This window comes from Notamacropus eugenii, chromosome 6 (assembly GCF_028372415.1).
Source record: "Notamacropus eugenii isolate mMacEug1 chromosome 6, mMacEug1.pri_v2, whole genome shotgun sequence".
NCBI lineage: Eukaryota > Metazoa > Chordata > Mammalia > Diprotodontia > Macropodidae > Notamacropus > Notamacropus eugenii.
The window spans coordinates 364,847,302-365,135,659 of NC_092877.1; the positions used below are offsets into that span (position 1 = coordinate 364,847,302).

Sequence of the window (288,358 nt, forward strand, 5' to 3'; positions counted from 1 at the left end):
CGGGCCCAGGGTGCACCCGGCCCAGGCTCGGGCCGGGCTGGCTTGTCCGGGCGGGCCCAGGGTGCACCCGGCCCAGGCTCGGGCCGGGCTGGCTTGTCCGGGCGGGCCCAGGGTGCACCCGGCCCAGGCTCGGGCCGGGCTGGCTTGGCCGGGCGGGCCCAGGGTGCACCCGGCCCAGGCTCGGGCCGGGCTGGCTTGTCCGGGCGGGCCCAGGGTGCACCCGGCCCAGGCTCGGGCCGGGCTGGCTTGGCCGGGCGGGCCCAAGGTGCACCCGGCCCAGGCTCGGGCCGGGCTGGCTTGTCCGGGCTCGGGCCGGGCTGGCTTGTCCAGGACGCGGCGGGTTCTCAGCCCGGGGCCCGGTCACTGCTCCGGATCCTTCCTCGGTGGCGGGGCCTTGCTCCAGCGCCCGCTGCGCCCCCTCGGGGACCCCGGCCCCGGCCCGGCCCGAGCGCGCAGGGGGAGCTTCGGGAGGCGCGGCGCTGAGCCCCCCGCGGCCTGCGCTGCCTCCAGGCCGGGCTCCAGCCCCGCGCGGGCCTCGGGCTGCCGGGACCAGGGGGAAGCACGTGCTGGCCTCGGGAGGGCGGGGGCGGGCGCTCTACGGCCGCCTCGGACGGGGTTGGGGGGGGCACCCGGCTCACACTCGCCGCCTCCGACCTCCGCGCTCAGCTCCCTGCCTACAGGCCCAGCGCTCCGGTAAACAGAAGGATTAATAAAGCGATTGACAGCGGCTGGGACGAGACGCGGAGCGCAGGCGCCAGGGCTCCAGCGCCGGAGCTCAGGCGGCACCGGGATTGGAGGGGGGAGGGGAGCGAGTCTCCCCGCGCAGACGTCGCCGCCAGCACCTTGGCGCCTGCGCAGTGGCCTGCCTCCGCTCCCGCCCCAGCTGCGGCCGTTGATGGCCGTTGCCTTTCGAAAGACGCGCGCGGCTCCGCGGGGTGCGGCGGGAGGGGGGAGGGGAAAGTCGTCTCTGCCGCTTGAAAAATGCCCCGGCCGCGGCGCCTGCGCTCTGGAGCTCCAGAAGCCCCGCCCCGTCCGGCGGGCCTCCCTAGCCCCAGACTGGGGCGGGACCGGGGGGGGGGGGGCTGTGCTGGGGGCGGAGTCGGGGGCGGGGCGGGGGCGGGGCGTGGGAAAGCTGGATAACCCGAGAGCGCCCGGGAGCCGAGCGGGCCAGAGTTCCCTGCCTGCGCGGGGTAGCAGGGCGGCGGGCCGGGGTGAGTGCGTGTGCGCGGGGCGCCCCCCGCACGTGGGAGGGGGAGAGGGGCGCCGGCCCCCCACGCCGCTGCTCCCCGCCGTCTGTCTCCCCCTGCCTCTCTTTACCCCCCTGCCTCTTCCCCCTCGTGGCCCCCCAGCTTCTTCTCTCCTCCCTCCAGACGCCCCCTTACCTGGTCTCCCCTCCCCTTCCCCCCAGCCCCCCAACCCCACCCGGTCTGGGCTGGGGGCCCCAGAGCCACCAAACAGCCCCCCTTCTCCTTGGTGTTTCACTTGGGCTCAGGACTTCGCCTTTCCAGGGAGAGGCCCTCTTGGGGTCTCCTGCCCCCCGGGGGACCCCCAGCCCCCCACCCCCTCGACCTGGGAGCTGCGGCCTCCTTAGGAGGAGGCTTGTACCCCTTTGGTGCAGGGCAGCTGGGGAGTCTGAATCCAGAGCCTGCCCCATCAGTACCCCTTGTCACCCAGTAGGTGCTTAATAGATGCTTATGGAATGGAGCAGGGCGGGTCTTCTCTGGCCCCGACCTCCTCCACCCTTTCCTGCTCTCAGTGCTGGCTTCTTGGGGGGACGTGGGGCAGCCTGGGCTCCCCACTCAGGGCTGGTTCTTGAAAGCTGAAGATCCTTGATTTTCCTTTTCAGTTAGGAAGATGAGGAGCTGAGAGGGGAGAGGCCGTCTGAGCACAGGAAGGCTCCAGCCTGGCTGAAGGAGGTGAGTTTTGGGGAGCCCCCCCCCATGTCAGTGTGTGGCTGGGAGGACAGAAAGTGGTCCCTGTCCGAGGTTCCAGGTCAGGGGCAGTTTGGAGCAGAGGCCCAGAGCAGGGCTTCTAGGAACTTGGTGCATGGGAAAGCAGAACAGTTCAGATCTCAGGTTTTTGTCCCATTTCACCGTTCAGGATCATAGCTTTTGTGGTGTTGGGGTTTTTCTTTTAGAAGAAATAAGGTTACAGTCAGATCCAAATGGAAAATGCTTAAAAGGAATCTTGAAAGGATTTTCCTGGGAGTAGTTTTTGAGTAGGTTGGAATTATCTGAATGGGACTGAGTGAAAAAACAAAACACACCAACAGCCCAGCAAAACTTTCTCCTAAATAGACCCATGTGGCAGAATTAGCTAAATTTCTTCTTAATACAAACGTGTTCTGTAATTCTGCGTACAAACCTTCCCCATAGAGCAGTGGTAGGTGAACAGTTCTGAAGGAGAAAGGCTTGGGTGCCTCAGCATGTGTGGGTTGAAGGGAGCAGGGTGTGATCCCCAGTCTGGGGGTGGCATCTCCCTAGTCCGTTCCCAGGCCTCTTTCTTCCTCCTTACATGCCCCTGGGCATTTCCCTGAGACTTTTAAAAGGTGTCCAGCATAATTTGTCTTCCTCTGGAGGCTATAAAATTTAATTAATGTTTTATAACTGCCTGTTTTATAGATGAAAGGCCGTAAAGTACTAGTATGTTAAAATTTACAAAGAAGTTTTACTTTGAACAGAAGAGTGGGTAGTGAAGTATTCTTGCTGAAGGCTTTTATGTCCATTAAGTTACATCTATGAGTGCTTAGCCTTATGCAGTGTAGACAGGCATTACAACGTGTAGGAAATCTGCCCTTTTGAAGAAAGATTCCACCTGAGGTTATGATCCGAGAAATAAGAGTAGATTTTGTCTTGGGGTTGCTTGGTGTGATTTATTAGTTCGTAGGACTTACAGCTTGGCAGATCTTAGGGGTCCTTTTACAGATGAGCAAACTGACCCTGAGGGAGGCTGAATCATTTTCTCCAGGGCCCACAGGTAGTGGGTAAGAGCAGCCTGTGTTCTGGTCTCCTGACATCCAAACTCAGCTGTTCCATGGGAAATCTTGTACCACCCATGTTGACTGCAGAGAAGACATTTTTACACAGGCCACCCTGAACAGTGATAGAAACATTCAGAATTTTGAAGTGATGATGTAATAGTGCCACCATACTTAGATGCTGAACTAGTGTCCAACAAAATCGTTTAAATTTCCACAGTGACATGAACGATTTATACTACATATCTCTACTTGAAACTGGTCACTGTTGTAGTCACAGATAGTATATTCTCTGTCCATTTTCTTTATGCTTAAAAAATTTCTCTCTGGAAATCTGGCTCTACAAAGGGGGCAAAGGAATGAGTTTTAGTGACCCTCTTTTGGGGAGGATGCTGGGTTCTGTCTTACTAATGGTCTTGCCCAGTACAAGTGACCAGAATGTATAGCCTGTCATGTCATGCCTTGCTTAGGAAAAAGAAACAAGACCATGTTAGCTACTGCCCTCCTAACCCTAAAGTAAAATTAGGAAAGGAGAGTTGAAAAACAACTTCCGTCTAGAGGTCTCTGACCTTCCATCCCTTCTAGCCCTGTGACCTATGATTCTGGACCTAGTCTTCTGCAAGATGCAAGTTCTTCCAAATGGGGTGAATTTACTTTATGGGTTACCCGTTTGTATTATCCAGGGGAATTGTTTGGGATCTGTTAATGCCAGTTAGCCAAGAGTTCCTGTTCCCCAACTGGAGGCTTCCTAGTGAGGGCCATTTAACTTTCTAAGATAACAGCGGGTTCCAAGTGATTGGCCTGTTGTTTTTCCTCCTTTCTGTGTGAGGTGAGAAGAGGCTGATGGACTTTGTGGCTGTGGAGGTTTTGCCAATGCTGCCCTGTGTTATTCTCTTGTCAGAAATCAAGTTTAGAGGAGGGTGGCTTAGCACAGCCACTGAATCATCCGACTTGCCTTTTTGTGCCACGCGGAAGAAGTCTCTAACCAAATTATTTGAAAAATAGACTCTGGCTTTTAAATGATGCTTTGTAAATGCACAAAAGATTTTCGGGGCGTCTGTATTAGTGTGGATGTGTAACCTTTTATATCAGAGTTCTAGCAGCCCTGCTTTATGTGCCTGTAAGAAAGAATCTCTCTCATATTCCCAGAACTCCATATGGGAAGAGGAAATCTGGAACAAACACAGTCCTGAGTCATAGCACCACAGACCTAGAGGGCTCTAGGTAGATCAGATGCTCTTATTTTACAGATAAGGAAACTGAGGCCAAAGACAGGAAGTTACTTTCTTTGACAGCAGGGCTCTTTATATTTGTGATTTTTGAGTGTGTGTGTGTGTGTGTGTGTGTGTGTGTGTGTGTATCTCAGAGTGTTTCAGCAGGAAACAAGCATTTATTGAGCACTAACTTTGCCCTTAGTTTCCAGGATGACAAAATCTTTCTTGAACTAAGAAACTTGCTTCTTTGAAGGCTGACCCTGCCTAAGGCAGCAGAAACTGTGTGTAGAAAGTAGCTCTTCTCTACCCAGTAACTTGTGCCTGCCTGAAATTGTAAAGAATCCCCAGTGGCCCAGCGTCACTCCCAAACACCATAGACTTGACTTTTTTATCCTTTAATCCTTGGGACAGATGATAGGATTAGTTGTAATCACTAAGGGAGGTCACTGTAGAGAGGATAGCTGTAAGGATCCCCAAACAAGAGTCATTCCCCAGAATTCCCCAGACCAAAGCCAGGATGGAGAAATGGCCACCCAGCCAACTTGGCTTTTCGTGGGTGGTTTTTCTTTCACTTCCCAACTGTGTAGGTAGAGTTTCAATTCCAGCGTGTATTAACTTGCACGTCTGAATGTCATGTGTTGTGGTGCTCAGTTATGTAAGCTTGCTAGCGTGCCTTACAGAAGAATTGTCTCGGATGCACACCTTTGGCTCCTGGCCCTTTTGGAATGCAGACAGACCCTGCTGTTAGCTTTTTGGGCAGAGTATATCTTACTGCCTTTTAAAACCACCAGAAAACTCCTCCATTATGTCCTTTTTCCTGTGACAGCCCTGACTGCTCCTTGGCCAGCATACCGGTTTGTGCTGACTTTCCAAATTAGAGGTGGAGTGGCGGGGACTAACCTGCTTTTTGTGTCTGTATTTCCAGCTCTTAGAACATGCCTGGGGAAGAAGAAGCATTTAATAAATGTCTTTTCATTCATTCACTAGTTTCCTTCACTGAAGTCTTAAAGAGGCATTGTGAAAAATATTTTAAAATCTAAATAGCTTAGACTTTTATAAAACTGAGTCCTTTTGTAATTTCCCTTAGAACTTTCTTTTTGCTAAGTTGGCTCTTGGAATTGATTGGTTGGACTACACCCACGACACAGAGTTTACTGAAACTGTGTGATTTTACTAAACCAGTGTGTAAACGTCATGGAGTGGTAACACTTCTAGAAACTTGGCAGGCAGGGACAAGTCCCAGAAGCCACTTTTCAAAAATAAATTATGACTTATTTATTTTTAACATTCTTTAAACAAAATTGAGGTTTTGAATTCTCCACTTCTACTCATTGAGAAGGCAAAAAATGTGAGAGAAGTCATACATGTGAAATCATGCAGAACATTTATCAGGAAAAAAAAGAAAAATCAAGAAAGTGTGAAAAAAAATGATGCTTCCAATAGAAGCCTCTTTTAATGCTCTGACTTTGATAGTATCAAGTGACAGTCTCCCACCCCTCAAAATTATAAAGCCCTTAAACAAAATTGTTATTTTTTTACCCTGATTGGTTTTTGCTAAAATTCTTTGAATTTATCCTTCTGGGAGTTAGATGCTGTTATCATCCTCATTTTACAGATGAGGAAACAGGCAAGAAGAGGTTAAAGGTCTTGCCCTAAGTCATATTAAGCAAGTGTCTAGAGCCAGATTTGAACTTGGATCATCCTGCCTGCAGGACCAGAGCTCTATCCACAGTACCATTTAGCTGTTCTCACACAGCACCTTAGAGAGATTACTTGCATGGTTGTGGGAAGGGTGGATTGCAGAAAGTCTAGACCCTAGTCAGGAAGAACTCATAAAATGCCAGTGGGAAGGGAGCCTTGGAATCTGATTGGGCAGAATTGGGGGAGGGAAAGAAAAGTGTTAAAAATGACTAAGGTTTAGTACTTGGATGACTGAGGATAGTGGTGATGTCAGCAGAGATAGGCAGGTTTTTGGAGAGAAAAGAGCAGTTTTCAGGGAATCCAGAAAGGTTTTCCACTTTGGCTGTAGTGCCCACTCCATCCCTCACTTCTCAATAAATCTGGCCTTTGTTTAATGTCAGAAAACCAGGTTTAGACTCCAGGGCACCTGGGAGATCTTGGGTGTTTCCCCTCCTCAGGCCTTGATTTCCTCCTCTGTCACAAGACCTCTTTCAGGACTTGGGACCCCATGGGTGAATATTGAGCCGATTCCTGGGTACTTTTCCCTTCTGGCCTCAGTCACTTTGTCTAAAAATGGTGGCTGATGGAGGGGGCAGGCCTGCCCCAGAGGGGCCCAGCTCAGGCATGAGGGCCTTTCCACCTGTTGGAGCAGCCCTTGGCTTGGGCAGCATTGCACAGAGAGAGCAGGGGCTGGGGCTGCCCCACCCCCTTCCCTGCTCCTTTCTGGACTGGCCAGAGGCTCATTCATCCAAGCTCGAGCTCCATATTTTGTTTTCTAGGGAAAGAGGAAGCTCTGAGCTCCAGGGTTCCCCTGGGAGGTGCAGACTCTGCAGAGGACAACAGAGGCAGTTGTTTGATTGGGTGAAAGGCAGGACTTGTTCTCTCCAGGAGGTTAAAGCATCCCTCCAGGTGAGGTCTGAATGCTTCCCTTTGGCTGATTAGAACCCTCCCAGCTGATCACCTGGCTTGGTCATCCACAGTTTTGTTAAACCGAGGTCAGCTGTCCTTCAAGGGCTGTTGAATCTGGCACATTCTGCCTCTTTGGGACGTTTCTGCATTTTTCTGACACATTTGAGTACCTTGGAGGTAATGCCCGAGACATAAGAGAATCTTGAACTCACTGTCTCATGGGCATCTCAAACAGGTGCAGTTCTTGTTGAGAATGAGCATCTTTGCAGGCTCCCAGCCTCCCAAGCCAGTGGCCTCCCACAGAGACCTAGGGCCAGCCATCATTCTCTGCCTGGACTGTTGTCATAAGTCTCTGGTGTTCCCCTGCAAGCCATCCTCCAGGCTTCTGCCACAGTGATTAGAAAAGTCTGTGCCGTTCCCTGTCCACCGGTGACTCCCAGTTTCCTGCAGGATTTGGCCCTTCTTTCCTTTGCAGCCTTCTGACAAATTTCCTCCTCATTCACGCTGTGATGCAGCTGTATGAGCCCACCTGACGTTTCACCTGCTGACAGCAGCACTTACCTCCCATGCTGATATTGGCCTTCACCCTGGCTTGTACCCTATGACAGGGATGCCCTCTCTCATCACTTCAGGCCCCTTAGGACCCTTGGCTTCTTTCATGGTTCTGTTCCAATACCTTTTTCTGCCTTTGGCCTCTCCACATCCCTCTAGCTGCTGGTGCTTTTCCCTCTAAGATTACTTTCCATCTATTCTCTCTCTACATTTTTATATACCTGATTATTTTCATGTTCTATTATAATTAGTTCCTTGAGGGCTGAGATGGGTGGTTTGGTGTTGTGGCTCCAGTGCCTGGCACATAGTAAATGCCTAATAGAAGGTTAGTGATTTTGATCCTTGGTCCTCAATTTAAAATATATAAGGCCCCCCCCCCCCCAGTTATCTTGGTTAATACAGGAAAATGAAAAATGTTTACATTTAGAACTTTTTATTTCATTTTAAAAATCTGATTGGAGTATTTTAGTTTGATGCACTTTGGTCCCATCTTATAGAATATCATATGAGCTTAGGAAGTCTTAAACTTGCCTTAGGTGATGATAGTCTCTATCAATAATTGCTTATCTTTCTTGGTTATTATTAAATACTGTGTCTTTTAAATGATTAGTAATTGGGGGTAAATTCTGAAACTTGTTGAAATTAATATTTGCAAATGACTTAATAAAGTTGGTTGTTCTTTTTTTCTTTATAGGAAATGCATAATTTTGAGGAAGAACTAACGTGCTCCATTTGTTACAGTATATTTGAAGACCCTCGAGTATTACCATGCTCCCATACGTTTTGCAGAAATTGTCTGGAAAATGTTCTTCAGGCATCTGGTAACTTTTACATGTGGAGACCCATAAGAATTCCTCTGAAGTGTCCTAATTGCAGAAGTACGGTCGAAATCCCTCCCCCTGGTATTGAATCGTTACCTATCAATTTTGCCCTAAGAGCTATAATTGAAAAATACCAGCGAGAAGATCAGCCAGATGTCCTTACCTGCCCTGAACACTCGAGCCAGCCGCTCAACGTTTACTGCCTGTTGGACCGCCAGCTGGTGTGTGGCCACTGCCTCACCATAGGCCAGCATCACGGCCATCCCATAGACGACCTTGTAAGTGCCTACAAGAAGGAAAAGGATACGCCCCCGAAACTTCTCGAGCAGCTAACGGACACTCACTGGACAGAAGTCTGTCTGCTCATTGAGAAGTTAGAGGAGCAGAAATCGCATTTTGAGGAAATTGTCCAAAGTGAGGAAGAAATTGTCCTCCATTATTTTAAGAAGCTTAATGATATATTGGATCTGAAAAAAGATGCTTTTCTCTCTGCCGTCCGTGGTGTTCGGACCACAGTGGACGAAGAATACTCTCCCCAGATTGAAAGAATGAAGGAAATAAGAGAAGAGCAGCTCGAATTGATGTCACTCACTACGTCACTGGGAGAGGAGGAATCACCCCTCAAATTCCTGGAAAAAGTCCATCATCTTCGTCAGCGGGTGCAGGCCTTGAAGCAAAGACACCTCCCTCGCATTAAGCCTCTTGAAATTTATCCACGCGTTGGCCAGGTGCTGAGGGAAGAGTGGTCACGAACGGAAATTGGTCGAATAAAAAAACTTATGGTCCCAGAAATAAAGCTTTCCCCCCAAAGGACACAATGTGACCCAGCCAACAAGGAGGAGAGAAAAGCGGAGTTTTTGAAGATTTTAAGCATTTTTATATTGACAATTTTTTCAGGGATGTTGATGTTAATATTTTTGTTTAACGAACATATGCTGCCAATTTTAAATGACATGAGTTCAGTGTATTTCTCAGAAGGTTCTCAGTCTCTGTATCATACTTTTTCTAGCAACATATATACAGTTAAGGAAACATTGTGCTACATTTATCACATGCTGAAGGCATTAATATGGGATGCCCTTGTTATTTCTGAGAATTCAGATCTGAAGTAATTATTAAGTTTACCTTTCTCTAGCAATTCTTAATTAGCTGTGTGAGGTGGGGAGTGGGGACAGTGATTAAAAAGCTCAGCCTTTTGCCAGTGCTACCTAAAATGGCAAAGTGTCACCTTTATTGTTTTGTCATGTTTTGCTAGGGGTGGGAGGAGGAGGAGAATGCTCAGATGACCAGCTCTTGAGTTACTCAAAAATTGACTAGTTTTCTAATTATTTTGAATCAAGATTATTCAAAATTTACTCTTCCATTTTGGCTAATAAAGATCAACTTTTAGAACATTGTGAACTTTGAATGTGTTTCTTCTGAAATTGTTTCCTCTCATCAGAATGCTTTTTTTACTTATTGCTGTCATTATTAACGTATGATTCAGCCTCGCCATGACCTACAGTCAGTCAGTCTCTTTCCATTCTCCCCATCTGTGACCCCTGCCCTGGCCTTACTTTCCTCTCCCTATAGTCATGACCTTCTAGTTAAGCTATAAGTCAATTATAAATCATTCTTGTTACCTTGCCCCCTTCTCTTAAGGCAGCCCGACCTTGGCTTACCTGCTACAACAGGCTTTTTTGCTCCTGCTTCCATGGCACTGACTAAGGGCATAGATCTAGAGCCTGAAGGGACCTCAGGCTGTTTAATCCCATGACCTCTTTTTGACAGATGAGAGGAAATGAGGCTCAGGGACGTTGTGACTTACCTCAACTCACGCAGATAATGGAGGTGAAATAGAAACTCAGGAACAGACTGCAGAAGCTCCCAATCTCCCCTGGACGCTCCTCCTTGATCGAGTCTATCACATTCCCCACTGCTGTTGTTTGGATCTTTTTCTTCTCAAGTCTCTCACATTCACCCTGTGCCTCTGTCCTCAGCAAGCTTTTTGAGAAAATGGAATAGTCTTGAGTAGTCTTTTCTGCTAGTCTACACCTCAAAAACCTTTGTCACTCTCATAGCTTTGCTTTGGTCTCTGATGAAGTGGGTATTTTTTTCAATGAACAAAGATCTATTTTCTCTTCCTCCCCCACTGGTAAAACCAGTCCTTGTCAGAGATATGTATGGTTAAGCAAAACAAATCCTTCCCACATTGGCCACATCTAATAAAATAAATGACTTAGTCCTCATGCTGAGTCCTCCATGTCTGTGTCAGGATGTGGGAAGCAGGCCTCATCATGGGTATTCTGGAATCAAGGTTGGGCGTTGTTAGTCTTTACTACATCGTTGGAGTATAAACTGTTCCCCTGGTTCTTTGACTCATTTCACTCTGTGTCAGTTCATACAAATCTTCCCATGATTCCCCCAACCCAGCCCTTTCCTCTTTCCTTACAACATATTCTATACATAAAATATTCTATTGTATTCATATGCCACGATTGGCTTTCTGCCCTCTGACTGATTTGCACCAGCTTAGTTTCCAGTTCTTTGTCACAGTAAAGAGCGACTGTAAACATTTTTGTGCATGTGGGTCATTTAACTCTTTCCTCTCAAGGCTATACTCCAGACTTTCTAGCCAGCCATGTTTGCTTGTATTCACAGCTTGTAGCTCAGTGTCTAGAACACTGAAAGCACTTAACAAATGCCTATTAACTAATTGAAGGACTTTGTTTGATCTCTATAAACCTGATGGAGGCATTGCTGGCTCATCCAACGTGGGACTTCATTATTTCTCAGTGAAGGAAAAATGGATAAGCAAAGACTAAGAATGTTCTTCATTTTCTCTCTCTTCATCCCCATCCCCAGTAAAAATGCTAAATTGTAGTCATGAGCATAACCTTAGACTTGCATTTACCTTCTTGGGGGGCTAGCCAAAGAGGTATTGGAGAGATGAAAAATAAATGACTGGTTTCTAAGCTAAATTTTGAAGAGAGTGCTGCTGCCCCTTCCTCGATTATCATGTTAAAATGAGTACATTTCACCCAGCTCAGAAGGAAACCAGGGATTGAAGACTCTTTTCCATTTGTTAAATGTAGATTTAGGTTAAGGAAAATTGGTTACTGCCATTTGGGTTTCTGTTCGACCTAGAGGCCGATGGGCTACCGGAGTCTTCTTACCTTTCACAGGTCTTCGGTGATCAGCTGGATAAACGTATTGAGAGAAGAGACTTTCCAGAGTTGAACAAGGGTTGGCTTTATTCAGGGTCTTAGTTACGTATCCATATGCAGGGTGAACTTCTTCCTCAGGAGAGAGGAATCCTCCTCCTCCCAAGGGGCAAGGATCATACAGCAAGAGGATGGGAGCGGAAGAGGGGAGGGACCCTCTTCCCTCCAAGGGCCCTGCAGCAAGAAGAGCCCCTGGAGGGGACCCCGCAGGAAGAAGAGGGCCTTCAGGCTTTCCTGTCCCTACTTAAGCTCTCCCAGCTGCATAGTTTGCACATGAATACCGTTCGTGCTCTCAGCCCCTAGCTAATTAACAACAGGTGTGCTCAGACCAGACCAATCTCAAGGGTGGGATGCTCTCCCCAGCAAGTTTCCACTGAGAAGAGGTGGAAATACACAAGATGCCCGTGTTTCACGCCTCAATCCCCAGCTGTTCCCTGGGGGGCCTCGTGAGCGCTCTGAAGTTTAGAAGTCCTCACTTTTACCTGCCTGAGACTGTCCATGTGAAAACTGAGCTTACACCCCCAACAGGTTTCCCTTAAAGAAAGTACACTTGTGATTCCAGTTCACATCCTAGTTATAGGTGGGAATTTGCATTAAAACAGTAATGTAGGTAGGCTAGGGGTCTGAACTTCTGAGTAATATGTCCTGATCTCTTCTTAGCCTGCCCTTCCTACCATCTTCCCTATGAGGGGAAGAGGTGGGAGGAAGAAGGATCCTTGGTGGGGTGGGTGGTAAGAGGAGCAGAAGACAGAAGAGAGATGATAGACACATTTTGATTATAAGCGTCTGGGAAAATCAGGCATCTGTTGCGGCCTGGAAAAAGCTGAGTTTGTGAATGAAGAATCTAGACCTAGAGGAGTGGCCATTATGAATGACCAAATTGGGTCTAGACTGCTAACTAGGATCATGCTCTCCTAGATGAATTAAGAAATGTCTCCTCTGATTTTTCTAGTCCCTCAAAATATGAAAGCCTTCATGGTAACCTCAACTTAGGAGAAATGTATTTATTTTTGGTATATTAATATGGGGGAGGCTGATGGGGTACAAGTCCAAGCTGTTCAGACAGGAGGGCTTTGGTCCCATTTCTCTGAAGGGCCCAGAAAACCTGGTCTTGGGGGCTCCTTGGATTTCCCTTACCTGATTAAGCATTTTTCTGTCATTCCTACCTTTGGTCCTACTACTTAGCATTCTCTTGAGGTCCAAGTTGCCCAGCCAGGATGGTGGATTATCTGGACTACAGGCCACTCCCATCAGGATCCTCCCTGGGTTTGATCTACATTCCAGGCTGACCTCCCTTATTAAGACCATCCTGGGAACCCCAGACTATTTGGCGACACCTGGACTCTTCCTTCAGTCTTTTCTGTATTTAAGTTCCATCTCCCCTCCATGAAGGCGCTAGATTCCATCCAGCTCTGACTGTCTAGCTGAGATTCTATCTGGCCCGCTTGTGAATACAAGTGTTACAAATGCTTAGGTTCCTTAAGAGTCAACCCAGTATGGTGAATCTTTATTAAACTTTGTTTTTTCCTTTGGCTTTAAGAAGGCTTGTGTCAAATTCATTCGAGCAGGACCCAGCATGTTGGTATTTTGGGGTCCCCAGCACCCCAAACCTCAACAGCACCATTTCTGGAAGGGTGTTAAAAATACATTCTTTGAGCTACAATCTTATTTTCTCTAGTGCTATGACTTCATATCTCCCTTCTGGTAATGGAAAACAGTCTAAATGATGGTAGGGCCAGTACTTCAAGCTAGCATCCTATACAAATAAAAGAAAGGTTCATTTTGAATTGTCATGGTTTGGGCCCTAGAGCTTCATTTGCTCAGCTTAAGAATGGAGCTGTGGCCTGTCCTCTATGTAGGAGGTTGTTGTCCTTCATTTTTGAAGAGGATCAAAATGACATCACCATGATAAAATGAAGTTTCAGTGTGTCCGACTGTGGCTGATCAGACCAGTACGAGCTCAGAATGCTCTACCACAGGTTGGGCACAGATAGTCCAAGTGAATATTTGGTATGGATACTTCAAATTTGCACATCCTATGTTTACTTTGTGCTCTCTCAATTCTGCTTTGCTCAAAGAGCACAGCACCCTTTCTGATGTGGGCATACCATGCTAAGCAGCCCTGTGCCAGTGTCTCCCATGTTTCACAGTCAAATCCAAAGTTCTTGAGAGAGACCTTGAGAGTGTCCTTGTATAACTTCTGACCGCCATGGGATCACCTGCCCCATATGAGTTCTCCATAAAATAGTCTTTTTGGCAAGAACACTTTTTGCATTCAAACAATGTGGCCAGCCCATTGGAGTTGTGCTCTCTGAAACATAGTTTGAATGCTTGGCAGTTCAGCTCAAGCAAGGACTTCAGTGTCTGGTACCTTATCCTGCCAAGTGATACCCCAAATCTTCCTAAGACAGTTCAAGTGGAAGCGATTCAGTTTCCTGGCATGGCACTGGTAGATTTTCACAGGCACACAACAATGAGGTCAGCACAAGGGCTCCGTAGACCTTCAGTTTGGTAGTCAGTCTAATACCTCTTCTCTCCCAAACTTTTCTTAGGAGCCTCCCAAACACTGAGCTAGCTCTGGCAATGAATGCATCAACCTCATTGTCAATGTGTACATCCGTGGAAAGTACACTACCAAGGTAAGTGAACTTATCCACAGCATTCAAAACTTCTCCATTTGTTGTAACTGATACAGGAGGCAGAGAATTTGGGTAAGACCACAATGGCTGAGTGTATTTGGGGCCTGGGGAGGCCAACCTTGCTTTGTAAAGAGATTTTTAATGTGCCCTGAACCCATAGCAAGCAAGAAAATTGCTGGAAAGATGGATTGGTTTCTACCCTTCACAAACTATGGTGATGATGTATGATCCCCAACTAAGCCAATAATTCCTAGACTCTGGATTAGCCTAGTACCTATAGAAGTAATGACTTTAAGGATTTCATCGAAAAACTTCAAATATGAGGGATCTATTTTTCTCTTAAGAACAATAAAGTTCTTGAAATGTGACCCCATTGGTAATGTGTATGTGTTCTTTCTTAGCAATTGTACTCATTTTAGAGTACAGAAAGCTGTGGCTACACTGTAGAGATACATAGCACCTCAGTGTTACAGGAACACCTTCCAATCAAGTAATAAGGTCCAGTGGCCTCTGCCCAAGCACTGTTAATGAAGTTGGAGGTGGACAGACAAATCTAGGTTTTGTCTTTGCCAAGATTTGATTTCCTGGCTCCTTCATATGTGAGTAGGAGTGCCCTAGATCCTCTATTAAGTAACAAGAAGTGTTTTGAGTATAGGATTCATTGTTCTTGTTTAGCCTTAGTTCTCAGAGAACCAAGGCACCAGTGCCCAGGGGCAAGATAATAAGACTGAATATGAAATGGGGCTGAGAATGGCTTTTTTACCTAGTCCAAGAAACCAAATCAACCTGGGAGGGGAAGACCCTCAGGGTTCCTGGCCAAAACAGAAACAATTTCCATTTATATTTATTTTGTCAGTCCTGTGAGTGCTCCGCCCAAAGGGAATGTCAATTTTAATCTCTGAAACCTTTTGTTTTGTTTTTTTATTTCTTAAAGACCAGGTTTAATCCGAAACCACTCTGGCTCTCCAAGATTGGCCATCAATAGGTCCCAGGCCAAGCCCTGCTTGGTCATTGTTTGAGCCCTGATTGACTCAGAATGGATTTCTGCCTCATTTCACACTAAGCCTTAATCGCTGAATGGGCATTGTCTCAGTCCATCTAAAACCTGTTAAAGATCTTAGTTTGAAAAGACCAAGATTCCCCCACTGCTTCTTGGGCCATCTCCAGTCATCTTGACCTATATCTGGTCACTGGACCCATATGGTTCTGGAGGAGAAAGTGAGGCTGGTGACTTTGCACAGTCCTGCCTCACTTAAATCCAATTCATTTACATGTCATGGTATTGCCTTCCTGATGTCATGGAGTATGTGATTTAGACAATAAAGAATGTCAGAGTCCCACAAGCTACAATTGGGATTGTTGCTGATGTCATGATGAGATAATGTTGGGTTCAAATCAGCACATCTGCATGGGGTCATTTGGTTTGCTGGACAGAACAGAAGAAATGGAGACCAGCCTAGGTTGCTAGAGAACCTTCCCTTCACAGAACTCCCTCTGGATGGTCAGTATCATTTGTAGAAACTGCTTAGCTTAATTCCCCCCTTTTGGTTTCACTGACTGCCTTACTAAACCTTGGAACAAAAAACAATGGCTCTCGTTTGGGATGCTCTTCAGGCTCCCCATCTTTTTGTCACTCCTGGGGATCCTGCCCCTTCTAACTTATGTGAGTCCTAAGGGCCTTTCCATCCCTATTACTCACCTTTGCTTCCTGGGCTTTTTTTCCTTCTGTTCTTTTCAATATGCTCTGGTCACCCAGGGTCTTTCCAAAAAAACCCAAAACACCCTGAATTTCCCTTGCCAGCCAATGGTTCCTGGTTTCCCTATGACCTGCTCAGTCTCTACAATTCTCAAATGAACCAGTTATAGTTGCCATGTACAGTTCATTACCTAAGACCATTTTGTCTCACACTTGACTTGGAGCACTAGGCTGATAACAGATACATAGTGTTTTGAGTTTTGCAAAAAAATATTCATTAGCTCATTTGCAGTTCAAATAGCCCATGAAGGTATTGCAAGTATTTTACAGATGAGGAAACTGAGATACAGAAGCTGGGACTTGGCTCATGAATATAGCCAATAAGTGGAAAGGAATTTGAACCTAAGTTTTCTGACTCCAAGACCAGCACCACTTACCATGCAACCTCTTGAGAACTAGAGCCAAATCCCAGCTCACCTATAGACTAACATTTCTCTAAGCTTCCGTTTCTTCATCTGTAGAATGGGATACTGGCACTGTGTCCCACACAAGGCTATATTAAAAGGCTTAAGTCAATGTCAACTATTCCTCTGAAACAATCCTCACTAGGGTTTGCTTTTCCAGCAGCTTGAGGAAAATTCTCCCGTCTCTGTTTTTGACACCTCATACTACCCTGGCTTCTGTTGTCTACCAACCTACCTGTCCTAACGATTTTTTGATATTTCCGATTCTGCATTCATTCTTTTTAAATATTCCTGAGGATTTCTACAGTCCCCATCTCCACCCCTTCCCAGTTCTCTTTTCCTATCCACTGCAGCAGACTCTGAAAACAATTTATCATTGGTGATGACTCTGCTAGGTAGTGGCCTCTGTATCTCATGGTCCAAAAGTCTCCTTGCTCTCAGTCATGTCCTCAGTGTTGTTTTCAGCATAATGATCTTGGCCTTTTCTAGCTTTTAATTATGTGGCTGGAGTCATCGTGTATGTTGTTCTGTATAATTCAGAAAATCAAGCTAATTAAATGACTCAGCTCAAGAAGAAAGAGAAATCTGGATCTGCTCATGGGGATGATCCTCAGAAACTGTGTCACTGAGTCATGAGTTTTATGCTGTGGTATTGGCATAGTCCACACCAACGCTCCGGCCACAGTGATCCCTCCATGAGAGATGGCTCAGAGTCTGACCTGGCAGCATGAAAGGCCTTGCTCATGCCTCATGGACACTTTCAGGTTCACCAAGAAACTCCAAGGTACCAAGTTTTCATCTTTTGTAACCAGTAATTGTCACTCCAGTCATCACCGCCTTTCATCTTGGAAAGTTTGTCTTCAAATGCTGTTGACATGCAGTTAGTGTTAATTTGGGGCATGTTTCAATGTTCTTTGATTTTTCTTCCTCGTTTGATTTTGTATTGTGTGTGGATATGTTTGTCTCCTCTTCCCTTCCTGGAATCATCAAGTCTTTTTGAGACTTCTCCTCTGAGTTCTCTTGAAGCTTTGCTATGCTTCTAATATACACAGGGTTTATAGTGGATACTCATCGCATCAATGCTCAGACCAGCTTGAAGGGCATCCTGTCTTGTGGGTACTTAAAGTGAAATGGTAGCCAGGGGCAAGACTGGCTCAGAACAAACTCATTTATAAAATATTAGAGAGTAGAATGAAAAGAGTTTTTAAGAAACAAGCGTGCAGAGAGCTTGATGTGAGACCAGACCTCTATCATCATCCCAATACTATCAATAGATAAGACTGGCAAGAGGGCAACAGATCAACAGGAAATGGAAGAGTTTTGCAGTCTTCCATGGCAATATCTTCTCCTAGCCAATAATTGATTGATTGATTGAAAACTCTCTTAATGAAGTAAAATTTCAGTAAGGAATTCCAGGAAGATGATGGATCATCTGCTCAATATCACCTTTAAGTCTAGGAATAGAAAAACCCCAGAATAGAATTACCTGCACTCAGAATTATAATAAGAACTAACGTTTTTATAGCACCTGAGGGCTTTCAAGGGGCTTCATACAGATTGTCTCTATATCCTGCAATAATCCTCGGAGGAAGGTGATATTGTTTCCCCTTTGGAGACAGAGAAAGAAAGTTTCAGAAAGATGAAATGATTTGTCCAGTCACACAGCTAATAAGTATTTGTGTTTGGACTTGAACACAGGTTTTCATGCCTCTGTTTAGCAAGCTAGCTACTATGCCCTGGTTGACTTTGCTGAACTTCTCTCTTCCTTCCTTCCTTCCTTCCCTCCCTCCCTCCCTCCCTCCCTCCCTCCCTCCCTCCCTCCCTCCCTCCCTCCTTCCTTCCTTCCTTCCTTCCTTCCTTCCTTCCTTCCTTCCTTCCTTCCTTCCTTCCATCCTTCTTTCCTTCCTTCTTTCTTGATTTTTTCAAGCACTTCTTTCCTCTCCCTCCCACCTCTCCCTTTTACCCAATACCCACACCATTGAGAAAGGAAAAAAGAAAACCTTTGTAACAAATGTGTATAGCCAAGCAAAGAAAATTCTCACATTTTATTTTAGGTTTTAATGATGTTTTCTGTTTCCTAAATCATTGGTTATCCCAAGTGACCTCCTTCCCCCTACTAGAGAGTGATCTCACATAACAACTAGCATTTTTAAGAGAGGAAACTACCTCCTTTGATTGAAATGTTGACAAAATATGAAAACGCATTCAATGTTATCCCCTGTGGACCTCCTACCTCCACAAAGTGGCAGCACGTATCATGGAAGGCTAAGGCATTGATCCAAGATGAAAAGAGATACGCTTCAGTAGTTTGGAAGTTTGTTTTAATTAAACCCCATTTGAAAACCTTTAGATGATCACTGGGCAGCTAGGTGGCACAGTGGATGGAGCACCAGATCTGGAGTCAGGACTCAGACACTAACTCAGGGACCTTGGGCAAGTCATTTAACTCTGTTTACCCATTTCTTCCTCTGTAAAATGATGTAGAGGAGGAAATGGCAAACCGTTCCAGTATCTTTGCCAAGAAAACCCCAAATGGGGTCACAAAGAGGTAAGCACAATTGAATAACAACAAACAGCATCAGGGTTAGACTTGGGAAAATGAATTGTTTGCCAAAAGTGAACTGAATTGCATTTACTTATTAAATCTATTAAAATGATGGTCTCATGATGAATTAAAGAATACGTGTCAAAGTTGGAGAACTCAGTGCCAAATCACATACAATAAATAACCAACAATAAATGAGGATATATTGGATAGGAAAGACTCTTTTAAGATGTAAAAATTGGTACAGTTTATTATGTAATTCCCAGGTCATATGTACATCACTGAAATTCTACTTTTCTTTCTGTCTAATGTCACTGTATTTACAATGCTCATTTCTAAACTCCCAAGTTTCATCATCTCAGCCCGATTTCTTCTTTATTTTCTGTTACTATTATGTTTTTTGCCAACTCATTTTATTTCTTCAGCATGTATGTTGTCTGTTTTATGATGTCTTAAGGAGGTTTTGGCTTTTTTTTTTGGAAGGTTGATGTAATTATGTCCCTATTTAAAAAGAAAGAATCCAACATGTTTCTGTAGGCATTTCTTCTGATTTTTTTCCTGTTTCTATATTCTCCACCAGTTTTTCATTGTGTAATATAGCATTTCATCAATTAGTTCATTATTTTTGATTCATTATTTTGAGGATTTTTAGGTGTTCTCCTACTCTGGGCCTATTTCTATTCCTAGATTTAAAGGAGATATTGAGGAGAAGGTACACCATCTTCCTAGAATTCCTAAAGTTTTACTTCAGGAAGAGTTTTCAATCAACCAGTAAATGATCGGCTATGAGAAGATATTGCCATAGACCTTCTGGCAGAACCATTCCACTTCCACTCAAAAGAAGACAACAAATTAACAGCAAATAGGGCAGTTCCACAGTGTTCTATAGCAATATCTTCTTCTGGCCTATCACCGATTGATCGAAAACTCTTAATGAAAAAAAAAATCAGGAATTCCAGAAAGATGGTGTACTTTCTCCTCAATATTACCTTTCCAGTTTTATCTACAATACTCCTGGGATGACAAAGCAGACTTTATGAACTCACAGCAAACTATCCAGGCTTGTTTCTCCATCACTTGCTGTCTGCTGTTTTGTAAGAATAATTCCCCTCCACTCCTTTCATCTTGCCCTGTAAGATTTCATCAATGAGCTTGTTCTAAGCCACCCTTGGCTCCCTGGAGGGAGCCTGGAGGGAGGTTAGATGTTATCTGACTTGTTGGCTCTGGCTTGCACGTTGTGCCCAACTTGGGTACTAGTGAAAATTCTCTAAGACATGGAGAAATTCAGAGTTGGTTTCCATGCATTCAGCACTTTGGGGGCCTCCAGCGCTTCTTTAGACAAGTTTTTTGAGCTTCTCTGTGTCACAGTTATTGAGTAACTAAGGCAGTCTGGTCACAGGATTTCAAGATGGAGTCATGATGCCTTACAGCATCTAAGAGGAGACTAGAATTCCACTTTTGTAGATAGTAGGAGAATAGTTTTAGCAGCTTGGTGTCTTGGGGTGGGGTGGAACTAGTGGGATCTATGCTGGCCAGGGCTGGATATCATTCCACCATTTTTCTATCTTCTAGAAGACTATTGGGCTTGGAATTATATTTATCTAGTATACACCAAATGTTTGCAGTCTGGGGAAGATGATTCTTTTTTGGGGTTAAGGATAAAAGCCACTTTCCCTCATCCCTGCAGGGGGAAGGAAAGTAGTTCAGCCCTTGACCTGGAGGGTAATTGTGACTCTAATCTAAACCATCTTGGTTTCTCCTCCTGTCATATACTTATTACACAAAAGACAATCAAAGATAATAAAAAATGTGTATCAAAACATGCCAGTAAGACGGTAATCAAAGATAACATATAGGTTGGTTTAGGTATATACAAGTAAAGGGGGCTTTGTGGTCTGAGAATACGATGAAATAGCTCAACCAGGGAGAAACTGATCTCCCCTCGTACAGTCTCCAGAGGGAGAGGTATTGGGAATCGACAGACATATTAGAGTGCCCTCTCTTTCTCGCATGCCTATGGTTCTGTACTTTCCTTGTTCTTACCTTGTCTCCTCCAGACACATACCAAGTCACAGGGCTCAGAGGTTTCTCAGCCAATCAGAAGTCACATTTCCCTAGAGGTACACAGCTAGACAAGCATCATGGAGCTATGCTTGGTCATGGGACCACAGACTTTAATCTCACCTTTGGGCTTTCGCTTTAACAACATGAGGATCTGACTGCACATAAACATTTGACTTTGAAATTACAGCCAGGATGTTAACCCGTTGTTTCTTGTCTAATGCCAGGAGGCTCTTGTCATATTCCAGGTGAGCAATGAGGAGGGTTTGAACTGCAGTGGAAGTAGGATAGAGAGAAGGGAATGGAAGCAAGATGTGGAGACAGAAACACAATTTGGCAATGGATCGTATGTGTGGGTGCACAAGAATGGGAAAGTAAGAGCGCATTGATTGAGAACCTGGGTGACTAGGAGGGTGGTGATGCCTTTGAAAGACATGGGGCAGATTGGAAGAGGGCTGGCTGAGTCCAAGAGAAATGGTTCTGTTTGGGGTGTATTGAGTTTGAGACATTTCCAGGACATCCCGCTTGAAATGTTCAAATGGTGATGGTGGAACTGAAGGTTGACAGAGAAGCCATGAGGTAGACCACATGGCAGAGGAGACCCTGCTTTTGGGGGGAGACTGTGACTTCAGGACCGTGGTCATGAATAGGTAGCAAAGTGGATAGAGGGCTGAACTTGGAGTTGGGAAGAACCCAATTCTAATCCTACCTCAGTCACTCTGTAGACGTGTGACACTGGGCAAGTCATTGAACTTTTGAGTGCCTCGGTTTCCTCTTCTTATAGAAATGGACTAATATCCATCACTTTAATATGCCAGAGCACCCTAGCCCCGGCAGCGATTCCTCTTCCTTCCCATTTTTATCTCTTCTTCCTTCGCTGAGAGTTAATGCTGGCATTTTCTATTTTGGCGTCTTCCCAGATGACTGATTCTCAATGAATGGGCCATAAGCTGTGCCTCCATCACTTTCCTAATGTATATTTATGAAATTAAAGTTGCCTAAATTCTCATTTGTGATACCTCTCAAGAGAATTCCAAATGCTCTGATGTCGTGGAACCAGATTGATAATGGGTACACGAGTTTATTTTCCAGTTCTTTGTAGAATGCCTTGTGGCTCGAGATTGTTAGCCTCAGAGAACGTATTGCATTAAATATCTCTGATTTATGTATTAAAAACAATTATTTGTCTGAGGATTCAAAAATGCCCTCAAGTCCACAAATCACATACCCTTTTATCCGTTTTGGAGAGTATCCTCCAGGTGTTGGCAACCAGCCCCACCCCATCTGGAAACAATTCTGCTCTGCTGCACACCTGGATCCAGTGGGTCTGTATGAAAGGAAACTGAGGATTGGCTAATGTGGAATAAAGGTTATAACTCCCGGTAGGAACCAAAATTGTGGAACTGTTTCCAGCTCATGTCTAAGTGTGCGTAGGAAAGTCTTCGATAAAATGTTGACCCTAACACCACCAAGGACTATTTTAGGAAGCAGATCGCTTTCTAGTAATAATGCTGATAATAACGGCTAACATTTATGTGGCACTTACTGTGTGCCAGGCCCCGCGCTAAGCACTTTGTAATGACGTCTCGTCTGATCCTCATGTCGGCCTCGGATGGTAGGGGTTGTTATGACGCCCGTTTTACAGATAAGGAAACTGAGGCAAACAGGTTAAGGGGCTCGCCTGGAGTCGCACGCCGGGTCAGCGCCTGAGGTCCGGGTCCGGTGCCTATTCACTGCACCACTTCATGTGTATGATTCTCAGCGTGAGCGACTTCAGCAACACAACACACATGTACATATACATACATACACACACATGTGCGCGTGTGTACGAAGTGCAGTGTGCAGGGCTCTGCGCCGCCGCCATCCCGAGGGTCCGACCGCCGGGGGAGGCCAAGCAGCAGCGTCCGGCACCTCCGCCAGACTTCTTTCTCTCTTCTCCAGCCGCCGCTAACATCGCCGCGCCAGGTACGTTCGGCGGAACAGCCGGGTAAGCCGTAAGTCGTGGTTATTATCATTGGTAATCTTCCTTCCTTGTGAGCGACGGTAACGACGGGAACAGAGCAGGTCACTGTGGCGGATCAGTCCCTCGCCCTCCGCCCCGCCCCTCGCCCTCCGGCCCGCCCCTCGCCCTCCGGCCCGCCCCTCGCCCTCCGGCCCGCCCCTCGCCCTCCGGCCCGCCCCTCGCCCTCCGGCCCGCCCCTCGCCCTCCGGCCCGCCCCTCGCCCTCCGGCCCGCCCCTCGCCCTCCGGCCCGCCCCTCGCCCTCCGGCCCGCCCCTCGCCCTCCGCCCCGCCCCTCGCCCTCCGCCCCTTCGCCCCTCCCCCACCCCTCGCCCTCCGCCCCTCCCCCTCCTCTTTCCGCTTCCGGAGGCGCGGCACGTAGAGCCCGCGCCCTGCGCTCCATCCAAGCCGGGTTCCAGCCGCGCGGGCCGCGGGCCTCGGGCCGCAGGGACCCCGCCCCTCGGAAAGATTCCGGATGTACCTATGCACGGATTGATTTACAGGGGCCGTTCCCTCCCTGCCCTGCCCCATCCCGGCCACAGGGGGCACCACTGGACGATCCTCGGGGACCCTGCACGCCTAAATGAAGGGAGATTGGGGGTGGGGAGAAGGCTGACGATTTTTGCACAGGCGCACTCGCCGCCACCGCCACCAGCACCTCGGCGCCTGCGCAGTGTCATGATTCCGAACAGGCTCTCGGAGCCTCGGCCCCACCCTTCTTCCCTGGCCCCGCCCCTCCTGTCTGAGTGAGCGGTTGCCGGGCAGTTGAAAGATGCGGCGCCTGCGCAGTAGAGCTCCGGAGGGACTGGGGCTAGGGGAACGAGGGCGGGGGCGGGGCGCGGCCGAGGTGGCCGCGGCTCCGGGGCGAAGGGAACCGGGCACAGGCCGCCCCACGTGAGTCTGTGTGCGGGGGGTGGGACGCGAGCACACCTTGGGAGGGGGGGAGCTGCTGCCCCCCTCCCGCCCCCGCCGTGGTTGCTCTCCCCGCCTCCATGCCCCCACTGCCCCCATGCCCCAATTCCCCCCATACCCCAGTTCCCTCCATGTCCCTATTGCCCCCATGCCCCAATTCCCCCGTGCCCCCATTGCCCCCATGCCCCAATTCCCCCCATACCCCAATTCCCCCGTGCCCCCATTGCCCCCATGCCCCAATTCCCCCCATACCCCAATTCCCCCGTGCCCCCATTGCCCCCATGCCCCAATTCCCCCCATGCCCCAATTCCCCCCATACCCCAGTTCCCTCCATGTCCCTATTGCCCCCATGCCCCAATTCCCCCGTGCCCCCATTGCCCCCATGCCCCAATTCCCCCCATACCCCAATTCCCCCGTGCCCCCATTGCCCCCATGCCCCAATTCCCCCCATACCCCAGTTCCTCCATGTCCCTATTGCCCCCATACCCCAATTCCCCCGTGCCCCCATGCCCCAATTCCCCCGTGTCCCTATTGCCCCCATGCCCCAATTCCCCCGTGCCCCCATTGCCCCCATGCCCCAATTCCCCCCATACCCCAATTCCCCCGTGCCCCCACTGCCCCCATGCCCCAATTCCCCCCATACCCCAGTTCCCTCCATGTCCCTATTGCCCCCATACCCCAATTCCCCCGTGCCCCCATGCCCCAATTCCCCCGTGTCCCTATTGCCCCCATGCCCCAATTCCCCCGTGCCCCCATTGCCCCCATGCCCCAATTCCCCCCATACCCCAATTCCCCCGTGCCCCCATTGCCCCCATGCCCCAATTCCCCCCATACCCCAATTCCCCCGTGCCCCCATTGCCCCCATGCCCCAATTCCCCCATGCCCCCATTGCCCCCATGCCCCAATTCCCCCATGCCCCTATTGCCCCCATGCCCCAAGTCCCCCCATGTCCCCCATGCTGGGTGTATCAGCTGAACTAGCAGGGGCTGGGGACCCTGCCCTAACCAGCTCTCTGTTAAACGTTGACCATCCAGCTAGGACTTCGCCTTTCCAGGGAGAGGCCCTCTTGGGGGCAGGAGACCCCTGCGCTCCTGCCCCCCGGGGGGCCCCCAGCCCCCCACCCCCTCGACCTGGGAGCTGCAGCCTCCTTAGGAGGAGGCTTGTACCCCTTTGGTGCAGGGCAGCTGGGGAGTCTGAATCCAGAGCCTGCCCCATCAGTACCCCTTGTCACCCAGTAGGTGCTTAATAGATGCTTATGGAATGGAGCAGGGCGGGTCTTCTCTGGCCCCGACCTCCTCCACCCTTTCCTGCTCTCAGTGCTGGCTTCTTGGGGGGACGTGGGGCAGCCTGGGCTCCCCACTCAGGGCTGGTTCTTGAAAGCTGAAGATCCTTGATTTTCCTTTTCAGTTAGGAAGATGAGGAGCTGAGAGGGGAGAGGCCGTCTGAGCACAGGAAGGCTCCAGCCTGGCTGAAGGAGGTGAGTTTTGGGGAGCCCCCCCCCATGTCAGTGTGTGGCTGGGAGGACAGAAAGTGGTCCCTGTCCGAGGTTCCAGGTCAGGGGCAGTTTGGAGCAGAGGCCCAGAGCAGGGCTTCTAGGAACTTGGTGCATGGGAAAGCAGAACAGTTCAGATCTCAGGTTTTTGTCCCATTTCACCGTTCAGGATCATAGCTTTTGTGGTGTTGGGGTTTTTCTTTTAGAAGAAATAAGGTTACAGTCAGATCCAAATGGAAAATGCTTAAAAGGAATCTTGAAAGGATTTTCCTGGGAGTAGTTTTTGAGTAGGTTGGAATTATCTGAATGGGACTGAGTGAAAAAACAAAACACACCAACAGCCCAGCAAAACTTTCTCCTAAATAGACCCATGTGGCAGAATTAGCTAAATTTCTTCTTAATACAAACGTGTTCTGTAATTCTGCGTACAAACCTTCCCCATAGAGCAGTGGTAGGTGAACAGTTCTGAAGGAGAAAGGCTTGGGTGCCTCAGCATGTGTGGGTTGAAGGGAGCAGGGTGTGATCCCCAGTCTGGGGGTGGCATCTCCCTAGTCCGTTCCCAGGCCTCTTTCTTCCTCCTTACATGCCCCTGGGCATTTCCCTGAGACTTTTAAAAGGTGTCCAGCATAATTTGTCTTCCTCTGGAGGCTATAAAATTTAATTAATGTTTTATAACTGCCTGTTTTATAGATGAAAGGCCGTAAAGTACTAGTATGTTAAAATTTACAAAGAAGTTTTACTTTGAACAGAAGAGTGGGTAGTGAAGTATTCTTGCTGAAGGCTTTTATGTCCATTACAGTAAGTGGTTGCTTGAACCGGCTTGTGCTGGCTGCTGAGAGCCTATTGTTAAATTTCCAGGAATTTTGTTAGCTAGTTGTTAAATACAGCCGTTCTTTGAAATTAAACGATATGCAAACTTACAATTCAATAAATTATATTAATAAAGGTAATATACAGGCCTCATCAGTTCCTAATTATCTTACTGTTTCATTTCTATTTATGTGCTTGAGGTTACTTCCATCTCTCATATCTGTATGGTGGAAATACTCTATAACGATGTGGTACATACTGCATGTCTTCCCAGCTCCGTGTCCAGAGTTACGTCACTTTGGGTTTACATGATGGAAATTGACAGGGCTTGATTTGTCATTTTGTGGATTCTCTGGAAAGTGATGAGGAGACATGAATCATGCAGACGTGCATGCTTAGACATGCTTCGCATTTGTAGCTGTTAGGTTGTAGCATCAAACCATTTTCACACAGCGATCAGTTTGTCAGAGAATTGCTCACGTCACTGACGAACAAGTGGTGTCCAAATGCATTTTCATTGTTTCTCTTTCATCTTTCTTGTCAATGTAAATGAAAACGTGCCAAACCATCCTGTCAGCCCACGCTGGTTCATTGATGACATGAGTAACTCAATTGCTGAATCAGGCACTCATCCAGCATCTCTTCATGGTTTGATTTTTGTGAAGTTCTTTATTGTTGGTGATAAAATTATAAACCCCTACAGTGAATTTGACAAGAAATAGCAAGTTACTCTGAAGTTACACTTGTAATCTGAAAAAGGTAAATATTTTAACTTAAAGTGTGTTATTTCTGAAATTATATAAAGAAATCATTAACGTAAGTTTTTACCTGCAAGTGGTGTATGAATTTTACTAATGTAGTGTAAAATTAATTTTCAGATTCTGATCCTAAAATGCCAAAACGGCAGAGTGATCTATTCAGTTTTTTAAATGTGAAGAAGGTGAAAACAGACACAGAAAACGAGATGACTGAAAATCACTGTGGAGTGTGGAAGTCCAAGGAACCCACTTTTGAATCTGTTGAACAGACTCTTCCTGAAGAAAAGCCATCATGTTCATCAAAGGAAGAAATTGATAATCTTGTGCTTCCAGATTGCTGGAACAAAAAGCAAGCCTTTCTCTTCACAGAATGATATAAATGGCTTGAGATAAGGAAAGGTAGATTAGGAAGTAAGGATTGCTCCATAGTTCAGCACTTAGGAATCAGAGCAGAAAAGCATGTCCATGTTTCCAAAGAGTGGATTGCCCATTTGGTAACCCCAAATGGAAGTAATAAAATTACTAGACAAGCTTCTTTATGAAAAAAAATGAGAGAACATGATGTTTCTAAAGCCCATAACAAAATTCAAGATTTGTTAAAAGAATCTCCTTCTAGTGATTCAGTTTCCAATTTTATTCCTAAACCAAATAACAAAAACATTGATGCTACTGTAAAAGTTTTCAATACTGTTTACAGTTTAGTAAAATGTAATAGGCCTTTATCTGACATTGAGGGGGTGAGAGAAGTACAAGAGGAGAAAGGAGTCGATGTCGGCAGTTGTTTACATACAAGATACAGTGCAACAAGAATAGCAGAACACGTCACCAGAGAAATTAAGAAGAAGGTATTTAAGAATATCATAGAAGAGAATGCCAAAATCGTGTTCTGATGGATGAGATGTCTGCAGTTTCCAAGAAAAATGCCCTAGTGATTTATCTCCAGTGCACCGTTTGGTCCCCTCCGTCACCTGTAATGTTATTTGTGGCTTTAAAAGAATTGATGTCAACGACTGCCAAGCATTGTCAGTACATTGGTGTCTGCTTTAAATGACTGTGGCTTTCATAATGACTATTTGAAAGCCACCCTAATTGCATTTTGTTCCGATGGTGCCAATACAGTGTTGGGAAGGAGGTCTAGAGTAGCTGTGAAGTTATTGGAAAATTTTCCCAAGATCATTATTTGGCACTGTATCAATCATCGACTGCAGTTGTCACTTGATGATTCCATATCCGAAATAGAACGAGTTAATCATTTTAAAATGTTTTTTATAAAACATTCTGTTTATCATCGATCTCATACAGAGCTAGAAGGGATAATCTGAAAAAGGTAAATAAAGGTAAAGAACTTGAGCTTGAAATCGCTAAAATTGGTCGCGTCCTTGGACCGAGATGGGCAGCATGTAGCCTGCGAGTTGCAACTGCTGTATGGCGCTCCTATCCTGAATTATATAAAAATTTTTCTCATTCTTCTTCTTATTCTGGTTTGGCAAAGAGATTAGCTAACATTAGTTTCTTGCAAGACCTTGCGCTAATGATTGACATTCTTGAAGAGTTTTCATTACTTTCAACTGCATTGCAGTCAAGATCAACTAACATTCAAAAAGCTCAAAAATTAATCAAATGTACCATAAGAGCTTTGGAAAATTTAAAGATTTGTGCTGGCAAGGATGAATCTCAAATTGAAGTTATGATTAAGTCAGATGAGTTTAAAGGCATTCCATTTAATAAAAATAACAAACTTAATACTCTTCCTAGGAATATTTTATTAGAACATATAATTCAGCAGATGAACGCACGTCTTTTATTAGAGAGGAACAATGATGAAAGCATTTTAAGTTATTTTGATTTATTAGAACCATCTACTTGGCCTCTTGAAGAACTAACATCACCCTGGATAGCTGGTGAAAGAAAGTTGTCTCGTTTGAATGAGATTTTAAAATATGAAATTGATTTGGATGATTTTTGGGATTTTGTAGATAATAATGTAAAATCAAACAATGCTCCACTCCCTGCAACCAGGGAAGATAATTAGCAGTATTGCTGTCAGTACTGATGAAGCAGAGAGAGGTTTGGTTTAATGAATATAATTTGTACTAGGGTGAGAAGCAGCTTAAAAGCAGATCACATATCAGATTTCATGACAGTAAATTTACTGGGGAAAAAATTAGCAGATTGGGATGCAACTCCATTTGTCAAATCATGGTTGAATTGCAACCACAGGTTAGCTGCAGATACGAGAGTTAAAAAACCCCAACAAAAGCATTCTATGGAAATGCATTAGCTCTATGGAATTTACAGTAGTTTTGCATAGCTTACTATTATTTGTAAATGTGCATCCATCCTTTCTATGAACTCATGTTTCTGTGATACTTTTTCCCCTCAGAAAGCCAGTTATTAGACATTTGCTAGCATAATAATGATTACAGATTATTTTAGTATTTAACCTTGTGCAGTGTAGGTAGGTGTTATAAAAATCTGTAGGAAATCGCCCTTTTGAAGAAAGATTCTACTTGAAATTCTAAGCTGACACCTGAGTTAATTTCCTCTTGGTGTTTCTCGGTGCCTATCAGCTTCAAGGATATAGAGGTCAGGAGACCTCAGAGATCAAAAGGAGAAAATGAGAGAAGGTGAGTAATTTTTTCAAGGGTGCCCAGGTAGCAGGTGAGAAGAACCTATCTTCAGACCTGGGCTGTCCAGAATGGATGGGCCAGTTCTCTGTTCCAACAGCAGTGCATTAATGTACCTGTTCTCCCACATCCCCTCATGCATTTGCCATTTTCCTTTTTTTTGTCTAAGCCAATCCAGTGGGTGGGAGGTGATATCTCCGAATTGTTTTAATTTGCATTTACAGTCCTTTTCCATATTACTATTGATAGTTTGGGTTTTTTTCTCTGAAAAAAAAAATGCCTGTTCATATCGTTTGACCATTTGGGGAATGGCTTTTATTCTTGTTTATTTCCCCTAGTTCCTTGTATTTCTTAGAAATGAGATCTTTTTTAGAGAAACTTGCTGCAAAAATTATTCCTCCCCCCCACCCATTTCTTGTTTTTCTCCTAATTTTAGCTGCTTTGGTTTTGTTTATGCAAAACTTTCATTTTAGGTAATCAAATTACTCAAGATTCTTAGGGTTGACAAGCTCCCTGAAATAATCTAGACTTTGGTGCTCAGTTTATATACACAAAACATGGATGGCCATGTTTCATTATCCCTTTTACCTTGTGTGAGCTCAATCTCATTTGGTCATGAACTCTTCCCCATCTATAGATTGGATAGGTAATGTCTTTCATGCTACACTGATTTGCTTTTATCACCCTTTATGTCTAAACCATGTACCCATTTTTGAGCTTATATCTTGGTATATGGTATGAGATGTTAGTCAATTCATTTCTGCCAGATTCCTGATTTTTTTTTTTTGCTGAATAGTGCCTTCTTGCTCCAGCATCTGGGATCTTTGAATTCATCAAACACCAGGTTATTGCGCTTATTTCTTCCGTATGTTGTATGCCTAATCTGTTCCACTGATCAACCACTCTATTTCTTATCCAGTACTAAACTGTTTTGATGCAGTATAATTTGAAATCTGGTACTTCTTAGCCCCCCTCCTTCACTAACTTTTTCCATTGATTCCCTTAACATTCTTGACCTTTTGCTCCTCCAGATGAATTTTTTTTTCTTCAAGCTCTATTAAGTAATTCATTGACTATTTGATTGGATCTTAGTGAATGTCATTGGTACTGGTTCTGTTTCTAGGATGCCTTACAGAATTGTTTCAGGTGCACACCTTTGGCTCAGCATGCTTCCGACTTGTAGCTGAAATGTGGATGTACCCTGCTGCCACCAAACATTTTACTACCTTTTAAAACCACCAGAAAAATTCTCATCTCAGTGACGCCTCTGTGTCTATTCCTCTGACAGCCTGGACCACCTGTGTCCTTGGCTACCACTCCCGTTTCCTTGAGCAGGGACTAATGTACTTTTTGTATCTGTACTCCCATCACATTCACAGTGCCAGCCACATAAAAAATGGTTTTCCATTCATTCAAAAATTACCCTAATTGTAGTCTTAAAAATATTTCTTATAATATCCTTATGAAAACTTTTAAAATCTAAAGAAGCATATTAGGTTTTTATAAAAATGCTTTCTCTTGTAATTTCCTTTAGAATTTTATTTTTTCTAAGTTGACTCTTAGAATTGATTGAGCTCAGCAGGGTGATGCTACTTTACCAACATGTAGTTGTGGTAGAGTGGTAACACATCTAGAAATTTGCCTGGCAGAAACCACTTTTGTCTCCAAAGACACGTTTAATGTCCTGCCTTAACAGTGTCAGATTGCAGTCTCCCATTTCCCAAGTTAACTGAGCATTTCCAGACTTATTGTTCCTTGTGGATTGCTAAGTGGTACAGTGAACGGTGCACAGGGCCTGGAGTCAGGAAGACCTGGGTTCAAGTCCAACCTCAAACAGACTTTACCCTGAGAGACCAGATAGTACTTGCATGAATGAACATGAGTAACTTTTAATCCTGCATCCTACAAAAAAATTCCTCAGCATTCCTTGGCTTTTGGGCAATTTGATCTAACAAAAATGAAGTGCCTGCAGTGGAGAGGGCCCCTTGTTTGGCAGCCTCACTTCCCAATAAATCCAGCCTGTGTTTACTGTTAGAAAACCAGGGTTGGACTCCAGGGCACCTGGGAGACCTTGGGTGTTTCCCCTCCTCAGGCCTTCATTTCCTCCTCTGTCACAAGACCTCTTTCAGGACTTGGGACCCCGTTTCCTGGGTGCTTTTCCCTTCTGGCCTCAGTCACTTTGGCTAAGAATGGGCTGATGGAGGGGACAGGCCTGCCCCAGAGGGGCCCAGCTCAGGCATGAGGGCTTTTCCACCTGTTGGAGCAGCCCTTGGCTTGGGCAGCATTGCACAGAGAGAGCAGGGGCTGGGGCTGCCTCACCCCCTTCCCTGCTCCTTTCTGGACTGGCCAGAGGCTCATTCATCCAAGCTTGAGCCCCACATTTTGTTTCCTAGGGAAAGAGGAAGCTCTGGGCTCCAGGGTTCCTCTGGGAGGTGCAGACTCTGCAGAGGACAACAGAGGCAGCTGTTTGATTGGGTGAAAGGCAGGACTTGTTCTCTCCAGGAGGGTAAAGCATCCCTCCAGGTGAGGTCTGAGTGCTTTCCTTTGGCTGATTAGAACCCTCCCAGCTGATCACCTGGCTTGGTCATCCAGTTTTGTTAAACCTTCTAGGGCTGTTGAATCTGGCACATTCTGCCTCTTTGGGACGTTTCTGCATTTTTCTGACACATTTGAGTACCTTGGAGGTAATGCCAGAGACATAAGAGAATCTTGAACTCACTGTCTCATGGGCATCTCAAACAGGTGCAGTTCTTGTTGAGAATGAGCATCTTTGCAGGCTCCCAGCCTCCCAAGCCAGTGGCCTCCCACAGAGACCTAGGGCCAGCCATCATTCTCTGCCTGGACTGTTGTCATAAGTCTCTGGTGTTCCCCTGCAAGCCATCCTCCAGGCTTCTGCCACCGTGATTAGAAAGGTCTGTGCCGTTCCCTATCTACCTGTGGCTCTGATTAATTCCAGAAGCTAATAAAGTCCTTTGTTTTGCTTTTAAACCTTTCATGTGCTGGCCCCTTTCTGCCTTTTCAGCTTTCCTGCAAATTACTCTCCTGCGTGTGCACACACACACACACACACACACACCACACACACACACACTAGATGGCTGCTTTTCAATGCAAATTCCATGACCATCTGCGGTTAAGAGGCATCCCAACATGGTTAAGAGGCATCCCAACATGAGTGACAAGATCTCGATGGTGCAGTCAAATGTCATTCCCAGGATTTAAGCCCATGTTCAGAAATTGTGAATAATCCTGGAGCATTTTAAGTAGGTTCTATTTCATAACTTGAAACATGGCCATCCATATTTTGTGCAGAGAAATTGGACCATAATCATTTCAGGGGGATTGTCAACCCTGAGAGTCTGACTAGAGGTTTTGCACTAAACTGACAAAGATTTCCATCCATAGAGATTCCAGGGCATCTGCAGGATCTAAGAATGTGAACCAAGAGCCCCTCTGGATTACACGAACTACATCAACACCAAGAGGACTGGAATGTATACACAAATATACGCATTAAGCGAACATCTTAAAGTACTTATTGCTTTATCTCTGTTGGCATTCCCTCCATCAATGCAGATTACAATGCCCTTTTATGCGTTAGTGGATAATGACATACTCAATAGGAAACCCTACAACTCTGTTTCTAAATTTGTTTTTAATTAAATTTTTACTATAAAATCATCATGAATTACCATTTTGGGGGTTGAAACCTTTAATTCAACAAGTCATTTTAAGTGTAAATTCCAGGTAAGAAATTTTAATGATTGGCATGACATAAAACATCCCTTAGGTATAATTTCTCATTTCTGGTTGTGTTGGGTAATTCTGACAACTGAATTTATTAACATAACAAATTGTTTCCTTATTTTTATATGCTGAAATAGATGAAATATGCTTCTATAAATTCATACTACCTTAAATACCAACTTTCAACAACCCCAGGAAAAGTCTTAATGAAACATTTTAAAATACTCAGAAAAATATAAATTTGGATGGGGGCAGAAAGACAGGTCCAGTAATGATTTTAAAAATGAATCATAATAAATGGTTTCCTACGTAATCTCCATTTTCTGGCACTTGTAAATGATGGTTAGTTATGGTCGTCTGGTTCATAACTAATGAAAAAAAGAGAGGGAACGTCTTGGAAGCTGCTGAGTGACCATGAGGAAAAGATGAGTGCATAGAACTTGAGGAAGGCTACATGTATCCTTCAGTAACAGTGGCAAAGGTAGAGTCCATAAGACAATACAGCAAGAGAGTGGTTGTCCCCTGCTTTTGTTTGAAGACGTCCACTTGTTGATGGGGAGTCCCTCTACCTCATGGGCAAGTCATAGCTACTTGGGGGCTAGCTCAGACGATTATATCCCTCTTCTACGAGTGACAGGGACTGGACTCATGTCATTAGCACTGGGAATCCTGGGGTGAGGAAACCCCCCCTTTACCAGGGCAGGTCAGCAACATGGTCCATCCAACAGCCAGTGCCAGGAGAGCTGCTCAGAGCAGGAGGTATGGAGGAGCTGGAACTCAGCTTTTCCTGGCCTCGAGGCCCATGCTGCCCCTCTTGCTGCTGCTCTGGGGTCAAGCTGAAGAAAGCAAGGTGCTCTTCCCCATGGATAAACCCTCCAAACTTCCTGGTCCAGCACGGGGCATCTTGAAAGCCACTAACTGATATATTGAGTCAAACTGTGCATCCCAGGAGGAATGCTTTTTCCTCTGCTGGAGGCAGCAGGACTAAGGCTTGGAGAGTTAGTTGGGAGAAACCTCAGCTTGACCCCCAGAAGCACGTCTTCCTAGCTGCATCCTTGGGCCAGTCCTGCTTCTTCATCCCACAGATAGGCTAGAACAAGGTCAGACACCTTCCAGTGTTAGGTTGGTGTCAGCCCTGGCTGTCTGTCCTCTTTCCTGACATTCCTGGCCATCCCAGGGCTGCCTGAGTCAACTCATTTTGAGGGTTCTTTTGGTGGTTACTAAAATGTAGGTAGGTCAACAATGGCTTCACTAGTGGGTTCTAAGATACCTGGCTGGAGATGCCATTTTGAGAAGGTTCCCGTTGCTTCAACAAGAGACCAGCTGTCCATAGAGGATAAGGATAAACACTAAAATGCGTATTCTTACCATGGATAATTCAATTAAAAGTTCATTATGGAATGACTGTGCTGTTGAAAACGGATCCGAGTTTTAGAAGGACACTTGCAATGTAAAATATACCATTTTGCTAGTTATAACAAATCAAACAAGAAAACAGCAACCTCTCCCCAATGAAAAAACCCAACACCACCGGAGGGAACTGGCTCTGGAGTCAGAGGCTCTGGGTTTAAATCCTACCTCTAGATGCTAAGCTAGGGCAAATCAATGTACCTCCCTGGGCCTCAGTTTCTTCGTGCAAAATAAGGGAGTGGGGCTAAAAATGGCCTCTGAGGGTCCTTCCAGCTCCCTCTAATCCCCAGGATGGGAGCTAACCAGCCTTGTAGACATCAAGAGCTCAGGGAGGCCTTGAAGCCTGAGGAGACGCCCCCTGTTGGGTCAGGTAGGTAGGAACCTAAATGGGGCCTGCTCTGGCCTGCTTTGGAAGTACAGGAGATTTCTAGGTTAGCCCCCACCAGTCCCACCCCCAGGGCCTTTTCCCAGAGAGGGCTGGTCTGCTGTACATTTTTTTCAGGTCCTTTATTAAACGGGGAAGTCCCACAGCTATCACTGAAGCATGACAAGAAGCAAACAATGAAAATCACAGATATAAAACAGTTGATGAAAATATATTTACAAAACTGGAAGAAAATAAAAACTATAGCTCAATAATACACACAGGCTGACTCCAAGTTGTCACAATAGACTCAGGTTCAGCAAAGTCCTTTGGATGCGATGACTTTGGGATTTATTGCAACACTTTTTGTTATGTTGTGGGTCTTGTAAATTCCAATGAGTCTATCGGCAATCTCAAACATGTTATTTCGAAGTGAAATGATTATAAACTGGGCATTTTTAGTTTGTTCCTAAAGAAAAAGAAAACAAGTGATTACAATGTCTCTCACTTATATTGGTGACATTTGATATACATTTACATAAGGGTTCTCTAAAATGTTTCATAGCAGTTCTGATAAATACCCTAGTATCTGTTTTTGCTCTTTTCCATTAGTAGATATTCCATAAACAAAAAAAGATATAGAGAAACCAATCTGAGTCAGTACAATCCCCAGTGAATGACTGAAAATTTTCAAAGGAAAAAAATCCTGCTCATTAGTACTCAGTAAGACTTTGTGAGAAAGACAACCATGTACAAGTCTACTTACATATATGTAAAATGCCACAATGGACACATTTTTAAAATCAAGGGCAGCATCAATTTCATCCATGAAATAAAGGGGTGTGGGCTTATAATGGTGGAGAGCGAAAACCAGGGCCAGGGAACTGAGCGTCTTCTCTCCTCCTGAAAGGTTAAAGATTTTCTTCCAACTTTTTTTGGGCGGTCGAACACTAAAACAGGGACAAAATGTCAGACAAGTGAGAAAGCTAACCCTCAAGACTTGTCCAAGGCACTCCGAGATTCCCTTCTGACTGCCAGCCATACACAGCTCTTGCTGACAACCTAACCGGAACATTTAAAACTTGAGAATGAGCCTCAGGTGTTGCATGGCAGCCAGACTGGGGTCACATGATTCCCTCCCAGCCTCCTCTCCCTTCTCGCCCCAGTGCCTACTTGCTCACAGTACACCCAACCTCCTGTCTCTTGCCGGTGTGCCTTTATATGTGCCATTCCCTATGCCTAATGTGCTGAAGTCTGTCAGGGATGGACCAGCTGACTTCTCCAGATGCTAGCCTGTGCTCCCAGAATCTCCCTTTGCTTACAAGGCTTAGCTGCACCCAATCCAGTGGCTGCCCCTTTGGTGCTTTCTCAGTGGTTACAGTTTTATGCTCATCTACCACCAGGCTGAGGCCACCATTTAGACTTTACATCCTACTATTTAAAGAAAGGGGGACAGTGAAATGGCTCAACAGGAGTAGTCATGACATACCCGACAGATCTGTCTTTGTGCCCAAAGCCTGACATTTCTTTTGCCATTGTCACTAAATCTGCCACAAATTGGTTTATTACATTTATGCTACCCAATACCCAATACCCTACTATGCTTCCAAAGATAACGAAGCCTGAGCTGTGAGGTTTCAGAGAGAGACAGACATGCTCTGCTGATTCTTTAATGCTATCCTCAGTCAGGGCACAGTCACTCTCTGGTCCACAAAGTAAGCGGCATCATTAATGGCACTGACAAACCTGAACATGATTCCTTCAGAGAAGGGGTCCAAGCTGTCAACCAGCTCAAGTTCGGCGTCACCTCCCAGAGTCAGCATCTGGTAATTCTCCTTCAGCTTGTTGGTTATGATGTTAAAACCTGCCATGAATTCATTTAGCCTCTGCTTCCGAAGGTCTTCGTAGGCCTGCCTGAATTGCTCCCGTTCAGCAGTGATCTTGTCCAGCTCTGCCACACGCTGCAGGTACAGCTCTTCCTGTCAAACAGAGAACCACAGAAGCCAGGAAAACAGTTTAAAATATCAGTCAGGTGGTGGCTAACGGCATCCAACAAGCATCACTGAAGATACGCAAAGTCACCTTCTTTTTATACTCTGCGATGGAACCAAGGTTTGGTTTCATTTCATGACACTGGGCTTCGAGAAGGGCAATCTGATTGGTTAGAGAATCAGGGCTTTGTATTGCTTCGAGATCCTCTTGGCTTAGAACAGAAATCTCTTCCACTGGATTATCTTCTATTGGATGCAATGATATTCTTGAAATCTAAAATTTTGTTTTAGACAGGAATTTTAGAGGAAGCACAATTTTAGCATGTCAATGCTCAGTAACAATCAGTAATGCAGACATTTATCTCACTGAAATAGCCACTAAATGAAGCACTTTTACAGAGATGTTTCCTTCTGAACAGACTGTTTTAAATTAATACCGTTTATTTTACAGCTAACGGGTGGGGGGAAAACAACAGCTGAGTACAGCAATTCATAATGTGACTTGCCAATATTTGTCACCCAGAGAGCCTAATACCCCACACGTATGTGGTAACTCAAGGACTTACTGGCCAGGGTTTCTCAAACTTCTGTAATGAGAGCTGAACACACTGGGCAGACTGGCGGAGGTGTATGTTTAGTGAAGGCAGGGAACTAAATGACTTATTTGTAATTACTGTTTGTGAGACCCAAGGTTGCCTTTTAACTGCTAATATTACTTGTCACTCTTGAGATAACTGGTATAAAAGTGGGAAGCTTGAAAGTTGGACAAAGCCAAAGCAGCAAAAAAGAAGAACTGACAACGGAGATAACGTGACACTCATACTCTATGGTAAGAGCTATCTCGTTCTTTTTTTGGGGGGAGGTTATGTATAGAATTTTTTTAAAAATTAAATTTCATTTTTTCCAATTAGCAAAAATCCGTTCTCTTTCCTTCCCATCCTATTCTATCCCCAATTGAGAATGAAAGAAAAACAAAACCCATTACAAATATGATACTTCTGCTCCCCCCGCCCCCAATCTGCCATGTCTCTAGCACAAGGTGGGCAGCACATTGAATCATTAGTCTTATGGAATTGTGGCCAGTGATTATGCTGACTGGTCTTTAAACGTTTCTAACTGTCATCTCTACAACACTGCTGTCACCATGAAATTCATTCTCCTATTTCTGGTCACTATGCTTTGTCTTCGTTCATACAGATCCTCCAGGTTATTCTGAAATCATCCCTGCATCATTTCTTACTGCATAGTGATATTCCATCATATTCATATACTACATGTTCAGCCATTCTGTAACTGATGGCAACACTTCCTATTTTCATTCTTTGTTACCTCAAAAAGAGCCATAAATATTTTTGCATATCCATAAGAGTTTGTTTGGCTTGGGACTAATCTCTCCCTTAATCTACCCTCTCTCTCTCTCATTCTTCCTCCTTCCCAGATGACTGAAAAGGACCCAAGTGCGTATTTGTGCTTCCTCACCTTCCACCCTTGTCCCTTTCTCTCCGTAATTCTTTTAATATCATTAGAATTTAAGAGAATCACTCCAAGCCCCTCTAAGGAGACTCGCTCTATGACCCCAATGTTGGAGTTCAGAGCAGACATAATGTATCATTTCCACATGTTACAGGCAAAGTATCTCTGTTTAGTCTCCTATAATTATTTCTCTTAACACCTGTGTCCGAAGTTCAGTGTTTCTAGGATGCTTGCAAGTCCTTTATTTCATGAATGTCATTTACTCCTATAGGATTATACTCAGTTTTACTAGGTAAGTTATTCTTAGCTAGAAATTCATTTTGTTTGTCTTCTGCAATATCATATTCCACGTTCTCTGCTCTTTTGTAGATGTTAAATAATGTGTGATCCCTGCTGTGGTCTTTAGTACTGGAATTTTGTATTGTTATCTGCTTGTAGTGTTTTTTCTGCGATCAGGCAAGATCTGGATTTTGGTTCCTGGGAGTTTTCATTTTAGGGTTTCTTCTAAGTGACCAGTGGATTTGCGCTCTGGTTCTAAGAGAGCTAGGCAGTTTTAAAGATTTCCTTATACACAATGTCTACTTTTTTTATTTTTAATGGAGTTCAAGAAGTCTAATTATTTCCTCCTCAATCTGTTTCCTCAGACAGCTGTTTTGCTAGGAGATATCTTATACTTTCTTCTAAGTTTTTAGTCTTTTGACTTTGTGTTGATGTCTCACCTCACGTGATCACTGGCTTCCATTTGGTCCATTCTAATTTCCAAGAAATAGGTTGTTTGGACAAGCTTTACTACCCAAGATGTTAATTCCTCTTCCAAAGCGTTTTCCCCCTTACTTTTTTCCTCTAGCACATTTCATTTATAAAAACACATGTCTTGAGTGTCCCTGTAACCACAGTAGTTTTTTATGTTCAGTGGGATTCCATTTTTTAAAAGCCATGTATTGTCCAAGTCTCCATCGTTGACTTCAGATATGATGTTAGGACCAGATTCTGTCAATTTTTGGAGGGGAGGTCTGGGCTGGTCCCACTGCTGTGTTTTTTGGGAGACTAAGTGCTCTGTTAATGAAGGATTTCAGGGACAGGTCAAGGCTGTCGGTGTTCAGTGCTCCCAAAGTGGTCAGATCCAGGGTCAAGTCTGATCAATGCCCACTTGGTCTCAGCCACAGCAGAGGGCAGGTTCCCCTTTGGTCTGGGATCCTGCCCTGGTCATTCCTCTACAGGTTTGAGATGGGGCTAGAATTTGGGCCTGACACTCTTCTGAGCCATATGGCCGATATTAGCTGCTGTTCTTGCCTTAGGGGTGGCACCGTTCCCTCCCATGGCACTCCACCCTGGGCATGGTTTCCTCCTCGTAATCTGGAGCCAGAAGCTGTCAGAGGTGCAATGGGATGATCTGGGATCTCTTCTTGCCCTGGTGTACAGCTTCTTGCTGGGTTCTCTAGTGCTCTGTGCCAGACCCCAGCACCAGTGTGTACATACAATTCTAACCTGCCCTGGAAAAATAACTTCTTATGGTTTGTTACTGGATTTAATCATCAGGGTTTGGTCTGGTGAAATTTCCAGATCTGACTGAAGGAGTTTGGTGCCATCAAGATTCTGCCTTTCTCTGGATATGTATTTGTAATGATTATGATATTACCAATTAAAATTTAAAGTGAAAATGATCAACTGAAGATCTGAAAAAAGGGGCTTATTTGAAAAAGGTGAATATGAAAATGCATTTATGAGTAATTGTATTCAACACAATTTAAATTATAAAATACTCATTGCAACCTTTTCACTAAAAATGTTCTGTTTGATTATTTGGTTGAAAAGGGGTCTTGTTTCTCATTTAGTTTGGAGTTCAATTTAGCCTGAGATTTGTGTATAATAAAAATAAAAAAATAGTAACCATGACTAACAATAAAAGAAAAAGATCTCATCTGTAAAGTTGTTACCCCAACTTCATCTGAGATGCAGCCTTACCTCCTTCTGCCAGTATTTTACTTTAGAATGATGCTCTGCAATGTGACTGTCCAGCTGTTCAAGTTTTAACTTAACACTAAGTGCATCATTTTGAAGGGCATGTTCATTTTCTTTTATCGCTTTTATTTCTTGAAGCAGGTTGTGATGCTCCTTCTGGATCTCGGGCAAGGATTCCTAAGTAAATAGATAACATTTTTTTCCCATTGAAAGAAAAGATAAAAGCATAAACCAAATTATCCTTTAAATAACTGCGATGTGCTGAGTCTTCTTCACAAACATTTTGCACTTTTGGATGAAGTTTAAAATAAGGCCCTATTCTTCTCCATCCCCTATATAAAAACAAACCGCCCCTAAGTGAGCACTCAGCTGACCCCGGCCTCTTTCGAACTCTTCATGACGTCTGCTGCCTTCTCTTCGAGGCTTGTGAGTTCATGGGCTAGGTCTTGCACTTCCTTCTCATTGTCCTTTATTTCTTTTTCTGTGCGAAGGACAGTATCTTGTGCCTTTTTAAGATTTCTAAAGGTAAAAACAACACCAGAAGTTTACATGAGAGCTACCACAACACCCACAATCCATCGGTTTGTTCTGACAGGTGCATTGAGGAACATCTGGTGCAACAATTATAACACAGTCTTCTTTACGACTCTGGGTATCTGTGATAAATCCTTCATTTTCATTTAATTACCTTCCCAGGAGGTCTGTGTGTATTTACCAAACCTTTCTCAAGCATCCTGTCACTTCACAAGATATAGGACAAGAATACAAACATGTACCGTGTATGGCTTTTTTGGTTATCGAAGTTCCACAGGTCAACGACCCAAAGTAGAGAGAAAAGCAGAGGCTGACACAGAATACGAGATAGTTCTGCCTGGATATAGACCCCACACTCCCACAGGTCTCACACAGAAACATCACATCTTACTTCACTCTGAGACTCCTGATTTCTTTTCTTACTGCATCTTCTCAGCTGTGAAACACTATAAATTCTACAGCCAAAACATTTCTACTTAAATGACTGTAAGAGAGGTTACAATGGGGCAATGTGGGAGGCAGCATGATAAAAGGCAAAGAAACTGAGGGTCTGGAAGAACCTAAATGCAAATACTAACTCTGCTGCTACTTCATTATTCCCGTGTATAAAAATCTTATTATTAGCTGAACAAACAGCATTAAAACAGAACATATTTGTGCTAAAGCATTTTTGCAACTAAGACTGTGAAAAGGGTAAAATTGGATTTTTTTTGCAACCAACTCTTTGATCTGAGGCCTGGGGGGTCAGGTCTAGCATAGGTAAGTGAAATCTAAGTCCTTATTTTAGCAATTTTCAACCTCTTTCTCCTCTTCCATCAGATCATTCATTGAAATGTTATCGAAAACTGAGACTGTTTTTCCTCTGGAGGAAATGCCACTGAGTAACCAAATAACCAAAGTAACCGAAGGTAGGCTGTTTGTAGGAGAAACAGAAGCAAGGAAGCTCAATTATGAACCAAGTTATACAATTGGCACTCAAATAACTTAGAAGGTTGTACTTTAAAACTATAGGAACATTATATAAATACTATTACATAAAAAAATTTAGGAACACTTAAAAAAACACCATTGCAAAAGTTAAAAATCCCTTTGGGAGGCATTTCTGTAAAAGAATACGTGTGCTGATCAATCTATTCCACCTAACTAGAAGTTAATTTATAGAATGTTACATAGTTCCTTCCTTTAATTTCCCTTTGTTCTCCATTTGTCTGCTAGCATCTCGTCTCACACAGTCTCTATGGTACATGAGATAGTTACAACTTTTCCAGCCTACAATAATTCTGGAATAAATCCCAGGACAATCAAAGAGCTTTGTTCCAGCACCTTGCATGTGCATTACTAGTTTTTCAATTGGTAAAGGGCTAGAGAACAGTGTTGATAATATTTTGTTTTTCTCTACAGGTTTGTCTGAGGTCTTTTGGAATTGATGGTGTTTGTCCTTTGTTGCCGAAGAAGACCATGCCATCAGAGAAATAAAGACATGACTTGCACTTGACTTTATTTTTTTTTTTTGAGTGAGGGAGGGCTGTGCAGGTCACCAGCCTCACTTCTCCTCCAGAGCCATCTGAATCCAGTGACCAGATATGCATCAGGATGATTGGAGATCACTCAGCATGAGGCAATTGGGGTTAAGTGACTTGCCCAAGGTCACACAGATAGTGAGTGCCAAGTGTCTGAGGTGAGATATGAACTCAAGTCCTCCTGACTTCTGAACTGGTGCTCTATCCACTGCACCACCCAGCTGCCCTGCATAACAAGAATACTACCTAATGCATTGCTGGTGGAGTTGTGAACTGATCTACCTATGCTGGAGAACAATTTGGAACTTGGCCCAAAGGGCAATAAAACTGCACACCCTTTGATCCAGCAATACCACTACTAGGTCCGTATCCCAAAGAGATCATAAAAAAGGGAAAAGGACCTACATGCACAAAAATATTTATAGCAGTTCTTTTTGTGGTTGGTCAAGAACTGGAAATTGTGGGGAGGCTCGGCTCATCAATTGGGGAATGGCTGAACAAACTGAGGTATATGAATGTAATGGAATACCATTGTGCTATAAGAAATAGTGAACAGACGGATTTCAAAAAAAACCTGCAAAGACTTACATGAACTGATGTTGAATGAAGTGAGCAGATGCTGTACACAGTAACAGCAACATTATATGGTGACCAACTTGGTTAGCCTTGGCTCTTCTGAGCAGTCTAATGATCCAAGACAATTTCAAAAGACTCATGATGGAAAATGTTATCCACATCTAGACAAAGTACTGTGCAGTCTGAATGCAGATAGAAGCAGACTATTTTTACTTTGTTTTGTTTTTTATTTCTCACATTCTGATTCTTTTTTCACAACATGACTAATATTAGTTATAACTGATGGTGTAGGATAAAAGTGTCTCATTGAGTAAAAAGAATTTAGAGAGAACAGGCGAACCCCTGGACACACAGGCCAGTGGATGGCCCTGGGACAGTCCCTTACCTGTCTGCCGTCTTTGCTGCTACTTGGGCTTTTGTGATGGCAGATGCACATTCATCCAACTGTTGGTTGATTTTGTCAACTTTGTCTTGCTGGGCTTTAAGCTTATGATTATTGATTTCCACAATTAAACTGTGCAGTCTTTTGACCTCGGCTTCCACCTTGCCAGCCTTCTCAGCAACATGTTCATACTCTGGGGAGGAAAAGAAGGAAAAAAAGGAGCCTGAGTCTGAGATTCTAAGCTTTTTCTGTATTATGAATGTGTATGTCAACTAACATGAATGAACAGAACAGGAAACTTAACTTCTGTCATGGTTGTTTAAAAAAAAAAAAATCTAGGTTAAATTTAACACTGTTGTAAGCAAATTTCAAAGGGCAAATATTTTCATTCTAAGGAATCCAAGCAATATGATTTAGGACTCCCAAGCTAGAATTCTTCAGGCATTTCACAAAGCAAAATAATCCTCAAAGGAATGCGATATGCTCGTCTTTTTAACTTTTTCTATAGCACATATTTTGGCATTTAATTCTACATTCTATCACCCTGATTTCTCCATGTCTGCAAGTCTTTGACCAACTAAATTCTAAGGGACTGACCTGAGGGGAGATCATTCCTCCTATTTCTTTTCTTGTAAAGCCCTCAACAACTAGCACAATATTATTATGCATATACATCTCCAAAATATACTTGCCAATTTGAAGTCATTTATTCTAAAGATATACAATTTCTGAGCAGTACCTTGTTTTACTTTTCAAACACGTTAGATCTTAAAAATGTCAAGTTGTGGTTTCTTTCAATTAAGAGCTACTGTGATACTACCCTGTGGTGTGAAGGTCACCTGACATTCTTGGAAACACTTCTATTGAAGCACAGTCTCTGGGAGGTTTCCAATCTGGGACGGCTTCAAACACACCCAGTAACAGAACCAACCTAAGGTCATGAGAAGTCTGGCCATTAGGAAACACCTGTAATGTTGCCGTGGACGGAGAGCTTGTTCACACACTGACAAACGAACAAAACCCCCCACTATCTCCAAATGAAGAATTCTAAATTCTACTGCATTTTCTTTTTTAAAAAACATACCTTTCTTGAAAATACTTATATTTGTCTCCAGCAATTTCTGCTTTTTTTCGTCAGGGACAGTATCACGGACATTGGCTTCAAGTTCTTTGACTTGTACATCCAAGTAGGCTTCTTGTTCTGACAGACTCTGTGAAATAGAGAAGTCAGATGATACATTGGAAGGCTTCATCTTAATTAGGTAAAATACCAAATGTAAATTGTGTTTTAAAAATAGGTACTAAATATGCAAAATGCTTTGCACACTGGAGAGGCCAGCTGTGCTACTGGCAAGGGTTAAATGAGACAAGGAACACACACAACATTGTCTGAGAATTCATCTGTTCACCATGGCAGACACTCATTGAAAGGAGCGCACCTGGATGCTTGCAGTAAACTTTTCCAGTGTATTCTTCATGTCTTGCACATTGTGACGGAGTTTAATCACCTCTTCTTCAAGCTGTGCTTTGCGTTCCTGGATTTGAACAGCTTTTTGGGAGTCCTTCTGCAATTTGGATTCCATTTGGGATACCTGTAAAGAAAATCAGTAGCTCTATTTCAGAACTTCCACAGGTACATTTTTCTTTATTCTGTAAGTTGTGGATGCCTCCCATGAAGTTCTCCTTTTTCTGTCTTGTGGGTGCTCTGCTGGTGGGGTGACACAGTCAGAAAGTCTTCAGTATTATACAGTCCTTGGTGTATTTGCTGGCACCCCATTTGACAACCAACCAGCTGACAAACTACCAAAAAACACCACCCCCCCCTTTTTTTACTATAAGTCAAACAAACCAGAAGATTACCAAGCTATTGCTTAATGGAAAATTCTCCCCAGAGATCAAAACCAAGAATGGGCAAGAAGTATTTCATTCTGTGCTAAAAGCCAAGAAGCACCACTTCATGACATGTAGTCCCCATGAGAAGGGTCAAAAAAAAGATAATAATGAAAGTAATCACATCTGCACAAGAGGATGAAACAGCAGAGAAGCTAATCTTGTTAAGTACTGGAAAGGATATTTCCTACTACGTGAATATACATCTTAATTTTTGGTAATTTCAATCTGCAGGTGGGCATGGGAATGTGGCAAAAACTATACTGGAAAATACAAAATGGAGCCTAGAAACAAAAGACCAAATTCTATAAGCATTTAACAGCTTTCTCATTAATACCAACTTTAAATAAAATAACAATGTTGAATGTGTTCAAAATGGAATGGTATTTTAAAAATGAAATCTCACACAACAAAACAGGAAATGACTAGTTACAGGCTTAGTAATCATTTCAGAATCAGGGACCAGATAGTCAATTGATTGAACAAATTCCCTTTACTGGTAAGATGAAATTATCATTAAAGGAAAACTGAAATCTTACGTAGCTTCTGTTTTCTCTATAATGGAGAATGAACTTATGGCTAGAAAGGGCACTAACAAAACTGGCTAAAAGGGAGGTGACATCCAAGGTAATTGGGGAAGACAGTAAGGGAGCACCTAGCCTATCTTGATGAATTCAAGTTGAGAAAGGGATACAGAAGAGGTACAGGGAGGAAAGAGGAAAAAAGGGAGAGAGGCAGAGACAAAGAAAGAGAGGATGAGAGAGAGTTGGATAGAGATATACTTTCTCCTTCCTTCCAGAATGTAGGGTTCAACATCCCTTAGACAGGAGGCCCATAGGAATCCTTTACAGACGCCCCTCTGCAAGTCCCTCAAATGTGCAGATGTTGGGGCTAATACATCTGTACCGTGGAACAGGGTCAGAATTCAAAAAGATCTTTATAAGCTAGAAGCTTAAGCTAATATATTGCTAAGAGAAAATTTAAGAGGAACAAGGGTAAAATCACTGATAAGTTAAAAAAAAAATAAACTTACTAGGCACAAGGGAAGGGACACATGGCCAGAAAGCAATCTGCCTAAAAAAAAACTTGGGCATTTTATTTTTACACTTCACACCCCTATACTTATATGCTATAAAAAGTGCTCATTGTTTTATCTGTCTGGACAATAGTACGTAGAACGTGAAAGAGAAACAGTGCCAGGGGAGGGGGAGAGTTGCCTTTCCTACAACTGCTTCTATCTCCTCAGGGATACTGGGAGACTGCAAACTCAGTGCTTTAAGACAATGAAGGATATCATTCAAGGTCACATCAGGCTGCCCTATGGGAGGGATCATGTCCAAGATGGAGGAGTTTCTATACTCCCATTACACTTTCCTTGACAGAATATTGCGTTCAGCTTGCTGCTGCGTTTTAGAAAGGCCTTTGATCAACAGAGAACAGAAAAGAGAGTGCTAGGAAAAATGAAGGAGCTTTTAGAAGAATCAGATGTCAGTTTGACAGATGCAAAAACTTCCAAACTGCTGAACTAACCCAAAGTTGCAAGGGCTGCCTTGAAGGCGATGAGCTTACAGTTCCTCCTTTGAAGTTTTGAAGCAAGGCCAGGAGCATCTGTCTGTCACTGGGACTCCTGCTCCTGGAGCAGGATGCCACATCACTCTACCACTAGGCAGGTGCTATGGCCTAAACAACCAGACAGGGCTTAGAACATGGAGAGGGATTCTTATCAGTACGTTTACACTTAGGAACAAGAAAAGTTAATCCAACCACCACTTCAACATTCATCTTGCGCACATCTTCACCTATACCAACCTCTTCTTCCGAGACTTCCACTACAAGGGAGGAGCCCATTCTCCCTTTCATCTGCTTGTTTCCGCCACCAGTCATGGTACCTGGACAAAAGAACAGGGCCAGTTTTGTACAGAATGCTTAAAACTTTGGGATTTATGAAAGACGGGTTTTTTTTTTTACCTGATTGCTCTATGATTTGTCCCTGTAATGTCACAACTCTCCATCTCTTATCTTTCTGAAAGGCCACTCTTGTTGCCTGGTCCAAGTTGTTAGCTACTAGAGTATCATGTAGAGCAAAGTAAAAAGCTTGGCGAATCTTCTCATCCTTTACTTTTACTAAATCAAACAACCGAGGTGTGTTTTCAGGAGTTTGGATAGGGTTCATATTTTTTTCTAAAACTTTAATCTAAAATGGAGTAAGGAAAATTAAGACACATTTTTAGAAGAGAACTCATAAATCAAAAATAGTCACTGTTCATGCCTTATGACAGTACTTTAATAATTCCTGATGGAAATTGCAAAGAAAGGCTATTGTAGGAATTCAGTTTCTAAAAACATAAAACTGAAATTGTAAGCAATCGGGTAGTTTCAGAAGTAAACAGACCATTCTCCTTTTGGCTGCATCTAAGGAAGGCTGCTGCCTGCGTTTCAAGACATTAAACTGATTTCTTCCAAGCACTCACCTTATCTAATCCAATAAATGTTGCCACTCCTATATTTTGTTTCTTCAGGAAGTTCACACAGACTTGGGCTGTATCAATGGTGTCCACAACAATGTAGTCCAGGGCGCCACAACAAGATGAAATGGCAATGTCATATTTTTCATCAATGGCTCCCAAATCTCCCTGAGAGGATTACAGCTCATTAGAATAATTTGAAACTTATTCTCAAAGAGAGTACATTTAATACCTGTGCATCTTTTCTCATGGTGCCTCAACCTGTGACTTCATCAGGGAAGGGATCTCCCTCCACTGACCTGTCGTAATTACCTGCAGCCCTCTAGAGAAGAACTCTTTGGGGCATTTACTACTCAGAGGTTGGGGCACTGACCCATCACAGAAAGCAATGAACCCAGGTCTTCAGATCTTCATCACCTCAACCACACTGCCTTGTGTAAGTATATTCCAACTGTTAATCATGAAAAATTATTTACAAAAAATCAAAAGTGTACATTCTAGTAATTAAAAGGTATTTCCTCTAATGGATTCTTCTTCAAGTAGATACCAAAAAAAGGCAATCTGCGCACTTTTCCTGTCAAATCTCTACAAATCACATATGTAATAAATGTTGCTTGATAATGCCAGTTTTATTTTTCAGTTAATATTTCCCTTTTGATTTTCCCTATCCTACTTTGAACTTCAAATCATTAAGCACATGCAGTACTATGTGGAAAGTACCATGTAAAGTACAAAAAAAAAAAAGGAAATCCTCAATCCTAACTCAAAGGAGCTTATACAGCTCCTGGAGCTGACACGGCTACGCCCCTTCATCCCCTGACATGGACATCACAGGGTAGAGGGGGATGAAGGGAGAAAATAGTGAATTTCCGCCCCCCCCAATCATTTAGTAGGAGTGGCCAATCTCCAGTTATGGTTTTGATCCCCAACCTACAGTGTTCTACAAACATGGAATACTCTGAATAAAGGTGACTAAGGTAGACAGTGTGCATGGACCCTCAATTCCACTGAGTTTCTCATTATAACATCACAACTTTAAAGCACTATAGAAAAGGGTCCTTGTTTTTAAGTCACAGATAATATTAGTGAAAAACTGTATCAACATAAATTTCAATGATTTTTACTGTTGTAGAGACTCTTAAGTTTCTAATAAGTAAAATTTAAACTATAATATGTGTTTATCAAGATTTTTTAAAATAAAGTTATGAAAAATTTCCTCCAAAAGTGACTTCTGGAAAATAGCCCAACAGAAAGTTTGCTTTCATAAATTCCCAAATGGAGATTTCATGTTACATCTAGTCATAGCTTTTCCACCTAATGCTGAATGTGTTAAATGAGAACAAAATAATACAAACTGGTCATCAGAAGCCTTGACGTTTTAAGGTACATGAAGTTGATAAGCAGATTATTCAAATGGATAAAAAGTCTAATTTGTTGTGATAAATATTTTTATAAACATTCAGCTAATACGGACAAAATTAAACAGCTTATCAATCACAGTATGGATAGACCTAGATGACAGTCAACTCAACGTAGCGAAAACAAAGAAGAAACCACCAGGATGAGTTGATAAGACATGAAAATTTATATATAAAACTTACTTTTAAAACGACTCATGTCTTTTTTCATCTGACACATTTAAAGGAATACTTTAAAACTAGTTTCCATGTTTAAAAGGCATGAAAATAGTTGCATCCTTATGCTATTTCTAAAATTCCTATTCATTATCACTGAACCCAAAAAGTTCAAAGGTTTTGTTATTATAGACATAAAACCTAATTATCAAGTATTTTAAATTACCAATCTGCCATATATTCCTGGAATTTTGCCAGACTTTTTCTGCTGAATCAATGCATTCAGAACTTTTCCTCGACTGTGATTTGTTGCAAGAGAACTTTTTGCTTCTTCAACTTTTTGCAGAAGATCACGAACGGAATTTTCAATATCTGTTGCTTCCTTTGTAAGTTTCTGAAGTTCATTTTCTTTCTAAAAAAACAAAAACAAAAACAAAAACCCACAAAAAATGTTTGAACAATGAAAATCGAAAAAAAACCCCCCAGAATTACATCTTAAAAAGAGGCACAATTATCATTAAGAAGGAGGATGGAATATTTATGATATTTAATGATACATTTATTTTCTAATCTAATTTCTAAATATGCTACTGCAACAAATAAATAAATGACAAAAACTTTAACAAAGGGTTTTACCTTTTTTCCTTTCCTTGTACAAAGAGCTTTTGTACAAGATACAGTAATAACGTAGAAGTAATGGTAGCTATTTAAAGAATCCAAATACAGAGTAGCTAATTTCACAATCAACAAATGAAGCTGAAACCAAAGATTAAGCCTTTAAAATTTACATAAGCTTTTCAAAAAACCTGGAAAGATTTACATGAAAACTGATGCAGAATGAAGTGAACAAAACCAGGAGAATGTTGTACACAGTAACAGCAATACCGTTCAATGAAGAACTGTGAATGACTCAGCTACTGACGGTAATGCAGCAACCCAAAGGACTGATGATGAAGCAGACTATCGGCATCCAGAGAAGGGACTGATATTATATAAATACAGACTGCAGCATGCTAGTTTTCACTTTCTTTCATCCAAGTCTTCTTGTATAAAATGACTAATATGGAAATATTTTATGTGATGGCACATGTATAACCTATGTGTGATTGCTCACCATCTCAGGGCATAGGGAGGGGAGGGACGGCTAGAATTGGATCAAAACTTAAAAAAAAAAAGTTTTACCATGTAATTGGGGGAAAAATACATACATTTAAAACTAAAGCCAAAAATTACATCATAAAAAATTTCTATCAATGCTCTTTGAAATTGTGATTGACATAAGACCTGACAACCATATTATTTAGCTACAAACAAGAAGCTTTTCATTTTGGTAGCAAAAATACATTTGGAGAGAAGAAAAATTATGAAGAGAAATAAAAGCATAGCATTTAAAAGAACCAAAGTCATTCACAAATGAATTATGAAAAACAGAGCTTACCTCCTGTAGGTCCTGTTTAGTAGGAGGCAATTTAATTTCGAGATTTTTAATGGCAACTTTCCTCTCTCTCAGGGTCTCAGAGGCTGTAGTCAGAGCCTTTTTGGCCTCGCTCAGTTGGGACACTGCAGTGTTATGGTGGCTGAGGTAGATATCAAGCTCAGACTGGGCAACATCCATCTTAGAGCGAGCTTCATTTACTGTTTTATTAAATTCCATGAGCTCCTTTTCTCGGCTCTGTTAAGATTTCAAAGAATCCATGAAATCTGAAATAGTTTTAAGCCTATGACTGAAAATAACTATACATTTTTCCATAAGGCCTGACAGTAATAGACCCACCCTCCACATCTCGCTTTAATACAGGAACAGTAAATGGTAGTCATCCTAGGGTAAATTAGACAAGTTTCCCCTGAGGAGTGAAGATGATAATTTAATAGACATATATTATGAATATAAATACAGAATAGCTAAGTAGAGAGTTCTGAAAATTTACTTGAGGCTATGATTTAACATCAAATTACCATTCCAACTTTCCCATATTTCCTTAAAATACCTGAACTAAGGTTCCACCCAAAGTGGTAAAACTGCAAATAGCAACACGTAAGGAATATTATAGGGATCATCTGCAGAACTAGTTCTCAGACAGATGGAATGTCTAGCACCCAAAGCATTGTTCTGAGTTCTAGAGCTGAAGCCATCACAGAAATGTTCATTGATGGCCTTCCCTGGTATTCCATTCCACTGAACAAACATTAAAGGAGAATCTATTTTATGTCTGGCACTATTCTAAATGGATTAGAAAGTTCATGTAAGAATTTTTAGAAAATGTACAACTTTTGTTAGTAAGCTCATGCAACCTTTCTGATATGGGATCCATTCTTATATTAATAAGGCCCCAGACTGATACTTGGTTGGGTTTTCTTTTTTTTTTTAATTAATTTACTTAACTTTTAACATTCATTTTCACAAAATTTTGGGTTCCACATTTTCTCCCCTTTTGTCCCCTCCCCCCACCCCAAAACACCGAGTGTTCTAATTGCCCCTATCTGCCAATCTGCCCTCCTTCCCTCCCCACCCCTTCCCTTTGGAAGGCAAGCAATTCAATATAGGCCAGATCTGTGTAGTTTTGCAAATGACTTCCATAATAGTAGTGTTGTGTAAGAACTAATTATATTTCCCTCCATCCTATCCTGTCCCCCATTACTTCTGTTCTCTCTTGGTTGGGTTTTCTTAGCATAAATTAGGGTCATTCTTTACTTCTACACCTGTGGATAGAAGCAAGTGGCTTAGAATTTTTAAAAAATATAAATGTTACTGTTTTTCTAACATTGACCAAGCTCTCACTTCCCTGGTATAAATCCAACTTGAACATAGTGAATAATTGTTTGGATAGATTTTTTGTTTTGCCAGAATTTTATTTTAAATTTGTAAGTTAATATTCAACAATGACATTGGCCTATGGTTCTCTCTTTGCCGGTCCTTCCCTGGTTTAGATTATTAAGACTTTGTGGAGTGTGGATGGTGCAATACTAGCAACAAGTATAGCTCCACTTCTCCACCATAACTCATTCATAAAGATGTGTCACATGCAAAAGACAGAGCCCTGACTGGGAACCCAAAGTAAGAAATCAATCAACCATTTCTCTAGTCCAGGTTGGCAAATGAAAATAGGGCTCCGTGAGGTCCTGAAGACTAAATCTGGTCAGGGTGTGCTATGCTACTCTAGTCAGTAAGAGTTGAAAGAGGACTCAGGTTGTTCAACAGAGCAAGAAGAGACCCTGGTGCATCTAGTCTGAGCAGGGGGCAGGTATAAATGCCTTCTGGCAGCTCTGCTACCCCCTACCTAAATATAGGGGTCACAGAGCCACAAGGTGGAATGAGGGCAGAGTGAGGAGGGGTCATGGGCTCTGGGCTGGGAACTGTGAGGGGAACAAACTTAGAAGCCAATGGTAGTGGCTGTGTGTTTCTGACCTTAGGGCTGGCCTCCAGCGCTTTCCAGCTGAGACACCAACCCTATTGAAACTTCCACAACCAGGGACAAGCCTGTTCACGTGGAGATCTCAGATTATGAAGACAACATAAACACTTTACACTGATCACACCTCTTTTCAATACCAAAAGACTGCAGGTGCCCAGGCTGAGCTGTCCTTAAGATCCCAGAACATAAGTCAACACCCCAAGGTGGTAGGACAAAAGCTCAGCTTAGATATTCCTCCCAGGGTGTACAGAGCCTGGCCCAAAAACCATGTGCCAAGTCAAGAAAAAGGCCAGAAGAATGCAAACCAAAAGGGCTCCACCACAGAGAGCTGTTATGGTGACAGGGACACTTAAAGACCCAAATATCCACAAACACAGCTTCAAAGCCAACAGAAAACAAAACAAAGAATGGGCACAAACCAAGCCAGAATTCCTGGGAGACACAAAACACAAACTTTTTAAAATAGGGCTGATGATAATTTAAAAAACCAAACGAGAGTACTAGAAGAAAAACAGGAAAAGAAATGAGCACTGTGGAAGAAAGAACTGGAAAGTAAATTCATAGCTTGGTACAAGAGGCACAAAACCTTGTCCAAGTAACAAGTTTCTTGGTACATTACAATGTACCAACCATACGCCCAATAACTCTGAGAAAACAAGAAAAAAATGACACAAAAAATCAAGATTTAAAAAACATCCCCTAGTAAAAACTGTCTTAGAAAACAGATTGTAGAGAAAAAAATTAGCTATTACTGGACTATCTGAATATCTGAATATCTTGATTATAAAGAGACTAGACACTGCATGCCAAGAAATCTTAAAAGACAACTACCTAGACTGCTTTGAACCAGAAGGCCAAGTAGAAATAGAAAGATTCCACTGCTTACCTCTGGAAAGAAATCCTAAAATGAAAACCCCCAGGAACATAATAGCCAAAATTCAGATCCTTCCCATCAGAGAGAGAATACTGCAAGTATCCAGAAAGAAAGAAACCACTAAGAAGCCAAAGCCAGGATCACACAAGATCAGTCACCATCGCAAAGGGATAAGAGAGCATGGAATACATTCCAGAAGGCTCAGTTAGGATTGCAGGAAAGAATTGTTTACCTGCCAAACTAAGGATAACTATATAGGGGAAGGAGGAAATGGACTTTTTAGTGAAATAAGATAACATATAGGTAATTCCTGCTGGAAAAAGAAGAGCAGAGTAGGAGCAAAAAGAGGTAAACATGAACAATCCTAAAAGACTAACTAAAGCTAAACGATTTACATTTAAATAAACATGGGATGGTGATGTATGTATCCCCTCAGACCTCTATCATCAAATGGCCATGAAAGGAGTCTAATTAGATACAGGATTTATATGTTACAATCAGATGACCTTACAAGAATGGAAAGGGAAGGGAAAAGGAATATACTGGGGGAAAGAGGAAGAAAGAAGATGGAAAAAATTATCTCAATTGGGATGTACAAATTTAAGATGTTATGTGAACAGAAAGGCTGGTAAATCCTATTGAATCTCTTTTCTGAACTGCTCAAACAAGAAGGGAAGGGAATATGAGAAGAGTAGGGAAGGAAGATATATTAAAGGAGAAATTAAGTTCAAAGACGATAGTTGCGTCTCAAACTGAGTTTGGTAGTATCTTGTCATTTTGACAATAATTTGTGTAACATAGGTATTTAACATTCTTTAAAAATCTGACAAAATTCTTGAAATTTACCTAGTCCACATAATTCGAATAGTTTCTTTTTATCTAGTTCCATTTCATTTAGTGAAATCCTTGTTGAGGTCTCTATTGGGTGTTCTATTAATTTGATTATCTTAAATTTATGAGACAGTTTTCCATTTCTTTTAAATTATTTTGCTGGGAAATAATTCTGCATATTAGGTCCCAATAATTCCTCTTATCCTCTCTCTATTGTGACCTCTTCTTGTTCATTCTTTGCTATTTTGATTTTCTTCTATCTTCTTTTTAGGTTAGCTTAAAATTTTATCTATTTTGTTAGTTTTGTTTCAGAGTCAGCTTTTCTATTTTTTGTCAGTTCTAGTCTTTTTTAGTGGATTTATTTCTCCTATAAGTTTCAAGACATTCTCTTTTATGCTTGTTTCCTTATTTTAAAAATAGCATATTTCATGAATTTTTTTTCCCCCTATCTTTGCTGCACTGTGCTCTAGAAAAGGTATGTTTAACAACATTTCAGATTTTACTTCTCTGTGTATCTCAGCAGTGTCTGTTTTTATAAAAGTACCACAGGATTCTAAGAAATAGATATATCCTCTAATGTTTTCATTCAGAAGACACCATGAATCTTTCAGTTCTAGAGTAGTTTTCCCCCATAGAAGTAATCTTTCAGTTCTAGAGTAGTTTTCCCCCATAGAAGTAAGTGGTAGCCATGGAGCTCACTGGCAGCTCCCACTACCATTTCGGTGAAGGTGGCAGTGACTAGATTATCATGTGCAGAAACCACTGAGCTCATGGAGGGCCCACTGCTACTCCTGCCTGTTCTCAATCTCGTAACTGACAAATTCATGCCGTATCGCTCTCTCAAACTCTAAACAACAACCTGCCTGATGGTGTCATAGCCTTCCATCACTCTTCCCCTCAAGCCTCCTCTAAGTCGTTTCTATTAAGCCCTCTGGAGCTTCTGTTACAGTGATATCAAATTCTTCTTCATCTTGTCCTTCTTCCTCTCAAGCTCTCTCAGACTACTCACTCAGATGCCTGGCTTCCATGAGATGACACTGTTCCCAGCCACTCTTTTTTTCCATGAGTTGAATTTTCTTTCGTCCTTCTGAAATACCTCTAGAGAAAGAAAGCTGAACTCTCTTTGCCGTCTACTGCCATTTCTATACTTTGCCATTCTAACTCAGCAACTTCATCTTCTTTGGGTTCACTCAGTTTAAATTTACTGTCTTATCCATACCCTGAAACCAGTCACTTCCTGGCCCCCAAAATACTTTTTTCTCTTTCTCAAAGTTCAGTAGCAGACACACATTGAACAGCATCCTCACATTGGACTTGAGACCTAAACTACAACATACTTGGCTGGTCTTTAAGAAAAAACTAGGCCTTGGTCTATGAGAAAATTTCTATTATTGTATTGGGTATTCCTGCCCTAGGGGCCCAAACCAGCTAGCTCTAAATCCCAGACCATGACTAATTTCCATATCCCAATGAACCATTCACTCAAATCACCTCACCCTCTGCCTGCCACTACCAGCATACCCTTACCCCAGCTCCTGTTTTCTACCTCTCCAGAACCAGACACTTCTTCCCCTTCATCCCTGCTTTTTATTTTTCATGTTGTCCTTTCTTAGTAGGATGTAAGCTCCTTGGTTGCAGGGCCTGAAAAACAATAAGCACTTAAATGCTGTTCCGTTCATCTCTTCACTTGCCCCAAATCCTGCATGTCGATGTCCAATGGGACACACTCGCCTTCCAGTTGCTCAGTTGGAGTTACCTATGTCTTTCACTGCTTTGTCTCTATATGGGGATAGCTGAACCCTCGAGCCTGTCATCTGTCACCAGTATTCTACTTCCATGGTCACAAAAGTAGACATGGAGAGTGGGCTTTGGCTTCCTTATTGAAAAAACAAAAAACTGGTACTAGATCACCTTTATGGGGGCATTTCAGTTTGATCTGATGAACTGTTTGATTCACCATAATACCGATTCAGCAGTTATTACACGCAAGGCATTATATCTCTATTTTCAGGAGGCGAAACCTAATTGGTCAAAACTAAACCAAAGACTGGTTGTCACTAATACCCCCTATTCATTCTGTACCATCATTCAATTTAGTGGATCCTACTTTCTACCCTTGTGGGAAAGCATTCAAGTAGGTGAGAAAATGGAAAGCACTTTAAAAACAACTGTCGAAAAATTCCAATTTCTTAACGTGAGTTTTAAGTGCAGAATGCTTATAAAGCTACAGCAAATTATGGAAATCAAACGGCATTATAACTCAAACTCACAGCCTAATAAGATTAACATCTCCAATAAAACAGGAACATTGTACACAATACTCTTTGGCATCTTATTTCAATGTAATTTGACAGATATGGTATAAATGTCCAGATCCAAGAGATACTTTCAGTCATGACTTTTGGTGAAACAGTACTATGGAAGTCTGTCAGATCAGCTCCAATATCAGAAAATAGAAGATTTCCTCTAGTATGGGGATTGCGTTAGATGGTTGTTGGGGCCCTCTCTGACTCTCAAATTCTGTAATTCTTCAATTCCAAACCTCAACAAGTCAGAGAATAAAGGATAATATCTGTGTTTACCAAGATCTGAGATAAGAGCAGGGTTGAGATTACAGCTAGGACATCACACTTATAGCCCAACTCACAACTATCATGAAGACTAGCAAGTGTTAAGTATTACCTACAGCATTTGACCAATGTCAAAAGGGAAGAAAAAATACTGAGCTTTCAGTTAGAATTAGAAGAGATCCAAAATCAAATCTTGTGTCTATTTACTACTGTGACTAAAGGCAAGCCAGAACCTCCTGGAACCTAAACTTCTCCGTCTGTAAAACAGGGATGGTTATGGTAGGGCCAAACAAGATAAATATGCATAGAACTTTATATATATACAAACACACAAACACACACACACACACACACACACACACACACACACACACGTAAATTTTCTGTATGTAAAGAACTTTGAAAACCCAGTCAAACTCTACATGGTAGCAATTACTATAACACAGAGATAAATTTGTAAAGTATTTCTCAAACCAAACCAAGGGATAACAAAACAAACTGCTCACAGGTGGAAGAGATATTTCCTCAGAGAAACAGGGCTATAGTAAAATATGGAACCCTAGTATAGTGTTGTAGAGGGACAAAAAGCAGGATAAAGCAATTTAAGGCTGTCCAAAGAGGATTCAAGCACAAAATCCTTCTGATTTTCCTTCTAGGATTAGCTAAGAAGAATAAGGAAACAAAGGGGAGAAAGCACATTTAAAGTTGCAGAGACTGGTCCAAAAGATTCAAAATGAGAAAACAAAAACAAAACAACCAACATTCAGATTTTCTACTTTTGTCTTGAGTTCCAGAAAAGGGCTGATCCATGACAAAGCCTGGCTTTTTAAAAACCGTTTGTGTAAAAAAATGTCTAACTTCTTTCCAAGATATTTAACAACATATGTACAAACCAAAATAAACTGATCACTAGGGTTGAACTGGTCTGAGGGGACTGTCTAGAGAGTTAAGGACACTTAAACATGAAGCTTGGTTATGATGTATTCAATTGAACCAACATTTACAAACAATTTTATTGTGAAATTATTAGTGGCCAGAGCAACTTCATGTGAGGTTACGACTGTACCTGTTTTCTAAACAAATTTATTTCTTCTTTCCAACAGTATAGTCTTCCGTATTTTTTGCAAGACTTCTTTCTTAGCCTTAAAAAAAATGTTCCATGTAGCAGTAAAAGTAAATACCATCATGTCATATATACCTCTTTTTCTTCCTGAAGTTCCTTTGTTTCCTGTTTTAGGCTATCCATAACTTGCTTTAATTTTTCCTCTTCTTTCTCCTTTTCCTTTTCCAGAGTACTCTTTCTAGCTGTTGTTTCAGTGATTATCTTCTCGCTGTTAGCTGGTACACCTTTAAATTCCTCAACCTGGAAGAGATATCAAAGGTATGATGATAAATATCTTGGGAGGCACATACAATCTTCTGTCTTTCACACTCAACAGAGAGATATGATTTATCACCTCTAGTCATTTGCCACAATGAATTCTCATTAATGGGAAATAATTCAGGCTGATTCAGTATCTTTATTTTTCAAGTGAGCTTTCTTGAGAAGAACAAACCTTAGCTACATGAGAACATGAGAACTGAGAATGACTAATAATGACCTTTTATGAAACAAGAAAAATGGGTGCATCTTACCCACCTATTTCTGTAGATGTAAGAAAAAAATTAGCACCTATGTAATGTACCAATGTACCCTGTCACCACCTCTTTTTAAAGTCTGGATCAATGATTTAACTGGTGTGGAAATTCCCTCCATAATGAAGATGGACAACTCATTTGTACCTTAGCTTAGAAAACTACCTGGGCCTGAGGTTAAATGACTTATTCACAGCCAAGCAGCCACTAAGTCAAAGGAAAGTCTCTGAAGCCCAGGTATTCCTGAATCCATCCCTTTCTTTACTCAATATGCCATGGTTTAAAGTTTTAGAAGTCAGTTTAGACTGGTGTCATTCCCAAATCCCTCTCAAACACAGCTATTTGCAGAGTTCTCTGCCACATGAAGGACACCTTGGCTAGTAGGAGGCTCTCTTGCCTAGAGTCTAGGATGAAGCTTGATTATAGTAAACCAACATTTACCAACAACTTTATCGTGAAATAATTGTTGGCTGGAGCAATTCATGTTGGGACAGGAATATCCCATTTTCCAAACCAATTTGCTTCTTCTAGGTACTTTGGAACCACACTGCTATGTGTCAAATATCAGCAGTTCCAGTTATATGGCCTTGGTGATCGAAATTGTGGAGGGCAGTTACTTTCATGATAGTTTCACTTTCTCTTAATATTTTATTGCCTAGTTAGGCTCAATATTTGCATTCCAGCTTCTAAAAGTAATTGAAAGCAATGTGGGGAAAAATTAGACAGACACCCCCCCCCCTAACAAAATTAAATCACAGACTTATGTGTTTTATGATTCAAATATTTCATGTGGTACTTACCTTTTCTTTATCTTTTTGGAGCTGCTTCTCAAGTTTCTTGGCTTTATTTTTAGCGTGTTTCATTTTTTCCCTAACTTGAACATCCTCCAAATCCAGCTGTGTAAATTTCTCTTTGTTTTCTTCAATAAATTTTGTAACTTTATTGAGTTTCCTAGCCAAAAACAAAACAAGCTATGTTCAAATACTATTTGGGACAGTAAAAACAAAAAGTATCTCAGGCATAATACTACATTGCTATCTTCCAATATAAAACTTAACTCAACACACCACAACTAATTCTTATGTCTTTGCTCTTAGTCTAAGTTTCCCCCAGAATACATAAGAGGGAGAAAACTATTGGAATTATTATTTTTGCTTGATTTACAAAGATTTCCTTTATAGGGTCATTTCCCCAGGAGGACTCCAGGGCTAATTTCTGGTTTGTGTTTTTATTCTTTGCTCAATAGAAAAAGCTTTCTCTTCACCAGGAAATTTAGAGTACTTTCATGACATGAACTGACTCATGAGAATGCTTTATTATGGTTTAGATGGGATATATGGAGCTCATTTAATCTTGTGAATGAGCCATTTAGCTATAGTTTTAACATGAATTTAAAGCTAAGCCAAACACTTCTTACAAAGAAAAAAATTACTTTTCAACATCTTTTAAAGCTTTAGTCTTGGCTTTCATTTCCTCTGCCAGTTTACTGCTCTTCTTATTAATATCCTTTGTATCTTCATGAATTTTTTCCTTCTGAGTTTCCATTTCAGCAATTCGTTTCTGCAAATCGTAACTAATAAAACAAAACAAAAAAATAAATAAAAACATTTAGGATCACAAGAAGTCTCACCCTAAACTTAATACAAATTTACTGTACCTTAAAATGGTAGAATTAAAGGACTTCCCTCCAAAACTTTTTTACTATCCAGTTAGCTCTTACTGAATTCCATTCCTTTCTCCATAAACTGTATGTATACAATACATGTAATTTAATTTAACATTTATGTGCCTACTATATGCCAGGCACCATGCTCAGTTTACTGTCTTGGATAAATCCTGACGAGGAAATTCTTTTAACCCCTGTAATTTAAATGCTCTACAGCCCTTATACTTTTTAAATATATGGAAATAAGAGCACTTATTTTTGATATTGCCTTTGAGCCGTAATAACTGGCTTTCGACAGCTCTTTAAGTCTTAAGGAATTCCAGTACATTGTTGCACATTTGATCTCATAATTTGATGCACATTAAGTTCTACTTATAGGACTCATTAGCTCCATTTTACATAAGAGGCAACTGAGGCCCAGAAAGGTTCACTGGTTTGCTCCTAGTCACATAACCACTAAGAGTTGAGGGGAGGGGGAGATTTAACCCTTGGTCTTCTGTGACTCCACATCCAACGCTCACCCTGGTAACACACTGAATGGGGACCCCTGGTCTCTCATATCATCGGTTACTCCCCAATCACAGCTGTTCAGAGACATTACTAACACCAAGCTTCCTTACATGTAATATTGACACACATGGTTCTTTTTCTTGAACACTTCATTTTCCAGGGTGAGAAATTCAATCGCTGTATTTTTCTCTCCTTCTAAGGCATCCTTTTCTTTCTCCACCAATTTAACTCTGTTTAACTACAAGGAACAAAGTTTGAACTACGTGAGTCACAAACCAAATTTTCCCACCTCTGATATAAAAGCTGTAATTAATCAAGGATTTAAATGAAAGGAATGACCAAAAACTTAAAAAAAGATCCTGTGCCCACATCTGAAATGTCTAAGCTGGACGCTGTTCTTACTTTTAAGATGAAAATAAGATGGCAGGAAACTTACCTTCTCTCCTCTTTGCTCATTTAATATCTCCACTCTTCGACACAAGACTTGAATAGGCTCTTTCAGCCGCCCACAGCCTATTATATCTTCTAAATATTCCAGCATACCCTCATCATGTTCAGTCTGGCCTTTTGGTTTCATCATGGCAATCTGTTCAACTTCGCCCTTTAAAAAAAAATTTAAATTTCAGTAAGATTTAACACATGAAAAGTCAGAAATGGGAGTCCAAGAAACCAAAGAATATGAACAGAAAAGCATACATACTGCTTAAGTCAGTTCAAACAGCTGACTAAAATGAGGCACAAAATAGGTTTCTAGCTACTGTTTGATAGCAAGAGCATTCACCAAGAGAAAAGTTCAGTTTTCTTAATTTTGAAAACACAATTTTTAAACTTCCCTTTTGAACAGTATTCTCCAATTTGCTTCCCAGCATAAACCAACGTTCAGTTGTGTCATCATTTAATATCACTCACAAACAAAACCTGAACCAACACGCTATTTCAATAATTATGCCATGTTTGGTGAAGAGGTTCCTGTTGCCATGTTTTAAAAATAAGCTTAGTCTAAACAATTAAAAAAGTCAGCGTACATTTTAGAAGTGTTCACATGTTATATTTGTAAAATTCCACAAACATCTAATCTGAAGCACTTCATATTTAATGTCCTTCAGTTGCTATAGCGCACTCTAATTATGCTGAAACTTATTCATCTTGTCACTGTAAAACACTGGCTGCAAATGGCTATATTCAGATGGAGTAAAAAAAAAATATTTAAATCTAGGACTTAAATTCTTTTTTAGTTCAAATGTAGACTATATTTCATTAAAATGCTAGTTATGAGAAAAAAATAATTGATTTAGCTTAACAGAAAATGCCATCTGCCAATCACCTTATAAATTCTATAAGAAACGCTAAATTCTTTACTAATTTTGGTTTTAAATTAACTTTAAAAAATAGTACTTAAGTTTTTTTTTCCTAAATAGGCAACTAACAAAAAAAGGGAAGACTCCATTTACACAACATAAGGCCACCTAAATCCCCCTTTGTGGCAGTTTTGCCAGGCAGTCATTTAGTCTGTTTAGGAAGAAAGATTATAGTTGAACATGTGCAGGCCTATTTCTCCTGCAGGGCAAGAGGCCTGCTACGAACAGGAGAGTGCCAAATACAGAGTTCCTCATCTTCAGACATAGCACCCAATAGGTATGAAAACACAGAACCTTTAATAATCATTTGATAACATATAGGTCTTTCTATGTGTAATGTGCAATTGTCTCCCAACTCAGTAAGTACAGGGACCTCATACTGAGCACATCTAGTGAAAACTAAGATGGATTTGAAAATAGACGTTAACTATTAAAAGCCTCTTAAGGTAACCTTAGATGACAAGCCTTCCATGAAGAACAAATATATTCCTCATCTACTTAAAGTCAATTTTATTCTTTTTTTTCTTCTATGTGCTTTAGCTACTAGCTTTAAAAATAGGTAAACAGTCATGTATTGTAAATTAGCTTGTATTCCATTCCTCTCTCTTTAGATTAAGTTTGGCAGGTAAAGTAACATCTAAAATGTATCTACTCAAAGGTCTTTTATTTCCACCCTAAATTTCCAGGTTCTCTCAGAGGGTTTTGTAGATACTCCTTCCCACCAAACACTTGCCACATAATTTTTCTGCTTATGGTCCCTCTAATGAATGACATTTGGGAAAGTTGATGAGTTAGAAAAATGTTTTGGTCTCACATCAGGTATCAGGACTAAATGGAGTAAACTGGATAACCAAAAATAACACAAGCTTTAACTGTACTTCAGAATACTACCAACAACTACGAAAATTTCCCTCCACTGTTCCTCCCCAAACCCCAGACAAGAAGTGAAATAGTTACAGGAAAGAAAAAGCAACATGGCTATGGAAATTCAGCAGGAAAAACAAGAGTCTAAGTGGTTTTAAAAAAAGATGTGGGAGGGCCTTATTCTGCTAGAGGGGGGAGTGTACCCACATTTTCAACTATAAAAGCTTAAAACTGTGCTAATTCTTTTGGGAAAGACTTTAGTAAAGTACTTTATTAAGTCTCAATAGTCCAGTGAAATATGTCTGGAACTCTTTTCTTGCTTATTTCCTTTTATAAATATAAATGCTTGTGTAAAACTGGTGTGAGGCATACACGGTGAGTTCTTACAATATGCTTAAGCTATATATAAGTTGTGTATGTGCACTCTTTGAATGTCTAGAAAGTTTGTCTGTAAGTGTTGGGTGCTGGTAGCCTTCTTTGGACTTTAGAACAGCTAATCCATGTAATAATAGCTTACTTTATGGTTCACAGAACATCTCAGATATTGGCCCTGGTGTAACTATCTGGAGTTATAGAGGAAGTGGGATAACCAGAAATAATACAAACCCTAATTTTAACTGTCCTTGGGATACTGACAGAAACAAAGAAGTTCTGAAAATGGGAGCTTATCCCCACATGCCTCATAATATTAACTCAAGATTCAAGCCATGTTTGAAATTAATTGAATAAATTCTTTTAGACAACAGAACAGATGAGTCGCCAGTTCTGGCAACAGAGACATCATTAAGAAAATGAAATGCCAAATAAAAGTACAAAGTATTATATAAAAAATGTAAATGGCCTCTGTAAAACAATAAGTCTGCACAATTAATGATAACACGCTTTCACTCAAAATATCATTTTTTTAAAATGGACAAGGTGGTTTGGTATGAGATGAGGACATCTAGTGGTCTTGGTTCCTCTCAGTGCAAAACACAAACACAACAAATGACTTAGTTCGCTGCCTTCCAAGGAGAAGGAGGAGGGCTTCTGGATGAGTGAATTTTCCAGATGGCTGAAATTTAAAGTGCTAAACCTTATGTTGAACTGGTATCTGCAATACAATTTCTTGAAAATAACTTTGATATCAGTTTGCCTATTTCTCAGAGAAGAGCATGAAGCCACTTGGACTCCATGGTAGTAAAACATGCCTGACTTGAACGAGGTGTTTATTAAAAAGCACTTATGATATATAAAGCCCTGAGGATACAAACAGAAAACATACTCTCTCCTTTCCAGGGGCTTACATTCTAATGGGCAAGGCAGCTAACATGGAAAGGTCCAACAGTCAAGCAGGTTGACAACATGCTTCTTCATGTGTCCCTCCCAGTGATACTGTAATTCTGTAATCAAATCAGTTTCTGATTTTGAACTCTTGGAGAGGGCCAAAGATGTTAGTGATAACTTTCTTTTCGGAATCTTCAAGAGGTGCCTGTGGCATTTGCAAGACAACTACCAGGCAGTCTCTCCACAGGGGCTGGAAGGATACCAGTGGGCACTCAGATGGACAAACTACCATCCTAAGGCTCCTGGACTCTCCTCATCAGGCCGTGATAGTGGCTGGATCTTCTCAAGCTTCTTGCTCAGTGTTGGTTGCTGCCACTGCTAGGCTGACCAGACTTGCCTTGCGGATGGCCAGCCCCTCCTGCACAGGAATTGCTTCCCCAGATGATGACTGAGAGCTTATCTGGAAGCAGGTTTAGGTCGTCTGGGGGAAACTTGGGGCAAAGTCAGTTACTCTGAATCAAGGGAGTTTTGCTCATACCTTCCAGGACAAATGATCATTCTTGTTATCTGTGTTCTCTGACCTGTCAGTAGCATTGTTTTTATATCCTTAACACCTCCTTGAAAACATGATCGTTAAGTATTTTTTTTTAATGCACATTAAAATACTGTGGTTTGTACGATTAGTTTTATTTTATAATTTGAATGTGGCCCCAGTCCATTAGCTGAATCAATGAAACTGGCAGGTGAATAAATGGTAAAAATCCCGAGACCCTTTAAATTTTCCAGTAAGAATGTGTTGTCTATTCAAGAACAAAAATGCCTGTCAACATTAAGGACACAATTCTGAAATGATCAAGTGCCAAAATTTTGGTAACACAAAACCCTTTGTTTGTACCTTATAAGCAAAATATACAACTTTTAAGAGTTCCAGAACTACTAAACTCTCTATTCACTAAAAGTTTTATTTTTACGAGAGCCTCTACCTGCCATCAGTGCAGGCAAGAAGATAACCTACTGTTAATCCCATCTTAAGCTCATTGGGATATGAGAATGTGGATATAATTGGCTAGCAAAAGGAAATTATTCAGTGGGACACATTCTGTTTCAAAGTGAGTTGATACAAGTCAAAATGACCAAAGAAATTCTCTAATGAACACCTCATTTTTAAAAGCCAAAATAACCTAATAATACTGACAGAGCTTTTTGGGGGGAGATGGGGGAAGGGCAGAGTGAGCATTGAAAACTTCAGTGGGATCCTACAAAGGGGCACCTTCATAATTTTACAGGATTCTCTAAGGCTAGTCACTGCAGTCACTCCTCAGAGAGCCCTATCCTCTACACCTCAAGCACCTTTTCTGTAAAGCCTGTTCTGATGCCAACTGCTGGAGTCCTGCCTTATAAACTACTCTGCAAAATGATTGGATAGTTATTGTGCCTGTACTTATTTATGGACTTGTCTCTCCCATTAGGATGTCAACTCCCTTTCAAGTAGGAACTGCTCCATTTTACTGCACTGCAATACTTGGCACCTGATACATGCTGATTGGTAAGGTATCTAAAGGGTGTGGTACTGAGCATTTTTAATAAGAAAATTATGATGTGATATAAATGAACAAAATTTTTCTTTCCACTTTCAAAATCATGTATAAAAGAAAACTACTCATATACAGTGAGAAATGCAAGTTCCAGCTAGGAATACTTTGGGAACAAGTTATAATTAAAATGTTATTCCTGTTATTTAAGTATTTGAATTAAAATTGTAGCAAGCAAGAAAATAATTTGGAGAGTTTCTGAAAATTCTCTATAATGGGATTTAAGCTATCAATCTACCTCTAGAATTCCATGACTTGGTAAAACTGGAATACTTGGAAAAATTTCTAAACTTCAAAATTAGTTAAGGGGACTGAAACTCTATGAAATATGGCAGACAGCCTTTTGGATAAATAGCCAACATTTTGTCAACTCCTAATTCTTCCCAACTGAAATTGTGTGTGTATCTGTAGTCCATTATTTCAAAGTATAAAAGTAGAGTCAGAATGAGTCCAGTGAAGGATGTAGTTTGACTAAGAAGGAAAACTTGGATTTATTTAGCTGTCTGCCCCTCTAAATAATCCTATAGCTTAATTTTCTTCAATTTCAAGACCCAGTAGACACTAAAATGTACCATTCATTCAACTGATCTTAATAGTAATCTAGAACAACTGTTTTGAGAAAAAAACCATTCATTTCCTTGCAAGAGTATATTTTGCATTAACTGCAAAGGGTTATCTCAAGGGTAGATAAAAATGTATACTTGTAAATATAAAAAATAAAATTTATTCATGCAGGCATGGTCATCATAAGGCATTTCACATAAATTATTTTAACCAAGTTAATAAATCCTTGTTATACAGGAGGTTAAGAAAGAGATGATCAAGCTTGCAGGAATAGTACTTCAACCAGCTTGGAGCTATGATGCTCATGTAAAAGCTTTTTCAGTATGATCTTGTGACATGTATTTTGGAAGCAGAAACCTTAAATTTTTTTTTGCTTTTCAAGCGTCAGAAAGGTGCTTTCTGAAAAATCAAGTTGTTATATAGTCCAAGGCCAACCTTATCTTTTTTTTTATCAGTACAGATTTGCCTTTCTACAGACAAAAAGTGCACATTGTTTTCCTCAAGTTGGTAGACTTTCTTCTATGACCTCTAGCTTTCTATAATCCCTTATAGAAATGAATGCCCATAGAAGCCAAAGAAACCATTAATGAGTATATGTATCTTATCAACATTCCTCAAACACTAAAATTAGGTGCCAAACTGGACAAAGCATTAAAACACCAGGAAGTTTACAACCCTAATTAAACAATTAACCAGGCCCAACCCTAGATGGATAAAAGCTCCAAGTCAACCAATTCAAATTGGCTACAAGTTTCAAAGTTTAATGACTGCCAACCTGAAATCCCCATAGGCCTGTCCATGAATAGTTCTAGCCTGAGGGATCTCATCTTTTGCCTATTTCCCTGATGCATACATACATACACATATACATGTATATGTATATGTATATATATACACACACACACACATATATATATGTGTGTTCTGTAGTTTTTCTAAATAAGATAATGGTCTCCAGAGTCCCTCTGAACATTAAAGAGAAAGGTAAATTTGGTTCCAAGTTAGTGTTAAAGTCATGAGACCAGTCCTTCTTTCCTTTTTAATCCATTGTAGTGAAAAGAAAACTGCATGCTTCAAGATGCTGAGGCTGAGGTTCAAGCCTTGTCTCTGTGATTAAAATAGTTGTGACTCTGGGGAGGCTTTTCCTCCTCTATAAAACAGAATCTACATTAAGAATCAAATCATGGGGGAAAAAAATTCAGGCCTATGAAATATTTCAGAAATTTGAGTAAACAATTGTTTGGTAATTAAGTTTGTAAACATGATCAATTGAGGTATCTCTATAGCACTTTGCACATGGTGGGTACTTTAAGCTCATTCCCTTTCCCTCTTGAAAGAGCCAACACATGCCCCATGGTCACTCAAATTATCTGTACCAAATCTTTTTTAAATAGCAAAAAACTGGGGAAAAAAATATGTTTGGGAAGTGGTTAAGCTGTATATTATGAATGTAGAGAAGTACAGGGAGAAAACAATATCCATAATGACCACAATAGAAATGGAAAGTACAAAACAACTGAACCAAATGCAGTGAAATGTTAATGATCAAGGATAGCCCCAATGAAGAACCAGACAGGACACTTTTCACAAGTGGGCTACTATGAGTAAGGAACATTAAGTCAGACTCCCTCCCACCCCATGTTGGGTAGTTTTTATTCAATTGCCTTAAAAACTCTTTGTTAAAGAATGCCAAGAAAAAAGGACTGCAAATGTAAAGACAAGATTATCCGTGACCTTGCCATATTAGAAGAGAGCTGGAGAACATTATTTCTCCAATCAATGTTTGTATGAGGGGATCATGGAGGCAGAGACTGAAGAGTGGAAGAAACCTCTTGTGAACTGAGAGGATTAAAAAAGGTCAAACATCTGGTCTCCAGTCGTTTAGGTGCTGAGGCAAAGAGCTGAAGAGGTTCAAACCAAATCCTGTTCTTCCCACTGTAGCATGCACAAGGCTATTAAGGTAACCCTAACCACTCTTCACACAAAGGCTTTGTTTTTAAAACTTCATCTTTTGGAATATAGGCTTATTTTTTCACTAAATTACCTTAACTAGGCAAGAGATTTAAAAGCTTATCAATTACTTCTTCATTTGTAAGATGGGGAGCACATTCACTCACCATACAAGTTTGGGATTATCACTCACACACTTTGAATTTGTATTTCATTTTTACTTCTCTCAGACCTGGGAATTAAGATTTAATTGGCAAATCGGCCATTGATGGATATATAGAACAAAGAAATACTTCACTATTTGAAGGTGACACAAAAATTAAAGTAAGCAAGTGAGACGTTTGAATATTAAAACTGGTTCTTTGTAATTTAGGTGCCTAACTAAAACTTCTCAACAACCTTCTTATATGAATTAGTATAGTATGTCTTTATCTTTGATCTTCTAAATTAGGCAAGCCTTTATTTATTGAATTTATTTTAAATTAGTATTTTTTAAGCTTATGAAAGCTTAAAATGGCACTAAGACTTTTGGAATACACTGTATAGGGGACTGTGCTAAACACTGGAGAGGGAAAAAAAAAGACCCCTACCCTCAAGGAGTTTATATTACTCTGAGTTACTCATATAAACTTGAAAAAAACAAACCCCTAAATAGCACTGAATTATTCTACTAGGAATCTCATCTAAATTTTTAAACAGCACCCAAACTCCTCAACGTCCACCATGAATAAAAAAACCCTCAATTTTCTAGAGCAAAATGTGAGTTAGCTGAACACGTCCTAAATCTGTAATGCAAAGAAAAATTTACCTTTTTTTTAAAAATAAATTCATTTTTGGAAAATTCTCTAAAAATCAAATATCATAAAATCATCCTAATATATTGCTCTGCATATTGCCAGAAAAAAGCAGCCATTTTCCCTTCACTTTTAAAAATGCACACGAACCTTTTAGTTTTCCAATAAATTTATAAATCTTATTTTTTCAAAGTTATGTAGCTAAATACATGGCTTGTGGTAGTAGCAGTATGTATTCAATTAAAAAAATAAAAATCCCATAGATACATAGACTCTACGATGAAATTTAATTTTTGTCTCAGGCAAAAAAATTCACTGTCAGGCAACTTATAGAAATTTAAGTGAAGTTTATTAGTTATCTTCATTAATCTGAACAATATATTTTATACTAAATCCTGATTCTAAGAAACCTGCCAGACAATTAAAACCCTTTCACGATCAACTTAAATATTGTTAAAAACACACAACAAAGGCATACTTGTTTTTGTTTTAAATATCTTCAAAAGAGACAAAATAAATTTGGTTACATAAAGCATAATAAATTAAGATTTAACCTTATATTTGTGTATTGATAACCTTTTACAAACAACTTCTCAAAGCAATCATATTTGCTTAAAGCTCCATGTGTACCACAGACCAACAACATAAAAATAAAAGCCAGAAAACAGCACTTTCCTAACTATAGTACAGTGAAGTCACAATTTCTTAATAAAATATAGGGGGACAAAATATTTCATAACAATTACTTTGAGGCGAATTTTACTACCATGATGATGAGGTCACCAAAAGGAGCCCATTCAATTATACAAACATTTAACAAATACAAAGCTAACAAATGGAAAGCAAAAAGATTATGTTCTTTGTGGTTGATACTAAATCTTTTTTTCCTGAAATTACTGAACAACTTCTATTATCTTAACTTTATCACCACCTATGAAATGGTTCGTATAATTCAGTCATTGGTTAGAAATAACCAATTTTGATTAAGCTTTACACCTCAGGGATAGCAAGTTTGAAAACCTCAAAATTTTGGGAATGATACCTTACCTAGTGTTTCACCTCCATTTCCCCACTTTTACAGTTTAGGCAACATTCCCAATTTACTTGCTGTCACATGCTTTATAAATGACCTCAGATGGAAACTTTTCCTAATGATATGAATTGATGATTTTCCCTTTAAAACTTCACTTCTCCTATCTATATTTAATCTCACCTGCAGGGCAACATTTCTCCTTAGATCAGAACCGACTTCTAAGAAATACAGGGTTAGAGTACTGCTGAATTCACAGTAGCTTTGTTCATTTTCAAAACTGTTGTATTGAACATTCACCCCTCAGAAATCAGTTTTGTACAGTGCCTTAAAAAACGAGGTCTACAAAGTAATTTTCTATACCAAAGGAAAAATTTTCAGTGTATACAAAACCCATTTTCTTCATTCTACATGGAAAAGAAATACCTAAGAATTAAAGATACCGTCCATCTATCAACTACTAATTATGGTCACCAGGCAGAGAACTCAATTTTCCATAAAATTTAATTTACAAAGATCTCCCATTTTTGGAGATTGGAGATAGTGGAATTTGTGATAATTTAGGGGGGAATCTGGGCTGAAATTGACCTTAGTACTGTAATCCAAGTAGGAAAGGGTTTATTAATCATAAAACTATCATTATGAAAAGTACTTGTGAGGATGTGTATAATACTATTTGGTAACAAACTTGCTAAAAGTACCTTCAAGTATTTTAGAATCATATATTGGGATGAACTGAAAACATTTGTTCACTGTAATCTTAAAGTTAAAGAATGACCATTTCTGGCATTTATCCCAAGTCCTTAAAAAAGATGATTTAAAAAAAAATGGATGGTATAATTCAGATCAACCTTCTTATAGATGATCATGGTGAAATTGTACCTTTTGTTTTTATTAACTACAAATTTTGTTAATTTCTACCTTATAAACAAACTTCATGTATTTACTCCTGTGTATGTGAGAAAAAAGCAGAAAGAGAAAGAGGGATACTTATCCTCTATGCAGTTTATCTGTCCTACTGTATTTCCCATTTGTCACAGGATTGTCTAATCTCTAACAACTAAAGTTTTTTTCTCCACTTCAGACTGGGTAATAGCTGGGGGTGGGGTGGATGGGAGACAACAGGGCGGGACAGTTCTTTTCATTTGGGGGGGAGGGGGTGTTTGAAATTAAAATCTAAGGTCTGCTTACCTAAAGGAGTCAAACATTAAAATAATGTAAAAATTAGCAAAGTGTAACAGATTTTTTAAAAAGTGGACAAGAATAATCTCATAAAAAACTAGTATAAGGACTAAAATTTGTATCTTGTAGTAGATGGTACCATTTGTAAGATAAATATGAAAATTCTTTCTAAAAATTTTAAAAGCTGGTTTGATAATAACCTCACACTTCATTTTTAGGTGGGGATAAGGAAATAACCATTTTAAAGATGTATATTTGAACAAGGAAGAAAATGTTACTTCCTAAAGTCATATTATTCAAGTAAATAGATTTTTATAAAATAATCCCCCAATTCCATCAATCCTACACCTGCTCTCCCTCTCTTTAGATCCCAGTATTTAGTGGCAGGAATCAAAGTATCGTCAAGAGAAGTTTTACCTATTTCCTCCTGGGGGCCCTCCGTCATTATTTACCAGAAGCCCCATTTCCAAATCCAATGACAATGGAACCACACTGCCTCATCCACGCCCTAACTGAATTCAGAAGCACCAAACCTGAAGGGTACTAACAGCTACACTACCCAGATTGAGGTTTGGGGTTAAAAATGCTCTTCTTGGCAATCGTATTAGAAATGATATAAGTAAAGCTAGCCAGGTGAACAAAATATGGGATAAATGCTGAGTTCTTGGCGAAGCAACAGAAATACACGAAAACGGCATTTTCTTCCAAACAATGCTAGAAGAGGAACTTCTTTTAAGTAGGAGAGAATGGAGATTTTAAAAATAAAAAATGAAAATCAGTTTTATTAAATATTACTGCATACTCTTTTGTCAAAGCAGCGTTATTCCTCACAATTTTCATGATGCTTTAAATTATGAACTAGCAAATAACTGCCCTGAGTTCTGTGAATCTTAATTTTAGAACAGGATGAGACTTGAGGAAGTTAGTCAAATCTGTAGTTCTCATTAAAAAACTGCTCTGAAAGTCACAAGGGAAGAGAAATTACACAAGTCAGTTTCAGATGCGGCTGCCTTAAATGTCAGAAAATTAAATTTCTTCCTTTCTAATGCAAAAAACAGGTTTATTATTTTACAAGCATAATCACACGCTCATGATTTATCAGGGACAAATTCGGAGATTTCATTTTTTATGGCTTTTCAAGAACAGAGAAGCAAAAATGAAAGAAAAAAGTAAGGAAGATTCCACTTTAAAAATTAACCCTAAAGCGCAGCGCAAAGAGCAGAGAAACAGCGCGGTTCGCGCAACACAAGCCCCGCCGTCGTGGGCCTGCCACGCTGAAGCAGCACAATAATATTGGGGTTCACCAGTATCTCACGACGCCAATATTTACGTGCTGCTAGAGCGGGGCAGGCACGGCCCGTCCGCCGCCGCACGGCTGCGCACGCCGTGCCCAGTCCCGAGCCCGCCGGCCCTTAAGTTCCTAAAGCAGCAGATGATGATTCGCAGCCGTCCGCACGTGTAAACCATGATGTGCTGCTATAGCACTTTAAGGGGAGTCCGCGGCCGCCCCACTCACCTGCAGGATCAGGAAGCGGTTGTGGTCCAGGTCGATGCCGTGGCCGCGCAGCAGGCTGCCCACGTCCTTGAACGAGCGCTTCCTGCCGTCGATGTGGTAGGCGGACGAGTTGTCCCGGTAGGCGGTGCGGGACACGCAGAAGCCGCTGCCGGGGACCACGTCGTAGCCGTCCTCGTCCTGCGGGGACACAGGCGGGCCGTCGTGGGGGCGCACGGACGGACGCACGGACGCCGGCCCGGCTCCCCCCCCGGCCCGGGGCGGCCCCCACCTTGTCCACGATGGTCTGGAAGTGCACCTCCACCGTGCAGCTGTCCAGCGCCGGGTGCTCGTCCGAGCAGTGGATCAGCACCGCCAGCTTCTTGGAGCGGATCTTCTGGGCCCGGTAGCCGAACACGAAGAGCATGGAGTCGATGACGTTGGACTTGCCGCTGCCGTTCGGGCCGATGATGCACGAGAAGCGCTGCGGGCGGGAGCGGCCGGGGGCTCGGGGCGCCGTCCCGCCCCTCCCCCCCCTCCCCCGGGTGCCCCCCCGGCCCCCCCGCGCACCTTGTGGAAGGGGCCCAGCAGCTTCCGGCCCGCGTACGACTTGAAGTTGAAGTTCACGATGTGGGTGATCATGAGGCGCGGCGCCCCCAGCTCGCTGGCCATGGCCGGGGGCGGCGGCGGCGGCACGGCCGCCAGGATCTCCTCCAGGCTGCGCGTGTCGGGCTCGGGGCCCGGGGGCTCGGCGGGCGGCGCCGGCTCGGCGGCCTCCGGGCGCCCGGGCTCCTGCCCGTCCGCGCCGTCGGAGGGCGGCCCCGCGTCGGCGCTCGGCTGCGGGGCCGCGGTCGACTTGACTCGCTTGCGGGGCGGCATGCCGGCGGCTGCGGCGGGGAAACCGGGCCGGTCAGGCGCGCGCCCTCCGCCCGCGCCCGCCCCGCTCCTCCCGCCCCGGGTCGGCCCCCACCCCGACCGGCCCCCGCCGCGGGGCTCCCGCGGGGCCCCGGGCCCAGGCCCGGGCTCTCGCCCCCTCGAGCGCGGCCGCTCGTCAGGCCGACTGACAGGCGGGAGCGGCCACCACCGCTGCCCGGCCTCCGGGAGCTCGCCTGGCCAGGGCGGCGGGGGGACCCGCGGTTGGGACCCGGGTCCGGCCCCTGGTGCTCGCTCGGTACCTGCCCCAAGGCTCCGCTTCTGTCCCCGGTACTCCCAGCTGCTCGGGTGCTGCCGCGGCTCCGGCTTCTCCACTCGAAAATGGCGCCTAAAATCCAAACTCGAACGGAAATTCGTTACAAATGCGCGCAGTGCCTCCTGGGAAGCGCCGATTTGAAAAAAGTGCGGCGCCCGCTGCAGCAGCCATCTTTCCCCCAAAGCCACTGCGCAGGCGCAGGCTCCGGGGGCAGGGAAGAGAAGGGCGGGGCCGGGCGGGGCCTGGAGCGTTGGACCTATGAGAGCGTTTCGTCTCGGGAGCCGCCCTTGGAGGGGGGAAGCGACATCTTATTTTTTTCCTCCCTTTTTTTTTTTTTTTAAATGTTTGAAAACGGGAACAAGAAATGCGGCAGTTGGATTGGAGGCTGGAGGCGGGATTGGGCGGGGCGGGGCTAACTAATCCCGCCCCCTCCGAGACCCACAGATTCTTTCAGGACGGGGCGGGACGGAGGAAATATCGCGAGAAGAGGCGAGCGATGTCGTAGGGAGTCGCTATGGCGACGGGGAGCTCAGCTGCCTCTTGCCGGAGAGCGGCCCAGCGCAGGGCAGCAGCCGCTTTAGGGCCGCAGGTACGGGGGAGGAGATGCGGGGAGCGGCCCAAGATGGGGCTGGGGCCGCCATCTGGGGCGGGGTGAGTCGGGCATCCCGGGGGAGGCGCCTGCGAGGCCCCGGGACAGGATGGGGACCGGCTCTGTCCGAGAACCCTGGACCAGCCGATGCTGGGGGTGGGGCGCTCCTCCCCTTCCCCCCTCCTCCACCCTTATCCTTCCTCTTTTCTCCTCCCTCTCCCTCCCAGTCCCCTCCCTCCTCCTCTTCTTCCTCCCTGCGGTCCCCTTCCCTTTCTCTCCCCGCCCCCTTTTCTGACCCAAACTTCTCCCCGGGCCCCTGGGACTTGGCCCTGGCCCTGCAGCTGCCCGGCCCTCACCACCCCTCGTAGCCCCTGTGTCCGTGGGGTGCCCTGTCCTCGGAGATGCTCTGTCCGTGTGGCCTGGCCCAGACGGCTTCGGTGGTCCAGGACAGCAAGTGGGCTAGCAGCTCCTGGTCTGGAGAGGTCCAGCCGCCCAGGCCCCTCGGTCTGCACCAGGGGAAACGGATGCCCAAGGGACAGACTTGTGCTCCCCCCCCACCCTGCCCTGCCTCTTTCCATTCTAAGTACAGCCCCCTGCCCCTCCCCTGGCCCCCGCTCTTTAAGGAGCTAACCCTGAACTGGGTGGGAGGCGTGCCAGCGCCCGAGACCCAAGACGGAGGGGGGAGGGGCGTCCAGGACGCCTTCTGTGGGGTGGCACGGACGCCGGAGTTAGACCTTGAGTTTGGGGAGGCGGGGAAGGGATCCCGGAGGCGCGCACGAGGCGGGGCGGCGCTGGAAACATTGTAGCAGTGTTCGGTGCCCCTCCGGCGCACAGCGGGCACGGGGGCGGGGGGCGGGATGAAAGACGACCCGTGAGCCCTCTGCGAACCTTTACACCTTGGACATTGACTTGTTTTGCTGATTGGAACAGACTTTTAAAAGTGTTAATAATATAGATTAAAGTTGTGTGCATGTTTCACTCTCTCCTCTCTGCTCACTTGTTAAACATTTAGAACCACACCCCTGTGCTATGACCAGTGTATATAAGTGGTTAAAGCTAGGAAAATGGTGTTCGCATTCACCCGCAGAGTTGGGAAGGGGAAAACTCAGTTCGGGTGGGGACTTCGGCTCAGTCACGACCTTTTAGGACCCCAGGTTTCTCACCTCCCAGATGAGGCGGCCGGGCAAGAGCTCCAAGAATCCTTCGAACTCCGAGCCTGTGGGAGGTGAGATGCCCAAATGGAAAAGATGAGCGGACGGACAGGAGAAGAGAGCCTCTGGGAGTATACACCCTTAGGGCACAGGAGGGAAAAGTATTCAGGAGGGGGGGCTGCTTCGTGAAAAGAGAAGGAGGAGGGACTGGTTCCAGCCCGACTGAGAACCGAGGTCAGCTGCTGGGGGAGGAAGGCGACCCTTGTAGCCTCTTGAGGGGGCAGCAGGGGTCATGTGACCTTCTAGAGTGCGGCCTTTTGACTGAATCCAAATTTTACAGAACCAATCCTTTTATAATATTTTAATTATTTTAACAAAAGGATTCGTTCCGTAAAATTTGTTCCTAGATGTGGCCTTAAGGTTGCAGGTTCTCCACCCCTGACTCAGAGAGACATGGATATGTTTGAAGGCAGAAAGAGACTGAAGGTGGTGGAGAGGTCAGGGATAAATGTGGGGGCAAACCCCCTCCAGATTTGGGCAGGACGAATTTAGAGAGCTATCATCTGGCGTTCTCCCTTTGAGACTGTTGGGAGGGAAGACAGAAGCAAAAGAGTGCCATTAAAACTAAACAATTCACACATGATAACAAATCATTCAGAAGGGTATGTGAGCAGTCAGGACAATTTCATTAATACAATGTTAAATTAATATGGACTTTTGTAAGACAAACCAAACATAACTAAAATTTCCTGTTGCCTATACAAGCCTTTTTTTGTTCTTTTAGTCAGTATTTATTAAGTGCTTTCTATGTTCCAGGCCCTGTGCTAAGCAGTGGGGCATCAAGAAAGGCAAAAGACTGCCCCTGTCCTCCAGGGCCTCACAGTCTAATGGTGGTGGGAGGTGTGGGGAGAGACAGCACACAAAGAGATAATAACTACAGACAAGCTTTAGACAGGAGAAATTGCATCTGATCAACAGAGAGGAAGCCCTAGAATTAAAAGGGATTGGCAAAGGCTTACTGTAGAAGGGGGGCGTTTTAACTGGGCCCTGAAGGAAGCCAGGAGGTGGAGATGAGGAGGGAGGGCATTCCAGGCATGGGGATGGCTGGTGAGGATACCTGGAACCATGAGATGAAGGACCAGTGTCACTGGATCTAAGAGTATGTTGTGAGTAATAAGGTCTAAAGAGACTTTGACAGGGATAGATGTTGGGGGGGAGGTAATAGGTTATGAGTGGTTTTGGATGCCAAATGGATTTTATATTCATCCAATCCTGGAGGTGACAGGGAGCCCTCTGGAGGTGACTGAGTAGGGGGTGGCACAATTAGATGTGTGATTTAGGAGATCACTTTTGAGGCTGAATGGGAGTGGGGAGAGACTTGGGGCAGGCAGACTCCTCCCACCCCCTCATTACAGTAATCCACACTTTGAGGTGAAGAGGGCCTGCACCAGAGTGGTGGTAGTATTTTTGTATTCTTTGAATGCTGAATTGCCCGTGTTTGCTGAGTAAGTTCATTAAAAAGAAGAACATTTCAAAATAAAATTGTTGAGACAAAGATGAGGTAAACTTGGGAGCTCAGGAGGGAGCCCTTGATCTCCATAACATAGAAAAGAAGGCCATCTTGTGAGGGAGGTTGAAGTTATGTGTCGCTGAGGACTTGAGAAGATTGAGAAGAGCTTTTGGATACATTAAAGGCTTGCTTTGTGCTCTGCTAGAGGCTATGGATACAAAAGACAAAAACGAAACTGTCTTTGACATTGGGCTTCCAGTCAGTTTGTACAAGTTGTTGCAGGTTTCTCTGAAATGTGCCTGTTCATCATTTCTTACTGCACAATAGTATTTCTTTACATTTATGCACCACAGATTGTTCAGCCATTCCCCAGTTTCCAATATTTCGCTAACACAAATAGGGCTGCTGTAAGTATTTTTGCACACATAGTCTTTTTTCCTCTTTTGGGGAGAGGCTTTTTGCTCTAAACTTGAGTTTGAGGGATCAGTTTGTTTAATTAACTTTCACTTTGATGTCTCAGTCAGGGTACAGTACATTTGTACAAATGTAGCATTGGACTGAGGCACTTTAAACACTTCCTTGATTTTGGGGAATGTTAACTGTAAGTAAAAATCTCTGATAGTTTTAGGATGGCTGCTGTGTTTAATGAGGCTTCCCGCCTCCCCATCCTGCCCCCAGACTGTCTTCCCAGATGTCTCAGTGACACTCCCATTGGTTCCTTGTCACTACTGCATCAAATGCAGACCCCTCCATTTGGGTTTCAGACCCTTTCCATACTGGCATCTCATCTTTTCAGGCTTCTCACACATGACTCTTCTGAACTTGATCTGTGGTTCATCCAGACTTGGCTTTCTTGCTCTCCTAAATGTTGGGCAGCCACCTCTCAACTCTTTGCCTTCGTATGATCCGTCCTTCATGTGCAGTGAATTCCTCCTTTTGGAATTCCCTGCGTTTCTTTGGAGCTTTAGTGCCTACATGACGCCTGACCTGACTCCTCACAGCTGCCATTGTCACCCTTTAAAGATCATATGGTGTCTGGGTGTTCTTCTGCCATTGTGCTGTCTTCCTTTAGGGACCATGGTTCCTTGAGTGGAGAGGTTGTTTTACACTGACTTTTGTGCCTAGCCAAAGACCTGACTGGGGCAGATGCTGTTTAAATGCTTGTAGATGGACTGAGGCCTCACAGAACAGTAGAGGGAGAGCTGTCCTTGGAATCAGTCTCCCCTCTCTGTTTACGTCAGTGGGAAGCCTGGGACTTGTTTAGGCCTCCATTTCCTCAGCTCCTAAAGAACCATATTGGGCCAGAATGCCTTTTGGGTCTGGGCCAAAAACGTGATTTCTTTAAGTGACTTAGTGTCTTGTCACCTGATAAATGCTGGCACTTTATCACCCTTACCCAGGTGGTGACACAGATTTGTACCCCCAGGCAAGGGTTATCCTCGAACCCTGAGCAGGTCTGGAGTCATTTAGAACCCATGGGAATCCATTTGAGGGCAATGGCCAGCTCATAGAATCTGGAATAATTCACAGGTGCTCCAGTGGATCTGCTTTGACCTAAGACTAGGTGAATTTTTGTCTGTAAAGGTCCTTTGTGGGTTATACCATGGTGCTTCTGAGGAGTCTTTTTTCAGGTGGTGACCTAGTTGATTCTAGAAGAAGCAAGCCCTCTAAAGACTTTATAAAAAAGAACCTTAGAATTCTCCAAACCTTGCTACTCACTTTGAGGCCTTCTGGACCCTCAACATTGTCCAGGGTTGGCTGTGAGTAGAAAAGATCCCTGAGGTTTATAAATTGCTTCTCATAAGACTGTGAGATCATTTCATTTATCTTGTCTAGGGGCAATTGGAGCACTTAATATTGATCTGAGAGGCACTAACCAGACTGTTTTTCTAGTAGCTGTAAGTAAGGCTTACTTAGTAAAGCCTCATGCTAAGGGCATATGTGAGTCAGGTTCAATTTTGACTCAGTTGTGTCCTTCTTGGTCTTGAATTGTCATTAGATAGAGTTTGCACAGGGAAATCTAATAATAACAGAATTTATTCCAACCCACAGGAAAATGCAAAAACAATATAAGGGGTTCAGAATAGCCCATAACAGTTGAGACAATTTTCCTTTTTTTTTAAATCAAATTATCAAAAGTTTATCAATTTTATTGTTTTTTTCATAAAACCAACTCTTAGTTTTGTTTGTTAGTTCAATAGTTTTCTTAATTTCAGTTTTATTAATCTCTCCTTTGGTTTTCAGTATTTCTAATTTGATATTTACTTGGGAATTTTCAATTTGTTCTTTTTCGTGTTTTTTCAGCCCAATTCATTGATCTCCTCTCTTTCTCTATTTTATTCACGTAGGCATTCAAAGATATAAACTTCCCCTAAGAACTGCTTTTGCAGTATCCCATAAGATTGGGTAGGTTGTCTCATTGTTGTCATTCTCTTGAACGAAGTTGTTGATTGTTTCTATGATTTGTTGTTTAGCCCACTCATTCTTTAGGATTAGATTGTTTAGTTTACAATTAATTTTTGGTTTATATTTCTGTGGCCTTTGATTACACATAATTTTTATTGCATTATGATCTGAGAAGGATGCATTGACTATCTCTGCCTTTCTGCACTGGATTGTGAGGTTTTTATGGCCTAGTACATGGTCAGCATTTGTATACGTGCCATGTACTGCTGAGAAAAAGGTAGATTCCTTTCTTTCCCCATTCAGTTTTCACCAGAGATCTATCATGTTTGCCTTATCCAGAGTTCTATTCACCTCCTTAACTTCTTAACAAGTTCAGAGTGGGGGAGGTTGAGGTCCCCCACTAGTGTAGTGTTGCTCTCTATTTCTTCCTGGAACACCCTTAACTTGTCCTCTAAGGATCTGGATGCTCTACCACTTCGAGCATATATGTTTAGTAACGATATTGCTTTGTTGTCTATGGTGCCTTTTAGCAAGATATAGTTTCCTTCCTTTTCTCTTGATTAGATCTATTTCTGCTTTTGTTTTGTCTGAGGTTAGGATTCCTACCCCTGCTTTTTTACATCAGCTGAAGCACAAAATATTCTGCTCCAACCTCTATCTTTACCCTGTGTGTATGCCCCGATTTCAAATGTGTTTCTTGTAAACAACACATTGTTGGATTATGGTTTTTAATCCATTCTGAGATCTCTCTCTGTTTTATGGGAGAGTTCATCCCATTCACATTCACATTCACAGTTATGATTACTATCTGTGTCTTTCCCTCCATCCTCTTTTCCCTTGTTTATGCTTTTAGTTCTCCCTTCTCCCTTTCCCTCCACAGTGGAGTTTTAATTTTTGATCACTGCCTCCCTCAGTCTTCCCTCCCTTCCCATCCCGTTTTTCCTTACTACTTCTTCCCTCTCTTTTAGCCTCCCCTCCCTTTTCTTTCCCCCTTCCCCTCCTACTGCCTATAGAGCTAGTTGTATTTCTATACTTAATTGAGTTTGTTGTGCCCTCCTTGAATCCAATCAGATGAGAGTGATCTCAAACAATGCTCATCTCCCTCCCCTCTTTCCCTCTAATGTAATATATTTTTGTGCCTCTTCCTGTGATGGAATTTATTTTTTTCTGTCTCCTCCTTTTTACATCTTCCCATTACAATCCCTTTGCACCCTTAAATCACATTTTTATCATCACATCATTTAATTTATACCCACTCTCCCTATCTATGTATATCCCTTTTACATTTCATAATAAATATATAATTCTCAAAATTAACAGGTATCATCTTCCCTTATGGGAATGTAAACAGTTTGCCCATATTGTGTAACAAGTTGTTTTTTTTCCCCCTGTTTACCTTTTTATGCTTCTCTAGAGACCTACGTTTGAAGATCAAATTTTCTATGGAGTTCTGGCCTTTTCATCGGGAAGGCCTGGAAATCCCTTATTTCATTGAATGTTCTTCTCCTTGCCTGAAATATTGGCACACCTCCATGTGCTACCTCAATCCCGTAGGTCAAGGGTGGGGAATCTGCAGCCTCAAGGCCCTCATGTGGCCCTCTAAGTCCTCAAGTGTGGCCTTGAGACTAACCTAGGTGCTATGAAGTCCTCCAGAGTCATAATGTCATTCTGTGGTTTCAACTCCTTGTAGAAGGAACCTAATGTGGGGTTGGTAGGGAGGTACCCCCCAACATTCTAGTGAATCCCTTTTTCACCACCAAGAATCCCCAGAGGGAAACATCCTTCTGTTTTTTTCAGAAAGGTCATCTTCCCCTTGAGTTCCTACCATTGAATAACATGTAATAGTGGTAGAGGGCAAAGTTTGGGTCTTTGGTTGCACTGTGTCATTGCTCTTTTGCAGGACTTAGAGCTTAGGGAGTCATCTGTGTGAGCATCCTCTCTCTAAGACACTTCTCCATTTAGAAGGCTAGACCCCAGTTGGTGGTGTAGGGCAGGCCTGATTTAGGCCAGTCTGGTGCTTTGGGTTCAGAAATGAAGCAAAGTAAGGCCTGAAAAACCATCTCACAGTCAGAAAAAGGGTTTACTTAGTTATAGCGCAGAAAGGATGCTCAGCAATGACCCAGAGTTGATTCAGCAGAACAGAGCTTTCCTGTCTCTGATACCATGGTGACCTGCTGCCTGAGCCAGTGCATACGTTGTTGTGCTTAGGTTCCCAGAAGGATATGGTGGTGCTCAGGCCTCAGGAAAAGTGGTTACTACCTTTGCTCACATGACAGATGTTGCTCCTACCATATGTCTACTCTAAGGCATCCCTAGGGCTATCCCTGCTCATGAACTTCTCCTTGTCTTACGAGAAGTAAAGTCCCAACTCTCAATACTCTTCCAAAACTTTGAGCTTTAGGAATTCCCACCCTTTGGTGATGAGATTCCCTTCCCTGTACCCCCATCTCTTGGGTTTAAGGGCTATACCACTGCCTTTCCAAGGGTGTGGTCGGGAATTTATGGTCCAGGATCTCTATTTTTGGCAGCACCTTTGCTTCAAGGCAGCTGTTAGTGTCTGGGAGTCCAGGTCAGTTTTTGTCTCTGCTGCTTTCTTGTCTCTTCTGAAAAAGGAAAAGGTCAAAGTGGCCCCATAGGTCTGTTGGTTCATTTTTTGTAGACCTTGCACAAAAGGGTGACCATGACCCAGTATTCATTGGGTGTGAGATAAGGTTCCCATTCTCTAAACTCATCTAATTGGCCAAGGCAGTCCTCTGATCGTGTTTGTGTGTATGTGTGTGTACTCTGCAGTGTTCTCATCCTCCCTGGGGGATAGTTGAATTGGATATAAGGAAATTGTTACACTCTTATTATTTTAGTTATTTATGTGAAGGTATCTCCTTTTTATGCAGATTTTGATGCTCTACGAATGTCTGTCTCTACAGTGAATACAGCCAAGCAACTTCTTCATTCATTTGGAAACTGAAAATTTTAAGAAAATGAGACTGAAGATATCACTTCTAAGAGAACCAAAACATATCCTTTTTCCCTTAATAAAACTTATTTGGACCTTATTGCTGAATTATTTTATAGTTTTACTTTAATTGTTCTCTTTTGGTTGGAAAATCAGTTGTTTTTCCATGTCTCTTTAGTGATAAACTTTAATTCAAATATCGTTAAATATTTGTGATTATATATACTGCAAAGTCTTGAGATAAGATTATCAGCTATCGATCTAGCTTTCACCTTTTAATTGACATTTTCACCTGTTTCACTTGAGTAATTCTTTGACATAAATAGAATTTTTGTGTAGTCTAGCAGGCTCTTGAGAAACCTTTGACAGTAAAACAATTACCTTCTTGTTCCAGGGAAGGTAGGAACCAGTAAGTTCTCTAGTTCTCTTAGTCACTATCAATGAGGGAATCTGTTGCCAAGATACAGTAGGGAGTGGAGAAGGAGTGAGGCAGGAGGAGACACTGGAGAATCCGTACAGTGATCATTCTACAGTGCAGTTTTGTGATTTTATATAATGATGAAGGATCTGCCATACTGAGGTCAAATCCTGACTTCTTCAGCCAGCTGTAAGCTTCAGAGGTGTTGAAGGGGAAGGCTGTCCTCCCTGACACTGACTTTCTTTTAGTGGCCACTTGGGGATCTCTCCAAACTCTTTTTGTGTCCATTTGTGTTTAATAATTGTCTCCTCCTAGAGCAAAGAGAACATCTCTGACACATGGAGTTGCTTTGGTCAAGTTATAAGGAGTGTTCTTGAGTTCTGGGGGTGCTGGTGAGTGTCTTCCCTTTATTTCCCTCCTTCACCAGCCCTGCTCATGATTCATAGAGTTTGGAAGATTTCACTCTCTGTCTTTACATTCCAGATGGAAGGATTCGAGTCTTTTTTTAATCTGTTCCCTTACAGCCATGCCTCACTCCCTCGTCTCTGCAGTGTTTTCATTGCTCTTCTCTGGACCTTTGTTTCATTATGTTGATAGTTTCTGAAACATAAAAAGGGGATGTGTGATTCTACAAGACTACCTTTTCCATAAAACTGGAGATTTAGCCCATGATGGGATTTGGAAGTCATGTCGTCCCCCTATGTGACTGGTCACCTCTAGGATAAAGCACAGACTCTGCTGATGGCTGCTTGTCGGTCTGGTTTTCACCTCCTCTGGCCATGCTGGCCTCCTGGCTCTTCCCCAACTGCACCATTCCATGTTCTGCTTCCTCACGGTTCTCCCCAGTGCCAGGAAGACTCCTTCTTCACGTGATTATATCCTGAACTCCTTTCAAAACTCTGCCTCAGACTTGTCTTAGAGGAGGCCTTTCCTGAACCCTCCTGCTTGTTCAATGAGCTTTGCTCCTCGTGTTCCCCTGCTTTTGTAGTGAGTGACTGATCTGTGTCCAGCACTTGGGGAGCAAGAGCCTGGCATCTCATAGGGACTTAATAAGTGCTTGTTGGAGTGAATTTGCATTCTTTCACCCCATTTCCACTTCCTTAGTAAGATCTCAGTGCTTCAGATGTGACACAATGAGCCGATTGGTTGGGAGAAAATGAATGGGTTCAGTGATAATGAGAGAACCAAAGAGTCCAGACAGAGGGGAAGGACAAGAGCATTTCATCAGTGGCAAGAGACTGAAAGGACTGAATGTTTACAAATAGGAGATTTGGGGTTCGGCAAACCCCACAATCACAGAGACTGCTCAGGGCAGTGGAAGATGGTCCTCGTCACCTCTAGATAAATAACAGGAACCCGTCCTTAGAGGGAAACCAGGAAGCTTGCCCCACTGAAGGTGTGGCCACTGGTCTTTAGAACTTGTACCCTGATGAAAAGATTCTTGGTCTTATTGTTCTCTGAACACTTTTCCTCGAGGTGCACAGAACAATCAACTTGGCAGTGCTAGATGTGGGAAACTGGTCCATCTGTCCCTTGCCTTCGATGAATACAGCAGTTTTTGTTTAGTTCTTATCAAGTTCTAGTTTAAATTTGATTCAATGTTGGTGTATACTTGTCCTGGGCCAATTTTATTGATTTTGTAAATACTGTGCTTAACCTCAGGTTAACACATGAAGCAAAATCATTTATATGTTTTCTTTTACCTTTAATAAATGCCCTCAAGAATTTCACTGCATATGTGGGCAAGCAAAGACAGTAAGCCCTTTGGGGGCCACTACACCTGGTTATCCAGCCTCAGGTAATTAGCATTAAAAGTCTCCAGAACATCCTGTTTCCTCTTCTTTGTCTCTTGCATCATTTGTAGCAACCCTCTTTCTGGGTTTTCCGCGAGGCAGCCAGTGTCCAGCTGAGCTCTGTGCTTTTTGTGCAGTTGGGTTTGATCCAGCAGCATTTATTGAGCACCTTACTACTCTGTGCCACATGGACTGGTGATAAAAACTCCCAAACCAAAAACTTGTGTCCTGGACGAGCTTGGGAAACAAGGAGCCTTTAGAGGCCGAGTATTTGAAAGTCATTGATCTGCTGGCCATGTCGATTCCAGTGCGAGGGGAGGAGAGCAGAGGCGGCTTTGAAGTCCCAGGAAGTCAGGTTTGATTCTGGCCTCTCATGTCCTCTCTGTGTGACTCTGCTGAGCTTCCGCAGAATTACACGCTTTATATGATCCCTTTCAACATTAATGGGAGTATTCGAAAGCAAATGTTCGTTCCTGGTAGAATTGAGATACTTTTGAATGGGAGGTTTGAGTGTTGAGGAGGCTTCTAGATGCCTCTTGCTTAGGCTACTGCATCTGCCAAAAGAATAAGGGACACTCTCTTGGTATCCCTTCTCTGAAAGGCTCCTTCTATTCTCTGTAGCAGTAAAGCTTTGTACAATGCTTGAAATGTCTCTCTTCTCATTGGGAAGCCAGAGAAGGGCAGGGTGGGTCTGGCTCGTGTTTAGAAGTCTAGGATTCATACATAGGCAAAGTGCCAACATTGAAGTGCTATCTTAAGCAAGTTAGTGGCACTCATTTAGAAAGTATTCCATTTACCTCCTTTAACATGGGTAATTGATACACTTCAATTCCAGTGCTAAACATCTGGATTCAGGTTTTTTGAAGTTTAATTTTAAATCAGTAGGCATTAAGCACTGACTGTGAGTTATTGGCCTCAGTTCTGGAGAGACAAAGATAAGACAGAAAGACAAAGATAAGAAATTCATTGAGTCAGAGGAGACTGTAGAGACGCATAAGCACCCTCTGGTATGGAACCCTGAGAAAGGTTTTGGAGTGGGCAGAGCACTTGGGGGTGGGAATGGTTTCAGTGGGTCCCATGTGTCTCTTCTCTAGGTGGGCTTCTGTTTCCTCCTTTGTAAAATAAAGCATATGAATGAAGACAGAAGTTTTTGCTCTGGGGGAGGTGAGAAAAGTAGGATGTCTGTAAAGTAAGAAGGTCACTTGCTAACTATCTGGAAGTTCGAAAGGGAGAAAGGGAGTAATCCATAGTGGCCAAGCTTTTGAAGCTTCAACATTGAATTGGCTGTATCAGCCCTTAGAGTGGGGGATTAAGTGCTTTGTTGTTGTGGCAGAGATAACTGAGTGGTTTGCAGTTTCCTTTTCCAGTTCATTTGACAGATGAAGAGACTGAGGCAAACGGGATTAAGTGACTTGCTCAGGGTCACATAGCTAGTGTCTGAGGCTGGATTTGAACTCAGGAAGAGGAATGAAGCTTTCTGACTCCAAGCCTGGCACTGTGTGTGTTATAATGTGCTAGCAGGCCTGAAATGAGTATTAAATCATCTTAACCAGAAACAGTTTAGATATGTGGGAATTGAGCTGCAGTAAGGACACCAGCAGCTTTAAGATGTCCACTGCTCAAGTTTCACTGTGCTCCTATTGGAAAGATGGAGAGGGCGACTTTATACAGGGTAGATTGAACAGCAAAGCTGCAGGTCAGCCAGACTGTGAAGTGGAGTCATAGCCAGGAAAGGGAGGATATATAAAAAATGCAGTGTATGTGTATATGTGTATAAAGTATCTAAATGGTTGAAACCTACCAAAGCTCTTGGGTCCTGTATGTAATGAAATATGTAACTTAGTATTTGACTTAGTGACTTAGTTGAGTTATCATCCAAATTCTTTATCATAAAATTGTGGAATTTACTTTTCAATTAAGATCTGTTCTAATGATGCATATTACTGTAATAACATCTGATACAAAGGTCAGTTTGTTTGGATATTCTTTGAAAATTACCATATTATATTTATTCTATAGGACTGCCAGGTGGCTCAGTGAATATAGCCCTGGCCCTAGAGTCAGAGGACCTGAATTCTAATATGACCTTAGACACATAATAGCTGTGACCCTAAGCAAGTCACTTAACCCTGTTTGCCTCAGTTTCCTCATGTATAAGATGAACTGGCGATGGAGATGGCAGACCACTCCTGTATCTTTGCTGAGAAAACCCCATGTGAGGTCATGAAGAATTGGACACAACTAATTCGCCAAAAAAAAAAAAAAATTGTCATATATTACTACTGCTATTCAATTTTTTGTATGAAAAAAAGATAGGCTATAGTGCTTTAATGGCTCATAGTTCCAATAAGAGGAAAAACAGCTGTAATAACCAGAATTTCCCTTTTAAAGTCATATTTTGCTTTTATTTCTTACTAGCCTGTATAACCTGTCAGTTAGTTGGTTTATTAAAGCTTATACTTCCTTGACATATCTCACATCAAGAATTAGTAAGTTGTGTAGGCTGGACCACTGCTGAAGAGCTGTATTCCTGTAGCGATGATCACCAAATAGTCAAATGGAACTTGTTAACAAGTGAGACCAGCCAAATCGTCAAGCTCCCTGATGACATTTACCCAATTGATCTTCACTGGTTCCCAAAAAGCATCGGTGTGAAGAAGCAGACACAGGCCGAGAGCTTTGTCCTCACGAGTTCTGATGGTAAGGTTTTAATAAGGGCTTTTTGTGCGTTGGGGCCAGGATTTAAGATTTGATTTGTTTTTCATGTAGCAAAGGGTAGCATTAACATTTTTTAAATGAAGAGGTTGCCAGTGATGTATCCTGGGACACTGATTTTAGGAGAGGAGGTTTTAGAAGGAGAGTTGGAACCCAGGTCTTTCTGGGTCAACTCTCAAATCTATTGTTATTTTGATATACCAGGCTGCAATGCTTAATGCTTCTCCATGTTTTTCAGTTGACATTCATGTATTATTTTGTGGGGAGTCTTTTAAGGAGGGGTTAGCTTTATCTTTTTGGGTAGTCCAACTAAATTTTGGCTACTTAAGGGGTATTTCTAAAAATCAAGCTATTTGAGGTTATGAACTTTTGTTTCCTCATCTGTAAAATGGGCGTCTACCTCACAGGGCAGTTGTGAAGATCAAATGGGATAAGATGTGTAAAGTGCTTTGCAAACTTTCAAGTTCATATAGTTATTAATATATTTATCTAGTTATTGGTGCTATCTATTATTGCCAACACTTCTGATTTAATACTGTTAGCTCAAAAATAGCAGTTGACACACAAGCTTATTATTAATATAATTCAGTAAATTATCATTAAGTCTAACAACCAAGTAGCATGTGTATTTTATCTAATTTTATGTATTAATTTTAGGATTTGTGTATTATTTCTCTTATAACTCAAGTGATAGTTGTTGGCACAAACAAGAGTACTTTGCTCATACTCAAGTGGGAAGCAAGCGCTACTGTTTTGTTGTGTATGTGTGGGGTTGCTGTTCCTGTGCTGAGGATTCAAGTGGAAAGTTGTTCCTCTGGTGGCTGCTACATGTGGCCAGTCCTAATGATTTAGGAAATGGTATCATTTGTTTGGCCTTGCACTCTTTGGTTACCTACGAGCAATTTAACGGACTTCGCTAGGAATAATTGCTCAGTCTTCTGCTTGCCTTGAGTCTCCAGGCAGCTTGATGTTGTGGGAGGTGCATGGGCTAAGTGGAAGACAGGGCCCTAGATCATCATTGAGAGGGCTTGTGCCGTCTGGTAAGTCTCTTAGCTCCTTGGCCTCTCCTGCCACAGTGCACCTTCCTCAAGGACAGCAGCTACCATTGGATTCCCAGCACTGGCTCAGTGGCCGGCCATAGCAGTCACTGAAGAAACACTTCTTTATTGGTAGAGTTGTCGTAAGGGTAAATGAATTAATGGATATGGAAGCATTACTGTGTGATTGGAAAGGAGGAGACAGTTATAGATAGGAAATGAGATTCAAAGTTGCCACTGTCATTTTAAATATTTACAAGATTTCACCACATTAATGATCTTGAGTTTACACAAAACATTATGCAAATTTGTGGGTTTTTTCCATTCAGATTAGAATTATTTGGATTTCAGAATTTAAAAAAATACCCTAAAGTAGTGCCAAGAAAAGGTTACAAAGACTTCAAAACAAATGACTGGTTATGTGCAGAAGAGTCAATCTGTGACCAGCTGGGAAGGGTTTAGAACCACTCCCTGATGTAGGGAGCTTCGCTGGGAGAACACAAAGCAAAGGACTCCAGATCAGCAAAATTAAGAAGCGCTGAGGAATAAAAAACCCAGAAAATTAAGAAACTCCTCCAAGTTACGAAACTCATAATACCCGATGTTTTCACAGCACTAGATAGTTGGTGAAATATGTTGGCTAATATCGTCTCATTGGGTGAGACAACCTTGAGGTAGATGGACTAGATATGAAGTAGATGGGACTGCTACAAAGACCCTTTTTTCAGACAAGGAAATCCAGAGGACTCAGGGAAGTTTAAATGACTTGCCTGAAATTATACAACCAGAGAATAGTAGAGTCCAGCCTCTTTTGACCACTTTTAATGCCCTTTCTCCTACATCCAGCTGCCATCTGTATCTGTATCTGGAGAGAGGAGAATCCGTGTGCAGAGGACAGGAGTTGGTTTCCCCCAGAAGCCTAGCTGATCTAATCCCATGAAGTAAGGGGCATACAATGAAAGGCAACATAGGTTTGTTTTGACTAAATCTGTGAGACACATTAATGTACAAGCTACTTGGTAAGAAAGCTTTCTAGCTACTAGGACTTCTCCTTTAAATTAGAGACAGTCCTTTCCTCATAGTTTCCAACTCACGTTTTATAGTGACAGAGAAACCAAAAATGAAGACATTTCAAAGCAATGATAAAATAACACAAGGACGGAGTTTCAGTTGGGATTTGTAGAAATACTAAACAAAGTGATCGGTGTTAATATCAGGGTAAATTTTAGAAGTTTTATCTCCTCCCCAAACTAGTTCCATTAGGTGATGGTAAAGAAAAAAGAACCAGTCCTCTCTTGATCTGGTCCCATAAACTAAGGGATACATCTTTTCTCTCAGTTTGATGAATAAAATGTATTTGCTGTAGAAATCTAGACACTGGTTCTGAGTAAACTCCCTGTTTTTCAAGTACATATTGAATTTAAATCCAGTAGTACTGACAACAGCCTGTTCATCTTTGTCCCCTTCTAAACTTCCTTTTGCTCACTCATGTACATTTTTAAATGTTTCATTGATGCTTTTTTTTTTGCATTTCTATCACTACCCCCTAGTGAAGCCCCCATCCTTTTAAAAGAATAATCTTCTCTTGTAACAAATAAGTAGAGTCAAATAAAGCAAATTCACGGTGGTCATGTCTTAGAATGTATGTCTCATTCTGGACCTGCAGGCCCTGTGCCAACTCTCTGCCAAGAGATAAGAAGTATGTTTCATTTCATCATTAGCCTTCTGGAGTCTTGATTAGTCATTGATCAGAGTTGTAGAAGTTTTCAAAGTTGTTTTCCTTTCTAGCATTGTGGTTTTTATAAAAATTGTTCCCTTGATTCTGCTCACTTCACTCCAAATCAGTTCGTACAAGTCTGCTCAGGTTTCTCTGACTCTGCCCTACTTTGTCTTTTGTAGGGAGCAGTAATACCATTCCTTTCTATTCCTAGACCGTAATTTTTTCAGCCACTCACTGTCTCCAATTTTTGCAACAGAAAGTGTTGCTATAAATAATTTCTGTGTATGGGTCCTCTCCTCCTTCTTTGTTCTCTGGGGATATAACTGGCTCATCTGGGCATGCCCAGTTTGGTTAACATGGAGGTCTATGGGTTGTGGGTTCGGAGCTATGTGTATGTGCGTCTTTCTACTCTGCCATCTTGGCTCCGCCCAAATAAAATACATTCTGTACTCCATTGGTGAGTAGTCAACTTTACCATTGTTATGGTTTTTCCATCTAGTTCTTTTTAAACTTATAAATTCTATTACCATGCCATTAGTCGTGTAGATTTTTAATACTTATTTTAAAAAATTATCATGGGCATCTTAAAAATGTGCTAGAATTCACTTGTTTATTTCCTGTTACTGTGATCAAATGTGATTTCAGTGTGTCCAACTTCATCTTGACTCCTCCTGATTTTATGGAATCATCAGAAACAGTAAATTTTAATGCTTCTCATGTAAAATCTATGTATGCATTAGGTATATTTTCTGAAAGCATCTTGTAATGTGGTATTTTTTCTTTAACTCACTGCAATCCTTTGTTCTTTTTTTATGGCAGTTGGCCAGATTTATATTTAAAGTTGTAATTTTGGTAAGCTCTCATGTATGTGTGTCTTATCTCCCCAGTTGAAATGGTCAGATTCTTTTGTGGTTCTACAAAATATCCAACATAGGCATTCAATAAATATTAGTTGAATAAATATGCTAATTTACCTGTAGGCTTCATTTGGTATACAACCATGAAAAACTTTCAATTTCTGGGCTCATGAAAAGTAAATTTGCACATTAAATGAGCATTTTAATATAGTATAGCATATCTAAGTACTTTTAATCCAGGAGCCCATAAATCATTGTAATAAAATAGTGAATTTACCTACTTTTTAATAAATTGAATAAATTGATGAATGGACCAAAAAAAAAAATAGAAAATTGGCATGGATATGTTAAAGTTTTTGTTTTCTTAAATTATATTTATCTGGAAATGAGCCAGATATGGAAGAATAAAAAAGAGTAATATATGGAATTAGCTTTTTATATTGGGATTAAAAACTCTCCAATTTCCCCCTCCTCCCCAAAAAAACCCCTACAATAAAAAAAGGAAGATATTGTGGTTCATTGACATTTACTATTTTAAAAAAATTTAGATTCCTCCCTGAGGCTGATCTTTTCATTTCATTATTTCATTTTCATTTCATGAAGTCCAATTTAACCCTGAAAATCTATCATTTAGTTTACTTATTGGTTATTAGTTATAGCCAGTAATTGCTAACATGTGGAGTTTTAAGGTTTGCAAAACATTTTACTTACATTATTTCATTTAATTGTTAAGTTTCAAAATGTGCTTAGTTCTCTCTTAAAGGAACTTAGTTTATTTGTTGTTTCTTTGGCAGTTTTTTCCATAACAAAGCTAACATTTTAAGAAGAAATTTGAATGGTTTAGGGACAGTTATGTTTGGTTAACTACCCACCTTTGTTTTTTATTTTTTAGTTGTTTTTTTCTTGCTTCATTGTGTTCCTTAAGCTTTCAAAAACCTTCACTGAAAGATCTCCTTTTATTGCTGCTTCTTTCTTTAAAACAAACAAGTTTCCTTTCCATTAGATCTTTTTTGCTGAAACCTGTAAACCATAAATAATATTTGCATTTTTCCTTTCAACTAAAAAAAAAATCAGTCTTTTGTTTTTATATCATCTTCATTTCTCACTCTGTCCCTTTTTCTTCACTCAAAGAGCTATCCCAGTTATGAAGGATTAAATGGAAAAATGAAAACAAAAAAAGTGAAGTAGAACTAAGCTACTGCCAACGCATCTTACAGTCTGTGTTTCATTCTGTCTTGGCAAAGGAAGGAGGGTGGCATATTCCCTTATCTTCTCTTTGGTGCTGGGGTCATCATTATTACCCAGTGTTTAGTTTCAGTTTTTGTTCTTCTTTCCTTTTACCATGTTGTAGTCATTGTGTAGACGTCCTTTTTCTAGTTACTTTGATTCACATCAGTCCATGTGAGCCTTTTCAGACCTTGTTTGTATTATACTCATTGTTTCTTAACATTATATTCTACTGCATTCAGGTACCAGTGTTTGCCTAGCCATTCCCCAATTTATGGCTCTCTACTTTGTTTTGACTTCTTTACTACAATTAAAATGTTCTGTCATAAATATTTCCACATATATAAAGCCTTTCCATGTTTGTCATCCAGGACAAAAGTGCTCCTTCATCTAGCAGTGGAATCTCTTGGTCAGATGGTAGGAACATGTTAGTCAGTTTCTTAGCACAATTTCAAATTGCTTTGCAGAGTGGTTGGAGCAATTCATGGTTCTTGCTACAGTGTGTTAGTATTTCTGCAACCCTTCAAGTATGGACTTCTATCTTTCCCTGGATTTGACAGTTTCCTGGGCATGAAGTGAAACCTCAAGAGTTGTTTTTATTTACATTTTTTCTTACTAATTAATTTGGATAATCTTATAGAGTTTAATAGTTTGCCGGTTTTTATTTTATAAGTATTTGTTTATATCCTTTGACTGTATAACTTTTGGTGTTATATATTTGAGTTGGTTCTGTTAGCTAACCATCTTATCTATTTGACTTTTTTTGATTACCTCTATCCCTTGTTTGGTTAAGAATTCGCTCTGTCCATAGCTGTGAAAAGTACCTGATTTGATTCTCTTCTGATATTTTTATGGTATGAGTGTTGCTGATCAAGTTATGTATCCATTTTGAGCTTATAATATATGGTCTAGGGTGTTGATTTAAGCCTAATTCTCATTTAAAGACTTTCCTGTTTTCCTAAGCAGTTCTTATTAAGAGTTCATCCCCAAGTAATTTATGTCCATAGGCTTATTGGATAGTCACTTATGCAATTCATCTATTTGTTATCCAAACTTATTTCGTCTCTTCTGGGCTATTTTTCTATTTTTTAGCCAGAATCAAATAGTTTTGATAACTGTTTCTAGGAAAATTTGATGTTTGGAAGTGTTTTTCCTCCTTTGTTGTCTGCTTTTTAAAGTTATCCTTTCCCTTGCAGTTCTAAATCTTTTTTTAAAAAATTAATTCATTTATTTTTAGTTTTTAATATTCACTTCCACAAGATTTTGAGTTCCAAATTTTCTCCCCATCTCTCCCTTCTGCCCACCTCAAGACAGTATGCATTCTTGTTACCCCTTCCCTCAATCTGCCTTCCCTTTTATCACACCCCTCCCTTCTCTTATCCTCTTCCCCTCTATTTTCTTGTAGGGCAAGATAGCTTTCTATACCCCATTGTCTGTATGTCTTATTTCCCAGTTGCATGTAAAAACAATTTTTAACATTCATTTTAAAAACTTTGAGTTCTAGCTTCTTTCCCTTCCTCCTTCCCCACCCACCCCCATTGAGAAGGGAAGCAATTCGAACACTTCCCTGATAGTCATGTTGTGAAAGACTGTATTTTCCTCCACTCTATCCTGCCTCCTGTTTATTGTGATCTCTCTTTTGACCTTGTCCCTCCTCAAAAGTGTTTACTTCTGACTACTCCCTCCTCCCATTTGCCTTCCCTTCTATAATTTCCTCCACCCTTTGCTTATCCCCTTCCCCCACCACTTTCCTGTAGTGTAAGATAGCTTTTCTCACCAAATTGAGTGTGCATGTTATTCCCTCCTTAAGCCAAAACCGATGAGAGTAAGGTTTACTCTTTTCCTCTCATCTCTCCCCTTCATTGGAAAAGCTTTTTCTTGCCTCTTTTATGTGAGAGAGAATTTGTCCCATTGTATTTCTCCCTTTTCCTTCTCCCAATATATTCCTCTCTTATCCCATAATTTTATATTTTTAGATATCATCCCTTCATATTCAACTCACCCTGTGCCCTCTATCTATGTATCTATCTATGTATCTATGTATCTATCTATATATACACATATATATATGTGTGTGTGTATGTATGTATAATCCCTCCAACTACCCTAATACTGAGAAAAGTCTTAAGTGTTACCAATATTATCTTTCCATGTAGGAATGTAACTAGATCAACTTTAGTAAATCCCTTATGATTTCTCTTTCCTGTTTACCTTTTCATGCTTCTCTTGATTCTTGTGTTTGAAAGTCAGATTTTCTGTCTAGCTCTGGTCTTTTCATTAAGAATGCTTGAAAGTCCTCTGTTTCATTGAATGATTGCTTTTCCCCCTGAAGTATTACACTCATTTTTGCTGGGTAGGTGATTCTTGGTTTTAATCATAGCTCCTTTGAACTCTGGAATATCATATTCTAAGCCCTTCAATCCCTTAATGTAGAAGCTGCTAGATCTTGTGTTATCCTGATTGTATTTCCACAATACTTGTTTCCTTCTGGCTGCTTACAGTATTTTTTCTGTGATCTGGGCACTCTGAAATTTGACTGCAATATTTGTAGGATTTTTCTTTTGGGATCTCTTTCAGGAAGTGATTGGTGAATTCTTTCAATATCTATTTTACCCTCTGGTCTACAATATCAGAGTAGTTTTCCTTGTTAATTTCTTGAAAGATGATGTCTAGGCTCTTTTTTTGATCATGGCTTTCAGGTAGTTCAATTTTAATATGTCTCTCCTGGATCTATTTTCCAGGTCAGTTGTTTTTCCAGTGAGATATTTCACATTATCTATTTTTTCATTCTTTTGGTTTTGTTTTATAATTTCTTGATTTTTCATAAAATCATTAGCTTCCATCTACTCCATTATAATCTTTAAGAAATTATTTTCTTCAGTGAGCTTTTGGACCTCCTTTTCCATCTGGCCAGTTTTGCTTTTTAAGACATTCTTCTCATTGACTCTCTTCATCTCTTTTGTCATTTGGGTTAGTCTATTTTTTAAAGTGTTACTTTCTTCAGCATTTTTTGGGGTCTCCTTTAGCATGCAGTTGACTGACTTTTCATGACTTTCTTGCATTGCTCTCATTTCTCTTTGCAATTTTTACTCTCCTCCATCCCCTTCACCACCCTAGGGATGGGGATGGGACCTCTCTGCTCTGTCACACGGGTCCAGCAGGTTTTTTCCACTGACCTTCCAATTTGTCCTCTGTGTTTTGGGGTCATGAAGTCTGGAAACTGCTACAGGTGCCAGTTATTCATTTCCCCCGAGGCCTGCTCAGGTCCTGTCTGTGCCGATGTGGCCCATGCTGGACTGTGCTCTGCTCCCCATGCAGTATGATAGACACTTCTCCTTGACCTTCCAGGCTGTCTTAGTCTGGAGATTTGCTTCACTCCATCGTTCTTTGGGTTCTGCAGCTCAATGATTTGTTTAGAGTCATTTTTTACAGGTATTTGTCTGGGCTTGGAGAGAGAGCTATAGCAAGTTCCTGCTTTTACTCCACCATCTTGACTCTGCCCCAATTCTAAATCTTTTATTTCTCTAAATGAATTTTGTCAGTACCTCTGATATGAAGTAAATCATTCTTGTCTTTGAAATTCTCAGACCTTCTCACAATCTGCATTTTTCCATCCCATCACCTTTTTCATCACAGTATCTAAAGATCTGGCTTCCACTTGAATGGTAGCCCAGCTTACCAGGGGGATGTACGTTACTGGGTTTAATTATGAATGCACACGTCACGAGAGTTCCTCCACCTCTAGGGCCTTGATGCCATCACTTACAACCTCCACAAGAGCAGTTTTTCTTTCGTCAGTCATTTGTAAGATTCATCATAAGTAGAAACTGACACAGCTCTACAGGGACGAGGCTCGTAGTGTTTCTGTGTTCAAGGGAATGTTTTTCTTCCGGATATTCACTGCTCGAGGCTGCAGGCTTATTCAGACCATGCTGATCTTGATGGTTCTTGGGAGCTGTGTTAGACCAGGACTTTGTCTTTGTCTTGCCTTTCTTCTGCATTTTTTCCAGCTCATCATTGCCCCTCTGTTAAGTCCCTTCCCCCACCATCCTGGAACTGAATGGGGAATTACATGCGAGTTGGAGACATTGTTCATGGGAGAGTTTCCAGAGCGAGTGAGGGTGTCTTCCTGCTTGTAGGATCACAGATGAGAGCACCGAGAGCTGCCTTTGTCCATGGGAGGGCCTATTGTGACAAAGACCTTGACGCCTTTATTCCCAACCATTTGTTGTTCTCCCAGTGTTGTCATTAAATGCTCTTCAGATGATTTTTGCATATTTGGGCTTGTGTGTGTGTTTGTGTGCGCGTGTGTGTGTGTGTGTGTGTGTGTGTGTGTGTGTAAGATAGTGCTCATGACTTCCTACCTTCGTTTTTTGGAAGCTCCTACAAACCAGTCAGTATTCAACACTTGTATTGTTCTGGGCTGCTATAGCATTCTTTTTTTTTTTTTAATTTATTTAACTTTTAACATTCATTTTCACAAAATTTTGGGTTCCACATTTTCTCCCCTTTTGTCCCCTCCCCCCACCCCAAAACACCGAGCGTTCTAATTGCCCCTGTCTGCCAATCTGCCCTCCCTCCCTCTCCACCCCTTCCCTTTGGAAGGCAAGCAATTCAATATAGGCCAGATCTGTGTAGTTTTGCAAATGACTTCCATAATAGTAGTGTTGTGTAAGAACTAATTATACTTCCCTCCATCCTATCCTGTCCCCCATTACTTCTGTTCTCTCTTTTGATCCTGTCCCTCCCCATGAGTGTTGACCTCAAATTGCTCCCTCCTCCCTGTGCCCTCCCTTCCATCATCCCCCCCACCCTGCTTATCCCCTTATCCCCCACTTTCCTGTATTGTAAGATAGGTTTTCATACCAAAATGACTGCATTTTATTCCTTCCTTTAGTGGAATGTGATGAGAGTAAACTTCATGTTTTTCTCTCACCTCCCCTCTATTTCCCTTCACTAAAAAGTCTTTTGCTTGCCTCTTTTATGAGCGACAATTTGCCCCATTCAATTTCTCCCTTTCTCCTCCCAATATATTTCTCTCTCACTGCTTGATTTCATTTTTTTTTAAGATATGATCCCATCCTCTTCAGTTCACTCTGTGCACTCTGTCTCTATGTGTGTGTGCGTGTGCATGTGTGTGTGTGTTATCCCACCCTGTACCCAGATGCTGAATAGTTTCAAGAGTTACAAATATTGCCTTTCCATGTAGGAATGTAAAAAGTTCAACTTTTACTCCACCTTATGGTGGAGTCCCTTATGACTTCTCTTTCCTATTTACTTTTTCATGCTTCTCTTCATTCTTGTGTTTGAAAGTCAAATTTTCTTTTCAGCTCTGGTCTTTTCATCAAGAATGCTTGAAAGTCCTCTATTTCATTGAAAGACCAATTTTTCCCCTGAAGTATTATATTCAATTTTGCTGGGTAGGTGATTCTTGGTTTTAGTCCTAGTTCCTTTGACTTCTGGAATATCCTGTTTCACGCCCTTCGATCCCTTAATGTGGAAGCTGCTAGATCTTGTGTTATCCTGATTGTATTTCCACAATACTTGAATTGTTTCTTTCTAACTGCTTGCAATATTTTCTCCTTGACCTGGGAACTCTGGAATTTGGCCACAATGTTTCTAGGAGTTTCTCTTTTTGGATCTCTTTCAGGCGGTGTTCTGTGGATTCCTTGAATACTTATTTTGCCCTCTGGTTCTAGAATCTCAGGGCAGTTTTCCTTGATAATTTCATGAAAGATGATGTCTAGGCTCTTTTTTTGATCCTGGCTTTCAGTAGTCCCATAATTTTTAAATTGTCTCTCCTGGATTTATTCTCCAGGTCAGTTGTTTTTCCAATGAGATATTTCACATTATCTTCCATTTTTTCATTCTTTTGGTTTTGTTTTTTGATTTCTTGGTTTCTCATAAAGTCATTAGCCTCCATCTGTTCCATTCTAATTTTGAAAGAATTATTTTCTTAAGTGAGCTTTTGAATCTCCTTTTCCATTTGGCTAATTCTGCTTTTGAAAGCATTCTTCTCCTCCTTGGCTTCTTGAACCTCCTTTGCCAATTGAGGTAGCCTATTTTTCAGGGTGTTATTTTCTTCCGCATTTTTTTGGGTCTCCTTTAGCAGGGTGCTGATTTGTTGTTCATACTTTGCTTGCAAGTCTTTTATTACTCTTCCCAGTTTTTCCTCCACCTCTCTATCATGATTTTGAAAATTGTTTGGGCTCTTTAAGACCTTTTCCCGGAACTGATCCCATTGAGTGGGCTGGGATGTAGAAGCACTGACTTCTGTGTCTTCCCCTGATGGTGAGCACCGCTCTTCCTCATCAGAAGGGAGGGGAGGAGAAATCTGCTCACTAAGAAAGTAACCCTCAATAGTCTTGGTTTTTTTCCCTTTTCTGGGCATTTTCCCAGCCAGTGACTTGAGCTCTGAATATTCTCCTCACACCCACCTCGCCTCCTGATCCTCCCAGCCAGTGCTTGGGGTCTGAGAATCAAATGCTGCTTCCCAGCCTCAGTGCTTTGGGTGGGGGCAGGGCTGCTATTCAGTGTGAGATTAAGTTCAGGTGCTCAGGTTGGGGCAGGGACGCCTCAGGGGCTCAGTTCCCTCAGGGTGTTTATGCAGAGACCTTCAACAATGGATCCAGGCTCCTGCCTGCTTGGGGAGCCCTGGTCCGCCGCTGCCTCATCTGCTGCCTCCTGAGGGGGCCTGAGTTATGGGGGCACCCCACTCTCCTCTCGACCCGCCAAAGAGACCCTCTCACCAACCCCTGTCACCTGTGGGTGGAGGGACCCACGTGGCTGCTGGAGATCCCGTTCCTGAAGCCCGCTCGGATCTGCTCCTCTTGGTGCCGCGGCAGCAGCAGGGCTGTACTCAGCTCCCAGTCCTGGTGCCCAGTCTGCGGCGCGAAGGACCTTTGGCGAGAGGTTTGCAGGTGTCTCCGGAACAGAAATCTCCCTCGCTCCAACATTCTGTGGCTTCTGGGTGCAGAATTCGCCGTGGGTTACTTCTTTGTAGATGTTCTATGGGTTGTGGGTTCGGAGCTATGTGTATGTGCGTCTTTCTACTCCACCATCTTGGCTCCGCCCCCCCTGCTATAGCATTCTACTTGGCAGGGATCCAGTGTTGGATAACAAAGGTTATTTCTACACTCTCATTTTGACCCTTTTTCTATTTAATATCAGCAGATTATTTGGGCCAGGTTGAAGTTGCCTCAGTTATATAATGTGTCTTCAAATGTTAAGTCTTTTTAGTTTAATATTGATTTTGATGTTTTGACAGTCAGTGGTCTGACTTTATGCCTGAACCTTCGCCATCCAAAGATAGAGATAAGTTTGTCTCCTCGTTTGTCAGTGCTTATTCCTTCCTTCCTTCCTTCCTTCCTTCCTTCCTTCCTTCCTTCCTTCCTTCCTTCCTTCCTTCCTTCCTTCCTTTTTTTACAGTATCACAGAAGTCATTATTAATGGTTTATTGTCAGCATGACAAAAAGTCTCCATTGGTGTCTCCCAAGATCTGTTCTTGTCCTAGTGCTGTTTAATGTTGTTATCAGTGACTTTGATTAAGGAATGGATGGCATACTCATCAGATTAACAGATGGTAGAAAAATGGGAGGGATGTGAATCAGACTCTAAAACAGTATTAACAGTCTAGAGTATTGGGCTGAATCTCCCTTCTCCTCTTTGTCTTCTCTCTCTCTCTGTCTCTCTGTCTCTCTGTCTCTCTTTCTCTCTCTCTCTCAGATGTAGTTTCCAGAGGAGAACAGCTCTGATGGATGGAGAAAGTTCTTAAGTCTAAGTCATGCAAGAATTGCTTGAAGGAACTGCATCTATTTAGCTTAGAAAAAAAGACCCAGTGGGGTTATATATGAGAACTGTGTTTAAGTGTTTGAGGGGCCATCAGAGAGAGGAGGTTCTGTTCCAGATTCAATAGCAAATCATGCAAGTTGCAAAGAGGCACATTGAGGGTTGTTTCCAGGAAAGGCTTCACAACCATTTTCAGAGCTGTCCAGGAGCTGGATGGGCTGCCCAAGAGGCCGAAGTAGATGAGTAAAGAGGTGGCCCCTGAGCTTCCTTCTCCCCTCCAATTCTACAATCGTAGTAAGACAACCACTTGTCATTGGCATGCTTCTTACTGTTTTAATATAAAGTAACGCTGTCCTTCTTTCCAGTTTGTATTTTTGGAAGACTTTCTTTATCTGTTGATATAACCACTTTGCCTTTTGTTTTTGTTATTAATGTTACTGTGCTGATAGATATGCTGGTATTGAACCCCTCTATTTTTGTAGGGAGATTACCTTCTTAGTTATACTTTACTTAAATTGATATAAAAATTAGTTTAGTTTCCAATATCATGTATCAATTGATGGCTGAGGAATGTAACCTCAGTGAATTCTCCATGACATGGGAAGAAATTTGGAATTAAATATTTGCTCAGCATAATTCAGAATTGACAGTCTATTAAATCGTTATGTCAAATAGAAGAATTATAACAATGTGTTAATTCTGTAAATAAAGAATTTCTGAAAGAGAACTTTTTGTTCAGGTAAATTTCACCTGATCTCGAAATTAGGAAGAGTGGAAAAAAGTGTAGAAGCTCATTGTGGAGCCGTACTTGCAGGGAGATGGAATTATGAAGGAACAGCATTGATTACAGGTAAGTTGTCTAACACAAATAGTATGTATTTTCGGAAAATAAGTTTTATTGATTTTTTTTTCTCTATTCGGTAATTTCTAGAAGTATACCTTCTCCCTAGAATGACCTCTTTCTTTTAATGACAACCCCAGTCCCCAAAGCAATGAAGTAAAGTCATAGCAGTTAGGTTTGACAACAGTTAAAAAGAGAAAAGAAAAGATGTCATCTTTGTGTAGTTACTGTAGGGATTGTTCTCTTATGTGTGATTTAAAGTCTTTTTTCCTAATGTATACTACCGATTTTTTTTATTATTTAGAGGTTAGTTTGTGACTATTGTAAATGTTCTTTTAATGTGTATTTATTTAGACTGATTCTGAGATTTTTTTTAATGAATGAAAGTCTAGTTATGAAATGTAGGATAGAGATTGGATCTGTGTTTTTCATTGATGAACCCTCAAAACAATAGTGGTTGGCATTTTTCTACAACTCTTATTCTTAAGAGAGTTGCTGAGAGTATTGAAAAAGTGACTTGCTTGGAGTTCCAAAATGAATTTTAAGTTATAAAATAAGTTTTAGATTAAATTATTGTTTTAAATATATTTTGCAGTTATTTTTAAAGAAATTCTGGCAAAAGCCATGGTGCTGAATTTTTAAAAGGGAATTAATCAGTTTTGTAGCATCTTTCATTAATGTGTATATTTAAGACTGTCAAAATTTTCTTTCAAAAATTGGAGTTATTAGTAACTGAATCATAATTTTTTACAGTTGGTGAAGATGGACAAGTAAAAATTTGGTCAAAGACTGGGATGTTAAGATCTACTTTAGCTCAGCAGGGTAAGTTTTACAACCAGCCAACCACTTTATTTTTTAAATTGTACAGTAGAAAATTCTATAAGAATTTTAACAAAAAGCAGTAAGCTTATACATTAAAAGCTTAGATTGATCTGATAAAGAAAAACCCCTTAATTCTTTTTTTCATTTCCTTTTCAATCTGCCCCAGTTTCCTATCAGCTTCATTCAAATGCCATGAGCATCTAAAATTTTTGCTTGAAACTTACAAGTCTTTTTAGAAGCCTTTTTGTGGAATGATTTTGCAGAAGTTTTTGAAATTCAGTGGTCAAAAATAGGCATAGTAAAAATATCGTACTGGAGACAAGTCAGGTAAGATTCCAAGTACGTCTCCCTTCAGAAAATTTCAGTGACCTTCATCCCTTCTCACTTTTTATGAACTTTTGATATCCATAGTGGTGAGGGGTAACAGATGTGTTGATCCAAAATAATGGGTAATGGAAACACCAAGTAGAGTTGGTTCTTAATTCCATCTCCCTCTGAAAGGAAACAATACAGAGCTCATGCAAGCAGCAATAGAGACAATCTCAAATTCAGAGAGTTAGCTCTGGAAGGCATTGTTTTATCTGCTTATTTATTGTCCGTTGTTTGACTTAGAAAATGTGAACCAATTCTAATACTGACCTGAAAGCAGAGGACCTGATTTGGGGGTTTCCTAGAAGATCATGGTGGCAAGATATCAGATCCTGAAAATGGTCTTGACATGACTGCCCTATAGGCTGTGTCGTCGGGCAGGCATGTTCTTCAGCAGTATCAGCCGAGTCCAAGGGACAGTCAGCAATTCCTAGGGTTCCTTTGCTAGATGTTCTTGTCAAGGCCCTGCCACTCCTGGCTCTGGGTACTGCACATTTCCTTCCTTTGCCTCTCTCATCAGCAACTGTGCGATAGGGGTCACTTGCCTGCCTGCATAGTCCAGGTTTCTAAATGTTTACTGGGCCAGCTGTGGATCACATCCAGTAGCTTTATCCCCCTGTTACACTCATTAGATTCTCTGGAAGGTAAGGACCCCTTGGGGCTCAATAGATAATTCTCATTCACTTTGGACTTAAACCGTGTGAACCATTCACATCAGTGTTGCGAAATGTTGGCAGGTGCCCAGCTCCCAACTGCACACCTAGTAGTTTTAATTCTTCATCCATCTGTTGGAAACTCCTGATTCAAGTTCTCCTCTCTCTGTTTAGAAAACCTCCTTTGGGCAGCCACACTCAGCTCATGGGCTCTAGAACTCAGAATTATTATGGGTCTAACCCCCAAGGCTGCAAACATCCATTCTCAGGATCTCTATCCTCTCCTATGTGTTCAGAAAAGACAGAATGAGGTGTCCAGGAACTAGAGGCTGAGCAGCTCTGGGCTCAGGCTTGCCCAGGCAAGCATGGGCTACTTACCATGCACTCCCTTTCTAAGCTGACTTTCTTGGATCCCTGGGTTGGAGGGCGGGGGAGGGGGTGTGTGTGTGTTTGTGTGTGTGTGTGTGTGTGTGTGTGTGTGTGTCTGTGTGTGTCTGTGTGTGTGTCTGTGTGTGTGTCTGTGTGTGTGTGTGTGTCTGTGTCTGTGTCTGTGTCTGTGTCTGTGTGTGTGTCTGTGTCTGTGTGTGTGTCTGTGTCTGTGTGTGTGTCTGTGTGTGTGTGAAAGTATGTGAAAGTGTGTGAAAGATTTCCTCCCCACACCCTTAACTGCCTTCCAGTCTGGAGTGGATGAAGAGTTACCCTCTCCAAGGAAAAGGGAGTATCAAAGAAAAAGGACAAAAGGAATAGGAGAGTTGTCAGTTACTCCCCCTGAGCTGTAGGCATTGAATCCTCAGGATGTGATCCTCAGCCTTGGCACTTCCTCATGATTTCCCTGTGGGTACATAGCTGCCTCCATGGGAAGGGCTCTCCTTGATGGTGGCCCACTCCTTATAATTGGGGTGCTTCTTGAAGTGGTCAGGGGCTCCCTGACCCATACTCCCCCTACAGGAACAAAATTCTTTGCAAAATTGGGGATTTTTTTTTTTTTTTGTAATAATAGTGAATAGGAAGCTTGATATTTCTTATCTGGGACACTGAAATCTTCCCGGTGCTTGTGTTTGGCTTTTAAAAAGCCCTTCACAACATGACTGTTTCCTCCTCCTCCAGCCTTTGTCTGCTTCTCTTCCCTGCCTGTTCTCAGGGTTCTCACACACCACACTCTTTCTCTGTCCTGTACCTTTTCGTTGGCTGAGCCCTTACCTGGAATGATGCTTTTACTTTTTTCTTTTCCTGTCTTACCTTGCTAAAATCCCACTTGCTGGGTGCCTTTTGGAGGCCTTTCCTGGTCCCTCTCAATGTCAGTGAATTTCTGCCAAGATCACCTCCTGTCTATCCAGTATATATTGCATGTGCACAATTGTTTGCCTGTTGTCTCCCCCATTAGAATATAAGTTCCTGAAGGCAGGGACTGTTTTTGCCTTTCTGATTTTCCCTGGCACAATGCCTTGAACATGTTTGATGTTTAATCTATGTTTGTAGACTGACTTATTTGTGGGCAGAATTAATCTGGCTCACTTCTTTGGCATTCCTATAGTACCTAGTGGTAAATATTCGAGGAATACTTGTTGCTTTGTTATTCTATTCATATGCTGTAGAAAAGTGATTTTCTAATTTTTTGTTTCAGCCAAACTATTCCCCTGAAATACAACTTTCTCTGTGGAAAGCTTGTAGTAAATAAAACCTTTGAGACTTGGATGCTCGGAGACTGAAGATTCTGTGGCCAGACCGTCAGCCAGCATGTGTCCTACCCCTTCACATTTTCTTCCACTCTATGATTCTTGTCCATGGTTTTGCAGTGAAACTTACCTGAAAATTTTTAGTTAGAGTAAAAGTACAGTAACCAATCCATGCAACTCCTTTTCTGTGACTTCTTGTGGCAGAAAACTGCACAAGTTTTGGCACATTTTGCCATCCCTTTGCCATTTTGGAAAGGGATCAGTCATGGGCCTAGACACTGACTCACTGTCTTGTGGCCAAGGACTAATGTAGCTTGGCTTGGGCAATCACATGACCAGGCCGTCTGCAGTATGATGGATTTACGATCACAGCGACCCTGCTGGATCCAGGGGCTGCTGTCTGTGTTGTCACATGAACAAAATCAGAAATCCCTGAAAATGTTGAAACAGCTGTCACTAGGGAGACAAAGGCTGGTTGAAATGATAATTCATAACCATTTTCATTTTCTTTCAGGACATTTGTTTCAGCTCATCCCATTTTTGCATAGCAGATTTAGTAACTTTAATTGTTTTATTTGTGCAGTTCATCCACTGCACCCTGACCTAACCTCACATCCCCTCCGTTCTTTCCCTGCTATCATCACTGATTCTCTCTGTGCTCTTCTGCCTTCCTTCCAGACCTCTGTTAACTCTGCGCTCTCCTCTGGTCTTGCCTCTTTTGCCCCCTTGTCCCTTTGCTGCTCTCACCTGGCTGTACCCCACACCTGAATAATGTTCACTCTCTGCCCCTGTTATCTCCCTCTGGACAGTGAACTCCTTGAGGGCAGGGTCTGTCTTTTTGTCTCTCTCTCTGTCCCTAGCACTCAGCCCAGGGCCTGGCACACATTAGGTACTTCATCAGTATTTATTGACTGACTCCTCTCCTCCAGCCCTCCATGCCACCCATCCCCCACTTGCTCATTTCAGATGCCCCCATCTGCCAGAGGCCTGGCTTGGTCAGCTCCCCATATACTTTTCAGACCACACAGTCCAACCTCTGGCCATCTTCATCCTCTTTTCCCTGAGGCTCTGCCCCTGGGAACCACTCTTGCTCAGGTGGTTTCCTGACTGGTTTCTTCTGACTTAGCTTGCCTAGAACCAGACCTCCATGGCCTTCCTAGTTATCATCGCCAGACCCTGCTGCCTCCACCCCCTGTTACAGGTTATGCTCCTTGCAGGTCCCCCTGGCGTCTGGCTGCCTAAGTTTGCCCTATCTGCTGTCCTCTTTGTATAGATCCTGCCCATGCCATTTGTGTTCGTCTTGTCTGCCCCCTGGCCCTGAATCAGTGGAAATGGAAAGAATGAACAGCCTCCTTTTGGACTGTTCCCATCCCGGCCCATCTCTGATGGTCATCCACATGGACCAAATGCTTGCACTATATGTCCCCTCCTGCTGTGTGTGGCTTATTGGCTGTTGCACCCTCTGTAGCTTTTTTGTGAACTATGGTAGAATTGCTGCCTTAAAGCACAAGAGGTGGTGGGGCATAGTGGGACAAGCAAAGGCTCTGGGGTCTGAGGACCTAGGTTCAGAGCCTACCCCTGACATTCCCTACCTGGGTAACCTTGGGTGGGGACTCTTTGGGCCTCAGTTTTGTCATCTGTAAAATGAGGAGGTTGGAATGGATGGCCATGTGTGAGCTTCCTTCTGGCTCTAGGTCTGTGATCTAAGTAATGTAGCTTACAGACAGCAATGTTAAGATTTTGCTTTCCTCAAAGAAAAAAGCAGGAATCAGCATATGATCGTACTGTTTGTCATCTGAGGTTGGTCTACGTCTGGAGAGAGAGTCTTGGCTCTCCATGGGCTGAGAGCGCCACGAAGGTTCCGAGTGTTGTGGCAAAGCAGTGACTTGACCCAGTGATCTGACCTTCTCACCAAGGCAACTTTAGTCAGGTTTCCTTGTGATGATTCCAGTCTACTTGGAGCAGAGCTTCCCTGTGAGGAATAGGAAAAATCAGGCAGTGATTTTTTCATTGCTTAATTGTTGCCGAAGGATTTCAGTTTTATTCTGAAAAGATTCTTTTCATAATTCACTGTGCAGTCACAAAAGCACAACAGTTTATTTCATGTGCCTTCGAGATTTCAGTTGCTGTCAAGCCTGCGTCTACTGGATGGCAGACTCTTTGAGTTCGAGGAGTAGGGGTCATGTTCTAACGGTTTTCTTCTCACATATGTTGATAAGGATCTTGTAACACAGATACTAATGAAGATATCTACCAACACTGAATATGACATTACAAAGAGACATTTTTTGAACAAATAAGGAGTAGTCTCCTTATAATCAAGGGAGGTCTTATAGATTCTGGCTGAGCCGGTTGTTCCACACATGTTTTACAAAAATACTAAAAATACTCTGGTTTTTTACAAACTATGCTGGGCACTTTAAATATGAAATGCTACTGTTAACAAACAATTAAACTTAAGTTTGACAGTGCTTTCAATGAGAGCTTGCCTCTGGACTAACTTGAGAATTTGATTTCCCTTCCACCCCCACCCCCATTTTGGCTGCATTGATTGAATCAGAAGTTTAGTCTGTGGCAAAACTGAAAGAAATTATAGACAGTAAAACACAGAAATCGGCGCTTGTTAAGTGTGAAGCCAGACCTTTGGGGAGTGGATCCTGGAGAGGCCCTTCCTGCAGGGGAGAACTGTGAAATTTGGCATAAAAAAAGGAAATAACTTGACCAAAAATTGGTACAAAACTTAAAATTGAGTAAATAAATGTAATATTTATCACATTATTATTTTTATTGATGTCATCTGAGTCAAGAAGTTAGGAACAAATTAGGGTCTTTATTTCTTAAAAATTGGAGTCAGCTGTTGAAATAGCAAAAACTACACAGATACTTTCATCCTTTCTTTTTTTCCTATTTTTAAAATTTTACTCATTTTCAGGGTTCTACAATCACTACCATATAACTTAGATTTTTTTCCTTCCATTCCCCTTTTTCCCCCCTCTCCCCCCCTTCCTCCCCAAGACAGCATACAATTTTATATAGGTTCTACACATACATTCCTATTAAATACATTTTCACCATAGTCAAGTTGTATAGAGGAATTAAAATGAATGGGAGAAATCATGTACCAAACCAAAATGTAATACAAAAGAAAATGATCTGCTACAATCTGATTGAATTCCATAGTTCTTCCTCTGGATGTGGAAGGCATTTTGCCTTAAAAGACCATTGGGGATTTTTTAAGTCCTTGCATTGTGGTGAAGTTCTAAGTCTACCAGAAAAAATCCTCACACACTGTGGTTGTTACTGTGTACAGAGTTCTCCTGGTTCTGCTCCTTTCACTCAGCATCAGTTCATATAAGTCCTTCCAGGCCTCTCTGAAGTCTTCCTGATCATCATTTCTTATAGCACAATAGTATTCCATTACATTCATATACCACAATATATTCAACCATTCCCCAATTGATGGGCATCCCCTTGATTTCCAGTTCTTGGTCACCACAAAGAGAGCTGCTATAAATATTTTTTTTTTATATTTTAATTTTTTTATTTAACTTTTAACATTTATTTTCACAAAATTTTGGGTTACAAATTTTCTCCCCTTTTATCCCCTCCCCCCCCCATACCCAAGCATTCTAGTTGCCCCTGTGACCAATCTGCTCTCTCCTCTGTCCTCCCTCCCTGCCCTTGTCTCCGTCTTCTCTTTTGTCCTGTAGGGCCAGATAGCTTTCTTAACCCCTTAACCTGTATTTCTTATTTCCCAGTGGTAAGAACATTACAGTTGATCCTAACACTTTGAGTTCCAACTTCTTTAGCTCCCTCCCTCTCCACCCCTTCCCCTTGGAAGACAAGCAATTCAATATAGGCCAAATCTGTGTAGTTTTGCAAATGATTTCCATACTAGTTGTGTTGTATGGGACTAACTATATTTCCCTCCATCCTATCCTGTCCCCCATTACTTCTATTCTCTTAAGATCCTTTCCCTCCCCATGAGTGTCGGCCTCGGATTGCATTCCCTCCCCATGCCCTCCCCTCCATCCTCCCCCCCACCCTGCTTGTGCCGCTGTCCCCCACTCTCCTTTATTATGAGATAGGTTTTCCTATCAAAATGAGTGTGCATTTTATTCTTTCCTTTCGTGGAATGTGATGAGAGTAGACCTCATGTTTTTCTCTTGCCTCCCCTCTTTATCCCTCCACTAATAAGTCTTTTGCTTGCCTCTTTTATGAGAGATAATTTGCCCCATTCAACTTCTCCCTTTCTCCTCCCAATATATTTCTCTCTCACTGCTTGATTTCATTTTTTTTTTAAGATATGATCCCATCCTCTTCAAATCCCTCTGTGCACTCTGTCTCTATGTATGTGTGCATGTGTGTGTATGTACTCCCACCCAGTACCCAGATACTGAAATGTTTCAAGAGTTACAAATATTGTCTTTCCATGTAGGAATGTAAACAGTTCAACTTTAGTAAGTCCCTTATGACTTCTCTTTGCTGTTCACCTTTTCATGGTTCTCTTCATTCTTGTGTTAGAAAGTCAAATTTTCTTTCCAGCTCTGGTCTTTTCATCAAGAAAATTTGAAAATCCTCTATTTCATTGAAAGACCATTTTTTCTCCTGAAGTATTATACTCAGTTTTGATGGGTAGGTGATTCTTGGTTTTAGTCCTAGTTCCTTTGACTTCTGGAATATCCTATTCCATTCCCTTCGATCCCTTAATGTAGAGGGTGCTAGATCTTGTGTTATCCTGATTGTATTTCCACAATATTTGAATTGTTTCTTTCTAGCTGCTTGCAATATTTTCTCTTTCACCTGGGAATTCTGGAATTTGGCCACAATGTTCCTAGGAGTTTCTCTTTTTGGATCTCTTTCATGCGGTGTTCTGCGGATTCCTTGAATATTTATTTTGCCCTCTGGTTCTAGAATCTCAGGGCAGTTTTCCTTGATAATTTCATGGAAGATGATGTCTAGGCTCTTCTTTTGATCATGGTTTTCAGGTAGTCCCAGAATTTTTACATTGTCTCTCCTGATTCTATTTTCCAGGTCAGTTGTTTTTCCCATGAGATATTTCACATTATCTTCCATTTTTCGAATCTTCACGCTATGTTCTGTGATATCTGTCTTTCTCATAAAGTCCTTAGCGTCCATCTGTACCATTCCAGTTTTGAAAGATCTATTTTCTTCAGTGAGCTTTTGAATCTCCTTTTCCATTTGGCTAATTCTGCTTTTGAAAGCATTCTTCTCCTCATTGGCTTTTTGAACCTCTTTTGCCAGTTGAGTTAGGCTAGTTTTCAAGGTGTTAATTTCTTCACCATTTTTTTGGTTCTCCTTTAGCAGGGAGCTGATCTGCTTTTCATGCTTCTCTTTCATCCCTCTCATTTCTCTTCCCAGTTTTTCCTCCACCTCTCTAACTTGATTTTCAAAATTCTTTTTGAGCTCTTCCATGGCCTGAGCCCATTGGGTGGGCTGGGACACAGAATCCTTGATTTGCCTGATGGTAAGCATTGTTCTTCCTCATCAGAAAGGAAGGGAGGAAGTGTCTTTTCTCCGAGAAAGTACCCTTCAATAGTTTTATTTCTTTTCCCTTTTCTGGGCATTCTCCCCAGCCAGTGACTTGACCTCTGAATATTCTCCTCACACCCACCTCACCTCCTGATCCTCCCAGCCAGCGTTTGGGGACTGAGATTCAAATGCTGCTTCCCGCCTTAGGGCTTTTGGCGGGGGCAGGGCTGCTATTCAGTGTGAGAATTAAGTTCAGATGGTCAGGTCGGGGCAGGGGAGCCCCTGTCTGCAGCTGCCTCTCAGCTTCTATCTCCCGGGGGGGGGCCCGAGACATGGGGGCACCCCACTCCCCTCTCGACCCGCCAAAGAGACTCTCTCACCGACCCTCGTCACCTGTGGGTGGGGGGGCTTGTGCCGCCGCTGGAGATCCCGTCCCTTAAGCCTGCTCGGATCTGTACCTCTCGGAGCCCCGGCTGCCACAGGTCTGGACTGGGCTCCGCGTCTGCAGTGCGACAGACCTTTTGCGAGAGGTTTGCAGGTCCCTCTGTGGGTGGAGGGACCCGAGTGGCCGCCGGAGATCCCGTCTCTGTAGCCCACTCGGATCTTTTCCTCACGGTGTCGCGGCCGCTGCAGGTCTGCCCTCTGCTCCCAGTCCCGGCGCCCAGTCCACAGCGCGAAGGACCCCCCGCGAGAGGTTTGCAGGTCTCTCCGGAACAGAAATCTCCCTCGCTCCAATATTCCGTGGCCTCTGAGTGCAGAATTCGCCGTGAGTTACTCCCCTCTAGCCGTTCTGTGGGTTGTGGGTTCGGAGCTATGTGTATGTGCGTCTTTCTACTCCGCCATCTTGGCTCCGCCTCACTATAAATATTTTTGTACTTGTGGGACCCTTTCCCATTTTTATGACTTCTAGGGGATACAGTCCTAGAAGGGATTTTGCTGGATCAAAGGGTATGCATGTTTTTGTAGCCCTTTGGGCATAGTTCCAAATTGCTCTCCAGAGTGGTTAGATCAGCTCACAGCTCCACCAACAATGAATTAGTGTTCCAACTCTCCCATATCTTCTCCAACCTTTATCATCTTTCTATTTTGTCATGCTAGCCAATCTGATAGATATGGTGTGGCACCTCAGAGTTGTTTGGATTTGCATCTCTCTAATCAATAGTGATTTAGAGCATTTTTTCATGTGACTATAGATAGCTTTCATTTCTTCCTCTGAAAACTGCCTGTTCATATCCTTTGACCATTTATTTACTTTCATCCTTTGTTGAGGGTTGTTGAAATCCCAGATTTCCTCTTATATCAGGGGGCTGTAGTTTTTACTAAGGCCTATTATATTTGATCTGTCTTTTCTGTAAGAACAGAAATTTGTGGAATACTACCACAATATAGGAAATGATGAGCTGGTTGGTTTTAGAAAAGCAGGAAAAGGCTTCTATGACATGATGGAGAGTGAGATGAGCAGTACCCAGAGGGCGTTGTATCTAGTGACAGAGATATTGTTCTAAGGACAATTTTAAATGATTCATTCGTCTTGAGTATCCTAATTGCTCTGATGGCATGGTCTTCTTCGGCAGCGAAGGACGAGCCCAGACATAAATACTCAAACCACTACAAAGGACCTATGAAGGAAAATACTGTCCACCTCCAGAGAAAGGACTGATAATAAATAGAAGATGTATAGTAATGATATATGTCTGTGTAATATGTTATTATATGTATGCATACACATGCATATATATATATTTGTGTTGAATTGTGGCTTTCTGTAGGGCACGTTGGAGAGGGAGGGAAAAAACGTACAGCAGAGAATAAAAGCAAACAGAAAAAAGTAGGGTAGCTTTGAAAACAATGTATAGTATTTATTACATAGTTTAAAAGAAGTAACTGAAATGGAAATTCATGGTTTTGTATTGAACTCCATGTTGTGCTCTGTATGTGGAAATGTTGCCTTTTTTTTGTCTTTTTGTATTTAAGTTCAAATCTGACATTAGATTTTTAACCTACCCATGTGGGTGATTACTTCATAGGATTAGATAACTTTTCTGGTGCTCTTAAAGCTAAGAGCTCTTACTAGGGAATACTCTAGACTCCTTAGATAGCTATAGTCACTGTTTTCTTATTGTGTTTTGTGATTTTATAAATTTTACCTCTCAGGTTTAGGTTTTTTGGTACCTTAGAACAGAATAATTGCATAACCCTTAAAGGATATTTTCTAGTTTGTTGTTGTTTTTTTTAAGGCATTTGGAGTGTAAGTGACTTGCCCATGGTCATGTGGCTAGTAAGTGTCTGAGGTTGGATTTGAACTTAGGTCCTCCTGATGCAAGGGCCAGTGCTTTATCCGCTATACCACTTAACTTTCTTTCTTAAAGGATATTTTCACACTTCCATTAATTTTTTTTTAAATCAAGAAAAGACCTTTCACATTTATTCTCTTCATTAACAAGTTTATAAGTAAATATGTTGTCTTCAGAGAATATTACAGATAAGTTTCTCCTTTTCTCTTTGTGAAAAGTTCTAAAAGTCTTATTCGATCAGTTGCTAGGTCTTGTTTCTGCCTCCACAACATCTCTGGCACTGCTTCCCTTTTTTCTGCTCTTACACCTACCCTGTCACTTCACGCCTGGACTCTCAGAACTCCCTGTGTGTTCTCCCCGCCTCACAGGTCTCCCCATTCCAGTCCATGCTTCACACAGCTGTGAAAAGGATTTTCCTAAAGCATGAACAAGTCTGATTTACTCAGTAAACTCCTCTGGGATCCTTTTTGACATTCAAAGCCTTCATTCCACATACTTTGTGGTCTAGCCAAACTGACCTTGTGGCCATTCCTCATCTGTGTGGGGGTGACCTCACAGATCTTTGCCTTTGTATCGGCGGTCCTTCTTTTCTTCAGAGGCCATCCTGCCCATGAAGCCTTTCCTGATTCCCACCCAGCTGCCTGTGCTCTCCTCTCATAGTGCCTGGGATAGATTTGCTCTGTATCAAGTGATATGTGCACTTGTCATCAGTCCCTGGAAGGCAGGAATGGCCATTTTTGTTTTTTATCCCCAGACCACCAAGCCTAATGTCTGGCCACTTACATGGCGGCAGCTTAAAAAATGCGTAGGAATTGATTGAGGAGAAACCTTATTAAATACTTTACCCCCAGTTTTGAACAATAGCCAGATCTAGAAAAAAAACTCTAGTTTTCTGAAAGAACACGTGTTGAGATTTTCAAAATTTGGTCAGTAGATTATGTTTTGGCAAGCGTCATAACGAATGGCTGTTGGAGTCAAGGACTGGATAAGTAGATTGGAGAATCATCAGTACAGCAATGGTAACTGAATCCACGGGAGCTGATGAAGTCAGCAAGTGAGATAGTGTAGAGAGGAAAGTGAAGACCATCTCAGAGGCTGCGGAGCCTGAGAAGGGTGAGGATGGAAAAGAGGATGGAGAGAGAGACTCAGAGGTCCTCGGTAGCTTTGGGGAGGACAGCAGGGGCATGGTCAACTCAGGTCAGAAGCCAGGCTGGGGAGACTGAGGAAGAGGGGGCAGAATGGTGACTCGCTTCTTAAGGAGTTTCTCCTTAACGGACAGGACTGACAGATCACAGTGTCAGGGGTGGATGGATCAAGTGAAGGTGTTTTTGAGGCTGGAAAAGACACAGGTGTGTTTGTGGGGAGGAAAGAAGAAGCCACTGGACAGGGAAAGATTGAAAATAAATGAGAGAGTGGGGCATCTCTTAGAAGATGGAATAGAATGGAATCACTTTTGCCTTGGCAACCTCATCAAATGAGAGATGGGTGAAGGACAAGATCATGGTAGAAGACATGTGAGTGATAGTTAGAGAAGAGAAGCAGTTAGAGAAGCTGACAGGGTGGGAGAGGGAGAGCCATGGTACATTTGAGGTGGGATGATTGCCTAGTACTGGTGAGGGCCCAGTTGATGTGTAACATAAATCTGTGGTGGACCCAGTCAGGGTGGTTGTGTAATTTTCTTTACCTTTATTTAGCAACATGTGTAGGAGTGAAGGCAGTGAATAGTGGGAGTGATCCAAAGATGCTGATTGGATAGATAAGTTGAGAGAGTGATGGTTGAGGAGGATGCCTGGGTTGTGAGCCTGGATGACTGGGAGGATGGTTGTATCCTTGACAGTAATAGGGAAGTTAGGAAGAGAGAGAGGGTTGAGGGAATGAGTTCATATAATTAATTCAGTTGGAGACAAGTTGAATTTGGCTCCTGGATGTCCAGTTCAAGATATGAGAGTGGATTATGGGAGAGAGTTAAGGCATGATAAGTATATCTGAGAGTCATCTGCACAGAGAAAATATTGAGACCATGGTGCTGATGAGATCACCCAGGAAAGTATTCTAGAGGGAGAAGAGAATAGAGCCCTGAGGTTTGATAGGCGATTTGGAGAAAGGCTGTTTTAGACCCAGTCTGCAATAGTATGGAAGTAGTTTTTACTTTGAAAGGAAGGGGGTATTTCAGAGGTGTGTCCAGTTTGACTGAAGCATAAAGTGCATGCAGGGAGGGAAGTTATAAGGATATGGAAATGTGGAGTGGCATCAAGATGTGAAGAGCCTTGAATGTCAGGCAAAGAGATTGGAACTTTATTCGAGAGGCATAGGAAATCACTAAACGTTTTTGAACAGAAAAGTGAAATGATTTGATCTAGTTCTTAGACAGGTTTCTCTGGCAGTGGTGAAAGATGGATTTGAACAGTGGGGTGGCAAGAGCTGTGAGGAGACTCATGCAGTTGTTGAGGTACAAAGAAAGGGGGGATCAAGGGTGAGATATTGTAGAAATGAAATTGATAGGAAATGCTGGCGTGGTTTGAACTAGTCTCAGAATTCAGGGAAAAAAAATATGAGCTAATTCTTAATAAGTCTGGTAGGTAAGAGTGTGCTTTTAAAATATTTAAAATAAATTTTGATCGTCCTCCTTTGCTTTTCCATCACCCACATTTTCCTCCTACTTACCCCTCCTCATAACAAAGAATAACAAAGGGTGAAAAAACAATGTGGCAAAACTGACCTACATACTACAAAAAATCTGACATATTCAGTGTTGTATATATATAGATTTGAGCATCACCTGCATAGAGGTGATTGTTTACCCCATGGGAGTTGATGACCCCTTTGAGAGAAAAGAAGAGACTATAAGGCCAGAGCCCCCACATCCGGGTGAGACATGGATCCCAGCCCTCAAAGGTTACTGAGGGCTAAGTGTGTCTGGAGAATTCAGGGAGGTGAGAGAGTCCTGGGGAAGTGGGGAGGCAGCCATCTATGTCCAGAGGGCTAAGGATCAGAGGAAAGGTCCTAGGATTGAGCAGTTCAGAGATCGTTGGTGACCTTGAAGAGAGCTTCAGTGAAGCCAGATTTATAAAGGAGGGATTGAGAAATCAGTGGGAAGTTCCTAATGTGGAGACTGTTTTTCTTCTCCTACGGCTGGCCTAGGATTTAGACCTAGGACTTTGTCCTCTAACTCCATTTTACTATGTTGATTCTTTCCTCTTCCCAGCTTTGATCATGGCCAGCATGTTTGCCTTCCATCGCAGGATGATTTGGATGTTCCATCTCTGGTCTGACTTCACCTCACGGGACTCTTAGACAGCTAGGACTGCAGGAGACTTGACAGACCTTTTGGTAGAAGAGGTTTCCATGCCATGAATTCCTCATAGTGATGGATTTTAAAAAACAAAGAAAACTCTTTGAACCTAAGAGGGTGGTGGGCGCTTTTGGAGAGACCCAAGGCTTGCCTTTCTCAAGAGCCAGATGAGAAAAGGGAACCCGGGAAATGGGAGGGTGGCATCTTTGGAAAGCCAGCACTAGTGTTGGGTAAGAAGTTCTCAACGTTGGGCTTGAGGCAGCAGGGTCCCTCTCCTCTTCCCCTCCTCTAGCCTCATGGCATCATGGTGTCATGGTATCATGGAGAATATCTGTAATATGCTATCAAAGTGCCACACCACAAGGATTCTCCCTGCTCATTAGGTCACACATGCTTGCTTACTCATAGTTTTCTATAATAAAAGTTAAACTTTTTAACAGAACACAGCTTCAGTATTTACTTTTGCTAGTGAGATGGACATTTATGAAAAGTGGTATTGAAACTTTTTATGAAGAATTCATCTGTTTTAAGAGCTAAGAAAAACTATAAAATGCCATTTTGCTTATATATAATTTCTCTAACATTCCATGAATTAAGGATTATTATATATGAACTGTTACGCAAGGCAAGTCACACCCTCTCTTCCCCTCACCCATGTCCTAGGGAATCCTCCAAGAGCTCCAGTATCAGAAAAGATGTCGAGTGATTGGCATGGGTGAAGGGAATCACCCCATCCAGGAGGCAGACATAGGTCTAGTCCCAATCCCTACTCTTGTGGATTTCATATATGGATTTCCAGTTCTCAGAGAAGTGGTTTTACAAGTTCTGCTGCATATTATTTAATTTTGGGACCTTGGTGTTATGAAGGCTATCCCTCCCTTCATTTTAAGGTGAGGAAATGAAAGTTTCCTTTCATGATAGAAGGGTCTTGTAGTGTCGAGAGGTAGTATTAAGAGTGTGTTGAAATGACTAGAAATAGAAAAGGTAAAAGAGATTGGACTTAGATGGGATGGGAGAAGTTGCTAAAAATTGCATAAATCCATCTTTAAAAAAACCTATCATTTTTGAAATTTTTTTAAAACTAAAGTAGAATTCAGGGAAAAAAAAAATCTGGTCACTTGAATTTCTGGTTCTTTGGATTCTGTATAATTAGCCAGTGAACTTTTATTGAGCGTGTACTGCTTCAAGGCTCTAGGGTAAATAAATGTTTGTTGCTTTATTAAGCCATAGCACATAATAAAGAATATTGTATTAAAGACTGAAAAGTACTTCATGGTATGTCTCATTGTGTATATATATATATATGTATATATATATATATATATATATATATGTATATATATATATATATATATATATATATATATACATATATATATATACACACAATAGTAAATAGTTCATTTCTGGTCTCATAAAACTGAAAATAAATTGGGGGCTTTCTCTTTATAGTGTGGATGTGAAAAACACAGTATATTTGAGCTATGTACTTCCTTAAAACAACTGAAATACATTTTTTGCCTCCTGTGGTTTAAAATGCCTTCAACAGGTTGAAAGAATTTAGATAATTTGTTTTACAGAGAGATAAGGGTCTGACATTTAACCCAACCCCAGGTGCATGTGGTTTCTTAAAAAATGTCAAAAAGGTCACATGATTTTAGTGTACAAAGTTAGAAAAACAAGATCTAGTTAAGTGTCTTAACTGAAATGGAACATAAACCAAAAAAAATTCCTAATACTCCCCTAAGAATCAAGAAAGATTTTAATGATTTTTAGTAAATGCCTAGTAGTTTTCCTTTAAAACAACAGTATCTGATTACCATAAACAAGTTTAGCAAGTTAATAGGAAAATTTGATCATTTTTGCATTATATGATTGTGAAATTGGAATATGATATTTCAAAGAAAAGTTGTAGATCATTTTCTCATTTTAGAGAATTAAATTTCCATTGAGTTAGAAATTAGCTTTATAGTATGTATCTTTTTTATCTGAAGACATCTCACTCTCTTTGAAATGACTCCAGTATTGCCACCTAAGGTGCAATTTCACTGCTATTTTTTTTAATCTAAAATCTATCTCTGTTATGAGTCTGAGGTGCTGACTTTTTGACTCAGTGCTCCTTAAAGCATCGACTTATGCTAATGGTTATAGTAGTGGGGAGAGCTCTGGATGTGGAGCTAGAAGACTTGGCTTGAGGCCCCAGTTCTGACATCTCATCAGTGAGGGGGGAGAGAGAGTCCTGGGCTGTCTTACATTCCTCCTCTGGAAGATGGTGGGAATGACACCTCTCCCTCCCTCTCCCATGTTGTCAACGTTAAAGTGCTCTGTGAATGTGTCTTCCTGGAACGTCACTGAAGTTGTGTGACGGCTATGGTACAGCAGTAGGGATCCCGCCATAATGTTTTCTTCCTAATGGTTTGTGAGTTTTCTGTCAGTGAGGGCTGAGTCCTTGGGCTGTAAGAGATGACACATGGTAGTTGGTGTCCTAACAAAATCTGAAATCGTTTTCCTCTGGGGACTATTTGCTCTTATACCTCAGTTATGCTGGGACCTTTTGCTCAGAACATTTTTTTTTCAAGATTCATAATCATGAAATCCTCACGATGTCATGAAAGAGAAAAGTGTCATTAACTGCTAGGAATTTGTGAATTAAGTAAATGGTGACATGGCTGGACTATACCTCTCAACGATAAATTAAAAGTAAGTTAGGCTCCCACTCCTCTTCTTATACTGGGCCAGGCCTTTCATCACCCCTGAAGGGCTGCATTCATTTTGTGGCTCACTTAGTGGGGGAGGCAGTGATAAACCATTTTATTGTGCTTTGTCAACATTGAGCGTAGGCCCATAGAGAAATGTTTGATGAGATTCAGTCATTGATGTTCAGAAGTTCACCTCTTGTCCATGGTGGTATAGTTTAATTGTTTTTTTAATCTAATATTATGTGTAAATATCACATTTTAAATGCCTAAAATGTTAATTTGTGTCTTGTGGGAAGGCTGACAGAATGGAACTCTTACATTGGCTCTTCTTTGAAATCTGGCCTAGCTCCTGACCCTTCCTTTGGAGAGTCATGTGTAGGTCGGGCCAAGTCTGTCAAATGGACAAAGAAGAGCCGCTTCAAGGAAGACTGGTACCGATTTTGTCCCTGTTCCAAAGTGAAAGATTCTAGGGAGATCATAGAAGGTGATCCTGAATGTCATAGTCTGGACTTGGAAGCGTTGTCCAGCTGGGCTTCCTTAAATGGGCAGGGCCTTCTGGCATCTCATCTTTACTCTTGACTTCTGTCTGTTTTTGTATAGCCCTCAAATCAGAATGTTAAAAACAATTTTAATAGGTTTTTGTTTTTGGGTTTTTTTTTGTATTTAAAGCAAGCATGAAGTGAGGAAGACTCATCTTCCTGAGTTCAAATCTTATTAGCTATGTGACCCTGGACAGGTCACTTTACCCTGTTTGCCTTAATTCCTCATTGGTAAAATGAGGTGGAGAAAAGAAATGGCACATCACTCCAGAAAACTACAAATAGGGTCAGGAAAAGTTAGACACAACCAACAAAGGACTGTATGGCATCCATTGTTTGTAAAAACCTTTCTCAGACTCCAGTACGTTTGTATAGGATTTGGCCCTAAGACTAGAGTTTGTCAACCACTGCTCTAAACCATGCATAGGCTTCCTTATTCCCAATAACTTCTTATTCCATTCACCATATACTTCTCTTTTTGACTTCATCTCATCTACTCTGCAGCCATCACCCACCTTCTCCCATGATCTTCTTTCAGTCAGAGATGACTGTTGAAATCAGTTGCTCCCATTTTTGTCATGCTTTTTGAAGAGTGAGAGCATTGCCAGACTGGCTTATAAGCCAGAGAATTTTCAGTGGCTTTAGCCAGAAAAATATATTCAGTGAGGCAGATTGGTAGGTAGTCATTGAATCAATCATTTATGGCTTGGCAAGGCTTCCAGCTGACCAGTTATTTCTGCGTGTGATGGACACAGAGTCAGCATTTTAATTAGATGCATAAACTCACTTTTTTGAGTGCCTACTTTGGAAAACATTTTTTATTTCTTCTAATGGAATATCTTTTTGGTTACTTTCAGAGAGCAATTGTATTCTGCTTTTGAGGAATTACTTTAATTGTATGGATTTGTGTTCTGAATCCCATCTACCTGGAGTTGTCTTTGAATGGAACTGAACGATTAGTTAGTGGGAACAATGCAAAGCTAGGAGGCATTCGGTCCTCATTCAGTCCGTTGACTGGCAAACACCTGAACTGGAGAAAAGACCTAAGAATTTGATCCAAAGAATCTGAATGAATGAATCTTAAAATGGCCAGAGAAGTATTGTAAGGTGGAATATGTCGTTGGGCCCACAAGGGAGATAACTTTGGGGGACTTCAAAAGCTCTATGTTTGAACTGGCCTTGTGGCTGTAGGAAAGGGTGAGGAGGGGAAATGAGAGGGAAGAGAGGCCGGGTACCATCTTAAAAGCCTTTGTCTTATTAAATCTGTTCCTTGTTTGTTCGTTTATCAGCAAAACCCTCCATGTTATTAACCCCCGCTAAGCATTTTAGCTTTTAATTTGGCCAGAAAGCCCCAAAACTCCGTACTTTCATTTAACCTAAAGAAATTTTAGAAGTAATGGTGCATGAGAGAAAATTGTCTATTTTCCTACCCTTGCATTCATATTTAATGATCATTAAAGAATTCTGGACAATTTCCCCTGATTTTATAAATATAACAGATTTAAGGTTTTATATGTTATATGTAGTACTTTGAATCAATCTCCTAATGCACAAAGATAAACTTTGGAGAAAAACTAGCTCACTCGATGCTGAGCAGCCGTCCTTTCAGCTTCCATCCTTCCTGTGGTGTTACTTTTTAATCATCTAAGTCTATTCGTTTATTTTATTAGCATTATATATGTCTCAGCTCCAACCAAAATACACTGGGTAATTGAGAAAGTAATAGGTTGACAAATTCAGTCAAGGAGCCCTTATCAGTGCCGGTTCTGTGCCCGGCTATACTATGCTTTACACTGGGGATACCAGGAAAGGCCACAACCCTTCCCCTAAAGAGTGAGCTAATCAGAGGGAGGGGTACCAGGTGAAGGATGTGTGAAGTAGAGATTGGAAGATCATCTTAGAGGAAAGGCACTGACATCAAAGCGGGTAGAAGATGGAACTTGGACGAGTGCTGAAGGAAGCAAGGAGAGGGAGAGGGAGAGCATTCTGGGCCGGGGGGACAGCGAGTGTAAAGTAAAAGGGCACAGGTGGGAGACAGGGAGGAGCAGAAACAGAGATCAGTGTCACTGGATCCAGCAAAGGGGAAGGGTTGGAAGGGACCAGGAGAGGGAGACTTTGTAAGGGCTCCCTTATGAAGTACAGTCAGAAAACCTCCACATGAATAAATAGAAATCATATTTACCCGTTCATGTGATACAGAGCATGGAATTTTAGAACAAAAAGGAAACTTACTGGTTATCTTTTAATGTTAAAACAAACAAAACAACCCAAATTGAAAATCCTTCCTGTGAAGTACGGTTGACTTACAAAGTGGTGATATTTGCCACTGAGACCTCTTCTCAACCCCTCTACGCCTATCTAAAAGGTGGAACTCATAGGGAGCAAAACTCTCTTCTCCTGTGATTTTAAGTAGCTGGTTGTGAATTGGGAATGGGAGGGGAATGGGGTGGCAATCTCTACCCATTAGAAGAAGATTAAGTAATGGCTTGGGAGATGTGCTGCTGCCCTCTGCCACTGAAAGCAGCAGCCAGAGGAGAACCAGCCTGGATGGTGAGTTTAGGTCAAGTTATGTTTTTTAAAGAAGAATTTAGCTTGAAAGTCATCACATCCTGCTCTGTATGGTAGGGTGCAATGGATGAACAGTCATTTCAACAGCATTCTTTGGATTCTTATCAAATTGAACATAATTTAGTTTTGACAAAGTTTCATTAGGAATCTCAAAGTCTTGAGTAAATCTTTAGGCTCTTTGAGTCAAGTAGGAATCATTCAGATATGTATCATCTCTCAGATGCTTGGGGTAGACTGTCACTTGTCCATTCTAGTAGTATCTATATCAAAAATAGGATATTAACCAATTTGAAAGGTGCCTTTGAAATGGAAGGAATACAGATCACACCATTGGTTATTTTTTCCCCTCCACCATAACTTTTTCAATAACAAGTAGTCTTGTTTTGTGGACATAACCAAAAACCCTCATCAGTGTTATTTTCTTTCTTCCTACAGGCACACCTGTCTACTCAGTAGCATGGGGCCCTGATTCAGAAAAGGTCCTTTATACAGCAGGGAAGCAGCTGATTATTAAACCTCTTCAGCCAAATGCTAAAATTTTACAGGTACTGTTGTGATAATAGCAGAACCACAATAAGGGCTTGACTGGACTGCTAGGCAAAAGGCCATTGGTTGTTTCTGTTGAGTCCTTGTGGGTGGTCTCTTTACATCTGCAGGATGGACACTTTATTGCAGTAATTCAGTAGCCTTTATTGCAGAAACAGATAGCTGTGGTTTTATCTTACACTTGCTAACATGATGGTAGTAAAATATACCTGAATTGTGTTTCAGTTCACAAAGCTCTGACAGTTTGGCATGGTGAGAACTTGATAAAAATAGGCATGAGTTAGGGTGCATCAAAATAGACTTGCATAAGAAACTTCCAAAGAAGCTTGCCTAGAGTTCCTACATGCTATCATCGTCATTGTGGGTAGCTACTGACTATATTTAAGCCTCTGGCAGGCAAAAATCCTAACGTGTTAAACATTTTCAGGGGTGATGATGTATACTCTAATATCACCATGTTAACAGTATAGTGTCAAGATAGATAATAGATCGTGCATTCAGTCAGCAAGTATGATTAAGCACCTACTGTGTACCAAGCACTGACCTGGACTCAAGATACGAAGGCAGACTTAAACAGTGCCAGCTGCTAGTGAGCCTTGTGCTTTTCAGTCAGACATATACTGCCCAAGTATGAAGTGAGTAAATGCCAGTCTGTACTAAGCAGTGAAATACAAGAAGGCATGCCCATTGAGCTGTATCTCTTTGTAAATAGATATATTTAAAATGTAGTTTTAGGAAAATATAAGCCACATTTTATTAATCTGATTTTAACTTGAGGAAATTGTTTTGTAGCTCTATAACTCATTTATAATGAGAACCATTGTTTTTAGTTTTCATTTTCCCCTTATAAATAATGTTGGGATGTTTAGCTCATGTGACAGTTTATTATATACATTATAGTTTTTAAAATGTGATATCAAAACGTTTGTATTTTAAAAAATTCCTTCTCAATTGTTTGCTCTCTAATGGAGGAACATGAACAAAGCTTTGAATGGATTTGGAAATGCAGTTAGGTGGAGGCCATGCCTGTGAAGGGTGAGCTCACACATACCACAACCATTGAGGTTCCTGAAGTTGGCCCATGCCCTTAAGGGGCTGATTTCCTGGGTTGTGACTGAAAGTAAGCTTTGAAATGGGAGCTGGTCAGGATTTTTTTCTTTTATGCCTGGCTATATTCCAGGACTGTGTCTAGTTTACTCTTTAGTTAGATTTGGAAAATGCTTTCTCTATTTAAAAGATCCTATGGAGAGCCAACCTGTTGACTTGAAGTCAACAGGGTGGTTGATGTGACATGAGTTGGCTTCACCAAGGCATTGAATGATAAGATGACTTAGTCTTTTTGAAGAAGCCCTTCTTCTTGGCAACTCTGCCCAAGTTTCCTTGGAGGAAGAGAACATTTGATGATGGGGGGTGGAGGTCATCAGTGGTTTAGTGTAGCTTGAAGCTTTAATAACTTTAGAAATAGACATGCTACAAATTTGCAAAAAAAAACATTTAAAAGTTTTAATTATTTAAGGTTCTTTTATACCTATTTTTTCTTGTAAATTTTGAATAGTACATTTTAAATTTTAACAAAACAGGCACCTTGTTACTATGCATTCATTGCCATGTGACAGTTTCTGGATGACACTTTCTCAGTCCTGTGAATCAGGGGAGGAAGGCTTCTTTCTAGACCCCTGTGGTCAACTGATCAGTTTCTATTGGACATTCTTGTGGGATCCCATCCAAATGATCACCTCTGTGTCAAACCTCATTCTTTGGATGATCTGAAGGCTAGGATTACAAATGCAGTCCCTTCAGTTCCCTGAGCAGAAACTGATGGAAGTTTTTACACAGTTCAAAAATTGACTTTAGTGTTGTATAGCACAAGACAGCGGTTATGGTGAAATTTAATTAAAATTTTACTTAACCTTTCAAATGTTGTTTTTGTTAAGCTTATAACCTTTATATTTCTGAAGTTATTGAAGCTTAAACTTGCACTAAGACTTTTGGAACACTTAGTATATATGATGAATGAGATGCAGTAATGGATGGAGAATTGACCTTAGGGCAGGGAAAACTTCAGCCCATGTCCTTCCTCTTGACCCATCCTGGCTCGGTGACGCTGAGCCAGTTGTTCGACCCTCAGGCCTCTAGGCTACTCTCTAAAGCTAAGTTGAAGAGAAAGTGTCAGACTTCATTGGTGGAGGGAATTTCCTATGTCATGTAAATGACAGGTCTAGTTCCTGTCCCCGTGTCCGAGGTCCTACTTCTGTGTCCCGTTCTCCTTGAAATACATACATGTATATGTGCATACGCATATATAATAATACATATGTGTATATGTGTATGTGTTTGTCCTTGCCGAAGAAGACCATGCCATCAGAAAAATTATGACCTGACTTACACTTGACTTTGTTTTGAGTGAGGGAGGGCTGTGCAGGTCACCAGCCTCACTTCTCCTCCAGAGTCATCTGAATCCAGTGACCAGATATTCATCAGGATGACTGGAGATGACCCAGGATGAGGCAGTTGGGGGTAAGTGACTTGCCCAAGGTCACATAGCTAGTGAGTGTCAAGTGTCTGAGGTGAGATTTGAACTCAGGTCCTCCTGACTCCTGCACTGGTGCTCTATCCACTGCACCACATAGTTGCCCCCGTGTATGTGTATGTACACATACATACATATATATGTATGTATGTATCAAATTCCCAAAGGGACCATGGAGATGTGTGTGTGTGTGTATGTGTGTGTGTGTGTGTATGTATGTCTATCGCGAGACCTGCTTTCTCCTTGTGCAGAGTGATGCTCAGTTATTGTGTGTGATACCTTCTGAGGCTGCTTAGGCTAAGGAGAGGGTTGGTCATGGTTGGCCTATCTTGTCACTCCTGGCCAATGAGACAACTTCTCCCAAGGGGGGCCCCTTTGACTGCCTTGTGTCCTCTGGGCCTCATGGTAAGATAGGCAGGAGAGGTTTTGAGGGGTACAAATACCCTCCCAGTCTAATCACATGTATGTGTGAAGGCCTTCCAAGGGTTTCCTGATTCCTAATCCCCAGTTCTTCAACAAGTTATGGCTTTGCCTGTTTTTTTGTTTCCTTTTCTTTGAAAGGAGGATCTGGTTCCCACCTCTGCTCATGAGATCAGCTTAGTGGAAGGTTGTCAGCGGTGTATTGCATTCCATTGCTTCCACAGCCTCAATCTCAGCTCTTTCTGTTCTCTGATAGAGATGGCTTCCTTTTAAAGAAAACCTGTCCACCTTTCTGGCTAAAACTATTTAAAGAAGTTGTGTTTTTTTTTTAAATCAGTGCTTTAAGGGATTTGCAAGTTATTTTGACCATGTGAGATTTTCACCTTATGTACTGACTTTAAGTCTAACTTCTCCCATAAAAGATCTCTCCCTTGTTTGGTACTGTATAAGTAGGTGGTCTTTCATCACTACACATTAGGCTGGGGGGAAGATTCAGAACTCTTATTAGACTGTGGAATCGTTAGGCAGCGAGGAGCACAGAGCTGCTGATGGAACAGGCTCTCAGAGAAGGGTGTGATGAGCAGGAAGGTGTGAGGAGAGAAGGCAGGAAGGTTATCTATTCACTGACTTGCTTGCCTATAGGTGGTGGTTGTTCTTTATTATTGTATCTCTCTTAGCACCCAGAGCAGTGCTTAGACAGTGTTTAAATGGATGAAGCAGCAGGAGGAAGAGGTTGGGCAAGACCAGGGAGTTGGATGAGCCGATAAGGAGCTGCATCCGCAGAGGAGATGAAAGGGCCTCATGGAATGGGCCTTGTGCTGGGATCTCCCCCAGCTTCCTCTTCGCATCATTTCTGAGGGCCTGATGAGTGGCACAAGGGTACTTTTCATAGACTGAGCCCCAATGAAACACACACCAGTCTGGAAAGATGGGAGCTGTTTATTGATCATGTAAGACTGAAATGTACATGGATTACTTAGGGAAAGTACATGCATACTTAAGGCCTGTGTGCAGAGATAGCTCCTTTACAGTACTTAAACCTAAAAAACTGCCACATGAATATTCTTGCAAAAAGAATGGTGATTATTATAGAGGCTGTGACCAGAGGCCTGAGAGCTCTGAGACTCCAGGCATGAGGATAAAAAATTTAGCAAAAAAGAAAAAAATGGAAGGGATTGTGCTAGGAATAAGGAAAAGAGATAAGAAATAAGTAGAGAAAATGCATCCCAAGGCTTAGGTGATTGATCTGTCAAATGGAGAAAAAAGAGGAGAGCTGGGAGGGGAAAAATGCCCGCTCTGGGGACTGGTATCCCTCTGACAAAAGAAGACTCTCCTGGAGCTAGGCCTGAGGGTTGCTGCCTGTGGGGTTGTCCAGCTCACTGGCAAGCATCCTGAATGAAAGAGAAATGTTTGTCCTTTATTCCTCCCAATTCTTTGACCCGGCCACAAATTATATGTAGGAGTCCAGTTATTCAGCTCGTTTCCCCCTGGACTCCCACCTTATTCCAGTACTTCTGGAAGACAAGTGCCATAGCAGTGCTGTGAGCTACAGCCTTTTCCTGGAAGTCTGAACACTACCCACCCTGACAGATCTGTGATCACTGACTTCATTTGGGAAGTTTAGCTCCAAACTTCCTTGCCCTGTCATCAATAGAAAGCAGCCCCTTTGATCTCCTGGAGCCTTCCATACTTGACATTTTCTGGAGAAAGTGTGAGGCCTTTATGGTTTGTTTCCAGGGTACCGCTTCATGGGGGGTGCCTCGTGAATCAGGTGATAGCCTTTTAACCAGTGTAGACTATGGTGGGAATGGATGGAAGACCGAGCCAAGAGGACTATGGGTGGAAAGGAACAGGGGAGAGCTTTGTTCTTCTCCCTCTTTTTTCTTTTAGCTAGATGACTAATCTACTGCAAAATACCATTTTGGAAACTGTCCATCACCCTTTTCTTGAAGTTATAAATCTCTTTTTATTTTTTCATAGTGGAAAGCTCATGATGGAATTATTTTAAAAGTAGATTGGAACTCAGTCAATGACCTGATCTTGTCCGCTGGTGAAGACTGCAGATATAAGGTGTGTAACAATTACCTTCATCATAGGATTGGGAGTATTTAATGTATTAAAATAGTTAGCACGTGAAAACCTCCTTAAAGCCCCGAACTTTAACTATACCGTGTAACTTTAATGACTGTGTAAAACTCTGTTTCATGCTGTAACAAGTATTACCTTAGCAGCGCCTCTCAAAATGCCTAATTTATATTCACAATTTTATTGATGTAAAAAAATTGGCCTAATAAAATAGCAGCGTAATTACTGTTTCCATTTTTAGTTACTGTTTAAATCAGTACATTTGTGTTATTAAAGTCAAACCCACTGGGATAGTAAACATAAGGAAACCTTTAGCTTTTGACAAGAATAAATGTGTAGGGGATAAGACTGACTTTATGTATAATTAGAAGAAAAGTAATCAAAATAAAACACCATTGACAGAGTTCTTATTAAGTAAGAGAAATGGATGTTTTAAGCCGCAAGCTGAACATGAAGAAAAGAGATTATAGTCAAATTTAAAGAGGGTTTCTTTTCTTTCAAGATAGCTTTCATTCTTAATAACAGTTAAATTTATACGAAATACCTCTAATTCTTTATGCTTTTCCAACCTTTTTAGTAAAAGGATTTTGTTTTTTGTTGTCACAAAATGTTCCTATAGTTTTATCATTTGCACTTTTTTAAGCATTCTACAGAATGTAATTGGCTCCACCTGTCTATTTCTTCTATGTACTGTAAAATCCATTGTTAAATGAGTTTTATAGAAAGATAACATTGTTTCTAAAGCTTTACTTGATAGCGTATATAGGAAGAGTACTTAGATTTGTCGTGATGGAGGTGGTGGGGGGAGTCACTATGAACAAGCGGACTTTATTGCTTTTGACAGGTGTGGGATAGTTATGGCCGTCTGCTCTACAGCTCACAGCCTCATGAGCATCCTATTACCTCAGTTGCCTGGGCTCCGGATGGAGAATTATTTGCTGTGGGATCATTTCATACTTTACGCTTGTGTGATAAAACAGGGGTAAGTTACACTTCTGACAAACCACAGACATACTGTCACATACATTTCTTGATAATGCATAAAATATACAGAGCTTAAAACCATTTTTAGTGCATGCATCTGGTTGCATTTCTTAATTTAATGCTGTATTTAGTTCTAGACTTCATGGGACCATGTGAATTCTTTAAAGTTTTAGGAATGGTGAACATTCTTTAGTATTTGCCTTTCTGGAGAGATTTTACTTTGAACATGTCTAATTGTGAACGACGTCCTTAAGGGCCATTTTTCAAAGGCACTATTGTTCAAAATTCATGACTAGATCAATGTGTAAAATCCTTTTATTCCTTTAAAAATGTGTAATCCTATTTTTAGGCAGATCCTCCCACCTTCTTATTCTTTCATCTTATTTTTATTTATGCGTAATGTTTTCATTTTATATTCATTTCTGAATGCCCTACCAGTGAGCCCTGCTCTCTTAGAGTTTGTCTGTGAGTAACAATGTATGTAGTGCTCTGTGCTCCTAGTCCCCCACCTCTGCACTGAGGTGTATTGCTTCTACTCGTGTTCAAGATTGGCCTTAACTGAAGATAGCATTTGATTTCCTTTTTGTGGTTGCTGTTCTCTCCATTTATTTTTATTGTATATATTGTATATATCTCTTTCATCCTGCATCAATTCGAATGGCTTCTTATGGTAAAGAAAGATATTATAGTAAATTAATAAAATGGTTCATGCAAGTCTAAAGGACTTCTGGAATTTTAGGGTGGACTGTGTGAGAATTTTTCTGCACAAACAGCCTCCTTTCACACAAGTTCCAGTAAGCTTCTGAACAAGTCGGCTCCATGGCATGTGCTGAATTATAAAATCTCATTACCCTTGGGGAGTCAGGGTAGGCCTAGCAGCAGCAGCAGCCTTTACCCTGCCCCCCAGCTGGGTGACCCCACACCACTTACTGGACCTTGCTTTTGTGTAGGACTCCTCCCTGTTATCTATGTGATTGTTTGGTCCAGGTTCTTGTGGTCCTGAGCTAGGTCCTGGGACAGGTGCTGGGGATCCAAAGATAGAAGTAAAAAATGGTCCTTTCCTAGGACCATGCTGCTATCCTACAGCCTGGTGGGGCCCTGGCCTAAGGCCTTGGGTCTGTTAGAGAGTCTGGATAAGCATGACTTCAGAGGAGATAGGAAAGGTGATGGTTTTGTGCAGCTCTGTCTCACGCCCAAGTCACGATGTGCCCCAGTAATGTCGAGAAGGAAGGACAAGCATCCACCAGTATGGGGCAGAACCTGGCCATCATGAGGCCATGACTAATGCTGCATTTGCAGCAGGTCACCAGGAGACATCACCAGCTCACTCAGGGAGTTCTTCCATTTCAAACTGGTTGTGTCAAGTCCTCTTTTTTGAAAACACCTCTCAGGGTTGTTGTGAGGATCAAATGAGAAAATAATGGTAAAGTGCTTAACACAGTGCCAGGCACATAGTACCCACTACCCAGATGTTGGCTATCTTCATCATCATCATTTAACCAGCTTTGCTTGGGCCCAAGGGATGCTTGTGTAAGTGGATTTTATTGAAATTCTTATGTAACCACAGAAGTTTGACATCATACCTGCTTTACCTTGCCCCGATATTACGTAAGAGTTATAATGGTTAAAGGAAGTTACAGTAATTTATTAATTAGCCTCTAAAGATATTTCTTTTTATGCAGTTTTTGTTACCCTTAAACGTTTAACATAGACATTTCCAAAAGAATTAGCCCTCCTACTACTTGGAGAAGAGAGGAGGCCAGATCATTTAGAATAAGTCACTTAGCATCAAAGGATTTGAAAAAAATCAGGCTGACCTTAGCAGTCAACTCAGACACCTTTATTTTGTCCATTGTATGTAAAAAGCTGAATCAGCAAATTGTCTGACTGGGAACTGTCAGGAAGCTTTGTCCTCCCGTCGAGAATATAGTAGTTGAAGACATTTAATTCAATTAGATACTATATTTTGTAAATTAATAATAATTTTTTAATTTGTTTTCAGTGTTCTACAATCACTTCCATATATCTTACATTGTTTTTCCTCTCTCTTCCCCCTTCTCCCCTGCCTCCTCACTTCCTCCCTGAGATGGCATACCGTTTTATGTAGGTTCTACACATACATTCCTATTAAATACGTTTTAACTTAGTCACTGTAAATTAATACTAATAAGGACTTTGTACATGCAGGATTTCATAAAAATGTTTTTTAACTTTTTTTATTTTTTAATGTGTAAAAATTCAGCTCATCAGAAATGTACTGCTCAGTTTGGAGAGTAGGATGAAACTCTGAAAATGTTAGGGTTGTATAACCTCTGAAGAATAAAAGTAATACTTGATACATAAAGGAAATTTACATGCAAAGTACTGAAATTGTAAACTATAACTTAATTTCCTGTTCTGTGATTATGATGCATTAAAGTAATTTGAGAGAAAACAGTTATATACAATATTACTTCATTGGGTATTTGCTTCAAAATGGGAAGATATTAATTTTCTTTGTAATTAACTTTACACTGTGTTCCTAGAGTTCAAATGTAACACAGAGATTTTTAGGCACATGATCTAATTACAGAAGAAGAACAAATCATTAAGCATATTTCTACACTCCTTACGTTGGGTCAAATAAACCATAGCTGACACTTTGGAAAGAATTATGCTAGTTGGGTTCAGAATCAAAAAGCTTTCAAATTAAATCAGTGGTGTTAAAAATTATGTTAATTTGTTTAATCTACTGTTTGTCAGTAGATTATGCCTCTTTTCCCTCAGACTAACAGAGTGTTTGAAGTTCACAAAGCTTGCACGTGCTGAGCTCCATGGAGTCTTTCAGGGGTGAGCTATATAGAGTTCACACATGTAGGGGGTTGAGGTGACGTCTCTGTCGCATTTGGCACTGGGGACCAACCCACCTGGTTGTTGATCCTCTTTTCTCACCTCCACACCTTGTCATTGCTTGCCTCTCATTGAGGAAGGTTCTCTGTCCTTATCTACCATCTCCCTGCTTCCTGGGCTTCCTTTATGACTCAACTCAAAGCCCACCTTCTGCAGGAGGAGGTCTCCCTGGTCTCTTCTCCAACCACTCCCATCACCATCCATTTACACACTCAGCTTCTTAAGTACACTGTTACTTGCATGTTTTTTCCCCAGGTTTGAGAGATCCTTAGAATGAGTAGCGAGGTGTGTCTACTGGAAGAGATGCAAAAACTTAAGTCAGCTTTCTTGCAGGAGTCTGAATGGAGCCATCCAGGGGAGTGCAGGGCACTAGGGTGGCCCCAGTGCTAGGTCCCAATGGTTTCTCTGTGGTGGTAGGCACCTTGGGGGCTGGACCTTTGTGTCCCTGAATCAGCAGTACTCCTTAACTCCTCACTGATGGAGTTCTGTTTCTTAGCTAGCGTTCCCTGTGCCTCTCCAGTTCTGAGCAGTGGCTTCATATCCTCTCGGTTGCCTTAGCCTGACTCTTTCCAGGTGCTTAATGCCATGAAGCCCTCTTCTTTTTTCTCTCTTCTCTTTCCTTTGGTATTCTCCATCTCATTCATTCCCACAGTGTCAACTTTGATGTCGAGATGGACAGTTCTCAAATTCCTGTCTTCAAACCTACATTTCACACTGCCTGCCGACATTTCCCTTTGGAAATCCAGTGGCAGCTCCAACTCAGATTATCCAAAATGGAATTTTTCTTCCATTGTAAATAAAACCTGCTCTTTTCTGAAACTCCTCTATTTCAATCAGTGAAACCACCATTTTCCTTTGTTCAAAACCTGGGCTTCATCATGGTTTCTTCTTCCTCTCACCTACATTGAATAAGTTTCCAAACCTGTAGATTTTTACTTACTTATATTCTTAAAGTACTGATAATTTTATCAATGTTTTGTATCCTTTGCCAACCCATCACTAATACTGTCCCCTCCCAAGTACGGGCAGAAAGTTTGATGAGTTGATATGACATATTTCTGGTGATGCACCTCTCCATTCCTAGCTAGACTGGTCCCTTAGATGACCTGTATTCAGCCTTATGTTTGTGAGCTCTGCCAGAGCCTGGCACCTGCTAATATAGTGTTTGCTAAGTGACCCCTACCCTCCTTTCCCAGACACTAGGGCAGCTCTCCAGCAGAAGTTCAGGGCTACTCCTGCCCTCTTTGTTTCTCATATGCACCCCTTTCTTTGGATTGCTCCTTGTGGTGCCTTCTTGTAGGCCATCCTCCCACTCACATGGACGATCTGAGGAGCCAGGTTGTGCTGCGGCCTTCCAGCCTGTCCTGCTAGATGGATTTTCTCATGCCAATGTGATCATGTTACCCCAGGGCTCAGAATGGTTCCTTATCTGCTTGGCGTTGGATTTGGTGCTGCCCTTGCTTTGTAGCCCCTCTCCTCACAAGACAGCTTTGCAGACTTTGGAGAGTCCCTCTGTGCTGTGGCTTATGCTGTTCATTCTCCTCCTCTCCCTACCCTGACTTCTCAGTCAGGAAGGAGTTTATCTCCCCCCTTGGATCATGCACAGCTCTTGGTACTGCTCATTGTGTGGAGAATGTCTTATGGGATAAACACCCTTCCTGTTGGAGGAGGCGGTAGGAAGAGGTCAGAACCGAGAGGAGGGAGGCTTTCTGTGTCTGTGGCTCCTGCTGCCTGATTAAAAATTCTCTGCCTTCCTGTCGAGGTACTCCATTGGATTCCATTGCTCCATTGGCTTCATTGTCATTGGATTTATCCAGGGCTCCGTTGGATTCATCGTGAACTCCTGAGAGCAGCGACTATGTCATTGTTCTTTTTTGATGTCGCAGCCCCCAGAACAATGCCCTCTGTGTACCTCACAATTTCTGTGTGATCCTGGGCAAGTCCTTTAACCTCTAAGTACCCACCCAGTTCTCTAGAACTGCATGTGTTAGAGAAGAATCACTCATCTGGACACTCTCTAGCACCTCCCCCTCAAAGGGCATCTTCCATTGAACTGAATATGTCTCCTGGGCCCTCTTTGGAAAGGGAAGCGAGGGCTGCAAACAGTGAATGGTGGTAACATTGCCCCCACATTGTGGATGGGTCACAAAAGTGAATGTTTTAAAAACTATTCCTTAAATTGTTGATAATTTATCACTGAAAATAAAGGGACTTTGAAACTTAGTGATGTTTAGCCTTTGTTTATGAATTCATGCTGTCCTGTTATAGTTAATCCCTAAAGCAAGTCCAGCCCTACACATAAACTAGAGAGATACCATTTGTAAAGTTTGAACAATTCCTTTAAAATTCTTTTTTAATGAGTTAGCATTTATTTAGTAAGCATTTCTTATATTTACTTTTTAACTTAGTTCTCTGGTGATGGCTACTCTGCCAATCCTTTGCGACCCCTTAGTTTAGAGAGTGGGGAAGGAAGAAGGAATAGCAGTGGTTTAAGGTAGAGAAACTGTGGTTATCCCTCCATATTTGCAGGTTTTATATTTGAGTTTTGGTGATTTGATGGTTGGCCATTAATAATTAAATGGTAATTTTTTGAAATTTGTGGCATATTTTGGAAAATCACAGATGATATGTGTATGTAAGGAAAACAAAAAAGTTAGAAGTGCATAAATACTGTATATTATTAATCTATACTACCATAAGTATGCATACACATATTTATTATCAGCAGTTAAATTTTGTTTAAAAATTTCAGTGCACTCAAAAACTGTGCAGGGCTGCACCATCTCTTTGGAGACAACTCCCTCTTTTGTCTCTCCACTGTCCAGACGCAGCCGTGTGATGCTTTTTGTTAGGAGAAGGAAATCTGTGAAGCAGCTGCTGCAGCTGTGCAGACTTTGCATAGTGTGCAAGATACTGATCTCTCTTGACTAGAAACGGCCACCTTTTTATGGGTGCAGTGTGCTGTATTACTTGTTTTGTTTGTTACATATGTTCAGAATGATTAAAAATAAAGGTTCCGGGTGAGGCCTACGCCTCTAACCCCCACTTTTACAGTCATCGAGGGATGGAGTTTTCCTTTCCTAAATGTGACCTAATCTATGGCAAGGATTTCTTCGTTCCTTTTTCTGTTACAGAGAACCGCATTTCCCCTCTTTCAGTGTGATTGTAAACTTCTAGAAAGGTGAAGTTGTATTTCTCTTTCTGTCGTCTGCATTACATTAGGCATACTAACTAGTTCTGAAACCCCTAATCCGATTAAAATGCTTTTGATTTTAATTTTAAATTGATCCAGGTCTTTGGTGAAAGTATTTATTCCTGAATGTATTCGCTTCTGCATTTAGTTTCATTGGGTTTCCCCCTCTCTGACGACAGTGTCCTTAGTCTAGGCCTGCATGCTCATGCTTTCTTGCCCTCTGTGCCTTTGTTCATGCCACAAATGTCCTGCCCTGCCTTCTTCACCTAGTCTATTAGAAGTACTCTTCTAACTGTACTTGACTATACCCATTGTTGGCCGGTCAGTTCATTCACAGCTGGCCTGCATTCCATGGTCTTTGATCATACCTGTCATGCTGATGTGCAGCCTTGAGTTCATACCCATTGTTGGTTTCCTCTGCTTTTGTTTCCAACCCATAATGCGTTACTAGAAAAGGGTGTAACCCCCTACCCTCAAACAAACTATGGAAACCTAGCCCACCATGCCTGCATCCAATCGGATCTCAAGTATTTGCTGTTAATTGGCATGACCCTTGTCTCATTCTGTTAGACGTCCATAGAGGTCTCGTTTGGAATCCTCCCCACCCAAATCACCTTGTGTTTGTTTATTTTGTGTACAATAGATGTGCTCATGTGCTTTCCCTCGTTGGGAGGTCTTTGAGAGCAGACTTCTGTTTCCTTTGTCTTTGTACCCCTAGCACCAAGCGATGTGCACAGCCTAATGCAGACCACCAGACTACAGGGCTAATCAGCTAGGACCATGGAAGTGACTGTAGAAGTGATGTAGTCTAATTCGCATCATTGTACAGGTGGGAAGGCTTATGCCTAGAAAGAGGAAATGTCTTACAAAAGAGTAACAAACAGCAGAGTTGGTATTAGAGCCTAGGTCTTCAGACCCAAATTCGGGGCTTGTTCTGCTTCTCACAGGGCCTTCTCTCCCCACTCTCCTCTTTTAATCTGTAGATCACACCATCCTGTAAACTTCACAGTACCTGGTATTCTGAGGCTTTAACTGACCTGGCCTGTGGTTTGCTAAAGTGGTCAGCAGGTGGTGCCAAAGAATTGAAGGCTTTACTTTTTGATCTTTTGTCCCCATGGCCCTTAGGTATCTCCTTGCTGTTCTGGTGAATTCTTTCCAGAGCTTTGGATGACAGGCAAAGGTTAGGAAGAAAGAGCCAACTATGTCATGATGGAGTTGGACTTGAGATGGTTGAGATGGCAGTGGCTCGTGTATTAGAAACCATAATTATAAATAGCTCCTCCTGCTGGATTTTGAAATTACTGATGTTTATGTAAATAGGTATTCAGTTTTTAAATGTCAGCAAATTACTTTGTTTTATTTCTGGATTTGGTCTCTCTATATAACTTGTATGGATGTTACTGATACCTGCATTATATGTACTTTATCCTGAGATAACTACACAATTTATAAAAACCTTAGATAAGAAGGAAAACAGCTGTATAAATTAATTTGCAGGACACAACAAAATTAAGACTTTCTTCTGCTTTGTTTTAAATTATTTTCCTGGAATAAATGTTATAAGCTAAATTCAACTTATAATTATATTCATTTTATAATTAGCTGCAAATAGATTTATGCCACTTTTAAAGGTGGTGTGAAAGGAGTAGCAGAGGAATGAAATTTGTATTGTTAAGTTTGGGAAAACAGAAATTTCTTGTTAAGTGAACAGGTTTTGGAAATTGTCAAGTTTAGTGACTTCAGAGGGGAACAAATGAAAAAATGAACAAAACCCTTTTTGGAAGCTTGCCTCTTGCTTCCTTCAAAGCAGAAAAAGACCTGGTCTTCTCCTTTGAGCAGATCAGATGCCTTCATTAAGACTTCTTAATGGGAAACACAGCCTGGTACAATGGAAAGGGGGCCTTGTTGGTATTAAGTCAAGGTTTTGTTATTATTCAGTCATGGCCAACTCATTGTGACCCTATTTGGAGTTTTCTTGGCACAGATACTAGAGAAGTTTGCCATTGCTTTCTCCAGCTCATTTTACAGATGAGGAAACTGAGACAAACAAGGTTCAGTGACTTGATCAGGGTCTCACAGTTGAAAAGTGTCTGAGGCCAAATTTGAACTCAGGAAGATGCGCCTTCCTGACCTCAGGCCTGGTTCTCTGTGCACTATGGCACCACCTAGCTGTCCTTGCAGATATTTGTACCCATTTATTAATCTAAATCTCATTTTATAAACTAGCTCTTTCCCCAAATTGGTTTGCTGACTTTCACCGATTTGGTTATCTGTTTTGGAGGCTGAGTTCAGGGCAGGCTTTACATACTGCCGGAACAAAGTCCCCCTTCCTCAAAGATCTCCTTGATGTTCTCTTAAGGATATTTGTGGGCTTGAAATTCTACCATTAGAGAAGCATTCCTATGAACCCATTGCAAACTTATTATTACTTTGAGTGAAAGAATAGCTTCTAGTGACTGTTAATTCAGGTATTAATTCACCTTTGTTTTAATTAGTTTATTGAAGCTTTTCTAAACGCCTGGCCAGTTATGAGCAAATGTTGGTAGGCCAGGTGAAGAGAGGTTGGAGTTCAGGAAGTGCAGAGCTGGAGGGTGAGGCTGACATAGCTAAAGAGGAGGATGGAAATGTATAAAATTCTGAATGTAGGAAAGTGTACTAAGAAGGAGGACTCCAAAGGGAAGAGGGGAAGGTGCTGGGATGGTTGTCTAGGGGACTGAGTGTGCATAACACAAGCCAAATGTTACTCTTGAAAGAGCTCTTGAGACTAAAAAAGAAAAACAGCTGTCGCCTTCTTTGATGAATGATACTTTCGTATCCAAAGGCCAAATTAATTGTTGCTAGTAGAGATCATATTGCAAATAGAGATCTCTTTTATAATAATTATTCTTATGCTTTTTTCTGTATCATTAATTGTCTTCTATTTATTGATTAAATAAGTATGAAAGTTTTTTATAAAACATGATTTGTATTTTATGAAGTATATTATAATTTGATTTATTTTTTCACATTTTAAATTCTAGAAGTGATGCTTGCCAGAAATACATGGTTCTAGAATAGGAAAGTTACAGTGATGAAATTAAAAAATTATATCATCACAAATGAAAGAAATAAAGCTATAGTAAAAGAAGCATTCAGTTAAGAAAAATATCTCTGCTAAAGGTCTAATTCTCAAGATATATAGGCAATTAATGCCATTAAGAGTCATTCCTCCATAGATTGGTGGTCCATGGATTTTTAAAAGCTGTTCTCAAATTGAGAATTGCAAACTATCAACTACCATCTGAAAGATGGGGATGTTGTCAAATGAAAGGTTTCATCTCATACCTAGAAAATTGGCAAAGATGACTTAAGATGGGAATAGCCGATATTGGAGGGGTTGTACAAACACAGGCACACTAATATGCTGTTATTGGAGCTGTGAATGGGACAGTTGGGAATTGTGGGAGATAAAGTGCCTGAAATGTCAACATTCAGATATCTCATTGTTATGAGATTACAGACAGAAAGGTCACATATACATCAAAATATTGATAGCAGCCATTTTTATGTTAGCAAGGAACTGGAAAAAGTAGTTGCATATCAGTTAGGGAATGACTGAATAAATTGTGTAATGGAAATGGAATGGAATATTGCAGGGCTGTGAGAAATGATCACTATGAAGAGCTCAGACAAATAGAAAAATGTTTATTAGAATTATATAAAGTTAAAGTAAGCAAAACCATGAAAACAGTATTTATGATGACTACAATATAGGTATAAAAAGAATAAGAAACCAAATCTTAACACCTTTATTAAGTATATATGTACCAAATGGCATAGTACCTTTAGCTTTTAAAGGAAAAACTAGCAGAATTGCAAAAATGCATTGGTATAAGAGACTTTAACATTCTTTTCTCAGAGCTGGATAAATCTAATAAAAAAGTAAAAAAGAATTAGATTTAAAAAATTGATGGAAATTTCATATTTGAAAGATTTGTGGTGACCAACACAGGAATTAAAAATATACATGTTTCTTATCCTTATATGGTACCTTTACAAAAAGTGAATCATGTGAGGGAATAAAGAAATCATACATAAATGTAAAAATAAGAAAGACATTCCTTTATAGATGATAACACACTAAAATGCTAATCAATAATGAAATATTAGCAAATAGAGACTAAGTAATATTAAAAAATGAGTGGATCAAAGGAACATCATAGAAATAATATATAATTATGAAGAGAATGATAAGAATGAGACAACGTACCCAGAATTATACAGCGTAGTTAAAACAGGCCTGACAGGAAAATTTATGTCTCAAAAAACATATTAACAAAATAGAAAAAAAAGTGGGTCCATGAACATACAATTAAGAACTAAGAAAGTAAACAAAATTAATACATACAAGTGAAGAAACCGTGAAAATTTTGAAAGTAGATAAAATTAAAAATAAAAAGACTATAGATAGAACTGACCAAACTAAGAAGTAGTTTTTTCAAGAGACCAAGGATTTTTATAAATTATTACCTGCACTGATCCAAAAAGAGCGAGGGGAATTTTAATCTACAAAAATTGGACAAGATAAATTTACAGTAGGGAGGAAATGAAGAAAATTTTACTACTCAATATAAAGGAGATACTTTAATAGCACTATGTAAAATAATAGTTCATTTGCAGGAACAAAAAGCTCCAGAATCTCAAAGGAAGTAATGAAGGAAAAAACAGAGGAACTGAAGGGGCAAAGAATTTTATTATATTATAAAGCAGTAATCATCCAAACCATCTGATACTGTTTTAAAAATAGGCAAGGTGACCAGTGGAACAGACCAGCAGAGCAGTTCATACACACCAGGCTTTGACTCAGTTGACAATTCCTAATGGCAAAGTTGCCTCAATTGATAGGGTCGTAGATTTGGAATTGCAGAAGCCTCTAGAAATTGTCTAGTTCAAACCCCTCATTTTGCAGAGGAAACTGAGAGGGAGTGGAACACCCCAAATCCTGGGGAATTACTAGCAAGGTGGGGGCTGGGTCTTCTGCCTTCAGACTCTCCCTACTCTTGTAGTTTGGGAGTGAAGGAAGAGATCTCTAAATCAGTCACATTGATGTACTTAATGGTAAGAGGGGTGGTAACCTGACTTGGAGGAGAGAAAGCTGCTCCTAGAGTCAGGAAAACCTGGGGTCAAGCCATGTCTCTGTCACATATTGTCTAGACAACCTTGAGAGCCCCTGACTCAGTGCCCCGGGTCCCCTCTAGGATGGGAGAAATGACAAAACTGTCTCCAGTGGAAGACCAGGGAGCCTCTACAGTTATTCCTTACACCAACCAGCGATGTCACAGATTCTGACAAATACAGTCACAAACAACACAGGCAGAGCTGCAAAAGTGAGATGAATGGAGGAATACTCGAGAACAGAGTTTTTTGTGTGAGTCATTGATATTCAGCAAGGACTGTAGAGAGGAAACGTAGGCTCGGGTTTTTTAATTGTGTGTCATGAGCCCTTTTGGCAGCCTGATGAAACCTACTGACCCCATAGAATAGTGATGGCGTTACAGAGGAAATGGCCAGAAACCCTGAGGGGCTTTCTTTTTAGATCCTTTTTTTTTTCTAAAGAGGCCATTCTTTTCCTCATTTTTTATTAAACCTTAATCCCTGAATGGGTGCTGCCTCAGTCAAACTGAGACCAGTTGTCCTAACCCATATCTGGCCACTGGACCCGGATGATTGTGGAGGAGAAAGTGAGGCTGGTGACTGCCTCACTGAAATCCAGTTCACTTGCATGTCACGGCATCATCTCCCTGCTGTCACGATTCTCTTTGGGCACAAAGGGCTGAGAGCTGGAGCTATACCAGAGGCAGCCCTGGAGTTGTCCCCAAGGGGCAGGCCTTGTGCAGAGCTGCGCTGACTCTCCCCATTGTTCGCCTCTCCCTTGCCCCCTCTCAAAGGGCCAGTCCTTCTGCATTTATTGTATAAATGTGGGGTGTTTGTCTGGGACCTTACTGTATTCCCCAGTGGATCTGTGTCTCCGGTACCTGATTGCTGCTTGATAAAGTGTTGTTGATTCAATCTATCAGTTGTGTGTCGTTGGTCTTCCATTTTCCACTTCACACAGCCTTAGCCTGAACTAAAAGTACTAAAGCAGGAATTAAAGGAATTTAGAAAAGCACAATATTTTAAAATTAATATCAATGGGTTGTTTTTACTGTAGAAACTGGGTTCCTTTGAGCAATATCGTAATTTGTTATTGACAGTACTTTCCTTTTCTTTCACATTCTTGAGCATGTACTGTTTTCTTTTTACACTCTTTCATTTTAGTACTTTACCAACATGATTTTTTTAAATAAAATGACGCCAAGGTAAAGACATTGTCGTTACTTGGATTATTTTCTTGACATCCTTGACACATAGCGGGACTTTAACTAATAGAATTTCTCTTGTTTTGTGTTCCCAAGTGGTCCTATGCTTTAGAGAAGCCAAATACTGGCAGCATATTTAATATTGCTTGGTCGATCGATGGCACTCAGATCGCTGGAGCTTGTGGAAATGGACAAGTCGTGTTTGCCCATGTGGTGGAACAGCGTTGGGAGTGGAAGAACTTTGAAGTGACCTTAACTAAAAGAAGGACCATGCAAGTATGCATTCGTCATTGCTTGGAATGGCTGGCTTCCAGATTCTAGAACTGTTCTGAGAAGTGTCTTTACACTGAAATACATCAGAACTTGGGTCAGTGTAATGACCAGTAATGACTGAAGGACAGCGTCGTCCTCGAGGCCCTTGAGGGAGGGTTCAGTCTCCTCTCTGCAGCATTGTGATGGTGATGTGCAGTCTTTAGGAAGGGACATTGGTGTTTAAAAAAAGTGTTTGCAAAACATTTATCTTATGAAGGTGATTGGTATAGTTTACAGAATAGACTGGTTTCAGAAAAATTCAATGAAATTTTTATACAGATGATTATATTTTTAATGTACTTTACTTGCACATTGAACATAGGTTTTTTTTTACAAAGATTTAATTTATACATAATTATATCCTTTTTTTAAAACTATGTTTATGTTTACCAATCATTGCATTTTCATAATGAGAGTGACACTACTTGTACATTATCCATATGAACGAATGACTAACCTACTCTGCCTGCTTTCCTACCCCTGCCCCACATTGAGCTCTGCTTACCTAGCCCTTCAAAGTACTTGTCCACTACAGCACCTTGCTTTGGTGGGTAAGGCACAGTGAACATTCTCTGCCCCTTGAAGGGCTCCCTGGTCCAAAATTAATTGTCTCCTACCTTCTCCATTCAGAACTCTCATTTCCTCAGTATCAGCTATACTTCACTCCTCAATGGAGAGAAAAGTATAGAAATTAATTAAAACCAGGTTATCAATAACTGATAGCTTTTTGAACTTTCTACACATACTTTGGATTTTACAAAAGTATGCATGTTAATCAAAATCTCTAATTGGTGGAATTTCTGACCACAAACCAAAATAAAGAAAAAAATCTAAGGCAAGAAGTTTTTGACTAAGAGAGCAATTTGGAGACATTTTTGTCCAGCAGTGTATTTTGCCCCAAAGTCTAGGTTTTCTAGCTTCTTCCCTTCTGCCATGGATTGTCTGAATGTTATGTATTGGGGGACAGAGAAAGCCCTGAAGGGCAGGGGCTCTCAGTCTTTTGTAGAATAGAATTGCATGCATTCCTTTAAGCTTGGGGCTAGCAGGAGAGCCCCAGTTCTGGGAGAGTGGCTTCATGGACGAAGCTCCCTTTTGCAGTCAGGTTTTTTCCCCTCCATTTAAAACATCAACTGTAAAGAATTTTTTTATAGTTAAAAGGTCCTGCCTTGCAAATAGTAGGTTGCTTTAAAAGTGTTTGCTGAGTCAAATTGAACTGCTGATTAAAGTTATTCATAAATAAACTGAAGTTGGTACTTTTATCACTAATTTCCAACTGTTACCAATCATGACCCATCCAACCCCAGTTTTCATTTTGTTGAATATAGGCAGCCCTGAATCTTCCTGGGTCTGTGGAATCCTGTCTGTGTCTCAGACTTGAAGCTATCTCTGACCAGTGTTAAAACCCCTGACAGCCGCTGTTCTGTTACAGGCTTTTGTTTTCAGCCTTTTTGTGTGATGAACCCCTGGGGCAGTCTGATGAAACTGTGAACCCCTTCTCTGAGTAACATTTTTTAAATGCATAAAATAAAATAGAAATATGGAAGATGGCAAAGGAAGACCTTCGAGGTTTGCGAAAATAAAGATGTAATCTTTTTTTCACGTTCAAATTCATGTTACCTGAAACATGTCCATAGTTAAGAACTCCTGCTTTCAGAAAGCCTAGATAACCACAGTTTGGTCACCCCAACACTCTCACAATCTAAGATCCTAACCTTCCTCAGTCCCTTGGGACAAGGAAGAAACCTGTGTGGTTTAGGCAGTTTAGCCAGAGATTGTGGCCTGTGGCTGGATTGAATCTTTGTTAGTGTTCTCTCCCAATCAGTAACATTTACTTTAAAAGAAGGATCTATCCCTCTTCCTTTGTGGATTTGGCTTCCACGTGGTCACTGATTAATTTCTTATCTCCTTGCTAATAATTCCAATTGGCATCCCTCTCAAACCTTTTCATTTTTAAAGGACTTATACTGTTTTTTCCAGAAAACACCATTTTAAACACATGGAAGCAGAATTTGGTGTGCTTTCAAAAAAGCAATATAATGTGACTTCTTCATAATACCAGAATTCCCAGGCTCATGTGTCAGATTTCTTTGATAACATCCCAAAGTATAAGTTGGCTTTTTTCTGCAGTGGCACTACTTTGGGAATGCTTTCCCCCTTAAGATCAAGGATGACTTCTAGCTTAGGCTTTGGCTACACATCATTACGCCTGGATAGTTTTTCACTTTCCTGTGTTCTTATTGCTTGGTTTTTATTTCTCATTCCCTATTGAAGTTCCTTATGTTCTTAGAAGGTGATGTTCACAGTTTATTATGGTCATTTAGAGTTTTTCCTTGTCTTCCAATTTGATACAGAACTTTCCTAATTAAATATTACTTGCACATTTGATGTACACTATATGTTCTTTAATGAGATTTGTTTTGTTTTACCCACTTAGGTTCGGAATGTTCTTAATGATGCAGTGGATTTGTTGGAATTCCGTGACAGGGTCATCAAAGCCTCTTTGAACTATGGACACTTAGTTGTTTCAACATCTCTTCAGTGTTATGTATTCTCGTAAGCATCTTGAATTTCTGAATAATTTAAAGTTTTATTTTACTATGTAAATTTGTACTAATAAACTTCATCTTAAACATAGTTTAGTTGTGAGATGAATGAAAAGTCCAAGAGGCAGAGTTTCTGGATAATTAATAAACAACTTATTAATTAAGCTAGCAAATAATTAATAAATTGGTAGTCATTGGTTTATCTCAGTAACCAAAGACAAACAAACCATTGAAATGATTGAATGCTTAACTTCCTTTGGCAAAGTGGGTGTCCTTGATAGTCAGAGATCCACCCTCAATTGGTGAACAGTCAGAAAGGAGGTGGACATATGAATGAGCAGGCGGCCAAAAGTCTTCAGCTTCTCCTGCTGAGAGCTTGACTTGACCATGAGACTCAGCTGCCTCCACTTATCTGGACACTCAAATTGAATGATGGGCCAGAATTTACCTAGATTAGATTCTCTTTTACACTTTGGTCAGAAGTTGAGTGGAGTGCCCCAGGACAGAGGAGAATGTTCCCAGGGTTCATGTCAGCCCCATCCTTCAGAGGCTGCCTTGACCTACAAGGTTAGGGCTTTGAATGAGGAAGCAAAAAGAGAAAGAACCCTGGATCCTGATATTAATCATTGGGTATTAATAATCATTCCTCTCATTTGCCATTACTTTTTTTACACTTATGACATCATTGTCATTATTATAAAAATCTTAATATTTTTATAAATTGAAAAAAAGTGACTAGCCTTTTTCCTAGAGCTGAGTGTTACCCAAAGCAGTAAATGTAATCTATTATCAGAACCAATAGATAAGTGCTATGACCACATGAAATCTGGCCTTTGTTGTTTAATGATAAATGTGTGTCTTGTGTCAGCAAGCCTGCTACTCTTCTAGGGATGCAACTTGGGTAATCTTGGCCACCTGGAAACTGATGAAAGAAATAGCAATTTAGTAAAGGAGGAGAGAAACGAAGATAACTTCCATGTGACTTGTGTCTCTAGCCCCTGGTGTTCACCTTTTCCCTTTCTCCTCACATTGAGGAAGAAGCAAATTGGCAGTGAAACTTGAGTTCCCATGAGATGGCATCTAGGGACTCGTAACTGCTCGGGACACAGTCAGAGCCGTGTAAGGAGACAAAAAGTGCTCCTGAAAGCAGCCATCCCCTTGGTGGCTTGGAGCCGAGCTTTCTGACTCCAGCCTTCTGCTCTTCTCATCCTGCTACTTTTTCTTCAATAACTAATGCTTTAGTGCCTGCTGTATTCCAGGCTCTACCATAGGCATGCTCTGAAGTCAGGAAGCTCTGAGTGTATTCAGGGCTGGGGGAGGGTCATCATGCTTGCAGATTATTTATTTAAAAATAGCTTGTGGACCCATGTTCTGACTTATTCTTACCACCCATAACATGCCAAGATGGAAACTCTTCTTTTGAACATAGGTTAGGTGACATCACCAAAGAGTCTTAATAGGAACACATTGTAAAATTGTGCTGTACAAAGTATAGATTAAATGAAGGTACTCATTGCCCTTCAGAAATTTAGACTGAAAACCTCTTAGATCATCCTCATTTTACTATGGATTTCACAAGGCTAGTTGTTCTCTAAGACTGGAATTGAAGCCCATTTAAAAAAGGAAATACCAATGTGCAACCAAAAGCACTGCATTTTAAAATTGTACTGTTGAAATAACCTATTACTTCAACATGCCAGAAAGAGTTTTATGTATAAAATGTATGCTTACATAAAACATCTAAGTGAAGTATTTCATTGTTACTTATTTTCTGTTTTTGAAATGTTAACAAACATATGTTTTATTTCTCTTTCAGTACAAAGAACTGGAATACACCACTTATTTTTGACCTGAAAGAAGGAACTGTTAGCTTAATTCTGCAGGCTGAAAGGTAGCTTATTTATTTTAATATTTTGTCATTCAGATTTAGGTTAAAATATGTATGTTCTCAGCATTCTTCTCACACAGAGTGGTTCTTTAGTACTAGAACCCAATAAAAAACAACATACAGTTTTAAGAGTCTTAATTAAATTTCACTCACTGCTCTGTGAATATTTTCCCTTATTGAGTATGGTACAGCTTTCCTAGCAGAATGTGTTTTTAAAAAGGAAGATGAGTTTCTCAGAACTATTTGCCTTTGCTTTTGACAACTTGCATTAGAAACAAGAATGATTTCATTTAGTTAGTTATTTATTTTGGTAAAAACTTAAAATAACGTACTATGAAACAGAAAATGCACAGAATAAGCAATTGTATTTTACTCTAAACTATATATAGTATTGTTTTGATTTATTTGCTTTCAAAAAAATCCTAATTTGGGATCTCTATAGCTTTAAAACACCAAACTTGGAAATAGAAGGAAAAATATTTTTCTTCAGGTACGAGTTTTCTCAAACCAGAAAATATACTTTTTGTATTGCTTCTGTGTTTTATAATGTAGCCTCTAATTTACATAGCATTCCAAAAGCCCTGTCTCACATGAATCCATTATTATTCTTAAACAATATATGCTCAGTACATCTATTTTTCAACGAGTCGGAGGCCAAGTACGAGAGCACCCCTATTACCTGGGGCTTATCAACGACCTTAGACTGTTGTGACAAAGGCCTCTTCATGCCTAAACTTGCTCTCATGCAGCCCTTGCTTCAAAGTCACATCTTTGATTTCTGAAATTCTTAATAGACTTGGCTACCAGATTTTCCCTCCTGTACTTATATGGAAAGCAACAGTCTAGAAGAAAAGGATTGTGAGGAATTTCTAGAGGATAGCATGGTCTATTTTTTACCATAGGGAATTATCTTGACAAAGATATGATAGGGAAGTGCAGGATAAGTTCGTGAAAAAGGGAGCAATTTGGTTTCATAGAAGTTTACTAGAAATAGCACAAGAGGCTAGAAAGGAGGGATAGACCCAAATTGTTGAATGAGCTCTCTGTAATACATTTTATATCTGCTAAATGGGATTAAAATAACAAAATAAGCTTCATTTATCTGGAAATTTTACTTATGTGGAAGTGATGATGAATTCAGTTCAAGTTAATAAACACAGAAGCAAAAATGAAACTTTTTGTCTTTAAAGACTTTGTCTTGTACTGAGTTGATAATTAAGTTGTGACTGTAACCAATGCATAGAACTCTTGTGTTTGTGAACTCTTATTCAAAAGTGATTAATTGAATAGTCTGCAACATGCCTGTATTTGTACTATTGTTAGAGTTTTGTACAGAAATTGATTTCCTTGTTGTGGGATGACATACTGATTATATCAAACCTCAGAAGACTTTGTCAGTGACATCCACAATTACTCAAAAAAGATGAACAATACATACAGAAAATACAAAATGGATGAAAAATCCCTTTTATTCAGACCATGACATGTAGTTGGAAGTTAATTCATTGAGGTAAGAGTATATCAATACATATATGTGGAACATTCACCCCAAGGTGGCAGTTTAGGCTTAAAAAAGGAAAAAGAGCGTGCTAGATTTCATTTAAGAAAATGAACAATAGAAGCTGAAATGAGGAGGAGCCAAGTTGGTGGAGTACATGCTGGAATCCATCTGAGCTCTCCCAACATTCCCCTCCAAACTACTTTAAAGTAACGCCTTATATCAGATTTTGGAGTGGCAGAGCCATTTGTCCGTTTTTCCAGACTAAGACAACTTAGGAGTTTTACAGGAGAGTTCTTTAACAGCAGAGTGGGTGCAGGCTTGGAGTATGGCAGGAACACCTGTGATGGGCTTTGGAGGTGGCAGTGATAGCAGCAGGAGCAGCTGTGGAAGCTCTCAGCCCAGAGATGGTAAGGTGGCCTGACACCTGTTCAGACATGGGCCCTGATACTGGTGCAGCTGGTGCTGGTGGGCGACTCTCTTGCCCACAATCATCTCTGAGTCACAGCTCTACAGCAGAGAGGAGCATTTGTGATGAGGCACAAGGGAGCAGGGGTTCTGGTCACAGTTCCCAGGCCAAGAGGAGCACTAGCACTTGGCAGCTGCCAGTGAGCAGGGGGCTCTTTCTAAGTCAAGACCAGAATGCAGAGCCACACCTCTCCCTAGATCACACCACCTTGGAAGCACTGAACACTTGTAGGCCCCCAGAACCGGCTCTGAACGCGGCAGTGTAGAAAAGCCCGACATTTGGGACAGTGCCTCCTCACCCAGATGAGTAGAACCTGGCTATAACAGAAAGCTTAAAGTTGAGAAATAGGCTGGAAAAATGAGCAAACAGCAAAAAGCTGCTTAGAAGAAGACAATGATGTGAAAACAGCCACAAGCATTCCCCCCCTTCCCCCAATCTGCCTCCTAAGAAAGCCCAACAAGAATTCCTGGAAGTGTTAAAGAAGGAGATGAGCGGTAGAGGAAAAACTGGGAAAAGAAATGAGAGTGATGCAAGAAAATTGTGGAAAGAGGACGAACAATTTAGTAAAAGAGGCGCTGACTAAAAGTACTAAAGAAAACGTCAAAATTGGCCTAATGGAAACAAAAGTACACTGAAGGAAAAACTCCTCAAAAAGCAGGATTGGTCAAGAGGAAAAAGAGGTACACAGACACACTGAAGGAAATAATTCCTTAAAAAATTAGAATTGGGAAAGTGGAAACTAATGATTCCATGAGATTTAAAAAAAACCCAATAGAACAAAGTCAAAGAATGAAAAAGCAGAAGAAAATGTAAAATGTCTCATTACTGACCTGGAAAATAGGTTGAGGGGAGATAAGTTAAAAATTATTGAACTACCTGAAAGCCATGATCAAAAAAAGAGCCTAGATACCATATTTTAAGAAATTATCAAGGAAAACTTCCCAGATATCTTAGATTCAGAGGGTAAAATAGAAATGGAAAGAATCCATTGATTTCTTCCTGAAAGAGATCCCCAAATAAAAACTCCCAGGAATATTATAGCCAAGTTCCAGAACTCCTAGGTCACAGGAGAAACTTTTACAAGCAGCTAGAAAGAAAATTCAAAATATCATAGAGCAACAATCAGAACCTCACAGAGTGTGGCAGCTTCCTTGTTAAAGAAGTGGAGGACTTGGAATATAACATTCCATAAGTCAAAGAAGCTGGGATGACAACCAAGAATATCCTTCCTACCCAGCATCTAAGTTGGTTATGTTGGCATTGTCTCCAAAAACAAAATGGTAGGACTGAGAAAGAGGGATGCCTGGGGAGAAGAGGGAAGGGATAAGTGGAATGGGGAGAGTTTTCTCACATAAAAGAGGCATGCCAGGAAGAACTTTTATAGTAGAGGGGATAATAGGGAGATAGAGGTGGTGTATGCCCTAAGGCAAAAGCTAACTGTTTAACCTAAATGTACTCTTGGTGATTCCACATGGTGGTGGATTTGGCCTGACACGGTCTTAGCAGAATTAGGGTTGGTGGTAGTGTACACACAGTCTTAGAGGTGTTATCGTGGATATAGCATAGTTTTAGTCATTATTCAGGAAGTGTATGATGTGAACAGGAGGGGCACCCATCCTGTGATGAGAGCCCAAGATACCAGCTACCAGACCCAGGCCTCCCTCAGAGTCCACTGCCCTTCCTGGTGAGGGCCCTTGTGGGGCAGACAGCTCCCAGGGTAAGAAGGCCTGCTGTGGTGCTTGGTTTGGATAGAGTAGGGGATTGGCCACATGTGAGGGGTGGTTATCGCTTGTCTCTGAAATGATGCCCACGTGTACATAGGTGCTCATGGGCAGATGCGGGTGGGGAAGGAGCGTTCTGAAATGAAGGCAGTGCACTCCTTTAAATGCTCCTGCTCCTTGGGGTCAGGGTAGCCTAAGACCCTGTGCTTTGAAGAAAGCTACACAGCTTTAAATGAAAGTATTAAATGAGCCTGGGACTGTGTTGTGAATAAAAGTAGAAAATCAGCAGGCACTTCTTCATCAGGGAATTTTATATGACTTTACTGGAGGAAAATCAACGATTGGGCTTCCCAGTGTAAGGATAAATGGGCTGTTGTTTAATTTTCTAGTTCTTCCCATTGTGGGACTAAAGCCCATGCTCTTTCAGCCATGATGTATTCAGATCCATCAAATGTATTATTCAAATGTTTGTTCAGTACCAACCCTGCATTTAATGAGCACCTTGAGGGTAGAGAGAAACATTTATAAAGCACCACGGGGGTTGGGGGGGGAGTTACACCTGTTTAGATAAGACAGGTTTGTTTGGATGCAGAGGTATGGGAAAAACTTTTGGATCTAGAGTCAAAACACCTGAGTTCATATCCTATCTTTGTGTAACCCTGGACAAGTCTCTTGGCTTTTCTGTGCCTCACATCAATTTAAGGGGTTGGGTGAGATGGTCTCTGAAGCACCTTTTCCTCTTCAACCTCTGTGGTTACAGTGGTGGCTGCTGGGTCCTGGGGACAGGAAAGGGACCATGGAGTATGTGCTGTGTGAATTGGCCATTGTGAGTCTAGAGAACAGTATGAGCAAAGGAAGGAGATGGTAAACTGACAGCCTTTTCCAGGTTTATCCTAACATAACTAATCAGCTGCCTCTACAACAAATCCTACCTCCTTCCCTTTCCTTCCACTGCCATGCCCACCACTCTGGCTGTGACCCTATCACTGCACCCTAGACTTGTGGTTCCTGGACTCGAGTTTGGAATATACAGTTGTTTCTGCCTAGTGATGTCTATCTTACTTTATAAAATAACAGTGCCATCCTTTTGTTTCCTTGCACCATTCTGCCAGAATAACAAGATAATTAAGCCTTTTTATTTCACTTTTGCTTTCTTTGTCCAATCTAGCTCTCATATTCAGTGATTTATGTCTCATACCTATCTCTGTCACGCACACGTACATACATACACACTCACACTCATTTGGTGCAGCACAGTCCAGGACAAAAGCATTTTCATTTCTTTATTACAAAACAGGATGGAGAGGGAAGGTAAATATAAAAATTTAAAATAAATGATGCCCGCATGTTCTCTGGTCATCTCCACCTTGAAGAAAGTTGAGACTGTCATGGGCAGCAACAGCTTCTGTAACATGCTGATCCCAGCCCTACTCTTGTTTCAGGGTTGGGAGCTGAGGGCTACCCTTGTTCACTGGCATTGCTATTAATGACTTCAAAGTGTTTTTGAAAGCCCTGTCTTTCAGGCAAACAAACACTGCTGCTCTGGCCACACTGCTCCGCCTGCAGCACACCTTTGCAGACTGATGGCCACTTTTTACCTAAAGGCTCTCTGCTGGGCGATCCATGTCCTGCCTTCATGCCCTTGCATTCCCTCCAAATATATTGTATCCTTCTAGTTGAACCTAAGATTCTAAAATGGAGGGGATCTTTCTCATTGCCTGTGTTCCCCAGTACTCATCATAGCAGTTAATAGACATTTAATAAATGTTTGTGAATTAGATTTGGAGTATAGAATGTTTGTAAGGGAATAGTATGATATAGCTTTGGCCTGATTGAACTGAGAGGCCTTGAATGCCAGGCTAAGGAAGCTTCACTTAGAAGACAATTAGGAAACCGGTGAAGGAATGTGGGCCGATGGGTGACATGACCGAACTCTGCATGAAGAAAACTCAAGTGGCAGTGATGTGAGGGATTAATCAGAGAGAGGCCATTGTTGGGTAAGGAAGTTATTGTAGCCATTCAAAGGGATGACAGGGATGGCCTATCTGAGGACATTGGGATGCAGGGTGAGAAGAGGTAGCTAGGGAGGGGAATCCTGAACTAGAATCACAGGTCTTGTGGATTGTGTGAGATAGCATGGAGAGAGAGAAACAGATAACGGTCCAGATTTCCAGTGTGAGAGACTAGGAAATGATGATTCCAATGAAAGAAGTAGTGATGTCAGAAAGAGAAACAGGTCCAGGAGGATGACTGGGTTAGGAGCCTGTTGAGCTTGAGGTACCAGCAAAGTCTACCCCGTGGAGATCCCTGGGAGTGAAGTCGGGGTTCGAGTAAGAAGTTTGGAAGGCATTCACACAGGTAGTAGTTGAACCCATGAAGTGAAGAAAATTAGGAGAAATGACAGGAACTGAAGATAGAATGTAGGGAAATAGCTATTTTAAAGGGTTGGAAAAATGGGGAGGAGCTATGGAGGAAATAAAAGTTAGGGGTAGCAGAAATTTTTGTGTTTTAGAAATCGAGGAAATAGAGAATGTCCAAGAGGAATGAGTGGTGAGTATTGTAAAAATGCTGCTTAGGAGGAGAAAAGATGTTAGAGCTGGAGCCATGGAACAGGATGGCTAAGTGAATCGTCATTCCTAAACCCAGCTACTCCTCATCATTTCAAATCAGCAAAAAACAGTTCCAAATGACATAGAAGAACAATATCCACAGAGAAATTTGGAAAATTAATTTGTTGATTTTTGTATTTGTAGGCATTTTCTTCTTGTAGATGGAGGAGGTCTCTACTTATATTCTTATGAAGGACGATTCATTTCCTCTCCAAAATTTCCGGGGATGAGAACAGATATTCTGAATGCCCAGACGGTGTCTTTAAGTAATGATACCATAGCAATAAAAGACAAAGCGGATGAGAAGAGTATGTACATTTTCATTGTTTACCCACATTCAAGTAAGTTTCTTCCAGATGTGTTGTTACTATTGAAGAATAACTTCTTGAGTTCAAGGACCTGTCCTTTCTCCTATGTGAGTACCCAAAGATTGTAGACACTTTGTGACTTAGTGAGTATTTGCGAAGAGCTGCTGTGGCCAACCTCTCCAAATTTAGCTTTGCTGCCCCGTGGACAACAGACCTGCAGATCATCCCCAAGCCCATGTTCGCAGCCTTTCCAACCTGGTAGGATCATCATTAGAGTAGAGAACTTCTGAAAAAAAAAATCAAATAATTGAAAGCATTATTTAAAAAAAAATTCTTAAGTTTGGACTTGAGTCATGGGCAACCACAGATAGTGATAGTACTGCTAATTTTTTTGATTTGGATTTAAAATAGCTTAATTTTCAAATTTAAGTATTTATATTGCAACTCTTTCGCGAAAATCACTGCTTGTTGACTTGGATTGTATTGGAACAAAGTTAAATCATTGTTCCCTTGCCAGCCTTAGTGTGGTGGTGAGTAGAGATTGATGAAGGCTACACTGCAAACTCTAGTTGCTTCTGTTGGGTCAGAAAGGGACATGTAGACCTGGCAGTGGGCCACATGTCCAGGGACCAGCCTAGCAAAGTTGGAGGGGGAGCATCACTAAGTTGAACGCTGAATGTTGAATTTTTAAGCCACAGCAACTTGTAAGACAGTCATTCCTATTTGACTTTGAAATATGTTATTACTTAGATATATGTAAGGTTTTTATATTTGTTAAAATATTTGGAGAATCTACAGCAAAACTATTTTTTTTTTAATTAATTTTTTTATTTTTTTAATGTTTAACAATCACTGCCATACAATTGCGATTTTATCCCTCCCCACCCACCCCCCACTACCTCCCTCCCTCCCCACGACTGCATACAATTCTGTATAGATTCTACATATACTTTCCTATTGAGTATATTTTCACTATAGTCATGCTATGTAGTCAGACTAAGATAAATGAAAGAATCCGTATAACAAATCAGAACATGATACACAAACAGATACACATACACAAACATGATCTGCTACATTATGTGAGTGACTTCCATATTTCTCTCTCTGAGTGTGGAAGGCATTTTGCCTTGAGGTCCACCATTGGGATTTTTTTTTTTTTTTCAGAAGTTCTTGTGTTATTACAAAAATCTAAGTCTACCAGAAAAAACTCTCACACACTGTGGTTGTTGCTGTGCATAAAGTTCTCCTGGTTCTGCTCCTTTCACTCAGCATCAGGTCATATAAGTCCTTCCAGGCCTCTCTGAAGTCTTCTTGTTCATCATTTCTTATGGCACAATAGTACTCCATTACATTCATATACCATAATTTATTCAGCCATTCCCCAATTGATGGACATCCCCTTGACTTCCAGTTTTTGGCAACTACATAGAGTGCTGCTATAAATATTTTTGTACATGTGGGACCCTTTCCCATTTTTATGATCTCTTGGGGATATAGTCCTAGTAGCGATATTGCTGGGTCAAAGGGTATGCACATTTTTGTAGCCCTTTGGGCATAGTTCCAAATTGCTCTCCAGAATGGTTGGATGCGCTCACAGCTCCACCAACAATGAATTAGTGTTCCAACTCTCCCACATCCTCTCCAGCATTTATCATTTTCTTGTTCTGTCATGTTTGCCAATCTTATAGGTGTGATGTGGTACCTCAGAGTTGTTTTGATTTGCATCTCTCTAACCAATAGTGATTTAGAGCATTTTTTCATATGATTATAGATAGCTTTAATTTCTTCCTCTGAAAATTGCCTGTTCATATCCTTTGACCATTTATCAATTGGGGAATGACTTGTATGATTATACATTTGGGTCAGTTCTCTATATATTCTAGAAATGAGGCCTTTATCCCCGAGCTTAGCTGTAAAAATTTTTTCCCAATTTACTACATCCCTCCGGATTTTGGTTGCATTGGGTTTGGTTGTGCAAAAACTTCTCAGTTTAATGTACTCAAAGTTATCCATTTTGCATTTCATAATGCATTCTATCTCTCCTTTAGTAAAGAATTCTTCCCTTCTCCATAGATCTGATAAATACACTATTCCTTGCTTCTCCAGTTTATTCATGGTATCAATCTTTATACCTAAATCATGTACCCATTTGGACTTTATTCTTGTGTACGGTGTCAGGTATGGGTCTATGCCTAATTTCCGCCACACTGTTATCCAGTTTTCCCAGCAATTTTTGTCAAACAATGAGTTCTTATCCCAGAAGCTGGGGTCCTTGGGTTTATCAAACAGAAGGTTGCTATATTCCTTGCCTACTGCATCTTGAGTGCCAAGTCTATTCCACTTGTCTACCTCTCTGTTTCTTAGCCAATACCAAGTGGTTTTGATAATTGCTGCTTTATAGTACAGTTTAAGGTCTGGTAGCGCTAGGCCACCTTCCCAAGCATTTCTTTTCATTAGTCCCTTTGATATTCTGGACCTTTTGTTTTTCCAAATGAATTTTGATATTATTTTATCCAGCTCTAGAAAGTAATTGTCTGATAGTTTAATTGGTATGGCACTAAATAAGTATATTAATTTGGGTAGAATTGTCATTTTTATTATATTAGCACGGCCTACCCATGAGCAACTAATGTTTTTCCACTTACTTAAATCTGAGTTTATTTGTGCAAAAAGTGTCTTGTAATTGTGTTCATATAGTCCCTGGGTTTGTTTTGGCAGGTAGACTCCTAAGTATTTTATACTGTCTACCCTAACTTTAAATGGGATTTCTCTTTCTATCTCTTGCTGTTGAACTTTGTTGCTAATATATAGGAATGCAGAGGATTTGTGTGGGTTTATTTTGTACCCTGCAACTTTGCCAAAGTTGTTTATTAATTCAAGTAATTTTTTACTTGAATCTCTGGGATTCTCTAGGTAAATCATCATATCATCTGCAAAGAGTGATAACTTAGTTTCTTCTTTGGCTATTCTAATTCCTTGAGTATCTTTATCTTGTCTAATTAGCAAAACTATTTTGTAAAGGGTCTCACTATACCAGAGAATTGATATATTGTGAACTGACTTGTGGCTTATTTATTTAGTAACACATGGCTACTAGTACAGCAGAGAAGATGTGCTGGCATTATTACAAAGGGGTTCTTCAGCTAGAATCTAAAACTGTACTGTAGAGCACTGATTCCACAAAGAGTTAGAAAGGGCCCCCTGATGGCCAGCTCCTCACTAGCCCCCTGCAGCTCACTCAGCGGTATGAGGACGTAGTATAAGAAGCACCTCTCAGAGTGACGCTGGAAGTCAGGAGTCTGGAAGTGGTCTGCTGCTGATGTGCCTTCCTGATGCGCTTCAGAGGCTGTGGGAATTGGAATATATAAGAACAAATGAAAGCCGTGCCCAAGGAGCCCAGAGAGTCACTGACTCCCCCAGAAAGGATCCCAGAAGTAATGTCATCTGTCATGTACCTGAGGCGGAAACCCCTCTTTAACATACCTGACAAGTCATCGTCTATCCTGTTTGGAGACAGTACTCTAGGCAGCCTGTTCCCTTTGGGCTAGGCCCACTTCTCCCCTGTGCTTATGGCTCTGCCTTCTTGGGCCAGGCAGGACAGATCAGATCCCTCTTCCATATGACTGCCCTTCACATACCTGGAGACAGCTTCTGTGCCCTTTCTGAGTCTTCTCCATTCCGAGCCTCAGACCAGTCACTGACATTGCTCTGAATTCTCTTGAGTGCATCAATGTGGGTTACTAAAACATGGTGCCAGAACTTTATACAGTTCTCCAGATGTTGTCTCCCCAGAGCAGAATATATTGTGAATACGACCTCTCATCCTCAGCACTCCATCTCTGACAGTGAAGCCTGAGACATGCCCCTTGTGGGCTGCCTCCTCATGCCATTGGATCAGAATGATCATGTAGACAACACCCCCAGACCAGCCATCTAGTAGCATCTCTCATTTTGCACTTAGGAAGTTGATTTTAAAAGAAAAAAACCTGAAACTCAAATGTAAGCTTTTATTTGTATTGCTGTGAAATCTTATTACATTCAGTCCAACGTTCTGGCCTGTCAAGATCTTTTGGATCCTGACTCTCTCATACAGCGCATGAGCTGTTCTGCCCAAGTTTGAGAAACATGCCACTTATGCCCTTGTCTAAGTCATTGGTTAAAATTGAAATAATAAGGGCCAAGCACTGTTCTCTGGGCATTCCGGTGGAAACCTTCCAACTCAGCATTGAACCATTAATGTGGCTGCACTTCGGGTTGAAGCATTCAGCTAGTTTTAGATCCTTCTAATTGAGCTGATGCCTCATCATCTTTTCCACAAGAATAATGTAAGAGACTTGGTCAACAGCTTTGCTAAACTTTCGATTGCCTCTCTTTATGGCACACCTCTGTTCTCCATCTCTTCTAACTCAAAAAATGACGTTATCTGGTGTAACCTGGCCCTTTGTGATCACGGCTTCCTTTTTGAGGGGTTCCCTTTGAAATAGACACCCCTTTAATAATACATTGTCAGATTTTGCCAGGTATCTCATCATGCTCACTGTCCTTTAGTTTACAAATTCCATTAGCTTCCCTTCTTTAAGAATCAGACTATCCATCCATCTCGAATTCTGCAGTACCCTTTAAGGTTATTTTATTTTTTTAATTAACAAAATTCTGTGGTTTCTCCTTCCCACTTCCCTGAAGCCCCATTAGCAAAGGGAAAAACCAAAACCAACCCTTGTCACAAACATACATAGTCAAGCAAAACTAATTCCCTGCCGCAGTTACTACTCTGACAGGTAGCGGGTAGCCTGTTTTGTCATGTGACTGCCCCTGAATCAGAGTTGGTCATTCTGTCAGTCAAAGTCCTTAAGTCTCTCAAAGTCTACGGTACTTTTCCCATTCTCCACAATCTTTTACGATCCCTGACAGTGGCTACCTCTTAACTCCCTACAATGCATTTTTATCCTTTCATTGACCCTGTTTCCCTGATAATCAGAACTAAGCTGGTTTTGAGTCTACGTAATTGTGCTATCCCAGGATAGTTCTATCTGTCCAGGGAGCAAGGAGGAGATTTCTTCCCCACTTCTGTTAACTTCTAGGTAACACAACTCTCATCACTTCTGCGTGTTTTAGCCAGTGCTCTTAGAACACTCTTCTAGCTTCATTCCTTGTACTGAGGTCTAGGGAAAACAGATCTGTGCTTATGGTGAAAGATAAATATTTCAGATGGCTTCTTTAAATATATATATATGTATATAGCTTAAAGGCTTACAGAGTGATTTACAAATAATTTACTGATCATTTAAACAAATCACTTCATTAGCTATGTTCTCCCCCTACCCCCCTGCAAAAAAAGAAGGAAAGGAAAAAAGGAAGGAAGAAAGAAGGAAAGAAACATATTTTAATCTCAGTTTGGCATCTGTCAGTTCTGCCTGCAGGTGAACAGCGTGTTTTGTCAGGAGTCCTTTGGAGTTGTGGTTGGCATTGTGTTGGTTATAATGATGCAATTGATGAATACAGTGTTACAATGTTATCATAATATTACAACCATTGCAGTATTACAGTATTGCTGTTACTGTGTAAACTGTTCTCCTTGTTATGTTTACTTCACTTAATGTCAGTTCATACAAGCCTTTTCAAGTTTGTCTGAGACCATCCCTTTCATCATTTCTTACATCGCAATTCTATCGCATTCATATACCAAAACTTGTTTAGCAGTTTGCCAGTTGATGGGCATTGTCTTGGTTTCCAGTTCTTTACCATCTCAAAAAAAGCTCTGCTATAAATATTTGTGTATATAGGAGTCCTTTTCTTCTTTCTTTGATTTCTTTGGGGGGATCAAAGGGTATGCACAATTTAACAGCTTTTGGGACGTGGTCACAGATTGTTCTCCATAACGGTTGGACCAGTTCGCAGTTCTGCTGATGCCTCAGTATGCCTGTTTTCCTATTTTCTCTCCAGCACTTGGCATCTTCCTTTTTTTGTCATCTTAACCAATCTGATGGGTGTGAGGAAGTACCTCAGTTGTTTTAATTTGCATTTCTCTAATTATTAGTGATTTAGAAAAATTTAGATTTTTTTCACATGGCTATTGATAGCTTTGATTTCTTCCTCAGAAAAACTGCTTTTCCTATCGTTTGACCATTTATAAATTGGGGAATGACTTTTATTCTTGTAAATTTGACTTAGTTCCCTATATATCTTAGAAATGATACCTGTACCAGAGAAATATGCTGCAAAGATTTTTCCCCCAGACCTGCTTTTCTTCTAATTTTAGCTGTGTTGGTTTTGTTTGTGTAAAAACTTTTTAATTTACTATCAAAATTGTACATTATACCTCCTCTGAATCTCTTTTTCTCTTGTTTGGTCATGAATTCTTCTACTATCCATAGATCTGACAGATGGTTTCTTCCATGTGCCACTAATATGCCCTTTATATATAAATCTTGCATCTTGCTAAGCGTGTTTTGGTATTCATTGTAAGATGTTTTGTCTAAGCCTAGTTTCTTCCAAACAACTTTCCAGTTTTTCTAACAGTTTTTGTCAAAATAGTGAGATCTTGTGCCGATAGCTAGGCTCTTTGAGTTTGTGAATCACTTGGTTACTGTGCTCGTTTGCTTCTGTATGTCAAGTATCTAGTCTGATCTATTTTCTCCATTTCTTACCTAGTATCTAATTGCTTTGACAGTTATGGCTTTGTGATATAGTTTGAGATCTGGTACTGCTCATCTCCTTTCTTTCTCATTTTTCATCTGTTCTCTGATATGATTGGCCTTTTGTTCTCCCATATGAATTTTGTTATTTTTTAGCTCTATGAAGTAATTCTTTGGTAATTTGGCACTGCATGAGTAAATTAATTTGAGTAGTATATTTTATTATATTGACTTGGCCTAACCATAAACAATTAATAATTTCTCCAGTTATTTAGATCATCTTTACTTATGTGGAGTGTTTTATAATTGTGTTCATATAGTCCTGTGCATATCTTAACAGATAGACTCTCAAGTATTTTATACTGTCTATAGTTATTTTAAATGGAATTTCTCTTTCTCCTGGATTATACTGGTAATATACATAAATAATAATGATTTATGTGGTTTTATTTTGTGTTCTGTAACTCTTCTGAAGTTGCTAATTGTTAAGGAACAGATTTCTTTCCTCATTGCCTGTGCTTCAATTTCTTTTTTATGTCTTATTGCTATATAGTCTATATAGTCATTTCTAGCACAATGCTAAATAGTAGTGGTGATAATGGACATCCTTGTTTCACCTCTGATCTCACTGGACCATCTTCTCCTTGTCCCCCTGCTTTTAGGTGGATAGTCTCAAGCCCAATAAGGTTAAGTGGTGATTAAGGTCGAATAGCTCAGAAGTGGTAGGACCAGGATTTGAGCCTCATTCATGGAGAATAAATCATTGCATGCACCACTGCTTCTCTACCAGGCCAACCCACTCTCTGGTTCTACTTATTCATCCCATTTTACTGATGTTGCTAATCCACAAGTCATTATGGCTTAGTGGTTAGGGTGCTAGCTTTGGAGTCAGGGAGATCTGGATTCAGATTCTACCTCAGGTCTTAGCTATATGAATGTGGACTAGTGACTTAACTTGCAAGGGCCTTAGGCAGCTCTCTTAGGTTATAAATGACAGATGGATTTTTCTCATCTCTTACCTGGTGAAGTCAAATGTCCCTCCTCCCCAGAAAAGGAGGAGACTCCTAACTATGTTAGTGTCTGGAGCATATCTCTCCCTTTAATATGCAAAACTCAGCATTAAGAAAATTTTTTGTTTAATGTCAATCATTCTTTTGTGGCTAAATTGTTTTTGTGGAAAATGACTGTGGAGAAGTAATAGGTTACAGTTATCTTCTAGCTATAACCTGAAGAAAAATAATTAATGTATTTAATATGAGATAAAAATATAAAGGAGGAGGGACTGGTCTATTTTTTTCTGGATTTTGTTAGATAATTAAACCCATTCTCACAATTAGGATGTGGGTTTGTTGTTTTGTGTTTTTAAATAATTTCTCCTAAACACAGCACAATTCACAAGCTAGTTTTGGATTATCTGTTGTCTTCCTTGTGAAACTAGTTTTTTAAAAAAATAGTTTAAATTCAGGGGATATATGTTTTAGGAAATTGTATTCAACCCATCACTTCTATGTACAGATTTTATGTGAAGATTTACCATGAGTAAATTTGAGGAGTGTACTCAAAATCTTTTGTATCTAGAAAGAGTTAAGGCAATTTTCATTAAGAATATAACAAGTGGAAAAATGACAAATGTTGGAGGGAATGTGGGAAAATGAAAACACTAATGTACTGTTGGTGGAGGTATATACTGATTCAACCATTTTGAAGAGCAACTTGAAACTATGCCCAAAGGGCTAGAAAACCTTTGACCAAGGAATACTACCACTAGGTTTGTATCCCAAAGAAATTTTAAAAAAAGAAAAGAGAAAAAGGATCTATATGTACAAAAATATTTATAGCAGGTCTTTTAATGGTGGCAAAGAATTGAAATTAAGGGGATGTCCATCAATTGGGGAATGGCTCAACAAGTAATTGTATGTAATTGTGATGGAATACTGACTGTTGTTATTTAAGAAAAGATGGAGAGGATGCTTTCAGGAAAACATGGAAAGACTTAAGTGAACTGATACAAAGTGAAATGAGCAGAACCAGGAGAACATTGTATGCAGTAACAGCAATATTGTGTGATGATCTACTTTGAATAATTTAACTATTCTCAGCAATACAGTGATCCAAGACAGTTTTATAGGACTTATGATGAATCTCTATCTCCAGAGAAAGAAATGGTAGTCTGGATGCAGATCAAAGACATTTTTTCTTTACTTTCTTTATATTTCTTGGGTTTTTTTGTCCGTGTTTTCTTTCACAGAATGACTTACATGGAAATGTGTTTTGTATAACTACACATGTATAACCAATGTCAAATTGCTTGCCTTCTCAGTGAAGAAGGAAGGGAAAGGAGTGAGAGAATTTGAAACTCAAAATTTAAAAAAAAATGTTAAAATTATTTTTACATGTAATTGGAAAAAAAATATTAAATAAGGAAAAAGAAAAAAACCAATAAGGACATTGTGAAAAGCATAGGCAAAGGCAAAAAACATGACAAGTTATTGAAATTTACAAGTATAAGACATGCTACATGATACATTAATTGGTGTTCTGATTTTTTTTAGTCATCTTCTTGTTTGAGGCATCATCAGGAAAACCACTAGGTGACGGACAAATTCTTTCACATAAGGTAATAAGTGTTAGAAAATTCCTCTTGATATTATGCATTGTTTATTTATGTGAACTTTTAAAATACTAACAATTTTGCAAATGAAAATGAATATAGCTGAACTGTACATTTATAGTCAGTGTTCCCTTTACATGAAATGTTTTGCTTAAAAAAATATCACAGTTCAAAAAGTCACTGACCAATGTCTACAATAGGGAAAGCAAATTAAAAAAATTAAAGAATTGGGATCCTGTTCACACTTCTGTAGTCTGGACTTATAATTTATTTCATGTGAGTGAGGTATTCCTGCTTTGGTTAAAGTGGTTGGCAGCCATCAGCAAGTAAAGCCATTTGAACGTCACTGCATCTTAACGTTCCTTAGCCTCATTCCCATACTGTGTAAAAGTGCATTTAAACTAGAAAATGAAGATCTTCCTCAACCAAAGAACAAAAACACCGATATAGATGAATTTATTAAGTTCTTTAGCTGTTACAAACTTTTAATGTTGGTCAGTCTTTAGCTTTTGACATGCTTCTGTTGGGCAGCCTTCTAGGGACTCAGTTTCCTCATATACAAAATGGGAACATTGGACTAAATGACCTCTGAGATTACCTCTAGTTTTATTACTGAACAGTTGTACCCTCTGATGGATCTGATTTCCTAAGTGTGGGTGCTTTCCCCTCGGTTCAGAACATAGTGAAATTCTCATCTCTGTCTATACAATCCTCAGTAGAATACTCCACTATGATACTGAGTGCCTTTCTTGAGTCTGTTCTCCTTCCCTTTTCCCTTCTCTTTTTCTGTCCTGCAAATTTTTGACTAGATTTCATTGTTGGTAATATGATGTAGCACACTTATGACTACCATGTTGAGTACTAGCCGCTAATTTGATGTTTATAGATGGTATAAGAATTGTGTGAGACATAGTGCTTACTGCCCCCTTTTCTCCATTTTTCTCTTATTTGCTGCAAAGTGGAACAGAATCACACAAGGCTGAGTGTTAGTGTATATCTTTGCACATTTGATAGTTTTAAAATAGAACTAAAATAGAACTCATGAATTTTGTGGGGATAAGCTGCTGGGTAGATTGGCCCTCAGACAGAAGACACATGTCCTGTTGATGTGCTTCCATCTATGACTTTCTGGCTTAGCAAAAGTGGTTCAGGAGTTTCCAGTGGAGAACTAGGGATGATGAGGAAAATCATTTGTTCTCTTGAGGGATTTCTCTGATAAAAGATTGGCTATCTCCTAAGGATGCCACTTCACTTCCTTGACCTCGTCCATGCACAGGAGCCTGAATTCAGAGCTAGGACAGACCTGGAGGTCACCTCTCTCTATCCCTCTCATTTCCCAGGTAGTGAGACTTGTTGAAGTGACTTGCCCAGTAGGGCGTAGCGGAGCAGAGACTAGAGGCCAGATCCTCACTGCTCTGGGGTCCACGTGTTCATCAAAATAGTATTTCCCCTGGTTTACAGCTTTTTTATAGTGATGGTTATGTCTCTGTTTGCCCTTTCATCGGAGCTGATCTGGTAACAGAGGAGCAGATTATTCAGGTTTAGTACTAGTAATTCTTTTGGGCCATTAGGATTGAATTAAAAGATGAATTGCATCTTCATCTGTAAACACTAATAATCTATATTTACATTGTAAACTTCAGTGTCTAATCTCTTTGAAGGAGTTTTCACCAACTAATTGGAAAAATGAAAATAACTTCTTCAACCTAGAAGTCCTATAGTTCATTTTTCAATTAATTCCATTAATGCTCTTATGCCTCTACTTACTGGCATATAAGTTAGTTTTAAACAGTTTTTGCTCACATATAATTCTAAGTGGTAGTGTCACGTAGTGACCAGAAAGCCAGCCTTTAAGCAAGAAGGACCTAGGTTTGAGTCTCGGCTCTGGCACATCTATACTGTGTGATGCGAGGCAAGTCACTTCTCTTCCAGAGAAGATGCTGGCCTGAATTATTCAAGGTCCCCTTCTCAACCAGGAGTTCTCCATATCCTACAGGAAATCACAAGCCTAATCCCAGTCCCATAATTTAAATAATTGTTTAATTTAATGTTAATGTGAGAAAGTTTGTAGGGGCTGTGAGAAGAAGCAACACTAATGAAACTGCAGATCTCCCAAAGGCGAGATTAATTTATGTCCTGAACATCTCAGTATGCTTTAATATTACCTGAGACACAACACTCTTCTCCCTAGCTTCTGCAGCTGGGTATTTGCATCCCACAGAGAAGAGCTGGCAGTCAGAAACTCCTATTGGCCTGTCTCCTCTCTGCTGACTCCTACACCTCTTGAACTCTCTTCCCTTCCTTGCTATTAGTAATCTCACCTTCTCTGTGCCATCCCCCCTGAACCATCCAAGGTGGAGGACCTGACCCCTCCCCCACCTCCATCCCTCCCTAGGCAGGGCAGGTGGAAGCACCAGTCTCATGCTCGCCAGGCTGTTCCCTGCAGACCAAGCTGGACCACCTCCAAATGGAGAATACTTGTCTACAGGATCAAGTTTTAGCCACAAAAGACAAAGGCGCTGTCCCTGGCAGTAGTTAGAGCATCATTTCCAGTCTCATAGCCACTTGAGTGAGTCAACCAAAGAAAGTATACACTCAGGCTGAGGAGGGGCCCAGATTTGGAACCCATGTCTAATTCTCCAAACAGGACCCACTACTCCGCTCCCAATCCAACCAGGATGGAATGTTATGTTCCTGTATCTAGAGGTGGGAGGGGCGTTGGCCTATCAAATCCAGCATCCTCTTCTCACCAACCAGGAAATGAGACCCACTCTCTGAAGGTCACTCAAGGACAGAGCAGGGACTTGAACCCTTTCCTGTAGCTCTTGACCCAGCACTTTTGTCCACTGGATCATTTTGCCTCTGTGAAACTCGCCATTTCACAGTTATCCAGGCAGGTGCTTGATGGGTATCATAATCAGCCAATTATAAATTGTCATTTGCCGTGGCAATTTAAAAATTTTATTTTGAACGTCAAGCAACCTTTTGAAAACCTAATATTTCCCCAAGCTGGAGATATGTCCTAAAGTCCAAACAGAAGCAGTCTTAGTGGCAAACAATCTAGCACTCTGGAAATCAAGTCAGTATCTAGCTTGGAATGAGCTTATAATGATCATGCAAGAATTTTTTTTTTATAAAATTATTTTCAATTACCAGTTCCGTTCCTCCCTCCCACTACTCTCCACCCACTGGGGAAAAAGAAAGTCAGAGTGACAAAGAGAAATGAACCACTGAATCATGAGCCCAGCCAAGTAAAACCTTCCCACATCAGTCATGTCCAAATAGGCCTTTCTTATTCTGCATATTAATCCATCTGTCACAAGGTGGGCAGCATTCTTCTTTATCTATTCTCTAAAATAGAGTTGAACATTTAGTTGATCAGAGTTCTTCAATCATATTAATCTCATAGTATGAGCTGTTCTTTCGGTCTGCTCACTTCCCACTGCCTGAATTCATTCATTCATCTTTCCATGTCTCTTAGAAACCATCTTTTTCCTTATCTCTTATAACACGATAATACTCCCTGACCTTCATATGCTGCAGTTTGTTTAGCCATTCCCTAGCATCAAGGCCAGACTATACATACTCCCACTGGGATGAACAAGTCCAGACTCAATTGAACCCTGCAAAACAGGCCACTTTATTCAACCTATGGATTTTACTTTTGATTCTTTCCACTTTCTGCTTGATTACTGCCTGGAGTTGAAAGTCAAGTCAGATGGAATTGGGGACTGCACTAGACATCTCTACAACTGCATACAAACAGACTCCTGACTGCCATCAGACCCCTTCAGAACCCCTTGAAATTGAAGAGTGGCCTTGCTTGTCAACTCAGAATCTTCTTTCTCAGTGGCCATCTTTCAGTCTAAAGGGCAAAGCTATTCAGCTGATGATCCCAAAAAAGGTGATTTTTTCACCTGAAACTTCCCCACCCTTGGTGATTCACAAGGTTTTTCACTGGTTGCTGCTCTCAAGGGCCCATGGGGACATAGACTTCTACCCCTCCAGCCCTAGAACACTTCCTTTTTTGGTCTAAAAGCTGGAGGGATTTGTAGTCAAGGAAGCAGACAGTTTCCAGGAAGAATTTGGGGGTCAAGGGCAGAGTGTAAGGACTGCAGGCTCCAGTAGCTTTGCATATATGTGATCATGTCACACTTGGATGAATGGAGATGTCTTTTCCCAACCTGGAATTTGTTTGTGCAAGCCCCAGAACCAGAGCTGTAGGGCCTTTCTGGATGCCAACAAAGACTCACCACATACCAGCCACTGCTGGCTCCCCACATGGCCTGGCACATTTCATTATCTTGCTTGGGCTCCTCTGTGCCCCTTGAACCTTCTTTTCTGTAACTTTGCTGCCTGGGACTCTCCTCATTAACAGTGTAGCTTTGGCCTTGGCTTAGCCATCGAGTGACCTGGCAGCTCTCCCTCCCTTTTGACTCAAGTATAAGCTTTTTCTTCATGAAATGCCTTCCCTGGCCCTCCAGCTGCAACAGATGTCTAACGTTTCAGGACTTCTCAGTTGCCTAAATTAGAATGTGAAGGCACCCCCTCTCACAGCCAAGGTCCTTCAGATTGTAAGATCCCTGAGGGCAGGGACCATTTTGTTTTTCATAATGTATCTCCAGTTCCTGACTATGTTAACACATTTGGTGAATAGACCAGAATTAAAATGTTAGCAGTACTAAAACTTATTTGATAGAAATCTTATGATTATGAATAATGAAGTAACATCTAGTTGTTCATATGTTTAAGTGGGTTATGATTGTGATTTTCCCACTAAAGTCCTGCTTTGGTACCTGATTGTGGTGTGGAGGTGACCCTTGGTTTGACAAACTCTACTTAGCTGGGAAGGCTTCGAGTATAGGTCTGAAGGTAGACTTCTTGACATCTGAAGACCAGCCTAACTAACTTCAGAGAGGCGGAGCATCAGTTTGGCCCCATGGCCCTCCCCATGGCCTGCCCCATGGCCTATCACATGGCCCTCCCTATGAATTTTTTGGTCATAGAAATATTAGTCTAAGAAGACTTTCTACCAAGTCCTAGTGGAATTAAGATATAAGCCCTTCCAGTGAAGAAAGTTTCTATATCAGTGAGCTCTGGGATCCTTGAAAGGTGTTTATAATTAGAAAGTCAATAAAATCTTCTGTGTAAAATTAAAAAATATTTTTCAAATAAAATTTTTATTGATCTCTTATTTCACATCACTTGCATTTCTCATTGTATTCACCCACCTGCCTCTTCCCAGAATTTAAAAGAGGGGAAAAAGCTTGTTCAAATTAACCAGCATATTAACATAAATCTGACACTATTTGCAGTGTACATATGGAATATTCTTAAATTCACATTTATACTCAGGGAGAAAAACTCTAATCATACTTTTTTTTCCCCATTTTTTAATCTTAGAATGAAATCTTGGAAATTGCTTTGGATCAAAAAGGACTTACCAATGAAAGAAAAATTGCTTTTATTGACAAAAATAGAGATCTTTATATCACTTCAGTTAAACGATTCGGGAAGGAAGAACAGATTATTAAACTTGGTAAAAAGAACCTACTTAAACTAATTACCATCCTCTCAACAACTGCTTTTATCATATGGAACATAAACTTCTTAAGGGCAAGACTCTTTTGTATTTTTGTCTTGATATCCTAGCAACTGAAACATTGCCTTACACATAATAAATGCTTTTTGAATGTTGAAAAGTATATGTTAATATTTGGCTTATTCAAATGAATATGTGAATTTAAGTGACTCGTAATTTTAACTAAGAGACATTTGGCTCAATTTACAAAGCTTGTTTTCTGCTTATGTCTCCCAGCGTTTGGCCTGGCCAATTGAAAATGTTATGACTCAAGATAAAACAGGTTTATTAACTATCATTCTAATTCTTTAGGAGGAATTATTCAGAAAGTTTATGTTTCATTTATCATACAGCTGGGAGATATGAGGAACACAGAATAGGATGGGATGGGGAGGATGGGGATTGGATTTGTGTATAGCTTGCTTTTCTTTTAAGTATACAATAAATTTGACCTGTAACTTTCAAAAAAATACTCGGGGATCAGGACATCTCTGACTTCATCTGTATGGACCCTCATGCATGTACACACACATGCACACACACACGCACATACACACACACAGAGCCATCTTTAAAGCCTGGAAGATCTGAGTCTGAATCCTGCATCTGCCATACGTTGCCTTGGTGTTCCTGGGCAAGTTGCTTAATCTCCATGGAATGCATTGGGGCGTTCCTGTGCCATTGAGACCAACCCAAGGCTTATCTCAACACCTCTACCTCACCCACAAACCTTAATATTCAAGGAAGGTGTTGGATAATTTTAAGTGACTTTGAAACTTTTCATAAAGTTGCTTTTAATAATTCATTTCACAAACATCTCTAATAGGAATGTCATTAATAATAACTAACGTAACAATTATCAACATAGTGTCAGTGAAAATCATATGTAGTAGCACACTTGTAATTGTCTTTTCATGTGCAGGTACCATGGTCCATACTTTGGCATGGTGTGACACATCCAATATACTGTGTGGACTTCAAGATACTCGTTTTACAGTTTGGTATTATCCCAATACAGTTTATGTTGATCGAGATATTTTGCCTAAAACATTGTTTGAAAGGGATGCAAGGTAATATCACTTTTGCACAAAGCAATATTTATTGTAGCTAAAAAACATATGAAAAAGTGCTAAACTTGTGTCTTTACTTAGAATTTTAACTAGGGAAAATATTTCAACTATCAGATTTAGTGAAATTGTTCAGCTCCATCGAGCTTTATCTTCCTTGGGTAAAGGATGTTGTTTTGTGAATTTAAATTGGAACGTGTTGGGTGTTATGCTTTTCTATATATTTATTTACATGCAGACATGGCAATGAAAAATTAACATTTAATTTATAAAAATGTCATGGGTATATGTAAACGTGTCTAGATATAGATATCCCCATGTATAGATAGATAAATACATGTGAACATATACAAATAAATTTTCCTTTTTTTCCCTGAGATGAGGAACATAACTTTCTAGATTCCCCAAATCTTTTAAGTGTGGCCTTTTGGTCATGAGAAATGCTAATAAAAATACTTTTTCACCCCACAACTCATCTTTCAAAAAACAGATTCTGAATCTGGTTTTCACATCCATGTTCCATTTATTAGTAGAACTCAACAAAATGTTTAATTTGTTTCAGAGTATTTTTTGGACTCAGTGAATAGAGTGCCAGGCTTAGATTTGGGAAGACTTATCTTCCTGAATTCAAATTTGGCCTCAGGCATTTACTAGATGTGTGATCCTGGGTAAGTCACTTAATCCTGCTTGCCTCAGTTTCCTCATCTGTAAAATGAACTGGAGAAAGAAATGGCAAATCATTCTCGTATTATTGCCAAGAAAACCTCAAATGGGGCCACAAAGAGTTGGACATGATAAAAATGACTGAAAAAAAGCAAAAAAAAGTTTTGTAAGTTACTGAAACTCCTATTGAACTTGACCTTCTAAAAGATTTGTGTCTGAAGAGTTTTGTGGAATATTAGTCCAGAATCATCAAGGCCACTCTTGGGTATTTCTTATTACTATAAGAATAACATAAAAAATTTGCAATTTTCTTATTTGTATTAGTTCACATTTTAGTAACTACATTTTTCTCGAAGTTGAATGATTTAGTGTTGAAGTAGTGGAAGCTCGAACTGTTTAGAGTCCCTAATTCCAAATACTTCTCAGGCTAAACCCCAAATATGTACTGCTATATACATAAGGCACAGTTCATTTTTTTTTTTAAACATTTCTTTTCACCTTTGAAATTGAGGGCTCTGAGGCTGTTAACTCTGTGTGGATAAGGCAAGATGTACAATTACTCCAAATTTGTAATAGTCTGTCGAAAAATTTATTCTTGGAATACAGTGCCCATTTTTTATTTGGAAGTAACATATTTACTCTTTTAACAGTGAATTCAGTAAAAATCCTCACATTGTGAGTTTTGTTGGGAATCAGGTAACCATAAGGAGAGCAGATGGCTCTCTGGTTCACATCAACATTTCGCCATATCCCGCTATTCTTCACGAGTATGTTAGCAGTTCAAAATGGGAAGATGCTGTAAGACTGTGTCGCTTTGTTAAGGTGCGTTCAATGGAATTAAGTTCAAATGAACCGTGTTGATATTGTACCATGGGTGACTAGCACAGCTCTTAGGATTTGAGTGGAGCTGACAGTGGAGGAGTGGAAGACGGGATGTGTGTAATCGTGTTCTCCTTCCCCCAGGGGGCTTCTTGGAGTCTTTCCTTTGGGCAGTGAGCTAATGCTGGGGACAAGATCCTCCCTCACAAACTCACTCAGCCTCTTTGTCTGTAAAGACAAGTTGGACTCTCTAACATCCGAGGCTCCTACCCAGCTGCAGGGGGAGGAGAAGGAGGAGCAGCAGCAGCAGGAATAGGATCATTTTTAATTCAATAAACTAATTTCTTCCATAATTCAGGAAAAAAAACAAAACTTTTTTTCCCAGAAATTGCTTTTAATTAAAATTAAAACCTATATATGATGTTTCTACACTTATCCAAAAAGACTCTCTGTGAACTAAATTTATTTTGAAGTTTACCCTTTGGCACACTTTGTTTTAGAGTTTACTTTTAAAACCCAAACAGAATTATAGCTATTATTTTAGTTCTGGTACTTAAATTGTTTATTTTAATACAACTCAGCCATTAAAAACTAAATGTCTTTTGGGATTCTCATTCTATTTTGATTTAGGAGCAGACAATGTGGGCTTGCCTGGCTGCCATGTCAGTGGCCAATAGAGATATGACAACTGCAGAAATAGCCTATGCATCCATTGGGGAAGTAAGCTAACTATGCTCCTTCAAGTTTTTTGGCTTGATTTGAACCATATGTCTTTTCTTTCCCCCTTCAAATGTGTCTTCTTGTCTTTTTCCAGATCGACAAGGTGCAGTACATCAATTCCATCAAAGACCTTCCATCCAAAGAGTCCAAGATGGCCCACATGCTGATGTTCAGTGGCAATATCCAGGAGGCTGAAATGGTCCTCCTCCAAGCAGGCCTCATTTACCAGGCCATCCAGATCAACATTGATCTTTACAACTGGGAAAGGTACTAAACAAAGCAAGTAGAGAGCTGGGTCAGGCTGACGGGGATCCTCCCAGAGCCCTGGGAGACTTGTGAGGAAAACCTCTCAAATGTGGCCTGCTGCCCTATGAGGAGTGAGTCACTCTGTGGATGTAGTTGGACAGCTGACCGTCCACAAGTCAGACCTCCTGCTTGTACAGTTGAAGCAATGATGGGAGGAGGACTTGGAAGAGCCAGAAGAGACTCCCCCTGACAACAGCAGGTTGGCACCTTCTCTGCAGCTTGCCAAGGGCAAACAGAGGCCAGTGCCTTGCTATGTCAGAAGCAGGACTTGAACTCAGGCTTTGCTATGCTGCCTACTGTATTTTTAACATAAAATACAATTCATTATGTACTGGACTGTTCTGTATCTGGGACATCATTTAGGCAGCTCTAGGAGGCAGAATCTTTATCACCATTCAGGCAACAGATTTAATAGCTAATAACAGCTCACATTTATAGGATGCTTACTGTGTGCCAGGCCCTGCGCCAAGAACTTTACCATCATTATCTTATTTGATTCTCACAACAAACCACAAAGGGAGAGAGGTGCTGTTATTATCATCTTCATTACAGTCGAAAAGACTGAAGAAAAAAGTTAAGTGACTTGCCCTGGGCTACACAGCCAGTGATAGGCCAGGTTGGAACTCATGTTTTCCTAACTCCAGGCCTAGCATTCTATCCACTGTGCCATCTAACTGCCCCAGGATTTAGGCTTTCACTGCTAGGCAGGGGTGCAGATAGTTTTTGAGCAGTGATAGGAGTGATGATCATATTAACATAGCGGTCAGCTGAGGGTGGATTGGAATGGAGGATGACAGGAGGGGGAGGCTGGTTAAAGGCCAGGGCAGGAGTCTGAAGGTGGTTGGATCCCAGTTAGGCTGACTGAGGTTTTGAGCACAAGTGGCTGGGACAGTGACAGAGATGGGGAAATCGCACAGAATGTTTCAGGAGAAAGTGCTAAACTCAGTGTTAGCTATTTTGAGTTTGAAGTAGTCTTAAGTGGTACCAGCCGGAAGGAAGGCTGGAATTAGTGATAAAGATTTGGAAAAATACGATAGTTGATGAGTTGTCTCCACATCATTTTGTAGCTTTATCAGCATGCACTTACTGAGCTGATTGAATTTGCACTACTCATGACCTCGATGAATGACTCTACTCCTGAAAGGGAGAATGGCGGAAGAAATGGGGTTAGCATTTGAACATAGGATGAGCCAGTGCAGGGCTAGAGGTGCATACACAGCAGAGGGAAGAGGATTACCTGGGAAAGGAGCAGGTGAGAGCTCCAGACAGAGAGTAAAGGGAAAAAAGAAGCAAGGATAAAACAGCGGACCAGCTGGATTACCGCGGCCTTGTCTTTCCTCCTCCCGCGGCCCTTCAGCCTCTCTGGGACAGCTTGGTTTGGGCGTGTTTTGTTTTTGTTTGTTTTTTGTATTTCTGTGAGGGGGCAAAAAAAAAGGTTGTTTCTTAGTTAATGAAGGATGTTTAACATACAAATAGAAATTACTTAAATCTTACCGAGGTTTCCAACTGAGAATTGATTTTCCTAGATGCACTTTGTTACAGTGGGGGTTATGGCCTATTTGTGAGAAGTGCAGCTAGGGAATGTGCTTTGTGCCCAGCTGCAAATGGGCTGGATGATCCTACTCCAGTGCAAATAGCGTTTTGGGCCATTCCAAGCCATTAGGGTTGTTGGCTCTGACTTCAGATTTGCAGGATAAACAAGCTCTTGGCATGAACTAGTTCTGCTGTTCTCTGTTTCTGACTCAGCATAGCTAAGTTTTCACAGTCTTAAGTTTCCCGTTTTCTTTAATATTTTACGTAGGTGCCAGAAATGCCACTTTTACATTGCTGATCATCCTCTTTTAAAATATTTTGATACTTTTTTAGTAGTTGGTTTCAGGACTTAAAGAGAGAAAATACACATCCTACATGTACAAGTTCATACATGTATAATATTCATAAAGATGCATCTGCCAATTTGTGTTTGATCAGCCAAGACCTTATTAACTTTAATTCACAATTACTCAGTATAGAAAGGCATTTAAACATTCCTTTTGGTAATTTGACAGTTTTCAAATAAACTAAATTTAGAATATTGGAAAAACTTGCTTTAATTTTTAAAATAAAATATATCACATAGCCATCTAAATTGCTGGATAAGCACTATTGAATCTCTGGATAGAATGACTCTTTAAAGTTTAAAGCTGTTATTCCATGCCTTTGGCGCTGTCCTAGGCCTCAGGAGCACCTCCCCAATCAATGTTCCTACTTTCCTTCTTCGTTTTCTTAAAATGTGAAAACTGGACTGTTGATGTAATGGGAAAAGTACTTTAAATTTTATTTTTAAATCTTTTATTGAGGAAGAGAAAGCTATAAAAAATTACATGGAGTTGATAATTATTCAACATACAGCCGTGACTAATAAAGGAAATCATTTTTTCTTGCTAATATCTGAAGATAAAATCCATTTACATTGGATAACCCTTAAGCTTATTTAATTAAGTCTGTAAATTATTTGGACCAGACAGATATATCATTCCAAGTATAGACTCTGTCTTGGGTAAATGTGGGTCTCCAATCCTGTTACCCATTCCAGAAGGAAACACTATTAAATGAAAAAGAAAACCAGAAACATTTTTTTGGGGAAGGTATTTTGCTGATTCTTTGCAGGCTTGCAATATTTCATAGTGAAAAGTGCAATTTTTGCAGTATGCCAGATTTGGAGTCAGAGAATCTCTACCGTGTTGACAGGCATCTCTACGGCCATGGGCAACCCCCAAGCCCCCAGAATTCTTTAGCTTGGCTTTTAGGGTGTTCTGTAATCTGTCTTGAAGACCTTACTTATGGGGGGGTCCTGGCTATATGATTTCATTGATGTAGGGGTCTCCAGGTGAGGACACTCTCTACCAATGAAGATTTGCAACTGTTCTGCAATTTTTCTATTTAAGCAATTGCCTTGGGGGTCCTCGAAGTTCCAAGGGACTTGCTCGGTGTCACATAGAGAATAGATTTCATCCATAACTTGACCTCTGACTCTAAGGCGAGCTTGTGTCCACCCTGTTGCGCTACCTCTCAGCCTTAGTAACTGAACTTCCCAGGATGCCCTTCAAGTTTCCTTAGTCTTCTATACTGCTCATTTCTGCTTTTGTACCTCCTGTCCTAACAGCCCTGCCCCCTGTCTCCCCATCTACGTGGAAACAGATTTTGGTTTTATACAAGGGAAATCTTCCTAACAATCAGAAATATCCAAAATAGAATACCCTTTTTGTTGATAATCTCATCCATTCCCATGGATTCAGTTACCATCTCTAGACTGATGACGATTCTCAGGTCTACTTACCTCTCTGTTGACTTCTGGTCTTTCATCCATCTCAGACTAAATGTTCCATAGACACTGAAAACTCAACATGTCTAAAACTGAACTCTTCCCCCCTTCCAAATGTCCCTATTACTTCTGTAGAAATCACTATCCTCACATTCCCCCAGGCTCACCACTCCACATAGCCAACCAGAGGTCAAATCCTGTCATTTTCACCTTCCTGACATCTGTCATCCATGCCCCTGCTTGGATGCAAGCCCTCCTCCCCTTACACCTGGACTGTTGCTGTCATCTGCTCATTGGACTCTCCCTGTTCCAGTCAATCCTTTGCTTGGCTGATAAAGTGATTTCCTAATGTGCAGATCTGCCCAGTGAACTTCAGTGGCTCCCTGCCACCTCCAGGATCCAAATCCTGTTTGATGTTCAAAGCCCTATATAACGAGCCTCTCCCCACCTTTCCAGCCCTCTTCTGTCTTACAATCCATCACATATTCTGCAGGCCAGCGAGTGACCCGGCCTCCTTTCTGTTTTTCAAATGTGACATTCTGATGACTCTGGGCATTCTCTCTGGCTGCCCCCAGGCCTGGAATGGTCTCCTTCCTCATCATGCCTCCTGGCTTTCTTCAAAAATGCCACTTTCTACAGGAAGCCTTCCCAGGTGCCTCAGGTCTAGTGCCTTCCCTCCCCTGATTATCTTGAACAGACTCTGTCTGCATCTTGTTTGTGCATCTGGGTTTGCATGTGTCTTCCCTATTAAGCAGTGAGTGTCTTCAGGACAGGAGCTGTCTTTGTCCTTTGTTCTTTCTTTGTATCCCAGGTACTTAGCACAGTGCCTGGCATAACAGTAAGGATGACAATGGCAGCTACTGTGTACCAGGCTCTGTGCTAAGTGCTTTCATCCTCACCACAGCCCTGGGAAGTAGCTGCTCATGTAGTCCTCATTTTACAGATGAGGAAACTGACACAAATAGAGGTTAAATGACTTGGCCAGGGTCACACAGCTAGGGTCTGAGGCTGAATTTGAACTCAGGTCTTCATGCCTCCAGGCTCAGCACTCTGTGTTTTGTCACCCCCAGCCAATGCTTGTTGACTGAGTAGTTAAAAGACCTCTGAGCAACTGCTGAATGACCTTTGCCAGTCATGTTGGAGGGGAGTTCTTGTTCACACTCAGGAATTTTTCCGGTTCTGGTTCTTTGTCTGTATCAGTCTTCCAGAGCCTTCCCCCAGTGCAGGTTATCATGTCTTCTGCAGTTCTCTAGTCTTGGGGAGTCATCTGGGGCACTGAGAAGGAATCAGTGGGTGAAAGAAGCATTTATTTACTACCATAGATAGAAATAGAAAAGAGAGAGTCCCTCCTCATGGAGCTCATATTCTATTTTTAAAAGTTGTTTTATTTCATTTTCAGTTACCTCTCCCTCACCCATTGGGAAGGCCAAAAAAAAAAAAAATAGAACCCATTACCGATGTATAGTCATGCAAAATAAATTTCCATATTAGTCATGTTCTCCAAAAAATTTTAAGGCAAGAAACATAAAGAAATAGAAGAAAATATGCTTCAGTTGTCATTCTTTGTCTATCAGCTGTCTTTCTGCAGGTGGATGGCATTTTTCATCATGAGCCCTTGGAATGGTGGTGAGTCACGGTGATGTCAGAGTTACTGAGTCTTGCAAAGTTGACTCTCTTTATAATATTGCTGCTAGCATATAAATGGTTCTCCTGGTTCTGCTCAATTAATTCTGTTTCAGTTCATAGAAGCCTCCCCAGGTTTTCTGAAACCATCCTCTTCATCATTTCTTAAGTACAATAGCATTCTATCCCATTCATCTTCTATAATTTGCTCAGCTGTTCCCCAATCAGTGAGCATCCCCTCAGTTTCCAATTCTTTGCCACCACAGAAAGAAAAAGCTCACGGTCTAATTCAGGAGACAATACGTAGGAACCATTTCAGGTGCAAGTCAGATAGCTTAGGTTCCAGCAGCAAAGCGGACAGTAACCCTACTTCTTTAATTTCATTTGTGTTGATAAAACCATCTGACTTTTCTGATACCAGACCATTTGACAGGGCCAAGGACTTAGGGGCAAACGCTTTCTTTCCTGGGTTCCCTGTAGCTATGACTGTAGCCTGGGTTAGAGGCATGGCAATAGCCAAGGCTCTTGGGTTTAGAGGCACAAGGGGAGATGTTAGCCAAGATGATGGTGGTGTTCTGAACTCTCTGGTCCATGCTGCCTTCTGTGTATCTCCTCAGGATGCCTTGCTGCTTCAGCGAGGCTGGCTTGTCTACTTTATGGGGGAGTAATTGGTGGGCATGGCTGGCCTCTTTTCTGCTGGAGCTGCCTCCTTAGACGATGACTGTGAGGGCTGAGCTGAAAGCAGGACTGGTGGTCTGGGCAGGGAGTCAAGTAGGGGCAGCCATTCCCAGGGCTCTTCTTGGGTCTAACTCCCTGTTATAAGTTAGTCAGCAGTTGTTGCTGGTGATGAGGAAGGTGGGTCCTTTTCCCGTAGTTATTTCTCCATAATTGTTTTTCCCTTCAAAAATGCCTGCTGGGACTGACATGAAACCTGAAAGAGGAGGGATTGATTATCAAGGAGAGGAGGGGTGGTTGACAGTGTCAGAGGCTACAGAGAAGTCAAGGATGAGAATCAAGAATGGGCCATTACAAGATCACTGGTGACCTTGAGGAGAAGAGTTTGGGTGATGAGATGAGGCCTGAAGCCAGACAGTGAGGGCTGAGAAGAGAGTGAAGGGAAAGAGAAAGAGGAGGCACTGGGTGCAGGTGGTGAGGAGGAGAGAGGTGGAGACAGCTAATAGGGCAGGGTCAGGTGGGGTTTTTTTTTTTATTTTTTTATTTTTTAATGTTTAACAGTCACTGCCATACAATTGAGATTTTATCCCCTCCACACCTACCCCCCACTACTCCCCTCCCTCCCCACGACTGCATACAATTCTGTATAGGTTCTACATATACTTTCCTATTGAGTATATTTTCACTATAGTCATGCTCAGGTGGGGGTTTTTAAAGAAGGGGAGACCTGGAGTCTTTGTAGGCAGCAGTAAAGACGGGTCTGGAGAGAGTGAAGGTTAGAAGGGGCAATGTGCCGGAGAAGATGGGGTGGGATGAGATCACTTGGGCACTTAGTTGGGTGTTGGCCTTGGTAAGGAGAGGGGTGTGAAGGTGGAGATAGGGGCAGGAGGCAGTCAGGTAAGTGAAGAGGGATCTCAGTTTTTCCAGTTCCGTATGAGACAAGGCTTGCAGCTGAATGGATGGGGGAAGAGAGCTCTATGGAAGGCTTGAAGAGAACTGGGAGAGCTGTTGCGGGGAGTGGGAGAGCATGTCAGGTGGGCAGGGGTAAAAGGAGAGCCCAGTAGAGATTACATGGCATTGATCTGTTGTGGATTCAGTCAACATGATTTTGTGATTTTCCCCAGCATGTGAGTTAGGAGCCAAGTCAGTAGATTGTGGGGGTCATACAGAATGGAGCCTTGACCAGACATGGTGGGCGATATGACAAGGAATAAGATTGAACTGGTTTTTTAAGATGGGGAAGGGAAAAGAATGTAGCTAAGGCAGGGAGCAGTCAGGGGATTGGAGGTCACAGTGAGGAAGGTGAAGAACAGGCTTTATCACATTTTCAGAGGTCATGAACCCAGAAGTGGAGCTTTTGTAGGTGATGGTAAGATCAAGGGCATGTCCATCTTGAGATGCTGCGGAGGGTGTGGAGGAGGAGTTGAGGTCAGGAGCAATGTGAAGGGTGGAGGGCAAGTGTCATACTAACATAAGAACATAGGACAAGAGAGCAACCAGCGGCAGGAATGTCTCTGTGCCCTGAGTGGTACTTGGCAGGAAGTTCTGGAAGGGATGCAGAGGACCCCTGAGTGGAGAGGTGGGGTATCGTGGGTCACCAAGGGGGATTGGGTACAAAGAACTCAGACTAAAAAAAAAACGTGGGAGCTGTGCTGCTCTCAACTACGTCAGCTAGGGCAGTAGGAAACAGCTGTGAGGAGGGGCATGATGCGGCCTGTTCTTTGTCTCAAGAATCTCATTGTTAGATGATTCTGTGGAAAATGGATGAGGTAGGATGCGTGGGATTGATGCAGTGCAGTGGTGGTGCCATAACTGGGAAGGCATTTGAGACATTTTTGTCATGTCTCCATTAGGAAATGATACAGATTTGTAAAAGAATAAGGACGTTGTGATACTCTGAGGACATTTTCTTAGTAAGAACAACAACAAAACCCAAACTTTAGAATCATAAATTTGGAGCTGTAAGGGAGACTTCTGAGATCATCTAGTCCAGCCCGCCCATTTCACAGATGCAGAAATGGCAGAGAGGTCTACCTAGTGCCATGCAGCTAATAATCAGTGCTCTTCCCACCATACCACACTTGACTGGGAAGAAAATAATTCACATAATTTCAGTTATGGATCTGTAGTGTGGTGGCTTAGTCAGCTGGGGCACAGGGAAGGACATTGGCCTCTAACAGGACGGTCAGGGTCCAGTTTTGATGAGACCTCAGTGTTTCCATGTATGAAATGACGTCAGATGATATGATTAGAGCCCTCCGAAGTCCTTTCAGAAGCACCTGTTAAGAAGCTGACTCGCTTCCCTTGCACTTTTGCCTCTCATGCAAATTTAGATCTGGGGCTTGCCATGGTGCCCGGGTGATGTCCGTGCCCCGGATTTGGAAGGGAGAGGCTGCAAAGGCACAGCTCTTCAGCTCTTAACTCCTCTCTGACTTTCTCTGGGTTAAACCAAGTGCTTGGGGTTTGATCAGGGTATTTACAAGATCATATTTTGAAATAACTTTCTATGCAGCCTTTTAAAATGAACACAGAGATCCATAGATTCCCTCCAGATTCAGAACCTAATGTCACATTTGTTTAGCTGCCAGATAACCATTTTAGAACCAGAGACATACTGTTTCTGCGACTCGCCCATAATCTTGAGTTAGTTGTCTCCAAAATGTGGTAAGGTGTCATTGTCAATCCAACCTAGGCTTTTAGAGAACATTTTAAGTAGCAATCCAGCAGGAAAAGAACATTCTGTCCCATCCAGTTACTTTGTTTCCACATGACACAAAGTATCCTTCATGACAATTTTTTAAAATGTTGAACTCAGAGGAACATAGCCCTGTACTTGAATCCATATTTCTGGTATGGAGAATTGATCAAGTGCTGTGTTTTCCTACTTGAAGAACTGCAACTCAGATTTTGTTCCATTAAGAACTCCCTCATCTTCCCTCCTCTCCCCTCCCAAACAGTAGAGGCAGAGTAAAGAGTGGAACTTGTGAGAAACCAGAATTTCAAAATTCACCAAATGCATATTCCAGGCCCAGAACCATAGAGACTGGACTCCTGATCCCACTGGGTAAAGGAGGAAGGGGAAAGGTTCTCTTGTTTAGCATCTCCAATCCCATGCCCCCACTTGGGAGCCTGTGCAAACCCTTTTCCTCCTCCTTTGTGTCCTCTTCCCCTGGGCTCAAGTATTAGAGGGGTTGGGTTTGTGGAATAAGAGGGAATCATCCGAATTCCCTGATCAGATGCCCCTGAATGGGTGTGTATTTAGTCATAAATTCACATTAGCAAAATGTGAGGTCCTTGAGGACAGGGGGTGGGTGTGTGTGTGTGTGTGTGTGTGTGTGTCTGTGTGTGTGTGTCTGTGTGTGTGTGTCTGTGTGTGTGTCTGTGTGTGTGTCTGTGTGTGTGTCTGTGTGTGTCTGTGTGTGTCTGTGTGTCTGTGTCTGTGTGTCTGTGTGTCTGTGTCTGTGTGTGTGTCTGTGTGTCTGTGTCTGTGTGTGTGTGTCTGTGTGTCTGTGTCTGTCTGTGTCTGTGTGTGTGTGTCTGTGTGTGTGTGTCTGTGTGTGTGTGTGTGTGTGTGTGTCTGTGTGTGTCTGTGTCTGTGTCTGTGTGTCTGTGTGTGTGTGTGTCTGTGTGTGTGTGTCTCTTGGATGGGACCAGTACAGGAATTTGTTACTTTCTAAATTACAGGAAGGAAGATGGAAGAGAATATGAACCTGAAAATAAAATAAACTTCTGTGTGTGTGTGTATGTGTGTGTGTGTGTGTGTGTGTGTGTGTGTGTGTGTGTGTATTTTACTAATGGAATGCCCAGATGTGGGGAATTTAGTGAGACTTATTTTTCCATTAGTAAGTTGCCTAGCAAATACTTATCTTCTATAGAGTAAACCTCTGGAGTCAGGCCTTTGTTTCTTCCTAAATTTTTTTATAATCATAAATTTTTTTAAAATCATAAGCTACACAGTTGTGAAGATGGAGGAGAGCTTAAGAGTTTATCTAGTGCTGTGGCCTTGTTTGCCCCACAGAGCAGTTGTGACTTGCCCAGGATCACACAGGCTAGACCCAGATCCTCCAGCTTGAGAGCTTTGCCTCCACAGTGGCGTAGAGAGAGCCCTGGGCTAAGAGTGTGAGAACTTCACTGCTTCTGGGCTGTGCAGGGTGGGCAGGTCACTCAGCCTCTCTGAGCCTCCCTTCTTCCATCTGGGAAAAGGCCAGACTGTCCAAGATGATCTTGGCCCTTGTGACTCTTAGGTTGAGAAATTTCTGGGAGACCTGATGTGATCAGAAAACAGAATAGAGACTTCTGGGGACAGAAAGGAAATTATGCTTGCATCAGGGTTTGCCAGTATATGAGAAGTGCTGAGAAGTATTTGAGTTTGTGCAGTATAGACCCTTTCCTCATATTGATAAAGGAGATGATGGGAGACCATAGTGTTACATGGAACTGTAATCAACACCTTTGTAATAGGTTGCACCATTTTTAATGTGTACCAAGACCTAAAGTAAGGTGTTGTGTGGAAAGAGTGCTGGTCCTGATTCAGATTCCCCTTCTGAGATGACCCGGGTGGCCTCAGACAAGGCTCCTAACTTTCCTGAACCTCAGTTTCCTCATCTGTAAAATGAAGTCAGTTGGACTATAAGCTATAACTTAGGTTCCTTCCTGTCCAAAATCTGTTCTCCCATGATCCATTTATTTCTCCATTTTTTGTTTGAAAAAATGTCCTTTCGAGTTCCTATATGCTAGATGAGATCATGTTAACTTGAAAGAATTTTGTTAGTTTTTGGAGCTCAGTGGCCATTCTTTTTCAAAAAATTTAGATGAAGATTTAGATTTTAGAAGGACAGTTTTGCCATGTCCATTCTAACCTATTAAAGCTTCAAAGAATTAGTTTAATTTGCCTGTTTCCAAAAAGGCTTTGAAGCTGCTGCTTGTTTGTTATTACATTTATAGACTGATGGCAAGAGGTTGATTTTTTAAAAATTATAGTACTTGAAAAAGACCTGAATTTAGAGTTTAGTTGATGACTCAGCAAGGAGAAATCCTTAACTGACTTTTGAAATTGGCCCAAATTGATGGAATTATTTACTATGTGAAAGAAGTGCATGAAATGACCCAAAGTGATCCAACAGGGCTGTGTATTCCAGTCTGGTAAGAGTCAAAGTGAGAACAACAGTCAGTGTGGGCAGGGACTGCTGCCTTGGGGGGCTTGGCCTGAGCTCTTCATTCTCTCTCTCCATTTCTTCTCCTAGGGCCCTTGAGTTGGCTGTAAAGCACAAGACACACGTTGACACAGTTCTTGCGTACCGGCAAAAGTTTTTGGAGACGTTTGGTAAACAGGAAACTAATAAACGATATTTACAGTATGCAGAAGGGGTAAGTATTAGTAGAAGTTAAAATACTGATAATATTTTATGTAAATATAAGTGATATTTGGGTTAAGAAGAGAAATTTTCACACCTCACTACAGTTGACCTGAAGAAATTACAGCCTTTCCTTATGTCATGCATGGTCCCAGTTTGACTTGTTTTCCCTGATACTTCTGGAATCTCTGCTATACTGTGACTAACCCTTATTTTTTTTTAAATCATCCATTGGCCACATCTAGGCTTAATCTGTCATTAAACCATGCCCTTGGACGTCAGTGCAGCTTTAGAGGCCTTTGGGATGATTCCCTGAGCACTGGATTCCAGAGTGCCTGCAGGGGTCAGTCTCAAAAGAAGAAGTCACTACAAACCTGGGACCAAACTGGGACCATTAAATTGGGAGCTCCTTGAGGGCAGGGACTATTTTTGTCCTTCTTTGTATCCTCAGTGCTTAGGATGGTGCCTGACACTTCATATTTATTGGCTGACCATCAGAGTATATACAGATCTCTTTAGGAAGGTGGACCTTCCCGAGCCCTAATCCAGACCCTCAGGACAACTCTTAGGCAGGAACTCGGTCCATCAGGTAGAAGAAAGTTCCTCATCTCACTACAGTGCCAAGCAGTCTAGAACATTCCCAGGCCCGCAGGCTGGAGGGAGTGAGAGACTAGCAGGGGGATTGGTCTGTTATTCCTTTTCACCATTGTCAACATTTATTACTATATTGGTCTGAATGTGGAGGGTACTGCCTGCAGCCAGAGCTGGGTCTACAAAACCTGAGTGCCACCCCTAATTTGTGTTATCTTTCTCCTTTCAAAGAAATTCCATTTTAGTGCATGTAGCCTACATTCAGTTGGGTATGGGTATGATCAATGTTGTTATGCCCTTTAGAGAAGACAGTCTCTGCCTTCCAGAAAATGGTATTCTATCTAGCAAAAGCATGCATTCTTACTTGATTTTCTGATTCGCAGCACTACAAATCCTTTTGAAATATAGAGCTTTTTAATATCAAGGATTTATTTTATTGATTTTGTATTTATCATTAGTAAGTCAAATGAGAAGTTAGGAGGGAATTTTTATTTTTTTTAAACTTTTATTTATTTTTAGTTTTCAACCTTCATTTCCACAAAATTTTGAGTTCCAAATTTTCTTCCCACCTCTCCCCTTCCTCCACCACAAAATGCCGTGCATTCTGATTACCCCTTCCCTCAATCTGCCCTCCCTTTTATCACACCCTTCCCTTCCCTTATCCATATCTTCTGTCTTTTCTTGTAGGGCAATATAGATTTCTGTACCCCATTACCTGTATTTTTTATTTCCCAGTTGTACGCAAAAACAATTCTCAACATTTGTTCCTGAAACTTTGAGTTCCAGCTTCTCTCCCCTCCTCCCTCCCTATCCATCCCCACTGAGAAGGCAAGCAATTCAATACAGGTTATATATGTGTAGTTTTGCAAAAGACTTCCATAATAGTCATGTTGTGTAAGACTAACTATTTCCCTTCATCCTATCCTGCCCTCCATTTATTTTATTCTCTCTTTTGACCTTGTCCCTCCCCAAAAGTGTTTACTTCTAATTACTCCCTCCTCCCATTTGCCCTCCCTTCCATCATCTCCCCCACCCCACTTATCCCCTACTTTCCTGTAGTGTAAGATAGATTTTCATACTAAATTGAGTGTGCATGTTATTCCCTCCTTAAGCCAAATACGATGAGAGTAAGCTTCACTTTTTCCCTCTCACCTCCTCCCTTTTCTCCTCCATTGAAAAAGCTTTTTCTTGCCTCTTTTATGAGAGATAATTTACCCCATTCCATTTCTCCCTTTCTCCACCCAATATATTCCTCTCTCACCCCTTAATTTAATTTTTTTAGATATTATCTCTTCTTATTCAATTCACCCTGTGCTGTCTGTCTATATGTGTGTATAATCCCTACAACTGTCCAAATACTGAGAAAAGTCTCAAGAGTTACAAATATTATCTTTCCATGTAGGAATATAAACAGTTCAACTTTAGTAAGTCCCTTATGATTTTTCTTTCCTGTTTACCTTTTCATGCTTCTCTTGATTCTTGTGTTTGAAAGTCACATTTTCTATTTAGTTCTGGTCTTTTCATAAAGAATACTTGAAAGTCCTCTATTTCATTGAATGACCATTTTTTTCCCCTGAAGTATTATACTCAGTTTTGCTGGGTACGTGATTCTTAGTTTTAATCCTAGTTCCTTTGACTTCTGGAATACCATATCCCAAGCCCTTTGATCCCTTAATGTAGAAGCTGCTAGATCTTGTGTTATTCTGATTGTATTTCCTCATTACTTGGATTGTTTCTTTCTAGCTGCTTGCAATATTTTCTCCTTGACCTGGGAACTCTGGAATTTGGCTACAATATTCCCAGGAGGTTCTTTTTTCAGATCTCTTTAAGGAGGTGATCTGTGGATTCTTTCAATCTTTATTTTGCCCTCTGGTTCTAGAATATCAGGGCAGTTTTCCTTGAAAATTTCATGAAAGATGATGTCTAGGCTCTTTTTTTGGTCATGGTTTTCAGGTAGTCCTATAATTTTTAAATTGTCTCTCCTGGATCTATTTTCCAGGTCAATTGTTTTTCCAATAAGATATTTCACATTATCTTCCATTTTTTCATTCTTTTGGTTTTGTTTTGTGATTTCTTGGTTTCTCATAAAGTCATTAGCCTCCATCTGTTCCATTCTAATTTTGAAAGAACTATTTTCTTCAGTGAGCTTTTGAACCTCCTTTTCCAATTGGCTAATTCTGCTTTTTAAAGCATTCTTCTCCTCTTTGGCTTTTTAGACCTCTTTTGCCAATTCAGCTAGCCTATTTTTCAAGGTGTTATTTTTTTCAGCATTTCTTTGGGTCTCCTTTAGCAAACTGTTGACTTGCTTTTCATGATTTTCTTTCATCACTCTCATTTCTCTTCCCAGTTTTTCTTCTACCTCTCTTATTTGATTTTCAAAATCGTTTTTGAGCTCTTCCATGGTCTAAGACCATTGCACATTTATTTTGGAGGTTTTGGGTGCAGAAGCCTTGACTTTTAGGTCTTCCTCTGATGGTATGCATTGTTCTTCCTCATCTGAAAGGATGAAAGAAATATCTGTTCACCAAGAAAGTAGCCTTCTGTAGTGTTATTTTTTTCCCCTTTTTTGGGCATTTTTCCAGCCAGTTACTTGACTTTTGAGTCTTTTGTCAAGAGGAGGGTGTACTCTGGGGACCTGTAAGTTCTCAGTTCCTCCAAGGTGGCACAATCAAGGGAGAGGAGTTTACTCGTCTCCTGGCCTGCGCTCTGGTCTGGGAGCAACCAGAAGCCCTCTTTTTGTTGTTGTTTTTAAAACTTAATGAGAAAAGTTTACTCAAAAGTCTTACATAAAGAGCCGAATAAATGTCTCAATTATTAATTCTATATAATAAACAGTCATATGAAAAAATGCTTAAAACTACTAATAAGAAAAGTGCCAATGTAACTGTCATAGAAGTTTCCCCTCAAATTTATTGAGTTGGCATGGAGGGTAAAAGCCAGAAATAGTCAATGTAAGAGGGTCTGTTGGAAGAAGATAATTACTGGCTGTGAAATTTTTGAGTATGTGAAAAGTTACTAGTGTTCACACCCTTTCACTTAAAATCTCACCACTAAATAAGTATCTCAAGAGGTCAGAGACAGGAAGAACGGTTGCAACAGATTCATGACAACACTATTTGTGGTAGAAACAGATTGGGACACACAGTGCTTGGGGAGGGACTAAACACAATGCAGAATATTTAAAGAATAATAAATAAGAGGAATTCAGAGAAACCCGAGGTCAATTCATAGAATCAGTAGAATAAAATGCATGACTACAATAATGTAAAAACAATTCTAAAAGCACCTGAAAGCAGGTTAAAAACAGTGACCAATCCTGGTGCCCAGAAGCCCTCTGTTCTGCCCAGGATCTGCCAGCAGGATTCCCTTTCCAGTGCCACCCTTGGCTCCACTGCCAGCACTCTTCTGCAACCCAGGAGAGCCACTTAGGGCTGAGATGCAGATCAGCTGCTCCATTTCCCCATGGTCTTTAAGCAGAGAGTTCCAAAAATGGACACTGCTGCTACAGTGGCTGCTGCTGGCAGTCCAGACTGTGTTACCTTTTCCTGAGTGAAGGAACTTTCTCGCTGACCTCTGAAGCTGTCTTTGTCATTTGTGGGTTGAGTAGTCTGGGAACTGCTGCTGCTGCTGATGCCCTGAAGCCTGTTGAGGTCCTATCCCTGCCACGCTGCAGGGCTCATGCTGGGCTGCGCTCTGCTCTGCACCCGGTGCAATAGACCTTTCCTGTCAGAATTCCAGGCTATCCTGGGCTGGAAATCTCTTTCCCTCTGTCGTTTTGTGGCTTCTGCTGCTCTAGAATTTGTTTAGAGTCATTTTTTACAGGTTTTTTATGGGCTATGAGGGGAGAGCTATAGCAGGTCCATCTTTCTATAGGAGGGAACTTTTTAGCACAAAGAGTATCTTTAAGTGTTTTCTGTCTCTGCATCTTTTAAGCATTGGTGTTACTTTTATTTGTTACACCATTATGTTTCAACTTCCTACTTTTTCACAAAAATTTCAGAACCAGAAGATGTCTCAGGCTTCCTGGCTTCCCCATTTTCTCACTTCCCATTAAAGAAAACTGAGATCCAGAGACAGGGAATGAGATTTGCCCAGGAGTGCAAGTGGCAGTCTCGAACTCAGGGCTCCTGATTCCTAAATCAGTTTTCTTTCCATGTTACTCTGCTGTCTCTAGCTCTTCTTTTGAAGGGTAAAATAATTGGAGACTTAGCTAATTAACAGACAAAGACTGTTTCCTTCTCCTGTGAGGGAATGAATATCCAAAATTAGTGTCAACCACAGAAAGAGTGATTATTTAAGGTAACTGCTTTCCTAGAGAAATCTTCAAGGTCACATGTTATGTGATTCTAATCTTAGGAAGACACCACCTGTTTTTAATAATATTCATCTCATTTGTTCTTATAGCAGCCCACCCAGGGGAGGTAGATGCTAGGATTATTATCCCTATTTTAGAGAGGAGAAAACTGAGGCTGTTAGCAGTTGGGTGCCTTTCCCAGGGTCACACAGCTGGGAACTGCCTGCGGCCCAGTGTCCTCTCTACGCCATCATGCTATCTCTGTGAAACTCAGGAGAACTTGTGGTTCAGTTGCTCATAATCACATTGTGTGATGTCTTGCTTTCAGCACTGCTCTCCAGAAGAAGCCAGTCTCTCCATGGGACATGGACCCTACTGGGCTTGGGCTCCCTGGTAATTTGACAGTTATTGAGGGAATGGTCTCATGCCAAGAAGGCAGCTGGGAGGCGCCAACTGTGTTCTGATTGTCATTGTGGCCCCTCTATGCTCGCTTGTTCTCCTTGGCTTCTCCACTTTCCCCACTCAGAAAGCCGAGATCACATGTGGCGATTAAGAAGGTGCAAGACACAGAGATACATAGTTTCTGGGTAATTTAATCATTTTGTTAATAATGCCAACATTTTAATAAAAGGATGGTCATTTGGTAACTCTCTTAGACCAAAGACAGTCATGGTGAGGCTCATACCTTATATGCCTTTTGGGGGAGGAGTGGAAGTCAACCTGATTGGTTGAACATGATAATGAGGGGCTGGACCTGAACTTTGATAAAGTCATCCACTTCTCAGTACCCCCAAGACTTTGGCGATCTGTTCAAAGAAGGTATACCCCACTTAAGCCCAAGCAGAACCAAGGGCTCCTCCACCTGGGTAGTGGCTGAACAGGCCAGTCTCATTATCAGCCATGTCCTTTAAGAGACTGAACTTTTAAAATGAGGACTTTAGAAAAAGAGGGGAAACTCTGGATCTCCCTAAATCATTGGTTACTAGCAATCATTTATCCCACACAGGAGAGCCTTGCCAAGCCACCTCACTGAGTTGCCTTCAGTCAAAGTCACAGGCTTTACAGCTTCGGGGGGGTGTGAATGGGGCCTCGAAGTCTGGGGTTCTTTTTGGGAAATACCCCTCTTGGATCAGTGCTACAATCCTTGGGCCTTGGAGGAAGGTCTGGGTGGCCATGAGCACTCTGTGGCTCTCTCTTTGAGCTCTGTTAACCATTCTTTGCTTTTTCTTCTAAATTTCTTTATTTCCTGAAAACTCACTTGTTATTTTGAACTTTAACATTTCCTTCCTTCCACCCACTTGAACATTCTATGTTTCTCTTAGGGTCATAGATTAGAGACTGATTTTACAGATGAGGAAAGGCGCTTGCCCAGGGTCACACAGTAGTGACTCTCAGAGGGAGGATTTAGAGCCTAGTCTTCCTGACTGTCCACCATCATGCCGCCTCTTCTGTCTCTTCTTATTGTTCTCCTTGTCCTTCTTTTTACCTTTAGAGGATTTTTCTTGTCAAGTTCTGTATTGCATGGTTCTGGGGAAGCCACATATCTTGCTAGAATCCCAGAGTTTTCCTATTCTGTATCAGAAAAACCTGGAAAGCACCTAATAGATTGCATGACCTTGCAAACATCCCCAGCCCAATCCCTCTTACCATTAGTTGTTTTTCTGTCCTTGCACTTGCTGTGATGTTGGAAGCCTATTAGGTTTTTAAGGATTATTCTTTAAATGATCATTTTTGTTGGGTATAAGCTATTCTAGAAACATAGAGTCTGCAGGGATATAACTTTGGTGTTGACAGAAGAGTCTCAGGGATGGATTATGAAATAATTGTAGACATCAAGGAGAGAGAACTCAGAGTGCTCAGGGAAGAGGGTGTTTTAAGAAACCTTCCAATGCTCAATTCCAACAAATACATGAGATCATATTAGAGAAAACAACTTGAAAGCCAAAAACATCTGTACAAGTATCTCCCAAGTAAATGTCTGTGATCCTCAAACCCAACTTGCCTTTTAATTATCCATGGTAAGGGAAGAAGCCTCAATAGATAAATGAATGAAAGAGTGAGCACTTCGTGTGTGTGCCAAGATACGGTCCCCTGTTCTGAGGTTGCAGACACAAAATATTCCTGGCCTCAGGAAGCTTTCTTTCTAATGGGGGGAACAGCACACAGACTGGGAGTGAGGACCAGGGAAGAAAGATCTAGGGAGTTACAGGGATGGTGAAAATTGACCCCATAGTGCAGCCATCTGGTGGGTCCTTGTTGGGAACAATGGTATGGATGTAAGTACTCTTTCCAGAGTGAGAGATGGATGATGGGAGTGGGAGGACTCTACCCGAGAGTGGACAGTTGGCTAGGCCATAAGCATGGTGTAGTTTGGGGCTGAGGGCCAGCTCCAGCTAGTGATAAATTGAATCTGTGCTTCCCTGAACATTTGAGGCAGCTGAACCCCAGGGTGAGGCTTCCAAAACTCTGATTATTCAAAACCAAAGAGATGCTGCAAAAATCATGTATGTTTTATTTTGGAGCATAACCTGAAAGTTGATAATTATGCTATTATCATCATGAGGAAATACTTATTAAGGTTCTTAGCATAGAACAATGGCTCCTTCATAGACCATACAGAAGTGAGTCTTGCTTCAGTCAGCACTGCTGAGCTGCAAGAATAAACACACCTTTTTTCTGGTCAATTCAGTTTTGAAGAAAAAGAGTTTTCTTTCATATCAGAACCCAAATTGAAATAATCCTGAAATTTGCTTTTAAACTAGAGCCACTTTCAAAGACACCTCTATCTGAGGAACAGTCAGGAGTTGGCTGTTCAATGACTGATGACCTTGCTTTTAAGGAGGGCTTGGAGAAATGATTTCATCTGACCTGCAAACAAGGAATTAGGGAAGTGTATGAAGGAGAGGACTCATCTCTGGCACCATATGGGCTTGAAATTGATGAGTATGAAAATGAGAGTTTGGGGTTCTCCTCAGCTCCTAACAATTTTCTAAAAGCTCCATGTAGATGCTTCTGAGAAGCTCAGTGTACTTCTCAGAGTCACCTGGGACAGCACAGTCTGAATGTGGCCCAGACCAGTTCCATTGCTGGTTTTGTCAATGATCAGTATGTGACGTGGTGGAGAAGGGGTCAGCCTTGGATTCAGAAGGCCTGCTTGGGGTCCTGGCCCTGGTGCTTCTGCCATGCCTTGGCTCTGAACACATCATGTCACCTTTCTCAAGTTTTCTTTATCTGTATAATAGATGTGATAATAGTCATGCTATCTATTTCAAAGAATTGTGAGAATCTTTATGAAGCTTGAAATCCTGTAGAAAGGCATGCTGCTCTAATTGTTACCTCTCCAGAATTCACCATTAACAAGATTCCCTCCTCCCTGGTCTTTAGCAGTGGTCCAAAATGGGGTCCATGGTGTCACCCCTGGGGAGTTATGGCCTGATCCCAAGTGGGGACCAGCCAATAAGAGGGTGAGAAGATAGATCCTGTCCCACTCCCCCTTCAGCATCACTATACCTGCCTGGCAATGCCCAAACACCCTACCCTTCATCTCCTTCCCACTGTCCCATTTTTGAGTCAGCCCTTAAACTAAACACTCCTACAGAGAGCAGTCCCTCAGGGGCCGTTGGGAGCAATCTGCCTCAGATGCCCTCGTTACAGAAGCTGGCATGGTGGCAGTGGTCAGGGAGTAAGAACCTTCTTTTTGTTTTGCATAGGTTTGCATAAGCCACACAGGATGAGCTGGACACAAATATCATTATATTACCTTTTTCTCCTAAAGCCTGCCCCTCTTCCACACCTCCCTATAAGTGCCCAGGGCACCATGGTCCTCCTGGTCACCCAGGTTTGTACAGCTTCCCTGTCATATCCAACCATGTATCCATCCTGTTAGCAAATCTTGCTGCTTCTATCTTCGCAACGTCTCTCCCACACACGCTCTCCTCTGACACCGCCAGCCCCTTGCACATGCCCTTACCACCTCACACCTGGGTGATTGTAGGAGCCTTCCAGGTTGGTCTTTCTCCCTCAAATATTTGCCCACTCCAATCTATCCTCCACTCAGCTGCCAAATTGATTTTTCTAAAGTGGAGGTCTGACCACATCATTTCTGTACTCAGTAAACTCCAGCTTTATCCATCATACTCCCAGTAGGGAGTTCACAATATGCCATCCTTTTAACTCTCTATTTTGTGTAAGTTTTATAATGTACATAATTATTAGCACAGTATGACATGTATATAATTTATGTGTAAGTAGAAATAATATACAAATTAGAGGTGTGTGCTCAGAAATGTCAAGTGATAAGGGTTAGTGATCAAAAACATTTGGAAACTGCTGGTCTTCCGTGTCAAGAAAAATAGTTTTCACAAACTGGATAACTGCCAAAGTAAAACATTTATTTTCAATAATGTAATAGCTTTCAACTGGCAGTCTTATTTGTAGGATATGAAATGCCTCATGTGGATGTAGGCAATTTACTTGATGACTTCTGGTGAATGACAGATGTCTAGTGGACCATCAATAAATGGTTTTATTGTGATTGATTTCAGAAACATTTGTGAGCTAATTGAGGTCTGGAGGACGCCCAGGAGGTTCATCAAACTTTGTCTCCCTCTCACAGATATTTCCATTCAATGTGAACAAAAATCATTCTGCTATTTTTTAAACAAATTGTTATGATTTCAGTGAAAAATGAATCCTTCAAGTCCTTTAATGTTTATTGCACCTTCCCATGAGTTGGTACTTATGTCTTGGCGCAGACCTACATTTAGTACTAAGAGTAGTGGAACCTCATTCATTGACTATAATATTCATAAAGTATATGAAGAATATTTTTGATCTCATAAAAGGTAAAACTATTAACCTTTAACTTGGTTTTATGAATGTACAACATAAATTTATATATGTGTGTGTTTGTGTATATGTATATATATATATACTCACATATATATGTTTGGTCTGATTAGCCACAGTAGGACATACTGCAATTTGACTCTAGCATAGTAATGTCATTTTGGTCCTCAGATTAGAATGAAGGACAACAACCAACCATATGTGTGTGTGTGTGTGTATACATATATGTATATGATTTATAAGAATCTCCTGAGCACCCAGTTGCCCTATATTTTTACATTTTGAGCCCAATGTAGGAGAGCAAGTGGCATCCATTCCATGTTACCACCCTTCCCCCATTCCATTCCTCCATATCCACTACAAGTGATTTGAGTCCACAAGTTTAGCGATACCAGTTCATTTTAGGATCAGAGCTCTTGTTTGTCTCACTTTAGATAGGACATGTACTACCAGATTGACCCCAGAATTGACTCAGCCCCCTACTTACCCTTTGTGCTGGAATCACTTTAAGGATAGGCCAAATTGCATTCTAGTTACTCCAAAACAGAGTGGATTCCTGGGCTTCTCTCTTAGAACCATAAGCTTGAAAATGATAGAATAAAATGATATAAATGGTGGGAAAAGTTTACCCAGCAGCCTAGGCACAGCTTCTTAGTCTATTGGCTAAGGTCCTAGGAACCTCTGCCCTCTGCCCATGTGATGGTGTCCTGTGATGCCACTGAGATGGATAAATTTCAGGAATGGAGAAAGAAATCTGGAAAGACTTTTATGAAATAATGAAAAGTTAAAAACCAGACAGGATGAAGGAAGGATGCTCTTGAGTGTGGCCTGCACAATTAGAGAGGAAAAGCAGATGAAAACAGACACTAAACCATTCATCTGGATAGAAACCTGGGAGGGAGGAGACCACTGGAAAGTTGTGGTGCTTTATGTATTGAAATTAATTTAAGTGTAAACTGTTCCTAAGCACGATTAGTGAGTTGTACTAATGTTGAGTTTTATTTTTTAAAAACTCTCTCTCCCCATGACAAGGGGATGTGTCTCTGGGGTATGGTCTTTCCCTGTGTTGAACCTGGTGTCCGTTCCATCCTTGAGGGGGCATGACCTGAAGAGTCACAGTTGCTTCTGCCTCCCTGGCCATCACCAGCCAAGGTCAGCTTGGTGCACATGACTCTTATTCTCAAGAGATTTTGTTATTTTGAGGTGCAATTCCTGCTCATTATGGAACTGCACCAAAGAAGTAGCCGCTCGATTTGGCTGAATCTCTGTTGCCCCCTAGGTGTAGCCTTGAAGGTGCTGCTCCCTGAGACCTAGTCCCTTCAAAGACACAGTCCTCCCATGGTCAGCTTGCTATATGAGGGAAAGTGTAATCAAAGTTAAATTAATATTCTTCTATTTTCATTTCTGCAGCTCCAGGTAGACTGGGACAAAATCAAAGCCAAGATTGAGATGGAGATTACTAAAGAACGTGAGCGGTCCTCCAACCTCACTGGCAAAAGCCTAATGTCCAAGCACTGAATGCTTTGGGGTCACTTGAGGGAGGCTACTTGTTTCCTGTGAGCTTTGTGACCCCCCCAGGCCACTCATTAGCAGAGGGTTTCTCTCCTCTCATGGTTCCTATGTACCTGCCTGGACATCCCTGTCCCTACTGGACATCGACCTTCTCTCTACTGCCGTTCCTGACTGAGTCTTTGGTGTAGAAAGCGTTGATGCTCCCCTCCAAGAGGACTCTGAACTCTTTGAAAAGAACTATCGTGAACCTGTTCATTCAACTCTCCAATATTGTACAATCCTCCAGATTGTTGTTAGAGTGAAAATAAAAGAAGGTGGAGTTCTGAAAATGCCAGGTGGATCGTTAGCATTGGTGCTTAGGGTTTTCCTCTAAAGAGAGTATCGTATAATTTTTCTTATATGCACAAGGGATATGACAAAGCTCTAAAGCTATGTCTAGACCAGGTTAATGTGTTTCAGGATTCCCAAATCTGGGACTTTGGAAAGTGGCCTACACAGTGGTTGCATAAGATTTGGGATTCAATTTCATTTTCCCAATTGTTTCTTGCAAGATGTTAGAATGCTTTGGAAAGTGTTGTGAACAACAGTGCTGCTCATTTGGCACGCTTGCCTTCATGCCTGGCCCCTAGGAGTCTGTGCCTCACTTAAGTGAGAGTTTACAGTGAACTTTTTTATTAATTATCCGAGTAGCTTTTCTTCCATTAGTATGTTTTGTCAGTTGTTAAAATTTATATAAATGAATCTTTACATGCCTATTTCCTGTGTTAACACTAAATAGTTTTGTACCTTTTATGAATTTAAATGTGATGTAATGATTGCCTATACTGTTAAACCTAAATATTTCTTTACTTTTCGTAAATTAATTAAATAAAAGATAAGTTTATCGAATAAAGTGCATTTATACTTATCCCTTGATGCTTTCATCAAAGAGACCTAAACTATTTTAGCTAAGAATCTGTAGGATTCTTTTTCTGAAAACTTGTTAATGAATGGTGTTAAAACACTGAATGCGATATCACAGAGAATTGGGAGGCTTGTGCAGCTGGCATATTTAATCAGTGACAGGTTTCTGTAATAAATGTGTAAACGGGTTAGAAATCTGAGACACTCCACCTATTTCTAATATAATAACAACCCCACCCCCACCCCCACCCCCACCCAAGTGAGCTCCTTAAATGGGAGGGTCAAGTCCTTATGCTTAGATGGAATGTGGATTGGACTTTGTGGCTTCTCAGGACGCTCCTCAGCCATCTTTGAGTTCTAATTTCCCTCTTGGCCCTGTTCCTGACTTTGCAGACTTCAGTCTGCCTCTACAGCTGTGTCAGCCTCCAACTTCCCTCAGCACCTGGGGCCTCACTGCACCCCTCCCCGCCCATGAACCCTTCTCATTCTGTGATAGCCCTTTGCAAGGGCCCTTCCCTGTCTCCCCTGGGGAGAGTCCAGGCTGGCCAGCCTTTCTTCATTTCCATCCCTGCTTCAAAACCATGCCCCCACTGTGGGATCCCCCATTTCTATGTCTCTGTCTCTGTGTCTCTCTCCCACCCCTTTTCAATTCCCTTCAGCTTCTTGAAGGTAGGGAACTTGTCTTTTATATTCTCTTTGTATCTCTGGGACTGGCAGAGGGACTGGCAGAGTGCCTGGCACACAGTAAACATTATTAAAGGTAACCAGGGGATGCCACAATGCACAGATCTCTGGGCCAGGAGTCAGGAAGACCCCAGGTCAAATGTGGCCTCAGACACACTGGCTGTGACTCAGCAAGTCATGACAGTGCTGTCTTTGTCACTTTCCTCAACTTTAAAATGGGAATAATAATAGCCCCTCCTTTGAGTGTGGTTGTGAGGATTAAATGAGATAAGATTTGTTAAAGTATTTATTATATAATAGGCGTTTAATAAATACTTGTCCCCTTCTCCCTCCCCCCTTCCCTCCTTCCCTCCTTCCCTCCTTCCCTCCTTCCTTCCTTCCTTCCTTCCTTCCTTCCTTCCTTCCTTCCTTCCTTCCTTCCTTCCTTCCTTCCTTCCTTCCTTCCTTCCTTCCTTCCTCCCTCTTCTCCCAACCCTCTCTGATGACATTCTACTGCTCAAAACAGTACCCACTGTGGATGCTACATAGAAATCTGGTAATTTTCCATGTTCTGAAAATTAAGAGCTGTATGCTGGAAAATTCACCAAATGTATTATATATATATATATATACACACACAGTAATTAGAATAGAGACTCAAATTCAGTCTAACCAGGTGAGATGGGCAGAGCCTTTTTTTTTTTCAGATTATGGGAGAAAAGGGCTGAAAGTAATTGCAATGCAATCCAAAAATATAATTCCTCTCCAGGAGACATCTTTTTAAAATGTTTCGGGTTATTTTTATTGACATGTTCTGTTTTAGCAGCACATTCATTTCTACACTTCTCTCTCTCCTACCAATGAGCCTTCCCCAGTACAAAGATTTAAAGGGAGAAAAAGTGGTTAGACATCCTTCCCAATGCATCGATTGTGTTTTCCAACATAGATGAGATTCCACTCTGATGCCCCCTCACCTCGGCAATAAAAGGACAAGGTACATTCTCTTTTCTTTTCTCCAAGGCCAGCTTGATTGTTCTAATTACATGGCTTTTATTTGTTTCCCCCAGTCAGTTTCCCTTCAAAGAAGGGAAGGAGCAGGGCAGCCCCCCAGACACCTTCCAATCTTTGCCTCAGTCATTTTTGAGAGCACAGAAATATTCCATCACAGTTATGTGTCATGACATATTCAGTCAGCCCCCAGCCAAGGAACAGTTACTTGGTTTTGGCTGCCATAAATAATTTTGTTCCATAGGAAGACTTTCAACCTTTGAATTCTTTGGTCAGTCAGTCAGTTAACAAGTATTGTGGTAAGTGCTAGGGACACAAAGAAAGGCAGAAATAAAAGAGGCTAAAATAATCCTTGTCTCCATGGAGTGTGTGCATTTTATTTAATAGGGGTTGCAACATATAAATGGTTGGTTATATCCAGAAGGGATGGAAGGTAATCTGAGAGGGGAAGACACTTGAAGCTGGGGGTTGGGGAGGGAACAGTGATCTGCAGAAAATGAGATGAGCTGAGTTCAAATTTTCACCTAGCAGTAGGATCTCTGAGATGTGAATATTTTATCCACTTTGTTGGGGTGGAGGGGTAGGTGGGGGAGAGGATATAATTCCAAACTTTTGTCCAGAGTGGTGGTTCTAATTCACATCTCCACCAACGATATATTTGTATGCCTGTCTTTCCTCAGTCCTTCTAACATTGACCACTTCTCTCTTTTTTCATCTCTGCAAATTTTCTAGGCGTGAGGTAAAAATTGATTTGCATTCCCCTTATTGATGACATCCAGATGAATCTTTCATTTGGTAGTTCATAGGTTACAATTCTTCTACTACAACAACAGATGAAAAAATGGGGGCTGAATTATGGCTAGCAGATAGCAGAACAAGACTCACTACTGTATCATCTGACTCCAGATTTGGAACTCACTACTCGATGATTTAGAATTCCCACTTTTGCTTACTGAAGTCCAGCATGCCAGGAAACAGTGTCTACCAGGATTTCCTGTTAGTAAAATGAGAATATGGTGGTGGTGTATTTAGTTGGCTGCCACAGGAGGCAGTGAGTTCTCATTGCAGGTCAAGCAAAGTTGAATATCACTTGTTGAGATATTGTACTAAGGATCTGTGCGGCATGACTTGGACTGGATGACTCCCACATCCAATTCTGAGATTATTTAGAACTGGCATTTAGAGGTCACCTAGACCACCCTAGGATTTAACCTAGTTCTTCTAACTCCAAATCCAACCTTCTTCCCATTGCTCTGTGCTGCCTTCTTCTTTAGCTCTGAGGAATGGAAATTGACAGTTCACCTACTTGCTAATAATAATGCTTTTGCTATTTTTGTTGTCTCAAATTGTGCCAAGAAAATATATCTAGCATTTTTAAATGTTTTGATTCATTACAGGTCATAGTGGAAGTAAATTAGACCACAAGCAGTCCCAGCAAGGAGCTAATAGTGACAGGTAGAAGGCCTTTGTGAGGCCGTATTTTATATCTTTTCCTGGTAAGAAAGGGACTCCAAATGTTGATTACCAAGCAATCTGCTGTTGTCTCTCCAGTATCAATACATGTTGAAAAAAAAGAAATGAGAGTCCTGAGTCTCACTTTGACTGGGAATGCTAAAGGCCCACCCTCTAATTTTAATCAAGTTGTATATATGTTTATCCCCCATTCCACTCAACTCTGGAATTATACAAACTGCATGTAGATAGGTTTCTTTGGAAACATTTTTAATCCATTTGGGTGAAAGACCTATAGAACTGAACCTATGAAATCTTTTGAGCTCAGCATTTACCTTCCTATCTGCTCAGAAAAGGAACATGCATTTTAAAAGTAAAACCTTACATCAGGAATAGGATAATTAGTAAAGTAACTGGAAAAGACTCTTAGAACACAAGCCTGGAATTAAAATCTCGTTCCCAAGGAACAAGTGTGGAAAACTCTCTCCTTCAATATTATTGTTCTCCAATGTAGGGAGGGCATGACAGATGTCTTTGACCCAGGTGGAGTCAGGTTTACCAGCTTCACCTCCACAGCATCCAGATGTCCCCCTGGATTGTCCCCCAGTCTTGCCTCCTCTCCACAATTTGCATGTTTCATTTTCTTGGGGTGGAATGATGATAAGACTGATTAAATATGGAGGACAAGAGAGTAGGACAGTAAAAATTAACAAATGTGCATTTATTATGTGCCTACTATGTGCAAGACAGCAATATAGCATACTGGTAACAGCTAGCATTTAAGGAGTTCTTGAAAATGTGCAGAGTTTTACATATGTTATCTCATTTGATCCTCACAACAGCCTTATAAACTCCCCATTTGACAAATGAGGAAACTGAGAGATTAAAGTGATTTACATAAGGCCACCCAACTGGGAAGTGCCTGAGGCAAGATCTGAATTCAGATCTTCCTGACTCCAAGTTCATCACTCTTATCTTCTAGAGATGTCAGAGATGTCAAACTTAGTAGCTTGTATCATGTGTTAAACTTAGAGGCCTGAATTACTCTTCTGTATTGCCTGTACTCAATTAAAGTATATTTATCAAGAAAAATAAAAATATAACAATATGGATAGTGTTAATATGTTGTTTTCTAAGTCCAGATGCAGCCTGCAGGAATCATTATGTTTGATGACTTCCATCTCTATGTGGTTGACACCAATGTTCTACTTTCTTATTTATCTCCATCTCCATTTCAAAGGGAACCAGAAGAAAGAAGTGTCCCAAAAATCTAGAAAGAGAATCAAGGAAGAAAGACTGATGGATCAGTAGTGTCAAAGACTGCTGAGAGGTCAAGGAGAAGGAGGATTGAGAAAAGTTCATTGAATTTGGCAACTAAGAGACAATGAGTAACTTTGGAGAGAACAATTTTGGTGGATTGATAAGACCAGAAGCCAGATTATAATGGGTTAAGAAGAGAGTGAGAAGGAAGAAAGCAGAGGTACCTTTTCAAGAAGTTTAGTTACAATGGGCTGAAGATATGTAAGATGATAATGGAGATGGAAGGATCAAGTAAGGATTTTTTCAAGATGGGAGAGACATGGGCATATATAGTACTGTTGTTCGTCCTTCATTCTGGAAGAGGACCAATGACACCAGAAGGGTGATATCTTAACTTGCAATTAAATTGGATTTAAGTGAGGGAGAGGCATGTTTGTAGATAGTAGGAAATGAGCCAGTAGACCGGGAAATATTGGAAATAAAGAGTGGGGATGATAGAGAAGACTGTCTGTTGGAGGAACTAGGACAGAATGGGACCACTTGTACAGGTAGAGGCTTAGCCCTGTTAAGGAGTAAGGTCACCTCATCATATAAGCCAGGGGTGAAGGAGAAATGGCAGATGGCATCTGAGTGATAGGAAATGAAGAAGAGGGGAGAAGGGGGCGCTCATGGCAAATGGCCTCAATTTTTTCTGTAAAATTTGAAGGAAAGTCCTTAGTTGAGAGAGTGGAGTGATGGGAAGCCATGGGAGGTTTGAGGAAGGATGAAAAGGTTTGAAGGAATTGCTGTAGAGAGAGATAGTGAGTTGAAAAGGGAGGTATAGTTGGATTGCCTAACAGCAATGAGGGACCAGTTGAGGTTGTGTGGCATAATTTTTTAAAATTTATTTATCTTTAGTTTTCAACATTCATTTCCACAAGATTTTGAGTTCCAAATTTTCTCCCCATCTCTCCCCTCCCCCCACCCAAAAATGCCATGCATTCTGATTACCCCTTCCCCAAATCTGCCCTCCCTTCTATCAAACCCCTCCCTTCTCTTATCCCCATCTTCTCTCTTTTAGATTTTCATACCCTATTACCTGTATTTCTTATTTCCCAGTTGTATGCAAAAACAATTCTCAACATTCGTTTCTAAAACTTTGAGTTCCACCTTCTCTCCCTTCCTTCCTCCCCACCCATCCCCACTGAGAAAGTAAGCAAATTCAATATAGGCTGTATATGTGTAGCTTTGCAAAAGACTTCCGTAATAGTCATGTTGTATAAGACTAATAATATTTTCCTTCATCCTATCCTGCCCCCCATTTATTCTATTTTCTCTTTTGATCTTGTCCCTCCCCCAAAGTGTTTACTTCTAATTACTCCCTCCCATTTGCCCTCCCTTCTATCATCCCCCACCCCACTTATCCCCTTCTCCCCTACTTTCCTGTAGTGTAAGATAGATTTTCATACTAAATTGAGTATGCATGTTATTCCCTCCTTAAGCCAAATGTGATGAGAGTAAGCTTCACTTTTTCCCTCTCATCTTCCCCCCTTTCCCCTCCATTGAAAAAGCTTTTCCTTGCCTCTTTTATGAGAGATAGTTTGCCCCATTCCATGACTCCCTTTCTCCTCCCAATATATTCCTCTCTCACCCCTTAATTTTATTTTTTTAGATATAATCCCTTCCTATTCAACTCACCCTGTGCCCTCTGTCTATATATATATGTGTGTGTGTAATCCCTCCAACTACCCAAAACAAATACTGAGAAAAGCTTCAGGAGTTACAAATATGATCTTTCCATGTAGGAATGCAAACAGTTCAACTTTAGTAAGTCCCTTATGATTTCTATTTCCTGTTTGCCTTTTCATGCTTCTTTTGACTCTTGTGTTTGAAAGTCAAATTTTCTATTCAGTTCTGGCCTGTTCATGAAGAATGCTTAAAAGTCCTCTATTTCATTGAATGACTATTTTTTCCCCTGAAGTATTATACTCAGTTTTTCTGGGTAGGTGATTCTTGATTTTAATCCTAGTTCCTTTGACTTCTAGAATATCATATCCCAAGCCCTTTGATTCCTTAGTGTAGAAGCTGCTAGATCCTGATTGTATTTCCACAATACTCAAATTGTTTCTTTCTACTTGCTTGCACATTTTCTCCTTGACCTGGGAGCTCTGAAATTTGGCTACAATAGTCCCAGAAGTTTTTCTTTTCAGATCTCTTTAAGGAGATGATTGGTGGATTCTTTCAATATTTATTTTGCCCTCTGGTTCTAGAATATCAGGGCAGTTTTCCTTGATAATTTCATGAAAGATGATGTCTAGGCTGCTTTTTTGATCATGGCTTTCAGGTAGTCCCATAATTTCTAAATTGTCTCTCCTGGATCTATTTTCCGGGTCATTTGTCTTTCCAATGAGATATTACGCATTGTCTTCTATTTTTTCATTGTTTTGTTTTTGTTTTGTAATTCCTTGGTTTCTCATAAAATCATTAGTTTCCATCTGCTCCATTCTAATTTTTAAAGAACTATTTTCTTCAGTGAGCTTTTGAACCTCCTTTTCCATTTGGCTAATTCTGCTTTTAAAAGCATTCTTCTCCTCATTGACTTGTCAGACCTCTTTTGCTATTTGAGTTAGTCTATTTTTAAGGGTACTATTTTCTTCAGCTTTTTTTTGGGGGGGGGGTCTCCTTTAGCAAGCTGTTGACTTGCTTTTCATGATTTTCTTACATCGCTCTCAATTCTCTTCCCATTTTTTCCTCCACCTCTCTTACTTGATTTTCAAAATCTTTTATGAGCTTTTCCATGACCTGAAACCAATGCATATTATTTAGGTTTTGGATGCAGAAGCCTTGACTTTTAGGTCTTCCTCTGATGGTATGCATTGTTCTTCCTCATCTGAAAGGATGAAAGAAAATACCTGTTCACCAAGAAAGTAGCCTTCTATAGTCTTATTTTTTCCCCTTTTTTTTGGCATTTTCCCAGCCAGTTACTTGACTTTTGAGTCCTTTCTCAAGGGGAGGGTGTACTCTAGGGACCTGTAAGTTCTTAGTTCCTCCAAGGTGGCACAATCAAGGGAGAGGAGTTTGCTTCTCTCCTGGCCTGCACTCTAGTCTAGGAGCAACCAAAAACTTTTCTGCCCAGGATCTGCAAATAGAATTCCCTCTCCACAACTGCCTCCCACTCTACCATGCCAGCACTCCTCCTAACCCTAGGGCTGCCACTCAGGGCTAATATCCAGATCAGCTGCTTAATTCCCCCAGCATTTTTAGGTGGAGGGTTCCAAAAATGGACCCTGCTGCAGGTGCTGCCTGTGGCTGAGGCTAGGGGAGGACCCTGCTCCCTTCTCACCCAGGTGGAAGAGCTTTCCCATTGACTTTTGAAGTTGTTTTTGGGCTTTGTGGGTTGACCAATCTGAGAACCGCAGCTACTGCCAGGGATTACACCCCCTGAGACCTGCTCTGGTTCTGTCCCTGCCATGCTGCATGGCCAAGACTGAGCTGTGCTCTGCTCCAAGCCTGGTGCAATAGACCTTTCTTATTAGACTTTCAGGTTATCTTGGGCTGGAAATCTCTCACTCTGTCATTTTGTGGCTTCTGCTGCTCTAGAATTTGTTTAGAGTCATTTTTTACAGGCATTTTATGGGCTATGGGAGAGACCTTTTACAGGTCTGTCCTTCTACTCTGCCATCTTGGCTCCACCCCCAGAAATATCCATAATTTTGTAGTAGACTCAGATTTTCTCCAACTGCATTCAGCAGCACATGTTTAGGCATGAAAGTGATGAATGCTGGAAATGACCCAAGACTGAGGCTTGACTAGGAGTAATTAGTCCTATGTTAAGGGGATTGGGAATTCAAAAGGAAGATAGTATAGAGTTGAATTGGTTCACCAAGGAGTCAAGATGGGGAAAAGAGGATCGAGTGGCTAATGCAGAGGAGATGACCCAGAAATGAACTGAGGCTCAAGGAATTGCAGGTCATGATGCAGATGAAGAGTAGGGTTATGAAAAGGAAGGCAGAGGGAGAGGGGAAAAAACCAACAGATTGTGGTCAGATGAGCATATTTCTTATAGCACAGTATATTTATGCATCACAGATTGTTTATTCTCCAACTGATTAAATATCCATCTCTCTAATACTGATATTCTTCTATGGCAATGTTATATGCTTGTGACTTATGGAACACTATCATCTTGGGAAAAATAAAATTAAAGATAAGCCAGGAAGCAATGGGATGATACATGGCAGGCGCAAGTAGGTAGCAGGAGGTCCCAAAGGTGACTTGTGAGAATAAGAAAGACTGGAAAAAAGGCCCAATCATATAGTAAGAATGAGAGACAACAGAGAGACAACCTGAGTGGCACATTGGTACCCTCAGGACACTAAAAGAGCAAGGCCTTCATTACATTGGGAAGATCTTCTATGTAGGACTTATGGGAAAACACAGACAAAACTCACATATGGAACTGATCCAACCATTCTAGAGAGCAATTTTGAACTATGCCTAAAGTGCTATAAAACTTTGCATCCAGAGATACCACTTATAGGTCTGCATCCCAAAGAGATCAAACAAAAAGGAAAACTATGTACAAACATATTTATAGCAGCTCTTTTTCTGGTGGCAAAGTATTGGAAATTGAGGGGAAGCCCGTCAATTGGAGAATGAGTAAACAAATTGTGGTATATGATTATGATGGAATATTATTAAACTTTAAGAAATGATGAGAAGGATGATTTCAGAAAAACCTGGGAACACTTAGATGAACTGATGCAGAGTAAAAGTAAGCAGAACCAGGAGAGCAGTATGCATAGTGATGGCAGTATTGTTTGATGATCGAATGTGAATGACTTAATATTCTGATCAATGCAGTGATCCAAGACAATTCCACAGGACTTATGACAAAAAGAAATGCTATCCGTCTCCAGAAACAGAACTGGTGGAGTCTGAATGCAGATAAAGGCATACTTTATTAATTAATTTTTCTTGAGGGTTTTTTTTTTTTAACAACATGGCTAATATAGAAATGTGTTTTGTATGACTTCACATGCATAATCTGTATCAAACTGCTTGCGTTCTCAAAAAGAAGAAAAGTAAGAGAGGGAAGGAGATAGTTTGGAACTTAAAATTTTAAAAAAGACTTAAAATCTTTTACATGTAATTGAGAAATATTAATGAAATAAATAAAAATATATTGGGGAGAAAGAATCACACATGATGAGATGGGATAGTAAGAGTGCCCAAACCAGTGGAATTACACCAATTGCCAAGTGTCACTGTATGATCAGTTAGGATATTGTGACTTGTTCAAATGTGAAGACAGGGAAAATCAATTATATTGTCATATGCCAATTGGCAGTCAAAGTAGTCATTATGGAAAAGCAATTATCAAAATCATTAAAGAGATCTAATTTATGCTTTGGTTATTAAGACTAATTTATAATTGAAGGAAAATGTTCTTTCATGAATCCCTATGAGTATATAAAAATTAAGTTTGAATTTCCACTGAAAATTTGAATTCCATAGTGGGGCTCCAAAGTTACTAAGACCAGTGTATATTAAAAATTGACATTAAGTCATAAAGTAGTACTTAGTTTAAGATAATGTTATCTTCCAAAATAGAAGTCTTAACAGAATCCCAATTCTTTAATATGGTAGTTTTCTTCCCTGTTATATATATACCTGAGTCTTTTGTGTCATAAAGCATAAGGTCATAGAATTAAGTCCAATCTCTCTCATTTTACAGATGAAGAAACAGCCTCAGAGAAGGAAAGTGATTTAGGGTTACAGAAGGAATAAATACCATTGACAACTACAAATTCAAAAAGTGGAGAATTCATTTTTATCTTTAGAATAAAAGATTCTTGTTTTTTTCTTTTAAAACTAGATCGTAGTGTAGCCTCCCCTCTGAGCTCATTCTCCCAACTTGTACTAGCAGATCAGGTTACCAGTGGACAATGCCAATGCCAATGACCACCTCTTCTTCCATCAGAGTTCTATGGGAAACACTGAGATGTTGGTGTTTCTAGGACTTTTGTTCATGGGCCCCCATCTGGTGTGTCCTTTATTGATTATCAGGCAGACTTAATTAGCTTTCAGTCAGGGCATTTACCAATGTAATATAGTAAGAACAATTGGTACAAAAACATTTCACCCCAAAAAACTTGAGGAAAATTCCCCCAAATGTATTCAAGGGAAGAGAGGACTTAAATCTATGTAGTATTATCAGGTAGCGAGGCACATGTGTAGGGAACATGTTTAAGCAAAATATAAACTCACAACTCCTGGTGACTGGTGGTCCTTTCTTGAATTAGAATTAGCATTCTTTTCTGGTTCAAGGGATCAGATGTCTTGAAGCTGCTTATTTTCTTGGGTGGCTGTTTTTCTGTACCAATCTAGATCCATGTTTGTCCTTAGCCTGTGTGTCTCTGCTGGGCTCTGAGGGTTGGCATCCTTGCAGAGTCCCAAAGCTGCCTTTCTCCGTTTGCCTAATTTGCCATTCGTATGTCTCTCAGCTTTCAGGGGCCTTCAGACAGTTGCTCCAGAGACACTGTTTTCAGATCCAGTTGTCACTGAAATCTTTCTGATGGGTTTGATGGAGCTCTTGAATTCATAAAGTTGCCTGTGGGAGATGAGGGGGAGGAAGGAGATAGAGACTCTCTTCCTTCCCTCATCCCCTACCAAAGAGATACCTTCTCAGGGGCTTAATTAGACCCAGTGCACCACTAGACAGGCCTGCTATTGTAACATGGGGTTTCAAATTATTGTGTGTGTGTGTGTGTGTTGTGTGTGTGTGTGTGTGTGTCTAATTCTTTCAGCCAGCCACAAAATCTTTCCTTCTTTCACCTAATGATCCAAGTACTTCACTTCTCCCAAAGTCTCATTTTCACCTACTTTATGCCTTTGAGTGACAGATTCAAGGAACAAGTCCAGGTTGTCTGTGTTTATATTAGTTGGAGCAGGAGCGCAAACCCTTACCATGGGAAGGTAAATGGAGAGCTGAAAGGGAATTCAGAGGCCATATATTCCAAACCCTTAAAGAGGAGGAAACTAGGGAGGTTGCATGAATTACCTAAGGACACACAGGTAGAAAATGTCAGAGGGCACTTTTGAACCTGGGTCCTATCATTGCAGAGTCAATATTCTTTGTCTTCTTGTTGGAGTAGAAAAAATCTCCAGCATTTCATTTTTTTCATATTTTAAATTTTAATTTAATTTATTTATTCAATCTAATTAATTAATTAAATAAATTTATTTTTAAAAATTTTGCAATTAATTTTTTATTAATTTTTAAAATTAAAATATTTAATTTATTTAATTCTCTTCCTCATTGCACTTCCTTCCCCACCCATTGAGAAGCAAGAAATACAATACATGCAATACACATGAAGTCTCAGCATTTTTTAAAAAATTGGTTTTTGTTCTTTAAAGGCAAAGAAACTAAGTCAGGAGAGAGGCATTTCTGATGATGCTGATTGGGGCAGGAAACTATTTTCTGAGATATCTATGAGGGCATTTCATCTGTGGAGAGTTTCCACATACAGAGAGCCTTGTTTTAAAGTGATGTAGGTCTCCAACAAGGTGCTGTTGTATTATTGATAGTGGTTCCTTTAAAAAGCAACTGATCATGACGAATAGCTCCCTCATTTAGCACATAAAAAGCAAGAATTAATGCTGAGGCTTGTAGAACACACATAACTCCTGGGCACAAATGGGAAGCAATTAGGTCTTCATTCCAAAAGGCTGAGTAGCCTGTGACAATAAGTGAAAATGACACCAGGAGGCATTTGAGAAGCTTCTGACATTTAGAGTTATCATATCAGGGGAATATTTTCTTCTATGAAAAGAAGGGGCTGAAATGAAAACCAGACTCATTATAAACTTGCATCCCTCAAAATAGAGGGACTCAGCCATAGGATCCTGGTTTGAATAAAGCTCTGTTCCTTCTGGCAGCAGGGTGCAAAGTAAAAGGTGCTGGTCTCAGGATTGGAGAATGAGGGCTCAAGCCTGGACTAGATTGCTTTCTACCTATGGAATCTCAGAGCAAGACCTTCTCACTCTAAATCTATGATCCTCTTCGAGTGACCTTGGGCAAGCCATTTGTCCTCTGGGCCTCAGTTTCCCCATCTGTAAAATGAGTGAGTCAAGCTAGATGGTCTCTAGAAGGTCCTTACCTTTTCAGATCCCAAATCCTATGACTCTGAAAAAATAAAGTACCAGGATTTACAAAACATCTAACAGCACAGAGGGCATGTGGTTGAGTAGGGAACATGCTACCTGAGGCTGAAGCCCAGCTTCTGCTCCCCAGGCCAGCAGTAGGAAAAACAAAAGAGGGCATTGGAGGCCCTCGGCTGTAAACCTTGCCTCTGATGCTTACTACTTGTATGGCCTCCTCCAGGAACTTCAACTTCCTCATCTGCAAAAAGAAAGGGTGGGCCTTGGAGTTTCCATTTACTTCTACACCAATGATCCCATGGTCCCAATATGTAATCTTAGCCAAGTCACTTAGTCATGTACTCACCCATAAGAATCCCAATATCTCTCCTCTTTCTCAGAAGGCTGTTGTTTTGAGGATAAAATAAAATAATCTGTGATAACACCTTGTAAACTGTAAAGTTCTAAACAAAGCAATATTGATTTATTGAGCTTGATATAGTGAATGAGAGCCATCCTTGGAGCCAGAAAGACCTGGGCCCAAATCCTGCCTCTGGCACATAATAATAGCTATGTGACCTTTGGGCAAGTCACTTAACTTCTCAAGGTTCTAGGTCAGAGGTGTCAAGTACACAGCCCACAACACTTTCAGCCTGAATCAAACTAAAATGTAATTGGGAAGGAAATCTCTAACAAAATAAATAAAAATACAGTAAGACGTAGATAATATTAATATGTGGTATTCTAAGTCCACCTGTGACCCTTCGGGTTAGTTGCCCCTGTTTCTGTTGAGCTTGATCCTCACTGTTATTGGTGATTCTAAGACTGGAAGCCACAGAGAAGTTATGAAAGCCATTGGGAGAGGAAGTTTCTTCATGGAAGGTTTCCCTATGAATGAAATCCCAGTCCTGTCCCAGTGCTTTTGTTGGTTTCAGTCTCTAACTCCTGACCTCCAGACCCACAAGCTCCTGGTGGACATCTCCATCTGGGTCTCCCATTGGCTCCTAAAATCTAAATATTTACATCAAGCCATCTAGCTTTGGCCACAAAGCAGTTCTTCTTTCTGATGTCACAATTGCCATCAGTATTAACTCTCTGTCCCACCCTTGAAACTTTCGGGTTACCCTTGACGCTTTCCCTCTCCACCTCCTACATTCAGAAAAGTTGCCAAGTCCTAGAAGTTTTGCTTCTCCAAGAACTCCTGCATGTAGCCTCTCCCCCCTACCCAGGTTTAGATTGTAAGCTATTTGAGGCCGGCCAATTCTTTCTTTGTCTTATTTGTATCCCCACTGCCTGGCACATACTAGGTGCTTAATAAACATTTAGTGAATTGAACTGAATTGAATTAATACAGGACTCATTCACCTATGGAATTGGAGCAGTCTTCTAGTCAGTTGGCCTGATTCCAATCTTCTCATGGGCCAGTCTGTTCCTCACTTAGCAGCCATACTTGTTTTTCCTGTTTGATGGTTCCTGATAGGCCACTCTCCTGTTCCCATCCTTTAAATGGCTCTCCATTGTCAGCCAAATAAAGTTCAAATCCCTTTTCCTGGCAGTCGACGCTCTCCACCATTTGGTGATACTCTACCTTTCTATCTATCTCTTAAATCAACTCCTTCCATGCATACTATGCCTCAGGCAAACTGGTCTTTTTACCATGTTTTACATGCCACCTTTGCATTTCTACTCTCATGCCTTTGCTCATATCACATCCCAGAGCTGTACACAGAGCAGGGCAACTGGGACTGTGCTCCAGATGTCTAACATCTGTTGGGTAAGTGCTCTTCCTACCTTTGAAAGTCTTCCAGCTGTCCATGCTTGTGCCTCATAGTTTCCTACCACCTCTACACCATGTAGTATCCTACCCCACTCTCTGGACCTGCCTTTCTCTCTGTCCTATTTCATTTCCTGCATTCCATTTCCCTTTCCCCGCCTCCCACCTCCATCATATACCTCCAGAGTTGACAGCTATGGTTTGGGTTTGGGAATGGACTCTAGGAAAGCACAATCCAATCCTCCTCCCAATGTTACAGCATCTGACTGGGCCAGATTTTCTTCTCCATGGCCCCATTCTCTTCAAATGAATTTGCTCTGAGCACGAGAATTCATAGTTACATGGATAAGGTAGCTATTCTACTGAGCCTATAAGCTTAGAATACTCTCCATCTGTCTCACTACCTGTTGAATTCCTATCCAGTCTTTAAAGTTCAGGTAACATTGTAGCCTTCTTTATTAAGTTTTCCCTGATCCTCCAGTTGCTAAAGCCCTTTCTCTTCTCCATCCTTGAATCTCTCCGGTGTATTCATATGATGGTTATTTGTGCATATGCCTAATTGATTGTAAGCACCATTACTCAGGATGACATCTTATGTAAACATTGTACAAACCCTCCACCTTCACCCTGACATCTATCAGAGTTGTCTGTACTCAGTAGAAGCCTAATACATGCTGAATTCAGTTAAATTATATGAAACTTCTAAATAGATTATGGCAACAGAAGATGAAATTAGGTACAAATATATTGATTTATGATCATTGTCCTGGCCTCATTTCAGTTTTATTACTTGTGTAAGCATGATCATAAAAGGAAATTTTGTCTTACCTTTCTTTTTAACTAAACTATGTTATCTCTTTTCTGTCCTTAACCACATGAAATAAAAGTCAGTTGGTTCTTTATGGTTCAGGTAGCAAATTGTATAGTCTTTGCTTCACTTTTTCTTTTTCCTTATTTTTTTTAATCTCTTATGCCTCTGATCTATGAGAACAAAACCAGTAAAGCTTCTGAAGTGGACTTGCCAAATGCTTTGGAACTGAATACTTCTTGAAAACTTTTACCTTGACAATATGTTTCATTGACTAAGATTGGAGGACTCTGTGAGACTGAAAAAGTGAGCAAACTTTCCAGATCACTTGACCCACCCTTTATCATCAACTCTCTCTAAACGGGTGATTTCATGGAGAGCCAATAACCCCAAGAGATGACCTGTGCAAAGCTTAGGTGTCCTAGAGGAACTCTGTGAGTGATATCGCTTAGCCAGCTGGGTACCTCAACAGGAATCAAAGGTCAAAGACACAGGGGCTGTGGGTTTTCTCTGAGGAATGTGTATGTGTTTTGTTTTGGATCTGTAGGGTTAGTCTCATACTAACCATCATACACACACATATATACAATACACATACATACTACCTGTGTATGTATACATATATGTACAGACATATACATACACATGTACACTTATATTTATATGCATGAATGTTTTATATTGGGGCAGCTTGGTGGTTCGGTGGATAGAAAGGTAGACGTGGAATCAGGAAGACTCATCCTGAGTTCAAATTTGGCCTCACATCCTTACAAGCTGTGCGACTCTGGGTAAGTCACTTAAATCCTGTTTGCCTCAAGTTCTCATCTGTAAAATGAACTGGAGAAGGAAACAGAAAACCACTCCAGTATCTTTGCCAAGAAAACCCCAAATGGGGTCTTGGAGAGTCAAACATGACTAAAAAATGACAAAATAATTTATGTACAATATGTATTTGTGTGTATATGTGTGTGTGTGGTGCATATATACACACACATACACATCTACCTATTTTTCCATCTATCACCTATCAACCTAAAATCAGTGCCATCTCTGACATGCATTGGTGACTGACCTCTCTCTGGCTCTCTCCGCAGAGATACCAGGGCAATGACTGGGGGGGAGATCAAGTATTATCTATTTCCTCTGCTTTTAAATTACCTTTAGGTTTTTTGTTTTAGCATTTCATTTCACTGAGGTAGCAAAGGAGGAAGGAAGGAGGGTAGAGAAGAGTCTAAACCGAACTTTTATTCTTCAATGCACAGAAATGAAGACCTCTTTGGGGCTTGGCTGGGGTCTGCACAACAGTCTTATCTGAGTTTTCCCAGAACTACGGAGTGAAGCAACAACAAAGAAAATGCCCTTAAAGGTAGCTATTGGTACCATAACATAGCAATGGACAGTTACGAAGTTTTTCCACTATGTTAGTGTTTTACTTAATTTTCAACTTTCCCAAGTTACTAAGAATAGCTAGCATTCACATAATACTTTCAGGTTTGCAAAGCACTCTACATATATTAACCCACTTCATCCTCACAACAACCCTGTGAGGTTGTTGTGCTGTTATTACACTCATTTTATAGAGGAAGAAACTCATGTTGGTTACATGGTTAGTATCTGAGGAAGGACTTGAACTCAGGTCTTTCTGGCTCCTAGTCAATCTCCACAGTCTAAACAAGGGATTCTTATCTTAATCTGTTTGTTTGTTTCATGGGTCCCTTTGTCAGTTGGATGAAACATTTGGATCCCTTCTCAGAGAAATGTTTTTAAATGCATAAAATAAAGAAAGATTATAAAAATGGAACCCATTATATTGAAAGAAAGTTGTCATTTTTTCCAACCAAGTTCACAGACTCCCTGAAATTCACCCAGGTTAAGAATCTCTGCCTGAAGCATGCTATCAATTTATAAGTATGATTAACAGACTAGCATTTACTTAGGGCTTTCCTTTAGTATTTCGTGTTTGCAGGGTGTCTTGCGTCAGTGAGGTCGATCAGTATTTAAGTACATGGGGCTATCAAAGGGCACCAGAATATCAACAGAACTAAATATTAAAAAAGAAAATGCAACTTTTATATCCTTGTTCCCTTTGATTGAAGAATCAAACTGAACTTACTGGGATATTGTGGTATCTTTAAAAATTCATCGAAGAACATTGTGTTAATCTGGAAAGAGCAGTGAGGTTAATAAAAGATCCTTTTTCAAATCAGAGTTTTTCTCTTCCGTGATTTCAAGTTTACCTCCACTTGAGAGAAACTATATATAAAGAGCATTAATCAACCCACTAGCATTCATTAAACACCTGCCATATGTCAAACACTACATTAGGCACAGAGAGTAAAAAAAAATAAAACAACCCTGTCCTCAAGGGTGTTACGTTTTATCAGGGGAAACTGTGTACTGCTGTAAGTGCAGCAAATTTTGGACCTACTCTCTGCTCAGATTTGTGAGTACTCACTGGTCAGATTCCCAAAGCATGACAGGATATATTTCCAACATAGGGTTCTAGAAGTACTCCTGGGGAGTTGGAATAACTATAGTTGTTGGAGGAGGGAAGGCAAGGCAATTGGGATTAAGTGACTTGCCCAAGGTCACACAGCTACTAAGTGTTAAGTGTCAGGGGCTGAATTTGAACTCAGGTCCTCTCGACTCCAGGGTTGCTGCTCTGTTCACTGTGCCACCCAGCTGTCTACAATTTTCTATTATTCTGAGCTCTTTCAAATTCAATTTCCAGTCAGATTCCTATTTCCTCAATATCACTGATGCTATTGAGTAATGCCCCACTATCAGTTTAGCCAGTTAACATCTTCATTAGTTTTTACAAGGGGATATTAACTGAAAAGACAGCAAAAAAAAAAGTAGAAAACATCTTACCTAGATTTGGAGGTGTCCTTCAACCTCCATACCCTGGGGAAAGTGGGGAAGTTCAAATGCTACCAAACATTAACCCAGCAAGTTCCCTTTTGAATGTAACATTACCAATGGTTAGTCACTCCCTTACTTGCAGGACACAGCAGGTCTTGGTCAATCCATTAGGCGCTCTTCTGTAGGTCCCTCCTTGGGGCTGAGCTCCTCACCTGCCCTGAGCTGCTAGCAAACTCTGGGATAGGATGAAGTTCTTTAAGTGGGATAGGATGAAGTTCTTTAAGTGTTGAGATCATGTAAGACCAAAAGAGAGAAGACCCTGACCCTGATACAGTCTTGTGTGGGAGGTCCTGCACTCACTGGCTCTCCTGTTGAGGGAAAGAGTCGTTGTTCCCACCCCCACCCCCGACACTGGCTCTCCAGAGCTCAGAGAACCATTCTTACACTTGTGGCCATAAGGAAGGAAAGAATAATCATTTCTCCATTTAATTCTCAATCTCAAATCCTCTCTGCTGGTCATCCCAAAGGCCTTTTCACAATCATTTGTTAAAGACCTTAACTTGAAAAGCCCAAGGTTCCTACTGCATCCAGGGCCAGCTCCAATAGTCCTGATCAATAGCCATTGGACCCAAATGACTGGAGGAGAAAGTGGGGCTGGTGACTTTGCACAGTCCTCCCTCACTCAAATCCAATTCACTTGCATGTCATGACATCATCTCTCTGATATCATGGTCCTCTTCCAGAACAAAGGACAAACAGCAGGGCAAGCCTATAGGAAACAATCTGAGAATATCTGTAGATGCTCTAAGGAGAGGGCTGAGCCCCTCCACCCCGCATTATCATGAACTTCCAGAAACAGGTTAATCTAGTACCCGTATGGGTCCTATGGGCATGCTCTCAGGACTGGGCTCTCATTGGTCGGTCAGGTGTTACACAAGACATTCAGGCAAGGAGGTGAAAGCTAGTAAGTTTCATGTAGGCAGTTAGGTGGTGCCATAGTGCACAGAGCTCTGGAGCTGGAGTCAAGAAGACTCATCTTCCCAAGTTCAAATGTGACCTCAGACCCTGAGGTCCTGTTTGGCTCAGGTTCCCCATCTGTAAAATCATCTGGATAAGGAAATGTCAAAGTACTCCATTATCTTTGCCAAGAAAACCCCAAGTGGAGTCACAACGAATTAGACACAATTGAAAAATGATTGAACACACATAGGAAGCCCCACTTGAGTTAAGCTCCAAAGAAAGTTAGAGATTCTAAGTAGAGATGAGAAAAGTATATTCTAAGCATGGGGGACAGTCTGAGTAAAGGCACAAAAGTGAGAGATGGAGTATCATGAAGGAATAACACCAAAAAAGGTGGATTTGAATGGATTGTTTGAGCACAAGAAGGGGAGAAAATAAACCTGATGGTAGCCAAATAGAGGAGTCTGTCTTGGATTCTAGAGGCAAAGGAAGTGACTGGACTTTACTGAGCCTGGAACTGACATCATCAGACCTTTGCTTTAGTGATATCAATTTGACCATGGTGTGGAGGATAGATTCATGGGGATAGGGCTGAGGCAGGGAGGCCAATTAGAAGGTTACTTCTAATTAGTCCAGAGGATGATGGTCTGAACTAGAGGGATTAAAAGTGAGCAGAGAGAACAGGACAGATATGAGTGACTAACCAAGAGCCCTTTAAAGTGTTAAGTGAAGATCTTTCCTTCAGAGTCTCCTCCATCTTTGCAATGAAGTTTCTAATTCTGCAGAGCCTGGCTGGGGAGCTCCATGCTAAGAAAATCTACAATTTAGTGTAGATCTGACCTGGACCTTGGCTCAAGCAGTGGAGGTATATGGCCAGAGGGGACTGAGACCAGATGGTGTGGAGCTGGCAAATAAAAAAGTGGTCTGAGGTGTTCAGTCATGGAAATCAGTGTGCAGCATCTTGTCCAGAGGATGAAACAGAGAGATGAATGAATGAATAATATTTATGAAGCAATTACATTGTGCTAAGCTTTGGGGATCTAAATGCAAAAGGGAGGCAAGTCCTGCTCGCATTCTAGGGGTGCAGACAGCATATAAAGGTTACAAAGAGAAGAAGGGGACATGAGGCTTGAATGTCCACAAGCAGACTACTCCGAATGACTGAGAAATCTCCCTTTCACTGTGGTGAAGGGCTAAGAGACTTGTGGCAGACTTCTTGGCAGCCTGGTTTTTCCCATCCCTCTCAGAAGTGGCAAGAGAGTGGAATCACATCCCTGAGGAGTTCTGAGAAAGTTAAGTGGCTTGTTTGGGTTATGGGCGCCAGAAATGCTGCCTACTCATGTCTTTTCATGATTGTACCAGATGTGCTGATTTGTGTTCATTACTATAATCTTAGTCAGGGGTGGGGAACCTGCAGCCTTGAGGCCTTCTAGGTCCTTGGATGTGATCTTTTGGCTGAGTCTGTTTGTTTTTTTTAAGGGAATTTGTTCTGTGAAGTTTGGATTCAGTCGAAGAGCTGCACTTGTGCACTTAGAGGACTACATGTGGCCTCGAGGCTGCAAGTTCCCCACTCCAGACTTAGGTGATTTGTGAGCTTCATGCAAGATCTAAGAGGAAGTGTGACCTTAGGCAAGCCATTTCTCCCTGGGCTTCATTTCCTTCATTTGTAAAATAAGAACTTGCATTAGCTAGTCTCTGAGGTCCCTTTCATCTTCAAATCTAGGATTCTACAATTATTAAATGGGGGAGGGAGTTGCAATGAGATGGGTGCACGTGGACCAGTGCTCCCTATTGCATTATGGGGCATTCCCTACTCAATTTATGGGGGAATCCCATTCTTTTGGCAGAATGACCTCTATCCTGCTCTGTGGCTGAAGTTTCTTCACTTTTGCAATATGGTGGTGATTAATAGGCCTTTTTATTTCTTCATTAGGGAGACATTTTCCTTGGGCTTTGTTGTTCTTCAGTTGTGACCCCATTTGGGCTTTTCGTGGCAAAGATACCGGAGTGCTGTGCCATTCCTTCTCCAGATAATTTTACAGATGGGGAAACTGAGGCAAACAGGGTGAAGTCACTTGTCCAGGGTCATACATCTAGTAAGTGTCTGAGGCCAGATTTGAGTTCATGAGAATGAGTCTTCCTTACTCCAGACCCAGCACTGTATCCACTGTGGCACCTAGCTGCCCAGCGTTTTCTGAAGGGACCCAGATAGAAGTCTGGCAGAACCAGGAACACTATTTACCCACTTGGAACTAATCTCTGAAAATCTCCAGGACTTGAGGTGTCATAGGATCATGAATTCAGGGCTGGAAGAGACCTTGGAGGTCATTTCCTTCAATCCCCTCATTGTACCGATAAAGAAACTAAGACTGATGGAGAGGAAATAACTTGCCCAGTGATACAACAGCAGTAAATAGAAGGTCCAGAATTTGAACCCACACCCTCCAGCTCTAGATAGAATTATATTTCTATTGTACCATGAGCCCCCAACATTTTAATACTTTGTTTCTCAAAAATCAAGGCCAAAGTGTTACTCTTAGGGAATTTGGATTTGGTTATTGTCAATAATCAATCAGCAATTATTAAGCAACTTCTCCGTGCCAGTCACCATGTCAAACACTGGGGATACAAAAAGAGGTCAAAGACAGTCCCTGCCCTCAAGAAGCCATCCGTGTATTTGTTAACCTTGCACACTGTCCTCTTGCCCACTCTCATTCCTTCAGCTGCCACAGAATCTGCCTTATGGTTATTGGCATCCTGGACAATGTGAGCACTGGAACCTTTCAACTGCACTGCCAAGGCTCCCTTAACACAGGGATACCCCTCCTAGTTTCCTCAGGGCTTTGAGTAGCTGCTGCTTTTGGCAGCCTGTTCCCTCATCCCAGTTAGGACAGTCACCTACCATGTTACGCCTAGAACCCTGAAAGAAGTGACGATTCCATTGAGGGTTCTACTGGTCAGTGTAAGTTGGTGGAGTGAATCCCAAGAGGAGTGCCGCTCTAGACATATTCATTTCTCCTGAAACAAAGCTGCAGGCATTGCTTTATTTGAACTTAAACTTTTATCCACAGTACTCGCAATACTGCACTTGCATTAGTTACATTTAATCAATAAAATTCAAGAAAAATATCTAAATTACAACCAAATGAAAACATTTTCATTAATCAGAGAGCTTGGTGGAGGCAGTCATAGGAAAACTAAGCTCATCTTCTCCAAAGGCAATAGAATATTTTTTTAGTTCAGTGTTGGAGCATATAAACAACATTATGGGTGAGTTGGGAGGAGGAGGGGAAAAGCATTTATTAAGTGCCTACTATGGTCCAGGCACTTGAAAAAAATCTCATTTAGTTCTCACAACAATCCTGCCAGTAGGTGCTATTATTATCCCCATTTTACAGTTAAGGAAACTGAGGCAATCAGAATTAACTTGCCCAGGATTGTACTGCTAGTGAATGTCTGATGCTGGATTTGAACTAAGTTCTTCCTGACTGCAGACCCAGTGCTCAAGCCACTGTGCTTGAGCAGCTGTTGGCATGAATGTTTACATGGAGAAACATAAGATCATGGGGCTTAGCACAGGAAGAGGCCTTAGATCCTTCCCCTTTGCCCATCCCTACCTTTTTACCCTGAGGAAGCTGAGGATCTTGCCTGAAATCAAATGGGTGAAGAATAATAGGATCAGGCCAAGGACTCTGGCTCCAAACCCAAGGTTCTTCCTATGAAACTGCTGACCTGACCCATATCATAACCCCATAGAATATGGAGAATAATTGAAGTGTTTTATCACAGAATCATAGAGCTGAGAGAACCCTGAGGGGCCATCAGAGCCAATAGGCATTGTGACTAGGGAGCACCACAGTGCATACAGCCCTTGATCTAGAGGCAGGAAGACGAGTTCAAATCTAGCCTTAGATAGTTCTTAGATGTATGACTCTGGGTAAGTTGCTTAACTCTATTTGCCTCAATTTCTTCATCTGTAAAATGGAGATAATAGTGGCACCTACTTTCTAGGGTAACTGTGAGGATCAAATGAGATGATATGCATAAAGTTTTTTGCAAAGTGGGGTTTTCTTGGCAAAGATATTGGAATGATTTACTATCCCTATCTCCATCTCATTTTACAAATGAGAAACTGAGGCAAAGAGGGTTAAGCGACTTGCCCAGGGTTACCCAGCTAGTAAGTGTCTGAGGCCAGATTTGAACTCAGGGAGATGAGTCTTCTGGACTTATGCTGGGAATCTAGACCCTACCACCTAGGTACTTCTTCTTGTTAGACCTGCGTGAGAATCTCCTTTACAAAGTAATTTTATTATTATTATAATTATTAATATATTATTATAATTATTAATACTCTCTCCCTCTACAATTGTAACGTATTTCCTTATTGGTTCAAATGTGGAATCCTTCTCATATAATATAAACTTCTGGAAGACAGAGACTGGTCTTGTTGAGTTTTTCTCATCTCTGTCCCTAACACAGTGCTTTCACATAGTAGGTACCTAATAAATGAGCCCCTGAAAAGTGGTCAACCAATCTTGTTTGAATGCCTCTGGTGAAAAAAAATGCAATACTTCCTAAGGCAGCTCATTATGCTTTTGGTTAGGTCTAGTCATTAGGAAAATTTTTCTTGTATGACAAACAATTTTACCTCTCTGAGAATTCCCCTCAGTGTTCCCAGTAACAAGCTTTGGAGCCAGGTAGAAAAATTCAAATCCTTCTTCTAAGTGATGGGCCTTCAACAGTGGGAATATTTGATACCAGTCATGTTTCATTCTGTCTTCTCTTCTCCAGATTATAGATAACCAATTCCTTCAACCGATACTCCCATGGCATGACTCTATGGCCCTGAACCATCCTGGTCACTGTCCCCTGGATTCTTTCCCCTTTATCAATATCTCTTCTACAAAGTGGTGCCCAGAACTGAAAACAATACTACATGTATGGTCTGACCAGGGCCAAGGACAATGGGATCATCATTTCCCTAGTCTTGGACATCATGCCAAGGTTTTCCTCGGGGGTTTATTATAATTTGAATTGTTCAATAACAAATTTTCAATTCTCTTTATGCACAAGTGTTTCATTATCATGGCTAAAAATTTGGAGTATTTCTAAAGCTGTGTCTACATTTGCCCCAAATATCCCAGTAATTTGAAGAATATTGTGACTTGAAAATTTTAAAATGCTGTTGCCTCCTTTACTGGATCATGATTAATATCATGTCCTCTAACTGCAAGGACAGCCTGAAGTTCTGTTCCAGCCCTCTTCTTTCTCTCAGTGATCTCAGTAACTTTCATGGGTTTACTTATTACCTTTATTCAGATGGCTTCCATATCTTATAGCCAGCTCTTGCATTTCTCCTGAGCTACAGTTGTCAATTATCTACTGGGCATTTCATTCATTCATTCATTCGTCTCCAACTCAACAAGTCCAAAACTGAACTCCTCTTCCTCACCCTCAAATCTGTCCTTCTTTCAAACTTTTCTATTTCTTTTGGGGAATTCTTCCAGCTGTTGAGCACCATTCCTGACTCCTCAACTACACATCCAGTCTACTTCCAAGATATCACTCATGCTATTTCAAGCCCTCATCACCACTCTCCTGGAGTAGTGGAACATTGGCCTCCCTGCCTCAGGTCTGACCCCACTCCAATCCATTCTCCATGTCTGACCATTTCACTCAATAAACTCATTATTCCCTATGAATGATAGAATCCGGACATTTAAAGTCTTTCCCAACATGGTGCCAGCTTACCTTTCCTACCTTATTACTCATCATTCTCATGCACACTCACCACAGTAAGCCGAACTGGTCTTACTTACCCATCTTTTGTCCTATGTCTTAGTGCTGGCTGTGCCTCATGCCTGAAACAGTCCCTCCTGATATCTGGATCTTAGCATCTTAGTTCCTTTTGAGACTCAGATTAAGTGCCACCAAGTGCCATCTTCTTCATGAAGCCTTTCTTGATTCCCCCAGAAGTCTGTAGCTTTCTGATCAAATACCCTTTATTTGTTTAGTTAGTTTTTCATACACTTTAATATGTACCTATTTTCTCCCTAGCAAAACTGTAAGCTTCCTGGAGGTATGGACTGTTTTTCTTTTTATTTCCGGTATCCAGCACATATCTGTCACCTGGTAGACGTCTTATAAATGATCATTCATTGATTGATTCATTCTCAGAGTAGAGGTAGAGATGAAAATAAGTATTGATGAAAAAATATTGTTAAAATCACAAATCTCAAGCCAACTGTAAGAAAGTAACATTAATGCTTGTGTGATTTCCTTAAATCCTCCATTATTTTGCCCAGCATAAACACACTATCGACCATTCTAGACAGTTAACCATTCAAAACTGCTTTTAAATGGCAAAGGTGTTTTCAGATGTTATTATTGGCTTATATAATACATTCACACATATTAAAAATATGTGTAGAGAGAGACTTTAATGCTTTATTATATTTAGCACACTTCAAGTGTTTTTCAAATGATGACAAATGCACAAACATGTAGGAGTTTCAAAGTAATCAGACCATTCTTTGCAAATACATCTGTGACATTTTACAAATTCCTCTAACAGAATTTTTAAATACAAAGAACATTTCTAGATATACATGTTAGACCTGATAAGTACTCTTTCTCCAGATAGTGTTTGCCATCTTTTTTTCCCAAAGCAGAGGGTCTTTGTGACCATTTGTCCATTCATGAGGTTCAATATCATAATTTTAACATACAAGCATACATTATTCAAAATGTATACTGTACATAGACTTATGTATACATACAGCATACAGAGTGCATCCAGCCTGGAGCGGCATTTCATATTACTATTTATTTGTAAGACATTCCACAGAATGAAAGAGCTGATACAATGTTGCAAAATTTATGCTTATAAGATTGTTTGTTTTGTTATTCACAAATGTTACGCCACAAAGCAATTAGCGTGTGTGTGTTTTAAGAGATCCTGTGTCACAGCAAGAGGTGTTAGGATGGAGTTTGTGGACTGTATTCCAAATGAGAAATGACAGAAGGATGCTCCATGGCAGGGCATAAATGCAGAAATTATCTTTATAATCTCTAACCTATGGGGCTATGGGTGCAGTGGAGGCCTATTGGAGGCTAACAGTAGACTACATAATATGTACAGTTGCTATAAAAGTTATATCTTATACCACAGTACTAAAAATAAAATATCTTCCTCTCAAATAGTGAAAATAAGGTGATTATCCTCGACATTTATGTCACATGCTTATCTCTTGTTCGTATTTTTTGTCCTAAAGTTTTCTTTTTCCTAATGAACCACCATCCGATGTATTCCTGAAATCATCATGACAGCCAGGGAAGGCAAGTTCCTGGCAGTCAGTGACTTGAGGGAGGAGATAAGCATTAGCTAGTTATTTAAGTAGCAGAAATACTCTCCTCTTGCATTAAATAAATTATAAAAATATAAATAATAAAGATCAAATGAAGGTCATTTGCTTTTTCAGGTATTGAAAACTGAAAAGGCCAACGGTATCTTACTTTGAATACAGTCTTGGAAATATACAGTAACTGGTCTTCCTCTGAATTGATGAAATAAATTATTAAAAATTATATGGCCTTCAATGCATAAATAGTAACAACTTGCAGTATTTACTTAGTTAACATTCTATGACACTCTTAAAGATGACTTTTGTGTTTCAGTTGTGGGTGGTATTTTATTATGCCAAACTTGGCATTTGTTCATTAACAAATCCCTTTCTCCATCACTTCTCTTCCTTCCCCTCTCTTCTCTTTCTCTCTTCTCCTGCCCTTTCTCTTTTCCCTCTCCACTTTTTCTCTCCCCTTTATCACCCTCCTCTCTCTTCTCTCCTCTCCCCCCTTCTCTTTCTCTCTTCTTTCCCCCCTTTCTCTCCACCTTTCTTTCTCTCTGTCTTCTTAAGCTTCCCCCCCACCCCCTTCTCTCCCCTCCTTCCACACCTCCCTCTTCTGGCTAGCAACATCAGCTAATTTGACATGATTTACTAAAGACACCATTTTTAGAAAAACTCACATCCTGGCCGAGAAGGATTTACTCACTGAGAAGACTAGTCACTCATCACCCTGCAATCCTAAACCCAGATTTAAACCTTGGGGGTGGGGGGAGGAGGTGGGGAGACAGACATATTCATTCCATCCTTTTCTTCTTCGTCCCTGTAGAAAAGCTCGCAAGGCTGTGACGAGAAGCAGGTCTTTTGAATTGACACTGTGATGCTCTAGTAACCAGGCACTTACGATAAATACCATTAATAGTAAAGGTTTAAGGGAAGTGGGTCATTCTCAGAGCTGCTCTCCGAGGTCTTGGGCCATACCGATGGCGTTGAAGAGCTTTCCACTGGACAGAATGAAATCCGGGGGAACTTCAGGTCCCAGGGAAAGGGTGGGGGGTGCTCCCCCTTCGCCAATCCTTTCACGTCATGCGTGTCTCTGTAAGGTGGAGCAGGAGAACTAAGATGTAAAGCTGGGGCTGGTAAAGAAAGCAGAGGCGGCGGGAATTTTTGATAACCCCGCAGTCACATTGCTCCCGGGAGCAGCCGCGGCGCGGGTAGGGGGTGGGGGCAGCTCCCAGGTCTCTGGCCATCCCTCGCCCCGGTATCTTGTCCTCCAACCTAATAGTAGTCACTGGGGTGGGGGGAGCAAGTCCTAGTTCTCTAGCCTCCCCTCGCCCCGATACCTTGCCCCTCCTAGATCCGTAGCCTTTGTAGCGGTGGTGGTGGTGGTGTGTGTGGGGGGGGTCTCCCCCCACACTCCTCTTAGGTCTCTGGCTGCCCCTCGCCCTGGTACCTTGCCTCTCCTAGAACAGCAACCGTTGTTGGGGAGGGGGCATCTTCTAGGTCTCTGGATGCCCCCCGACCCGCTATCTTACTTTCCAGAGCACCAGCCGAGGGAGGGGGTCTCTGGCCTTTACCGTCTCCCCCAAAGCAAGGGGCGTCGGGACGGGCAAGGCTTGGCCCAGAGCGTGGGAGACGCGGTTCGAGGGTCTGGAGTCCGGGCGCTCAAATGAGCGGGTGTCTTCCTTGGGCGAGGCCCGGGTCGCCTCTTCGGGGCTGGTCGAGCACGGCCACCGGCAGGACGAAGTCCTTGGGGCTGCGCGGCGGCTGCTCCTGCAGCAGGATGGACTCCTCGTACGTGGGCAGGTATTTGACCTCCTCGTAGCTGGGCAGCTGCAGGAAGAGGGGCGAGGACACGGCGTGCAGCTCGTGCTCGGAAGAGGCACCCCAGCGGCCGCTGCTGCTGCTGCTGTCCAGCAGCGAGTCCTGGGACGTGGCGGCCGTCTCGTGGAGCAGCGCCGGGGCGTCGTCGTCCGGCTGCGGCCGCCGGCCTTCGGGAGCGGCCGCAGGCGGCTGGGGGGGCTGCTGCTGCTGCTGTGGCTGGGCCGGCTGGCGCCGGTTGTACCTGCGGGGGCTCGGGCAGATGATCCTCTGCAGGAAGTAGCCGATGGCGAAGAGCACCAGCAGGATGAGGAGCCCCGAGAGCTTCCTCACGAACCAGCCCACGTTGTCCAGGAACGTGTGAAAGGGCAGCTTGCAGCACTTGACCTCCGTGTACGTGACATTGCCAAAGTCGCAGCAGCGCTCCTTGGCCCCGCAGGTCAGCCCCCCGCAGCTCCAGCCCTGCGAGGGCGGCAGCAGCAGTGGCAGTAGCAGCGGCAGCAGCGAGGACGCGCCGGGCCCCCCGACTCCTGCCACTGCCCAGGGCGACCTCATCGCCCGCCAGCGCGCTCCCGCCCCCTGGCCCAGCCCACCCTGGGGGGGAAATTGGCTGCCCGTCAGTCCTGGAGTCCCTCCGCCCGTCTGTCCGCGTGTCCTTTGTCCGGACGGACTCTGTTCTATCTGTCTGTGTGTCTGTCTGTCCCGCGGGCGCGCTCCCACACCTACACGTTCCGCCGGGAGGTGCCCGGCTCGGCTTGCTCTCCTCCTGGGTCTCCCTGGTACTCTGGTGTCGCCCTCGCCCTCGTCCTCTCCCTGGTTCCCTCTGAGCAGCGCTACCTGCCAGAGCCTGGCTCACATCTCCAGGGGCTGGCTGGAGGAGGAGGAGAAGGCGGCGGCCAGGATGCGGGGCTCTTGCTCTCTCTCCTCCCAAAGCTCTGATCGCCGCGTAGAAAAATCGAGTGACCTCAACCCCGCGGGCCCAGCCGCGTCCTGTGCCGCCCGAGACAGCAGGCGCAATGTGCACTGAGCTGCCCCGGGAACGCGGAGAGTGGGGCAGCAGGGGACATCGTGTCAGATGCCTCTGGCCTCCTCCTTTCCTTCCCCTCCTTCCCCGTGCCGGAGCAGGAAGGGTTAATGAATCCGCGCTCGGTTCGCGGGCCTTTAATCTTTATTAATCTATCTGTCCTTCTCTCCTCTTGTCAAACAGACCCGGGGCTGGGGCTGGGGCTGGGGCTAGGGCTTGGGTAGATTTTTGCGTTTAAGTGATTGGATTTCCCCGTGACTGTTATTTAAATTTACTTGGTACTGGGATTAGCTTACCATACTTCTGGTTTTCTTTCTGATTAAAAATTGATGGTTCCCACTTAGTGGATGTTAATGGGCTTAATGCAGCTCTTGGTCCATCAGGAAGCTGGGAGGAAGGGACTTATGGGGTAGGGTAGTTCCCTTTAAGGAAGGGTCAGGGGCGCTGGCACACTGGGGAGCTGGGTCAGAGTTCTCTGTTAATTTCTGCAGAGAAGCCTCCAGTCCAGCTAGACATGTATCTGTCATGCTTTGCCAGGTCTCTCTCTGCAGGTGCACAAGGAGAAATAACTTTAGCAGAAAAGAGAGCTTGCTAAGATACACTGGCCAGAAAGTGGAAGAGGGATCACAATCAGAGGGTCAGACAGAGAACTATGCCGAGTGGGGTGCTTCCAGTATTTGCTTCAGTTGTATCTGACTCTCCCTAACCCCATTTAGGGTTTTCTTAGCAAAGATGCTAGAATGGTTTGCTATTTCCTTCTCTAGTTCATTTTACAGATGAGGAAAATGAGGCCAACAGGGTTAAGTGACTTGCCCAGGGTCGCACAGCTAGTGAGGCCAGACTTGAAGGAAGATGAGTCTTCCTGACTTCAGGCCTGGCACTCTATCCACTGTGCCACCTAGCTGCCCTGTCTCCTGAAGAGGCAGGCCTTGAAAAAAGGGATTAACCCCAGACCCTACTATGTATGACAGTGGAAAGAGGCCTGGGTTTGGATTGTGTTATTTTTCACTCATGTGAATGGAAGCAAGTTGGTCGTTTTTGGAGGGTTCAGTTTCCTGATCTGTGAAATGAAGGGATTAGGTTAGGTCATCTCTAAAGTCCTTCCAGTCCTAACATCCTGGAAGGTTATGGTGCTTATTAACATAGATTGAAATATGAAAATGATTTTTTTCCAGTTGTGGGTTTTAAAATTAATTTACTCTGGACTTTACTTACAGGATGTGTTGATTACAATTGGAAGAGGAAGTTTCATGGTCATGGAGAGAAGTAAGAATTGGTCAGTCAACAAGTATTTATTAGGCAGTTACTACAAGCCAAGCCCCGTACTAAGCCCTGGAGATACAAAGAAAGGCAAAAACTGTCCCTGCCCTCCAAGAGCTTACAATTCTAATGGGAGAGACAAGAGGCAAATATGTATCCCTCTACATGCAGGAAAGATGCATTCCAAGTAGATGGAAGGTAATCTCAGAGGGAATGCACTAGAGGTTGGGATTAAGGAAGAGAGGGACCAGGAAAGGCCTTCAGCAGGAGGTGGGATTTGAGTGAGGTGTCTTAGACCAAAGAGAAAGAAACTGAGAGACAGAGAGAGGAAGATGAGCATTCCAGGCATACAGGACAATCACCCTTCTTTTCTTTTTAAGCTGAGAGATAAAACTTAAAAGATTCAGCTTTTAAAAGGGGTAGGAGCAAAGATTTCTCTTGGATAAAATAAGGGAGGCACTGGGGAAGTGCACTGTGTCTGGTCTTGGAATCTGGCTACCTAGGGTCTAGATTTGGCTCTGTCCCATTTGGCCATGTGAAGCTGGGGAAGTCACCTCAGTTCTCCAGGACTCACTTTCCTCTTTCAATTCGATGAACACTGACTAAATGCCTACTGTGTGTAAGGCACTATGCTATGGGCATGGGATATACAGATGAAAAATGGTACGGTCATGATCTCAAAGATCTTTTAGTATCAAGGGAGATGTTGTTTGTCCTTCATTCTTGAAGAAGATATGACATCAGGAGGTATGTACACATATAAATACTATACAAATGAGAGTGAGAAAAGCATGTGAAAGGTCAGAGTTCAAAGAAGTGGAAGAGGAATGGGTCACACTCTAGAGAGATCAGAGAGGGACCATCTGAGCTCTGTCTTTAAAGAAGAGACGGACTTTGGGACATAGAGAAGGGGAGGGAGACTATTCTAGAAATGGAGGCTGTCCCAAGGAAACATATTTGGGGCTGAACAATGGCTCCCAGTCCAGTCTGAGTAGGGCACAAAGTTAATGAAGAGGAGTTACATGAAATAAACATGGAAATATAAGTTGGTGGCAGACCACAGAAGCTCTTGAATGCCAGTTCAATTGGAATTTGGTTTGTATCCTGGGTAATGAGGTGTTCCCGAAGGTTTTGGGGCAGGGGAATGATATGTCCAGCATCACTCTACATTAAGACAGACTGAAAGAAGAGTGTACTATGATAGCCAAGGCCATGGAACCATACATTTAGAGATACAGGGATCTGAGAGGTCACCAAATCCAGCTCCCTCATTTTACAGACGATGTTGAGTCCAAGAGAGTGTCTTGTCCAAAGTTACAGAAGTTGTTAGTGGCAGAACCAGAATTTGAACCCAAGCTTCCTGATTCCAACACCATCATGTCATCGCCCATGCCATGCTGTCTTACCATAGTAACAACATTTATAATAAAGGTCTCCTATTTGAAATTCTAGGCTGTTGCTCTTGACATAAAGATCTGGATTGGGAGAGATCACTTTTCCAAGGCTGCATGATGAACTCAGTCAATGGTTTGTTGTGATATAGGTTTCTTTCTTATCTACATATGGCATTATTAATCTGTTTTGTAAATCCGGATTAGTTAAAGACTTCTAAGCATATCAAGATGCTTGGATGAAGTCATTATTTGATGCAAGGTTAATCTTACCAAATCATCTATTCAACGAATTTTTGAATTGAAAACCTATTCATACTGCCAGGGCTAGGCACTAATACAATAATAAGTCCCATGAAAGCAGGAACTGTACCTTCCCCAGCACCAAGTGCTCTGTTCTGTATGCAAAAAGTGTGTTTATTGTAGGAAGGAAGAGAAGAAGGAAAGAAGAAAGGAATGAAAGAGGAAAGGAAGAAAAGAAAGAAGGAATGATGTAGGGAACTATGAATGGCATAATATAAATGTATCTTTTATTGTTTATTGTTTGAAATAAATCTCTCATAGACTCCTGTCTGAGGAAGTTAGTTTTTTCATGTCCTACTACTATTCCAGGCATTGGGATCTGGGCAAATTTTACCAGTTGAGGTTAAAACCCTTATTTGTGAGCTAGCCTTGCTTTTATGATTCTAAAGGAAAAAAATTCAATTCTTGAAGACAAATGATCAGTTTACTAGAACAGCCTATATAACTGGTGGTGGGTCTTGTGTGTGCCATTACAGAGAAGGATTTCTTGCTGAAAGTTCCTATTTATTATCTGCTTTTTCAGAGAAAGCACAACTGAGTACTTATGAGGGAGACTAGGAAGGAGTGATCTACCTATTGTGAATGTAGTAACGATGAAACTTAAGGAAATGAAATAATATAATCCATAATAATATAAAATTGGATTATATGGTATAATCCAATAAAAGAGGCATTTATTAAGCACATACTTCATGTAAGACACTGGAGACAGGAAGATAAATGAAAAAGCATTTTGCTGGGGAGATACAACATCTACACACATAAGGAGCCATGTGATTATTGGAGGGAGAAAGGGCTAACAGCTCAGGTTTTAGTAAAAGCTTCCTATGACCTGAACCTTGAAGGAAGATAGGAATTCTAAGAGGCAAAAATGAGGAGGGAGTGCATTCTATGCCTGGGGGACAGCCAGTGCAAAGTCAGAGAAGTGGGAGGGGGAATTCTGAGTAAGTTCAGGGAATAGTAAACACATAAGCCAGTTTGGCCAAATGGAAAGCTCAGGAGTTAGTTGACAAACATTAATTTTATTTTATTTTTTTCATATTTCTGCATTAGTTATGTCGTAAAAGAAGAAACAGATCAAAAGGGAAAAAAAATGGGAAAAAACCCCAAAGAAAGTGAAAATAGTATGCTTCAATCTGCATTCAGACTTCATCAGCTCTTTCTCTGGATGTAGGTAACATTTTCCATCACTAGTCTTTTGGAACTGTCATGGATCGTTGTATTGCTGAGAAGAGCTAAGTCAATCATCACACAATGTTATTACTGTGTACAATGTTCTCCTGGTTCTTCTCACTTCACTCAGCATCAGTTCATGTAAGTCTTTCGAAGTTTTTCTGAAGTCTGCCTGCTCATCGTTTCTTATTTATTGCACAATATTATTTCATTGCATTCATTTAGCACAACTTGTTTAGTCATTTCCCAATTGATGGGCATCCCCTCAATTTCCAATTCTTTGCCCCCACAAAAAGAGCTACCATAAATATTTTTGCACATGTAGGTCCTTTTCCTTTTTTTATGGTTTCTTGGAAATACAGACCTGGTAGTGTTATTGCTAGAGCAAAGGGTATGCACAGTTTGATTGTCCTTTAGGAATAATTGACAAATGTATTAAGTAGTTATTATGTGTCAGGCACCTTGATAAGTTCTAGGGAGAGAGAGAGAGACAAAGAGAGAGAGAGACAGAGAGATAAAGAGAGGCAGAGAGACAGACAGAGACAGAGAGAGAGAGACAGAGACAGAGAGAGACAGAGAAGAAGGAAGGAAGAAAAAGAAAGGAAAAAAGAAAGAAAAAAAGGAAAAGAAAAGAAAAACTGCTTCCTGCCTTCAACGAGCCCATATTCTAATGGGAATAATGAAATAAACTCATAGAGAGAAATGAGAACCAAATTGGAAGGGCTTTATATGTTGTGCTAAGAATATGTTTCAAGTATTCTGTTTTTCTCTTAAAAAAAAGGAATTAGAAGAATTCTGTCAGAGTATCTTGTCACCCGAGAAGCAGAAACCCAGGGTGAGTGAGGACTAATTGATTCTAAACTATTAAAGAAAAGGGTGAGAGTTGGAACCCCAGGGGAGACTGGGTTTTCACTAGATGTCTTTTCTTTCCTACTTAACAGTCCCTAAGCATACTCTTTGAAATATGCCTGCCAGAGCTGCTGCCCCATTATTTCACCTTTTGATCTCAGTTTCCCTTGATTCGTTTTTATTTTCAGTGCAATTTATGGTGAGCAACATGTTGAGGGAAGAAGAAAAAATTGTTGGCTTGAAATACTCTAGGGAATGAATGCATGATCTCCTTTCCTCTGAGTTCTCCTTGCCCGCCCTCATGTTTGCTTAAAGCACATATGAATGAGGTGGCTTTATCTCTGAGGAAACCATAAATCAGAGTGACTCAGGGAGGGAGGTTGGCACTCATGCCACATTCCCTAATCGTTTTGAAAGGGATGGGAAGAAGGCTGGTTAAGTACAAAAATGAACTGAGACTAAAATTGGACACCCTGTGAGATGAATACAGAAATACCAAGACAAAGAATCAAGTGGAATCCGGCAGGAAATGGACGTCTGTCTATCATTGTCTATTACAGCCAAGCTTTCCAAAGATGATGGATCTGGGAGGCTTTGGTTTGTTCCTAAAGCCCCTTCAATGTCTTGTTTGTGATTCTTGTATATTCTTGTACATTCACCCTCCCCCCCCCCCCCCACTTAAAATTGTGACCGCAGAAGACCAGAATCAGCACACATCCAGACAGATGACTTGCTTTGCTTTATGCAGCACAGCCCCTGAGAGAGGGAGGAAGGCAGCTAAAGCCACAATGTGGCCTGCTCATCTGTAATGTGATACTGAGTCCATAGGAGGAAATGCCCTCCTGATATCAGTGATATCTGCTCGTGTCTTCCAGCACGAGGAATTACATCCCTGTCTTTTTTCTCTTGTCTCCCTCTGCTATTGCCTGCTGGTGGTTTTTCTTGTCTTCCTCCAAATCATTTTGTCCTTTTAGCACTAGATGGCTAAACAATGAATAAATCTAAAAATATATTAGAGAAATCAAACACAAATACTGCATTAAGGATGAAAAAAGAAAACCACTAAGGAATTCATGGTAGCTCCAGAGAAGTCTGGGGAAAGACTGACAATTTCCAAAAGCTTAAAAAGAAACAACCTGTGAGGTTTCCCCAAGGAATCTCCTATAGGAAATTCCTCTGTGGTAAAAATAGGATTGAGAGGCAGTGTTGACTAGTAGATAGAGACCTAGTCTTGGTATCAGAAGGACCCAATTTCCAAGTATCCCCTTTGCCTAATACTGGCTAGACAAATCACTCAATCTCTCAATGCCCTAGGTATCTCTCTAAGACTAGGACTTAGGTATGAAAGGAATTCACATCTCAGGAGTTTCCTGCATTGATGAATTTATAGATCTGGACCAGTTTGTCAGATTTTAGATTTTCACAAATTGGGGGCCTTGCAAATCACATTCTCCTTATTATAAAATGACATGATACTAGATAATAAGAGGTCACATTTATATAGCATTTAAAGTAACTTTCCTTAAAGTAATCCTATAAGGTAGGTATTCTGAGAATGATTTATCCTCATTTTAAAGAAAACTCATAGAAGAGACTGAGTGACTTTTCCAGATTCACACAGCTAATAATAGTCAGAGCAAGGATTTGAACTTAGATTTTCTGAGTCAAAGTCCAATTTCTATCATCCCCTTTTGTCCCCACCATCCTGCTCCCACTCCTACCATCCTGCTTCCCAGGGCTTAGACTAGGGTCTATTTCAGCCACTTTTGTTAAAGCAATATTCTTTCTTTTCCCCCTTAATTTATTTATTTAAGTTTTCAACATTCATTTCCACAAAATTTTGGGTTCCAAATTTTCTCCCCATTTCTCCCCTCCCCCACCCCAAAACACCAAACATTCTAATTACCCCTATCACCAATCTGCCCTCCCTTCTAACATTCCTTCCTTCCCTTATCCCCATCTTCTCTTTTGTCCTGTAGGGCAAGATAACTTTCTATACCCCATTACCTGTATTTCTCTTTTCCTAGTTGTATGTAAGAACAATACTTAACAGTTGTTCCTAAAACTTTGAGTTCCAACTTCTCTTCATCCCTCCCTCCCCATCCATCTCCTTTGGGAAGGCAAGCAATTCAATATAGGCCATATCTGTGTAGTTTTACAAATGACTTCCATAATAGTCATGTTGGGTAAGACTAACTATATTTTCCTACATCCTATCCTGCCCCCCCATTTCTTCTGCTCTCTCTTTTGACCCTGTCCCTCCCCAAGAGTGTTGACTTCTAATTGCTCCCTCCTCCCATTGCCCTCCCTTCCATCATCCTCCCCACCCTGTTTATCCCCTTCTCCCCCACTTTCCTGTATTGTAAGATAGGTTTTCATACCAAAATGAGTGTGCATTTTATTCATTCCTTTAGTCGAATGTGATGAGAGTAAGCTTCATGTTTTTTCTCTCACCTCCCTGCTTTTTCCTTCCACTGAAAAAGTCTTTTACTTGCCTCTTTTATGAGAGATGATTTGCCCCATTCCATTTCTCCTTTTCTTCTCCCAATATATTTCTCTCTCACCCCTTAATTTCATTTTTTAAGATATGATCCCAACCTATTCAATTCACCCTGTGCTCTCTGTCTCTCTCTCTCTCTATGTATGTGTGTGTGTATGTGTGTGTGTGTGTGTGTGTGTGTGTGTGTGTGTGTGTGTAATCCTGCCAACTACCTAGATACTGAAAAAAGTTTCAAGAGTTACAAATATTGTCTTTCCCTGTAGGAATGTAAACAGTTCAACTTTAGTAAGTCCCTCATGATTTCTCTTTGCTGTTTACCTTTTCATGCTTCTCTTCATTCTTGTGTTTGAAAGTCAAATTTTCTTTTCAGCTCTGGTCTTTTCATCAAGAATGCTTGAAAGTCCTCTATTTCATTGAAAGACCATTTTTTCCCCTGAAGTATTATACTCAGTTTTGCTGGGTAGGTGATTCTTAGTTTTAGTCCTAGTTCCTTTGATTTCTGGAATATCAAATTCCACGCCCTTCGATCCCTTAATGTAGAAGCTGCTAGATCTTGTGTTATCCTGATTGCATTTCCACAATACTTGAATTGTTTCTTTCTAGCTGCTTGCAATATTTTCTCCTTGACCAGGGAACTCTGGAATTTGGCCACAATGTTCCTAGGAGTTTCTCTTTTTGGATCTCTTTCAGGTGGTGATCAGTGGATTTCTTGAATACTTATTTTGCCCTCTGGTTCTAGAATATCAGGGCAGTTTTCCTTGAAAATTTCATGAAAGATGATGTCTAGGCTCTTTTTTTGATCATGGCTTCCAGGTAGTCCCATAATTTTTAAATTGTCTCTCCTGGATCTATTTTCCAGGTCAGTTGTTTTTCCAATGAGATATTTCACATTATCTTCCATTTTTTCATTCTTTTGGTTTTGTTTTGTGATTTCTTGGTTTCTCATAAAGTCATTAGCCTCCATCTGTTCCATTCTAATTTTGAAAGAACTATTTTCTTCAGTGAGCTTTTGAACCTCCTTTTCCATTTGGCTAATTCTGCTTTTGAAAGCATTCTTCTCCTCATTGGCTTTTTGAACCTCTTTTGCCAATTGAGTTAGCTTATTTTTAAAGGTGTTATTTTCTTCAGCATTTTTTTGGGTCTCCTTTAGCAAAGTGTTGACCCTCTTTTCATGCTTTTCTTGCATCTCTCTCAATTCTCTTCCCAGTTTTTCCTCCACCTCTCTTACTTGATTTTCAAAATCCTTTTTGAGCTCTTCCATGGCCTGAGACCATTGGGACTTCTATGTCTTTCCCTGATGGTAAGCATTGTTCTTCCTCACCCTGAAAGGATGGGAGAAGAAATCTGTTCACCAAGAAAGTAACCTTCTATAGTCTTATTTTTTTTTCCTTTTTTTGGGCATTTTCCCAACCAGTTACTTGACTTTTGGGTCTTTTGTCAAGAGTAGGGTATACTCTGGGAATCTGTAGGATCTAAGTTCCTCCAAGGTGACACAATCAAGTGTGTACACTGGTCTGGGAGCAGGAAGGGATTTTTGTGCCCAGAATCTTAGCAGTGTTTCCTCTCCACAGCCACCTGGCCTCCAGTTCCTCCAAGCTAGCACTGGGGGGCTGGGATTCAGTCAAGCTCTGGGGAGAGGGCCACCATTCAGTGCCAGACAAAGACCAGCTCCTTCAGGGCCTCTGCACAGGGCCAAGGTAATAATTAGCTCCTCAGTGCCCCCAGGGGTTATTACAATCCAACAATGGATGAGAACTGCTGCCGCCTGCCCAATATGGCTTCTGCAGTGGTCCGCTGCCTGAGGCCAGAGCTATGAAAAGGCCCTTCTCCCTTCTCAGCCAGCTGAAAAAACCCTGTCACTGACCTTTGGTGCCTGTGGGTTGAGGGATCTGCGGACTGGGGATTCCGGACGGGAGATTCCACCCCTGAGGGCTGTTTGTGAGCTGAGCCGGGCCTTGAGGCCAAGGCTGGGCTGGGCTCTGCTCTAAGTCTGGTGCAACAGACGTTTCCCGTGGGCCTTTCAGGTCACCCTGGGCTGGAAATCTCCTCTACTCCACTTCTGCTGCTCCAAAATTTATTTAGAGTCCCTCTCTACAGGTATTTTTATGGGCTGTGTGGGGAGAGTCTCTGTATGTGTGCCTTTCTACTCCACCATCTTGGCTCCACCTCCTAAAGCAATATTCTTACTTGCTAAACTATAGTGTCACAGACGTGTGAGTATATTATATTAAGAATCATGATTTCCTCATTTACAACATTTATAAAATTTCCCTTTACTTCTTAGAAAAGCATAACAGAAAGTTTTCTTGTGTGTGTGTGTGTGTGTGTGTGTGTGTGTGTGTGTGTGTGTGTGTGTGAAAGGTGATGAAGATGATGAAAGGAATCTCTGTTTTGCTGAACTGGGACATCTCCCATGGAGCTGGAGCCCACACCCATCTCTATGGGAGGTGCTTCATTCAAGCAAATCAGAAGTTCCTCTGATCATCCCTATTCTAAGTATATAAAGTATCTTCACACGCAAAGAGTTAAGGTATCCCCCTCCCAAAGTGCCAACCATCTTAATGACTTGTGGTCTGGGATTGTCTGCATGTTGGAAAATAATTGGCTCCAATCTGTGGTTGCCCACTATCAAATCATAACCAAGGGAGCTATTGAGAGGCTGTTAAACAGTCACAAGTTAGTAATACTTGGAATAGGGACCCAGGATAGAGTCCATTAACAGTAACAACCTGGACGTACTTAGCACCTTTCTCTGAAAGCCTCAGAGCTCTTTCCAGACATTACTTAATCGATTCACAAATCATCCTTGAGCAGTTAGGCGTGAATATAGGGCATTTTCAACATCCCCCAATATAGCAAGGAATGTTTCCCTCTAGGGTAGCTCTTAATACTATTCTAGCAATACCCCAAATCATGTTAATTTTTTATTTTAATAATGGTAGGTTTTGTGTGTGTGTGTGTGTGTGTGTGTGTGTGTGTGTGTGCGCGTGTGTGTGTGTGTTCAAACCTGTGATTTCATAGGGGAAATCTTGGTGTGGAAAGTCCTTCCTTGGGTGCAGATGGGTACAACCTGAAAATAGGCAACTGAGAGACTGGTACAATTGTCTGTGGCACTGTGAGTTTATCTGAAACCAGTTTGTTTGTTTTTTTTCCCCCTGACTCAGGCTGCTTTTCTCCCTTCGATGTCCATGCCTCCTCTCCCAAAGTCCTGTGGCTTGGAGAGGCTTGAGGGTGATCTGGGAGATGTTTAGTATTTCATCTGCAGTCCCTGTTCCATCTTCTTTGGCTCATTTTTCCCTTTTGTAATTGGTGCCAGCCCTCCTGGGTCCTGAGGGGAGATTGGATTCACCCGACAGGCTTGATGACTGACCCAGGGGAAGATCGACTTCCTCCCTGCTGTAGCTGAGGTAGCTGCCAGCTAAGCCTTTCAGGGAGATCTGTGCTTGAAGGGAGGGCAGAGGGAGTGTCACAGCTCATATTCTGGGAGTGCTTTGCTCCCAATGACAGAGCAAGGCAGGTACATAAGGTGTGGTCTCTGCATTCATGATGTCACAGTTTGAGTTGGAAGGGCCCTGGGGCCATTAGAAAGTCTTGCTAAAGGAGGGACTGTGTTACTTTCTCCTTTATATTCTTGGCATTTAGCAAGCACTTACTAAGTGCCAGTTGCTTGACTGACTCCAATTTGTGAATTTTACAGATAAAGAAACTGAGGCCTGAGAAGTGAATTGTTTTGCCCAAGATCACACAGGTGGTAAGAATCAGAGGTGGAATTTTAATCCAGATTGTCTGACTCCAGAGACAGTTCTTTCTACTGTCTCATGCTGAGTGAAAATGGGATTTGAACCCAGTTAGGTGGTGTAGTGGATAGAGCACTGGGGCCTGGAGTCGGAAAGACCTGAATTTGAATCCAGTTTCAGATACTTACTAGTTGTGTGACCTTGGGCAAAACACCCTGTTTGCCACAATTTCCTCATCTGTAAAATGAGCTCTAGGATCTTTCCCAAGAAACCCCAAACAGGGTCACCAAGAGTCCGATAGGACTGAACAACAACTTCTGGTGACCAGTCCAAGATGGTGACCCATCCCCTCCTTCTAAACCTATGAGTACCTGTCCATGTCCTCCTAGGAGTCCTCCACGAGAAGTCTGCCTGATACTGTAGAGGGTTCCTCCAGGTCTCTTCAAATTTTGTGGGAAGTAGCCTTGGGTTTTCTCTTCGTGTTACCCTATACTCATGCGATTCAATCAGCTCATGAGAGGTAAGTAATGGAATTATCATTATGCTTATTTCATAACTGACCCTCAGAGAGGTGATGCAACATGTCCATGGTCACATAACTAACAAGTGCAGCAGCCACAATTCAGAACCAGGTCTCAGGTCTCCAGGGTTCCAGGTCCAGTGATGTCTCCATGATGCCCCTCTGCTTCTCAGTAAGAAGTCAGGCAGTGGGATGATGGGATCCTAGTCCCATCTAGTTCATCCTCTTCATTTTATAGTTGAGGAAACTAAGGCCCATGCAGTCAGCATCAAAGACAGCAGGGTTTGAATCCACATCCTACGATCTTTCCACTGTAACAAGCTGCCTCTTGGTTTTGCCTGTTTTCCTCCCTAAGTGATAGGAAATGAAAACAGGAAGGCTTTTTCTAATGTTCCAAATGAGAGATAAAGAAGTAACCGAGGAATCCATGTCCTTTTAAAGGTAAACAATAATGTCTTAGTTTTACCTAGTCCTTTTAACCTGTCTGAACACCTCAGAAGAGCTCCTTTTATTGTAAAACCCTTCCTCTGAGATGGGGAGAAATGCTTTTTAGAGGTAAGGAAATGGAACCTCAGGGAACTTAAGGGACTTTTCCAGGCTACGTAGAAAAATAGGAACACTCTGGATTAGAACTCAGGTCTCCTGAGTCTACGCTAAGTGAAAAGGATTAGAATGACATCACAGCTCACATTCCCTTCCCCCCCCTTTGGTTTCTTAGCATGACTGGGGTCATTTCAGAAGCAGCCAAGGAAACCTAATTGAGGGTCCAAATTGACTGGGCCTCTCTCCAACATCTACCACCAAATTTCAAAGGTCATTTTTACGAAGGGGTTTGGAGGTTAAATCCTGCCTCTGATAATGGTAGTGAGACTTTGGGCAAATCATTTTATCTTTTGCTGACTTTTCAGTTTTCCTAGCTATAAAATGTTAATCAATACATGTGCTATTTACCTCCCAGGGTAATCGTAAAGAATGTGCTTTTGTAAACCTGAAATGCTATATGAAGATAAGCTATTATTTTACGAATAATCATAAATAAACCTTATATTGTCAATTGTGTCAACACTTTTTTGTCATTAGAGTAAACAAGCTAAGATTCTAGTGACAGGGAAGAGCTTTGGGTGCTTTAGGATCCCATGACCAAAATTCTCTCAATGGTCAGTCCAGAGAAAGAGTCATTAAGAGTTTGAAAGGATAAAACTGTGAAGATACCATTGAGGAGAAAGCTTCTCCACATGGCTGCCATGATCTCCCTCCTCACCTCTGCCTTTTGGGATGGGCCAGCTTCCTTTAAGACTCTCCTCAAGCATCACGTTGTTTTAGTGCTTCCAGATTCCCTACCCCACTCTGAAAAGGGTTATTTTGTATTTATTGACCTAGGTGTGTGATGTTTCTCTCTCTTCCCCTCCTCACCCCCTCCTAGAATGTAAGCTCCCCCAGGGTAGACCAATACCATTTGTTTCTTCTGTCTTTGCATTCTCAGTGCCCTGTGCTGGAGATACTTAATAAAAACTTGCTAAATAAATACATTGAAAGAGTGTTTTTATGACTGAGCCATGGATAGGAGTGGCAAAGTGGGGAAAAACAGGCATGATGGAAGGAAGACTTCTCAATGATTCTAACTTCCCCAAATTGGAATGGGCTGAAGGAGGGGCAGGATATAGCCTCTCACTGAAAGTCTTCCGGCCAGGTCTAGATGACCATGTGCAAAGGATGCTAGAACAACCATTCCTGCTCAGTAAAGATTGGCCTAGACAGCCTTGGATATCCCTTCCAGTTCAGAGTTTCAGTGAAATTTCTGTGAATCAAGAAACATTTTCCTCCTCCATCTACATCTGATTTTCACACTTGAGGTAAGTCATCTCAGTGCCATCAAAATGTGAACATGCCTATCCTAGGGAAATGATACATTTAGCTTCAAATCACAAAACCAGATTGGTAGCTTTTTTTTGTCACTTACATAATATCTTCTCATTGGAATGGCTTTGCCACAATTTGTCAGTTTTTTTCATCCTCTTGTGGGCTGGGCTGGTGTTTCCCACTTTACAGCTGTCTGGCTATGAGCTCTTTGACAACAGGGACCTTTTTGTTTTTTTGGGATTTTTTTTGCCTTTCTTTTTCATAGTGCCTGGTGCATAGTAGGCACTTGATAGACGCTTGTTGCCTGACTAGATAATCCAAAATGGTCAATGTTGCTAAGGGTGGCACAATGAGACCTAGAGGAGTTATGAAACCAGCTCTATCTTTACAAACTGGTCACATTCTACCCTCACTGTTTGACCTTTACAGAACTATCAGACCTGAGAAGGTGAGCTATACCAGCTCACTTAATGACCAAAGCTCAAACAGTGACACAGAGTTGGATACCACGGAGAAGTTCTAAGATGAGAAACATTTGTCATTCCCTGTAGGACCCCGGCTTTCCCTCTGTAATCTGAGGCCCACAATCCCAGCTCTAAATTTACATGGATTGGGTACAATCCATGGCCGGGTGGGAGTTGAGGGGAGGAAGGAAAAATCTCACAAATCACTTTCTTTTCCCTAATGTTCTCACTCAACATTTCCTTTGGGAATGACAACATTTGACTCACTTGCCCTCACCCACAGTCTTCCTCGGAGACCTGAGAACACAGTCATATCTAAGATTCTGCAGATATGGATAAAAAGGGGCTTTAACTCTCATACGAGCAAGCTAAATATGTATTATACATACATATGCATATCTACATCTATATCTGTCAACATCTATAATACTGGACAGCCTTTATTTTGCCTCAGAGAGAAGTATAAAAACAAATAAACAAAACACCAGAACCAAATGCAGAAACTACAAAGGTCTCAAGGAAGCCACAAACCACTTGGATGATTGTCTTTCCTTCTCAAATGAGTCTCACCTTCCTCCACAGAGATCCACCTAGATAGACTGAGGACGTTGTGCTATGACTGAGACTCTTCTGACTCATAGAAAAATGAGGTTTTGAGCCTGAGAGATCATCCTTGATGCTTCCTCACTCTCCTCTATGGACCTCTTCTGTTCTCCATAGTTATAGGCTACTTTAAAGTTTGGGATTCCCCAAAAGAAATTTTGTTCTTGGAGTTGTTAGAGTTAATCTTCACATTCTAAATATTTCCCAGTAGTAGAAGAGCAAGCAATCCAGACCGCACTCTCACATCATGGCTCTGTCCCTTGCTTCCCTTCTAGCTGGTGGAGCCACCTGGTAACTTCTCTGCTTTAAAAGGGATGTGGTTCAGGAGCTGGAGTGGAGCTCTTCCTCTTCTCTTGGTTTTGCCCTTGGCTCTGGTTAATGTGAGATCTGGGGCCATGTGTATCCTCCTTTTTATGGGAACTCTTTGGCCACTCTCCCACTGACTTTCCATCTCTGAGGGTCACATGGTGCCTCCTCCTTTTCAGAATCCTTTAGCCACTCTCCTACTGGCTCTCCATAACTGACATCTCTGGGGCCACATGGTACCCTTCCCCTTATGGAAAATCCTTAGCCATCCTCCCATTGACTTTTCATGACTGCTATCACCAGAGCTGTGGAGATGCATAAATTTCATCTCCCAAGTCTCTGTGTCATCTCTTTTTCATTTCTGGTCTTGGTCTTAGTCCTGGTTCTCTAATGTCATCCAGATCTGTTTGGTCTATTTTATAAGCCTGAGCCCAAGAATGCTCAGATCCACAGCAGCTGTGACCTGTGTTTGCTGTTTCTATAATGAGCTGTCTTCAAAGGCAGGGCAGAGGCTTCATCCTTTAATCTTCAATTAGAGGCTGGATGACCACTGGTCAAAGGTGTTCTAACAGTTATTCCCTTCATGTATAATTTGGACCAGAGGCCAGTAAGATTCTTTCTAACTCCCAGATTCTGTGATTTCCAGGGGCATTGGAGACCTTCAGAGACCCACAGAGAATTCTCTTCCTTCAGTGGGCATGAACATAGAATCTAGATCTGTGAAGGACAAGCAATTATAATCTCTGAAACAAAAGGAAGCAATTTGCAGGTTTTGTTACTGTATTTCTATGTGGATATTGTTCTTTGATTTTTAAAATTTTGTTCATTTAAACACAGCAACAACAAATAGTTGGCCACTGTCCCAATATCTTTCTGAATTGCCATTATGGATTAGTTTTTATCCATCTTCATCTATATTTCAGATTTATACATATGGAAAAGAGCTCAGGAATAAATACTTTCTCTTCCTAAGCATCAAAATCAAAAGAAAACAACCACCCCCTAAAACATTGCTTAGCTGTATGTCTTGTTCCCTTTAAATCTATTTTTAGATTGATTTCTGATCTAACCGTGTCTAAACTGAAACCGTGGGGATATAATATTGGGCAGCTCAAATGTCGCATTAGTAACACAATCATTGATTTTTAGATTTCCATTTAGACCAGCAGGCTTTAAGCAAAAACAATGAGATCCCCGCCATCAAACTCAAACACTTCCTTCAACAGTAATGAGCTATTTTTATTCAATATGATGGACATATTTCTTTCCTGATGTCTTTTCCCCCAGCTCATACTGAGTAGCTGATTCTGTTGTGAGCAGTCTTCTCAGACAGTCTCCTCTAGGCCTTCATGGAAAGCTTGGTCATGTACACACTACACAGGCAAAACCATACTCTCTGTGAAATGTGCTTGTGTAAGCAGTGAGGACCAGATTTGCAAAGCAGAGAGTTGTAATTTACACCTAAATGAAACTGATCAACAAATGACATTTGTCTATCAGTCCTACGATGTATTGCCACACGGAGAAAGCCTGGTTAGATTAGAACATGTACTTTATACAGTGAACCTATATTTTTGCTAATTGCTAACTTGCTAATCTGATGTCACATAATGCGTTCAAGGACAATTTACAGCTCACTATACTCACACTACAAGCTTAATAGGTTTCAATTTGTTTTAGTAAGATCAAATACAAGTTCAGTAGAGTGATAGCAACTCTGGGAAAATTAACTTTGTGCTTCACTGCTTTAACAGAGAAACTCTTGGGGGAGTTATTGACAAGGAAATTGATGATAAATATTTCCTTTCTTCTCTCTGTGCAAATTTGTTTTAAATACAAATAATTATAATCAGATATGATAATTTTTCTTTGATATAAAAATGCTTATCCTACTATTTCTGTTTCCTGCACCTTCTGGATAAAAATAAATGTACCATTTCACTTGAAGCTACTTGGCCCTTCAGTTTATTTTTAAATTCCAGTCTTTCTACTACTTTTGCAGTTAAAAAAACCTGCCTTCTGTTACGTTACTAAGAGTTGAGTCCAATTTGTTGGCACCTTGAAAGTGCTTGCTAATTGCTTGACCAGACTATTCTGAGCAATAGACAGACTTTGAGTAATGGAAGGGAGAATTCTGGCCCTTTTGGTGTAGAGCACAAAGATCCAATGGAACCACTCTTTCTACCCCAACTCAACCAGTCAGATCTTGTCCTAGAACATCACTATTTCTCATCTTTAGGGGTTGGGGAATTGTATGAGCCCCTAAATAATTCATCTACTTACCATTTCCCTAATATCCATTTGACCAGTTACCCTCTCCCACAGCTAATTTGCCTGTTCATTACTCCTCTATATTCTCTAACAAAGTGATTACTGCTCCAACATCAGTTAAACAGTTAATATCTCTTCAATATCCTTGACAAGCAATGTTAGCTTTTACAAAAGAATATTTACTGAGATGATATGCAATATCCAAAGTATAATTCAATTCCTCCCCTCCTCTAACTAGTGCACACAATCCCTATTAGGTCATGTAGTTGACAGAATTTGGGGCCTGGAGTCAGAAAGATCTGGGTTCAAATCTTGCCTCAGAAACTCACTAGCCATGTCATTCTGGGAAAGTCATTTTATCTCTCTCAGCCTCAGTGTCTGCAAAAGTGCTTAGCACAATGCCTAGTACATAGTAGGTATTTAATAAGTGTTCTCTATACCTTCATCTCTGGAAAGAATGCACTGAGATTTATAGTAGTAGTCTCAAAGCATTCCTTACATCAAATTCCCTTCTGGGTGCTGCATGGTCTATGAATGAATCAATTTCCCCTTTATAGAACATGGTGTCTTGACTGGCCAGTCAATCCACTCTTGGCTTAGGTCACTGCTCACAGTCACTTTGGCTGTCAAGACTCAGTTACTATCACCATGATAGTATCTTCTAGGGATCCCTCCTGCTGGACCACTGGTGCCTCTTTCAACCAAGATTATTCCATCTCTGATCCTCACCTCATATCAGAATAAGTACAAGGAAGTCAAAAGAAAGAAAAGTACTGTGTGGTTGAGGCCATGTTGCACTCAGGTGGGGAATGTGTTCCTCCACCTAGATGCTTATTTAATTCCTTCCTCAATCAAAATCCACCAGGTAAAGAAAGGGCAGCTTCCTCCATTGCAGCCTTGTGTATGTACTCACTTCTAGTTTAGCAGCCAAGGGAAGCAATCCAAGAAGGCCTAGGCCTGCTTTGAAGAGAACAGCCAAGGGCTTCCATTGTGCATCATCATAGCTCTCTAGGTCTCCAGGTGGGTTGAGAGCGGGTAGAGCATATTTCTTCTACTCTCTGGGTTGGCTCCTCATTGGCCTGTCTTCTCACTTCAAATGAAGCACTGCCCAATATTTACTGTGCTGGAATACTCTCCAGACTGCAGAAAAGGTGGGTCTCTGTCTGGGATCTCAGAGTTATCCAAGTAGCCAAGGCTTTTGAAGGAAGGACATTGAGAAGAGGGATTGCATGACAGGACATGAAAAGGATGGCGTGGGCCCTTAGACTGATACCAGAAAAGAATGTTTACAAGAGAACAAGAGAAAATTTGGCAGGTGAGAAGGTGGATAGGCTGGCATGACAACTGTCTTCAGTTTTATCATACAAAGGAGAGAGGAAGGATTACATAATGGATGAAGCCCTGGTCTTGGGGACAGAAAGTTGCAAGTTCAAATCCCAGCTCAGACACTCATGACCCTGGACAAGTCACTGAATCCCTCTGAGCTAACATGCCCTCTTCTCTAAAATTAGGATATGAATAGCTCCCACCTCTTAGAGTTGTTGCTAGGTGCCAAATAGGGTGCCATATGTAAAGAATTTTGCAAAGCTTCAAGTCTATATAAAAGTCATCTATTAATATCATCCTTGTGATTCTAAAAAGGAATTCAACTTGTTTGGCATGTCCCAGAGCAATGAATGAAAGTTGGCCAAAGTTTGACCTTCATGGAGAGGGAAACTTCCTAACAGAAGAGCTGTCCAGCAGTGCTAAGGGATGCTTTGGGAGGTCCCAGATTCCCATAGCTGGAGGCCCTGAAGGACAATCTCTATGACCTCTTGTCTGATATGCTATCGAGGGGACTCCTGTTCAGGGATCTATTAGATCTTGTGGCCTTTGAAATCCCCTCTTCCATCTCAAAACTGCTATGAGTCATAGGAATCTCTATCTGCATAATCAAAAATAAAATATTAAAGCTTGTTAATAGGTCTTTCAAAGTGATATTTTGGCAAGCTCTCTAGACGATGTTTACTGCATCGTTGGTTTAGAATTACAGTAAGTCAATATGAACATTTAAACATAATTTGGAGTCTGTACAGAAATATTGGATGCTGACATCCATTTTGACTTATTTAAGCAATAAAGTGTTACCTGAAAGTTGTTATCAGTTCAGCAACAATAACTGGAGAATATGACTGCTGGCTTAGGCCATCAATGAATGTGACTTTTTGACAAGCTGTTGTGCCCAGGGTAAAGTTTCAGCAATATGGTTAATTAATAATAATAACTGGGCTGTTGAGGTCCGCAATGCTCTTTGCATCAATTATCTCCTTCCATTCTCATAACAGGTCTGTGAGGTAGGTACTACCCATTTTGTAGGTGAGGGAAATAGGGCCAGCTGAAGTGAAGTGATTTGTTCATGATCCCATAGCTGGGAACTGTCAGAGATGAGACTGAAACCAACCTCACTTAGGAGTCCAAGTTTAGTGGCTTCTTCGATCCACCTAGTTCCCTTTTAGAGTGTCAAGGTGAGGTTTAAACCTTGGATCTGAGATTTAATCTTAATCTTCTCTTTTTAATTTTACAGACTAAAAGGGTCAATCAAGATACACAACTGGAAGAATCACTGAACGAATGCTATATGGACATGACAACAACAGCTTACATTTATTTAGAGCATTAAAGTTTGCAAAACACAGAGTATCTCTCTTGGTTCTCACAATAACACTGTGAGGCAGGTGCTATTGTTATTCCCACTTTACAGAAGAGGAAACTGAGGATTTAAAAGGTTAAATGATTTGCTCAAGGTGTTTGAAGCAATACAAGAACCTGACTACCAGTCTAGCACACTCTCCATTATGCTAAGCTATCTCTAAGCACTCGAGAGCATGCTCTGTGGGAACACACCCACACCAACACACCCACACCCACACACACCATAGCATAGCATACTGACCATAGCACTAGACTTGGTTAGAAAACATAGGTCTACCTCTTGCCTTCCACCTTGAAGATATGTAACTGCATAAGTCACTTAATTCTTCAGAGCATCAGTTTCTTCACCTATAAAATGGGGCTGATGAAATATATGTAGTATCTACTTCAAACATGGTGAAGTTCACATGAGATAGTGGATATCAAGGACTTCACAAATCTTAAAGTGCTGTGGAAATTCCAATGATGATGATGATGATGATGATGATAACGATGGTGATGGTTTCCTTAAAGTTCTCCCATGCCTCATTGTTGCAGAGGTGACTCTGGATTCCTGAAGACTATGCTAGTAGAAGTCACTGAGCTAAAAAGGCTCCTAGTGTAGACTTGGTGAAGGCCATGTGACAATTGTCTGAATACCAGTGTGGCTAAGTTTGAAGGAGACCAGAAGGTTGGCCAGTAGGCCATTTGGCTTGGAGAGGCAACAGAATTAATATCTTTGTTAGTAAGGATGACATTATAATACAGTTATGAGGATTGGGTTGGGGTCATAAGACTCACAGTTCTAGATCTGGAAAGAATCACAGAAGACATCTAACCCAACTCGCCTCATGTTATAGATGAAAAAACTGAAGTTCAGGATACAAAAAAGGCACAAAAAATCCCTATAAAGAATATGGAGGAGGATAATGTGAGATATAGAGGAGGTCATCTTTGACCAACCCATTCTTTGGCTCAGTTGAAGGCCAGGGTCTCCTTCTAATTGAATCTAGGAACTTGTTCCATCTTCCTAAAGGGATAATGACATATGGCTGCATCTTTGCAGTTAGTTTGACTCGTTTTACTTCCTATAATTACATTTTGAACTTTCTGGGCCAGGGGATTGATCAAATATCTACTCTCCTACAGAGATATGGCTAAAAAGCAAGGGACATTGCTAGATAAGAGTAACACCTGGGCTTTATTTTAATGCTATAAAGGGATGGAAATTTTAGAGAAGAGAAATGGTATGCCTACATTGCTGCATAAGGATGATTATTCTGGTCCTGGGGATGAAAAGAGAATAGAGAAGAGGCAGAAAGATCTATTCAAGACTATTTGAATAGTCTAGGCAGGTGGAAATGAGAGACTGAACTAGGATGGTGGCAGAGGAAGTAGAGAAGAAAGATTCAAGAGGTGCTAGGGAAGTGGAATTAACAAAAGTAGGTAACAGCTTGGATTTAAGATGTGGAACTGAGGAAAGACTCAGAGATTAGGAACATGGTACAATGAATAAAAGTGCTATTGACCAAAATATGGTGAAGTCAGATGAAGTAACAGAATTAATGACAAAGATAACTTCTGATTTGGATGGCTAGGTTTGAGGCAGCAGATATCCAGGTAGTGATGTATTATAGGTAGCAGGAGATTTGGGTTGGGAGTCCAGAAAGCATCCTGGTGGAAGCCATGGGCAAGAATGAGATGAGTAAAGGAGAGAACCTAAAAAGAGGAGAAACCTAAGCCTTGGGACAGGGGCAAATGCAATATCAGGATCTCAGAATTTCAGAGTCAAGAATGGACATGAGCAGCCATATAGTCCAACCTATGTCCTCCCAAAGTCTCCATGACAATATATTTCATGAATCGGTATCCAGCCTTTAGAAGGCAATGCTGCCAAAGCCAGACTATACCACTTGTGGGTGTGTGTAAAATGTTAAGAAGTTTTTCTTGAAATTAAGCCTAAATTTGTCTCTTTGCCACTTCCATTCATTGTTTCTGATTCTCTCCCTGAGGACAAGTAAGTCAAGTCTTCCATGTAACAAGACAGTTATTATATTCCCCCTTGAGTCTTGTCTTGTCCAGAGTAAACATACCCAGTATCTCCAACTTAGCCCTGCAACATTCCTATGCTCTTCCCTTGGGAATTCACCAGTTTATCAATACCCTGACCTGGAATGAATTGAAATTGGGATGCCCAGAACAAACACCACACTTCAGCTGTGGTCAGGGTAGGATAGAGAATGTAGCAGATCCATTGCTGCTTTATTTCTGGAAGCCATGGAGCCCAGCTCTTCTCGGCTTTTTGTGACTTCCATATAATACTGTAGACTCCTTTGGCGTTTGCAACATACTAAAGTCCCTTGACCTTTTTCAGAAAAAAATGCTGTCTCTCCATGCTATTCCCATTTGTACGTGGGAAGCCACTTTTGAACCCAAGGCCACGACTTTGCACTTATCCCTAGTGAATTTCATCTTACTAGACACAGTTTGACAGTCCAGCTTATGAACATAGTTTTGGATATTAACTCCATCATTCAATGTGTTCACTAACTTTGTGATTCTGCACTTTGAGGTATCAAGGGGATATCTAAGTAGAAATTTCTCTTTCAGAAAAGTGCTATCTGTCTAGGTCCTTATCCAAGTTAATGATAAAAACGTCAACCAGCATCAAGCCAAGCAAAGATTCCTGGGGCACTCCGCAGGAGACTCCAGTGGTGATCTCATCAGTTCTCATGGATTTAATTATCATCTCTCTGCTGATGATTCTCAAATCTAATTATCCAGCCCTAACCTCTTTGCTGACCTCCAATCTCATGTCTCTAATTGCCTATTGGACATCTTGAACTGGATATCCATAGACATCTTAAATTCATCATGTCCAAGATGGAACTCATTATCTTTCCCCCCAAACCCTCCCTTCTTCCAAACTTACCTATTACTATGCAGGACTCCACCATCCTCCCAGTCACCCAGGCTTGCAACCTAAGTGGCATCTTCCACTCCTCACTCTCTTCCCTCCCTCCCCTATATTCAATTTGTTGCCAAGTCCTGCTGATTCTGCCTCCATAACATCTTTCACATACATGACCTTCTTTCCTCTGACACTGTCACCACCCTGGTGTGACCCTTTATCACTTCATGCCTGGATCATTAGCAAAGTCTGCACGGTAGCCTCACTGCCACAATTCCAGGATCTCCTTCACACAGCTATCAAAGGGATTTCCCCGAAGTACAGATCTATCCACATCCCCCTGTACTCAATAAATTCCAGTAGCCCCTTAACAACCTGTAACAGCAAGCACCCTGGCACCCAGGAGGGTCTGCTGGTACAGGTTCTTAGATCTGCTTTTCTTAAAAGAAAGGCACTTTTGAGGGGTCAACAATCACTTTAATCAAGCACATACATCATTCACTTAGTTCAGAGGAACAAATCAGCACCCTGAACTTCAGAAAAAATACAGAGAAATAAGGACCAACAGACAGGGCTTCCAACTGTCTGACTACAGGCCATACATATGTCATTAGCAGAGAGAGAAGCACCAACATCTGGGTTTTTAAAGCCTGGGGACTTCTTAACGGCTTCCCAGAGTCTCATCTGGCACATGAGCCTTCTTCCAAAAACTAAGCCCCAAAGGAAAACCTCACCTCAGAGTATGTATACACTTTTCAGAGCTGGAGGTCAGGACCCTCGTGATTGAATGCTTCATTAGAAATTAACAAAAGATATCTGAGGCCTATTAATGGATGGAGAAGATCTTTAACTCTAATTAACATTACACAGCCACAGAATCAAATATAAAAAATCCTCCACTAGCCATTTTGACGTTCTTCCTAACCCTGCTGCCCCACTTTTCAAGTTACCTTATACTTTGCACTCTCATCACATACTCCACCAGCCAATGACACTGGCTTCCATTTTATCACCAGGTTCTGGGAATTTTCACAGGCTGTCCACCACCCATGCCTGGAATGCCCTCCTTTTTCATCTCTCCTTCCAGGTTTCTATGGCTTCCTTCAAGTCCCAGCTGAAATCCCACCTTCTATAGAAAGCCTTTCCTGATCCTTAATTACAGTGCGTTGCGTCTATTGACTAGTTCCAATTTATCCCGTGGTTTGTTTGTACACATTTTTTTTGGCACATTCTTTTCTTTATTAGACTGGCAGCTCATTGAGGGTAAGCACTGCCTTTTGCTTTTCCTTGTGTCCTCTGCATTTAACAGAGTGCTAGGCACATAGTGGTAGTGGTGTTTCATTTTCAATTGGGTCTGACTCTTGATAACCTCATTTTAGGTTTTCTTGGCAAAGATATTGAAGTGGTTTTCCATTTTCTCTCCAGCTCATTTTACAGATGAAGAAACTGAGGTAAACAGGATGAAGTGACTTGCCCAGGGATACACAGCTAGTAAGTGTCTAAGGCAGGATTTGAACTGAGATCTTCTTCACTCCAGGCCCAGCTCTTTATCCACTGTGCTAACTAGCTGCCCCCATTGTAGGTGCTTAATAAATATGTGTTGATTAATTGACTTCCTTCCAAGGTAAGACTGAAAGATAATAAAAGGTAATAATAATGAGTGGCTAGTATTTACATAGCACTTCAAGCTATGCTATCTCACATAATCCTCACAATAGCCTTGAGGGTTAAGTGCTATTATTATACCCATTACATAAATGGGGAAACTGAGTACCAGAGAGGGAAAGTGACTTCTTTAGGCTCACATAGTTGTGTGTCTTAGTCAATACCTGAGACAGGATTTAAATTTGATCCTTCCAAGTCTCACACTCTGGCCACAGCACCACTAAACTGACTGGGAAAAGATAAGAAAGATGAATGGCTACTCTTTGGATTCAGTTATTCAACCAGGTCTAAAAGCATCTAATTGTATTAGCATCGACCCCACCCTTCTCCATCCCTCCCATAAAACCAGTTTGCTGTTTGTCCTTCATTTTCAGAGAGGGTCAAACCCATCTGCTAAAATCTAGGTGAACTATAGGATAGTATTACGACAGTGTAGTAATCCTGTCCAAAAAAAAAAATAAATGGAAATGAGGTTAGTCAGGAAGGGAATGAGGAAGAGATAGCACAGGGATAGAGTCTTTAAAGAAGGAGAACAAAGAGAAGAAGGTCCCTCTGAGGTCGAGAGAGTAGATAAAGGCTAGTAGGAAAGGGCAGTCAATAATTCCAGTTTGATGTCTAAAGACCAAGGAGGCTTTGAGAAATTCCAGTCCATTTGGAAATGATTAGGAAATCATGGGTGATCTTTCAAAGAACAGTTCAAACCAAGTGATAGGCACAAAATCCAGATTGCATATTATTAATAGCAAAAGTTTGGGGCAACCTTGATTTAGGAAATAGTTTCATCCTGTATCCAAGCAATCACTGACTTGTTCTTTTTGTCTCCACATCTATCTCATTTCCCACTTACCTATACTCATAGGATACTGCTGGTCTACATCAGTCTCTCATTAGATTTCCTCTGGGTGACTGCAATAGCATCCTAACTGGTCTCGCAACTTCCAGACTCTTTCTTCTCTAAATCACCCTCCATACAATTGCTAAAAAAATTTTCCTCAGACATGAATCTAACCATGTTCAAGAATGTTCATTGGTTCCCTAGTGCCTCTGGGACAAAAAGAACTCCATTCAGGCTGACATTTTAAACTCTCCACAATCTGCCTTTGCAGACTTATATTATTCTGCTTTCTGTACTCCATATCCCAGTCAAACTAGCTTGCTTTCTGTTTCATGAATTTGACTTTTCACTCCATGTCCAAGGCTTAGCATGGGCTCTCCTCTACATCTTTGGCTCTTAGAATCCTCAGCCTCCTTCAAGGCTCAAATCAACTTCTACCACTTAGGAAATACCTTTCTCATTCCCCTAATTGTTAGTGCTTTCTCCCACTTCAAGTAATGTTGGATTTTTATTTCTCTTGGATTTACATAGTGGAAGTACACTACTTACACCGTTCATTTACAGATTGTAAGTCCCTTGAAGACAGGGATTGTTTTTCATGCTTCCTTTGTATCCCCAGCACCTGTATGGTATCTAGCACAGATTATTCACTATAGTAAGCTATCTGCTTAATAAATGCTTGATGACTTAAATATATCACAGGTTTCTTTGCTCAACCCTGCCCCATTCAACATTTTATCAATACATAATGATAACTAGCATTTTTGCAGCACTTAGAAGTTTGCAAAAAAAAACTCTTTATAAAAATTGTCACACATTCCTGATGAAAAGACCAGAGGTGTGTAGGAAGTCTGAAATTCAAACACAAGAATTAAGAGAAACATTAAAAGATGGGTAGGAATGAAGAAGGATGAAGGATGAAACAAGAATAAATTTCTAACATTATAACATAAAGAGATCATACATTTGTTCTCTGAACACAATGATCCTCAGAAGTCATGAAGGTTGTCTAATTAGACAGAAAACTTGAAAGCAAATGTTACGTCTTGATGATCATAGAAAACAATGGGAAGAAAATGAAGAACATATCATGGGAAAGGAAGATGGAGAAGAAAAGGAAGGTTAAGGAAGATTATCTCACATAATCAGACGTCACAAAGAGACATACAAACAAGGAGAAGTGGGATGGAGGGGGGTGGTTGGCACTTGAACTTTACTCTCATCTAAACTGTTCAAAGAACTAAAGCACACACACACACACACACACACACACACAGAGTTGCGAGAAAAGTACATCTCATTCAACAAGGAAATAAAAGGGCAAGGAGAGAAGGGAAAAGGTGTAATTAGGGGGTGGGTAGACTAAAGGAGGGATTAATCTTAAGCAAAATGAATTCTAAGGATGTACCAAAACATTTACAGCTCTTTTCAAGGAGAATGGAAATCTGAGGAGGTACATATAAATTGGGGAATGACTGAATAGGTTAAAGGATAAAAGTGTGTGGAATACTCTTGTTCTGTAAGAAATATAGAAAGGGATGGTTTCAGAGGAGCTGGGAAAATCTGTACGAACTGATGTAGAGTGAAGTGAGCACAACCAGGACGATTTGTGCGATGACCATCCTATGGTAAAGGAGAGCAACTTTGAAAGAATTATGAACTCTGGTTAGCCATCATCAATCAGTATTCCTGAAGTCTAATGGCTGAACATGATACCCACTTCCTGATAGAGAAGGACTCAGAGAAGAATCAAACATGTATTTCTTTTGGACATGGCTGATAGGAAAGTTTGTTTTCCTTGACTCTGTATGTTTATTAGCAGTGCTTTTTTTCTTTTTGTTCTCATCTGGGCAGTGGTTGAGGTAGGAGGGAGAGAAGGTATGTTTTTATTGACTGAAAATAACTTCATAATTAAAAAAAAATCTAGGTCTTCGTAGAGGTGATTCCTTCAAATTATAGAAGGATGAATTGAAAAACCTCTTGTACTATTAATAGCTTATTATTATTAATATATATATATCTCAACAGTGTCTTCATAAACAACCTGGTAAGTTGCAAGTATTATCACAGGTGAACAAAATGAAACTAAAGGAATTTAAGTAATTGTCCAATGTCACTTGCTCATAGATGTTGGAGACAAGATTTAAAGACTGGTCTTCTGAATCTGTGGACTGTGAAGCAAAAAATGGATCACCACCATTTGTTGGATGTCACGGAGGAGTATCTTGGCTTGAGAGGCAGTTGTGGAACAGTGATAAAGAGCACAAGGTTTGGAGACCAAGGTCACAGTTTCAAATACCAATTCTGGTACCTAGAGTCTATGTGATCTCAGGTAAGGTAAGGCCCTTCATCTCTCTAGCCTCAGTTTCCTCATTTGTGAAGTGAAGGCAATGGACTCGATAATCTTTAAGTTCCCTTCCCTTCTAGCTCTAACTTTATGAGACTATGGCCTCTGAGGTCCTGTCCAACTCTGAGCTTCTGTGACTCTGTCAAGTGTGTGTCCCAACATGCTTCACTGCTGCTCTAAGGTCTTTTCCAATTCCAAGAGTCTACATTCCCTATATGTTTCTTACCTTCTTGTCCTGTAGAAATAGACTCAGAAAGAATGAATAAAGTTTGAAAAGTAAAAATGGCAGCAAAGCCCCCATGTTTAAATTTCCATTCCATATCTAAGATGTTTCACAGGAAGCGACGAATCAGGGCTCTGGAGCTATTTGGTAATTATCACTCATCTGCTAATTTATGGGCAGGAAAAATATGATTAAAATCAGTTTCTGTACATCTGTTGATTAGGTATAAACAGTAATGACAGTCATCAACATACAGCTAATGATCAGAGAGAAGGAAACATTTAGAAGGTCATTGTTAAATGGGCAAACGGAAAATCTCAGCACAGGAGCAACCTAGACAAGGAAGGGCTTCCTGTTTGGAGCCTGGGACTCAACACATGGAATGCTTTTAAGCAGAGCTCATGAAAGCAGTTAATTACATCAGCTTTGAAAAGCCAACTTTTCACCAGTTTCAACCACCTTGATAAATGAGCTCTGAGACTGAGTCTTTGCCAGTCAATACAGAAAATAGTCATTGTGCTAGGAAAAGTGGCAATATATTTCAGCATTATATTAATAAAAGCTGAAAGAACTTTGGATTTTGATTAGCTCAAACCCCCAGATATATTCCCTTTCCCCCCAATGGATCATGACTTGGATGAGTATGGCTGCTGCTGCTGCATTTGGACTATGTTAATATTGATAGAGCCATTATGAACCTGCGGGCTGAGTAGTTCTGCACTCGGTACGATTCCCAGTGGAAAATAGAGATTGATAGTCTCCCCAAAGGGGGAGCACAGAATTTCATATCTTAGTAGTGCTAACAAGCAGCTCTTTAAGAGACTGAATATCATAAGCTCTTTAGTTCTTGAAATCATCAGGCACAAAGTCTAAAACTGGCATCATTAATGGAAAGCCAGGCTAATGTAGAGGAACATGGAATAGAGCAGGAGCAAATGCGGCTCTTGGCTTGATTTTTGAACATGATTCTGACAAAAGACCATTTGAAAGTGAAGGTTATTCCAGGTATCCCAGTGAGCCAGAAGTAACAAACTGAATTTCATTGGAAGGGGGAGCAGGTAAAAAAGAGATTGTGTAAGAGAGCAGAATGTGGGAACTCAGGGAGAAGAAGAATGTTCAGAGGGAAAGAAATAGGGCTGTGCTCCAAAAAGGATGCCTCTTCCAGGCTAATCCAGTTCAATGTTTATCAAATGTTTATCACATGTCTTTGATATGCCAGGGATATAAAGATGACCCAAGACATAGTTATTTCCCTCAAGGAGCTTATAATCTAGTAGATAGGTGAGATGTATAATTCCAGATGGGAAGAACAGGGAAAGTAGCATGGAGAAAGTCGCGCCTGAGCTGGGCCTTTGCTAGAAGGATGGTGTCTGGTTAATTGGAATGGAGGGAAAGTCTGTTTCAGATTTGGAGCAGAGAGTGTTAGTAGGTGGGATTGAGCAGGATGAGATAAGGTGGCAATAGTCCAGTTTAGATGGAACCTAGAATTCACCAAGAGGAAAAGCATGAAAATGACTGGAAAGGGAGACTGTGAAATGATTGAACTCCAGACCATGGAGTTTAAGCAGGGAGGCACTAAAGGTCTTTGAAGACAGGAGTACCAATTTCACACTGATGTAATAGGAACATTACTTTGGTAGCCCTGTGGAGGGCAGATGGATCAGAGAGGGGAGGAAGTGGAGATAGAAAGTCCAGTTAGGAGGTGATTGCAAAAGTCCAGAGGTGAGCTATTGAGGGCTCAGACTACAGTTGGATGGTTGCAGTGGGAAGGGAGCAGAGGAACAAATGTGACCAATAAGTGAAGGGGGAATTAACAGCATCTAGCTACTGACAGTATGTATGGCCAACAGAATGCGGAGACTCAGAGGGGTTACTGCATTTTAAAGGCTGGGTGGTTTGAAAGATGGCGCTGCTATCAACAGAAACATGGAAGGTGGGAGGAAAGCTGAGTGAAATTGGAGAAGTCAGAAGGATGTGTAAGTGGTACTACTCCTCAGGCAATGTGAAAATATGGCACCCAATTGACCTTAGTTCAATAACTCTTCATTTTGTCTCTTGGATTGACTTATAGATATTTCTCCATCCTTGCTTTACTGAAAGTTCAGGTCTGTTTAGGAGAGAGATTTGGGATAAAATGTCCCTCAGATCCTATGATGTAGGAACTAGGTTGTACCACAATCACTTCAGCTGAACAAGGAAATGGGTTGGAGGTTGCTTGGGGGTACAGGCTGGAGAGGAAAATGTTGGCTTAATACTCTAGTGATACACAGTCATTCAACAATGAGCCAGTTACAGAGCTGCGCTCTAGGGCTCCAGAAACAAAAGGGAAAGTCTCTGCCTTCAAAGAGCCTCCATTCTACTGGGTGGAGACTGTACATGGATAAATAGACAAAATTATACACAAAATGAATGCAAAATAACTTGAGAGGTGATGGCACTAGCAATTAGGGGTTGGAAGCAGGATATTATCCTGTAAGAGAGGGTCATTTGAGTTGACTTTAAGAGAAAGTCAGGAGTTCTGAGGCTCCTCAACAACCCTGTAAGGTCCAATACCTGGACCACTATAATGATCCCTATCTTGTAGATGAGGAAATAGATTCATAAACAATTGTCCAAGGTTACTCAGCTAGGATGTGAATGCAGGTGTTTCATTACTTTTAGGACGTTTCCTTATCCATTCTGGCTGGAGATCTAATTCTAGACCACAACAAATTCAGTTGTGGAGAGTGGCATAGAAGGCAGTCAGATCTTGGGTGCGAGAAGAAGGATAAGCCTATGCCCCCCCTGACTCCTGCCTATGGCCAGATGGGAGCTTGAGAGGGTGCTGGACCTGGGAAGAAGAGTGCCTCTGTAACAGGGGGAGCCAGTATAGTGAGGAGGACTTTGCCTGCCCAGCTGTCAGCACCTGGAGCAAAGTCATGTTAATCTTCTAGCTGCTTCTCATGAAAAGCTGTGACGGCTTCTACACTGGTTCATCCATCTTGGTCAGTGGAGAAGAGAGGAGCATGGGATTTTGACTAAAACTTGAATCAACTTCCTCCATACAACCATAGCCATGGGGTTTGGAGCTGTCTTAGTAATGATCTAATGCAATCCCTTAATTTCTGAGGTGATAGAAACAGAGGGTAAAGGGTGCGCCAGGCTCACACAAGTAGTAAGTGAAGTCAGGCCTTCTGAGGTCAAATCCAGGCTACACCACATGACCTGTTCTGTGCTGAACCTCAAGCTTGGCAGGGACCAAGTGTTCCTCTGATGATGAGCAATAATCAGGCCTTTCCTCAAAGACCTTCAGGGAGGGAGAAACTACCACCTCTAGACACTCCACTTCTGGACATTTGAGCTCCAGGGAGGTTTTCCTTGGGCAAGTTATCTGCCTCATTGCGGCTTCAGTCATCTCCTACTAAAATAAATCTACAACATTCTTCCCTCCTGTAACTTGACTAAAGCTATGATTCCTGCCCTCCCTCATAAGTCTTCTAGTCTCTTGGTTAGACATCCATTGATCCTTCAGTCATTTGTGCAATGGTCTAAACTTGCTGCTTCCAAACCTGTCAGGTCCTTGAAGTATGTGCACAGCATTGCCCAAGAACCATTGACTACTCTGCTTCCTCCCATCTGCTGTTCTAGACACCCCTTATCTGCTCCCTGTTAGACTTTGAGAACCTTGAGAAAAGGGACTCTTTTAGACTTACTTTGAATCCCTTCCAGCACTCAGCTCAGTTCCTGGTACTTAGTAAATTCTTAATAAATGCTTGTTGACCATTAACTTATTTTTTGAAATGGAGAAGCAGCAGCTGTGAGAAAGATTCAGTTCTCATGCTTGGTGGTCGTTGGGGATTACTCTGTCAAACTGGGAGGGATGTGTAGCCAGAGCTGGGGGTGTGGGTCTGTGTGTGTGTTCCTAGGGAACTTCAGGGAGGCCAAAGTGGGTGGGAAAAAGGTCCCTCCAACTGTGCAGGGTTCCTCTATGAGCTACCTCCTTTAGTTGTTCCTGGGCTAGTGGAGTAAAGATGTTCAGAGACCACCATCCTTGTTTCTTTCCTCTTTACAAGTATTGAATGGAAATGCAGAAGCAAACAGTGATTTATTAATTCATCTACCACATGCCCTGGATTTTCCAACACAGTCCTGATTCCAAGAAAAGAAAGTCTTCTTTGAACAGTACTCTGTAAAAGAGTTATCCTTCATTAGACAATGAAATCTAATTTTTGATTTGGAAAATATTGTCACCATGGTTATGCAGAATGACTTCAAACTCCTACCAAATTCTGTAGTTAGTAATGATCTAAAAGAACATTCCAGACTGGGCCTGGGTTACCTTATTATGTCATTCTAAGGTCCTTGGACAGGAAGAGGAGGGCAGAACCATTCCCAGGCAATTGTCAGTCAGGGGAGAGTGCGTTCTATGCTCCTCACCTCTATCTTAAAGTAGATGAAATCGAATTCAAATAGAAACCCAGTTGAGAGGTCGCTGCTGTAGCAGAAAGAGTTTGGAACTCAGAGCCAGGTGTGTGACATTGATCGAGTAATTTGACCTCTCCTTTATCTTCAGTTTGTTGTTGTTCATTCATTTCAGTCCTGTCCAACTCTGTGACCCCCTTTGGAGCTTTCTTGGCAACGATACTGGAGTGGTTCACCATTTCCTTCTCCAGCTCATTTTACAAGTGAGGAAACTGAGGCAAACAGGGTTAAGTGACTGGCCCAGGGTCACACAGCTACTAAGTATCTGAAGCCAGATTTGAACTCAGGAAGAGAAGTCTTCAGGTCTGGTAAACTATCCACTCTACCACCTAGCCTCAGTTTACTTTTCTGTAAAGTAGGGATACTTGGAACCTACTCTGACAGAGTTGTTGTAAGGTTCAAATAAGATAGTGGACATTAAGAAAAAAAGAAATCCAATGCCTTGTACGTTGCTGGGGAATCTCACAGGTTTTCATTTCATTTTAAATGTTCTTTCACCCTTTAATTCTGAAACTAGACAAAATCTTAATTTTTTTTCCCTGAACTTAACAAATATTCAATGAAATGAGAATTTTCATAAACATAGTAGAACAGAAACGATTTGCTTGATATGAAGAATTCAATTACATACAGTTTACTTTTCTTTTAAAATATATAATAAGATCAGTGTGTGAAAAGTAGTCAAATTCAAATCATTAAGAGAACAGATGTTCTATATACATATATACATGTACATACATATACACACATATTCATATGAAAACTAAAGCCTGTTCTGAGGTCAGTTAGACTGAACCAAAGCAGAGTCTTCAATAATAGTTTATTCTAGATATTAAAATGTTTTAAAAGATTCCAATAGCATTTTATTTGGGACTTTTAAAGTGTCCATGCTAGATTTGAAGTCATTATTTATGGCGATGGTCACACAGTATGAAGACATCTGGGTTGTTTGAAACAAATGAGGTCCTTATGGCTTCTTCGAATCATGTATGAACAAAAGATGGGAAAGGCTGAGCGCTTTCTGTAGTGGAGCCGGCCAGATCTTTCATTGTATAGTCAGACAGGGTGGCTGTGCTCCCCACGACACTCTGCAGGGGCAGGATTGCCATTTCCCCTAATCCCAGCTGATGGATAGCAGTGAGGGCAGGTGCCTGATCCTTGATGGACTGGGGCTCAGCATGAACTTTTTTTTTTTTTTATTTTGTAATGTTTAACAATCACTGCTATACAATTGCGATTTTATCCCTCCCCACCTACTCCCCACTACCCCCCTCCCTCCCCACGACTGCATACAATTCTGTATAGATTCTACATATACTTTCCTATTGAGTATATTTTCACTATAGTCATGCTATGTAGTCAGACTAAGATAAATGAAAGAAATCGTATAACAAATCAGAACATGATACACAAACACATACACATACACAAACATGATCTGCTACAATATCAGCATGAACTTTTGAAAGAAAAAGAGGCAGAGACATAAGGAAAACTAAGGCACCTGGTTTCCCCTTTTGCAAGGTGAAGGTGCCAGCCATGCGACCCCATTCTGGGGTCTCCTCGACCTGGAGAGGGAGGTATATGAAAAGACTGAAGGGGTTTCAGATAAGCAAACTGCAGCAAAGTTGGAGAAAAAGCAAGTGGTGGACCTAAGTGGGGAATTACAAAAAGCTTAGTTCCTGGACCAGGCAGGTGATACCCAGAGTAGGTATTTTGCAGTGAGAAGACAAGCAGATTTCCTAGAACACAATCCCTTCTTTCTTCATTTGCCCAAACCCCACCTCTAGCACTGGGGTAATGGGGTGTTCATGGAGGTCAAATAAAGTGGGTTGGGGTTAGAAAACCAAATCTAATTTTCATCTTAAATTTTAAAGTCTTAAATTCTTCTGTGTGAACTGATAAATAAGGATTAATGCTGGCTCTCAATGATGCCTAGTTTTGTTATGTCTGTGGCAATTGGGTTAAAAATACATTCTTCTACCCATGGAGGCTAGACTACTTAAGGAAGAAGAGAATAGGGAAGACTTTGGATGGGGAAGGCTTTTTTTTAATAGGATGGAGGCTGAAGTGAACATCTAGTTGACTGAATCCACACATTAAAAAAATCCTTTGTGCCAAGGAGACAAAGTTGCCACCTACAAAAATGTTCAGCTAAGGGGAAAGAGGCAACTGAGAGAGAGGGAGAGAGTGGTGGGGTAGAGGAGAGAGAGAAAGAGAGGGAGGGAGGGATTGTGGGAAAGAGAGAGAGAGAGAGAGAGAGAGAGAGAGAGAGAGAGAGAGAGAGAGAGAGAGAGAGAGAGAGAGAGAGAGAGAGAGAGAGAGAGACAGAGACAGAGACAGAGACAGAGACAGAGACAGAGACAGAGACAGAGAGACAGAGAGAGCTTGGCAGTTACCCTCTCCTCCCACCCCTTCCCCAGCGCAACCTTGTGTTGACAGGTGTGCATAGCAGTTGGAGATGAGAGACTAGTGTGTGGCTCCTCAGTGAGGTCAGGCACAATCTATACCTCTGGCAACATTTGTGGAGCAGAAATTATTGTAAACTGTTAAATGTCAGTTCCCTTATCTGTAAAATGAGAGTGATGATAATGAATGCATAGCCATAGGTCCCCTATATTCCAGAGGAGGGGGTTGGACTTTCTTATCTCTCCAGCGCTGTGGGGAGGAAAACATGAGCTGAGTGAAATATAGGCTGAAATAAAATAACCCCATAATCCTTCCTGAGCCTCCTTAAGTATTTGAGCTGCAAATGGTTCTCAGAAGAGCCCAAGATCACTTTCTGGCCCTTCAGTTTAGACTCTTCTGCCACATCTCAGCATCAGAAGCCTGAATTTGTAGTCAGCAACAGAACTCACTCTTTTGTTTTGTTTTGTTTACAAGAAATACATTTTCATAATATATTTATTTATTTAGTTTTACTTTCAACATTGACTTCCATAGGATTTTGAGTTTCAAATTTTCTCCCCCTCTCCAGGATAGCGTACATTCTGATACAGGCTCTACAAATACATTCATATTAAATATATTTTCACATTAGTCGTGATGTAAAGAAGCATTAGAACCAACGGGAGGAACCACGAGAAAGAAGAAACAAAACAACAAAAGAAAAAGAGAGCAAATAGTCTGCTTAATGGACCTTACCCACTCTTACCCTGTCGTGGATATTCTATCGCCATGCTCTCTCTTCTTCCTACTTGCTTTAATGCTGTGTGTTCATCCTTCATTGCCGAAAAAGACCATGCCATCAGAGAAATAATAATGATATGACTTGAGTTTGTTTTGAGTGAGGGAGGACTATGCAGGTCACCAGCCTCACTTCTCCTCCAGAGCCATCTGAATCCAGTGACCAGATATTCATCAGGATGACTGGAGATGACCCAGGATGAGACAATTGGGGTTAAGCAACTTGCCCAAGGTCACACAGCTAGTGAGTGTCAAGTGTCTGAGGTGAGATTTGAACTCAGGTCCTCCTGACTCTTGCACTGGTGCTCTATCCACTGCACCACCTAGCTGCCCTTTTAATGCTGAACCAAAAAAAAGGAAAGAAAGAGAAAGAAAGAAGAAAGAGAAAAGAAAAGAAAGAAGAAAAAAGGGAAAGAAAGGAAGAAAGAAAGAAAGAAAAAGAAAAAAGAAAGAAAGAAAGGAAGGAAGGAAGGAAGGAAAGAAGGAAGGAAGGAAGGAAGAGAATCACAGGCTTGGGCTGTGTCACTGAGATGAAATAGAAATCTCGCCCCTTCCTCAGCCTTATGCTTCTGATTCATTCCCTCTTCCTCCTCCTCATCACCAGAGTACTGTGAAAAGACCTGCTTGAGAGCAGAGAGGAGGAAAATAAGGTTTAGTTCTCATAACAGGTAAGAACAAATTCCCCCTCATACAGGCGGTGGCACGATGTCAGTGTGTGAGGGGTCGGGATGAGTTTGAGCTGATAACTGTGTCCTTGGGGCTTTTACGTAAGTCACTGACAAAAACGCCCAATGGTACAGGACCAGCATAGATCCCGGTAGCTTCGTTGGGATGGCCTGCTTGCAGGGCCGGGGGTCTGGATTGCGGGGTTAGTACACTGATGGTCTGGGTAAGCAGGTTGCCTCTCAGGGATGTGGTCGTTATAGCCACAGGAAAAACCTGCTGGTTCTTCTGACCTTTCAGATCTTACAGGGTCATTCAATGACCAATTTTCCTTCATCTAAGACCAGGAAAGAACAGACAACAAAACTAAAGGAACGCAGGTCCCATATGTTTCAGGCTTAAGGAGTGCCCAGGTGGGGAGAGCCTGAGGCCCTTCTGCAGAAGGGGGAGTAGATGCAGTGATATGGAGTCAAAAAGACTGCTGGAGCCAGAGAAGAGTTTGCCTTCCAGTTCTTCCCCTTACAGTCTAGCTGAGTGTCCCCTTGGCCACTTTCACTGTCTGGGCCTCAATCCTCCTTTTTAGGATGAGGGGATTTGCCTCAGTGATCTCTACAATCCCTTCTAGCTTTAAATCCTATGGTTCTTTAGTGTGTTCCCTTGGCCACACTCAGAGATGAGTTAGGAGCCCTTTCAGGTCATAGATTGTGGAATTTTGTTGTTGTGGCTGTTGTAATGCTCCTTAGGGCTCATCTTACAGGCAAGGAAACAGAGACATAGAGGGGTCAAGTGACTTGTCCAAATTACACGGATGAATTAAGTAGCAGAACTGGGAGATGAGCCACCCTTGCGTTCTAAATCTGGTTCTCATTTCAATATCAGTGGAAGTGGGACTTTCATTTAATGATGTGCCCAACAGAGAGTGTCACCCTGTCTCCTTCTGTCCCAATCATAGACTGATAGAGGCTGGATGCATGGATAGAGAGATGGAGAAATGAGTAGATAGAAGATAGATAGATGAAGGGATAGATATCTAGATAAATGGTGAGAGAGAGAGAAAGAAGAGAGACAGAGAGAGGGAGGAAGAGAGAAAGAGGGAGAAAGATTAGAGAGAGAGGGAGGGAGAAAAAGAAAGAGAGGGAAAGGGAGAGGGGGAGAGAGGAGGAGGAGGAAGAGGAAGAGGAGAGAGAGAGAGAGAGAGAGAGAGAGAGAGAGAGAGAGAGAGAGAGAGAGAGAGAGAGAGAGAGAGAGAATTTATCAGGCATTTAATATGTGCCTGGCAGTATGGAAACTCTGAGGATACACAGTGAAGCAAGCAGGTAGCCCCTCGCCACAAAGAATTTACCTTCTAATGGGGAAGATGGCACATGAAAGGGAGTTGGAGTGTGGAGGTTGTACATGGTAAGTGGGGAGGTGCCAGCACGAGGGCATGGTGAAGAACCTGCAGGAAAGAGGGTCCCCGCTAGATAAGGCAGGAGTGGTGTCCCAGCTTCCAGTGGGGCAGAAATGCTGAGGATAAGAGACTTAGATTCACGGGGTAAGAGTCTGAAAGGACCTCTAGAACATCCTGTTCACCTCCCTCTGAAACAGATGCCCTTTTCCAATATCTTCCACGAAAAAAAATGCCCTGCCTCACCCCCCACTGCAGTCCATTCCCTTCTTTGTTGCAAATCTCCATCTTACATCAAGCCTTTATTTACTACTTTGTCATTCTCAGCAAGGCAGGGCTAAGCAGAGCTGGTTCCCTTCCACTTGGTGGCCATTCTGCTAATTAGAGATTGCTACTGAGTTCCTCCTAAATCTTCTCCTATCATTTCCAGTTCCTTCACCATTCTGATTTTTGCATCCTCTGCACAGTCTCTAGCTTCTAAAATGTGACATCCGGAATTCAACACAATCCTCCAGTTGAAATCTGACCAGAGCAGAAGACAGCAGGATGGTTACTACCTTATTCTTAGATGCTCTGCCTGGCTACCATAGCACACTGTTAACTTATACTGAGCTTGCAGTCCACCTTGACCTCCAGCTCTTTTTCAGATAACTGGCTATGTGGCTGTAGATCTCTCCCAAAGACCCCAAAAACACGGGAAGAGGGGAAAGAAGAGGATTTCTTGCCATGAAAAACTCAAGCTGAAAAGTACCAACCTTTTGTGATTTAAAAAAAAAAGAGTTGCTAAGTCATTCATTTGTTCCCATTCTGTGGAATGGTGGTACACAGTGAAATTTCTATCAGTCACATCAATCTGGCTGGAAGAGTGGACTCCAGGCGAAGGACTGATGTGGGGCTGTCTGCAGCTGCATGGCGACTCCCCTTTGTCACTTCAACCTTGTTCTAATCAGTCCTGAAGGTTGAAGCAAACCAGGGAGCCCCAGAGCACAGCTGCCTCTCTCTCCCGTAATCATCCTTCTCAGCCTGAAATCCAATTTGGAAGGAGTGTGTAATTTCAATGTTCATTTAATCCAGAGCCACTTTTCAGCAAATGGGAAACTGAGTGACTGCTTCTTAATGTGTCTTGAATTGCTGAGACCCCAGAGTCCTGCTTCTCTGCGGCCAGGTTTGTCTGTGTGTTTGTTTGAAGTCGTTCAACCATCCGGGTGCTTTTGTCTACATGATGGTAAAAACCTGATTTGACTGAATTTTTTATGGTATTGATTATTAAGAAATCTGTACTGGAGACAACACATATTTTAAAGGCACTCAGGGATTGATTTTTCAAGTCTCTAAAAGAAGAAAAGATTCCAAAAGCATGGGAAAGATTCTATTGCTATTACAAAAGAAAAAGGGGAGGGAGAGGAAGAATCACCGGGACATCAGCAACTACTGAGCCACAGGTTTGCTTTCTCATCTCTAGAAAAATCTCCATAAGAATGGCTTGTCATCACCATGACGTAAATAAGAGGAGAAAACAGCGACTTTCATGGACGATTATCCATAGTAACCCATATCTTTACAGTTAGATGATCAACTAAAAGACTGAGATGTTTACTTCATTGAAGAAGTGATGGTGCCTGTCTCCTTTCTGCATTTGTCCCCAGATACCTGTCTGTGTACATGTTGTCCACCTAGAATACAAGCCCCCTGGGGGCATGCTCTCCTCTGTGTCTTTATGGTCCCAGCTCCTAGAAGAGTGCCTGACCCATACCAGACATTTAATAAATGCTTGAATAAGGTAGGTTGTTCATGTAAGATACCTAGGCCCACACTGGGTGTCAAAATGTGATCTACAGGGAGGTATTGATAATTATCTACAGAATTTTGTTCCTTTCTCTCCAAGGGAGACTCCTCTTCTGGGAGGGAGGAGAAGGGGCCATAGGATTAGCTATTATGTTCTTGTCTAAGAGAAAGTATACTAAACTAAAATTATATCCATTTGCCATGCTAAATATTATTGGTCTAGAGGTATGATGGTTGGGTTTTTTTAAGTTTCAGGACACTTCTTGGTCACTATTCCTTAAAAGGGAAGGGATGACCCCAAGCTCATATTCATAGACTTGACTCTTTCCCATCATATTCTAGTTACACAAAAGATCATCACAAATAAGGAATAGTGACTAAACCCAAGTATGCAGTCAGAGAGAAAACATTCATTTAAGTTCTATTGCTTGGAATATACCAGAAAATAGAGTGACTGAGTTCTTTAGATGGGAACAATCTTTCTCAGCTCAACCGAGAGACACTAGAATCACTCAAAAGTGAAATTCTCCAAAGCTGTCAGAGAAGCAAGTTGGTAATCAGGAAAATATTAGGCCGTCTGTCACTTCCCAAAGCCTTTTTAAAATCTCCATTGGTTTCTCTCCAAAAAGAGTCTAGAACCACACGTCTCTCAGAGCAGAAATGAAAGATACCTCTCCCCTTGAGAACTCTAGCATCAACTCTGCCCCTCACTTAGAGGTATAGCATTGAGCTGCCATTCCTTACAACAAATCTGGAGCCTTGCTTCAGCAGTAGCCTCCTAAATGCCTCAGGTTTGAAATCTGGATTACACTTGTTGATAATTCAGTTAATCAGAGACTCTAATGGAGTTTGGAAGTTCTCTCCAATGAGGTAGATAATGAAGCATCCAGGCCTGCCCAGCCTGTGGGACTTTTGTCCATGTCTGCTTTTGCTAGAGGAGGTCCCTTAAGAACACAGGGTTTTTGCTTTCATGGGATGCTTAGAGTCCAAAAAGAGACCTTGAAATTTTCCAAGGGAAATCTAGCCCACTATCCCATATTTGTACAGTTCTGGGCCCAAATCATTGTCCATCCTTGCTCTCTGTCTCAGATATACGTAGCTGTAACATATTCATGCAATGCATGTTCTAATTTTAGCAATAGATATTCTTCATCCACTTGGTCTTTCCTGTGTTGATGATCAGGTCTTACCCCTTTGAGTAATTACAAATGTCTTTCTGAGAGCTTTGTAGTGTTCTGGGGTTTGATGCAATCAGCACAATGTCACTCCTAAACAGGAGTATACCTTGGACTCTCCTCTATCACAGCAGAACATTTTGAGCAAACATAAATCTGTTTTCTGGCATAACTATTACTTATAGTCAGAAAAGCAATGAACAGGGTTATTTCTGCATTATGTCTTTCTATGAATCTTGAATGATATTGCAGGAATAAGAAACACTTGTTATAAAAGAGACTGAAATGTGACATTTTTGTCCTGGTGAATCAGATGCCTTTTCAATCAATAAACACAGTGGTATCTTAGACGATCCATATCTTTCAGTTAATTGTGAAGTGGTAAACATGTAGTCTATTATTGAATTTCACTTGCAAAAATTTGCTTGTTCCCTACTAATATCCTATTCAACTATAATCTACATATAGATGACCATCATAAAGATTTCACATACATACGAAGAATAGGCAGATCAGTTGATACATTCTTTCAGTTCTTTTTTAGGGATCATAGTTAAATTATTATTTTTATGCCTTTGGTATCTATCCTTCAGATGATTTATATATGAAAATCAAGTGAAGCATGTTACAAATGTAGCTGCTTTAAAAAAAAAAAGCCATCATTGAGATGAATTCAACTAGAAAAGGAAGTGAGAGGACCATTTGTGAATATAAGGGGCTGTGGTAGGAGGCATGGGTCCCCTGCTTTCTGTGAGGACTACATTCCTCAGAAGGCTGTGCATTTTTAAAGGTGCTAGGGAAAGCATCCTAATGATTGAGATGTGTGGTTAGAGGAAAGGGAGGGGAGTGGAGGGTTAGCTAGGGAGAAGTGAAAAGAAAAATGGAAGTAGTGTTCTGAGCTTCAGTGATCTTTCAGACCCTACCAGAAGGAGAAGCAGCTACTCTATATAATACTCTCCAGCTCCCATGTTGAGAGAAAGCAACAATTCCTGGTTCCTGTGCTGATGCCATACTGTGAATGACAATATTTATTTCTCCTCTGCATCACAGAGACAGAGCAATTGATAGGAAACTGATGCCAATGCTACCTGGGAGACACATGAGAAGAAATGACTGTGATTATTTAATTCAATATCATGGATATAACTGGCTACCCTGTTTTCTTTCATTGACTTTTACTGATAATTTGATATGTCACTCTTTTGGTTTGTGAGCAAATTGGATCAAGTTTTGAGGCAGGGAGTTGAATACCTACTGATCCAAAGTCACAGCCCATTAAACTCAGGAAAAGACAAAGAGTTTCTAGAATCCTATGCAGGTATGATAGGGCCTAGGCTACAGAAATGGAATAACAGAGGAGTGGCCCAAATGATGCATTGGTATCCATGAAGTATTCAAAGAAACAGACATATGACCTTAGGGTTTGTAGAATTATTTTCAATGGAGTGTTTCTGCAAAAGGCACAAATTGAACAAGATGAAGGTGTCTTTCTTCACCCCCATGAAATCAGATATTCATCTCTGTAGGCACTTGAACTCCTTCAACACAAGTGGTTTTATTCACTCTACCCCTTCTCCACTTCCAGTCTTTTTTTTCTTTAGGAAGCCATATTAGGTAAGAGAAAAATCTAGCTCTATGGGAAGAGGAAGATGGGAGGTCAGGATAACTAGACTAGAGAGGAGCTGAGCATTCAAGGGAACTGTCACTGGAGAAACAAATCCTGAGCAACGGGTATAGCATGACTATATAGGACCCTGGGAGAAGGTGACCTACTTGAAAGCAATTAATCATTTCATGACTTTATAAGGACTTAGATACTAGCTATTTCTGTGTTTTACTGCATTGGAAACAAACTCCACATTTCTTCTGAGATTCCTTCTACTTTACCCTGTACATCCTTCATATGGCATAGAATTGCTGCACTTCTTGAGGGCAGGATCTCTTTTTACTTTTCTTTGTGTCCTCAGTTTAACACAGTATATGGCCCACAGTAGGTGCTTAATAAATACTAATTAATTTGTTGCCTCGACTTGTTAAATAAAACCTGTTCTATGATTGTTGCTTTGTATACCTGAGTGCTTGTAAGGGGAACTGGATAAGGGAGGGCAAGTTGCTGCTGTTGCCTTTGGATGGGAGTAGTGATCTCCACAATGTACTGAGGTCCTTCATGTCAGGAAGGGGCCACTGATTCCAAGGTTCCATATGTGACAAGTGGCAGAATTCTAGATTTGGGAAGACTTTTCGAGGTTATTTCATTCAACTCCATTTTGCAGGTGAGAAAACTGAGTCACAGTCAGACTGCATAACTTGCCTGAGTTACAAAGCAAATTAATGGACTAGAACCCCAGCCTCCACATGAAACTGACTTGATATTTTGGCATAGCTGAGACATAGCCTTAGAGAAAGAATACATATGAGCAAAGACAAATTAGGAACATAATAAATCACTGGAACCACCATCCCCAGGAGAAAGCTACCCAGCCATTATTCAGGACAAAACCTTTACTCTTGGCCTGAATACCCATAAAAAGGAGGGTAAAGAAAGTAGGGTCTCCCTCCTCTTTCCAAATTACCTGGATTGGCTCAATTCACTGCCCCAACTCCCTGGATGGTGGCCAGCCCTCCACTTCATGTTATATAAAAGAGTTCTGCATGAAGACGTTATTAGAAGCCTCTACACTTAAGAGGACGGCATCGAAAGTCAACTCTCTTTGGCATTTATTCGAAAACGACTTGGAGCAGCTCAACGTCTCCTAGAAGCTGATGAGTGTTTTACGGTAATAGACTCCAGAAGTTCTCTGGGTGACGCATAGTGATTGATCCTGAAAACGAACCCTGAAGAAATAAATTGATTCCTTTGAAGCAAGTGAACCATTATTTCTTGACCTTAAAATCTCTAAAATGTTTTAAAAGGAGTCGACTGAGCAGAAAACATTCAGGATAGTCAGTGGAACTGAAAGTTTTTCCTTCCTTTATTTTCCTTCGGATCAGACTAGTGCTCATTCATAAGCTTCAGAGATACAGAAAATAAAAAAATTAAAATGCGTGCCATGCTGCCTGACCTGCTTTCATTGAATGCCTTATTCTAAATAAAGATGCAGTCCTAGAAGTATGGAAAGTCAAACTTGGAAGGGCCTTTGTCAATATCTAATTTCAACCCCTTATTTAAGAGAGGAGGAAACTGAGGCACAAAAAAGGGAAGTGAGTGGTCACACAAGTGGAAAGTAGCAGAGACAGAAATAGAACTCAGGTCTCCTAAATTCAAGTTCAGTCTTTTGGATAGTAGGAAGAAGTGGGAATGGTTCTCTCTTGACTCTAAATACAAATAAATACAACCTCCTTATTTTGAAGTCCTTCACAAACTGATTTTAGACTACACTTCTAGGTTTATTGCACAGTACTCCCCTTCACATGCTCTACATTCTAGCCAAAATGATTGGTGTACATTTTTTAATCTCCCATCTCCAAACCTTTGCATAGGCTGTGGCCTCTACCTAAAAAGTATTCCTCCTTACATCTAACTCATAGATTCCATAGCTTTGTACAAAGCTCAGCTCAAGAACTATTATCCTTCATTCTCTAGCGCCCTATACTAAGAAATTACATGGAATCTACTTTGTATCTTTCTTGTATTGACTTTTCTGTGTATATGTCGTTTCCAATCCTAACATATAAGTGGCTACTGGAGGTGAGAAATGGGGATTTGGCAACTGATTGGATGTTTGGAGTGTTGTTGTGAGATGTGACCTATGAACCCTCTAAGAAGCTTCATGTAGATTTTAAGTTTGGTTCAGGGACAGAATAAAAGACCAGACATGTGTATGTGTATGTCTGCCTCTCCTCTCCCCCCCACCCCAGTTCACCTGCTGGGCTCAGTTTACCTTTGCCACAAAAACTCTTATCATTTCTGTTTTCTGTTCTCAACTTCCCATCCCTTGAACCTATAGGCAATCTCTTGACCCTAAGGAGCTGTCTTTGATCTGAAGGGATTCCGGTTAGAATAACTCCACCTCAACCAAGATTCAAATGAGCATTTGTGAACACCCCCACTTCTAGTAGGTCTAAAGGAATTAAAGTATAACTGGGTTCTTAATGTTAATGATTCTTAAGAGAAAATTGCTCAGAGACCAGGACTTGAAGACGGGATTCTGGGAGACTCCATAGAATGTCTTTGGGAGCCCTGAGATAGTGACCCTTGGAGACAAAGTCATAAAAAGCTTGAGGCTTCTAGGGGAAATGACAAATACAGAGGTAGATATGGGCCTCATTTAAGAGGCCATGTGGTTCAGTCAAGTCAGTAAGCATTTTTTCAGCACCTACCACCTACCAGGCATGAGGTTAAATGTTAAAGATACAAAGAAAGGCAAAAAAACATTCGCTGGCCTCAAGAAGTCTGAGTGAATCCAATCCCATTCATCATGTAATGGACAAAGGAACAGAGAAAGAAAGTAACAGCATGGTGTAAAGGTAAGAAAACTACATTTGGAGTCAGAGGAACCTTGGTTCAAATCCCACTTCACCTCTGGGGGTCTTGGTCTCAGTATCTTCTAAATAAGAGATTTAGATTCAGTGGCACCTTAGGTCCTTCCCATCTGTAACTCTATGATATTAGAACGTGACAGAGCTAGAGAATGGAACCCTGAGGACTCCATATGCAGGCTTCTATCCCCTGCCAGGAGTGGTCATGTATCCAGAGCAGCAGACAAGCTAGTTCAGAGAAATCATTTGGTGAGAACCCCTACCAGCAACAAGGACACATTCCAAAGTTGAGAGCTGACCTGGCCTTCAGGCAGAAAAGCACCTGACTTCATTAGGGCCCTGAAAGAGGGACCTGAGGGAAGTAGCAGAGATAACCCAGAAATGGCCTTGCAACTTGGAAATCAAGATACAATAGGTGAATGTAATAGGGTATTTTTATACAGTAAGAAATTACAAAATAAGAAAGTCAAAGAAACTTGGGAAGACATGTATGAACTGATGCAAAATGAATTATGTAGAATCAGGAACTACACCAAGGCAAACCAAAATAATAATAAAAGTTGAACTCAGCATAATTAAAATAATTAATCTTGGCCCTGAAAAAGAGATAGAAAAATATATTTCCCTCTTTTCATTGGAAGATGGGGAACTAGGAGTGTAGAATGTGACATATATTGTCAAATTCAGTGGATGGGTTGGCTGGTGCTGCGTGACTTGTTTCTTTGTTGCCAGGGAACTCTTCTTGGGTCAGGGGTGGAATGATTTGGAGGGGTATCAGCTAGAAATTACTAATACATACATATATACACATATACATATGTACATATATAGACATACATATATATGCACATGCATTCATATATATGCATATATATGCATCAATTAAGCTTAAAAAAGAAAAGAAATAATTTCGTTGTGAACCGCGAATGGTAGGTAAGAGTGAACTACCAAAAAAAGAACAATGACTGAAAAGATTGTACATATTACAGGGAGAACCAGTCTCCCTGGGCCAGAAAGCCCCTAGTGATGGCTAACATTTATATGGTACTTTCAGGTTTTTCAAGAAATTTACACATATTGTCTCATTTTATCCTCACAGACATCCGCACAAGAGGTAGGTGGAATTATCCTCCTCATTATATAGATGAAGAGATTAAAGTTCAGAGAGGTTAACTGATTTGCTTAGGGTTACACAGCTAGTAGTTATCTGAGACTGGATTTAAACTCAGATCTTCCTGACTCTAGGGCCAGCATTCCTGAAGAATGATCAGGTCATGGCACACACTAATGGAGTGATAGGGGATGGGATGGGTACTTATCTATTGTGTTAATAAATGCTCTCTCTAGAAAGCTTTTTGTATGTGTACTTTTAAATAGCTGAAGGTATGTGTTGTGCAAAAGAGGACAATTACTGAACATATGAAGGAAAAAGTCATTAGTCTGGAAATGGCAGAGACCTTGGATGAGAAATACCCCGAGAGGCAGCCCAGAAAAGCTAGCATGATGTGGGGTTGCATTTATATAGACCTACTGTCCAGAAGGAGGGAGATACTAAGTAGTACCACTGTTCTCTGTCCTCATCAGACCATGGCTGGAGCATGGACTCAGGTCTAAATACCAGATTTTAAGAGGGGTCATTGACAGGCTGGAAGGCACCCAAAGAAGTGGGACCAGGATGGTGAGAGGGTGGAAACCATGCCATTAGACAATCATAGAAGGTGCTTAGCTGGGGGGAGGAGTCTCCAAATATGTGAACGGTTACCATGTGAAAGAGAGATTAGACTTGCTTTGCTTGGACCTTGGGAACAGTCACAGATGTTAGAAGCAATTTATTGAAGTTTCCAACTGGCACATTTAGGCTCCACATGAGGAAGAAGTGAATGAATAAATTAATGAATGAACAAATGAATAAAATGCATTTACAAAATATTTACTATTTTCCAAGCCCTGTCCTAACCATTGAGGACACAGATATTAGGTCAAAATAATCTCTCTCTTTAAGGAATCTATTTTCTATTAGGATGACACTATATATATAGAAGAGTAGTTACTAGGTAGGGGCATTTTGGTTTGGTAAGTTACAGGGATGGCAAGTGGAATCATAGATTAACCCTTCCATAGTAATGACTGTATTCATTGCCTATATTTCTTAAAGCAAGAGGGAAGTGTTGGGTGGAGTGTGTGTGTGTGTGTGTGTGTGTGTATGTGTGTGTGTGTGTGTGTGTATGTGTTTGAGGGGGAACAAGGGAGAATATATATGAGGTAGCAAAGTGACTGGATGCATAAAGCATCATCGGGGAAGGTCTTGTTTAGAGTAGGCTAGATGCGGTGGTCTATATGAGTTTGCACTCACCCACTCACCGATCAGGACATCTCAGTCCCAAGACAGAGAGTCTGAAAGTTGAGTTGATTCAGTCCCAGGACATGGCCTCTGAGGGTTCAGAGGTCTGATAGTCTGAGAGAACAGTATCAAGGAGGATGACTAGAAGGTGTTTGGGGGGGAGTAGTGGTACTGGTGGTGGTGGAGTCAGTTGCATAGGATGTGAATCATTGTCCAAAACCCCCCCCCCAAACTTCTGATAATTAGGGTTGTCCAGAAATAGAATTGGCTGTCCTTGATAGATGTGAGCATCATTTTCATAAAGTTTAATAAAGAGAAGAATAGAAACAATTGAAATGTTTACTATTGATGTCTTCTTGGTCTTTGTTTCTGTATAGTAATAGCATCCATGATATTTTCTAGTATTTTCATATCTTCCTCATCCTGAGATCTAAAATACTAAATATTTTTTAAAAATTGTTATTATTTTAAAAGTTCTTTAAACATATTTTGAGTTCCAGATTCTCTCTGTCCTCCCAGGTCGTCCCTCACCCATTGAGAAGGCAGGCAATGTGATATGAATTATATATGTGAACTCATAGAAAGCACATTTCCATATTATCCATGTTGCCAAAACAAAGCAAGAAAAATAAAGTGAAAAAATTATACTTCAATGTGGACTCAGAGTTCATCAGTTCTCTCTCTAGCATTTTTCATCATGAGTCCTTAGGAATAAATGGTCGTGGATTACTATATTGCCCAGCTGGGAAGTAGCTGAAGTTCAAATCTTATAAATTGGGGTGTTCTTATTACTATGGGTGGCATGCAACTTGTGGCAGAATGCACTCCTGTGTGCATGGGAGGATTTCTTTTGCAATCCACTTTGCCATTCTGATTAAGCAACTTTATTCTGTGTTCATTGGTCTTTCAGATAATCATACTTAGAAGAAGAAGAAAAGAAGAAGAAGAAGAAGAAGAAGAAGAAGAAGAAGAAGAAGAAGATGATGATGATGATGATGATGACGGTGGCTCCTGAATAGATGCTGAAACCAAACCCAAATGCCTTAAACCTAGATGTAGCTTTTAGGGGGCACATGCTTAAGAGGAGTCCAGGCTACAAAGACTTTGTGAAATCTGTTCTATTTTGTATCTATTTGTTGTCTTTTTGTCATTTTTCTTTAAGAATGCTCTCAGGATGATGTGTCTTTATTTGGGCATCCCACTATGTGTTCTGTAGACATTCCTTTTGCCTACTGCACTTTTCAGTCTTTTAGGAGGTGACACTGCTCAGAATCTTCCACTGTTCTCCTGCAAAGTGTTTAACAAACAAATTTATACTCTTTGCTAGGGTTGCCCTTGGCTTCCACTTCTGCTTAGGAAGGAGATCAAGTGTTTGCTGGCTAAGGCAATTTCTCGACACTTTTGGCAGATGTTTTACATCAGCTAAACTTTTGCAGGAAATAGAGATAATCAAGGTCAATATCTTTGCCTTTTTTCCACTTTCCAGGGTAAGAACATCATTTTTAGGGGTTTTAAATTGTCTTTATTAATAACGTTTTAATGTTACCTTCATTTCTGAACATATCCTTCCTCCTTGTCCATTCTTTAAAACATAGAAAAAAAAACCCCAAAACAGATCAACACATCAATAAAGTCTGACAGTATAGGCATCTTCCCCCCATTTTGCAGATGAGGAAACTGAGGCAGACAGAGGTTAAGTGACTTGCCCAAGGTCAGCAAGTGTCTGAGACTGGATTTGAACTCAGGTCTTCCTGACTTAAGGTCCCATGTACCTTAAGGTATCATTCTTCACTCTGATCAATTCCTTAACTGGTGACTTCAGGAAACCAATGATCAGACATGCTTCATGTGTTGTTGTTTGTTTGACTGTAGCTTGTTAATCATAAGCAAGGGCTTTGTGTAGTTAAAGATAGAGGATTTCAGCCCTTTTCCTCTTTGGACATGAATAACTGCATCTTAGAAACTGCTTTCCAGTTAATTTAACTTTTATTTACTTTCCAGTCAAAATAAAGAGTTCCATTTTCCTTTGTCTTGGTTCTCTTAGGCCCTCCTCACTTCTGACCTTGCCTCTGGATAGATAAAATAGTCTTATTTCTGGTTAATAATGATAAAATTCTCCATCAAGGCTAAAATGCAGATTAGTCAAGATTAGCTGGTGTAATGTTAAGACAAAGTAGCTGAGGGATAGCGAAAATTCCTCCAAACCCAGAGGCCTTTGGGGGAAGGGCTGCCCAAGGAGTCCTGTGCTCATTCATGTGCATTTCTGTCTGTCTTGTCCATGCTCTTTTATTAAAGTTTCTGCTGGCTTGACTGGGATCTGAACCTCTCCAGTTTTTTTGGAGGGGCCGCAGGCACTGAGAGAAATGCCCTAATCACCAAGGAAACAAAAAGCACACAAAAGAAAACAAAAAAAATCAGAAGTGGAATCAGAACAATTTTGTTACTGCTATATTAAACTGAATTTACACAACTGTACACAACAAGTTCACTGCTTCATATACAAGTGCTTTTTTGGTGCCTCTTTTTACACTGAAATGTTCATGTTTATAGATCATTAAGTTCATAATGAAAAAAGAAAAATAGCTCACTCGTTAGAGGTCATCTCACCCCAGCCCTTCATTCCATTTTACTTTATTTTGCCCTTGTAACCAACAAGAACAGTTAAACAAATTCTTACATTGACTGTGTCCAAAAAAGGATGCCCCATTCTACATCTCCCATTTATTATCTGTCCATCAAAAGCGGGGTCACCTCCTCACTTTATAGGTGAGGTAACTGAATTGAGTCTTATTTATTCCATACAGAGAATATTTGCTTCTGGCTGTCTCTCACACCTGGAACATGATTCCTCTTCAACTCCATCTACTGACTTTTGTGACTTCCTTTAAGTCTTAACTAAAATCCTCTCTTTTACAGGAAGCCTTTCCCAAATGTTCTTAATTTGAGTGATTACCCTCTCTTGATTATTTCCTATGTATCTTGTACATAGTTTGCATATATACACTTATTTTCATGTTATCTCTGTATTAAATTGTCAGAGACTATCTTTTGCCTCTTTGTATCCTCAGCATTTAGCACAATGCCTGACACATAGTAGGTGCTTAATAAAAGTTTATCAATTGATCGATTGATTATAAAGTCACTGGGATCTAATGCTGTTGTTTGAGAAAGCAGACCTAAGTTGGGGGTGGTAAAATATCTGCTTTTGTGCCCCAAATTAGGAGGAATACGTCAGAGTTCATAGAACCTTCTGGATCTCTTCTCAGTCCCTCAGTGATGACAGAGCTTTAACTTTGCGGGTGGTCTTGCTTTCTGGAAACAACCCTAACATTCCTCATGCCACCTCCATTCCCTCCACTCCCTACTTTGCCCAGACTTTTCTGCAAAGCCCATGTAGAGCATATCACTACCATTCCATTATGTGCCAGCTGCTGCATCCTAAGACTTTCCCTCCCACACAAACTTGTCCCATCAGACTCTAACCCAGGCAACTTTACCTCAGTTAGGGAGACAGTCACTACAGGAAGGCAGGACATATGGCTTCCAATCCTGGCTGTCACTGACTAGCTGCATTAACCTTGGGAAATTAATTGAACTTCTCTGGGCCTCAGTTTATTCATCTGTAAAATGAGGAGGCAGCCCCCTTCATGACAGAGGAAAGTTAATAGGGTCAAGATGCATAATAAGATGTATGTTTTTGGATATAGCTAATGTGGGAATTTGTTTGGCTCGATGTTGCATATTTGTAAAGATAAAATAAAATGAAGAGACAGAACTAGATGACTCCTAATATCTTTTTTTAGCTCTCTGACATTCTGGAATTCAGACCAACTGGAGATTATGCCTATAAATCCCTCTACTGCAAAAACTGATTGAGTGTACACATTATTTTGGCCTCTCTCTAACTGGGTGACCTTGGGTAAATTATCTACCCTCTCTGAAGCTCAATTTTCTTAATCTATAAAATAAGGAGGTTGGAGTAGGTAATTTCTAGGAGACCCTTTCCCTCACCCCCCAGTCCTGTGATCCCATGGTCCCTTTCTGTCCAGGGCTCCACACTTTGGTATCAAATAAATTCCATTGTATAGATACTGTTGGAATCCACCACTTTCTTCTTTCCCTCCTCCACATTCTCCTTTAGGCAAATGCAGCCAATTTCCTGAACCCTGGAGACTTTTCTGCCCTGGAAAGATAAGGAACCCCTGGTGGAGACACTTTAGTCTTAGAATCACTAACAACAGAGTGGCAGAGTCCTTTAATGGGGGCAGCTTTCTCTTCATTTGCCTGTTGCCTGCATTTGGGTCTTTTCCTTGCCTAGCCCTCTGATGTAGATCCATTCAGTTCCCTTGGCTTTCCTGAAGAATCTCTGACATTTGGCTTAGGCGCAACTTCAGACAGTGATCAAGTGCCCTTTTGTTGGTCTGGGCCTGTGATTTCTTGGTGTGGGAAACACTGGTGTCATATGGGCCTACCAAATGTCCTTCAAATTATAATGTCCCAGAGTGGTTTGAAAAGAGAAGAGGGCTGACCAGTAGGTCTTCTTGGATACTGTAAAGTCCTTTCGCATCATTAAGAAGCCATAATGCATTTTCATTTTTTAAGGGGGAATGTCTATACCTGAGATTGTACTTGTACAGTCTAGAAACACCCTCAGCATGTCACCTTTAACTTAGAGCTCCAGAGAATTGTCTGAGGGCATTAGAGGATAAGAGAACTGTCCAGGGTCCTACAGCCAGTCTGAGTCTGATGTAGGATCTGCATTCAGCTCTTCCTGGCTCCAAGCCTGGCCTTGTATCTTCCCCACTAAGCTGACTCTCAGAGGTGATGGTATTTACAGTAAATTAGCTTCTCTTTCTACTCTTTATTGAATTAGATGAGACAGACCACTATCCATCAGTAAATTAAGCAAGAAGAATTTATTAAACACCTGTTAGGTGGCAGGCATTGTGCGAGGTGCTCAACATAGAGAGACAAATAGCAAGCAGTCCCTGCTCTGAGGGAGCTTACATTCTATGGGATAAACAGCATGTACACATATAAATATACAAAATATAAACAAATTAATCCAAGGTAATGTGGGTGAAGGGAGGAGGCACAGTTAGCTTTGCTGTTCAGTTGTATCCGACTTTCCATGACCGCATTTGTAGTTTTCTTGGTAAAGATACTGGAGTGGTGTGTCATTTCCTTCTCCATCTCATTTTACAGATGAGGAAACTGAGGCAAACAAGATTAAGTGATTTTCCCAAGGTCACACAGCTAGTAAGTGTCTAAGGCCAGATTTGAACTCAGAAAGAGGAGTCTTCTTGACTTCAGGCCCAGAGCCCCTTAGCTACCCCAAGTAGGTGCTTAGCAAGTGTTTATTGACTGAGTGACTGATTATTCTGTCCGTTAAGCTGAATTTAATAATCTGCTCAATAGGTAACGTCATCCACTTGATGTTTATAATGTAGATGGTCAAGTGAAACTCTTTGAGTTATCACAAACTTTGCTTAGGAGGTTATAGCTGTATAGAGGAAGTGAATTCAAGAATGACTCTCATACTCAAAGAACTAGAAACTAAAAATGTGCTTATGAATTAGAGAAAGTCTGAGCAAGTTAGGGTCTATGAATGTGATGGAAGACCACTGTACAATAAGAAATGATGAAGGGGATGGTTTCAGAAAAACCTGGGAAGATTTGTATGAACTGACACAGAGTGAAACAAGCAGAACTAGGAGGATAATACATTATGCCAGCAATATTATAAAATGAACGATTTTGAAACAATTAAGAGCTTTTATCAACACAATGATAAACCATGATTCTGGAAGACTGATGATGAAGAATGCTCTTCACCTCATGACAGAGATGATAGACTAATTGGTAGAATGAGAAGCATGTTTTCAGTTGTGGCCAATATGGGATTTCGCTTCACTTGACCAAACATATTTGTTGTAAAATTTTTTCTCTTTTATTTTCTCAGTTGGAAAGAGGACAGGCTGGTTAATTTTTTAAAAATTCATTTAAAAATAAAATTCATACAGAAAAATGGTTTCTGTAACAGTAACCAATTATTTCCTTTTAATATATAATCAATTTCATTTAATTATTTTTTAATTCATTGCTCCTCATGCAGGGACTACTGATTGTTTTCTCAAAGAAAATATTCAAGATACATAAATACAGAGTTCTAGTGTCATTTTCAGGTCTTTGACTTCTTTCCTTTCTTAGTCCTGACTCATACTTTCCAATAATTTTTTGAGATCTTCATCTACTCTCATATTTGCATTGAAATCACCGAAGATCAAACTCTACATTGATTTAACTGGGAGAATGTTATTGAGTATTTTTAAACTTTTTCTATCCTTCATTCTCGGCAGCAGATGAAATATTTATCCATGAGTTCCATGACCCAAGATGGCCAAAAGTCCTGGAAAATGACGTTTTTGTTGCTTCTGGATGCACAGTTAGGCCAACTCTGTCAATTCCTGTTTTTTGCATCTCCAAGGAGAAGCGTGGACTTCACTGAGCTGCAATTCTTTCTTCTTCATCATCTATAGCAAGTATGTCAAGTTTGATTCCATTTATTTTCTTCAGAAGTATGTTGGTTAGTCAGTCAATAAGATCTTATGAAATGCTTATTCTGTTCCAGGCACTGAGGCAAACACTGAACATACAAAATGGGGAGGGGGGGGGAGACTCAGCTCTCAAGGAATGTATGTTCTAATGATGGAGAAAGTGTAAATATCCGGGTTCATATAAGAAATGAAGTTAATTTGGAAGGAAGAAGGCATTAGTAGGTGAAAAGATTGACAAAGAACTCCTAGAGAAAGGTAGTATTTGAACTGATTCTTAAAAGAAGCTAGAGAAAGAAGTAAAGGGGCAGAGGATCCTAGGCATGGGGGTCAGCCAGGTCAAAGTCATGGAAGTGGGAGATGGCATAAAGAGTGTCACTTTCAAGGAATTTCAATATCTGGATCATCAAGTGCATGGGAGGGAGTCAGGAAAAGTAGGACTGTCCTCTTGCAAGTAATGGTTAGTCCAATGGGACAAGGAGCTCACGTTTTGAGTACCAACAATGAAGTTAGTCTACAGATGGTCCAAAAATAGTTTGCTTCTTAACACCATCTGCTCCCTTTTCCACCTCTTTGCTTCCATCACTACAAAAACAGATGGGATGTACAGAAGAGGAGGGCCATTTTGTGGTTTTGGGGGGGTTTTTTGCCTTTGTGTTTGGCCATGGCCAAAGAGTCAGTGTTGTTCAGTCATTTTTGATCATGTCTAACTCTGAGTCTAGATTTGAACTTAAGATCTTCCAGACTCCAGGCCCAGCACTCCATCCACTGAGCCACATCGCTAGCATTGTCTCCTAATTACTGCTCTCTTCTCTGAGGGACTTATCCTTTTGTGGCCTAATCATTAGAGAAGGTGCCATCTTGGCCTTGCAGGAACTATGGAATTCCCTGTGTCTGCTTCATCTGGTCACAGCAATGCTCCAAAAAATAATGTTAAAGCAGGACTAGCATTGATATAACCTTGTAAAGTTTGTAAAGGACATTTACATATTTTATCTCATTAGATCCTAACAACTGCCCTGGGAGGGAGGGGCTGTTATTAGCTTTGTTTTACAAATGAAGAAACTGAGACTGAGAGAGGTTCAGGAACTTACTCTGGGCCATATGCTACCATGCAAGTTCTTCATCTGTAAAATGGGGCCACTGGGTGGTGCTGTGGATAGAACACCAGGCTGGTGTCAGGAAGACTCATCTTGAGTTCAAATCTGGCCTCAGATACTTACTAGCTGTGTGACCTTGGGCAAGTCATTTCACCCTGTTTGCTCCCTCAGCTGTAAAATGAGTTGGAGAAGGAAATGGCAAACCACTCCAGTATTTTTGCCAAGGAAACCCCATACAGGGTCGTAATTGGACATGACTGAAAGACTGGAAAAGTCATCATCTTTCAGTCATACTGGTGAAGAATTCTCCAAACTTTGCAAGGCAGGTTTATAGATGTCATATTATGTGGTTCATCATTGGTTATCTATACTCAGTGACTGCCTAGGTGGTCAAGATCTGCCAGAGATGTGTTCTGCCAGAGTAGCCTTGGAGCACCTAGGGCTAGTCTACTCTATGATGAGGCATTAGTGTGGTACTTCAGTGAAGGTTAAAATATTTACTAGTGATTTTAAAATAAATTTTAAAGGATACAATAGTAAAAAAGTCACACCCATATACTTGTGTGTATACATGTACATATTTACATGAATATATGTAAACCTTAGAAAACATTAATTTATGAAAAGCAAGCATTATTTTCTTTTTGGCTGGGAAGAATGTTTTCTTCTTTCTCTGCCCCCTACTCTTCTCTCTTTCCTTGCCTCAGCACTAAAAAAAGAGCAAATAATGAGCACTGAGGGGCAGCCCCTTTCAATATTTGGACCGCTTCCATCTGTAACTTTAAAACCATTTGAGAAGCTTGAAGCCCAAAGGTCTGGCAGAACAAAAGCCTCAAAACAGGGCTACAACATTTTTAAGACTTGCAAATACTTCCTTGTTGAACATAAAGAAAGGAGGTTCCCTTGCTGACACATGACTGTAATTCCTTCCCAGTAGAGGTCATTTCTTCTGCTAACAAGCTTGGAATACATCCAGAGACAAAATCATTTCTTCAACTAAATTAAACCTTGAAATGCTGCAACAAAATCATATCAAGAGCCCAAAAGCTGTCAGGGCTCCTAGATTCCAACTGTGGGGACTGTATTTAACATCTTCCCTCTCTTTGCTGCTGGAGGGTGTAAGAATGATAAAGATTAGGATTTGATCCTAATAATATTTTCCTTGTCATAACAACAGCTCTGCTTAACGTCTAAGATAATAAACATGTCTATGCAGTGACTTGTTAGCAGAAAAAAAGGGTAAAATTCCCTTCATTCTTTTTTCAGCCCATCTGCCCAGATGATCATTAGCAGATATCTGAATATTAAAGAGTTCACTCTAAGTCATCCAAATACTATAATGTCTAAGGTTCAGAAAGAATACCAACCATTGCCCTTGGAGCATTCCAGAAATTTGGGGGAAGGACCTTTAGTAATAAGAATTTTAAAAGCTCTTTATTTTCTGGTGTGTTTGTGTGTGTGTAGGGGAATTTTTCCAAACCACAGTTTGGGTTAGTCATGTACTTTCTCAAGAGGCAGTAATGATATGGCCATGAATTCTGAAGAGATGATTTCATATTTTTGCTGTTATTTACAACTTAACCCCCAGACTCAAGCTGCTTTCCATTACATATTGCTAAATATAGAAGCTCATTCTTGCCTATTCATTTCTCCCCTTGGGAATTTCTTTCTTTATTTGGCCACCCACAAAAGTCCCAGAGTCCTATGTGAGCCCATGAGAAGGTTAGGCATCTATCTGATAAGACCACCCTTTGGTGATTCCTTAAGGTCATTTCAAATCCAGAAGGTGAACTAATGCCTGTTGGAATTCTAGACCAAACTCTCAGAAATTAAAAAAAAAGTTAGTATCATGTCCTCATAGAAATGTTCAAATTTCACAAAATGATTTTCACTATTCATGTCTACTTCCACAGTGACATATATACATGCAAAAACATAAACTTATATACTTGCACACACAGAGTCATAGACATGTTATATAGGTATTGGGCAGTTGGGTTGTAGAGTCTGTCTTCCCCCTCTGTCCCCAGTGAATCATATAGACAGTAAACAGATGAGCATTTAGCCAGTGGAGTGAGCTGTCAGCTTGGTTATGGAATCATCTTCTGTGAAGACATTCAATGTTAAACTCAATCCCCAGGGACCAGGGTTCAATTATAGATAATGAATCCTGTCCTGTGATGCAAAGAGACAGAATTGATTACCACCAGTGAAGTTTCATTCAACCCAAATGACCCAAGGATGACGAATGGCTAGATTAAGGCTGATCTACAGCCATCAGCACTCCAGCTTTGGCCGCTTGTACCTGCTGGGCTGCTCTGTCAGGGTTAGGCACCAAGGACTCGACATTGGGTCTCTGCAAAGAATTTTTACTTTTGATGTTGATGTTGAGTTCCTAAGGTCTCATGATGGTGCCTCCATTTTAGAAGTTTAAAGAGGAATGAAGAAAAATATATTTTTCCCTTTTTCAATAGCCTTGATATTCAAAGAAAGATTACAGGTAAGACAAGACTTTAAAAACCATCATTGGTCAAATTAATTTGATTAGTGAGTGTTAAACTCTTCTTCTAATTAGTTAAAATTGACCACATGTACCAAGTATCAGAATGATAAAGATAACAACTTAATCTTACTAAAATTTTCCTTGTTATAACCCTGTCTGGCAAAAATAGAAGATAATGAAATTACAAGTGTTGGATTTCATGCTAGGTCTGGAGTCAGGAAGACTTGAGTTCAAATCCTGACTCAAACATTTACTTAGCTGTGTGACCCTGGGCAGCTTACTCAAGGTCTCTCAACCTTGCTTCCCACATCTGTAAAATGGGAATTATAATAATGCCTTCTTCCCAAGGTGGCTGTGAACATCAAATAATATTTGTGAAATACTTTGCAAACCCTAATCACTATATAAGTGTTAGTTATTTTTTGCTAGTCTTCTTCCCTAATGAAAGGGCTCAATTAAATATCTTTTCCTGTTATTTTCTGCAGTTGGCCCTTCTCAGTCTCTTCATCTATTAGTCCCTTCCCCCGAGATTGTTGCCCACCGATTCTGCATCTATGTTGTAGTACCTAGTTATTTACATATGGTCTCCCCCATTAGAATGTAAACTCCTTGAAGACAGGGCTATTTTCCCTTTTTTTTGGTAGCCCTAGCATGGAGCACATTCTCCCTCCTCCCACACACACACACAGAGTAGATGCTGAATAATTTTTAATTAAGTGATGGATAGTGAAAATCTACTGCAATCGATTCCCCCCCTCCAACAATAAAATCTCCTTTGAAGTCTATTATTGATGTCCTTTGGATTTTTAAAACTAGCACAGTGATGTCTTGATGTAACTGCTACCCCGCTGTTGAACCCTCCTTTCTATCTATGATAAATAGTGAACCAAAATGGCGACCGCGTCTGACGGTGGATGCAGCATTCTGTACTCCTACTCCCCTCCCACTTCAAGGAAAGGGGGTGGGAGCGCTAACTTGTTATTCTTGGTTACAAAGGACTATGTATTGGCTCAGTTTGAGGGGATATATATGTGTGTGTAGACACATACAAATGTAACATCTATGAGTATATTTATATATATACATATATGTAAGTATATAAATATATGTATGCTAAAATATGCATATGGATATAGCAAATGATTATAACCTAAAAAAAACAAAAGACAACAATAAAAAAATATAGCTAAGCACAACAAACCAACAACGTGTTTACATCTGTCCATGGATGCACCATTCTGGTCCCATAGTCCCCCTTCTCTAGCAAGAGAAAAAAATTGTATTTCCTCACATGTTCTCTGAAACCAAAATTGGTCATTAGATGCCTTGACTTTTTAAAGCTTTAAATAGCAATAATTAACTAATTAATTTTTTTTAAATATAGCATGGATGACAATTTACTGACTTCTCAAAAACCCACGATGACCAAGAGAAAAAGATCAACTGTAGAGTTTTTGTCATTTTGAGTAGGCTTTTCACAATAGGGTTGCCATGCACAGTTTAAGTAAACTCAACCATGTGCTGATTGACTGAGTAACATCTGGCTGGCCCATCTGACCACCCAAAAGTAAGTTGTTCAGTAGCCAACTTGAAATGAAACTGTAAGTATATAAAACTCGTTTAAGAAATAATAAACTTCACATACAAAAAATAATAGATTCTAAGCCCCAAACTGCTTGAACTGGCAGAGGGATCCTGTATGGGGAGAAGGAGCAGTGCAATCACTAGATTTCAAGATAGCCAAAGGGAAATCTGTTGCCATTTGGGCAGGATATTTTTGGGAAGCCTGCCAACTCTCCAGGCAAAATAAAATATGACTATGGAAAGAATAATCTTTCTCAATGTGAGGTGGTTCAAGCAATAGGAGTGCTGAGTTGGGAGATGAAATGTGGCTGGAGCAAGAGAATCTTCCTCATCCTTAAGGGGAGAATAATGCCCTCTTTGGTTCTGAAGGAAATTATTCAAGGTTCCACCCCCACTTCCATTTTGTCACTCTGCAAGGATTCATGGTTATTGAGAATGTTAGAGATCTGAGAGATCATTCAGGCATTAACCTCTCCCCTTCCATTTTGTGTTAAGAAACTGTGACTCAAAAGAAGGGGTAAGCATTTATGAAGCACTTACTGTATGCTGGGTATTGTGCTGGGCGCTACAAGTGGAGGTTGCATGATATTGTCTCTAAGGAGATTAAGTCAGGGAAAGGCCCCTGAACTGTGTGTGACAATCTGGGTCCCATCCCAAACCAGCCCTCACTAGCTATGGTATCTTGAGTTTCCCCTTTTATTAGGATATGTCTTTTGAGGTCAGAGGTCTGTGTAGGGAGGGTGGATTTGGGTATGGGGTGGTAGGAAGCAGAGAAACATCAATTCAAGAATTCATAGATCTAGAGTTAGGAGGGATCTTAGAGGATATCTAGTTTAACCCTCTCTTTTACAGATGAGGAAACCGAGGCCCAGGGAGGCCAAGAATTTTGCCCGAGTTTGCACAGGGAGTAAGTGAAAGAGATAAGACTTGAATCTAGGTCCTCTACCTCCACAGCCTATACTCTTCCTACTGCACCACATTCCCCTTCTTGCCTTTGTCATCCACACATTCTCTAAATCAGGGATTTTAAGACTGGAGACTGAGAACTAGTTTTTTAAAGAATATTTTGATAATGATATTTCACTATAATTGTTTCCTTTGGTAATCCTATGCATCTTGCTTTATGCATTTAAAAACATGATTCCAAGAAGGGATCTCTTGACTCCTTCAGACTGACTGACCAAGGGATCCAGAATATGAAAGGGGTAGAACTCATGCTGTATGGAAAGATGCATGAAGACATTTTGGGCATCATTCTCATAGAAAACATTAGAATCATCAAAAGAAACTATTAAAATAACCTACCCCAGCTCCTTCACTTTACTGAAAAAGAAACCAAGGCTCAGATGGATTAAATTTCTTGTCTGAGGTTGTCCAATAAGTAAGTGGCAGAGCTGAACTCAAGTGGTCTAGGCTGCCTTATACACCTTGGCTCTGCAGCTCTCTTCACTGCCCTAGGGGGAGAATCAGTGTGAAGAGTACTTTCCTGAAATTCAGTCCAATGGAGTGGAAAGCTTATGGAATTAAGGGTCAGAGGACCTAAGAGGAGTAGTCTTTGATGGAGAGGGAGGGATGGAGAGAGGTATGGACTTTTCCCCGAAGGTTTTCAGCAAAGGCTCCATGGCGATGCTTCCAATAGATGTTCAGACCTGTCCTTCTGGATTCTGATGTTTCATGATTAGTTGTCTTGATCTTTGTCTCCCCACTAGAATTCGATGACTGGAAGAGAGAGTGAGGCTGATGACTTTGTGCAGCTCTGCCTCACTTAAATCCAATTCATGTACAAGTCAAGATATCACCCTGTGATGTCATTAGTTTTCTTTGAAAATGAAGGATGAGCAGTGACAATTTTGTAATTTGGATCTTGTGAGTTCAAAGCCCAGCTTGGCTCCTGACCCTCTGTGCAACTTTGGACAAAGGCTTCAGCCCTCTAAGCCCTGACTTCTTACCCTATCCATACATGCAGCAGCAACATGACAGCTGGGCTGCTGGCTGGGTCTTGTGATTTCCTCAACAGCTGAGGAGCTTCATTCATCTAACCCAAAGTACTCCAGGAAATGTTTGGGTAACTGAGATAATGAGGTGACTCAATGGGAAGGATGCTGCATTTGGAATCAGTCACTCAGTATTTGTATGATCTCAGACAAGTCATTTCCTTCTCTGAGCTTCAGCCTTCTCATCCATTAAATGATAAGGTTGGGCTAGATGGCATTTATCGGTGACTTGAAAACATACATGACCTACTCATCAAACCGGAAGATGCAATAATCTGAGAATAACTCTCAACATCATGGGCAACAGAGTCAGGCTCTAAACAAATCTTAACACGTTAGAGCACTGGGCTGGATCTAACAAAATGAAATTCAATGGAGATAAATGTAAAGTCTTATAAGTAGGCAGAAAAAAAAAACAATTTCCGAAGTCCAAGATGGTGAGGAATCAGTTTGTTTGAAAAATATCCAGGAGTTTTACTTGCCCACAGACTCCATTGGGATTAGTGTAGACTGGCAGCCAGAAGGGCAAACAGCATCTCGGTGAACATGAAGGAAGATGCTCATCCCACCATGCTCTGCTCTCCTCAGATTGCACCTAGAGTATGATGTTCAATGCCTGGAGCCACAGTGTCAGCTTGTGTAACTGGAGTGTAAGTGGAGGACTTTGGATAGATATCGGGGACTGGGTTACTAATCCTGGACAAGGCTTGCTTGTTGTCTGCCCCACTGGACTGTGAGTTCCTTGGAGGACAGGGGCTATCTTTTGTCTCTTTTTTGTATCCCCAGCTTCGCACAGTTCCTAGCACATGGTAGGTGCTTAATTAATGTTTATTGTTTGATTGAAGAGAAGATTTGGGGGCAACCAGATAGTTCAGTGTAAGTATCTGAAGGATGACCATGAGAGGGATGAGACCTAATTTTTTACCTGGTGTGTGTGTCTTCCCATCTGTGCTTTAACTTTCTTTATGATTCCCCTCTTGGCTAAGACCATTAACATAGAAGAGTTAATGAATTTGACCTTGGCCGTTACCTTTATGCCTGGCTGCAATCCTTCTGGAATGGAAATAAGGCTCGCAGACACACTATCGATATGGCAGCATGAAGATCTATGGTCTGACTAGATAGCTGGAAAATGTGATTCCAGTTTCTGGAAGGTGGAGCATCCTTCTCTGAGAAAGGAGAATCTCATGCACATTTTCTTGTGTTTAAAAAGAGAAAAAGGGAGCTAGTAGAGGTAGTTCTGGCTGGGAAGCAGGACACCTAGGGATTAGCTGGGCCTCTAATTAGCTGTGTGGCTTTGCATATGATGCCTCTGGACACCAGGGTCCTGAGAATGCAGCGGGGCACAGTGTCTGATGCTGATGTAATATTAATGGGACAAGAATTGGAGAAGGTCACCAGGCTAATAGAAAGGCAGGGGGACAATGAGGCTCTTTCTGGACCTGCCTCTGAAACTAACAAGCTGTGTTGACCTCAGGCAAGTTACTTGTCTGGGCTGTGGATGTCACATCAAATGCTATGAAAAAAATGAGGAGTTGGACTAAAAATGATTTCCAAGACCCCTTCCAGCTCTAACTAGGCGTTAATAACTAAAATATGCACATAACACTTTGGGGTTTATAAAAAATGCATCATAATATCATAGATTTGGACTTTAAAGGGACCAGGAAGGCAGTTGAATCCAAACCCCAGATTTGATAGAATATTATCTGATTTGATACTTAACACCAATCCTGTGAGGTAGATATTATCATTATCCCCATTTCAAAGATGAGGAAATCGAGGTTGAGAGGTTAAGTTGCTTGTCCAGGGTCCCACAGTAGTGAGTATCTGAGGAATGATTTGAACTCAAGTCTTCTGGTAGCCTACCCATTATATCAAACTGCCAGCTCTGGGAGTCCACAACTTTCTGTTATTGCAGCTATTCTGTTTTTAATATGCTTCATAAATGTATAATTTAAAAGCGGTAGCACCATCTTTTCGTCCTGTGGCAGTGATGTCTGATTGACTAGAGGCTGCCTCTTACACAATTCCCATTTTTTGCCTCCAAATTGGGAAGGGCATGAGTTTTATCAAATAACCAACTGCTTGGCAGAGGTATAAAAGAAAGTAAATTGTGAGCCCTACTTTGATTTTCTTAAAATAAAATGATTGAGTCTCGGAAACAATTTCAGGGTAGATAGAAAGAAACTGAAAGTCAGGGGACATTAAGGTTAGTGGAGTCTACAATCAAGAGATTCTACCTGTGTGTTTGTGGTGAAGCCCTTCCGAATGCAATTCCATTCATTAACAGGAATTTAATTAGTTCTTACTATGTGTCCAGCACTGTGTATATAAAAAAACAAATATGGTCCCTGCTTGCAAGGAACTCACAAGCTAATGAGGGAGATAATAGCTAAACAGCCATGTATATGTGTGTATATATGTATACATGTATGTATTTGAAGCAGCTAGGTGGTGCAGTGGATAGAGCACTGGGCTTGGAGTCAGGAAGACTCATCTTCCTGAGTTCAGTCACTTACTAGTTGCATGACCCTGGACAAGTCACTTAACCTTGTTTGCCTTTTCAAAGAACAGCAAAGAGCATGGTGTCACTGGATAGGAGTAAAACATCAGGAGACTGGAAATGCAGAAGGGGACTAGGTTCTGAAAGGCTTTCAAATACAAGGACTTCACATATGATTATGGATATATCGCCATATAGGAAACCTACCAGTATTGTGGTGGGGAGGGGCAGATAACCTGGTCAGACCTGCACTTCAGGAAGATCCCTTTGACAGCTGAGTTGAGGGTAGAGCAGAGTGGGGAGAGATTTGAGGTAGGGAGATCCACATCCAGGTGTGAAGTGATGGAGATCTATACTAGCAGAGAAGGTGGTCAAGCTAATCTTCTCCCTTCCTCAGGGCTGGAGATTGGGGGAGGAGGAAGCAGGAAGTTACTTCTCCCCACTTACCTGGTACAAATGACCTGCCAATATCCAACAGAGGCAAAAATTTCAACTTACTGTTACTATTGCTACTAACTACTACCACCACCAATAGAAGTGGTAATAGTAGTAATAGTAGCAGTAGTAGTAGTAATAGTAGTAGTAGTGGTGGTGGTGGTGGTGGTAGTAGTACTAGTAGTAGTATCTAGCATTTCTATGGCATTTTACTTTAGAAAGGCCAAGGTAATCTTCTACTAGAGACTGCTGAAAATACACTTTTCTGCATACAATTCTTTATAACAAAACATTAATTCTGATGACATGCACTTTTCCTAACACAGTAACCATGAAATGACCCATAAAATGCAGGGGAGAGGAGAGGCAAGGAGGGAGGAGAGAGGCAGGGGATGTCAGAAGAATCTGAAGATAAAGAAGTAAAAGGGGGAACCTGCCATTTCTAATCTCCCTTTTGGCTCTGTAGTTGAACTGCTCCCTGATGAGAAGCACATGTCTTGGAGTGAGCCCTGCTCAGGGCAGTTCAGCTTAGCCCAGCCCAGCCAGACTCTCACCTGATAGGAAGTCTTGGGGGTGGGCCTCTCTCAGAGCTTTGGGGAGGGGGGAGGGGAGTGTAGGGGGTGATCACTATCTCATTTACCCACAAGCTTTTCCTTTTTTGTTTTTCAGTTCCCTTATTATGCACTTAAGAAATTACTTTAGCACTTTCTGGAGCAGGATCAAGAGCACTGTTTATAAATACTTTCTTCCTTTTCATGGACATGACAAATCACTGATTCTTTCACGATGATTTTATACATTTGGCCAAGTCCCAAAGGACTTGCACTATATATTCTGGGGATATATTTGCAACACAAAATTTGAATTTAAAAGGCAACCAATAGAATTATACAGTGAAATCATGGGGAACTCTTTCCTCTACAGCAGTAGGGTGAACAAAACCAGTAAAGCACCCAGTAGAATATCAGCCTCTCTGTTTTTGGCAGAGAGTTCCTCAAGTGAAGCTTTTTCACTATTCTATCACTGACTACTGCATGTGCCAGGAATTTGATCTGTTCCCCAAAGTCCTCATCTATTTCCCTTTTCTGTCCTGGTGGTCTGTAGTTTAGTCCTGGGTTTCATCCCATAAAGTTCCAGTACCTTTGGGGCTAGATTTGCGTATTGTGTTACCTTGTTGGTTACCTAAAGTTTAGGCATCTATTTATAGACACTTGCAGTCATGGGTTTTCATTCATTTATTTGTTTGTTTGTTTATGGTGGCCACTAGTAATCTTTACTTTTGGGTCTTTTTTTTTGCTTTCTTAAGTATTTTATTTTCCAATTACATGTAAAGGCAATTTCAAGATTCATTTTTTATAAGATTTTGATTTCCAAATTTTTTTCCATCCTCCCTTCCCTCCCCTCTTCCCAAGATAGCTAGGAATCTTATATAGGTTATAATGTGTAATCATGTAAAATATATTTCTGCACTAATCATAATGTGAAAGAGGAAACAGAAAAAAAGGAACCTCCCCCCAAACCCCCAAATAAAGTGAAAACAGTATGCTTCAATCTACATTCAGAATCCATCAGTTCTTTTCTGGATGTGGATAGCATTTTTCATCATGAGTCTTTTGGAATTGTCTTGGATCACTATATTGCTGAGAAGAGCCAAGTCAATCACAGTGAATGTTGCTGTTACTATGCACAGTGTTCTCCTGGTTCTGCTCACTCCACTCAGAATCAGTTGATATATGCCTTTCTATGTTTTTCTGGTCTACTTGCTCATCATTTCTTTTAGTATGATATTTTTCCATTACACTCATATGCCACAGCTTGTTCAGCCATTGCCCAATTGATGGCTATCCTCTCAATGTTCAATTTTTTGCCACCATGAAAATAACTATTGTAAATATTTTTGTACATGTAGGGGCCATGAGTTTTATTGCTGTTTCTT

The 288,358-nt window shown here is 41.3% G+C and overlaps 4 protein-coding genes, 1 long non-coding RNA gene and 1 pseudogene across 13 annotated transcripts; 4 read left to right on the top strand and 2 right to left on the bottom strand.

Annotated features, from left to right (window-relative positions):
* Positions 1-664: 664 nt before the first annotated feature.
* On the top strand, positions 665-9,545 carry TRIM59 (tripartite motif containing 59). 5 transcript variants are annotated; one of them, XM_072618600.1, is made up of 4 exons: positions 1,117-1,211; positions 1,847-1,916; positions 6,651-6,780; positions 8,027-9,545. In XM_072618600.1, the coding sequence occupies exon 4, from the start codon at positions 8,030-8,032 to the stop codon at positions 9,263-9,265; it is 1,236 nt and encodes a 411-aa protein (XP_072474701.1). In that variant the 5' UTR covers positions 1,117-1,211; positions 1,847-1,916; positions 6,651-6,780; positions 8,027-8,029; the 3' UTR covers positions 9,266-9,545. The 5 variants fall into 5 exon arrangements, with proteins under 5 accessions (XP_072474696.1, XP_072474699.1, XP_072474701.1 ...); XM_072618597.1 differs by lacking the exon at positions 1,117-1,211 and adding an exon at positions 1,533-1,673; XM_072618595.1 differs by lacking the exons at positions 1,117-1,211; positions 6,651-6,780 and adding an exon at positions 665-693.
* Positions 9,546-24,871: 15,326 nt separating this feature from the next.
* Positions 24,872-29,126, top strand: LOC140510184 (E3 SUMO-protein ligase KIAA1586-like; annotated as a pseudogene).
* Positions 29,127-29,294: 168 nt separating this feature from the next.
* On the top strand, positions 29,295-30,620 carry LOC140510185 (uncharacterized). Its single transcript, XR_011969139.1, has 3 exons — positions 29,295-29,362; positions 30,159-30,206; positions 30,486-30,620. It is a non-coding gene; the product is annotated as an uncharacterized lncRNA (long non-coding RNA).
* Positions 30,621-35,096: 4,476 nt separating this feature from the next.
* SMC4 (structural maintenance of chromosomes 4) lies at positions 35,097-74,210 on the bottom strand. Of its 2 annotated transcripts, XM_072618601.1 has the most exons (23): positions 74,017-74,209; positions 73,412-73,728; positions 73,134-73,325; positions 72,866-73,042; positions 61,186-61,350; positions 60,860-60,987; positions 60,006-60,146; positions 59,374-59,524; positions 58,137-58,301; positions 50,689-50,922; positions 49,477-49,662; positions 47,683-47,844; positions 47,180-47,405; positions 47,021-47,100; positions 44,761-44,913; positions 44,406-44,532; positions 43,325-43,514; positions 40,684-40,828; positions 40,313-40,486; positions 36,966-37,148; positions 36,630-36,862; positions 35,650-35,833; positions 35,097-35,352 (listed from the first exon to the last, which is right to left on the bottom strand). In XM_072618601.1, exons 2-23 carry the CDS (start codon positions 73,718-73,720, stop codon positions 35,200-35,202), a joined length of 3,858 nt encoding a protein of 1,285 aa, XP_072474702.1. In that variant the 5' UTR covers positions 73,721-73,728; positions 74,017-74,209; the 3' UTR covers positions 35,097-35,199. The 2 variants fall into 2 exon arrangements, with proteins under 2 accessions (XP_072474702.1, XP_072474703.1); XM_072618602.1 differs by lacking the exons at positions 72,866-73,042; positions 73,134-73,325; positions 73,412-73,728 and having other exon boundaries at positions 74,017-74,210.
* Positions 74,211-74,500: 290 nt separating this feature from the next.
* Positions 74,501-193,271, top strand: IFT80 (intraflagellar transport 80). 4 transcript variants are annotated; one of them, XM_072618603.1, is made up of 20 exons: positions 74,501-74,619; positions 82,578-82,699; positions 87,327-87,550; positions 100,934-101,044; positions 101,789-101,857; positions 121,876-121,985; positions 126,917-127,006; positions 127,866-128,003; positions 140,522-140,701; positions 143,172-143,290; positions 145,097-145,171; positions 151,610-151,773; positions 160,964-161,028; positions 166,426-166,561; positions 167,526-167,673; positions 168,984-169,155; positions 169,783-169,872; positions 169,967-170,139; positions 181,024-181,147; positions 192,278-193,271. In XM_072618603.1, exons 2-20 carry the CDS (start codon positions 82,665-82,667, stop codon positions 192,383-192,385), a joined length of 2,331 nt encoding a protein of 776 aa, XP_072474704.1. In that variant the 5' UTR covers positions 74,501-74,619; positions 82,578-82,664; the 3' UTR covers positions 192,386-193,271. The 4 variants fall into 4 exon arrangements, with proteins under 4 accessions (XP_072474704.1, XP_072474707.1, XP_072474706.1 ...); XM_072618605.1 differs by having other exon boundaries at positions 74,537-74,619; positions 82,611-82,699; XM_072618604.1 differs by lacking the exon at positions 74,501-74,619 and adding an exon at positions 75,685-75,844.
* A 25,347-nt stretch (positions 193,272-218,618) lies between these two features.
* Positions 218,619-222,022, bottom strand: C6H3orf80 (chromosome 6 C3orf80 homolog). Its single transcript, XM_072618608.1, has one exon. It carries the CDS (start codon positions 221,910-221,912, stop codon positions 221,202-221,204), a length of 711 nt encoding a protein of 236 aa, XP_072474709.1. The 5' UTR covers positions 221,913-222,022; the 3' UTR covers positions 218,619-221,201.
* Between the last annotated feature and the right edge of the window lie 66,336 nt (positions 222,023-288,358).

Excerpts from the sequence above, each read along its gene's own strand:
- TRIM59 (XM_072618595.1), top strand. The coding sequence starts at position 8,030 with ATGCATAATTTTGAGGAAGAACTAACGTGCTCCATTTGTTACAGTATA.
- SMC4 (XM_072618601.1), bottom strand. The coding sequence starts at position 73,720 with ATGCCGCCCCGCAAGCGAGTCAAGTCGACCGCGGCCCCGCAGCCGAGC. Across the intron at positions 44,914-47,020 it reads TGGAAGTCTCGGAAGAAGAG|GTATCCCAAATGGAATCCAA; the intron begins GTTGGTATAGGT and ends TTTTCTTTACAG. Across the intron at positions 35,353-35,649 it reads TTGTGGCATTTTACATATAT|GAACAAACTAAAAATGCCCA; the intron begins GTAAGTAGACTT and ends CTTTTTCTTTAG.
- IFT80 (XM_072618603.1), top strand. The coding sequence starts at position 82,665 with ATGAGACTGAAGATATCACTTCTAAGAGAACCAAA. Across the intron at positions 82,700-87,326 it reads TCACTTCTAAGAGAACCAAA|ACATCAAGAATTAGTAAGTT; the intron begins ACATATCCTTTT and ends TTGACATATCTC. Across the intron at positions 166,562-167,525 it reads AGAACAGATTATTAAACTTG|GTACCATGGTCCATACTTTG; the intron begins GTAAAAAGAACC and ends TTTCATGTGCAG.
- C6H3orf80 (XM_072618608.1), bottom strand. The coding sequence starts at position 221,912 with ATGAGGTCGCCCTGGGCAGTGGCAGGAGTCGGGGGGCCCGGCGCGTCC.